The 288358-nt window shown below is 43.8% G+C and overlaps 5 protein-coding genes across 10 annotated transcripts in view; 3 read left to right on the forward strand and 2 right to left on the reverse strand.

Moving 5' to 3' along the window:
• CSRNP1 (cysteine and serine rich nuclear protein 1) overlaps positions 1-11675 on the forward strand; it is a 13316-nt gene extending 1641 nt beyond the window's left edge. For both annotated transcript variants that reach the window (XM_031952389.1, XM_031952399.1), the window contains exons 2-5: positions 7120-7299; positions 7876-8135; positions 8790-9071; positions 9247-11675. In XM_031952389.1, coding sequence (XP_031808249.1) covers positions 7128-7299; positions 7876-8135; positions 8790-9071; positions 9247-10200 — 1668 coding nt within the window. In that variant the 5' untranslated portion in view covers positions 7120-7127 and the 3' untranslated portion in view covers positions 10201-11675. The remainder of the gene's footprint in view (positions 1-7119; positions 7300-7875; positions 8136-8789; positions 9072-9246) is intronic.
• Positions 11676-20319: 8644 nt separating this feature from the next.
• TTC21A (tetratricopeptide repeat domain 21A) lies at positions 20320-59573 on the reverse strand. Of its 3 annotated transcripts, none has more exons than XM_031952415.1 (29): positions 59087-59573; positions 56311-56440; positions 52904-53014; positions 48815-48981; positions 48332-48454; positions 47551-47708; positions 44830-44914; positions 43093-43191; positions 41931-42123; positions 40760-40857; positions 40362-40562; positions 39604-39733; positions 38493-38650; positions 37956-38171; positions 35619-35857; positions 34523-34595; positions 34298-34408; positions 33653-33791; positions 33431-33534; positions 32868-33056; positions 28433-28540; positions 27181-27262; positions 25922-26072; positions 24078-24239; positions 23765-23960; positions 23431-23655; positions 22742-22862; positions 21965-22032; positions 20320-21874 (listed from the first exon to the last, which is right to left on the reverse strand). In XM_031952415.1, exons 1-29 carry the CDS (start codon positions 59111-59113, stop codon positions 21797-21799), a joined length of 3942 nt encoding a protein of 1313 aa, XP_031808275.1. In that variant the 5' UTR covers positions 59114-59573; the 3' UTR covers positions 20320-21796. The 3 variants fall into 3 exon arrangements, with proteins under 3 accessions (XP_031808275.1, XP_031808268.1, XP_031808282.1); XM_031952408.1 differs by having other exon boundaries at positions 28430-28540; XM_031952422.1 differs by having other exon boundaries at positions 23765-23957; positions 28430-28540; positions 59087-59113.
• Positions 59574-59701: 128 nt separating this feature from the next.
• Positions 59702-81313, forward strand: GORASP1 (golgi reassembly stacking protein 1). Its single transcript, XM_031952444.1, has 10 exons — positions 59702-59870; positions 71005-71085; positions 71244-71447; positions 72534-72548; positions 72662-72757; positions 73105-73235; positions 73785-73923; positions 74388-74532; positions 75347-75499; positions 80147-81313. Exons 1-10 carry the CDS (start codon positions 59808-59810, stop codon positions 80362-80364), a joined length of 1245 nt encoding a protein of 414 aa, XP_031808304.1. The 5' UTR covers positions 59702-59807; the 3' UTR covers positions 80365-81313.
• Positions 81314-82753: 1440 nt separating this feature from the next.
• Positions 82754-130513, reverse strand: WDR48 (WD repeat domain 48). Of its 2 annotated transcripts, XM_031952436.1 has the most exons (21): positions 130152-130513; positions 118455-118513; positions 112651-112791; positions 109483-109561; positions 108415-108497; positions 108162-108291; positions 106372-106460; positions 106021-106122; positions 105150-105374; positions 104252-104326; positions 103037-103139; positions 101240-101337; positions 99487-99594; positions 98936-99032; positions 97878-97973; positions 93960-94040; positions 89052-89157; positions 87678-87765; positions 86428-86504; positions 85797-85989; positions 82754-84654 (listed from the first exon to the last, which is right to left on the reverse strand). In XM_031952436.1, the coding sequence occupies exons 4-21, from the start codon at positions 109538-109540 to the stop codon at positions 84559-84561; spliced, it is 1905 nt and encodes a 634-aa protein (XP_031808296.1). In that variant the 5' UTR covers positions 109541-109561; positions 112651-112791; positions 118455-118513; positions 130152-130513; the 3' UTR covers positions 82754-84558. The 2 variants fall into 2 exon arrangements, with proteins under 2 accessions (XP_031808296.1, XP_031808289.1); XM_031952429.1 differs by lacking the exon at positions 118455-118513.
• Positions 130514-195808: 65295 nt separating this feature from the next.
• The window catches only part of SCN11A (sodium voltage-gated channel alpha subunit 11), a 106959-nt gene continuing 14409 nt past the window's right edge, over positions 195809-288358 (forward strand). The window contains exons 1-23 of one of the 2 annotated variants that reach the window (XM_031952451.1): positions 195809-196004; positions 210331-210607; positions 212610-212728; positions 217828-217917; positions 230447-230575; positions 231502-231596; positions 237610-237777; positions 239283-239336; positions 240062-240128; positions 242477-242618; positions 245079-245276; positions 247170-247343; positions 250253-250382; positions 250604-250842; positions 252998-253177; positions 255674-256033; positions 259605-260081; positions 264984-265064; positions 269072-269186; positions 280096-280250; positions 282422-282595; positions 283171-283293; positions 284724-284999. In XM_031952451.1, the coding sequence (XP_031808311.1) occupies positions 210332-210607; positions 212610-212728; positions 217828-217917; positions 230447-230575; positions 231502-231596; positions 237610-237777; positions 239283-239336; positions 240062-240128; positions 242477-242618; positions 245079-245276; positions 247170-247343; positions 250253-250382; positions 250604-250842; positions 252998-253177; positions 255674-256033; positions 259605-260081; positions 264984-265064; positions 269072-269186; positions 280096-280250; positions 282422-282595; positions 283171-283293; positions 284724-284999 (3822 nt within the window). In that variant the 5' untranslated portion in view covers positions 195809-196004; position 210331. The remainder of the gene's footprint in view (positions 196005-210330; positions 210608-212609; positions 212729-217827; positions 217918-230446; positions 230576-231501; positions 231597-237609; positions 237778-239282; positions 239337-240061; positions 240129-242476; positions 242619-245078; positions 245277-247169; positions 247344-250252; positions 250383-250603; positions 250843-252997; positions 253178-255673; positions 256034-259604; positions 260082-264983; positions 265065-269071; positions 269187-280095; positions 280251-282421; positions 282596-283170; positions 283294-284723; positions 285000-288358) is intronic. The other variant, XM_031952458.1, reaches the window with a different exon arrangement.

A 288358-nucleotide genomic window follows, 5' to 3' on the forward strand; every position in this document is an offset into this window, starting at 1 on the left:
ACTTTTATTCCGGACGGATCGGGTTCCCTTTTGACTTTGCATCCCCCCTCCCCCTCCCCCTCCCATCCAGTAGGTACTTAATATATGCCCGTCGATTGCTCGCCTCCTCCGGGGCTTCTGAACTCTTGTGTCCTGGGCCCCTCCCCCGGGTCTCTATCCCCTCACCTCCGCGCCTTATTTTGCTAAAGCAGTTTTAGAAGCGGCTCCCGCACCCCGAGGCAGACCCTGTAGCCCCCAAACCCCGCGCCGTGGGCCACCTCACAGGCACGTATGAAGCCCTGGCGGTGTCCTGGCCTTCAAAGACGCGGTCGCTTCCCAGGGAACCCCGGGGGGAGCTTCGTTTGGAGAAGAGCCCCGGGGAGGGCCGGGCCCCATTCCCACGGGGATGTGAATTGTCAGCCGCGGGCTTTGAACTTAGGGCCTGCAGGCCGGGGCCCCTCGGAGCGCACCCCCGGGGGAGGCGGCGCGCGCCCGGCCCGGAGCGCGCTGGGGGCACCGCCGAGGTCCGGAAGCAATTCGAAGGAGAATTGCTTCACTTTCCCCTGAGTAACCGCGGGAAGTCTTCCCGGGGAGGGGGCGCCCGAGGTGACCTCGGAGGGATGTGAGTGTGTGTGTAAAAGTAATTTAAAGGTCATAGAATCCACTTCCTTTACCCCTCCTCTTTTTTTTTTTTTTATGTGAAGGCAGTCTGGGGTTGAGGTCACGTGGTTAGTGGGTAGCCGAAGCTGCATTCGAACTCGGGGTCTCCCAGCTTGGCCGCTGGCCCCTGCACCACCGCGCGCGCGGCCGGGGAGGAAAGAGACCCAGAAAGGTTAAATGAGGGCCCTTTGCTATGTCGCCGAGGAAAGGAGTTCTGAAGTCCGACAGGGGGCGGGCCCATGCTAATATATGCAAATGGAAGGGCCGGCCAAGCTTGGGACCTGTCGGGATGGCAACAGCCCGCATTTCTCCGGGTCCCCGGAGCCACTGAGCGACCAGGGCTGGAGTGACAGGGGCCAGTCCGGGCCGTGTCCCGGGGGAGGGGACTTGAAAGCTTCCCTCCTGGAGAATCTCTTAAACAGGGCCACAAACTCCCCCCTCCCCCCCAGGGGTGGTCCCGGGAGGAGGGGTCGGGCTTGCAGCCCCCGAGGGCAGAACCCGTGGGGACAGGAGCAGGGCCCGCCCTCCGCGCAGCCTTTAAAGTTCCCAGCGCCCTGAGCGCGGGATGCCCTCCGGCCCTCCCGCGTAGGCCTGGACGTTGTAGCTGTTTGCGTCTATTTTACAGACGAGGAGGAGACTGACGGGGGAGCTGGAGATTCCCTCCCTCACCCGGGCTGCCTTCCCAGGCCGGGTTTTAATCCGCAGCAGGCCTCGCCTCAATGAGCCAGCCGGGACTGCCCGAAAGGTAGTGAGCTCCCCGTCCGCGGGAGTGCTCTGGGCGCCAGAGGTCTCGGGAGGAGGGTTCCTGAACCGGGTTCGGCGGGGGAACTTCTGCGGCTCATCTGGGGGTGGAGGAAACTGACCTCGGCAAGGTCGTAAATTACCTGCAACTTACAAGGCCTGCTGGCCCATCGGCGCGGAGACGGGGGCTTGGTTAGAGCGGGATCGTGGGACTGCCCCAGGGAAAAGAAATAGTCCCTGGAGAGAGACAGAGACAGAGAGGGAGAGAGAGACACAGAGACCGAGAGATGGAGAGAGAGAGACACACAGAGACCGAGAGATACACAGAGACAGAGACAGAGACACAGAGACCGAGAGATGGAGAGAGAGACACAGAGACCGAGAGATGGAGAGAGAGAGACACACAGAGACTGAGAGATAGAGAGACACAGAGACAGAGAGAGAGACAGAGACCGAGAGATGGAGAGAGAGACACAGAGACCGAGAGATGGAGAGAGAGACACAGAGACCGAGAGATGGAGAGAGAGACACAGAGACCGAGAGATGGAGAGAGAGACACAGAGACCGAGAGATGGAGAGAGAGAGACACACAGAGACCGAGAGATAGAGAGACACAGAGACAGAGAGATGGAGAGAGGGAGACAGAGAGACAGAGAGACAGAGACAGACACAGAGACAGAGGGACAGAGACCAAGAGATAGAGAGACACACAGAGACAGAGGGACAGAGACCGAGAGATAGAGAGAGACACACAGAGACAGAGGGACAGAGACAGTGTGTGTGATCCCTGAGCCAGGCTCTAAGGTCTCTGTCACCCCTGTTTTCACTCTCCAGTCATTTCACCTTCTTAGCTTGAAGGGGGGAGGGTCAGGGCAGTGTTAGGGAAGGAAAAAGCCCCTCAGTTTGGGGGGAAGCTCCATGGAGCCGGGTGGTCTCAGAAGCCCAGAATTTTGGAACGGAAAAGGAATTGTCAGAGTATTTCGTCTCAGACTCTTCCTTTGACAGGCAGGGAAACTGAGGTAGAGTGGGGCAAGCTTAGACCGGATTGTTCCACCAGCCTCCTGACCCCTGGTCCAGTGAATGTTGTGCCCAGGCTCTCCGGCTGCCTCGGGTGTCTCTGGGATTTTGTGTATCAGGGGCTCCTCTGTCTCTTCTTGACTTTTGTGCCTCATCCCTTCCCCCCACTTCCCCTCCCGGCACAGGGATCGCCCTCTTCCCCTGCTCTCTTGTGGAACTCCCCCTCCAAGGAAAGGCTGCCCCCTCCCAATAATGTGGCTGCCATGCCGGAGCGGGGCAGGGCGCGGGGCCGGGCGCGGGGCCGGCTCCCAGGGCTCCCAGGGCTCCCAGGGCTTCCTGACTCCCGGCTGTGGACAGAAGGAGCTTTGGAAGTTTAAAAGGACAAATTCCTGAAATTCCTGCCCGGGCGGGAGGAGGGGGATGGGCTGCCGACTACGGGGTCGGGGGAGGGGAGCGCAAGGCCCAGAGCATCGGCTCCTGCCGGTGTCTGGGAAGTGCAGAAGCCAGAGCTGCGGGAGCCGAGTGCGGATTCTGGCTCTGCCTCTGAGCCTTTGGGTGAGTCGGCCCCCCCCTCCGCGGCTTCCCTTCTCTTCCGGATGTCAGGCTTGGCCGGGGGTCTCCCCATTGCTGGCGGCCCCTCTCCTGCAGGATGCTCGGTGGGATGGGCCCGAAGGGAGCCGCCCCCTAGGAGGGATGGAGGGGAGCGTCCTCTGAGGCCCCCCAGAACCCCCCACGATGCACCAAAGCCCCTCTGGTGGCCAAGGAGGGCCACGGCCCTTTCCCACATGGTGGTCTGAACCGCCTCTAGGAAACCGCAAGGGTCACAAAGGGAGCAACCGGACACGGCTTCGGGAGCATTTGGTTAAACCGAGTCCCCCGGGCCCGGGGCGGACCTTCGGCGTCGGCCAAGGTGGAGATGGCATCGTGGGCCGAGAGCGGGCGAAGCTGGTGCCCCCCCCCCTCCCTGCTGGGGCTCCCCAGGAGGCCGCTTCTCCCTCCCCCTCCGTGCCCATGCAGCACCCCCTCCCCCCTGTGCCCCCTCAGCGCCCCCTCCCTGTCCGTGCCTATGCAGTGCCCCCTCCCCCTCCATGCCCACCCAGCGCCCGGGGCCCATCCCAGAGGTCTGCCTTTCGTACGGCTGTGGCCCCTCACCCCGGGGACTCCCACCTCTGCTCTTGGGGGCCCATTTCCTCCCTCCTCCTCTCCCCTTTGCTGGGCTATCTCTGTCCCAGAGCAGCTTCCCTGCCCCGGTTTGTGTCCTGGGGGGCGGGGGAGAAGCTGGCTGGCCAGACTCCAAGCTGGGCGGGCTGGAGAAGCCTTTCCCAGGCCCTTCCCCCGAGATTATTCCCAAGTTAGCCTGGCGCTGGTGCAGAGTTGTTTGGGCACCCCCAGTGCACTGAGGAAAGGGGCTTTGGTATCCCCAGCACTTAGCACAGTGCCTGGCACATAGTAGGCCCTAGTAACTTTGTCTCAGGACTGGTACATAGTAGGCACTTAACCCTAGTACAGGGCCTGATATAGTAGTTGTTTTATAACTCTAACACAGTGCCTGGCACATAGTAGGCCCTTAGTAAGTTTAGCACAGGGCTTAGCACATAGTAGGTGCTTAATAAGTTAGCATAATATTTGATCCCTAGTACACATTTAATAACCTTTAGCATGGGGGCCAGTACATAGTAAGCAGTTAATAACCTTAGCACTGTGCCTGACACATAGTAGGCTCTTAACCCGGGAGGGGGGGGGGGGGGCGGGGGGGGGGGGGGGGGGGGCGGGGGGGGGGGGGGGCGGGCGGGGGGGGGGTGGGGGGGGGTCTTGGACGGGGGTTCTGAGGGGCTGCCTCCCTCTTCCTTCGGCCCAGCTTGGGCGCCGGGGACTCCTTTCAGGGGGAGTGTAAAGTGTCAGGCCCGGAGCCTGAGGAGGGGCTGGGGGCTTGTTGTTGTTTGTGGTTTGGTCGTTGAGGGGAACAAGCGCGAGCCCCGGAAGCAGCTGGCCCGGCGCTGACACACGTGTTCCTTTGGCTCTCGGAGCCCCCTCCGTGGGGGGAATAGGATTAGCATTCTAATGAGGCCCTGGGCGTCTGGGGGGGGGGGGGGGGGGGCCTTAGCAAAGGGGCTGAGCGGCAGCGGGCAGTCCTGGCACGGGCGGCCTCCTGTGAGGTGGCTTGGGGGAGGGGGTAGGAGGAGGTGCAGGCAGCTGGGAGGTGGGTCAGGCTGAGATTGGGTGCCTGGGTGAGCCTTGCCCCAGACCAGAAATCCAACTCCCACCCTTTCCATCTGTTCTGGCCGGGGGCCAAGGAAGTGGCAGCTCAGACGAGCACCTGCAGCCGGGCCCGGGCCCCTGGGAGCCACAGGGTGAGGGGGCGAGAGCACGGTGAGAGGGGGCAGGAAGGAGGAGGTGGGAGAGGGGCCATGGCCCCGGATAGGAGGGAAGGACCGCGGCTGGGCAGGGAGGCCGTCCGGAAGAGGGAGACCCGCCCAACTCTGTGACCCCATCTCAGAGAGATCCTGGAGTGTTTGTCCGTTTTCTGGAAACCGAGGCAAACGGTGAAGTGTTGTGCCTGGTACGTGTCTGCGGCCGGATTCGAAGGGGATGGAGTCCTGGCTCCCAGCTCCGAGTCGGGCTAGGAGGCCGGGAAATGGGAGGAATGATGTGGAGTCTCAGAGCGGGGCTGGGGAAGGCAGAGAAGGCAGGGAGTGGAATGAAGGCAAGGGGGCCGGCAGGAGCACGCTGCTGGGTGCCGTGACGGTCCCTCTGGGGCCCCCTCCTCCGGCTCGATTTTGGATGGGCCGTAGAGAGGTTCCCAGGGTTCCTCCCCCTCCCCGCCCCCCCCAGGTGCTTCCTGTGTTCTAAACTGTGTTTCAGCAGTAAATGGCCCGTTCCGAGACGCTTCTTGTGCAGCAGCTGCCGGCTTCCAACCCCAGCGCTCCCTTCTGCAGCTCCTGCCTTTTAATCGGCGGCAGCAGGGAAAACGCCACCTGTGCCCAGAGTCCTCGGCCCTCTCCCTTTTTGGCCCAGCGATTGTAAAGCCGGCCCTGCCTTCTGGAGCGCTCCTGTTGGGCCCACGTGGTCCCCCCAGGAGCTGGCAGAAGTGGATGGCGGGCCTTGGGTTGGCAGGAGTCGGGAATTTCCCATCATTCCCCGGGAAGATGCTCCAGCCCAGAGAAGGAGATGGGCCAGCGGGGGTGTCTCAGCAGTATGTGTGGCCCGGGGCAGCGGGGGCTGCTTTCCAGGGGCTTGGGCCGCCTCTCCCCGCCCAGGGCTGCTCCTCTCGGCCCTTCCAGAGGAGTTTGGTGTCCCCGATCACCGACCTTTTGGTCTTGGGGCAGGCTCTTGGAGAAGCCGGAGCTGGGGCCCGGCTTGTTTGTCATTTGATGCTGGCAGGAGCGAGCGCCGACATAATAGTCACTCCTGGGTCACTGCAAAATCCTCGCTCTCCCTCTCCAACTTCTCAGGTGTCTCACCTCTCTCTGGTTCTCGTTGCCAATTCCTCACTAACACCCGGAGACCGCCTTCCACCACCTTCTGGAGGGGGGCGGGGGCTCAGAGCAGAAAGGCCCGGTCTGGGGGGCTGCCCCGGCCTCTGTGCCCTCCGAGGGAAAGCCACCCTCGCCCGGGCCGCTGACCTCTGCTGCCCTTCCTCCTTTGGCCAACTTGGGCCCCCTGAAGTGTCCGCCCAGGCCCGTGGGCTTGAACTAAGCTGAGGGGGCCCGACCTCCGCCTGGAGAGGGTGCCCGGGCCGGGTAGGGAGACGCTGAGCTCTGGGGATGGGGATGCGGGCATTGGGGCCAAGTCACAGACGGAGCTGCCAGCCTGTCTCTGGCTCTGGCTCTGGCTCTGCCTCTATCTCTTTCTTCTCCCCTCTCCACCTCCTTTCCTCTTTCTATCTCTCTGTATTTTTTTTTTCTTTCTGCCTTTGTGTTTCTGTCTTTATCTCTGTCTCGATCTCTTCCCCCCTTTCCTCTCTGTTTCTCTCCCCCTTCTATCTCTCTCTGTCTCTCTCCCCCCTCTATCTGTCTGTCTCTCCCCCCCCTCTCCGTTCTGATGCATCCAAGTCTCCTGCCAGAGCCTTCTGCTGAGCCGAACAGTTACTAAGAATAAAATGGGGGGCGGGGGCGGGGGGGGGGGGGGGGGGGGGGGGGGGGGGGGGGGGGGGGGGGTTGCTCTTCAGTGGCAGGTCCCACCCACGCCCACACTTGCACACGCACAGATGCCCACGTACTCCCCCCACCCCCACCCCCACCCCGGGCTGACTCATACACAGGCTCATCTTCCAGGAATCCTCTCTGAACAGGGTTGCCGTAACCCCGGGAGGAGGGAGGGAGGGAGGGAGGGTGGGAGGGAGGGCCCGGCCTGGTCCAGTTCAGGAAAAGCTCCCTTTGCTGATGGAGCCTCGGAGGGAGCGCTGGCGCCTGCTTCCCTGGGGGGGGGTGGGTTTCCTGCTCAGCCCCATGGTACGAGGGGGAGCCTGAGGCAAAACTAGGCTGAGTGATTCCTGGGGGGGGAAGGACAGGGCTGGTGCCGGAGCCGGACAGGCTGGTCTGTGACCTTCGGGGAGGAGGATGCTGAAAATTGGGGTGGGCGGCTCCGCTGGGGGCCTTGGGTGGTTCCCTGAGACCTGGAGCTGGGGCGAGGGCGTGGGGTCGGGTCTCCGCTTGCGCTCTCGAGAGACCGGGATGGCGCCCCTCCTGGGGACTGACATCCGGGCCCTGTGTGTCCTTGCAGGCGCAGCCATGATGAGCGGCCTTCTGAAGAGGAAGTTTGACCAGCTAGAAGATGATACCTCGGCCTCCTCCGTGTCATCCCCCTACTCGCGCTCCTGCTCGCCGACGACCTCCGAATCCTCGAGCTGGGACTCTGATGAGGAGGTGCCACCGGCTGCCTTCGTGCCCAGAGACCTTGTCGGTGAGTGCCCCTCAAGCCGTGGCCATGGCTGTGGCCATGACTGGCAGCAGAGCCCCCCCCCCCCCTGCCCCCGGGCCTTCAGCTTGGCCGAATGCCTTCTGGACACAGCCCCGGGGGAGAGTCGGCCCTCCCTTTGACAGATCAGGAAACTGAGGCCTCCAGTCCCTCATCAGATCATAGATTGTTTCCGGCGGGGAGCGGGCCCTTGGGCACCGGCAACGAACCGCTCAGAAAAATGCTCCCCAAGGCCTGTGGCCTATGGGAGTCATAGAGGGTCCTGGGTAGTGCGGTATTAAAAGGGAACGTGCAGAGCCCAGGTTAAGGGCCCTGATTTAGAGCCAGAAGGGACCCAGGCAGTCACTGGAGTCCAAGCCTTTGGTTCTACAAGCGGGAAAGCTGAGGCTGGGAGAAGATGCCCCGGGAGGGCATGGAGGCAACCAGTGGGGGAAGATCTGAGCGGCCTTTTCTCCCAGAAGGGCAGAGGGCAGCTGGGGGTGGGCAGGCCTCCCAAAGAGGGGCGGGCGGCCCAGACCTCTGGGCCACGGCCATTGAGTCTCTCCTTGTGTCCGTCTCCAGCTCCGTCCATCCTCAAGAAGAGCCGGCGCTCTCCAGCGCGCAGCGTGACCTTTGCCGGAGTGACCGTCTTCTACTTCCCAAGATGCCAGGGCTTCACCAGCGTGCCCAGCCGAGGGGGCTGCACCCTGGGCATGGTGAGGAGGCACAACGCCTGCTGCCACTTCAGCCTGGAGGGCTTTGCCCAAGAGCAGGCCCGCTCCCGGAAGGAGAAGCTGCGCATGAGGCTGAGGGAGGAGAAGCTGGAGGCCCTGAAGTGGAAGGTAGGAGCACTCCCTGCACACACACAGTGCAACCCACACACATGCATGCCCACCCACGTGCAAACAGCTCACACGTGCATACACACCCACATGCAAACAGCTCACACACACATGCATGTACACCCACATGCAAACGGCTCACACACACATGCATGTACACCCACATGCAAACAGCTCACACACACATGCACACCCATGTGCAAATAGCTCACATGCATGCCCACCCACGTGCAGAGAGCTCACACGCATGCACACCCACGTGCAAACAGCTCACACGCATGCATGCACACCCAGATGCAAACAGTGCCCATGTGCATGCTAACTCAGTATGGTACAGCACATGTGTGCAAACCCACGTGCAAACAATGCACACGTGCATGCTAACTCACAGTATGGTGCACACGTGCATGTACAGTGCAGCAATGCATGCAAGCAGTGAATTCCCACATGCAAACCGTGCAGCATGTGTGCAAACACTTGTGCACACTAACCCACATGCCTGCAGCCACATGCATGCACAGTGCCGCAGACACGCACACCCATGTGTACAATGCCCCGTGGAAGTTGTGGAAGTGGGTTTTGGCCCCGGTTCTGCCCCGGCCCTCGCCCGCACTGTGCCTTTTTACCCATCTCGCCCTTCTCCTGCCCCTCCAGGTGAAGGACAGCGGGGAGTCCGAGGAGCCGCATCCGCTGCCCCCGGAGGAGCTTGACGTGGAGGTGACCGAGGAGGAGCTGGACAGCGGAGCCTTCCTGCAGCCGTACTCGGCCCGCCAGCGGCGCAGGCTGCTCCGGGCCACAGGCGTGCGGCGGATCGACAGGGAGGAGAAGCAGGAGCTGCAGGCCATCCGGCTCTCCCGGGAGGACTGCGGCTGCAAGTGCCAGGACGTGTGCGACCCCGAGACTTGCAGCTGCACCGCGGCTGGGATCAAATGCCAGGTAGGTCCCGGGAGGTGGCCGGAGGGGGGATCCACACGGGGTCTGTGCCTGGGGAGGGGGGTGGGGGTGGAGGTGGCCCATGCTGGGTGGGGAGGGGGGGGGGCTACACTGCCAAGCTGGTGGTGAAACCCTCCTGAGCCTCCATCTCACTGTCTTTCTTTGCCTTCGGTTGCAGATGGACCACACGTCCTTCCCCTGCGGGTGCACCAAGGAGGGCTGCGGCAATCCGGAGGGCCGGGTGGAGTTTAACCAGGCCCGCGTGCAGACCCATGCCCTCCACACCCTCACCCGCCTGGAGCTGGAGAGCCGGCAGGAGAGCGTGGGCTGTGAGCTGCTGCAGGACGCCTTTGAGGGCCTGGAGGACGAGGCCGGGCCCCTGGGGCCTCCTCCCCCGACCCCGACTTTCCCCTTCCCCCTGGACCTGGGTGAGAGCAGCTGCAGCAGCGACATGAGCGACTCCGCGGCCTCCTCGGTGCCCAGCGAGGACCCGGCCGAGGGGGCGCCCTACGGGGGAGCCCCGTCCCCGGGCCAGCCGATGTCCGAGGGGGGCGAGGACGGCCTGGCGCGGATCCTGCATTTCGGCGACCCTGACGCCCCGGAAGCGGACGAGGAGGAAGGGGCCGCGGCTCCCGGCACGCCCCAGTGCCCGGATCACTTCGGCTTCCCCTCCCTGGACCTGTTCGGCGCGGCCGACGGCTACCCCAGCCACATCGCCAGCCTGGTCTCCGACTGCCTGGATGAGAACGCCAACCAGGATGCCCTCTGCTGCCTGAACGGCCTCCCCGCCCGGCCAGCCGTGGGCCCCGGGCCCTGCTGCCCCCTCCCTCCCTCCACAGACAGCTGTAAGAGCTACACAGACCTGTCGTCCTCCGACTCCCTGGATCTCTTCCAGTCCTTCTCCGACTACAGCCTGGGCCCGCTCTACCCCTCGCCCAAGGACTTGGAGAGCGGGGAGGCCCTGCCCGGGCCGCAGCCCGCCTTCTCCCCCGCCAGCGACCCCGCCGCCTGCTTCCTGGAGTCCCTCATCGGCCTCTCGGAGTCGGTCCCCGAGGTGCCCGCCCCCTTCTCGGACAACCAGCTGCTGGAGGACGCCATCAAGTCGTCCCTCATGGAGATGGTGAAGGTCTGAGAGGCCGGCGGCGGGGGTGGGGGCGTCACTCAGGGACTGAGGGAGTTCTGTCGCAGCCGAGCCGCCCAAGCACCCGGACGTGGGCTGGCGGTCGCACCCAGCTCCTGGGACTGACGAGGCAGACCTCTTTCCTATTTATTGCAAACCGAAGGGACTGGCGCGCTCACTGGAGCCGAAAATAATATAAATCTTATTTAAACCGATCGTCCGTACCTCAGATGTATTGGGGGCAGCGCATGCCCGTTATTTTTTTATTAGAATACATCTGTATTTATTATTATTATTTTTTCTTACACTCTGTACCGAGGAGAGCACTGAAGTTTTGGGCACAAACTGAAAGGTACGGTGGGAGCCCCCACCCCCGTCTGAGCCCCTTGTCTGAGACTCCGCCCTCCTCGTTCCCTTCCATCCAGAGGTTTTGGACAAAAAAAGACCTTCGATTTCCTGAAAAGCTTTGTCAGCTTTGCCGCCGTTCTTAGAGACTAAGGATGCTCGGGCCGAAGCAGCCGCTGCTCAGGCCCCCGGCGGCGTTGAGGTCGCGGTGCGCAGGGCGGCTGAAGGGCGCGTGCCTCCTCTGGAACCCGAGTAAAGCCGCACAGAGCCTTTGTAAGTTATTTCTGTAATTTATTTAGAAATTGATGAGGATTTGGCCCGAGGCCGAAGCGATGGGCTCCCCCCGGGGCCGGCTGGCGCCCCACCCGGCTGCCGTCTGTCCAGCTGAGTTGAGCCAGAGAATCAGAACCTGGGGAGCCATTTCTGCCCGCAAAGGGGACCCTCCCGGTTCCCTGTGGCCGGACGGTCTGGGTGCACACGTGCTTCACGTGGGCGCTTGTGTGTTCTGATCCGAAGTACCAGCCTGGAAAGGAAACAATCTGGACTCGGTGGGGAGAGGGCCGAGAAGGGTGGGTGGGGCCCCTGGCCTTTGCACCCGGGGCAGCCCCCGCACATCCCACCCCAACCAGGACAGCGAAGCCCCTGCCGGGTCAGCTCTGGAGCCCCCAGAGATCATCCCCTCTTGATTGGGAACATTCCAGGCCCACGATCCCCTCCCCACTGAGCCCTCTGGGGCTTGAACTGGAGCTGTTTTCCAAGCTCCCTTTTCCCTGTCCTTCCCCTCCCTGCTCCGGGACACCAGAGGGTAGAGAGGAGAGTATGGCCCGAGCATGGGGCCGCTAGCGGGATGGGGGAGGGGGGGGTGACTGGCCAGCTTGCCTCCTGGGGCATCGGGAACCCCTCTTCCCCCCCCCCCCCCGTAGATTTTACAGTTGTCAAAATGTAGACATTTTCCAGGCTCATTCTCTTTGCCAAAAATCAACGTTTCCTTCCTCGGTTGGGTGCTCAGCATGGACAGAATGGGCAGTCTGCCCCGGCCCCAGGGCTTCTGGGGTGGCCTCCCTTGGGTCACTTGTCCTCCTGTATATATGTCATGATTATTTTGCTTAAAGGTACAAGTAAAGAAAATGCTTTATTTTTAACATCCTGTTTCTCTCAATTTGTTTCGCCGACATAAAAACCCGACGTTGGGGCTGGCAGCGGCTCCCGAGCCCGGGCTGGGGGGCGGGGCAGTGCCCGGGGTGCCGGCTCATTCAGAGAAACATGGCAAGAAACGCACAGAGCCAGCTGGGCCAGCTGCTTCCAGACCCCGAGGGGCTTGGTCTGTTCCACCACCACTTGGGGGGTCCCCCACCCAACTCCCCCCCTCCACCACCCCCGGGCTAGGGGCCACAGATGCCTCCCCTGGAAGCTCCAGTTGCCTCACCCGGGCTCCATCAGTGGGGGGGTAGGAGGGGGAGGGAGGGGCTACACTGCCAAGCTGGTGGTGAAACCCTCACTTAGTCAATCAGCAAACCTCGATGACACCCTTAGTCTGAGCTGGGGCCTGCGAATGCTGCTCCCATTTACTCGAAGTCTGATGTTTTCCAGTCCCTTCTGACCCCCATTTGGTGACTTCCTAGCGGAAGTCCTGGAATGCTGGGCCGTTTCCTTCTCCAACTCATTTTACAGATGAGGAAACTGAGGCAGAGGGGGGTGAAAGGCTGGGCCAGGGCCTCGGAGCTGGTTTGTGTGCACAGTAGCACCTCCTGGTTGCCCTGATGGGGAAGTGAAGAGTAGAAAGTCACTTCTCTGGGGGGAGGTGGAGGGGGGGTGTGGGGCCAGGACCTCCCCTGTGACCCAGCAGTTAGAGCCATTAGTAACGCCCTCTCCCCCACCCCCACCTCTGGTTCTCCAGAGCGTTTTAACATGATTTCCACAACCCTGGCTGGACAAGCTTCTTGGAGGGAAGAGCTGGGCGAGGCTCCGGGGCCGCTCGTTTCCAGCCCAGGCCGAGGCTCTCCCTGGAGTGTCTGAGACCCCCTGCGGTGGGTGGTTATCAGACCCCCCCCTTTCCTGGGATTACCCGCTGCCTGTGGAGATCTGACCCCCAAGTCCTGGGCCTTGTCCCTCTGGACAGGCTGGGAAGGGCTTTATTCCCTCCTTCTGGGGATGGCCTGGTTCCCATCAGCCCCTGCTGCCGGTGGTCCCAGGGGGCTTGGAGCCAGGGGGGCCTCAGGCTGGGTTGAAATCTTCCTGCGCAGGCCCAAGCTGGCCCTGGCGGCCTCTGGGGCCATTCCCTGTCTCCCTGAGTGCTCCTCCAGCCAGAGGGCCGGGATGGGCCCCAGGGCGCAGCTCCTCCTCTGCTCAGGCGGCTCGCTGCCGGGCCAGCGAGGGCAGCACCTGTGAAGGAAAGGCCTCTGGCCTCAGTTTCCCTCGCTTCAAAATGGAAATTATAACCGCACTTGCCTGCTAGGGCTGACGCAGGGCAGGATAATAGTGGGAACAAGCCTCCTCTATGCCAGGCCACGGATCCAGCGCTTTCCCAGGCCCCCTCCCCAGGCCGCTGAGAGAACGGAGGGAGAGGTTAAGGGACTGGCCCCGCCGGAAGGCCCGGAGGCTGCTTTGGGATGCAAGCTCCTGCCCCCAGACCCAGCACTAGGTGCATAAAGTGCCTGGCGAAGCATAAGTACAACGGAGGCTCGCTGCGGCCTCTCCCTGGCAAATCCCCCGGGCCGGGAGCCAGCCGGGCACTCTCCCTCCGTCCCAGATCACAGACCGTCCGAGCTGTTGGCGGAAGGGGCAGCTGCCAGGAGCCCCGCTGGCAGGGGGGGGGGCTTGGGCCTGGTGCCCGCCTCCGTAGCTCTGGATGGGCTTCAGCCTCGGGCCTCGGGGAAGGGCCGACCCCACACAGATGTTCTGCTCATAGAGGGCTCGGGTAATTCCCCCTGGATTTCTGCCCACCTCGATTTTCTGGGTCTTAATCCTTGTTCTGAAAATCTGAGCATCTCTGCCTTGCCCATTAAACAAACACCACAGAGAGTGCCCAGGAGAGGCCCTCAAATGGCTGGGAGGGCCAGCCCGGCCCCTCTGCCTCCGTTCTAGGCTTCCCCCAGCCCTGGCACTCAGCGCCCCTCAGCTCCCCTGCCTTCCCCCCGGGAACTCCTGCCCAGCTGGGTTTGACCTGGCCCCTCGGCCGGAGACCCCGACACTCCCTTTTCCAAACAGGAAGTGCCCCCTCACGTGCAGGCTCCCCCTTTCCTGTGTCCATCCCCAGGCCTCTTCTCAGCCCCTTCTTCCCACCCGACTCCCCGGGCTCCCTCAGAGGGCCCAAGTCCTTCCCGGCACTCCAGAGCCCTGCTCCGTCCGGCTGTCCCAATAGCTCCCCTCCCCCCTTTCATCGCTTTTTATCTTCACAAGATACACCAACTTACTTTTCAATAAGACCCTCGTGTCCCCCGTTTCTCTCCGTCCCTTTCCCTGGCCCCTGCCCTAGACGGCAGGTAATCCAAGACGGGCCAAGCACGTTTCCACGTAGCGGGAGCAGCCGCCCTTGCAGAGGCACTTGGAGGCCCTGGGCCCACCCGTTCACAGAGAAGGAAACAGGCAAAGGTCAAGGTACTTTTCTGGGGTCACACAGCTAGAGAGCCTGACCCCTCTCCCCGCTGCCCACATCCCCCTGCTGCTGCCTTCACGTCCCGCAGCTCTCAGCCACCACCAGCCCTGAGCTCGCTTCTGGCTCCTGATAACTCGGCCCAGGGAGAGGCGCGAGTTCAAATCCAGCCTCAAATCCCTGTGGCTCTGGAGCATCCTGGACACACAAACCTGGGAAGCAGCCCCGAGCAGGGCTGTCTGTGTGGGGTGCTGCCGCACTCTAGTGGCCAACGCGGTTAATGACAAGCAGATTCTGCCTTTGGGGTTCATGGGACAGAGTCCTGGGCTCTTCGGTGACCCACAGCCGGAAGGGGTTGGATCCAGCCTCATTATTTTGAAGCGGGGGAAACTGAGGCCAGAGAAGTTGTCAAGACACATCAACAAGCATTTATTGAGCACTTACTTCACGTGAGGCTCTGTATTAAGGACCAGGAATACAAAGCCAAGGCAAAGATGGGAAATACAAGGACAGGTCCTGCCCTCAAGGTTACATCCTATCAGAGGAAGAGCAGAAAATGGGCTGGTGGAAGCGGAGGCATCGGATTCCCTGTGGACAAACCTGTACAAAAGTGGAAATGGCGGATGGCCAGGAAGCTCAGGGAGGAGCTGGCCAATGGACGAGAGAACCTCTGGGAAGGCCTCGGGGGAACAGAGCTCAAGCTTAGGGTCAAAGACAGGGCAGGACATAACATCGAAGATCATTGCTTCTTAAACTGGCATGCACAAGCCCCTTGAACTTGCATGGGAAAAATATATCTTTATTTTTATTGCTCTGGTTTCCTTTGCAAATGCTTTGCAATTTTTTCTTTCTTTCTTTCTCTCTTTCTTTCTTTTTATCTTTCTTTCTTTCTTTCTTTTTTTCTTCCCTTCCTCCCTCCTTCCCTTCCTTTCTTCCTTCCTTCCTTCCTTCTTTCCTTCCTTCCTTCCCTCCTTCCTTCCTTCCCTCCCTTCCTTCCTTCCTTCCTTCCCTCCCTCCCTCCCTCCCTCCCTCCTTTCTTCCTTCCTTCCTTCCTTCCTTCCTTCCTTCCTTCCTTCCTTTCTTCCTTTCCTCCCTTCCTTCCTTCCTTCCCTCCCTCCCTCCTTCCTTCCTTCCTTCCTTCATTCTTTTTCTTTTCTTTGCATCAGAAACATCACTCTGAGAAGGAATCCTTTGGTTTCACCAGATGACTATCTAAGGGGTCTCTGACACCAAAAACATTCAGAATTCTTGTATTAGATAATAAAATATCACTCAATGCAACATATTCAATTTTTAAAATTAAATTTTAGTTTTTTCAATTAACAAGAATTTCATCTCTCATTTATTCTCCTTTTCCCTCTTGAAGGAAAAAGAAAGTTGCGTATTGAAGTAAAGTAAATTCATTGGCCCTTATTGGCCATGTCCAAAAATGTATTCCGCATTCTGTGTCCCAAGTCCACCACTTCCCTTTGAAAAGGTGGGTAACAGACTTTCTCCTCAGTCTTCTGGCCTAGTGATAAGTCATCACATTGATTAGAATTCTGAAGTGTTCCAAAGTTGTTCTAGGAAGCATAGAATGGAGTGGCTGCTGGAGTCTTCCAGTTCTGGGAGCTGTGATTCTAATCCACACCTGAACCCTAATTTGAGTATTCATTACGATTGACTTTCCTCCTTCTCTGGGTTGCAATTTCCTCATGTATAAAATGGAACTATTGGAACACTGGAAAAATAAAGAAGTTTGGAAGATTTAAGAATTGCTATCAAGGTAAGACCAACTAGTCAATGCCATGACAGGAAGGCGGTTGATTCAGGGCACAGAATGAGGCAAATAGTATGCATGCAATACCTAATATATGCAAAGATAGTTTTCAACATTCACCTTTGCAAAGCCTCCTGTTCCAAATTTTTCTCCCTCTCCTCTCCCGTCCCATTCCCAAGACAGAAAAAGCAAGCTGATATAGGTTAAATGTGTACAATTCTTCGAAACATATTTCCATATTTGTCATGCTGAGCAAAAAAAACCAATTCAGATCAAAATGAAAAAAAATGGGAAAGAAAAAAAAAAGCAAGCAAATGAACAACAACAACAACAAATGAGAATCCTGTTTTGATCCACATTCAAACGTCACAGTTCTCTCCCTGGATGAGGATGGCACTTTCTAGGACAACTCTATTGGAATCAGGACTGAGTGTGGATCACAACATAGTTTTTTCACTTTTTTTGTTGTCGTTTGCTTGCTTTTTGTTTTCTTTCTCATTTTTTCCCTTTTGACCTGATTTTTCTTGTGCGGCATGGTCATTGTGGAAATATGTATAGAAGAACTGCACATGTTTAACTTATATTGGATTACTTGGTGTCCAGGGGAGGAGTGGGGAGAACGAAGGGGAAAAAAATTTGGAATACAAGGTTTTGCGAGGGTGAATGTTGAAAACTATGCATATATTTTGAAAATTAAAAGCTAAAAAATATTTTTAAAGTCGTCATTATGCATTCATATTCTGCTCAGGAAGTTCTGAAGTTCAGACAGATATGTTCCACATCATCCCTGCCATACCCATGCTTGCAGCATCAAGGTAGTGCACATCCTGTTTTGTGTGTCTATAGGGTTGGGCAGACATATTGGTAAGATGCTTTGCAAAACCTTTGCATATACTCTGAGTAGCTCTTGCTGGCTATTAAAAGCTGGACTCTGGTGTGAACAATCAAGCAGACCATGACCTAAGAAGCCACTGTGTGTTATCTGTGGTCACTGGCTCCCTAGGGGCCCAGCAAGAGTGAGGGAGGACTGCAAGCTACACTGGATATAAGTGAGTATTAGGATCCATCTCTGGTGTGCAAGCAAATACGTGTGTGTGTCTAGCTTTGATTCATTTTTTAAATTAAGTAACTGAGCTTCCTGATTCCTTCTCCCTTGTAATCAGTCAGATGGGGGGATCCATTTGAGAGACTGGATTTGGGGGTTCCGGCTAGGAAGGATTTGAGATGTCTTATTTTAGGACACAAGTAGCTAATGTTATCTTGATTATTCTAGCAAGCTTTGACTACTATAATTAAACTGGCTAGGACTTTGAGGTTTGAAAAGAAACTAGTTGAACCTGCGATAGGTGTGAGTGTCAGCTGTGATTGCCAGGTACTCTGGCTGAAAACTCAGGCACTGTGAGGGGGGCAGTTGTGCCAGACTACCCTCTGACCTTAGATTTACTTAGAGCAGGCTTCTTAATTTTTTTCTCTTTTGGCTTTTCTCCCAAGAAATGTTTATGACCCCTGATAATACAAATCAAACATTTACTGATAATAAATCATAATTTCACAACTCCCCCCATTCAGTTATGAACCATGGTTTGAGAAGCTAGGGCTTAATATAGGGGGAGGAGAAGAGGGAGAAAAATCTGCAACACAAAGTTTTGAAGATGAATATTGAAAACTATCTTTGGGTATATTTGCAAAAATATCATTTTTTTTTTTTTTTTTTTACAAAAAGCTAGGACCTAGAGGACCACATATTAATGTTATCTATGTTCTATTATATTTCATTTATTTTGTCCATTTTAATCTGATTTTCCTTGTGGGCAGGGAGGGAAAGCAAGTCCCTTGCAGGGGTGGGGGGGGGGAGCTATGAATTTATATTCATTTTAAAGAGCAATGAAAGGCAACCCAAAAAGCATATGGATTTCTTTCCAGAACATTACAGGGAGAAAGGCTGGTTCTGCCCACCCCCACAGTGGGTCCACCCCAACTGTCACCTTTAAATGGAGACTTCTGGTTCTTGGAAGCTCATTGAAAAAGCTCTTCATAGGGGTGCTGGCTGGGACTGGATCCCATTCTTTGGAGTCCCCAATGGAGGTTTTCCTTGGGATTCTTGATGGTGGCTCCTCAGCCCATGGTCTTGTTCTCGCTGGATCTAGAAGGTCTTTGGGTCTCCCTCATTCGTCCGTTGTTCTCTGTAGGTGGCTGCCATCCCAGTGTAATTGGGCAATGTCTGTCCCGTGCACCAGTTGGTTTCCTGTTTGGGCCACTCATCCCCCGCACACCCTCACCCCGTGTGAGCCTGGCTCATGTCTGCAACCCAAGCAATGAGCTTCTCCTGATGGAATTTCAGACACTGGGTCCCTGGGGGCTCCTAATGGCATGTCCTTTAGGGGACGGTCTGCTCCACCTGTGGAAGGCCAGCATAAAGGGCTTCCATATAAGGAAGCTTTGAGGGAAGCGGCAGGCCCCGGGCCTGTGCGGGCCACAGGAAGCAGGCCACAGGAAGCGGCCCCGAGGCCCTCTTTCAGAGGGAAGGAGCAAGCGATTAGCACCTCAGCTATGGCATTCCAAGCTGGCGTCACAGCCCAGGGCCTTCTCTGGTGCAGTCCCTGACAGATTTCTGAAAGAGCTCAAAGCCCTCCTACTTTCCCAAGATGGCCAGGCCGACCTCTGGGCACAGAGGCTCTCTAGAGCCCCGGCAAGATGGCTTTATCCAGCTCCCTGGCTAGACACCATAGTCCCAGCAGCCACCATGATCCAGGGACCTGGTGCTCAGAAGGGCTGCTGGTCTCCCGCCTGGGGGCAGTTTGAAGGATGAAAGTGATTGGAGTGAGACTACAGGTAGCTGCCTTCAATGCCATCGGAGGCTTGTCTAGCTCTAAGACCTCACTGAGAACTTCAAATGATCCACAAATTAGGACTCTTAGGGGAAGAACTAAAGTTCTCTGTAATTTGGGATCCACTTTTGTTTAAAAAAAAAGGATGATCTCCCTCTCTGGCAAGAATAGGTAAACTCATCATGGGCGGGTCATTATCACGTGAGCAACAGTGGGGAAACCAGGAGAACACGGGGCTTGAATCTCCCCTCCGGCATTTCCTGCTCCCAGAACAGGAGGGTTCTTTCCTTTCTCTCCCTCCCACAAGCAGAAGCCGCTCTGGACATCCAAAGGGGCTACATAAACCAAACATCCAAAGGAGTATACATAAAAGTGATTGTTATCAGGACAACATGGCAGGAATCAGGGAACTCCAGATAATAAACACGTGAGTTCAGAGGTTAGGCCTTTAGTCATAAAATGCTCAAAACAGAGTGGAGAAACAGGTTGTTGGGAAGCACAAGGATGGAGTTGCTTTTTCTTGGGAAGGGGGCTGTGGGGCTTGGGGGGGAGGGGAGGGGAAGCAGGTATAGACTAGGCCTGTGATAAACTGTAGCCAGGACCAACAGTGTGGCCCAAAGATAAGCAGCCATGTCCGGAAAGCTCTGAGCTTGTTGCATAGGGTCCCTGATCAAAGGCAGGGAGGATACCTTAAGGACCATCGATTTCAAGTGCCCATTTTACAGATGTGGAAACTGAGTCCCAGGGAGGTGTCCCAAGTCACTCAGATAAAAAGCATCTGGGGCAGGATGTGGGTTCCTTCAATCACGTTGGGCTCTGTGCTCTCTACCGTGCTCCTAATTAAGCTCTACTGTGTCACAGGTGGACCTTGGAGCCCATTCCTTATCTGGAATACATGGATAAGCTTAGATAAGATAATAATAGGCTTAGATAGGGGAGCAGGGGCCAGCCTGGGCATAAGCAGCGGAGCCCCTGCATTTCCTGGCTTTCTGGCCAATGGATCTCTCCAGGAGCCATGAAATTTCTCTTCTCAGAGCCCTAAAAATAGTCATATCAAGTCACAACTTCGTGTCTCCATCCCTTCTACAGAAGATTCTGTGTGATCCCAAATCAAGGTTCCAAATGCACTAATAAACATTACACACATTAATTCATAATCATTTATTTGTCTTCTCAGACTTTAGAAGCCTTTTCAAGGAGCAGACGGTCTAACGGGCCAACTTTCTGTTAAGGAAATTGGTTTCGGGGGGAGCGCCCTCCACATCCAGAGAACTACAAAGACTGAATGGGGATCAAAGCATAGTATTTTCCCTTTTTTATCATTGCTCACTTGCTTTTTTTTTTTCTTGTGTTTTTCTCCCCTTTTGATCTGATTTTTCTTGCATAGCATGATAAATATGGAAATAGGTTTAGAGGGATTGCACGGTTAATCTATCTCACATTGCTTGCTGTCTTGGGGAGGGGAGGAGGAGAGGGAGAAAAACTTGTAACACGAGGTTTTGCAAAGGTGAATGTTAAAAAATACCTTTGCAGGTATTTGGAAAAAAATTAAATTTAAATTTTAAAAAATTTGAAAAATTTAAATTTAAAAATTAAAAAAAAAAAGAGAGGAAAAAAAAGGAAATTGGGAGATTTTAGGTTAGTCTGACCTAAGGACCTGACTTTGCAAAAATCACCTGTCTCATTGGCAGCATCCCTGGTGTCCCGTCCACTATCCCACACAAACTTAACTTAGCAGCGTCCTATATACTGGGAAGAGAAGGTGAGGTGGGACAGTGGGCACACTGTAAAACTTCTCATGGGAAGGGCAGCCTCCCTTTCTTTCCCCAATAGCCCCAAAAGGGGCCACACTCATGTCGAGGATCAATGTATTTTTTTTACTCACTGCAGCATCAAAGGGCCCAGACTCCAACAGTGAAGTTTGGAGGACAGAAGTCTTGAAGCGGCTCCTTTGTTTAATGGAGCTTCCCTGTAGCCAAGCCCGGCTTTCCTGCCACAACCTCCACCTTCAGTCTCGGCCTGTACAAAGCTCGGCAGCAGGGAGCCTTGGGGACAGCCCCTGTGCTCCTGGACACTCTGATTGGAAGCTTTCCTGTCCCACTACCAGAGCACTTCCTGACAACTTCCCCCTATCCTCCTGGTCCTGCCCTCTGGGGCCCAGCCAAGAAGCCTCGGCCCTGCTCCAACCCACAGCCCTTTGCCCACTTGGAGATGGCGCTGGCATTTCCCCTGCACCTCACCCTGCTCCAAGGCTCTAACCCCCAGCCCTCCGAGGCTGCTGCCGGGTTGGTTTTGATCCGAGTTGAGCTCTGCTTTTTAACACTGGGCCACCACCGGCTTTCTAGAATCACTGTTCCTCCATCTTCCAGGGTTGGGAAGGAGTGGCCGAGGAGCGTCAGTGCAGCCGCTGACTGAGCGGGTGCCGCCGAGGACAGACTTGCTCTGGGCCGGTTCCCGGGGAGCACATTCTGGACATCATGAAGTGAGCAGGTCCTGGGTGCGAGGCCCAGTTCTCCTGTCTGCTCCCTGCCTTAAGTCCCTCTGGCTGCTAGTGTTCTCCAATGACAGAGGGTGGTGTTGGACAGGATGGAGATCCCTCCTCAACATCTCCGACCCTGTGATCACATTATAGATTAAACGCTGGGAATGACCTGAAACTTCGGATTTGGGGGGAGAATTTAGGGGATTATCTTGCTCAATATCTTCCCCCCCCTTTTTTTTTTTACAGAGGCCCATAAAAAGAAAGGGACCTAAAGCTCCAGGGCAGAGTCAGGTCTCCCTGCTCTAATTTCAAACAAAGCTCTAGCTCTTCTATCAACCTATTCTTTTCTTTTCCCACCTACTGGAAATACACCCATATTTTGCTACAAAACCCAACAAAAACAAGTGGGCAGAGCACAGAAGGAGAAAGATGTCTTCAAAATTTAAAATTCTCATGGTACAGATGCTCCCCTTGATGCCCTTTTCTTCTCCTTCCAACAAGGTCTCTGTTCACTCCAGCCCCCACTTCCTCTGGGCTGTGTTCTATCCAGCAGGGAGAGGCGGCGGTCCCCCTCTCAGCGCCCAGCCCCGTCTCCAGCTCAGCTAGGGCCGCAGGGAGCCCTGGGCCTTTTCCAGAATGTCTTCTCGGATCTTCGGGTAGTTGGGGTGCTCCTTCAGTACCTAGGGACCGAGGGAGAGGGAGCCGCCATCAGTGGGGCCACCCATCGGCCCAAAGGCAGACACCGATCTTAGGTCAAAGAGGGAACTTACGCTGTGGCAAACCTCGATGGCTTCTACAAATCTTTTGTCTTTCAGGTAGTTGAAAGCAAGTTTGAAACCTGGACAAGAAAGCACAAGTGATTGCCTAGGACTAGTGGTCCCCAGGAACTGCCTACAGCCCCCTTCATCCCGCCATCCAGGCTTTGTGTGGCTCCCAGAGGGCTCAGCCCAGTCTAGCCAGTCCTGGCCCGGTACAGCCTGATCTGACCTTGCCAGGCCCACCCAGTCCAGCCTGACCCAGCCCAGCCAGTCCAGCCAGGCTCAGCCCAGTATGACCTAGCCAGGCCTACCCAGTCCAGCCAGCCCAGCTCTGCCCGCTCTGCCCAGTCAGGCCCAGCCCGGTGTGACCTAGCCAGGCCTACCCAGTCCAGCCAGCCCAGCTCTGCCCGCTCTGCCCAGTCAGGCCCAGCCCGGTGTGACCTAGCCAGGCCCACCTAGTCCAGCCTGGCCCAGCCCAGCCAGTCCAGCCAGGCTCAGCCCAGTATGACCTAGCCAGGCCTACCCAGTCCAGCCAGCCCAGCTCTGCCCAGCTCTGCCCAGTCAGGCCCAGCCCGGTGTGACCTAGCCAGGCCCACCTAGTCCAGCCTGGCCCAGCCCAGCCAGTCCAGCCAGGGCCAGCCCAGCTTGGCCCAGCCTTTGATGGTGGAGAAAGCCAATGGCAGCTCAGGCTTCTTGGTGCCCTCAGTGGGGAGAGCAGCCCTTTCAGCCCAAGCCTGCCATCCCGGGCTGGGCTCCTTGGGGGAAGGCCCGCGGGGGCCCCGGGCTCACCGATGGAAGGGTTGGCCCCGTTGCTGTACTTCCAGGCCAGCTCGTAGTTGCTCGCTGCGTCCTTGTAGGACTGCTCCTTCTCCATGATGAGGCCCATGTACTCGTAGGCTTTACAACAAGACTGCAAAGACGGCGGCTGTTAGAGTGGGGCCGGTCCACTCCAGGACAGTCGCGGGAAGAAAGGACTTTGGCCCCGGAGCCCTGGGTGGGACCGGCCGTGGAACCTCCGCGAGGGTCTAGCCTGAGCCCTTCATCTGACAGAGGCAGAAACTGAGGGCAAGGGAGCCCATGGCAAGGCTGGGCCCAAAACCGGGGCTCTCCCCAGAGGCTCCTTGTTCTGACCCCAAGAAGCCATAGGGCCTCTCCTGAGTCACTCCTTTTGGACCTCAGTTTCTTCATCTGTAAAGTGATGGCTGACCCTCTTTGCAGGTGGGTGATTGGGATCAAATAGGAGAGGAGATGGCCACAGATGGCACTTAAGCGAACTCCTTGGCAAGAAAGAGCCCCCTGGGGCTCCCCCTGCACCACCATTTATAAGCAGGCAGCGGGGGCTGTGGAGGGAGAGCCACCCAGCTTCCGGTCCCTCCTCTGACCCGGCTGGTGGCCAGGAGCCTGGCGCAGTGACCCTGGGGCACCGAGATCCCGGGGGCACCGAGGGCCAGCCCCTTCCTCCTGGGCCGCCCGCCTACCTTGTTGTACTGGACGCAGCGGCGGAGCAGCTCAGAGGCGATGTCGAACTTGCCGCTCTGGCAGTAGATGTCAGCCAGGAGGATCCAGCTCTTCTCCAGGTCCTCGGCGTCGGCCAGCGCCCAGGGGGCCTTGGCCAGCCTTTTGAGCTGAGTGCGGGCCTTGGGGATCTGCTTCAGGATCATGTAGGCCTGGGCCATGGCCAGGAGGGCCGGAACGCTTTCTTTCTGGGAAAAGACAGCCCCAAGAGCCCCATGCCAGCCCTCGCAGAGGCCCCGGGCCCCGGCCCCGCGGCAACCCCCCGGCCCCGGCTCCCCCGGCTGGGCCCGCACTCACTTCCATCTGGGCGATCTCGATGAAGGCCCCGAGGGCGGTCTCCACGTTGGCCTTCTCCTTGGTGGCCAGGAGGCAGTAGCTCTGCAGCATCTTCAGCTGGTCCTGGCCCTCCTTGTTGTGGGGGTAGAACTCACGGAGGAGCTTCTCCGCCGTCCGCACCCCGTGCTGCTCCGACTCCTTCTTCTCCGTGGTGCTGCTGGGGAGGGAACGGATGCCGGCCACGGCCACGTTTGGCCCCGCGCCGGGGCTTCCGGCCCACCCCCCAGCCCCCAGCAGGCCGAGGGACTCCCCTCCGCCGCCACTAGGGAGTCACCTGTTCTCCATGGCCAGCGTCTCCAGCGCTTCGCCCCCCATGATCTCGTTGTCCGGGTTGAGGCAGATCTGCACCATGTTGTAGGTGGCGCTCTGGCCCCAGTCACTGTCCTTGCGGGCCTTGTTGAGGTACTTCAGGGCTTCGTTGGGCTGCCCCACGTGCCTGGGGGAGAGGGAAGGGCAGGGGCAGGCTCTGGCTGCTTATGGGCGGTGCCGCGTCTTGCAGTGTTTATGACCGGGGCCTCCTGGTGCCCGCTCGCCCTCCCCAAAGACGCCAGCACGACCCAGGCGACAGCACCTGCGGCACTACGGTCATCACCACCATTTACTTCCGGGCCGCTCGGACACGTCTGAACCTTTCCCGGACAAGTCCATTTCCCTTGTATGCCGGATCCCTCCTCCCGGGCTGCAAGTCCCAGCCTCAGTTTCCCCATCTGAAAACTTGGGCTCAAGTCCCACCTTTTGACACTTCCTGGCTAAGCGACCATGAAGTCACTTCTGGGGCTCCCAGGGATGGTGGCGACAGCCGGCATTGGCGGAGGGAGCATCCTCACCTAGGAGTTCCTTCTTTTGCTAAAACCCCAGCCTTTGACCCTGCTCCCCCATCTCTCCTAAGGCACCAATCCCACAAGGAGACTCTAAGAGCTTGATGGGCTTCCAGACAGAGAGCTGGGCGGGACCTCGGTGACCATTCTGTCAATCCCCTTCCTTCTGCACTGAGGAGCTTTGGCCAAGGTCCCCGAGGCAGTGTGGGTGGCCAGAGCCGAGCGGGGATCAGAACCGGGGCCGGGAGCTGTGAGTGAGCACTCCTCAAGCTGAGGCCTCCAAGATCAGCTCTGGGAGTCAAGGCTTCCGCTGTGGGCAGCTCAGCACCTCGCACCCAGGAGGGCACCGGTGGGCCCTGCTGGACCATGAAGATGAGGGGGAGGCAGGGCTGGGCTCTGGCAGAATATAAACCGCTGAGCTTGGAAACGGCAGCAAGGGGTTAAGGTTCGGAGAGATGTCCAAAAGGGGATGGGGAGGATGCAGAGGGAGGCCTCGGATCGGAAGCCATCCGGTGGCTGGGCCCATTCTGGCTGGAGCAAGGAGAAGGCACAGAGGCTAAAAGTCACCCGGCCCTCGGCTGGCTCAGCTGGGCATGGAGGGAGCTGGGGAAGCCACAAGAAAGTAGCAGCTCTGAGGCTGCTGAAAACCTTGACCCTGAGCCTGGTGTGGGGGGTGGGGGTCCAGCCAGCTTGGGTTAGAGAAAGGTCAGAGGCAGCCTGGAGACCATGCAGGGTTCCTGGTCCTGGCCCTGGTTCTGATTCTGCCCCTGGCCTTGCCGCTGCCCCCGCCTCTATTTCTGGTCCTAGTCCTGGCCTTGGCCCTGCCTCTACCTCTGGCCCTGGCCCTGCCCCTAGCACTGGCCTTGCCCTGGCCCTGGCCCTGCCTTTGTCCCTGGCTTCCCCCCTGCTCCTGCCCCTAGCCCTGTCCCTGCTTCTGGCCATGCCCCTGCCCCTGGCCCTGGCCCTGCTTCTGAACCTGGCCCTGGCCCTGCCTCTGCTCTTGGTCCTTCCCCTAGCACTGGCCTTGCCCTGGCCTTGCCCTGGCCCTGTTTCTGGCCCTGCCCCTGCCCCTGCCTCTACTTCTGGTCCTGGCCCTGCCTTTGTCCCTGGCCCTGCCTCTGCTCTTGGTCCTTCCCCTAGCACTGGCCTTGCCCTGGCCTTGCCCTGGCCCTGCTTGTGGCCCTGGCCCTGCCCCTGCCTCTACTTCTGGCCCTGGCCCTGCCCCTGGCCCTGGCCTTGTCCCTGCTTCTGGCCCTGCCTCTGCCCACGTTCCTGCCCCTGCACCCCAGTTGGATCCTACCAGCAATAAATTCCTTTGCAGTAGTTGAATCCGGGCTCCAGTGGGATGCGGCTGGACACCTTCTTGGACAGCTCGAAGAAGGCCGGGGCGTCGTCCAGCTTCCCGCTCCGCCTCAGCAGGTCAATCAGCTTGTTCAACACTGAAAAATTGTCTTAAAAGAAACAAAAGGGGCCCATCGAGGCCCTCGCCTCGGCATCTTGGGCCCTGGGGAGGGGAGACCTACCTGGGGCAGAGCTCCAGCGCTCACCCTGGTGAGGGCCGTGTGGTACAGTGGGCAGAGCACCAGATCTGGAATCGGAAGCCCCGGATTCAGATTCTGGCTCTCACTGCCTGAGAGAATTGGGGCAACCGCAGGCTGAAGCTTCTCATCCGAAAAACGGGGGGGACCTGGCCATCCTCACAGGCGCACGGGGCTCTGAGTCTGGGCTAAGCTTCCTGTCTCGGGGTGGGGAGGGGAGAGGAGGACCCGCCTCCCTCCAACCCCAGAAGGTGCTCCTGGAGGCCCCGTGGGTAGCAGCAGTGGCAGGAGGGCAGCTGGCCCAGCCCCGGGGACAGGCCCCACCTCCCAAAGCTCGCTCCAGTTCCAGAGAGCTCTGCCTGTGAGCCTGCTCCCCAGGACATCCCCCATCACCGCCAGGGGCACGCACGAAGCAGGGGTCCCCTTTCCCCAGGGCGGCCCTTCACACACAAGGAGAGTCATCCCTTCCCCCTTTGTCTTTTCTTCTCCGACTTAAACACTGATGATTTCTTCATCTGGCCCTCACACGTCACAGGCTGGCGTCCCCACGCCCACCTCAGTGCCCCCCTAGGGGGGCTCGGGCCTTCTACGTCCCTCTAAACCATGTGGGGCAGAATGGCAAGGATGAGGGCCCAGTGCAGGGGGCACAGCACACCATGGAGTAACAGCTCCACGTGCTCAAGAGCCAGTGAGTCTGCTCCTAACCACCGAGGACTTTTACAGGTGAGGAAACTGGGGCACAGAGAAGTAAAGCAACTTGACAAAAGGGGTACAATTAGAAGGTTTCAGAGGCTAGACTTGAATCAGATTCCTGCTCACACAGCCCTGGAGCTCACTGGGGTGGGGGAGGGCTTCCTTCAGTTTCTTGGGTGGCTTATCCTGAGCAGGGGAGGCACTCTGATATCTCTTTCACCAATGGAAACTGAGGCTCCCAGGGCTCCCGGTCCAGGTGGTACCTCCAGGAGCAGGGCCCGGGCCAGGAGGCAGAAGGGCTGAGAGGACCAAGAGGCTGGGGACTCACCTGGGGCCTTTTGCAGAACTTGCCGGTACAGATCGATGGCGCTTTCGTATTTCTGCTTTCTGAACATCAGATCTGCCATCATCTGTGAGAGAACCGGGAAGACTTTTGAACAGCCAGGACAGCCCCAAAGGTGGCAGGCCGAGAATGCCAAAATGGGAGCCTGAAAACCCGGGGGCTGAGGGACCACCAGACCAAGAACGCCAGAATGGGAGCCCCAAGCACTTGGGAGCTGAGGGGCCATGGACCGAGAACGCCAGAATGGGAGCTCTGAGTGCCCACGAGACTGAGAACCCTAGAATGGGAGCCCCAAGTGCCTGGGAGCTGAGGGACCACCAGACTGAGAATGCCAGAATGGGAGCCCCAAGCGCCCGGGAGCTGAGGGACCACCAGACTGAGAATGCCAGAATGGGAGCCCTGAGCGCCCGGGGGCTGAGGGACCACCAGACTGAGAACGCCAGAATGGGAGCCCCGAGTGCCCCCAGATTTAGGCTTGGGAGGAGCCTGGCCGCTCCCTGTGTGGATGGGGCTCCAGCCTGCTGCCTCCTTCCCTCCCTGCAGCTCCCAAGGGCCTCTGGTGAAGGCCCTCACCTCACTCCCTCTCCATCACTCTGGTCCTGAAGGACCTGGCCCTTGGGAGCTGCAGGGGTTGGGGGTGGGTCTCCCCAGGGGGAACCATCCGGGAGACAGTGGAGCCCGGAGCCTCTGGAGCACTCTCTGCTCCCTGACCTCCTTTCTATGACATCCATGAGATTTTTGCAGTCAGTACCTGCCCTTTCCTTCTCCCTGAGAAGGCTGGGCAGGGGCTGGGCAGGGGCCGGGCAGGGCCAGGACTGAGGACTGGGCCAAAATCACAGCACTTAGTAGGTCTGGTGAAAGGAGAGGCCGCGGATTGTCTGTGGATCTAATTTGTTCAGAGGCTCAGCCCTCGGGCACTGCACTCCAGCTGTGTAGCTTGACTTTGTGCCTCAGTCATCCTGGGGAGGGGGCTCCCACTGTCGGGCACAGCTGCCCACTGCCCGGGGAGGCTGTGGCTACAGGCTTCCTGTGGATGGCCTCCTCGGCAGTGCCAGCAGGAGAGCCTCCCACTGGGGCAGCGGGGCCCTGACAAAGTGTGGACACTAGGGCCTCTCTCCCTGCTGCATGGTTTGGGATTTTGGTTTTTCCCTCTGGGATATTCCACGGAGAAAGGCTGGCCGGGAGCTCGCTGCGAGGGGAAGCAAGCCGGCCTCTGTGGGCCTCAGGTCCTTACCACACAGGCCGTCTCATGGCTCTGGTCACTCTGGAGGAGGATGGTGCAGTGATGCTCGCAGGCATCCAGGTCCCCCTGAAGCAGGTACAGCTGAGCCAGCTCCAGCGTCACCTGTTGAGACAAGCAAGAGCCTGGGGGACCACCGTGGTGCGGCGAGCCCCCCGCTGGCCAGGGTGCCTTCCCCTGCGGCGAGATCAGGCAAGGCAAAGGCTCATGGGGTGGAAATTCTCATCTGTTACGGCACAATGGGCAAGGAGACACTAGGAGATGGTGCGGCCCCCGTTTCCATGGCCCTCAGAGGTCCAAATCTGTGACCCTAAATTTATCAGGTGGATGACTCCATGTTGGTCATTTAAACCCTCCAAGCCTCCATTTGCTCATCTGTAAGATGGGGACAAGAACATTTATACTTTTGGGGGGTCCACTTATGTATGAATGGAAAAAGTGAATTTACTCATCATTATAGAAGTAAGGAACAAATTACAACACAGAAGACCAGCCAGTTTTGTTTCCCGCGGATACCTTAGAAGCGCAACAATTGAATCGATTTGTGTGTGAGTACTCTAGAGAAAGATTCTGACAAATTAGAAGCATCTTGTATTTTTTCCTCCTGAGGCAATTGGGGGTAAGTGACTTGCCCAGGGTCACACAGTCGGGAAGTGTTAAGTGTCTGAGGCTGGATTTGAAGTCCAGTCCTCCTGACTTCGGAGCTGGTGCTCTCTACTGCGCCACCTAGCTGCCCCTCTTGCTCATTTTTGAATATATTATTTGTTTAAAGCATGAAGACAAACTTAGGTATTGAAATATACTTTTAAAAAAATTGGGGCAGCTAGTTGGGTCTTTTTAGGATGGTTATTTGAAGCAGGTTCATTTTTTGCCTTTGTATCCCCAGGGTCTGGCACACAGTAGGTACTTAATAAATGCTGGTTGATCAGATTACAGAGATTTCTTTGTGGAGAATATAACCTTCCCAGCTGATAGCATATCTGAGTCTCTAATGGGCCTTTCTAGGATGATTATTTGAGTCAGGATCATCTTTGCCTTTGTGTCCCCAGGGCCTGGCACACAGTAGGTGCTTAATAAATGCTGATTGAAGGATGATGGCAGAGATTTCTTTGTGGAGAGTATAACTGTCCCCGCTGATAGCACATTTGAGTCTCTAATGGGCCTTTCTAGGATGGTTATTTGAGTCACTGCTGAATGCAGTGAGTCACATTCTTCAAAATGGCCTTTGAGAGCAGAGATTGGGAGAAATATGAGACGCAGACAGCGGCTCTTGGGAGGGAAGTCTGGGTAACCTGACGTTCCCTCCAGGAACCACGGACTTGGTCTCCAGACAGGAGGAACATCTGGCGTTCTATCAAAAGGATGAGTGTCCTTCAGATCCGTCTCACTCATTTCATCGGGCCCATGTTTTCAGGGCTGCCGTTTTATCAGGAAGATCGAACGTCCGTCCAGGAGCGCAACTCATGGGGAAAAGTCTGTGTGTTGCTGAAGAGCACTTGGTACAAATCAGCGTGACAGGTTCTTTACTTAAGACACTCTTAATTTGGGGGCAGCCAGAATATTCTGGGGAATTTAATGAATTCCGATTCCAACTGGGCCATGACACTTTGGAGTGCGGCATGATAGTCCGCAACGTAGTGTGCTATCAGTGGGGACGGCTACACTCTCCACAAAGAACTCTCTGCAATCGATCCTTCAATCAGCATTTATTAAGCACCTACTGTGTGCCAGGCCCTGGGGATAACAAAGGCAAAAATGAACCAGTCTGTGCTCTCAAGGAGCTTCCCGAATCCAACTGGGCCATGACACTTTGGAGTGCGGCATGATAGTCCGCAACGTAGTGTGCTATCAGTGGGGACGGCTACACTCTCCACAAAGAACTCTCTGCAATCGATCCTTCAATCAGCATTTATTAAGCAGCTACTGTGTGCCAGGCCCTGGGTATACAAGGCAAAAATGAACCAGTCTGTGCTCTTAAGGAGCTTCCCTTCCATCAGGGGAGAGATCCAGGAAGGACTCAGAAGGGGTGTATTTGGGCGTCGCCAAGGAGAGCAGTGGGGCAGGCCCTCACTGATGAGGGGAAGCCAAAGGCTCTCCCAGCAGAGAGCTGCACCCAATACACACATCTTTGGTTTGTTTGGGGAGCCTGGGATGTCATGGGGAATACAGGTGGCGAGAGGGGTGGCTGGGCCCTGAGCCAGGCTGCGCTGCATCCTGGGCCACCTTTCCTACAAAAACATCTCTTTCTCTTGTGCTCTGCTGGCTCCCATCTAGAAAACAGTGGGAGTCCTGCAAACCTGGGGAAGGGGAGTGGGGAGCAGCAGCTCCTCTGTCCAGGCTCCCTGGCACTAAGTTGCCCCCAATCCTGATTCTTCCTAGGCCTGCTTGCTTTTCCTTGCAGCAAGGAGGGGCTCGTCATCTGGATGGCGCTCCCCAGGTGCAAGGGTTCCCCCCAGCTCTTCCCTAGATCTCCCAGCAGGCAGGAGCTCACCCCACTAGCAGGTGCCCACTAGTGCCCTGTCATTCCTGGCTCTGGCTCAGAGAACCTCCTCGAGCCAGGACTCACGACCCTGCTGGGGGACACACTGCTTGGAGTCAGTCATCGGGCTGTAAGCGCCGTGTCACGCCCTTCTGGAAGGGGGCAGCTCACCAGCTTCCCTTCCCTCATCCTTCCTCCCTGCTTCTGTGGGGGGTGTCCCAGCTCTGGCCCACTCGCCCAAGCAGCACCATGTCACTCTGAGCCATCCCCTCCTACTGGCTCCCACACTTGACCCTCCTGTGGTCATGGCCCTTCTTTGTCCTCCTGGGCTGCCCCAGGCTGGGCCCCTTTGCTTCTTGTCTCCTTGCTCCCAGGCCCTCCCTCCTCCAATCCATTTTTTTCCAGAGCTGTCAATAAGACATCTTAAGCTGAGGGTTTGACCATGTCACTGCCCTGCTGAAAATCCATAGCTCACTATCGCCTCTTGGACAAATGGTTGGTGTTTTTAATGCCCTCCACCATCTAGTTCTCATGGACTTTTCCAAGGTGACTTCAGGTTCCTCACTGTTACGATTCCCCACACTTCAACTCTATCTCTGTGCTTTTGGATGGAGGTCCCTCCCAGGCCTAAAAGGCCTTTCCACTCCACCTTCAAGGGCTCTCCTGAGAGGTGGCCTCCTACAGGAAGCCTTCCTTGAACTCCCAGCTGAGGATGAACTTACCTTGTGTTTGCTTAGCTGTGTACACACACCCCTAAAGCCCCATAACTGCCCCTCCCAGGCTCCTCTTTCCCCCAGCACAAGGTCTTCCAGGCTGGGATTGTTTTCCTTTAGTCTTTGCTCTCCAGCACTTACCACGGTGCCCAATAGATGCTTGTCGATATGGCTTTCTAAAACTAGTCATCCAGGAAAAAAAAAATCAGACCCACCCATATGTATAAAACCCTCAGCTCTTTTCTGGGGACAAAGAAGCGGACGTTGCTAGGATGCCCGTCGGCTTGCTGGGATACCAACAAGCTCTGGTAAACGCATGCCAAGTACCACTGTGCTGTGAGAAATGAGGCGCAGGATGCGCTCAGAAAAACCTGGCAAGATTTCCGCACCATGACGGGAAATGGTTCTGCCCAAAGATCCTGCAGGTGCTCAGAGGATGGGCCAGGAATAACGTGGCTCTCCCGGGATCCCAGACGACCGGAGGAGGGGGGAGAAATGCCCTCCACATTCAGAGGAGCAGCTGATGGGGTCTGAGCTTTTTCAACTCAACTTTTCTTAATGTTTTTTTCTTTTTCTTTCTTTTGGTCTGTTTTCTTTTTCACCGTAACTATCGTGGAAAAGTTTGGGCCGGCTATATGTGTATAAACCAGGTCAAAGTCCTTGGGAGGGACGGAGAGAATTTGGAACTTCAACGTTTAAAAACAAACGTCCCAAGCGTTTTTACATGTAACTGGGGGAAAATAAGATACTAAACAAAAAGGGGGGGGGGAAATAAAAGCAGTTGTTGGGTCTGTCACTAAGCATTTGCTAAGAGTTTGCCAGACCAGGCACTGGTGGGGGGGAGGGAAATGTGGAGAGGAAGCACTTAATAAATTTGGTCTGACTTTCTAATGTGGATGCTAGGAAAGCAGAGGAAGGTAATCTGAGAGGGGAAGGCCTGAGCGGCAGGAAAGGCCTCCCAGAATTCCCAGCACGGCTCTGATTGGCTTGTTCACATTCAGAGGGCATTTTTCCTAGACCAGAATGTGGTCTAGGATTACAAGGAGAATCATTTCATTATGGAAAAGAAAAGCATCAGGAACCCTCCCTTCCCGGTCATGGCCCTTCTGGCAGGGTTCCAAGGACCCAAGCAGGGAGACTGGAGGAGGAGGCCCTTCCCCGCCCGGGCCCAGGCCCCGCCGCTCAGAATTCTGGGCAGTGGCTGAGGCGGGCGCGGGGTCTCCCCACCCGCAGCCCTCACCTTGTTGTCTATGGGGGAGTAGGACAGGGCGTCCTTGTAGGCCTTGACCGCCTTCACGTAGTCCCGCTCCGAGAGGTGCTGCTCCCCAAACTGGGCGCAGATGGAGGCGGCCAGCTGCTTCTGGGAGGGCAGCATCTCGGGCTGCTCCAGGGGCACCCGCTTCAGGATCCTCGACTGGATGTCCAGGGCCTGCGGCGAACCAGGTCGGGCACTGAGCCCTGTGCTCGGGCTCCGGGGCTCAGCCCCGCTGGGTGCCCGCCAGCCGGGAGGGGCCCGTGCCAGGAGGGCCATTTCTAGGGCTCAGTCCCAGAGCAAGCTGCTCCGGCCAGATCTTTCCCTCTGAGGGAGGGTCGCCCTGGGCCTGTGACTGTCCAGTAAGTGTTCACGGCGTCAGGGTCACCCACAAACTAGCGAGTCCTCACAGTCACCCATAACCACGACGGAAAGTCTTCCCTTCTAGTTTGGGGGTGTCCCCGGACCCCGCTCAAGCTGCCGGCCTCCCTCACTGTCCCCTGGCCTTGGGGAGAGGCGGACCCGAGCCCCCGTCTACACCGGCTCACTACCTTGTTCAGAGTCTTCATCACTTCCTCCTTTTTGTGATTCTTGTATACTTTAGCCAGTAAGAGCAAGCACTTGACGTCGTTCATCATGGAAGGGATGTCATTAACTAGAAAACAGGGAACCAGAGCCCCCTCTCAGGGCATATCCCTGCCCATGCGCACGAGCCGCTCTCCCCGGGACCCCCCCCCCCCCAGCGGAGGGGCGGGAGGGGGCGGGGCACGCACCGAAGTCGTGGTCCAGGGCCTGCTTCAGCACCTTCTCGGCCTTGTTGAACTTCTTGAGCTTCAGGAGCAGCTCGGCCAGGTCGCAGCACAGGAAGTCCTGCCCGCTTATCTTCTGAGCCGCCTCATAGTAATTGATGGCCTTAAGGAAAAGACACGAGGTCTCAGTGGCCCTCGGGGCAAGCTTGGCCGTCCCAAGGATGCCTGTTACAGGGGGGCGGGCCCTGGGCTGGACAGGAGGGGCTTATGCAGGAGCCCAAGCAGGACGTTCTCTGTTTGCACCCTCAGTTGTTGGGGTATCTGCCCCCTGGGACAGAAGGTGCCTCCCCTCCAGACCCTTCTCTTGGGTCCCATTCTCTCTGAGCTAGGGCTCCGGGGGGCTGGGGTCCATCGCAGGGTCCCACACTGAGCCTGACTGGGGCTGGCCCTGAAGTCTGGGGTGTCTCTGTGTGTGTCTGGGTCACTCTTGGGCTCCCTCCCATAGTGCTCGGCTACGGTCTCCTCCCGGTGGCCGCACAGGCCTGGCCCAGCCCCTCGGGAGCTTGTGCCCCCGGCCCCCCCTTCCCTCCTCCCCTCTCCCTCCTCCCCCTCCCTCCCACCCTACCCCCCTCCTGGGCCCTGCCCCTGCCCCCAGCCCTGCCCCCTGACCTTGTTATACTGGTGCGTTTTCACGTAAGCTTGCCCGATCCTGCTGACCAGGGAGGCGTCATGAGGGTTCTTCCGGTAAGCTTCATCGTACACCTCCAGAGCCTTCTCTGGCTGGCGGGGGAGGGGGCAAAAAGGCCTGTTTCAGCACCCGGGCCGACCTGCCCCCACCGAAGGCGGGCTCAGGAGCCCCCGGGCCGGGGTCGGGGTTCCAGGACAATCCCTCACCTCCTGAATGTTCATGAAGGCGTCTCCCAGGAGGAGGCTGGTGTGAGGGCCCGGCAAGTGTTCGCAGAGCTCTCTGCAAAAGAGATCCCGGGGGTGAGGGGGGCTCCTGTGCCCCCGTCCGAGGGCTCGGCCGGGCAGGGCTGCAAGGGGGTGACTTGGGGAGCCTGAGAAGCCGGAGGGTGGATTCTCCGGGTGCCATTTTTCTCAACTACCTGTGCTCCAGGAGTGCCCCCGGGGCCCGAGCCTCTGGCCCACTGCACAACTGAAGCCCCGAGGGGCAGCAGCCTCATGGGACCCTGGGGCTGTCCCGAGGATGTGGCCTCTACCCCTGAAAGGCTGGAGCCAAGTTTTTCTTTGTGGCTCCTCAGAGGCCGTGTGGGGTAGTGGGTAGTGGGTAGGGAGCTGACCCTCTGCCTCGGTCTCTCCATCTGTAAAATGGGGATGATACCCTCCTTTTCACTGGCTCATGAGGACCAGAGGAGTGATCGGGTAACTCTGGCACCCTGAAGGCCTGGCTAGGTCATCATCATCCACCGGGGTGTTAGCCCCACCAGGCGAAGCCCGAAGCTGGCAGAGCCAACAGCCCCCACCTCTGCAGGGGAGACCAAGCATGTATGTGATGCCTACTGTGTGCTGGCACTGGGCTATGAATACCCTGAGGTGGGGGCTCTATGATCCCCATTTTACAGATGAGGAAGTTGAGTCAAACAGAGGTGAAATGAAGTGGCTGAGGCTGGATTTAGATCTAGGAGTCAGGAACCCCCCGGCCCAGGGCTGCTGGGAAAGGCTCCTTCCCTGGGTCTCCCCGGGGTCTGGCGGCCTCATCCTCTGCAGTAAAGGCGGCCTGAGCTCTTCCACGGGGCCTGGCGAGGTCTCTGCCCAATCCAGGCTGGGCAGCCCAGTGCCCGGGGACCAGCAGGTGCCCAGTCCTGCCTCCCGCTGGGAGCGTTACCCGCAGGTGCTGGGGACGCTTGAGGGGACCCCCCACCAGTTCCTCCCTCCTTGTGCGCCCCAGATGCCGCTAAGAACAGGTGTTGGGGCACACACCGCCCCTCCCCCTGCTCCCCTCCCCCTGCCCTCCCCCTGCCTCCCCCACCTGTAGCAGCTGATGTAGAGGCGGATGTCCTTGCGCGTGTGCAGGTAGATGTGCGCCATCTTCTCCTTGGCCTCGGTGTAGTAGGGCTGCTTGGGCGTGATGTTCCTCAGCATCCCCAGCGCCATCTCCACGTTGCCCTTGCTCAGCGCCAGGTCCACGTTGGCGATGGTGATGCGGATCTCCTCGGGCGTGCCGCTGAACTCGTTGATGGCGTCCTGCATGATCTTGGTGGCTTCGTGCTGCGGGGGAGGGAGGCGGCTCGGCGGGCGCACACGTGTGAGTGAGTGTGTGCGCACGTGCGGGCCGACGTGTGATGCCCGTGGCACAGGTGCATTGTGGGCGCAGGCGCAGTGTGCGCGCACGTGCTGTTTGTGTGCCGTGCACGTGGCGCATGTATCCAATGCGCTGCACATGTGTGTGCACAGAGGACTCGCAGGGAGGGGCCCCTGCCCCGGCACGTGCTCAGAGGCACCTCAGGGCCCGGGGTCGCGGCAAGGTAAGGGGCCGCCCAGTTACGCAGCCGGGCCTTGAACCCAGGGCCCCCTGACTGTCCACCTGCCGCTGCTGGTGCTGACAGAGGCAGGATGCTCGTGCCCCGCCCTGCAGGAGCTCCCCTGGACAGCGGCCAAGAGAGCTGGGAGGGCGTGGGGTGGGTGGGGCCCGGCCGTCAGGGGGGCTGGAACTGGCCGACAGCCAGGAGGGGAGAGGGAGGAGCCTCCCCAGGCAGATGGAGCCCCCAGGCCCCGGCCCCGCCCCACCCACCGCACCAGGACTGGTCTCTGCTTCCTCTCCCACCTGTCTGCCTGCTTCCCTGGCTCCTGTGCTAAGAGAATCCCTCCCCTCCCCCCACCCCCCCACACCCTCCCCAAGGTACCCCCCTCCCTTCTGTCAGCTCCCCCTGCATGGAGCCAGTGACTGCTTGTGTGCAGAGTCCAGGCCTCTTCTCCCTCCAGCGCCAGCAGTCCCGGATGGGCTCGGGCCAGATCCCTCTCCCTGTCCCAGCTCCCTGTGCCCCACAAATGCACCCCCCACATACACCCCCCCACAGACACAGACACTCCCCCCCAGCCCCCCCCCCCCCCCCCAGGCACCCAGGCTCCCCCTGCTTGGTTACACGGAGGCCGAGTCTTGTTTCCACCTCGGGCTCCCTCCCCTTGTTCAGACCCTGCGCTGCTGCTGCCACAGCCGCTGACTGACAGCCGCCCCCTATGTCCCTCTGCTGTGACCCACCCTCCACCAGGCTGAGGAAACCCCCTTTCTGAGCCACAGGGACTCCCCTGCTCAAGAGGCATCAATGGTTCCTACTGCAGGGGGCGGGTCTTCCTTTGCCTACTATACCCCCACTCATGCACCCCCCATGCAGCCGGGCCGGCCTGCCAGCCCCAGCCACCCTCCCCCCACCCAGCTTTGGAGCCGCCCATCGGGGAAGTCCTTCCGACCCCCCTCTCCCCGAGCTGAAATAGTGCGGTCTGTGTCCCCGGGAAGGTGAACCTCAATGGGCAGGGCTGTCAGGGGGGCCATTTTTGGCCTTCTGTGCCCAGCTGGGGGCTTGGGTCCATCTCTCCCGGCCCCCTCGTTCCCTAGCCCAGCCCCCTTGTGGCAGCCCTAGCATTGCACTGGGAGGGGGGGGGGGGCGGTCTCCTCCTAGGGTCACTGTGACTTCTGGGAATTCCAACTCTACAACTGGTTTTCTAGGGAAAACTCAAACAGGAAATCTGAGTTTGGATCCATTCTTTCATTCCCAAAAGAAACTCCAGTCTTTACAGAAAGGGTCTGTCAGTGGCCAGAGCCCCGGATGTGGAGCCAAGGCCTGGCTTCAAAGCCAATGTCAGACACTAGGGTGTCTGACTTAACTTCCATCTGCCTAAGTTTTCTCAACTGTAAAATGGGGATAATCATAGCATCTACCTCCCAGTGTTGGGAGGATCAATTTGGTTAACAGACACAGAGCGCTCTGCAAATGGGAAAGCGCTGTATGAATTCTGGCTAATAGTCAGGATTTGCCCAAGGTTTTTATTTGACTGATTTTCTTTTCCATCAGAAATTTAGTAGCGATTTTGGACGATTCAACGTGTCATTTCTAGAGTATCTTATAGTGCGGCTTCTCTGTCTCCTCTCTCCCTCCTGGGAAGGGCTCCCTCCCATCCCTCCTATCCTTGGCCCGGCTGCCGTGGTCTTAGCCGGGGCTCACCCAAGTCTGCCGCTTGGCAGTCCCTCTGTCTTAGGCCCAGGGAGCTTCCGGAGCCGCCAGCGGACAGAGCCCCCCGCTGCGCTCGGGCTCCTGCCCCCTCCCCGCCGTGCCCACTTAGGGGGAGGAAGGCCGGCCGCGTCCCTTACCAGCTCCCCGTTTAAGCGCAGCGCGTCGGCGAGCTCCAGCAAGATGGACACCCGCTCGCTGGGCTGGATGCCGGAGCTCCTGCTCTTCTTGTTCTCGCCTTTCTTCATGGTGGGGAGCTTCATGATCATCTTGAGGGTTTTGATGGCCTCTGGGTAGTCCCCCGACTTGTTGAGGGCTCTGGCTTTGATGAAGTGGTACAGAGGGTGATCGCGCACCTGGGAAGCGACACGTGCCGGGGCTCAGCAGGGACGGCTGCCGCCCAAGCCTGGTATGGGGGTCTGGGGGGTGGTCCTCCCTCAGCCAACTACAATGCGGAGGCCCCCGAGGAAGAAGGGGCACAGACCCTCCTCCTTCCCACCAGGGCCGTGGTTCAGAGGCCCAGAGAGGCAACAGATCCACACTTAGTCCTCCCAGATACAACAGGCACTGCCGGGGGCGTGAAAGTGATTCACAAGAGCGTGGTCCCTGGTCTGGGGCAGCTCACAGAGGGCAGAGCCTCAGTCTCTCGCCTGGCTGCCCTTCCCAGACGCGCTCACCTGGAAGTTGTGGCTGACCCCCAGCTCTAAGGAGTGGGAGCACATGGTGAAGTTGCCCTGGGACAAGTAGATCTGGGCCATCAGCAGGTGAACATCGGCCGAGGTGGGGTCGAGCTCCAGGCATCTCTGCAGGGTGCTCTGGGCGTTCTCCAGTTCCCCTGGGGAAGAGCAGCACCAGGTTTCCCAGCCAGCAGCTTGGCCCCGGGGCCATCTTGGAACCGCCCATCAGCCCAGCCCAAAGAGAGCCTCGTCTTGCCCAGACTCTGCCCTCCCAGATTTCCCTGTTCCCTTTGAGCGTCCCACCCCCAGTCACTGGCTGCGTGCCCTGAATCCTGCCCTCTTCCCTCCCCGAAGCCCCCTGGCCCCTGGGCTGCCATGTCCTGAGGATTCTGCCTTTGCTCCGTTTCTTGCTCCGGCCTCCTTTCTCTCCTCGTGTTGCCGCCAAGCCCGGCTTGGGACCTCGCACTTTTGTCTGGACTATTGCAATCCCTTCCAATTAGTCCTTCTACCTCTTGCTAATCTCCAAAGGCAGGGTCTGACCCTATCACTTCCCTGCTCAAGGACCTCTCATGGCTCCCTTTGCCTCGAGGATAGAGCAGACTCCTTCAGAGGGCATGGGAGCCCCCTTGAGCTCTATGATCTTTTCCAGCTTTCCAAAGAATTAGAAAAGAAAGTCCAGGGGTACCCACACTCCACCTGTGCTGCTGGGTCTTTGCTGTGCCCAATCCCAGGAGCTGAGGAGGGATCTGGGGGAGGGCACGTGCTGGGACGGTGGGGAAGCTGGTCTCAGCAGGAAGGTGGCCACTAAGGGGGGATTCCATTCACCCCCCCTTATCTGATAGACATGTTAGGGGCCAGGAGGAAACGGAAGGCTGGGCACTGCCCGGGAGGGGCTCGATGGCCTCACTGGGAAGCCAGGAGAGCGGCGGGGGAGGGCTCAGGGAAAGGTGCGACCTGGGAGTTGTGGGGATTTGGGGGGACTCTGGAAGAGCTGAGAGCTGAGGGGGAGGACACTCAGCCTGGGGACCGGGACGATCTGGGAAGCGCCTCACACGTGCTTGCCCAAGATGAGTCTCTCCCGGCGGGTGAGGGGCTGGCCGCTGCAGCTCACCTGACAGGTACTTGACCTGGGCCATGAGATACAGCGGGTTGATCAGGGCCGGGGCCACTTTGACCACGGGGTTCAGGATCACTGCCGCTTGCTTGAGGAGAGGAGAGATGATCTGGCCCGGGGATCTGGGCTGGGAGGGAAATGCGGTTGGGCTGTCAGCAGCCCGGAGAGTGGGACAGCCTTCAGGGCCTTCTCTGGGGGCCTCCTCAGAGACTGAAGCCAAGGCTCTTCTGGGAGAAGCTGCAGGTGGGGCTGGGGGTTGGCCCCCAAATGCCCGCTCTGGCCCCTGAATGCCCACTCTGGCCCAGTCCTCCATCCATGGAGAGGGACACTAGCGGGGGAGCATGACTGGAAGCCATTCAGTCCTCGCTCAGGGCCTGGGTCCATGACCTCAGGGCCGGGCTCCTCTCGCATCTGGCAGTCTGCCCTGCCCTGCCAGGGGAGGCCAGCTCAGAGAGGCCCACTGGGGCAGCAGGCGTGTGGTGCCCGGGCCAAGCCCTTCCTCAGCAGCCCCTTCTCCGCTCTCCGGGAGCTGCCATCTGTGTGGCGGAGGCCACTTGGAATCTTGAAGTACACCGCCTCACTGCCCGCCCAGGCTCACTGCGGGCCCTGCCCCACCTTAGTGCCCTCCAAGCCGTCTCAGTCCCCTCCAAGCTGCCTCAGTGCCCGTGCAGGGGGGCTCCCTGCCTCCGTGCCCCTCTGCCTGCCTCCATGCCCTCCGCCCGCCTCCCGGAGCAGGCTCCTCGAGCCCGGCCCACCTGCTTGGGGCAGAAGAACAGGTACTCCTTGACGATGTTCACCAGGAAGGTGGGGTTGAGCTTCTCGAAGTACTCGATGCTGAGGGGGAGGCCCTGCATGTTGGAGAAGTGCAGCTCGGCAGCCTCCTTGAGCAGGGCTGTGGCCACCTGCTCGCTCTTGTGCTTCTTGGAGGCCAGGAGGGCCTGCAGGAACGTCAGGACCTGTGCGGGAGAAGGCGCTTGGGCTCCGCTCGGGCTCACCTGGCAGGGCCTCAGGCCTGACCCCTGCCCTCCCGGGCCTGCCCAGGAGCCCTCCCAACAATGTCCTGGAAGGATCCAGGTCTGGCTCCTTATGCTAAAGCTTGAGGTAGAGAGGGGAAGGGCTGGAGGAGGATGGGAGAAATAAGGTGACCTCTGACCTCAGACTTCCCCAGGGATTGCTGAACTTCCTTTAGGAATTCCAGCTGTTGCTCTGCCTCCTCCAGGTTGCCCTCCAGGATCTGACACCAAATGATACCTGCAGTCCAGACACACAAAGGGAACCATGTCCCGGTCAGCCTCCTGACAAGACTGAGCTAGGTCCCTGAGCACAAGTGAGCACTGGGGCCTCGGACACTGGGGCTTCTAGTGGGGAACTTCCACGCTTTGTTGGGGTCATTTAAAGATTATAGAAGGTATTAGAGGAAGGGCATGGAGTCAGAGTGGCCCCCTCACTGTACTCCATCTGAGCTCCCCATGGCCTTTTTTTTTAAGATCAGGAGGTGAAGAGTCAGTCGCTGCCTGCTTTGTCCTTTCAGCACCAGCTCCCGGGGGCTGCCCAATGCACAGGAAGGGCCGTAAAGCCCGGGGGGTGTGTGGGGGGGGGGAAGTCCAGGTCTCCCATGCCTCAGGGACCACAGCGGCTACAGATGATCCAGCTGGGAGTTCTCCAGCCCAAACCCTGCCTGGCCCCCAAGGGAACTCACTCGGCCTTCCCGGCGCCCCCAGCAGGGGACAGAAGAAAGAGCCTCTGGTTTCCCACATCTAGGGAACCAAGGGGAAGGAGCCCCTCCCACTGCCCCCCACCCCTCCCTCTTACACCCCCCCGCCCCCCCCCAGCAGAGGTCCAGGGGTCGGGAGGTCAGGGATTTCAGGCCCCGGGCTGATTTTGCCAGAATTGTTTTCCTCCTTCCTCTTTAAAAGACAACAAAGAAGAGGGAGGGAGCAGTGATACAGGGAAGTTAAGTCACAAAAACAAAGGCTGGCCATAGGAGCTGTTCTTTTAGAAGGGGGTCCTGCTCTGTCACGCACATGGGCCTTTGTTCATACTTGAAAGTCTCCCTGGACTCAGGACTGACCTCGGACCATGTGAGGCTCAAGGCTGCCCCACCCCCCCAGGCCTCCCAGGCCCTCACTGGTCTCCTAGGCCAACCCCAGGCTTCCCAGGCCCTCCTAGGGCTCCCCGGCCTCCTGGGTCCCCCTATGGCTCCCCAGTTCCTTAGGCCTCCCAGGCTCCCTAGGCCTTCTAGGTCTCCCTAGGTCTCCCTGGCTCCCCAGGCCTCCTAGGTCCCCTAGGGTTCCCAGGCTCCCCAGGCCTCCCAGGCCAGAGACCTATCAGGGCTGACATGCTGCTCTCGTCCAGCTTCATGGCCTCCGTGTACCACAGAGTGGCTTCCTTCACCTTCTCCTGAAGGATGAGCTGGTAGCCCAGCTCATTGGCAAACTGGGCATCTGAGGGCGCCGAGATGAAGGTGCGCTCGATGAAGCTGTAGATCTGCTGCAGGATGAGCTGGTGCTTCCCACACTGCAAGGAAAAGTCCGGCCAGTGGCCTTAGCAAGGGAAGCCCCTGGGTCTCTGCCCGGCTCCGGGCCAGCCAAAGAAAGAGCCGGCAGTGCCGGGCCTGAGAGTCGGAGCCGCCAGGAAGGCCCTCCAAAGTCTGGCTTACAAGGCGCGACCCAGAGAGCCGGGGAGCCCCCTTAAACTGGGGACTACGGCTCCACTACAACAGACCCAGCAGCTCATCATCCAGCCCGGAGCTGAAGAGGGCCCCAAAGTGGGCGGCACAGTCCACCTCAGGGCACTAGCTGTTGGAGCTTTTTCCCGGTCACTGAGCTCAGAGCTGCCTCTCTGCCTCCCCCAAGCTGGTGTCTGAGACCGACCCAGAATGCCCCAGGGGTGGAGGAGGCCCTCAGCCAGCTCCCTCAGCCACCCTGGCTGGCCCTTTCGGGGTACTCTGCGGCCTTCCCATCCTGCCCCACTTACCCTCGAGTGCCCAGAACACAACACAGCCCTCCAGAGATCAGACCGGGGCAGGATAGTCTCGTGCCATCACCCCCTTCTTCCTGAAAACTGCCCCCCTGATGCAGCCCCACGTGCCCATTACGTGAGGCTGTATACAATCCACTAGGAACCCCAAGATCTTTTTGCAGATGTGTTCATGAGACTCCATCAGCTGGAGACAAAATGAGGGATTGAGCCCTCCGTCCCTTGAACCCCAGTGGAGGAGACAGGACTGGAGCATGGGGCCCTCACGGCTAGAGCATGGGACCTTGGGGCTGGATCACAGACCCTTGGGGCTGGAGCACGGGCCCTCGGGCTCCCTCGCTGCCCTGGAAGGCATGTTCAGCAGCGGATTTGGCCCCAGCACTGGAGGTCACAGGGAGCTCAGGCTCTAGAAGCGTTTCCAGAGCACTGAGAACCAGGCACTTCTTGGGAAGAGGCTTTGGGAGGTGGGAGGCTCCCCCCAGAGCCAGGGGGAGGCTCCCCACGTACCAGCCTGCTGATGACGATGATTTTCTTCAGATGGAGGCTCGGGTTCTGGGGCTCCTTAGTCTCCAAAGCCTTAATCAGGTTTCTCACATGGTTGATGGCCTGCAGGAAAGGGCAAAGTGAGCCCCAGAGGACCGGCTTTCCCTGGCCCAGCAGCCTTTGCTGCTCCAAACATGACACCTCGATCTCAATTTTGTTTTCTGGCCACAGGGACAGAAAGCTCTCAGTCACCTCCCGGTGGGAGTTGATCAGTTGTATTTGGTAGATTGCACTCCTTCTGTCAGTAGTCAGTGCACATTTATTAAGCACCTGCTATGTACCGAGCAATACCGAAGGAGATAAAAGGCGGCCCCTCCAGCAGCTCTTCCTCTCACTCATTCTTGGTGAGGCTGCAGAAGTCCGGGCTTCCAATCTTTCCTCAGACTTTGAACCCTGGCCTAGGCTCCCAAGCACTTAGTCTGCAGCCTCTGCACCAGCTGGGAGGTCGGGCCTCCAGGCATTTGCCACTAAGTGACCTTTCAGCGTCACCCAGCCCGGCCTTCGGCTCCTTCCAAGGGGCCACAGCCTCCGCTGCTCTGTGAGCTCAACCGAGGCCTTGGCTCAGTGATCTGTAACCTGGGGCTCACGGGCCCAAGGTTCTGGGAGAAGCTTCCAAAGGTACATGACTTTGGAGGGGGGGTGTCCATCAGCCCCCAAGATTGGAAGGGGGGATCCCTAAGCTGCAGGGGAATGACCGCCACGCTCCTGCTGAGGATGGGCACCTGCTGGGGGGCTGCACAACCGAGGCCCTGCCAGAGAGGGGATGAGTGAGAAAACACTTGGTTCTTGTGGTGGTTCGGTCCTGTATGATTCTCTGTGACCCCATTGGGGGCTTTCCTGGCAAAGACACTGGAGTAGTTTGTCATTTCCTTCTCCAGCTCTTTTACAGATGAGGAAACTGAGGCAGACAGTGAAGGAACAGCTAAAAAGTGTCGGAGACGATCTGCCCTCGGGCCTTCCTGATACCAGCCCCAGCGCTCTTTCCACTGGGCCACCTCTGCTCCCCAAACCTCTTTGTGGGTATTTATTTATGCATTAATTAATTACTAAACTAACAAATAAAAAAATAAAATGCAGCCTGTTGCTGAGGAGCGCTCTATCTGGAGATGATGGGCAGAGGGGGGTGCAGCAGCAGGTCTGGTGGAAAGCTCCTGCATCCCAAGAGGGCGGAACAAAGCCACTGATGGCCAAGCTCTAGTGTTAGCTGTTTTTATCACTACTGGACTACAGGGTTGAGATGGGGTCGATATGGGGTCAATCTGGGGTTGATACAGGGTCGATGTGGGGTTGACACGGGGTCTTTTTGTGCGTCGGCAGTCGAGACTGACTGGAACTGCCCTTGGAGAGCTCCTGGCCGGGGAGCCACACCGGGAAATCCTGTGGGCACCCCCAGCCTTGGCCAGCCATCCCTGACCACTCATTAACCAGAGGGCACGGAATGCCAGCCTCTGAGGAGGCTTGGAGGTCAGCTCAGCCATGCTCCTCATTTAAAAATGTCACCGAGACCTTGAGGGGCAACAGAGTCACCCGGGGCTCGTCTTTCTGCAGCACTGCTGCAATCAGCCCTATTTAAACAGCACTGAGTGGAGGGAACAGCAGGAGGCTGGGGATACAGGAGGCTGAGAGCGGGAGGCCCAGCCCGAGAGCCTGGAGAAAGGAGTCCTCATGAGCTGGCTTCCCTTAATCCTCCAGAGCACTTACTTCGCTGATATCTCCTTCCCTGGCAAACTCGTGCACGGCCAGGACCTGGCGGGCGTCGATGTTGTTCTCGTCTTTCTCCAAGATTCTGAAACAGGAAGAGGAATTCCTCCACGTTAGGTGAGGCTGAACAAGCCAGGCCCCCGGGCGAGCCCTGGGTGAGCCGCCTATATTGGGCGAGCCTGCTCTGGGAGAGCCTGCCCTGCACGAGCCTGCTCTAGGAGCACCCATGCTGGGCCACGTGTGGAAGGACAACTTTCTGGGGTCTCTGGGACGCTTTGGGTTGGCTAGGACGGCTGGAGAAGAAGGTGCAGTTAAGTTTCTGTGTCGTGGACACCGGGTCGGGCCAAGGACTTCTCAGAGCGGCGTTCGCTTCCCTTCCCAAATAAGTGGCCGCTAAGCCCCAGGGAGGGGCTGATGGACACCCCCCCCCCCAAAGTCATGTACCTTTGGAAGCTTCTCCCAGAACCTTGGGCCCGTGAGCCCCAGGTTACAGATCACTGAGCCAAGGCCTCGGTTGAGCTCACAGAGCAGCGGAGGCTGTGGCCCCTTGGAAGGAGCCGAAGGCCGGGCTGGGTGACGCTGAAAGGTCACTTAGTGGCAAATGCCTGGAGGCCCGACCTCCCAGCTGGTGCAGAAGCTGCAGGCAGAGGAACAGCAGGAGTGCACTCCTCGGGCCTCCAGGTGCAAAGCAAGCCGTTCTCATGCTGAGAGAGGCCAGTGTTTAGCTAGTGATTACCTCCTGGGGTAGAAGCGTGCTAGTAAGAACAACATTTTACATTTTACAGCTGAGGAAACAGGTAGACAATGACTTGTCCAAGGTCACACTGCTGGTAAGTATCTGAGGCTGGGTTTGAACTGGAGCCTTTTTGACTCCAGGTCAAGGGCTCTAACCACTGTACCACTTAGCTGAAAAATGTTCTGAGAAACATAAGAAAAAAAATCGAACTCTTCTTAAGTCCTACTGGCAATGAAAGAAACAGCTTGTTCTGGTAAATAAAGATCCAGCCTTAGGGCCCAGAAGGTCTGGATTCAAGTCATGAATCCATCCTGGTTGTGCCACCTCTCAGTGTTCTGGTCCGCTTTTGGGGAGCCTCCATGGCGGAGCTCAGTGCTGCAAGTCCTGTGGCTGGCCCCCAAAGGTTTTTCCCAATAAGCTTTCTGCTTCAATGGGAGAATGCAGAATTCTGGGTATTAGAGGTTTCCTGCACCTCCCTGGGGGTGGGTGGGTGGGTGGGAGGGCAGAATCTCAGGACCAGAGTGCTAATCCAGCCTGGAGCATCCTCGGGGAGAGGCAGTGGAAGGCCTGGGCTTCCTCAGGCTCCCCCAAAGCACCACAGGCCTGCCCAAGTCTGTCAGGCCCTTCAGTGCCAAGGAGCTGACTCCTTTTTAGTTGCTATGGTCCACACTGGACACATCCCTGGCTCAAGCCTGGGTGCCGTCCTCTGCCGGAGGCACAGCCCGTGGCTATGGAGGATCTGGGAGGCACTAAAAGTCAAAGGAAGAAAGGAAAACACATAAATATATATATATATATATATATATATATATATATATATATATATATATATATATATATGTATTTTAGCTTTGGCAGAATTGAGTGAATGGTAAGGAAGGGAGAGAGGTTCTCTATGAAACTTAAATTTTTGTTTGTTTGTTTTTTGCTGAGGCAATTGGGGTTAAGTGACTTGCCTAGGGTCACACAGCCAGGAAGTGGTAAGTGTCTGAGGCTGGATTTCACTCAGGTCCTCCTGACTCTCCACTCCACTGTTCTCTCCACTGCACCACTGAGCTGCCCTTGAAACTTAAGTCTGAGGTGAGGATTGAAGGGCTGTTTTTTGTTTGTTTGTTTGTTTGTTTTTTAAAAAAGCACTTTCAAAGTGTATTTCCAACCCTCAAGTCCTGGTGCCCTTCTCTTGGATGGGTCAGCTCTGGAGAGGACCCAAAGGGCCATGGAAAGATGTCAGAAGGGACATTGCCAGATCCTGATTTTGCCAATCCCACAAGAGAGCTGCCCATGTTTAAGGCTGGCAAAGGAGGCAATTGGGCCACCTTGTGACTGACAGGCTTTATCCATGCCTCTATAATGGGCATGCTCTAAAATGGGCTCCCCCACTAGGCTTTAGATGAAGTGCCTGGCAGGTATTACTACATGCTTCATGTTGGCTGTAGGAGTGGGAGATGACAGGCAGAGCTCCTGAAGGCTGCCCTGGTTCCCCAGGGCATGGGGCGGCTCCCGCAGAGACCAATGGGAGGAGAGGTCCATGGGATGAGGCTGTGAGATAAAGCTTTCTCTCTCTGTTAGTTTGGGAAATCCCTAAGGCTACTGGAGGAAAAATCAAAATGGCATATATCTATGTCTATGTTTATCTATGTCTATATCCATATCCATGTCTATGTCTATGTCTGTATCTATATCTGTATCTATGTCTATATCTATGTCTATATCCATATCCATATCCACATCCACATCCATGTCTATGTCTATGTCTACATCCATATCCATGTCCACATTCATGTCCACATCCACGTCTATGTTTATATCCATGTCCATGTCCACATCTACGTCTATATCTATGTCTATGTCTATGTCTATATCGATATCTATCTATCTATCTATCTATATGGGGAGAAAGAGAGAGAGAGAGAGAGAGAGAGAGAGAGAGAGAGAGAGAGAGAGAGAGCATCCTTAAACTAGTCACTTGGGATTTCTTCCCTTACCGGTTTCCTGTTTCAACAGTTTGCTCCCAGTCCTGCTGGGCCAAAAAGAGTCTCATCTTCAGAATGAATGCTGGGATGAAGTTAAAATATGTAACTGTAATTTGATTCACAACTTCCAGTGCGCCCGAGTAATTCTGTTGCATCATGAAATAGTTTGCCTGTGGAGGGAAGGTGCAGAAAGAACCCTTAGTTCAGGTGCCCGCGGATTCGGGCCAGATGAAGTCTGCTGCGGGGGGCAGTTGTGGGATCTGTCTGCTCCCTCAGTGAGGATCCAGACACTGCCTAGAACACCCCAGTCGAGAGCCAGCCCCCGAGGACCGCTTCTGGCCTCTGTGCCTTGGTGACCATCCCCTCTGGGAGCTCTGTCACCAGGTGAGAGCCTGGGGAGGCTCTGGGGTTCGGCTAAGGGAAGCTGCAAGCTTGAGACCTTCCACCCAGGGAGGATCTTCCAGCCTTGAGGCTTGGTCTTCACCCAAAGGGAGGAGGCCCAGGAGAGCCTGAGGGGCCCTGTGGCTCATTAAGGGAAGATGGCCAATGCAGGAGACTTGATGTAACAGAGCAGTGGGGCCCCCCTCCTGGGAGGGAACAGAGGCCTATGGAGAGCAAGACCCTGCTGGGAGGAAGGGGGCAAAGGCCCAGGCTTCCTCAGGCTCCCCTAAAGCACTACAGGCCTGCCCAAGTCTGTCAGGCCCCTTCAGTGCCAAGGAGCTGACTCCTTTTTAGTTGCTGTGGTCCACACTGGACACATCCCTGGCCCTGGACATGCTGGCCCTGCTCCTACCTTCCCCATCAGGCCCAACACGTCCTTAGTGTCGCGAATCCCCTGGTCGAAGTACTTGATCGACTTCTTGACATTGTGCTGTTTGTCAGACGTAAAGTCCACCCATCCTCGGAGCACGTAGCCCTGGAAGAGGAAAACGGGGGGGCTTTCAGAGAGCTCACCCTACGTTGCTGGCTCTCTGAGTAACTTCCAGGTGGCTGCCTCGGTGCTGGGATGCTGGCACTAGAAGGTCCTGCTAGCCAGAGCAACATCCCCCCCACCTAGAGCTTCCCAGAGGCTGCCCTGCCCCTCGTGCACTACCCTGGTTGCCTTTTAAATCTGGAGCGCCTCTCCCAAGCTCTATGAACCCAGATTCCATCCCTGTCCCCCCCCTTCCCCCATGCGTTTGGCCATGGAGGATGCTGTCCGTGGTGCTCCTGTTGGCTTGTGGGGGTTCTCCCCACAAGCTGCCCCCTGGAGCCCGGCGGGGGGCCCCGGCCTCACCTCTCTGGACCCGCTGGACACCTTGAGCATTCGGTCCACGTACTCTTTGGCTTTTTCATTTTTACCCATCAGCCAAAGAAATATTCCCGCATAATACAAGGCATTCACGCCAGCAGATTTCCGGGTTTCCTTGAGACAATTTTCAAGTTCTGAAATGGCCTCTCGATCTGTGCCCCGCGAGAAAGCCAGATTGAGGAAGAGTTAGGACACGAGTAGGATCTTATTTTAGCAGAGTCTAAGGAAAGCTTTATTTAAAAAAAAAAAACAAGATGGCGGAGCAGTTGGGTGGTGCAGTGGTTAGAGCACTGGCTCCCGGGTCTGAAAGACCTGAATTTAAATCTAGCCTCAGACACTAACTGGCTGGGTGATTCTGGGCAACATCCTGACTGCCTCCAAAAATAAATTAAAATAAAACGAACCAGATGGTGATTTCAGGAAGCTAGGGAGCTCCAGGTGAGGAACTTCCTCTCTCCCAGTGCAGGTGAACCCCTTCCTACAGTTCAGCGTCTGTGAGAATTGTGGAGGCCCTAAGAGCAGAAGGCCTGCGGAGGCCAGAGCAGCCCCGAAACCTGCTTCTGTTCAGAGGGAAATGCTGTTTCCAGGCTGTAACCCTAGCTGTTTTCAGAGGACAATCTGGAAGGGAAATGCCGGCAGCACATGGGACAACTGTCCAAGCTCTGGCAGACTTTAGCCTCAGTCTAAGGACACACATGCTCCATCTGCTTGGCTTTGGGGGGCCTTTGTATTTCCCTGCTCATCCTGCAGGCAGCTAGCTGCTTACCAGGGAGGAAACCTTCCCCTCATGCACGGGGGCCCTTCTCTGTACCTTCTGGGCTTAGAAAGCTGCACAAGGCTCGAGGGAGGCCAGTGATCTCCCCAGGGTCACACAATCAGAGACTCAGACCTGTTGTCAGCATTCTATCCCTGCATCCCTTGGCTTTTTTGATTTCACCCATCAGCCCAGAAAACACGCCAGGGATGAGGTCCTGGGTCACGGGGTGGGCTTGGCAGAGAGAGCCTGAAGTTTTGCCAGGATCACTCCCTGGGGCAGGTAGGAAAAGCTCTTGTGAGGGTCGTGGGCAGCCCCACCCTGCTGTGTCCAGCCAGAAATCTGGGTTTTGTCAACCCGCTGTGGTTGAATTTCCCCTAGAAATGTTCATGACCCACGTCCTCTTTGCTGACCCCCTTTTGGGGTTCTACCACTCTGCCAGGGGTATCCCTGCCCTCCCCCATGCCTCAGAGTGTCTTTCTTCTTGTTATCTATTAGTGAGAACTTGTCTTTTCCATTGTAATTGTTAGAAGCCCTTCCCTGTCTCACTCTCTGCTCTCCCGGATCTATTTCGTGTGTACCATTCCCAGGGTCCATGGAATCCCTTCCTTTTATCTGTGACCTCCTCTCCTCAATAAACTCGTCTTTTGCCAAAAGGAAAGGCCATTGTGAATTCCCACAGGCTGAACCCCAATATTCAGTGTCCATCTCCATCTTGTCATTTGGTGCTGAACCCCAAACAATAGGAACTGCGTCCCCCGGCCACAACCGTGGCGCTTGCCTCAGTGCTGTCACCCGCATGATACCCGGCAGCCACCCCCCCCAAGCACGCTGCCCCCCAAGGGGGTTAGGTAGGAAGCTCTTGGAAAGTGGACTGCCTTCCCATACCCCAACAGACACAGGCGATGGCCACCAAGCACTCCTGGAGGCGGCTTCTCTGTGCCCCTGCAGATTGGCCCTGACAACAGATAGGGAGCCCCAGTGGGCACCTCCCGGGGGTGGGGGACCAGGATCCTCTGCTTTCCGCCTGCCTCCCTGCCTCCCTGCTGCTTTACCCAACTATTGGAGGCCTTTAGGAGCTGCAGGGTCCTGGGACCAGGGCTTGGTGCTGGAAGGGGCCCTGGAGCCTGTGTGTTCCTTCCCTGGGTCAGGCAGCTGGTCAGCAAGGAGACAGAGCTCTGGGCCTGGAGGCAGGGAGACCCGAGTTCAGATCTGGCCTCAGTGATTAGCGGCGTGACCCTGGGCTAGTCACTCTGTCTTGTGCTATTTCCTCATCTGTAAAAGGAGGGTACTAACAGGACCTCCCTCACAGAGTTGTCCACATTTGTGGAGCACAGAGCTTAGCTCGAAGTAGGTGCTTAATAAGTGCTTCCTTCCTCCTCTTTCCCCTTCAGGTGAAGGCCATTTAGGTTTGGGGAAAATGATGGCTCGGCCCAGTGAAGGTGGAGAATTCTGGGAATATTTACAACTCACTCTGTGACAGACTGATTGATGGCCGGTGGTTGTTCCCCTGGAGACTCAGCACTTGTTTCCCCAGCCAGGGTGGGTCACAGAGCCTTTGGGGAGCACATGGGGGGGTGGGAGGAGTGGGGGGGCACTGAGGCAGAAGGCGAAGGGTGAGCTCACAGGAGCCTGAGCCAAATGGCTAGCTTGGGGAAGAACACAGAGTCAGTCATTAGAAGGACGGTCAGTGGTAGGGAAAGCTATCTGGAAATGGAAAAGGCAGCGAGCTCCTTGCACTGGGAGGCTCTGAGAAGGGAGCCAGGCTTCAGGGAGGGCATCATGGCTCTCTGGTAGGCTGTCCACAGAAGAGATGTCTGGCCTCTTCTAAATATACATCCCCCACTCCCACAGCTTTAATTAGACTAGTCAATCAATCAATGAGCATTTATTAAGCACCTACTGTGTGCTAGGGAGGGGCTGCTAGGTGGCAGAGTGGACAGGACACTGGACTTGGAGTCAGGAAAACAGCTCAAAATCAGCTTCAGACACTACTAGCTGTGTGACTCTGGGCAAGTCACTTAATTCTGATTGCCTCAGTTTCCTCATCTGTAAAATGAATTGGAGAAGGGTTCGGCAAACCAGTGCAGCCTCTCTACACTGCCGCAATGGTGACATGAAGAGTTGGACACGACTTTCAGACACTTTAGGGAGGGAGGGCATAAATGGCTGGGGGATGGGCAACAGTTAATTGCAGGAAATGACTCTTGGGCGGCACAGGATGGAGGAAGGGAGAAACAGCAATAAGAATAAGCAACTGGCGGAGTGGACACAAAGCTCTCACTTTCTGAAGATGATATTGTGGTGTACTACAGGAACCCAGAGACACAAATAAAAAACTCACTGAAACAGTGAACAATTTTGGCAAAGTTGTAGCACGTCCCCATACCGATCATCCGGGTTTTTGAGTATTACCAACAAACCCCAGCATGAAGAGAATCTCTCTCTCTCTCTCTCTCTCTCTCTCTCTCTCTCTTTTTTTGCTGAGGCAATTGGGGTTAAGTGACTTGCCCAGGGTCACACAGCTAGGAAGTGTTAAGCATCTGAGACAAAATTCGATCTCAGATCCTCCTGACTTCAGGGCTGGTGCTCTCTCCACTGTGCCACCTAATCTCTACCGACAGTAAAAAATACTTGGGACTTTATCTATAACACATACAGAAACTACAAGACCACAATTACAAAATGCTTTTCATGCAAATAAAGGCAGATCTAAGTGGAGAAATATGCATTGTACGTGGTTAGTCTGAGTCAATATATTACAAAGGACCATACTACCTAAATTAATTTATCTCTTCAGCAGTACGCTCATCAAACTACCAATGGACAACTTTACAGAGCCAGAAAAAATAATAACAAAATTCTCCTGGAAGAATAGAAGGTCAAAAATATCAAGAGAATCAATGAAAAAAAGGAGAAGGAAGAAGCCCCAGCAGTACCTGCTTTCGAATTATACCACGGAGCTATAATTGCCAAAACAAATGGCCCTGCGTAAGAAAAAGATTAATCTGTGGGATAGATTAGGTGTTCAACATACAGAGGCAAATGAACACAGTAATCCTGCTGCTGGATAAACATGAAGATTGCAGGCATTGGGGGGGAAGTTCACTTTTCCAGGAAAAAAAAAAACAGAAAAATGGTCCAGCAGAAATTAGATATAGACACAATCTCACACTACATCCCAAGATGCGCTCCATTGGTCCATGACTGAGACATAGATCGACAGCATAAACAAGCAGGAAGCCAAGAACCTTGACTGGGCCCCTAGAGCCTCGGCCTTTAACCCTGGGCCAGGGGAGAGGGTGGCAGGTCTCACTTACCGATGGTCTCACAGCGCTTGTGAGCATAAATGAGGGCCATTATGGAGCACAGGGACACATCCGGGTGACTCTTGAGAGTCTCGAGCTCGCCGATGGCGTCCTGGATGTGTTCTGCAGAGACATTTCAGATCATTTACTCTCACCGATTTTTAAACCCAAATGCCGAAAACTATTGCAGTGAAGAGAGGAAGAAATGGGCCCCCAGAAGTATGGTGAATATGCCAGATATATCAGATACCCGGCAAAAAGGAGACAATAAATCAATAAATGCTCACTGATTGCTGCAAAACCTTCAATATTTTAATAAAATTAGTCTTACTGCCCCCAATCTCTATTCCATACCAGCGCCCAATAATCTACCTATATTATTATTCAAATAAGTTTTATCAATTCCTTTTGTTTTTACACCAATTATTTCTAAGTCCACCCTTATCGAGCTTCCTTTATGGCCATTAAAGACCATTAAGCAAAGCATTTACGCTATAGTAGCTAGTGTGGGTATCATTCTCCCTCCCTCTACTTGAGAGAAGGGTTATCTATTTTATTACTGGTTCTCAGCAACTTTCACTGGTTTTTCAATGGCTCAGACAACCAGCTTCTTCTTGGTCACCTTTTCATTATGATCAGGGGCAGTGTGAATACTTTAATCAACCCTATCAGGTCATACAAATCCTCCCACTTTCTCTGAATCACTACATCTTTGTTTTCCATGGTGTCTCATTTTGTTTCTGTGCTAAAGCTTTTCTTGGTGATTTCCCAATAGAGGAGACTACACTTTATTTCCCGGTATTTGTGACCATGAAAGTGTGGTCCTTATTGGACTTATTTTCAACCTCTTTAGGGTATTATGCTGAGCCGTGGAATTTCTGCGTCAGAGGTTATGAATCACTTGTTCAACTTTGTTCACTGAAATCCAAGTGGATCAGATTGCAGATCCACCAACAGGATATGAGTATACTTTTTTTTTTTTCTCCTACAGTCCTTATACTCTGATTTGGGGCTCCATTTTTGATAGTTTTCAGGTCTGAGATGATCTCACTGGGACATGTTTTCCAACAGCTGCTGGCAGAAAAACGGCAGAGAAATCCAGGACTGGTCTGGTTTGCAAATCACCAATTTGTATGGAACTTGCTTGACATTCTTTATTATTATTATGATTATTTTATTTTTAATGTAATTTTTTATTATGGCTTTTTATTTACAAGACAGATGCATGGGTAATTTTTCAGCATTGACCCTTGCAAAACCCTTCCGTTCCAATTTTTCCCCTTCTTCCCCCACCCCCTCCCCCAGATGGCAGGTTGACCAATACATATTAAATATGTTAAAGTATATGTCAAATACAATATATATGTACATATTTATACAGTTATCTTGCTGAATAAGAAAGACCAGATCTAGAAAGAAGGTAAAAATAACCTGGGAAGGAAAACAAAAATCTTGCTTGACATTCTTAACCAAAGTTAGGAAAAGATGCAAAACTTCTCCAGCAGAAGTGAGTGAAAAATGGGCTCAATGTCCATGAGTGGCTCTGAGCCTTCTACAGAGAGGTCATCAGAACCAGCTGTGGGCCAGGCCCTTTATTAAGGATATGGGCTGGAACAGATCATAAAACAAACACCGCTCTGTCACAGGGCATTACATCTTAAAGAGCAATATGACAAAGGGTTTCTGGCTTGGCTCCCTGCTCTCTGGCAGCTGCCGCACTCCGCTCACCCCCTGCCAGATCTTTTGCTCTTCCCTCCACAAGAAAGTGTCATGGTCTCTTTGCAGAGCACTGGTGGGCCGGGGCAGTGCGCAGGAAGATCATGGATGGGGTTGCTGCGTCCTAGCAGCTAAGTGACATCCCCCAGGCCGCTCATCACTCCTTCAGGACCGGGAGGGCTGTTCCTCATGCTGCAAGGCCTCTCGAGGCCTCACAGTAACCAGCAGCCCCTTGCTGCCCGCTTTCATCCCCTTCCTGAAGGACTGAGGGCACAAACCTATCCAGATGGTAGCTCCCGGATGGGGCCGGGCCCAGGTCTTGGGGATGGGTGACAGGTGGCTTTCCAGGCAAAACAATTACCCACCACCATTGGCTGGGGGTGCCGGGTCCACAGGCCACGTCTTCATAATTTGCACATTCTCTGGCTGTAGTGTCTAGAGATCAAGAACGCCAACCCCCATCCCAGGACTGCCACGATTCCATGCTAAGTATGCTCCTGTCCCTTTTCAAAGCAAGTGTGTATGTGAAAGTAAACATCTTTGTGTTTGTATTCATGCACACAAATGCACAACCATATATACGCATATATATATGAACACTATATACCCAGGGACGCTGCATTTTGTCTTGATATATGATACCTAGATATGCACACACAAATGTTTACATATATTTACATATATCCTCTTGCTTGTACAGGGCTATATGCAAGTTGCCTTTTCTGTTAAGACTGAAGACAGTCCCTTGGGGACAGGGAGAGTTTTGGCCTTTCTTGCTATTCCCAGCACATAATACAAAGGAGGTGCTTAATAAATGCTTACTGACTTGACTTTTTTCCTTTTTTCCCCCCTGACATAATGGGGTTAAGTGATTTACCCAGGGTCACACAGCTAGGAAGTATTAAATGTCTGAGGCAAGATCTGCACTCAGGTCCTCCTGAGTTCACTGCACCACCTAGCTGCCCTTTGATTTGATGTTTCTAAAACAATTTCTTCTTCTCTGTGACTTATGTAGTTCATGTTCTCCTTGGTGAGAAAAAAGACGACACCATTCTTAATTCTCTTCTCCATTTATAAAGGTTCTTTTCTCCCTCTGTGTTCTCTCTCCCTTTTGTTCTCTCTCTCTCTTTCTCTCTCTCTCTCTCCCCCTTCTCTCTCTCTTTCTCTGTTTCTCCATATATATACCCCACACACACACACACACACACACACACACACACACACACGTTCTTATTTTACATTTTTTATGATTTTATCCATTCTTTTTGTAATGCAAATGGTTTGGTTGTTGTGTTTTGCCCAGATTACCTTCTAGATTATAAGGCCTTGACAATACAACAGTAGTGACTCCATTATCTAGCTTTATTATCACATGCTTTATCTACACAGTTAGTAGGTTCTTGATAAATGTTTCTGAAAGACTGATAGAATCTTGGAATTGGAATAGACCTTAAAGATGACATAAACATGCTATTTGGCAAATGATCATCTAGCTTCCTTGAAAAAAAAAAAAAAAAACACCTTCCATGAAAGCACAGTACCCCTCAAGTACCAACTCATTTATTTGTTGATGGGTTTAAAAATTAGAAATTTCTTTATATAACTCCTTTTTTTTTTTTTTCCCCTGTTGTGTGCATTGCCCTGGCTGACACTACATACCCAGTCCCCAGATAGCCAGGCCCAGGCCTTCGCTCATTCATTACCTTCTCGCAGCAGTCCATACGCCTTGAAGAACTGCAGAATGGAATCATTGCTGAATTTCTCCAGGCCTTCCGTAGCCGCATTCTGCACATGTCGGAAGTATTTTTCTTGACAATAATAGATTATTCCGGCCTAATGGAGAGAAAAACCTTTTGAGTTACCACAGTAGCTGGTGGAAATACTCTAAAATAGCAATGGCACGGAAATAATTTTGCACATTTAACTAGTGGTTATGATTTGACAAATTACTTTGTGGGAATCATATATCATTGCTGGGTGAACCACACTATTTGTTAGTGCCTCAACACTTCAATGGAATATGCCCCAAAGAGATCCAAGAAAGTGGAAGAAAATGCATTTGTAAAAACACATTTAAGGTAGCTCTTTTGAAAGGAGCAAAGACTTGGCAATGTATGGGGTGCCTTTCAATGGAGGAATGGCTAGACGAGTTATGGTAGATGAATATAATGGAAAAGCACTGTGTGGTAAGAAATGGAGAAATGGTTTCAGAGAAGCTCGTGCAGACATGGATAAACTGAGCAGAGTACAATGAGCAGAACAATGATCATCATAATGCAAACAGCTTTAAAGAACTTAAGAAGAGGGCAGCTAGGTGGTGCAGCGGATAGAACACCAGCCCTCAAGTCAGGAGAACCTGAGTTCAAATCTGACCTCAGACACTTAATACTTACTTCCTGGCTGTGTGACCTTGGGTAAGTCACTTAACCTCAACTGCCTCAAACAGAAAACAATTTAAGAAGCAATGACCAAAGAACAACCATGGTTTCCAAAGGACCCATGATGAAAGCCGTTACCCACCTTATGAGAAGTGATGGGTATGGCTTGAGACATTTTTTGGACATGTTCCAGTTGGAAATTTTTCTTGACTATGAAGAATTTTTTACAAGGGTTTCCCCCTCCATCCCCCATTTTTCCAGAGGAAAAAAATGGAGTTTTATTCATTGAAGAGAAAATGAAAACTTTAAAAGTCCTTCAGTGGATTCATGACCTTGATGGACACGTTCCTTCTATCAGTACAGATCACAAACCAACCCAGAGAGATTCTTTTTAAAAAACAAGCTTTGGTACTCAACGCCCTCCTCAGCAACCTTCTGCTGAGCCTCCCCTCTGATGGGAGGACAAGCACAAAACTCCTCCTGAAGGGCCCTTTTAGAGAAGCCAATTCTTTGTTTTCCACCCGTTGCTCTGCTTGGCCACAAACACAATTTCTTCCCCCTCTCCTCCCACTTTTTGTTTTCCTTTCAGTATTGTCTGTCTCCATTAAACTGTAAGCTCTTTGAGGGCAGGGACTAATTCTCTGTTTTTCTCTTCTTTGTATGCCTGGCGCTCAGCACCTTGTCTGGCACATTTGTCGTTCAGCCATTCCAATCACGTCCAATGTTTGGGAGTCAGCAACATTTAGGTTTTCTTGGCAAAAATACCAGAGTTCTTTTCCATTTCCTTCTCTGGTGAATTACCCAGGATCACACAACTAGTAAGTGTCTGAGGCAGTTTGGAACTCAGGTCTTCCTGATTCCAGACCCTGTACACTATCATGGCTTAGTTGCCCATATGCTTGGCATATAGTAGGTGCTTAATAAATGTTTATTGGCTAATCTTATTAAGAATTGAGAATCTATTCTGCACTTGATATTTTTATATAAAAATATAAGAGTCAGTCAGTCCTTGACCCCCAAGGAGCTGACATTCTATTTGGGGAATATAATGCATAATAGAGGATTCCCAAGTAGGGAAGGAGTCGGGGATGTCGCTGCCATGCCAGTGTTGCACCTTTTCCCAAAGCAATAGCAGTATTGCATGAGTTTAATAACACTCTTCGATTCTGAGACCTGGGACAGGGAGGAAATGAAAGTCTCTTTAAAAAGCACTTAATTTCTAATAGGTGCAAAGCACTGGATATACAAACACATCCCCTGAAATAGTCCCTGTCCCCAGGGAGCTTTTCCAACTACTGACCAGCCCTCCCTCTCCCTCTCAGTTCAGCTACGGAAAGACCAGCTGGGTAAGGTTGGGAGGCTTGGGGGGAGTAAGGGAATAGAGGAGCACGGGGGATGCTTTCATCATCTTTGGGAAGTCAGCAAAGCACCTGGCCTCTCTCGAATGGCTGCTGCCTGGATTACTGGGTAAGAGGACGACCAGGGTCTGGATCCCTGGACCCCGACTTAAGCCAAAGGGATAACAGAGCCCTGCCAGGGATGGTGTCAACCTAGCACAGGATGCAGGCTTGCAAAGTGAACCAAAAGGCTGTAAAATGACAAGGAAGGAGGAACGCTGCTCTGCTCAGGCATGGCGGAGGAAGGAAGAAGAGTGGGGGAGATAAGGAAAAGTTAGAGGCAAAATCCAGAGCAGGAACCAGTGCCGAAGCTCAGTCTCAGATACCCGGACAGGAATGCCCCAAGTCCTGGCAATGGGGGGGGATGGTGCTGGAGAGGTTTCAGTACCCAGGAGCCCGTGGGGCTTGACCAGTGCCCCCCAGCCTTGGTGGGATCTACTCCAAACTCCAGGGGGATTTGTCTCTGGATAGGTCACCTCCTGCAGAAGCAGCACGCCAGGGTGCAGGAGGTCATTGCTTACTAAGAAACTGGGCCTCAGTTTCCCCTTTTGTCACAACAAAGGAAATCATCCCAGAGGCAGCTTCTTCCCTCCGCCGTCTGGGCCCTCAGGGACTGTGGCTAGCAGACGTAGCCAGGGACCCCCGCCCTCTGACCCAGACCCCCTCTCCACCCCTCTTTCCATACTTCTCTCTCCCCCACCCACCAAGAGGGACGAGTCATTGCTGCTCATCTTGGGGCCGGGGGCCCGGAGGCCTGGGAGGATCAGGCTCTGAAGGAAGCAGCAGGGGAGCCAGACTCGGGTCAGGGGCCCCGCGACGGATCCAGGCTGGGAGGCCCAGGATCGGGGTGAAAAGACTCACGGGGAGACTTTGGCTTCGGCCAGGCCGAGGAAGCCTGGGGTCAGGGGCCAGAGGGTCAGACTCGAGTTGGGGAGGGAGCGGGTCGGGGCAAGGACAAAGCAGGAGCTGGAAGCAAGGGCTCAAGGGCAAGGTGGGAGAGGAGCCGGGGCCGGGGCCGGAGGCAAGGGCGGCACAAGACCAGGGTCGGGGGCGGGAGTTGGGCAAGGACGAGGCAAGGGGCAGGGCCGGGGTCGGTCGGATCGGGCAGGGTCGCGTCGGGCTCCGAGTTGGGACCGGGATCCAGGCTCCCGCTCGGGGAAGCTCGCGACTGTCGGAGGATTCCGAGGCGTCCTTAGCAACTTTAGCGTCGCCCTGGCAACGGAACACGTTCCCCGGGCGGGGCTTCGGGCGCCTGGCGGGGTAATCCATCCCAGAGAGGTCGATGGGCAGTGGGCGCACGCTCCGCCCCGGCTCGGCTCTCTATTGAGGACGCCTGCCGCGCCGACAGCTGCGCCTGCGTATCGATCTGGACCGGGTCGGACCGGAGCCGGAGCCTGACAGTGGCCGCCGGGCACACGTGCGGCCATGGGCCTCACCGCGAGCGCGGAGCAGCCCGAGGGCGGCGCGGAGGGATTCCATTTGCACGGGGTGAGCGAAGAGAGCCCCGCGAGGGCGGGGTCGGCGGGGTCCGCGCCGGCTGCCGGGAGGGGGGGGGGCGGGAAGCGCTCCGGGCTCAGGCTCTCCAGCTGTCACTGGGCTCGCCCAGCCCCATTTGGGGTCCCGTGACCCCGGGTGATCCCGGGCAAGCCCTTGGATCCGGGCCTCAGTTTCCCCGCCTGTTCCGTAAGGGGAATGGACAAGATGGCCTCCAGGCTGCCCCCGGCTCGCTAAGTCCCCAAGCCGCGGGCCTCAGTTTCCCCTTTTGTCACAGCGAAGGGGATCATCCCAGAGGCAGCCTCTTCCCTCCGCCGTCTGGGCCCTCGGGGACTGTGGGGCCCCCCCCCCCTCCCGTTAGAGGCTGAAATCCCTCTCGGTGCGTCCCCAAGGCCACCCTGCTGGCAGCCCCTCCCCCCCTTATTCTTAGGACATTTTACCGAAGTCTGACATCCTTACGTCATCATGGTCCTCTCCGGGGTTCCTTCCACCCCCTCTTCGCCCTCTCCCCCCTTTCCCCCCCCCCCCCCCCGCCACTCCCTGTAACGCGTAGGATTTTTTTTTTAAGGAAAAAATTAATGCAAATGATGGAAATGTTGGGAGTGGGGTCTCTCCGGAGGCTCGGGGCGTCCCCGGAGGCTCGGGGCAGGCTCTTCATTGGAGTCCCACTGCCCAGTAAGTTTGTTGCACCCGGCTTGTTCTCATTCCGCGCGGTTATATTGTTTCCCTGGCTGGTTATATTGTTTCCTTGGCTCTGTATCAGTTCAGGGAGCTCTTCCCAGGTGTCTGCATCACAGACTTGCTTTCCTACGCCCCGTGATCCTCCATTGCTCTCATGTATCCGCCGGCTGATGAGTGTCTACTTTGTTTCCAGTTCTTTGCCATCACAAGAAGTGGTGCTGGAAACAGTTGCGTATCTATGGGGACTTTTTTCTTCTCATATTTTCCTTGGGGTATAAGCCCAGTAACGGAGTTTCTGGCTATGGACATTTTAGTCCCTTTATTTGCATAATTTCAAATTGCTTTCCAAAATGGGTTTTTTTTTTTTTTGGTTTGCTTTTTGCCTGTTTGTTTGTTTTTACCAATTCACAGCTCCACCAACAATGTATTAGCCCACCCATCTTCCCATCACCCTTCCAACATTGACCGTTGTCATTTTTAGTCTTTGACAATTTGCAGGGTGAGTGAGGTAAAACCTTGGGGTTCTCTTATTACTAGTGATTAGGAGCAAAGATACCTGTGTGGTTGTCCATGCTGAAGCCTCTTAAGAAGTTCCATGTTCAGATCTTAGGCCTTGTCTCAGGCTGAGGTTATTTCCTTGCCTGCTCATCCCCGGGGGCAGCTCTTGAGTCTTGATAAAAGTCAGTGTTGTCCCCAGCTGCGTTGAGAATTGTACTCGCCACTGCCGGTTGGTTCCACGGACAGACCAGCTGAGCCGTCTCTCCAAGGGGTGCAGGAATGGTGCCGGGGAAGGTGCTTTCTCATCTGGGATCCTTAAAGTTCCCTTTCGCTGGAGGCCGCTCGATGGGGAGAGTGAAGACTAAAATCCAGGCCTGTGGTCGTGTGGTTTGGGCCTCCCCCTCCCTGGACACTCCCTTCTTCACCAGCCAGATGAGGAATTGGGCCCGAGATGACTCCCACCAGCTTTCTGGCTCCCAGGGCCTGTGGAGGTGTCTCTTCAGAGGGGCCTCAAAGAACTGGAAGTGGTTTTCCATGAACAGCCATCCCCCCTGCTAGCAAATAGTACTCATAATCATAATAGTGGGATCATCTTTGCTTCAGAAAGGAGCTCTGGGGGCTACCTGCCCAACCTCTCATTTTGGAGAGATAGGCCTTGGGAACATTAAGGGACTGGCCTGAGTCCTTGCAGGGAGCAGGCGGCAGAGCCAGGATTGGGGCCTTCTTCCTCAGAACGCTGTTTGATGAGCACAGCTGGCCCCAAGAGCAGGGGTTTGTGCAGAAAAACCAATGACGGGGATGTTTCCCAAGCCTACCTTTGTTTGGTTTTTAACCCCCCTAGAAGAAGCATCTGGCTTTGCTGGGAGAGAACCTGTGCCGACCCCTGGCAAGAAGAGAGGTAGCTTGGTGATATTTGGCTTTTATCATAGCTGACCAGCTGGACGTCTGAAGCTGGGCCTCGGCTGGCTTTCAGGTAGTAAGCCTTTATTTAGCACCTGTTGTATGCCTGGCACTTTGCATGGATTTTGGTTCGGCCAAGGGAAAGTAATTTAGCAGGTGAATTTCATGGAATATCAAACCATATTCAGTCAACAAGCATTTATTTAAAAAAATTATCCTTTCCTCAATTATATGTAAAACCATGTATATGCTATGCTACATATTTACATGTATTTTAAAGTTTTTCCTCCCTTCCCCCCTTGCGAGCCAGTCAGCAATCTTGTGGAGGTGATCCGTGTGCTGTCACGGAAAACATTGTCTTTTTAAAGAGTGTTTATTAAGTGCTGCTCTGGGCCATGTCCTGGGCTGGGCGCCGGATACAAAGATAAGAACATCCCTGCCCTCAAGGATCTTACATTTAGATCCTTCAGACTCGCTTCACTAGGGTTCAGCCAGGAGAGTTATGGGATTCCCACATCTATTTCTGACATCTTTTCTATTACATTTTATTAGTGCTTGAAGTCTTTTGTTTTTGTACCCCAAATTCCAGATCGGGGTTCTCTTCTATTTCTAAGACACACGGTTCCCATCCATCCACTGACCCCCCTGACAGCGTGGCTCCCATTCTGACTTCAGAGCCACGGGCTGACAGGTGGATCCCAGGGAATCTGCTAGAGAATGGCCCCATTTTACTTATGAGGAGCTGAGGCCCAGGGAGCCTTGTCCAGGCTACCAAGATAGGGGCTAGGTTGGCTTCCCTCCTTCTTCCACGCTTTCCAGTGACCAGCTCCCTTCCTTTTGCCCTTCTCCATATGGTGCCTCTGCATGTGGCCCATTTTACTGGGCTGACTGAACGCCATTTCCACGCTGCCACCACTTGCCCTTCACCAGGCAGGTGCCCGTGTACGTGTCGTTCCTGTGGGTTTGCTGCTCGCCCTCTCCCCTGCCTGTCGTGTCCTTCCTTCCTTAGGACTTCCAAACCATCTTCTCAGATGTGACTCAGTTCTCTCAGAAGCCGCCATGTCCTGTTTGGCACAGGTCGCACAGTTCCCTTTCCTGTTTCCAGGCCTTTTCCCGCTCCACTGATCAGAGTCCACATTGCTTTCTTCAGAATCAACCCACTGTTTGCTTTGCAAATATGTACGGTCACTCAGTGGACTGGAACAGCTGAAGGATAAGACCACGTACAGCAGAGCTCCACGGAGGCCTGTTGGCACCTCTCAGGGACGGCTCGGGCCGCCCATTTCCAGGAGGCTCCTCTCCAAGCTATATTTGGTTAAATGGGGTTAGGCTACAGTCGGCCTCAGCGGAAAGGGGAAGCTCAGCTGGGCTGTCAGGGGCCTCTAAATTAGATCACCCTCTGGCCGACACGTTGCTCTCCTCGGCCGTGTTAGGTGGGCCGTAAGGCGGAAGGGAGAGCTAGCTTACGCACAGTTGCCGAGGCAGACCTCAGCACCGAGAATGGTGCTTGGCCGCAGGCAGATTTGATTTCAGTGCAGCAACCAACTTTGTAGCCTTTGGAGCGGTTCTGTCCCGGGAGTGGACGTCTGGCTTTTTGCGCCTTTGGGAGTCATCCAGGAATGGAATGCTGTGAGGAGCACTTCCTTGTTCTGAGTGATCTCTGGCCCGTTTCTACTGGTCCAGCACGCCTTTCCTGTTCAAGGCCTGTTGCTTAAAACCCAGAAACCTTTAAAACTGACATTTTGAACAAAGGGAATTATACTGGGATGTGGCCCGACCTTTCAGGGCTTTCATTTTATTTTTTGAATAGTTAAAAGGTAAACAGATTACTTATTACACACTTTATGTTTCCTGGGCTAGGCTGGGAGCTGGAGATACAAAAACAAAAGCCAAGGCAGCCTCTTCCCTTAGGGAGCTGACATTCTCAAGAACCCAGAGGGAATGGGGGCAGGTGGGGACGGCTGTTTTGGTGAGTGGAGTCACAGCAGAGTAGGTTGCTATACCCTTTCCAGGATCCACAACAATGGATTAGATTGAGGCCAGACCTGGCAAGTGGAAGGGGAGGTGGTGAGAGCACAGGGCTGGAGGGCTGACAGGGAGGGGAACGAAACATGCTGGAGCCAGGCCCGTGTGTGGGGAACAGTGTCCCAGCAGGACGAGGCCTCGGATGGGTGCCGGACCCAAAAGGAGCCTCTGCCATTTCTCTTTTTGCTTAGGAATCTGAAGGGCATTTTCAGATCATACATCAAACATTATTCTCATCATCATCATCATCATCATCACCACCATTATTGTGATTATTATTTTGGGCTTAGGAGCCAGAGACAAGGCCTCTGTGACTATGGGCCAATTGTCTGCTTTCTGCCTTCTTCTCTTGGCTGAGGAGAGGGCTCCAGGTGACACAAGAAAGATTTCCTTGGCCCTCGCCATGACTGACATCCCAATATAGAATAACCCATTTTTCTCCAGGGAGACAGAGGCTCCCTTTGGGGCTTTTTCCAGGGCATTGACGGGTGTGGGTGCCCCCCTGCAGATAGACATACCAGTCAGAAACCCTGGATTTCCACCCTCTGGTTGTGTTTATGAGGTGTGGAGCCTGTGTCTGCCACGGAACCTGGCACCTCTAGTCTGTATCTGGGAGCGGATCACCAGGAGTGACACGTGACGGAACCTCAGAGCTACATCTGCCACTGAAAACGTTCTCTTGAAGAATCTTGTCCTCCCTCGGATTTCTGGAAACCGGCGGGGGTACGGGAGACTGTTTGTCTTTGTGGGAGACCCTGACTCTGAAGCAGGATCCCCCAGCTATGTGAAGGATCACCTGCATATGCTAGCCATTCCTGTGGATGATGAAGGACCTCAGGAAGCTTTGCCCCTCCCGGGCACAGATTGGCCGTTGTCCCGTCATCGGCCGTCCCCCGTGTGGGGAAATCACTAGTGTACCACCAGCCATTTAGGGAGCTGCCACACCACCTGCTCTGCTTGTCAGCTGATCGGAATCCGGAGGCTTTGCCTGGCTCTTGACGCCTGAGGGAGCCACCTGCTTGGAGGGTGCACCTGGTGCATCTCCACGCTCTGTAAAGACTCTTGCCTGATGATGTCAACCAGCAGACGGGGGAAAAACTCACTATTTCATGATATTTTAAAAATTATTTCCTTATTAGAATTTTTTATTCAAAGTTTCAAATGTATTTAAAGTAAAAAAGTTATGCAATGAGTTTAAATAAAACTAAACTCTATTTACATTTTTAAATGAATTTTTGCATAAAATGTATTCATAATAGCTCATTAGTCATTTGTTCTGTCCCCTTTTCAGTATGTGTTTTTCACAAGTGGGATACATCCTGTTCTTGTGGTTATGATTTTTTTGGCTTTGCATTATTTCATATCTCTTTCCAAATTGTTTTGTTTTCCTTATTCTTAATTTTCAAAGACAGAGGCACATTTCATCATATTTAAGATACTGTCATTTATTCAACTGTTGACTATTTCGATTCCAGGTTTTGGACATTAGCAATTTATGCCCCCCCCCCCCCAAACAAAACAAAACAAAACAAAACAAAAAACCAAAACAAAGCAAACCAAAACCTGATTTTTTTTCTTTTTTCCTTTTTAAGGAGCAAGTAATTTCTTAAGCATTCATAGGAAGCTACAGATTTATTTGGTTTAAATACCATAGAGTAGGCTGTCAAATAACACCGATTTAGAATTATTTCACAGCTTCTTCTTTGAGCAAAGTTTAAATCATTTGTGACTAGTGTACGAACCCATAACACGAATACTGAAAACTCATCAGTTTTCATTGACAAAATAGAGCATTTCTCATGACTCTGCTCATTAAGGACTCAGCCACAATCAATGATGTAATGATGTCAGGGAGATCTAAGTTTTGGGAAGTGTGTTCTTAGATGCCATCAAAGTAACTTGAAGTTTTGCTTGTGTGAATGAAGTCTAAATTTTTTAATATATTGATTAAATAAATTACCTAAATAATTTTATGGTGATCTAAAATATTGTGTTCCTTTCACACTCCAAGACCTTGACTGACTTTTTGATGGAAGATGGGGCAAGTTTTTGTGGGTGGCACATATCTCTGTACCTGAAATTTTTTTTTTTTTTTTTTTTTGCTAAGGAAATTGGGGTTAAGTTACTTGCTCAGGGTCACACAGCTAGGAAGTGTTATGTGTCTGAGGTTATATTTGAACTCAGGTATGGGATTCTACCGAGAGGGAGTACTGAGGCCACCTCAGCCTTTGGTGCAAAATACATTTTCTCCCATGTTTCAGAAACGCCCTTGTTGAGTAAGGAGCAATGATTTGTGATCATGGGGAACAGGTGTTGAGCCGGAGGGTCACAGCTAGTTGCTCATGATGCCTTGACAGGGCCTCTTGCCTGTGAGTGAGTTGCTAAATTGCTGCATCCGCTCTCCTCTCATAGGCATACCCAATACCCACGAGCTGCTTCTCTGAATGGTGATTGGGGATTGTCTGCTGTTCACCGCTGATCACACTTGCAAAAATGTGTATTAATAAGGCTGTTCGGCATAATAAACTGGAGCTCTTTTCACACTCTATGAGTCTCCGTCCTCATTCATCTCGCCTCTGAGATCAAAGGGCTCATATGCTTTGAGCTCTTAAAAGACAGCTGCAACCGAGGTCCTCCTGACTTCAGGGCTGGTGCTCTTATCCACTGCACCAACTAGTTGGCCCTTTATTTGAAATTTTTAAGGACTGATTCTTTGCTTTGAATATTTATGACATTGTCCATATAGTGAGACCTTCACTGAAGCAGATTTCAATGCCTCCCTGCTTCAGTTAAAAGTTTACTGATATGTGATAGGCAGAAAAAAAACTACCATCATCTCATCAGGCTTCTGGGAATGAACAGTGAGCCAGCTTATTACTCAGCTGATAGGCAGCCAGTGTATTTCTGGGATTGGACTTGAGGCCTGGCTGGCTTGGTCTGACTTTCCAGAGCTCACATAGATTTTTTTTGTGTTGTGTAGTTTTGTTTTGCAACTCTTTAATGCATTTATGTAATAATTATAATAGGGATTGTAAAAAAAAGTTTTCAGTGTTATAGTTGTTTTTTAAGAAATTCCATATATTTAAAAAACATGAATTGAGTATAGAAGTTATAATCATCAATAAAAATAAGTTCAATGCATTCTCTGTGAAATTTGCTACGTACTTTGTTTTAACTTTTTTTTAATTTGTGGAATAAAATAAACATTTCCATAGCATCATAAATAAAAAGATGACAGCACATGAAACTACAAATCTATTATGTATAACTTGCTATTCCTTTTAAATATTAATACAATTATCATGCAAATTTCTTTTTTTCTTACTTTTTTTTTCTTTTCTTCCCTTCCCTCTGCCCTTAAGATGGCTACCATTAGACACAAATAGACATATATTTATAAAATCATTCTATACATCCTTCCATTTATTAGTTCCTTCTGTGACTACAGATTCCTTCATATGTCCGTCATTAATTTGGGTGTTTACGCTAGTCAAAATGACTTACTTGCTCAGGGTTCTTAAAACAGCATTGCTGTTATTATTGACAGTATTGTCTTATCTCTGGTCATTCTGCTCTTCATTATTTTGTGCATTACTTCTTTTTTTCTTCATAATGATACTCTTTGTGTTGTCTCATTAGCAATATTATTAGATCTAAAGGCACGACTCTGTATGGTTAAGCTGTCCACCAAGCAGATTCTGTACTTTAGGAACTTTGCTTTGCCTTTGAAGAGGAGATGGTCTGCAGTGGGGACAGGCTCTCCAGAACGATTAGTGGGCCAATAGTAGTCCAGATGGGAGGTGTGAAGACAGTTCATGTCTGATATGTGGGCCGAGTTCAGAACTCGGGACAGCTACGTGTCTGCAGTGGATGGCTAGTGAGTGGAGGTGCCTTTGACAGTGGAAATGGTTCTGTGTTCAGGGATGGGCGTGTTGAACTTCAGATGTCACTAGGACATGCAGTTTGTGATGCTCAGAAGGCAGCAGATGTGGGACTGGAGCTTAGAAGAGGTCAGGGCTGGATAGAGGGAGCTCTGTTTTGTTTATGAGCCTGAATGGGGTTTTCCAAGTGAGGTTTTTCTTTATTATAATAAACTTGACAAACAGAATCAATATGATCCTTTTTTTGTATAAAGCAATGCAAAGAAACAGTATTGCAGATGGATTCTAGCCTTTATTTTTATTTTTTTCTTGATTTTTTTAGTAATAGATTTTTATTTTCAAAATATATGCAAAGACAATTTTCAACAGTTACCGTTGCAAAACCTAATGTTTCAGATTTTTCTCCCTCCCTTTCCCCCGTCCCTCTCCTAGACAGCAAATAATCCAATAAATGTTAAACATGTGCAATTCTTCTAAACATATTTCCATAATTATCATGCACAAGAAAAATCAGATCAAAAAGAAAAAAAATGAGAAAGAAAACAAAACGCAAGCAAACAACAAAAAAGGTGAAAACGCTACATTGTGATCCACACAGTCCCCACAGGCCTCTCTGGATGTAGCTGGCTCTCTTCATCACTGAACAACTGGAACTGAGTTGGTTCATCTCATTGTCGAAGAGGGCCATGTCCATCAGAGTTGATCATCGTATAGTTTTGTTGTTGCTGTTTATAATGATCTCCTGGTTCTGCTTATTTCCCTCAGCATCAGTTCCTGTCAGTCTCTCCAGGCCTTTCTGAAATCTTCCTGCTGGTCATCTCTTACAGAACAATAATATTCCATAACTCATTCAGCCATTCCCAATTGATGGGCATCCCCTCAGTTTCCAGTTCCTTGCCACTACAAAAACTACAAACATTTTCGCACTTTTGAGTCCCTTTCCTCCTTAATGATCTCTTTGGGATACAGGCTCAGTAGAAACACTGCTGGGTCAAAGGCCATGCCCAGTTTGACAGCCCTTTGGGCAGAGTTGGGCCTCTCTTTAAAGAGAGGCTTGACATTAGTTCCCCAGCTAGCCAGATTGCTCCTCGCTACCCCTCTTGGACCCTGTTCCACGGGTTTCCTCCTGGCTTAGCTTTGAGCCCTAGCTCCTCCTCCTATCCTTTTCTGCGCTCCCAGGACCCCCTAGTGGTTTGTGCTTTTTCTGCTGGGATGGGGCACTTTGTATATAATTTAAATGTAATTGTAGTGGAGGATGTGCTTAAGCTCTTCCTGTACAAGGATTTTTTTTTTTTTTTTTTTGCTTTTTTGAGTTTGAATCCCCAGAACCTGACCCAGTGCTAGCACATAGTAAGTGGATAATGAGCTAAGAAGTTGTGCTGCTTTGTGGAAGAGGGGAGACCTGCAGGCCTTGCTTGGGGCTGCATACGACTGTGCCGACTCTAGCCTGAACTGTGGGCACAGTTGTTTTCTCACTAGATCCCAGAGAGGATGTAGCCGTACCCCTAAGACTCCCTGGCCTTAACCCTAAGGTTCCCTGGCCTTGGGAAGGCTGTAGTTGCACAAACATGGCCGGCTCTCCCATAACAATCAGTTGGGCAGCGATAACAAGGTTTCTGAGACAAGCCCACTTCTGAGCCATAGAAGTAGCACATCAGTGACACGAAGCACCTGGTCTGTAAATTTATCTTCTCGCTCCTGGTCCTTATAACTTCTTTTGGAACTAAGCCCGCTTTAATTGGCGTCAAAATTATAATAAACCTTGCCCCTTGACTTGGGTCCAAGTCTGCAGATTCTTTTGAGAAACCTCGTCATACTGGTCTGAACCCCAACCTTTTGGAGTCCCCGTGAAGCCCAACAACGCTAAGTCCTGCTGGCCACCCTTGCCTTTATTCCCTTTGGCACAGGATTACACTTGGGGTTAGAACTTGGCCACCACCTGCCCAGGCCTCCCTCAGCTTCCCCTTAGAAGGGCTTCGCCAGGCGGCTCCTGCTCTAAACCCTGCCTGCCCATTACCCAGCTGGCTTCTTGCTAGAACCCTCTCGGTGTCTTCCTGGTTCTGTCCGTGGAATACCCCATGGCCAGGCTGTGCTTGCCACCAACCACCTGCCTTCTCTTCCTCATCCAGATCCTGCCCTTTCCTCAGGGGGGCCTCACGCCCTCTCAGAATGAATCTGGCCGGGGCTCGTGCAGCCGCTTGGTGCTTGTAATCCTTCACCTCCCCAAATGCACAGGTCACGGGAACGTTCTTCTCCCATTTCTCCCAATCTGGCAGCCGTTGGCAATGTAGGGGGAAGGGCTTGCTGGTTGTTTTTAGAAATGTTTTCCCAAAGAGAAAGTCGTCTACTTTAGGTAGTCAGTTAAAGGGGAAAACAGTGGGTGAATCAAAAGAAAGGTTAGATCCGAGATCTGAACCCCCTCCCCCCTCCATCCTATGGGCAGCCCTGGACTCCCATCCCATGGGCAGTCCCAGACCCCTGATCTGCAGGACTCCAGGGACGTGGTCTCTGCCTATAATTGGATTGAGTGACCCGAGTCACTGAATGCCTCCTTCAGCTTCCCGGGTTTAATGGGTGGGTGGTCCCAGGGCAATCTGTAAGTCAGAGCCTCCAAAAAGGCTGCTCGTTCCATATCGGGTCACAGAGCGGGCAGAGCCGGGACCCCGCGCCGGACAGGCCCGAGTTTAAATTCAGCTTGGACACTTTCTGGCATGTGCTCTGGGCAAGTCCCTTCCCCTCATTTTTTTCGTCTGTAAAATGGGGGTGTTAAGGAAGCCTACCCCGTGGAGTTGTGAGCAATGAGAAAATGCCTCTTAAGTGCCCTTAAAGTGCTACATGAGTCCTAGTTATTATTATTGTTGCTACAGCTACTAGTGCTGCTGCTGCTGCAGCTCCTTCGGCTCCTGCCGCCGCCCTCCCCTCCTCGCTACTTCTGTGTCAGTGAGCATTTATGAAGTGCTGATTGTGGGCCAGGGATTCTGGGTATGGAAATAAAACTGCTTTTGATGGGACTTCTTAAGAGGGAGGCCCGGAGAGGCCCCCGGGAGGCCTTGGGGGGCTGGGGGGAGGAGGCGGTGAGACTCGCAGAGGACGCTCCGAGTGCTGGGAGGTTTTCTCGGTCTGATGTTGGGCCCGATTTGCAGGTCCAGGAGAACTCCCCCGCTCAGCAGGCCGGCTTGGAGCCCTTCTTCGACTTCATCATCACCATTGGCCACGCCAGGCTGGTGAGTCCAGGGGCTGCCCTTGTTTTGCCTTACCCTGGGCGCTGGCAGGTTTTCCTCCTTTTGTGTGGGTGGGGCTGGGGTGGTTTTTCTGTGGGTCTCAGGATGTGTTAACAGGAAGAAGCTTTGGGGGACCCTCCCCTTTCTCTCCCCAATGGCAGAACAAGGAGAGCAGCACCCTGAAGGACCTGCTGAAGGCCAACATGGAGAAGCCGGTGAAGCTGGAGGTGTACAGCATCAAGACGCTGAGGGTGCGCGAGGTGGAGGTGGTCCCCAGCAATATGTGGGGGGGCCAGGGCCTGCTGGGGGCCAGCGTGCGCTTCTGCAGCTTCCAGAGGGCCAACGAGCACGTCTGGCACGTGTTGGTAAGCAGACGGCCGCGCTGTGCCGCAGGGAGGGCCCCGGTTTGGGGATGTTTGGGGCTGGGGGTGGGCCAGCCCCTGGCTCGGGCAGCTCCTGCTCTCCCCCTGAGTCCTGCCTGACTGCCGAAGGATCCCCATCTCTCCCCATGCTGCAGACCCCCCGAGTGGCTGGGCTCCTCGGCCCCCTGCTCTCCTTCTCTGTGGGGGCCTTCCTCAGTCAGTCCTGTCCCAGGCCGGCACCGAGTGTGGGCATCAGGCCCGACGCCCTCCAGACGGGGGCTTTCCTCCCTCCCCAGCCTCAGGGAAGCCCATTCCCCACGGCCTTGGCTGCTGCCTCTCCCTCCAGACTCTGGGGACTGAATCCCTCAAACTGGGTCCTCAGGGGAGGCCGGTTTTGGTGCCCGGGTATAGAGCGGTTAGGGTTTGCAAAGCACTCTTGGCCGTCCCAGCGGCCACACAGATTCTGCCCCAAAGGGGGGCCTTTGGTCCGCATCCGGCTCGTCCACAGCCACCAAGTTCCCCCAGCCTGGGGGCTGCTCCTTTACATTCATTCTCCACCATTTGTTCAGTGGCCCCCCATTCCCTGGGCATAGGGTCTCCCCCCAGGGCTTTACAAATTGTGAGCACTGTGGGGGGTGGAGGGACTGGGCCTCCCGGTGGCTTTTGGCCATTCCTCGGCCCAGTCCCCCTCCGGGGCTTTGTTTTCTCTTTTGCCCCCTTGGCCTCCCTGCCCTCTGGGGGACAGTGCGGGCTTGCTCTTTGCTGGCCCCCCTTCTGACCCGACAGTTTGCCTTCCCCTTGGACCCCCTCTGCCTGGAACTGGGCGCCCCATCCCAGGGCTGTTCCCAGCGGGGGGAGCCTCCCGGGGTCGGCCCCCTCTTCCACTCCCAGAATCCAGAACAGCCGCTTTGTGACGAAAGCCTCGGAGAGCGGGTCTTTCTGCAGCATCACGGTGTTCAGCCTTGCCCTCAAGGACTGTGGGTCGGGCTTCATTTCTGGCCCTTGTCCCCAGGAGACGTGGCCGTCCTTTGTCCTCCCACCTCAGGGACTTGCTTTTCGAAAAGGGATCATTTCCGCCTTATTCTCCAGTCCGTTAAGCCCACTGTGTTCCGCTCCCTTTCCAACCTTTCGTTGCTTCCTTTGGGACCATTTGGACCCTCTGTCCAAAGGTCTTACCGGGGTTTTTTTGGTCTTCCTGTTTGTCGGGAGACACTGAGGGGCCCCCGGTTCTTCTCCCAGGCGTGGGCCTTCTCCCCGCCCTGGCAATGCCCCACACGGACTATGTGGTCGGCTCTGACCAAATTCTCCAGGAGGTGAGGAAGCCCCCACCCCCTTGGGGCTGTGTCCACCTCTCTTCCCCCCTCAGAGGATTTGTATCCACCTGTCCCCCCCCCAAGGGCCTGTACCACCTGCGCCCTCCTCCCTCTAGGACTGTGCCCACCTCCCCTCCCCTCCCCCCGAGGGCCTGTACCACCTGCGCCCTCCTGCCTCGGCGTCTCCAGCAAAGCCGAGCAGATGGTCATGATGGAGCTTTGCCTCCAGATCCTGGGATCCATTTTGTGCCGGAGGCTGTGCCGAGGGGTCCGTTGTGCCCCATGGAGGGGAGGGGAGGGGCTTGGTCGCAGGGCTAAAGTGGCGAGGTGTCCTGTTTTTCCCTTAGTCAGAGGACTTCTTCACGCTCATCGAGTCCCATGAGGGGAAGCCCTTGAAGCTGATGGTTTATAACTCCGAGACCGACTTATGCCGTGAGGTGGTTGTGACTCCCAATAGTGCCTGGGGTGGAGAAGGAAGGTACCGTCCTGCTGGGTGGCCCTACCCATGGGTCCTTCGGCTCCCTGCCAGGGGTGGGCGCTCATTGTCTCGGGGATGAGTCTTATCGATAAAGCTAGCTTGGCCCGCCGACGAGAAGCCGCAGAAAGCCCCGCCCTCACTCACGGGTGCGACCAGGTCGCCTTGGGCATCGGGTGACTGCCCGGGCCGGGCCCGAGCCAGACATCCGGGGGGCGGCAGCGTTGTCCGTCCGTTTGTCCGAATGGGGGCCGGACCGAGCTGGGCTTTAGAAAGCCCTCCGCGTCCCGGAGAACTCAGCGGAGGACCGGCGTCTTGGCGGGTGGTCTTACTTTGCCAACGACACCTCCTGGCTTTAAAAATCTGCTCAGGCTAAAGTGGTTAATTCTAGAGAGACCCCCTGGTCCGAATTGGGGTCCCGGGGCTGCCCATCAGCCCTGCGGGCCGGCTGTTGTTATAATAAAGAGTCTGATGAACCAGGGGAGGAGACAGAGGAGGTGGAGCCCGGGGCAAAAAGACCTGGATCCCATTGTTCTTTATGGTGTCCCACAGTCTAGGGTGTGGAATCGGATATGGGTACCTGCACCGAATCCCGACGGTCAGCCCCAAGAAGCCCCAGGAGACCGGTCTGCCCGCGGCCCTCCCCCCCGAGACCCTGTCGTCCAGCCCGGTCCAGGGAGGCTATACCGAGGTAGGAGCAGGTCGGCCCGCTCACGTGGGCAACCCCACGGGCTTCCCACAGGTCTTTTCTGTGGTGCATCCTATCTCCTGGTGGGGGGGGGCGGTGACGGGGGCACGGAGGAGCTGCTGCCCAGGGTGCTGCTAGAATGGGCTAGAAAACAAGGGAAGTCGGGGATTCCTGGATGTTAGATTCAGAAGCTGAGGGGTTGGAATGGACCAAGTGCTGCCAGAAACAGGACTGGCTTTGAGAACCCTTGAAGTTCCTTTCATTTAGGGGACTCCTCATGTTTCCTGGCAAGGCCCGCTCTGACCTCCTTCCAGGAGGGGGCAGAGGGCGGGGGTGGAGCGCGGGCTGGGGGTTCTGGTGCTCACCACCGTCCCAGCACCCCACAAGGAGCGGTGGGCCGGGGAGGGCCCCCCTCCCCCTCATGCCCAGTAACACCTGGGCCCCCTTGGCTTCTTGGTCCATGGCAGGCTTCGCTGCAGGCCCCCGACTCCCCGTTCGACGGGGCCCCAGACGTCCTCGACGTGGACCGGTCCGCAGCTTCCGGGAGCGACGCCTGTCCTGTGGGGACATCGCTTCAGCCTCCGCCCCCCGTCCAGCGCGTCATGGACCCAGGTAAGGGCCCGGTCTCGTTGCTGTGGAGACGGAGAAAGACTCGGTGTCCTCTCTGGCCCCGAAGATGCTGCGCCTCGCAGCGGCTTTTGCTCAGAAGGAGGCGTTCAGAGGAGACCCCCGTGCGGCTCTGCACCCAAAGAGCCTTCTGAGAAGATGGTGTGATTGCAGCAGACCCCAGATGCGTCACCACAGGCCTCCCGCACTCCGGGGCGGTGTCCTTTGGTGTTTGCTTTACAGAGGGTGGCCCCCTGGGGGGGATGGGACCAGGCAGGGGGTCTTTCCGAAGTCCGTCCCCATGGTTTTTGGTCACTCCCTTTTAGACCAGCCTGGGCCCCCCAGGGCCTGCCATGTTTCTTTTCTCCCTTATTACATTTTTTTTTTCCTGAGGCAGTTGGGCCTAAGTGACTTGCCTGGGGTCACACACTAGGAAGTGTTAAGTGTCTGAGGCAGGTTTGAACTCAGGTCCTCCTGACTGCGGGGCTGGGGCTCCACCCACTGCACACCAGCTCTCCCGCTTCCTTCCTTCTTGGGTTTAGAGATGACCCTGCTGGGCCCTGGGCTTCCATCAGCTGTGGGGTCTGTCCTGTGGTGCCAGGAGTCTGGGTAGTTTGGCAGCCCCCCCCCACCCCCACCCCGCTCGGTCCCTGGGAATTTCCGAGTTTGGGGAAAGCAGTGGCAGAACTAGTCGCTCCGAAACACCCTAAGGGCAGGAAAGAAGCAGCAGGGGGGGGGGGGGGAAGGGGGGTCCGGTGGGGCCCCAAGGCCTGGGCGGCGGGCAGCGGCCTCTGAAGGACACATCCCTCTTTCTCCCCAGGGTTTCTTGATGTTTCGGGCATTGCCCTTTTGGACACTACTGACATCGCGCCCCTGCCCAGCACGGCTTCCTCCGTCTCCCTCCCCTCTTTGGGGGAGTCTGTGATGGGAACTGAGAGCGTCCTCCCCAGCAGAGAGCCACTTGCAAATAACGGTGAGTGAGTGAGTGCTCCCCAGAGCCCGGCACAGTCGCCTGGCCTTCCTCCTTCCGGCTGCCAGGGTGGGAGGACCCTTAACCGGCTCACGCCTGACGCGGGGCTCCCGGCCCTGGGGGCGCTCCTTGGTCAGGGGAACATGGGCCGAGCACTCGGCACCCCCGGAGTTTTGAGGGCGTTTCTTCAGTCACCTAGGTGACAAGGAGCCCTTGCTCAGAAGCCTCTGGGGAGTGATGCCCACAGGCGGCCCAGGGCCCCCAGATGGCCTCTGTGGCTTAGACCTTCCCCTGGGGCTCCCTCTGGGGCCCAGCAGACAAATCTCATTCCTCTTCCGTCCGTGCTGGGACCCTGTAGGGCCCAAAAGGAGCCTTTTGGGACTCTTCCCCTTGCATGTGCTCCCTGGCCCATTCGCCGCCATCCCAGCATCGGTCCCAAAGTGGGGGTCCAGAACCGGTAGAATGAGGGAGGCCCCCCCCCCCCAGTCCCTCTGCGATCCCAGAGGCTCTGCCTGCAGTTACGCTGCCTGCGGGGCTGCTGTGTCACCCTGCGGACGTGTATAAGCTTGGGGATCACACCCCCCTCCTCTCCCCCCTACTCAGACACGGACTGCTCTCCAGCCAGGCCGTGGGCTAATAAGCATCCTCTGACTGGGCTTGGCCACATCTCGAACCCCGGGGGTTGGCTGTGGTTCCCGCTCTCCGCCTTCATCGAGGTGATTGGCTGAAGTGGTAGACGACGTGGGGCTGACCGGGGTCTCCAGGCCTTCTGTCAGCGCCGGGGCCCTGCCCTGGGTCTGGCTGAGCCTTCTGGACCCCTGTGGCCGGGGGAGTTCAGCCAAGGCTTCATCCAAGCTCTTCCCGATCGGCCACCTCGGTCCTCCTGTCCAGAAGGGGGCAGGATCGGTCTGGCAGGACACTGTTGTCCCTTTTCCTCCTGCACCTTCTCCAGCCTTCCTCGGCTCGGAGGTTCCAGCCCCTCGGCGGGAGAGGCAGGGCCTCGGGCCGGGAGCTTGTGGGGCCGTCCACCCTTGTCTGCCCTTTGGGGCCACGTCTGTTCTCCAAGATCGTTCCGTGGGCTCTGACAGGGCCTGAACGCCACCTCCCCTTTGTTCTGGTGCCCGGGCCACGGGGCGTGAGGGGGTCGGGGCCAGCCCCCCAGTGGCCGGCCTCCCTGGCAGGGGATCAAGGAGACCAGAGCCGGGCTGTTCCACCCACGTGCCCAGAGCAGAGCTCACCTTTCCTGGGAAACATCCCCCTGGGCCTTCCCTGAGGGTCCCAGGCCTGACCCTCAGGCCCCATGCTCACTCTCTCTCTCCTCCTCTTTCCCTCTCCGTCTCTGTCTCTGTCTCTCTCTCTCTCACACAAGACGGGTATCGGACATGAATCCTTGCTGGGCCCACCCAGTGATCCCGCTTTGGCTTCTATCTCCAGCTCTTTCGACAATTCCTCTTTCATACTGATTGTTTTTGCTGAGCTACTGGGGGTTCAGTGACTTGCCCAGGGTCACACAGCAGGAAGCGTTAAGGGTCTGAGGCTGGATTTGAACTCGGGTCCTCCTGACTCCAGGGCCGGTGCTCTGGCCACTGCGCCCCCCTGGCTGCCCCTCCAAATCATTTTGAATGTTTTCTTCAGAAGGCGTTGCTGAGGGAGCCCCATCCCCCGTGGGCTGTTTCAGGCTGGCTGAGATTCAGCGCCGACCACTGCCCTCACCCCCCTCATCTTTCTGTCGAGCTTCCTGCTGGCTCGGGCCATGGGCCCCAGGCATCTCAAACTTGTACAGAGCAGCCCCATCCCCGTCTCCCCCGCCTGCCCCCTTCCTTGCTGCTCTAACTGCCAGCACCGTCCTCCCTGAGCCCCCCAGTCTGGGAGCCAGCCAGGCCTCCCACGGTGCTCCGGCCGCCCCGTCCCGGGAACTCTGGTGGCCGGCCGTGAGTGCCGCCCCTCCCCCCTTGGTGCTGTCCCTTCTCCCCCCCCCCCCCCCCCCCCAGGCTCTCACCCGGCCTTCTGCTCTCCCCCCTTCAGTCCACCCTGATTTTCCTCAAAAAAGCAGCCCTGGGCAGCCCGTGTCACCCCGGCCGCAGGAAGCTTCAGCGCTCCCCGGTAACAACCCGGCGTTCTCCTCTGCACTGGGAGCCCTGCCTGACCCACCCCTCCTACCTTCCCAGGCCTTCCTCCTCACCTTCCCCCAGGCTTCCCCCACTCGGGCCCAGGCCTTGTGGCCCCTCTGGAACAAGGCCCTGTTGCTGGGCTCTGGGCTCGCTCTCTGGTCTCCCCCCGTCCCGAATCGCTCTCCCTCCGCTTCCTTCTTGGCTTCCTTGGACCCCTCTCCCCTCCGGGGAAGGCTTCCTCAGCCCCTCCCGACTCTTGGGCTTCCCTCTACCGATCTCTCCTGGTCACCCCGGAAGCCCCTCGAGGGCGAGGACCGAACTTTGGCCGCTTTGTTCTGGTGCTCGGCTCAGTGCCTCAGGTAGGGCAGCCCTTCAATCTTGGGCCTTCCCGTCTTTCTCTCTGGCGTTTTTGTCTTGAGCCCCTGGAGATCCGCTGTCCCCGATCCCCGGCGCTCCTTAGATGACGAAATCCCGGGCCTGGTTGTCTCGTGGAGCGGGGCCTTGTGGGGCCGGTCCCGGGGCCTCCTCCCTGGTTGGAGAGAATTGTGCTCCCTTGTTTCCGTCCCTTTGGGAGGAGGAAGTGTTCGTGGGGGGCGGGGCACTCTCGGTGCCCTGCTTGCAGCCCCTCGCCCCCCAGCAGCCGCTCTGGCTTTCCCCGCAGTTGGAACCTTTCCCACCCTGTGCCAGGTCCCTCATGGCCGGGTCAGCACAGGCTGTGCTGCCCGAAGGGGCCCGGTCAGGCTCTGCCCCTGTGCACCTTCCCCCGGGGGACCCCCACGCTCACCTTCTCTCTCTCTTCTGGAACACTGTGCTCTCCGTCCTCTCCAAAATCGTTTTAAATGTGACTCTCGCTATTTCTTTGAAATAAGGTCCCTCCTTCCACGGGGCTGAATTGAGGCCTCAAGTTCACGGCCTCCCGACCCTAAATGCGCGCTGCCCACGCCGGCAGAGACGTTGGACTCTCTGGGCTTGGCCCCGGTGCCATTTTGGGATCTTGTCACCTTCTGGGCCCCTCGGCCCTTCTCCTGGTTCAGCCGCTCTCTGTGGGGTTCCCCGGCCTTTGACATTTTTTTTTTTAATTAAATAACTTTTTATTGACAGAGCCCATGCCTGTGTAATTTTTTACAACATTATCCCTTGCACTCACTTCTGTTCTGATTTTTCCCCTCCCTCCCTCCCTCCTCCCTCTCCCCAAAGATGGCAAGCAGTCCTATACATGTTAAATAGGTTACAGTAGATCTTGGATACAATCTATGTGTGCAGAACCAGACAGTTTTCTTGTTGCTCAGGGAGAATTGGATTTAGAAGGTAGAAATAACCTGGGAAGAAGGACAAAAATGCAAGCAGTTTACATTCATTTCCTAGTGTTCTTTCTTTGGGTGTAGCTGCTTCTGTCCATCCTTGATCAATTGAAACTCAGTTAGATCTTGTCTTTGTTGAAGAAATCCACTTCCTTCAGAATACATCCTCATACAGTATCGCTGTTGAGGTATAGAATGATTTCCTGGTTCTGCTCATTTCGCTCAGCATCAGTTCATGTAAGTCTCGCCAATCCGCTCTGTATTCGCCCTGCTGGTCATTTCTTACAGAACAATAATATTCCATAACATTCATATACCACAATTTACTCAACCATTCTCCAATTGATGGGCATCCATTCATTTTCCAGCTTCTGGCCACTACAAACAGGGCTGCCACAAGCATTTTGGCACATACAGGTCCCTTTCCCTTTTTTAGTATCTCTTTGGGGTATAAGCCCAGTAGAGACACTGCTGGATCAAAGGGTATGCACAGTTTGATAACTTTTTGGGCATAGTTCCAAATTGCTCTCCAGAATGGCTGGATGTATTCACATTCCACCAACAATGTATCAGTGTCCCTGTTTTCCCACATCCCCTCCAACATTCTGCATTATCTTTCCCTGTCATTCTCGGCCTTTGGCATTTCAAGCTTTTTCCTTAGTGTTAGAGCTAGGAGCAGCTTTGGGATTTTCACACACCTCCCCTGGACCCCACCTCTCCCACCGCCTTCTTTTTGGGGGGTAAGGGGAGAGCTCGTGATTGGGGGATCCCTCCAGCAGTTCGAGGGACTGCTTTGGGCGTAGAGTTGTGCAGGGGTCGGGAAGGGCTTGTGGGCACTTCTCCATGGGAGGCCATTGGTCCATAGGCCCTTGGCCTTAGGAGGGTCAGAGAAACCACCGAGCTGCACGGATTTCTGAAGTGATGGGGGTGGGGGGGCCGACCCTGTGGCTCCCTGCCCGTGGGGGTCTGAGCGTTTGCCTGGAGAAGAACACCCCCTGCTGTGGGAGAGTTCCGGGTCTGATTTTAGGCCGGAGTTGTTGCCGGTGCCCCATTCACCAACCAGAGCCCGTGCAAGGAGCCCGGAATCCCTGTGGCTTTCAGGGGTCAGAGGTTGTGCTCCTGACCCTCCCGGGCACTTGGGCCAGGCCCGACCTCTCAGGACGTCTTTCATAGCCATTGCTGCCGTGTCCGTTGTGTCTTGTGTTTTCCCACTGAATTACCAATTCTCTGGCTTTCAGATGAAGCTCCCGAAGGCTCGGTCCCAGATGGCTCCAGGCCACACTCGCAGCAGCCGGAACCCAGCTCACCGGCGAGCCTCTCCAACGACGTCTGTTCCAAGGCAGCGCTGGAGACGGCCGAAGCCCCCGACCTCCTCCCAGTCCAGGCAGAGGGGCCGGTTGCTGGGGACGGCCGGGTGCTGGCCGAGTCCGAGGAGGCGGGCCCTGCCCTCAAGTAACGCTTCCGCACATTCGGCCGCCCCCCAGAGACTGCCCGGCTTTGTGCCCTCCCCAGTGTCCCAGCGCCGACGACCTCTGGTGATCCCCGCTGTCTAGACCGGGAGCCTGATGGCGGGCGGTCAGGAGCGCGCTGCTGCCCGGGCCGCCCACAGCCCCGGCGGGATGCCAGATCGAGCACTTTGCCCTGACTCAGCTGCTCTGGGGGCCTTCGGAGCCTTGGGCCCGGCCAGCTCGCGAAGGGGAAGCGGACTTTGTGCAGTTAGAGCCCCGTGACTGAACTCCTGGATCTCTGGGGTAGGAAAAAAGCGAGGGGACCTTCCTGGCCTTTCTGGGAAGCCCCCCGAGCCACCGATGGCACGGGTGGGAACTGGCTGTCTGGAGCTGCTCAGTTCCGTCACTGGTGCAGGGGGCGGTTCCAGTGGGCGGCCAAAGGGCCCGGCCAAGGAAGCAGCGGGGCGCCCCTGCAGGGAAGGCTCAGAGGGGTCCCGAGGGCCAGGGGGCTGCCCATGGGCTGTCTTTGTCTCAACGGGAGGCTTGCTGTCTCCCTTTCTGAATCCGGACCGATTATTTATAGTGAGAGGGGCCGGGGCCCCCTGGAGGGGATGGGCTGCACAGTGCAATCATTAGGGGCCAGGGCTCTGCTGCAGGACCGGGCCATCTCCCAGCCTGATCGCCCTGGGCCAGCCCACGCTGCTGGGTGCATGTGGTGGGAATTGAGGGGGTGGGATTTGGGGGAGGCTGGGGCCGGTGGAAGGACCAGGCCTTCCTGAGCCCCGTTCTCCCCTGGGCCGCAAAGCCCCCGAAATATGCCCGTCTGTGGGAGGGGCGGGCCCAGGCAGTGGCAGGCTTGTGATTCCCAGTTCTGGGGGGGCGATGGTGACGGGGAACCCTTTAATACTCTGGGAGATTCCTTGGCCTTTCGATAAAGATGTTCTAGTTTGCAGGCTCGTCCTTGTTTTCTGTGTTCTCTTGCACAAAGTCCAGTAGGACCCACAGGGGTGGGGGGCGGGTTTGGTCGGGGCCAGGACAGCAATGCCGGAGAGCCTTGGCTGCTGAGTGGGCCCGGGGGGGGGGGGGGGGGGACGGAGCTGGGCCTGACTAAGGGGGCGAGCCTTAACCTCCTTTGTTCCTTATCCAGGGGAGGCCATTGGGCCCATTCCCGCCAGGAAGCACAGGCCCGGGCTGCACTAGTCCGCCGGGCGAGGTCAAGGACGTGGGCTCCGGGGGGGCTCCCACGATGGCCCGAGCAGCCGCCACCACCGGCACCTCGCTCTCACTGCGGTTGTCGTGAAGCTCGGGAGGTCCTGTTTGTCAGAGGCGCCTAGCACATAGTAGGCACTTCACAGATGTTTGTTCTCTCTCCCATCTTCCAGATCCTTTTAAATACCATTTTATTTTTCCAAATACATGCAGATACCTTCTTGACATTCCCCTTTCAAATTTTTCTCCTCATCCCCAAGGAGTAACCAATCCAATATAGGTTTAAAAAGGTGCAAATCTTCCTATTTCCCATTTGTCACTCTGCGCAACAAAAATTACCTCTGAGATCCGAGGATCTTGGGGCAGTGGATTAAGGAGGGAACCTGGCCCTCGCTGCTAATTAGCACACAACAACCCCAGAGCCAGGTAGACCCTCGGCTACACACTCGGGTAGTTGGTGGCAAAACCTGGCCCGGGACCGATTCCTTTCCTGGGTTCAGATCTCACCTCTGACTCCCCCTGGCTGTGGCAGCGGAGGCGAGAACTCTACAGCCAGTCAACGCCCTCACAAGCCCCACCATCGTTCTCTGTTCCCTCGGCTGCCCCGAGTCTCCCCCCGCCTCAGGTCCAACCACCCTTGGCTCTGACCATTCCACCTTCCCATTCTCCGTTACCTGAGGATCCCATGGAAAATCTCGTTTGGCTTTGAAAGCCCCTCAATCCTGGCCCTTCTTCCCTCTCCGTAGCCTGGGGTTCAGGGTCACCATGGGGCTGTGGCCCCTCAGCTACGCTTCGGGTTGGTACAAAAAACTGGGGCTGGCGCTCTCTTATTCCCTCTAGTCTGTCTGTCTGCCACTTGTTGGCAGAGCACGTGTGCACGGGCCCTCCCCCACCAGAGCATAAGCTCCTTGAGGCCAGGGCTGGTTTTGCTTTCTGTTCACTGCGGTTGTTGGCGCGATCCCTGGTGTATCGGGAACCACTTAAAAAACAAACTGTCTCACGTCAGTTCCTCACAACCCCAACCCCACCCCACCCCCCATTACCCTAAATAACCATTTTTAAATCGAACCGCCCTACCAACAGATGCCAAATCAATCTAGCGCCAGCCTGAAATCGGGGTCTAAGAAAACCGTTTAAAGGGGAAGGTGACAACAAGGAGTTAAAAATAAGTGCAACCCAGATCTGCAATATTTTAACTAAAGCCTTTTATTCTATACAACTGTGAAATACAGATTATTTACCCTTTTGGCATTGCAGACTGTCAAACTTTCCTGAAATTGCATTATCGAGTTGGTTAGAAGAGAAGGGGAGGGAGGGAATTAAAGAGGGCCCTGGTGGAGAGAAGGCCCCTCAAAGTAGAAGCAGCAGCGTCTGTAAAAGGTGGGCACCCACAGGGACCCGGAGGAACTCCTGCCAACCGGGTGTAGGATCGGGGGCCGCCTGACGAGTTCCGACGGCGCCCGATTTCTTCCATTTGATTCACACGCGTTGTTGCCAGCACAGCCCACGGTGCATCACGCGGAACGCGCCCAGGGACTGAGTGTGGTGTCGGGCAGGAGGCAGGAACCGGCTGCTTTCCAAATGAAGCCTGATGGGAGTGAGAGCCCAGAGCTCACAGAGTCAACTGGGACCTGGAACCTCATGGCCCCAGAGCTGCCCCCTCCCCCCAGTTGTAGACAAGACCTCTCCCTCTCCCCAACACCCTCCCACCCGCCTCCGCCATGGGAGGGGCCGGAGCAAGACCAGGAAGAAAATCTGCACGGAACAATCCACCCTCCAAAGGCACTTGTGCTTCTGGCTTGGGACACGAGTCTCCTCTCACACAAGTTCTCGGGGTGGACCTCTGACCTGTTCTGTGGACAATCGGCCTTTGGGGAGAATCCAAAGGTGCTTTGTTTTTTGTTTTTTTCCCTGCCAAAAGTTGAAATGTTTTATCCCCCAATAAGTTAAACTCTATACAAGACCCAGATGACTGTATGAAAGCTTTAGATCATTAGAAAGAACAGTGAAAAGAAGCTCTAGATACAACCAAAAAATGCATATAAAACTTTGGAAAAACAAAGAACTACTTTTAGATTATGAACATCAAATTAACCTGCTATGATACTCCTTTACTCTGACATAAACTTTAGGTAACATTTAAATGAAGTTAAAATTTCAGAATGCTCTTAAGAGTTTTACGAGAGTTCAGGTTTCCACCCGGAGCCGTAACCTGCACTTCAGTGGATGAAGCGCAGGGAGGAAGAGCTGAGACGGCTACGGTTTAACCGGCTCCTGCTGAAAAGTGGGTCGCTTCTGGTATCGCAGCCGGCGTCCCCGGCCTGACCCTGCCGTGTTCTGGAGCGTTCCGATTCAGGATGTCTGAACTGCGACCCATCTCTCTTCGAGAACACATCTGGTACAGTAGTGAGAACCAAGTCTATCACCGACCCCGAGTTTGTAATTCAAGGGACTGCTGTCAAGGGTTCAAAGATGCACCCCCCCCCCTTTAAAAAAAAAAAAAAAAAAAAAAAAGACCCGGCCTCTGAACGGTGACGACGATGGGGTTTTTGGGCGACTGTCCGGGAAGGTCATCGGGGAGCGCTCTGAATGGAATGTGCTTAAAAAAAAAGGCGAGACATCGTGCAGGTTGGAATTACATTTGGAACACAGCGACAGACACGGCCCTGGGGTGTCTCCTGACGCAGAGGCGGCTTTGGGGAGAGAGAAGCGGCAGTCTACCCCGGCTGGCGGGCGCTGCTCACACCCCTCCCTCCCCCCCACACGCTGCCTCCCCTGGGGACAGACAGGAGCCTGGGCCGTGCAGACCAGGTTCTATATTACATCTCTATTAGTCACTTCAGGTAAAAGGGATAATCTCGGTCCGTACTGAATCAGTCGTTAGAAGTCTCGCTACTGCGGGGGCTCAGTGGGCTTCACTAGGTAGTATTACTCTCGGGACCACGACAGGAAGGTCAGGACATGAATACCCAGGAGTGTCCGCCCTCACAGCCTCACGTGGACTTCTGGCGGTAATGCAGGGTCAGGTCGCCGCCACTCTTCCATATGAAGTGTTTGACTGTTCGAAGGTCCATGTTCGGATCCAAAACCTGGAAAGGATGAAACGGCCTTGAGCTCGGCTCTGGCTCGCCGGCCCGCGGGGGTGGGGGGCTGGCGGCCTCTGTAACGAGGAGCCTCTGCAGCCCACTGCACCCGGCCCGGGGCCCGTAGTGAGGGCACGGGCGGCGCTCTGTCTTCATGCCACAATGGAAGCATCGACACGGACAGCCCGCCTCGGCCCTCACGCTGGGCCGCCTGCCAAACGTGCCTCCCAGGGCCGTCTCTGATCCTCGTCTTCCACCAGGAGCTCCCCGCAAGCTCACAAGCACATTCAAAGGCCCCGGGCTACCGAGGCATAGGACACTCCGGAGGAAAAGCGGGCAGAGCCGACACAAGCAGCCAGCCGGGAAGCCCGTGGGGGGCGGGGGGCAGTGCTGGCCCCCACCTGGCCCTCCTCCTCCCTTCTGCATCCCTGTCAATGGCATTGCCATCCATCTAATCAACTCGGGCCTGAAAAGCTTGTTTCCCTTTAGCCTGCCTCCCCCGCTTCCCCCCCACCAAGGGATAGAACAGAAGGAAAGGAACAAGCATTTATTAAGCATCCAAGGTGAGCCAGATGGGGCTAAGCCTTTCACAAATGGTGTCAGTCCTGGGGGGGAGGAGGCTATCACTGTCGCTGTTTTACAGCAGAAGAAACTGAGGCAAGCAGACATGAAGGGACTTGCTCAGAGATGCAGCACTGTGTCTGAGGCTGGCGTGGACCTCTCGGACCCTCCACCTGCCTCAGAGACCCTCCTGTCATGACCCTCCACTTGCCTGCAATACTCTAGCCTTCTGCCCATCCCCAACATCCTTCAAGCCCATCAGAGCAATCTCTTTATTAACTAACTTGACAATGTCTCCTATCCCCCAACTCCCAAGTAAGTCAAAACAGCCTTGGAGGGAGACCAGCCCCCCACTCCCAGCACCCCTGACACGAAGCTCTGACAGTTTAGACACCTGGGTTCCCCCTCCTTCCCTTGGCTCTAGGCCCGGCACGCCCTCAGCCCAGCCTCCAGGCTGGAGAGTGACCCGGGGCTCCCACTGGCCACTCCGTCCTGGGGCAGGCCCTCTTGGGGTTGGAACATCTCAACCCCGGGATCTGCCATCTCTTTGTCCCCCTCCCATGGGGAAGGTCCTCATGTCAACTCACTTGGTCCTGGCACAAAAGTTCAATTTTCTCCTCCGCCAGCACGGCAATGTCCTCCTCCTTCTCCTGCTCTCCCGTTTTTTCGTTATTGGACGAGCTGGTGGTCTGAGACTCACTGTCCAAGTTTATGATTTTCTCGTAGACATGCTCCATCACCTTCCTGACCTGGAGCATGTCACTGGCAGACAGTCTATCTCTGGGAAGGGGAAGGGAAAGGGCATGTGGTCAGAAGGTGAAAGGCAAAGACAAAATTCATTTTCTACCAATTAACCGTTAGGGGACTGGCTCCGAGAACGGACCGACACTGGCAGGGAGGGAGGTCTTCCGAGGACTTTCCCAGGGGTCCCTGCTAAGACAATGAGTGCCGTCTGTGACCTCACACGGCTGACCCTCCAATGGACAATGTGGGGGGACGGGTTGCTGGATCTCAAGGCCCTGGGAAGTGACCCTCGAGCCTTGATTACAAATCAATCGTGAGGAACGGTTAAGGAACCCCAGCCCAGATTGTTCTAGCAGAAACCCTTTAGTTTGCAACTTTCTAAGGGCACCTTCTCTTCTCTGACCACAGAACATAAAGGAGCCTGTCCCAACTACTAGGACTTAGTAAGACAAAAGGCCCAACGACTCCACTTACTTCTTTAAGGTTTTTGCCCCTGAAGATGAGTGAGGTTGGAGGTAGAAGGGAATTTTGTTGAATTTGGGCATATTTTTCTGAAAGAAAATATGATATCATTACAATTGAATACTAATTAATAGAAAAGAGAAAGCTACCTTGAACCACGATTAAACTCACGCTTTTTAATTAAAATTTATTTTACAATTTGATAGGATTTTCTCATAACAAAGTACCAGACCCCATAAATAGCCTTGAAAAAAATTCATCAGAAAAGTGCGGAAGTTCATATTGGAATAGGAACAAAAACAGCAAATGCTCTGATGGAAAACACACGACAACATCCAAGTTAGAAACACTTTTCTCCTCTGATACATACGATGGTCTCTCAAGTCCTTTAAAAAATCCCCACAACGTATGTTTACATCCTCTCAGAAAGCAAGCATCTTTCTCGATGGAGGCTTTTCAACAAGTTAGCCCTCCATCCTGGAGAGTTCTCCAATGGGACAAGAAGCCCCCTCATTTCCTCTCTAAGCAGCAGCAAGGTGTTGGGGAAAGGAGCCTGGCCCAGAGCCAAAAGGTCCGGACCCCCGTGGCGGCTGCTCCCCCCTCCCCTTCCAAGCTGCCGGCCCCCCTGGAAGCTGGAGACTTGTCCTTGTGCTGATGACCCGCCTCACAAAGTGCCGCTAGGAGCCAATTGCTTCTAAGCGAGAACACTGTCTCTGAGCAAGACGGTCGGGTGGGCCTGGCTTGCGCTAGGCACCCCGAAAGGGCCCCCAGCTGGCGTGAGGTGTGAAGCGGAGAACTGCCTTCAACTCTGCAGACCCAGGCGCTGGGAACCTCAACTGCGCCCCCTTCGTCTTCAGCTTCTGAACAGGGCGGTCAAAGCCCAGATGGGACCGGGCTCGGCCCCGTGCCTCCTCCCAAGGACTCGGCCACAGGCCTAGAGGCCGCCGCCCTCGCTGCTGGACTTCCCCAGCAAGGAAAGTTGTCCCTTTGGGGGCGGCTCCCAGACACACAGAGGAGACAATAGTTGTGGAGGGCCCAGATGGCTTTTTAAGGCGTGGGGGGCTCCTCGGGGGCTGGGAATGCACTTTTTAAAAGTTGTTAGAGAGTAAATTCCATTTTGGTCCTGTCAGGAGGGAGGGCCAGCCCCCCGCGGGCCCGGCAGTCACCATTACAACGCTCTTGGTCATTCAGGCCCCGAGCGGGCTTTCATTTCTCTCGTCAGTTCTTTAAGAGGACAAAGCAGAGAAGAGGCAGACACTTACATCCACAGTGATGTCAATCACCCACTGGGGCACTGTCTCATTAAGCAGCATCGACTCCGTCTCCCCTCCAGAATCCCGACACAGCAACCTGTGCACACACAAAGCGGCGGAGAGTTTGGTGACTCCCGGCCCGGGCCAAGACACAAGGCCAGGAAACAGACCCACGAGAAGCAACAGGCAGGCCTTTCTCCCCCTCGATGCGCCTCTGAGCCATGCTCTGAGAGGCAGGTGCAGCCCTGGGAGGCCCGCTGACCAGTAATTTACAGAGAGGGTCCTTTCCCAGCTCTCATCACCTTCATGGCCGCCCCCCTTTCCCCCCTACCCCAAGTCATTCAAAAGCAGCTGTCTGTGGGGATAGTCAGGAGACTGAGGGAGAAATGAATATCCGCAAGTTACCATGAGCTGAGGGTGACCACCTCCATCCAATAGGGAGGTGGAGGTCAGATGGCCCGAGGCCCCTGGCCTCTATGCTGCTGCCACTACCTGATACCTGTGGGTTTGGGTCAGCAGGGAAGCCACAGAAAATGTGTGTGTGTGTGTGTGTGTGTGTGTGTGTGACTATATGTTTCTGTGTGTGTGCCAGAGAATGAGGGTGCTCTGGACCTTTTCTTGTCCTGTACTCTGACAAGAATGGGACAAGTACTTCAAGTCCCAGAGTGCCAAGGTGCCCTGGTCTGAATGTCCGTCTTTTTGTCCTGTGAACGGCTCACCCAGAGGCTGGGGGATGAAGGGGAGTGACTATGTCTCACTGAGACCCCTCCTCATTCCCCACTAGCCACACGATTAGTCAACTTCTGGTGCTTCTCTTGGACCCCAGACACTGGGCCCCAGACATCTCCCTGTTGGGAGAAGCGAGATCCCATCAACCTCGGGATGAAGGGCAGAGCCATCACATTTAATGAGGGGGTCGAGGCAGAATCCTCTTGTTCCTTATCTGACTTCCCATGCCAGTCGCTCCCCAACAACTTTTTAACTCTCTTGTGTTCCGCCTTTCCCTACTACACTAAGTTCCTGGAGGGCTGGGAGCCTTTCTTTTTTTGGCATTATTAGCATGAGCCTGGCACACAGCAGATGCTTCATTAATGTGATTACCACCCCATCTCTGTGCCATGAAAAAAACCTTGGGGGCCCCTAAGGTTTGGGTCCCTGTATTCCAAAATGCTAACTCTAGCACCAATCTTGGTGCTAGAAAGGGGCTTGGAAGCCATTGAGTCCAACTTACACCTGAATGAGCAGCATCTGCCTAAGGGCTTCCCTGGCCTCTGTGCTCATTCCTCATATAACCGATGCCTAGTGAGACGGCCATCTGGGAGGTCTGCCTCCCTCCAAACCCCAAAGAGCCAGGAGCCTGGCTCAGCCCCCAAAGTGCTCTACCTGAACAGGGTACGGCCTCCCGCCTCGCCAAAGATCACCGGGGTGTGTGGAGGAACCTGGAAGTAGCCATTCCCCTTCTGGACTCGATTCTCCTGCTCGCCATTCACTGTGGGAAGATGCACACGAGATCACATTAGGTTTGGAGTTGTCTTGCCTTGTCCCCAGGGGCTGGAACCACGGGGGCTTCTTAACAACCAAAGTCAAGAAGCTCTAATGGTCAGAAACACATCAAAGAGCCAACTCATGCAGAGGGCATGAACGTCAGGAATTCTGGGGAGACTTCCTGAGAATGGCCTCCCTCGGATCCCCACGCAGAGTAGCAGCAGCACAACTTCTGCCTCTAGGGCCTTGCCTGGTCCTTTCTACAGCTGGGACGGGGCCAAGGCGGGACTCTACCGTCCCCATTTGCCTCTCAGAGAAGGGCACTTTGAGGACTCCATGCTGCCCTGCAGCTTCTCCAGCCTCAGGTGCCCTGACCCTGCGATCCCTCCTAGCCCCATGCTCTGGCTGGACCCTAGACTTCTCCACAGTTCCATTCATTTCAGATTTCTTCCTGGGTCAGCTTCTGGCACCCACAAAAACCTCAAGTTTCCCCAAGGCTCCACATTTCTTGTTCTCAAGGGGAGGGGGGGAGGGGAAGTAGAAATGGGGGCAGCTTGCTCCTAGCACTGTCCTTTCCTATCTGATCTAGGTTCAAATCTAGGCTCAGCAGACTCTGATTGTGTGATTCTGGGCAAATCTGCCTCAATTTCCTCAACTGCAAAAATGTGGCTAAAATGTAGCAGCCCCTTCCCAAGGTTGTGAAGATCAAATGAATAATATCTGTAGATACTTAGCAAGAAGGCTAGGCACACAGCAAGTGTTTCTCACACACTTCTTCCCCCTACACCTGCCCTTGCTTTTTTCTGTTGCAGTCACTGGGATGTGATCCCTTGAACAACAAGATATTTTCTCTGATCCCCATGACCTTCCAAACTTCAAAACAGAAATTACATAGCAAAGGTAAAGCAACTTTAGCAGTCTTTGTGGTCTAGGGCAGGGGTCCTCAAACTACGGCCTCCATGACAGATGCGGCAGCTGAGGACGTTTATCCCCCTCACCCAGGGCTATGAAATTTCTTTATTTAAAGGCCCACAAAACAAAGTTTTTGTTTTTACTATAGTCTGGCCCTCCAGCAGTCTGAGGGACAGTGAACTAGCCTCCTATTTAAAAAGTTTGAGGACCCCTGGTCTAGGACATCAGGAATCCAAAAGAAAGTTTAAAAAAAAATCCCCTAAACCCAGAACTGACACTCACGGACTCTGAGCTCACTTGGCTCCCCCCAACTGTAGCAGCATCAGGTAGCACCAAATGCGCGAGCCATTTCAAGGCAATGACGCGGGCTTACCTCCAAACCTACCCTGTAGCTAGGCTCAGGAACCAGGAAATGCCCACCACAGGAGGCTGAGACATTTTGGGAGCTAATCTCCAAGAAAGTCCACCATACGTGAGTGAATGATAAGGAAAATAAATATCTGAGATTACAGGAAGAAGAAAATCCAAAGACCTTGATTGAAGAAAGATAAGGTAGATTCCTTTTTCAAAAGGAAAAAAGTAACAAAAGAAGAAAACTGGGCTTCCACATCTAGAAAGGGACCGTAGGCAATTCTGAATAAATATTGCAGAACAGAGAAACGATCCAACACCTGATTAAACAGAAGGCCCTGTGGAACATGGGGAGAACATGGAACTGCAATATGCTGTTCCTGACTGATTTAAAAGAGGAAAGAGAATTAGGAGAGCAGAGTTTATGGCCTGCCCACAAAACAGTGAACAGAAAAGAAAAATCTACAGCAACTTAACCAAAGAGGCCACTGGGATTGCAAAGACGTAGAAATGAAGGTTCACCAAGAAGAAGAAATGCAAAATAAAAACAAAACAAAAAATGACAAGAAAATCTGCTCATGATGTAGGATCTTGAAAATGCAATGTGCAGAGAGAACCTAATGGTCACAGGGCTCCTAGAACTTCTGACTGAAGGAAAGGAACTTCTAATGAAAGGACACTAGAATAACCCAAGACCATTCCACATCCACTGGCAAGGTAGGAGGGAATGGGACAATGTGTTTTGAAGAGTGTGGGGGCTCAGGATGCAGTCCAGGGTGACCTAGCCTACAAATCTAAACTTAGTCATAACAGAATAAAAGATGGACATCCAATAATAAAGAATCTGAAATGTTTTTAGAAAGAAAACAAATTTAAGAGAGTATTTGCCCCTCAAGCACACCAAACAACAGAACTCCAAACAGGGGGAGTGAATAAATGCAGCAGGCAAGACAGTACTAGTAACAGAACAACAGGGAGATCAGGAAGAGACTTCTTTCTAAATGTTCATGAGGAGACAGGGTTCTGAAGGCAGAAATCTGAGCCTGGGGCATATGGACTCAACCTGGAGACACATTCTGCCTGCCGGTGAATCCAAATTTCTTTTGTGGGACAACTTGACATGAAGCAGAAGGAAGATGACAGAGAACAGTAAGTGATGCAGTCGGACCAAATCAAGAGCTAGCCCAGAGGAAAAGGTGTCCTCTGGTCACAGGAAGAGAAGAACGTGCAAGGGAGTTGGTGAGAAGGAGGTTGAAGAGGGAGGAGGTCTTACTCTGGAGGTGAGAGGGGGTTCCACTGATAAATGCTTTTATGGGTAGAGATGAGGATCTTACAATGGAAGAGGGTCTAGTGGATTTAGGGTTTGGAAAGTCGGCTTGTCCTGAAGGAGAGTGGGAACCCCTGGAGGCAATCGGAGACCTGGGAGAGCATGGACACAGGAAGATTTCCAAGCAAATGTAGGAAAACACAAAAGAGGGCACAGATTACTGGTGAGTTACAAAATAACCTAAGGGAGTCCTACTGTGGAGCAGCGTCCTCTCTGTCATCTGCAGTCACTGCATTATTCTGCAAGTGAGAGACAAGGAAAAGGGGACAAGCCCTACAGGTACAGAAATTGCCTGGGGGGAAGGGAGCCTAGAATGGATCTCTTGGAAGCTTTGATTACAAGAAGAAAACAGAAATGAGAGAGACCAATGAGAGTCTAATGTTAGCAAAAAGAGAAGATGGATATAAAGAGGATGAGAGAAGTTCTTTTTGAAAAGGGAACAAAAAACCATAAAATTTAAAAACTAATGAGCAGGATTAGCTCAAGGGGAGGAAAGGAGGGGGGAAATCTACTTAAAAGAGGAAAAAAGAGAGGGGAAGAAATATATATATATATATATATATATATATAATCAAATAAAAGTAGGAGAGAAAAAGGAACAGATTAAAAAACCTTAGAAGTGAAACAAATCATATACCTTCCACACCTATGGATGAGAGATGTATTCGTAATCAAAAACCTTTGTAACAAATTTCTCTGATAATTTGTTGTCTAAGATATATAAAAACAATACATGTGCGTGTGTATACACATCTGTGTACACACATACATACATATACATACAAACATAAAATAGGTAAAACTAAGTCATTCCCCAAGAGATAAATGGTCAAAGAATAACAAATGATTTCCAAAAGAACAGCCAAGTATCAGAGCCATGTATGAAAATGCTCCAAATTACTAGTAAGAGAAATGCAAACACGTCTGTGTTTCATCTGAAGATCTCCACAATCAAACTCCAATTAACATCATATTTTGATCTTCTTCAACTTCCCTCTAAATTATCCCCACACTAGATCACTTAGTGCTAACACAGAGGAGGCTCAAGTAGACACCTGGAGCCGCACTAGTACACCGAGTACTGGCCCTGGGAGTCACAAGACCTGAATTCAAATCTGAACTCAGACACACTAGCTGTATGGGTCTGGACAAATCACTTTACTGCTGCCTGCCTCAGTTTTCTCATCTATAAAGTGGGAAGAGTGTAGTATCTATATCCCCAGGCAGCTGTTGGGATTCTTTAAGTGTTCTATAACACTTACAAAAAGCAGAGAAAATGAGTCCTAGGGCTGGTGTCACAGAGATCATGTGACCAAGCTGAAAGACAGGTGGTCTCCCTACAACATCCCCGCCAGTGTGGGCCATTTCCCCTGGTCAACGGCACTGCTAGGATGATGGCATTTCTGCTAAGCCCCAATCTGCTTCTGGGTCATTTCCACTCCTGTGTCCCTGCACCATCACCCTAAGCCCTCTGCCCTCTTTCACCCAGGAAGGCCCTTTTGACCTTTGTAGACAACTGAAATGCTTTCCCTCCTCCTCGCCTCCCCCCATCTATCCCCAGGATTTCTTGTGCCTGAACCATCCTTTTCTATTTTATTTCTATTTCTATTCCAGCTGATCAAGGCCCTCCCTAAGATAGGGCATCCAGGACTGAAGCAAGTGCTCCCAGTGAGTCTGGTCAGGACTCATTCCCTTTCATCACACAGGCTGTCGCTGCCCCCACTTTGCATTCTGGAGATTTCATCTCGGTCAATGCAGTATAAAACCAAATTAATTTCCTGAGTTGCCATGTCACCCTAGAGACTTAGAATGAGCTAGCAGCTTATGAAAAGCCTCAGATTCCCTTCCCATAAATGGCTGCCCAGACCCTTCCTTGTATCCTGGCAGAACCAGGAGACTCTGTCTGCACATTGGTTAAAGTCTCTTTTAGCTAAAAGCCGGACAGCAAGGAAGATCCTTGCTGAAAGTATCACTGATCAGAAGGTAGCCGAAAAATTGTTCTTCAGCAGCAGCAGAAATCTATGAAGGAAGAAGCTAAGCCCAGCAGAAATCACCGCCCTCCTTCTGGACATTATTTCTGTAAATGCAGCCCAGGGCCCTTTGGCTGCCACATTAGGCTATAGATTATCCGTGCCCTGGTGTAACCCACCAAGCATGGAGTGTGGCAACGCTTTCCCCACCCCAAGTCCTGCCTTCTGGTCTGATCGGTCTCGTACCAGTCTCGCCGGGCCAGTCCTTTTTTTCACCTGGATCCTGTCCTCCAAATGTGTTGGTCCTTCTTCCTGGCTTTGGGTAATCTGCAAATTGGAGAAACATGCCATCTATGCCTTCATTCAAGTAACTGATAAAAAGGTTGAGCAGAATGGGAACAAGGATACAAATTTTCCTAAAAAGATCAAATGTTTAAACTACCCACCACCAAATCACAGAATCTCAGGTAGCATTTAGTGTCGTGCGATGGAAAGAATGGGAAGTTTGGAGTAAATAGGTTCCCATTTCCTTTCTGTGTGATCCTCACCCTCCTTCCTCTCTTCGCCTGGCTTCACTTTACTATTCTGAGAAGAACGGACCAGCCAACCTCTATAGTCTTGCCCAGCGTTAGAACCACGGTCCAATTATTACTCAAATTGCCTGTGCCCTTCTCTGTAACATTCCTTGCCAATGGTTACCTGGTATTGCTTGAGGACCTCTAGTAACGAAAAATCCACTACTGATCAAGGTAGCAAGCCTGAGATGTTCTTATTTACTGGGAAATTTTGCTTATATTGAGTTTAAACCAGATGCTCTGGGTCTTCTCCCCACAAGTCCTCCCCACAAGTTTTGACCTTTACAATCTAAGAAAAGATGTTTAATCTTGGTTCTTTGTGAAAGTCCTTCCTTCCCATCTTGGAAGACCTCCATCATCAGTCTGTAGTCTTCATTTTTCAAGTCTTAATATTTTTTAGGTTTGTGTCTGAATCCCTTTATATCCACATGTTCATTTTCTGGACTTGTTTTCTAAAATGTGGCCTCCAAGGTAGAGGATAGAAGGGTTAAAAAATCTCTTTGGTTCTTGGGATTCTGCCAAGTCCCACAAGGATCTTGCCTTGTGTGTCCCTTGCTCACTCCTCCCAGCGGGCAATCTAAAGCCTTCAGAGCCACATGGGGCTGGCTCAGGCCATCTCAACCAGCCTCAAGATCTGGAGCTCTGAAAACTGCTGGAAGCTAGTAGGGTAATTTGGGACATGTTCTTCACCTTCTGGTCATCTTATTTCTAAAATGAAGTTTTACTATGAGTTGATTTTTTGACTCTTTAAATTTTCTTTCTTTAAAGTGGGAACATCCTATTTATTATTAAAGTGAAATTTTTGTTGGTAATGAGATAAATTGCCTTTTCCTTTGCCAATAAAAAGGTACGCTTATAAACAGGCTGGTAAAACATACTTTTCACAATTCTCTTTCTAACGTTATTCTGAATTTAAAAGGGAGGTAGATCCACAGACAAAATTCTATTTTTTTTTAAATGGAAACTGAACTTCACTGTTTTAGAGACTGAGAAGAGTCAGTTTAAACTGCTTACTTTCAAGCTAACTTTTGTTTTTGCTCCAAAAATGGTTTTTAAGAGACTAAGATAAAGAACAGAGATTCAAGAATAGTTTTGAAAGAGACAAGTGCCAACGAAAACTCCAATTTCCAAAAGTTTAGTTTTTTTTGTTTGTTTTTGTTTTGGGGGGGAGCGATGTGCCTCCATGGTTACTTGTATGAATGATTGGCTACGTTCTCTTCTCCACTACTCTGGCGGTCCCACCATCTTCTGTTGGTTACATATAAATCCAGAGTAAGAAAGGGCCTCAGAGGCTACATTTAGTCAAATCCTTTCATTCTATAGATGAGGGGACTGAAACCCAAGAGGCTATGTGAGTTGCCCAGGGTGTGGGGAAGTTCCTGATGCCTTCCTAGGCAGCTAACTTTGGCTTTTGCTTTAGAAGAAGTTCTTAGTTAGGACAACAGAGAATCAAAACCAAGGCAATCATGAAATCCTGAAGTTTGAAAGGAATTCTAGGAGCATCTAGTCCAACCTATTGATTTTTACACAGGAAAGAAATGAGTTGCTAAATACCCATAACACCCTGTTCCAAGGGGGTGCAGCCATTGGCCACATATCACAAACCAGGCAGACATTCTTATTCCTGCAGTACTTGCAGTATGTTGCTTTGCTCTCTGAATATCTTGCGTATCTTAATTATTCATCTCATTTCATGTGGCTTTCTTTCTCTACCCAGAATACTCCTCTGCTAGAAAGGTATGGCCACTGCCTGTCATGACACCATCCTTCCAGATGAGAAGTAAATATCACAGGTTCTTAACTTTCCTTTACTAACATCATTATGCATGAGAATTTATCTGGGCTTTGCAGAAGGAAGGAGAGCATACAATTGCCCATCCTTAACAGATACATGGAACGTGTCGTTTGTAAAGGAACGTGGCTAATTTTAATAACCATGGGTCCCTCAGTGTTGAGTCATTAAAGCAAAAGCACAAAAATATAATTCAATAATATGCCAATATTCCAGGATATTTTGAGAACTTTGTTCAAAAATAGCCTTCACTATGTGTGATCCTGGGCACAGTCACTTAACCCCAATTACCTCAGGAAAAAAAAGAAATAGCTTTCAGAAGGTAGAATCCATGTTCTTGAATATCTTCCATGAGGGCAAACTTTTCTTGAAAAATAGATTTGATTTTTTTGCAACAGCTCAGTTACACAGCTCTAAGTCTTGGACACATGGTAGATGGACAATATTTTGGTCAAAAATGAGGCGTGATTAAAGAGTCAAGAGTCCAAGTTTTTTTCTGGCTTATAAGCTGACCTGGAAGACAATATCCAAATGGGATCCCCCAAAATGTTACTTTCATATTTCATAAGGTATTTTATTTTATGGCTTTAGAAGTTCATTCTCAATTTTGCCAAAATATTCGCAACACAGGACAGTGTCCAGGCTTCCATTTTGGAAAAACAGGCACATGGAAACTGAAGAAGCAATAAAGCTTAGAAACCAAAGACTTCATTTGGCTGACATACAGGCAAACTTGTTAGATCCTGGCCATATATTTTTCAAAAAAGAAAAGTGAAAAATAAATACCCTTTTACTATCACAGCCCAAGTTGCAGGGAATATTTATCGAAAAAGGGTTTTTCTCAGGTAGTAGCTGTAAAGATGCATCTAGGCTTAATGGAAAAACCGGTGGACTCCGTGTGCTGGCCCCATCACAAGTGGCTATGTGATCTTCTAGCTGCACAGCTAGCCTCAGTTTTCTTACTGAGATGGGCTCGTATAACTGTTGGCACAAGCTTAGAGACTACCTCTGTGCTGCAACCAAGCATGAGACTAGGGAGATTTTCTTTATCACTGAGAATCTTCACAAAAATTATAACCACTCTTTGTACTATCATGGCCATGATGACAATAACTTATACTTACATTGTACTTCGGATACAGAACTACCCTGCCCATTATCATTATTTTCCCTTGGCTCTGCAATGCACAAGTGACCCAGAAGCCATCCTAAGATGCATACAAGAAACCTGCTCACTTAATATGGGCCTCTGGAGGGGGTGTGTGTGGGGGGGTGAGCTGCCTTGAGGCTCTCCAAGCTAAGAGAGGCTGTCCAAATGTTGTAGGGGGTTCCTGTTTAAATTCAGGCCGGGCCCAGATGGCTCCGAGACCCCTCTCCAACCTGGAGAATTCCATAACAACTACACTTCCTCTTTCATAAAGGTGGTAAGGTTTAAAGGAGAATGTGACAGAGCTATTGAATCCATAAAGGACAATTTAAATTTCCGGGGCACGACATAGAGATGAAAAGGGATCAAAGGAATTTGGGTAATTTTTTCTGGGGATATAGAAAACCTCCATGAAGTCCTGCTGTACTATCTGCTGGGGTGCTCTGTGTTTTTCAAAGGTTGGACCGGCTCCAGCCAAAGACCCATCATTCCTGAATTGTTCTAGTTCATTTCAGAGGCTCTTCTCCTTAAGCCAAGTGACAGGGATTTAGGGATATTAAGGCATAGAGAGCTGTGATCTGGTCTGTGGAGAGATTACCCACACTGAAGAAAATTCAGGCTCTTACAAATTAAGTGTAGAAAATACTAACCATGGTTCATCTCATTTTCCTCTTCATCCATTGGATTAACATGAGTTCTGGGCCAATACTCTAGGAGGGCTTGTAGTAAAAGCCCTCCTAAGTTCACTGTAAAGAAGAGTTCACATTAGTCAAAAAACAAGAGAAGAAAAAGATTATGAAACACAAATATGCTCCTACCTATTTCACTCTGCAAATGCCAAGAAAGTGTGAGGCTATAAAAATCAGTGACTTAATTGATACAAATTCTCTTCAGGAGCCTCTGAAAGATTGTATCAGGGGAGAAACCCCCATGTTGGCCAGGCTGCAAAGGCTTCAAAGTCTGAGCCTGGTCACACTGAACCTGCTGCTGTCCAAGGGGCCTTGGTAAATAAAGGAAATCCAGAGTTTTATCATAAGCAGGCTAGTTGCTAGGGGATTTCATTCTTAAAACTGTATCCATTTCAGGAAGAAACCTAAAATTTTATAGATTTGCAAGCAAAATGGACATTTCAAAAAATCCTGAAAAATATTTGATTATACAGGAAAAACTTATGTTACTAAAACTTATATACTTGAGTTGACTTTAGCCCACTATTTTTTTTTTTTTGAATGAATAATCTTTGTTTTTTTTTTTTGGGGGGGGAGGGAAATTATTTTTCATACAATAGCTTTTTATTTTTCAAAACATATTTCTTCTAAACTTATGTCCACATTTATTGTGACTTTAGCCCACTATTATGAAAGTAACATGACCGCTGTCTGATTTATCTTGGCTAAGAATGAGTTACCAGTAATGCTAATTAGTGCTATTTCCACATATAGTCGTTAAATTTTTTTCTTTGCAATTGCTTTTTTTGAAAGACACGTTGAATGCAATTGCCAAAACCTCTCAGAAAAGCATGATGGCAACTTAAAATCTATCTTCTTGTCTTTCCTTAATATCTCAGGCTTGGAAATCCCTGAACAAAGCAGGAACAGCCTTTTATTGGAGGAGGAGGATGGGTCCTCAGCCTTGCTTCATCCCTTGGAGACTAGTTCCTAAATTGTCAGGTCAACCCACAAAGTAGAGAAAGTTAACAGAAACTCACATTTTGGATCTGATCCATCTGGGCTGCTAAAGCCAGCATCTTTTGCTGACACCCAAGCAGCAAAACAGTCACTCTCATCCAGTGTAATTGTCAACATCTGTTAAAATAAGATCATTAGGAGGCTTCCCACTTGACCCTAACTTTGCTGTTTTTGCCTACGTGACCACTGCAGATTTGGTTAAAAACAAACTTTAAAGTTGGTTTCACATAATCTGATTCCTCTACAATATGTTACTTACATTAGAAAGTTCTAACTTTGATGTTATACATATCTTCACAGACTGCTAACCCCTTGCTTTTGAGGGCACGATGCTATGTGAGTGGTTTAGATCCTCAAGACCTAAGTAGTGCTCCCCATGAATATCTAGTGTATCGAATCATCTGTGTATTGGAGTTTTAAACTTAGTAAACTTCAGGGGTTTATAAGGATTAAAATGAACTCCCTCTTTCAACTCCTCAGGTCACAATCCTTTGCTAGTAACACAGCCCAGCATTTATTTCAACTGCCTCACAACAGGCTGCTCAGCTTCCCACAATGTTTAAAAACTTACCCCAGTTTTTAAATCAACTGAGAACCAATTTGGCACATACACCATTTTAAATCTTTTCTTTATTTCTTCTTCAAAATCCACTTTGCCAAGATCTTCAACTTTACATGCCTGAATTCCAAAAATTTTGAGAAAGTAGAGCAATTACTGATGTGGACCCAAGAATTATCTAATTCTGAATATCAGCTTGTACTTTTACAAGATATTTCTCTGGAGAAGAATGGAGTTTAAAATGCTTGCTAAAAACAGACAGACATGGTCAATCCTTTTAATTTATGGGTTCCTATACAGGAACCAAACACCGGCCAAATTGTATGTTTTAATGTTTTTAAAAATGACCCTTCTCTTTTGTAAGCCTGAATCCCGAACTTTTGGCACCAAGGTGATCTAGAGATTTATTTTAGTTATTCTCAATCAGAAGTATCAAAAACATGTCAAGAAGCTAAGGTTTCCATGTAGCAAGCTAATCAACTCTCACCCAAGGCAGGTGTAATTCTCTCTTCTTGGGACCTCTTCCATGGTTTAACCTTATTCTTCTTGTCCCTTTTTTTTTTGCTGGTTCCTCTTCTTCTCTAAGTATCCAAGGATTTCTCAAACTCATTTCTCTGTATCCTTTACTGTGCTCATCTCATCCACTCCTCCACACCCTATCTCTTAAAATGGGTGGCTCTTAAAATTGATGCATTGATGCCCCTTTTTTCAGGTCTGGTCCATGTTCTAGCTGCTTACTGGCCATTGCCACTTTGACACAACACTAATATATTCTTTCTTCCAAACTTGCTCTTCCTCCTTCACTATGCTCATTACTACTATCACTTACCATTCTCTCAAGTCACCCAAGCCTGGAAACAAGCTCTCAGCTTCTTCCTCTCTCTCTTCTTTGTTCCCACGTTTTACCAGTCCCCAAAGCCTAGCCATTCCCTTTCCTCCCCTACGTCCAGCTCCTGTCCTATCCCAGCTTCTTCATTGGTCATGCCATCAAACCTCCTGGCTATCACCAATTTAACCATTGTGAAGCATCAGGAAATCGTACCCTGATCAATAACCCCCCTCCAACTTCTTGATACCTACAGCATGAAATGCAAACTTCTCATCTTGACATTTGTAGACTCCACAACCTGACCCTAATTTATCTTTCCAATCAAATTGGCCCAAGACTCCTTCCCTAAACAGCCCTTCTTCTCTCACTTGCCTTTCATATATCATAGTAATTATACCACCACCTTCTCCTCCTTGCTTTTACTCTTTTTTCCCACCCCCCACTACCAAAAGCAACACCTTCTTCCTAACTTCTGACAATATCTTATGTCACACAGGAACATTCTCTGAATCTGTACACTTCCTGAGGGGGAGGATGAACAGAGTCTCTCTATGATGCTGTACTCCCCACCCCCTACAATGATTAATACAGAGTACTCATTCAAAACACAAGCTATGGTAAGAAGGGACAACAACCCAGGAAGGAACAGGAAAATGACAAAAACTGGAAAATTCTCCTTAGAGTCTAAATTTAGTGCAGGGGCAAACACCTCAATAGCCCCTGAGAGTAACAACACTGAAGAGCGTAATTTTCAGTTCCTCAAAAAATTCACTTAGGACCAATATTGTATACTCACTCCCTAACAATGCTGGAGAAAATAATTATGTGTCTGTAATTAAATCACAGAAGTCTCCTGGTACAGCTGACTTGATTTTTTTTTTTTTTTTTTAAACAATGAGGAAGACAAGGATTAATAGCTAATGTGCTCACACTCACCTTTAGCACATCCCAAAATGCCACATTATTGTTGGTGTCTTTGGTTAATAGATGCCTCTTATCATTAAGAATGTGACACTGAATAATACTGGCACCTCCTAAACAGGAAAAAGAACAGAATTCATTAGCAAAGTCACAGTGGCCTAAAGCCACTGGAACACAGCAATCAAAGAATCCAAAGTGAAGGGAAGGGGTGAGACAGCCCCTTCCATAAGCAGCTTAATTCCCCCACCCCACCTCCCAGTTCTAGTCTTATAGAAAAAGATCTTTTGTAAACTCAAATCTAGGATTTCCCATTGGGAAATCTTAAAACTGATGCTCCTTTCCTCAGGTCTGGTCCATGTTCCTGCTGCCTACTAGTAGGCCATTGCCACTTTGACAAAACCTTAATATATTCTTTCCATCTTTCACTGTGGCACAATGGTAACTTGGGGGGCCTTCCTGGGTGCTAACAAGGAGTTAAGTGAATTGTGGGTTTTTAACACTGAGGTATATGTGAATGGCAGGAGTCCAAGCCAGGTCTGATACACTCAAGGCTGACCCTCTACATGATGCACACAAAAATGGTTTCATTTTGGTATATGTTCAGGTATGCTCATGTGATCCATAGTTTTGTAATTCAAATTATAAATGCAATGGTTTTAAGAATAATTAGAAATCCTATTTTAAGTTTCCTGTGTTAAAAACTATTGTACAGGGGCGGCGAGTTAAGTGTAGTGGATAGAGCACCAGCCGTGAAGTCAGGAGGACCCGAGTTCAAATTTGGCTCATACACTCAACACTTCCTAGGTGTGTGATCCTGGGAAAGTCACTTAACCCCAACTGCCTCAGCAACAACAAAAAACTACTGTACAGTCATTCAAGTTGTGTTCAACTGTTGGTGGCCCCATTTGAGGTTTTCTTGGTAGACATACATACTGGAGGGGCTTGCCATCTCTCTCTTCAGTGTATTAATAAGGCAAACAGGTTAAGTTACTTGCTCAGGACCACTGGCTTCATTTTGCTGAAGCCAAATTTGAACTCAGGTGTTCCTGGTTCCAGGCCTAGTACTCTATCCATTGAGCTGCCTAAGTTTAAGATAGAAAACCTAAACCCTGTAACTGTTCTAGGCTGCTCAAGGAATATCCACAGCCCGCAGTCTCTTCTGAAGGCAGAGCCTCCGCCTCTGCCAGCACCTCGGACAGCTCTCTGGTGGCAGGAGGCACCTGTACTACTATACAAGAAACAACAAACTCTCTGATGGAAAACAGAACAGCTCAGAGAGTCTGACTCGGAAGATGACCCTGCTGACCATGTGTAGGACCTGGACCCATTGTATTCCTTGGAGGACAGTTTGAGGTTTTTCCCACTGCCTGGAAGCCAGTCCAGAGGAAGCAGCAGTGGCCTTCACTGGGTTGTTCCCCCATTCTTTCTCCCAGGGCTCTCTCTTTGTGTCTATATGGCTATTTGGGGACTTGAGAATCAGAGCACTGACGGAGGTAAAAGTACTCCTAGACACCATTCCCAAGTCTGGACCACATCAATTATAGCCAAGTAGACATGTTTAACTCTCAGTCTCCTCAAGAGTGACACAGACTATGACTATTTTAAGAGTACAAATACATGAAGTCAAAGACCTAGGGCCAAACTCCAGTTTATGACACCAGATGGCATTTTCTCAGATTTTCCCTTATAAAAAAGAAACAGTATCACATTTACTTTTTTTTACTGAATTGGAATTTCTACTAAGGAAAGTCTGGTTTATTCTTTTAAACAAAACCTTCACAATTACTTTAATGGTACAAACTTCTTATTTACCTTTAATAACTTGATCAGGCTGGGTACAAAGGGGTGTTATAGGATTGTTACAGTCATTGTCATAATCTCCAGAAGCTCTAAAATTATGAATTCCCTTCAAATTCTAAAAAAGCAAACAAAAATGAGATTACTTAATCATTTTGCAAAGACTTCTGGAAATGTGACCATAATTCCTAACCCATGATATCTCTGACAAGCTGCTGATTTCCTGTGGTGATAAAAAAAAAGAGGCAAAAAAGTCACGACAACAATTCTGAGCATAACCTTGTGAAAATACATAAGGGTACAAGAGATATAAACTAATAGAGAAATGCCCGCCCGATGGCCTTAGAACTGGACACCATGTGAGGTTATCTAGTCCAATCTTTTCCTGCTACACATGAGAAACGGAGGCTCACTGGACACCTAGTTATGGGCAGTCATGTTACAGGGCAATCCTCTCTCTTCAGGAGAAAAAGGGCAGAAATGAGGATGACTCTTACACAGGTAGAATCTTTTACTTCCTTACTGAACAATTTACCATGTGCTGTGACAGGCCTATCTTCTTAGCTGTGTTTTGTCTCTCTGGCCATTTTCTTTAAGAAACAGGGCAAAAGCCTTTTGTTATTCATATTGTGCTAGAGAAGCAAGACAAAGATCCTTCATGATGGCCAGTTTGTGTTAACATCTGAAAGGGCTCTGTAGGCCCTGTTTGAAGACTTGATACCTATCTGCCAAAGACCAGGTTAGTGAAGCTTTAAAAACTCTCAGCTGCTAGTCTGCTCTCAATGGCTCAAAAACTTTTACTGGCAGTGGGAGGATCTACAGTGGATGAAATCTCCACCCTGTGAAGTAATGTCTAAATGTTCATGTCAAAAACTTTGGTCACAAGAAGAAAATCCAAACTGTATTAAGAGTGCAAACATAGGAAGCAAAACAGTTTTGCAATTCTGTTCTGGGTTGACTCTTCAGGTTCACACAGAAAACCAAAGCAATTGTCCAAACTCGGACCATTCCACCTCGGGTTTAGAGAGACATGGTGTCTGAATCTCTGCTTAGGCTCAGCACACAGCTTCATTTCTACAAAGGGTAGATTTGTATCAAGGTACAATGCTGTGTCTCCCACAACTCCTGCCTGCCACCCAAACACAGGGCACCCTGTTCCATCATGTGCCCTAGGGCACACGGACAGATAGGAACAAATAACAGAGCTTAGCAATCAGAACAAGAACTCACCCATTTATTCACTGAAGACTTCGTTGTTGCAACCCAAATTGCAGGTGGAGGATCAGCTGACCTATCAAGCTCCATCTAAAAGAAACAAATCCCCCAAATGAGGACACAATGGCCAACCCCATGTTGGGAGGCAGTACTTTCAACATCTGGACACCTCAAGTGATTCCTTCTGGCCCCGCCCCATCCCTTTCATTCACAGGGCTATCCCGATGTGGCTTCTTCATATGCTGGAATGACAGTATCAAGTCAATGATGCTGGACTTTTTTTAAACAAACTGCCAAACTAGACTGCCTACTGTGAGTTTCCCAGACGTGGGGGGTTTACAGTGACTGTAATTTTTAGGAAAATGGCTAATTCAATGAAAAGGAAACCGCTGGTAAAGGGTGGAGGAGGGCCCCCTAACTCAAGCAATTCCTTCAAGAACAGTAAAGCTAGGGCAGCTTCTCTGACTTGTCCTCCTTGAAAGAGGTCTGGAGATTTCAGTTCACTGTGCACAGATCCCTGAGCAGTCTGAGGATTTCCATTTCTTCATCCAGAGCAGGGGTTCTTAGCTTTTTGTGGGTCATGGACCCCTTGGGCAATCTGGAGAAACCTATAGATCCTTTCTCCCAAACTAATGTATTTAAGTGCATAAAATATAATATATAATTTTACCCAAACACAAAGATCAAGATATGTTTGTAAAAGTAAGTTCATAGGCCTTCCTGGGACTGGGAGAATTCTTGCCTTCACAGACAGTTCCTTCTTCCCTTACAATGAGCTATGACAGGCCTATCTTCCTAGCTGTGTTTTGCCTCCCTGGCAAATTAGCACCCAATCCCACTAGGATCCAAAATTAATGAATTAGTGCTTGTGAATCCAACATCACTGTCATATTTTCACACAATGTCCTCTTACCTTGAGAACAGGGGCTTTCTCTTCACAAATCAAGACCCGTATATCTGGGTTTCTCAAATCTGTACAATAAATCTTCCGGTCTCTTCCTCCAGAATACACATGAGTAAAGGCTTCATTAACCTGTAAGGCCCATACTCCCTCATCATGTACTCGATAGGTTGCTATACATCTTTGCTGGCCGAGGGACCAGAGGCGGATAGTTCCATCGGAGCTGCCAGAAAGGCACTAGATAAAATGGTACAACAAAGAATGGATCAGAAGCCCACTCACACCCTACCTCCCCTTTCTCAATCCCCCCATGAACCTTGTGAAAGGAGGGGGATCTCTAAAGCCCTAAGTCTCTAGCTCTAAAGTCCAAGTGTTTATGCTCCTAAAGCTATTTAGAATGACAGTTCTGATGACATGCTGCAAATACACCAGTTCTCTGAAGAAATTCCTTGTTTTTGCTTTCATTTTTAAAATGTTGAATGAATTAAATTTAAAAAGGGGGGGATTTAGTATGTGATTTGAGCTTAAGTTTTTAAAATAATCTAGAATTTACTATATATGTTCATTTTGTAGCATATTGAGAGGGCAATTTGAGATGAAGTTCTCTGGGACACTTCTTGATGGATATCTATAAAAAATATTTTAATGGTCATGAAAAAGTTATTAATAAAAATCTTGTTCAGTCATGTTTGATTCTTCTCTACACTGGTTTGCCATTTCCTTCTCCAGGTCATTTTACGGATGAGGAAACTGAATGAAATAGAGTGAAGGGACCTGCAGGTCACCCAGCCAGGTTTGAAACTTCCAAAGAGGAGTCCTTCTGACTCCCAGTCCAGCACTCTAGGAACTACCATGTCCCCTAGCTCCAAGTTAAACTGAATACCTGAGTCCCATCTCTGTTCAACAACAAAGCTTTCACATTATCTGTGTGCCCTTTAAGTTTCATGAGCTTTGCACATGTTCTTGGATCCCAAACCCGCAAAACCTGTGAATTTAAACGGAAAATAATGACATATTTAATCTACACAAGGTATATTTATTATATTTTAAGGTATAAAAAGCACAATTACAACCATATTAATAAACCTTTGTAATGATCTATGTAACACACCCATCCAATGTGTAATTCGATTAAGCTATTTTCTCGATTCCCGTTTAATTTGACTAAGCTATTTTCTCGATTCCCAACTACTCAGTCCTTTGCCACAGACGATAAACTTTAGCGCCCACTTACCTTCTCAGTGGACCCCGATACAATGATTGTTCCCAGCTGATTCATTGCAAGGCTATAAATGGAATCTTTGTTCCCACTTAGAGAGGAAGCTATTGGGAGATAGGAAAAAGAAGAAAATAGAAATAAATGTTACCAGTTACTAGTAGTTAGCCAAAACTGTAACTGTAAAGGGCATTTTAATTTAGAAACCAATTACATCATCATCTTTATAACTTGCTTTTAGGGAGAAAGAAAAAGCCCTAAATAAAGGTTCATTTTAATAAGCAAGGCCAGGTCTTGCAAAGGCCAGGCGAAGGACCTGGTTCAAACCAGGAGTTGCAAACTCTAAAAGCTGAGCAGCAATGGGGCAGAGCTCTGAGGACAAAGAACGAATCTGGACCCTGCTCTTCACTGTTTTGTGAGTCATGTGGACTGTACAAGTATAGGGAAGAGGAAGGTAAGACCTAGCCATTATGAGGGTCCCCACTGTTTAGTGTATCCTCAGTCTGAAAGTCCTTCTTGGCTTCCCCAACTTCCCCCGACCTATTTTCTGCTGCAGAGACAGTAAAAGCCACTCCACCACTTGTTTCATGAGACATGCAGACTAAGAGCTGGCTCTCTATTGGACAGCGCTGGGGACGAGTCTTTCCTTAATCAGTCAGACTGGTTCTTTGACAAGACCATCTCTCCCCAGATCTGTACTCCAAGACCTTTCAGTTTCAAAGAACTCATCAGAGCTGCCAGTGTTCAAATATCCTTCAAGCACACAGGATCACCTCCATGCTAAGAGGAGCCATTCAAAATAGAATTTCTGCAGAAGTTTCTCATAACAATCTTCAAGTACTTGGAGAGTGATTATGTTAAACCCTTACGTTTATTCTTCTGGCTAAAGAGACCCAATTTTATTTTGTGCCCAGGGCTCTCAAACTTCCTCAGTTCAAGGCACTCCTGGTGTCTCAGTAATTTTTTCACAGACTCCCTATGCCAAATGAAATATCATGTATTAAGCAATTGGATAAAAAAAAAAAATAGCCTGGGGTGCTCCTGTACATTCACCAGAGTGCGTCAAACACACAGTTTGGGAACCATGGACTTACCCATCTTTTCAGTTGACTTACTCTGCACACAATTCAATTAATTAAATGAATCATATTAGTCATATGTTCTAAAAACTAAAAAGATGACTTAAGGATCAGAATTTTTTCAAGATAACAAAATGAATTAGAAATCCTACTTAGAATTTCTAGTCTATTTTTTATATAAATAAGATGGTTGATGTTAAAGATTTGTTACAGGTAATAAAAGTCCCAACAAGTAACTGTATTTTAATCTTTTAGCATGAAGGGCTTTCCTACAATTCTTTTTTTTTCCCCTACAGGATCTATAACATTAGGTACCAATTAAAACATCAGAAAGATAACCTACCATGAACTAGAAAGATTCTAACTTTAAAAGATTGCTTTGTAGCTATCATTGTATTTGTACCTCCAGAGAACCTTTCCCTCTATCCCACAAGTACTTTCTTTCTAGCCACTGCCTAATGGCTCTTAACGATATATGCAACAATATTTTCCAATACCCAGAATGGCCTACTTCATATTTTCCTAATATGCTATCATCAACATTAACAATTATTCATTTAGTGTTTCCTGTGCTCCCAGGTTCTACAGGCTACAAAGAGGCATTGAAAAGACACGATTCTCAACTGTAATACTTCCAGGCTAGCTGGAGAGTTAAGTAAGACTGGCACTCATGGAAAAAAGCATTTCAAGCGACTTTTGCAAGTAGAAAAACTTTGCCCAGTATATTACTTGTGACAGTGTTGTTTGAGGCAGTCAGTGCTGTGAGGGTGTTAACATCCCAGAGGAAGATCTGTCTGTCCAGCCCAGCGGAAGCCACCAGCTCCTTGTCCTTGGCATAGGCTAAGGCTTTCACATAATCCTGCAGCAGAACAGAGAAGCCAGTGAAAACTAATGGCAATCATGAAGAGAACGGGTTAATATGCTTGTGGCTGCTTCTTACACCCAAGATCAAAGACACAAGGGTCCCCGGGAGTAGATTTACCTTATGTGTCCTTAATGTTGACATGCAAAATCCCTTATGGGCATTCCACACTTTGACTGTTGTGTCAGAGGAAGCAGATATTACTAGAAGGGGCAAAAATAGAAACAAAGTATTTTAGGCAAGATTTACACATGTGAAACTTTAACTACTTTGATAATCTTTCAATAACATAGTAAAAATAATACAATGATAGTCTAAAATGTCTATTTTAACACACAAAAAGCTGTGAATCCTACAAGATATTTCATAGCATTAGTTACATCTACATGATAATAGGAGGAAGCATGTGAAAAAGATAAAAAGTAATTCAGTTGCCTGCAAGACCAGTGTCACTAAGAGTATAACCTTGTCAGCCAGAAAGTTCTGAGGTTTCATGAACAGAAACAGAATTTTCAGAATCAGGGAGCTGAGAGATAGTTTCATGGTACTCAATGTTCACTAGGATACAGAGAAAGTATTATGTCAAATTCTTTGTGTTCTATTTTAGGAGGCTGAGCAGAATAGGGAGGGGTCTCAAACCATGTCATATTAAGTTCATTTGTAAGAATTGGGGCTGGTGAACTACAGAAAGGAAGACAGCAGGTATCATGAATAATATACAACAGGCATCTTCAAGTATCTTAAGAGATGTTAGACAACAGAAGGATTAGCCCCATTCTGCATGGCTATCTTTGGGGGACACAGTTCAGTTTGATATGAGAGAATTTCCTAATCAAACTTGGAATGGGAGGCCTCATGATGACCATTAGTGATCTGTACTGCACTACAGTGAAAAGGGGCTAGATTTTCAATTCTGAGATTCTATGATTTGGGGGGAAAATTTTTGCATCAAAATTACTTCCGTGTCTCAGAAAATGCCCTATGAAAATTACTGCTTTGTTTGTAACAAATCTGCCATAACAAAACTCCAAATAAGCAACAAAATATCTTGATGAAATCAAAGCAAAAATGAATATGTCATACTGTCTCTTACTAATTTAAAATGCAATGCTTAATAATCTCTGTAAGAAGAGCTGTAACAATTAACTTAACATTTTGCAATTCCCTCTACTGTAAAGAAATACTTACATGTTTTCCCATTACAACAAAGTACAATATCGTTTACCCAATCGGTGTGGTGTTCCATAGATGCTATATAGGGATCTTGCTGAAATGCAAACAAAAAAGAAATACAATGTCTTCAAGCTACATGTTCCAAGGGAACATATAAACAAGACGGTACTTTAACATAAAAAAATTGAAGAAAAACCAGGCAGGTAATTGAGATTCACTAGATTGGAGATTTGAGAGGCAGCTCAACAGTTTCCAGTTAATGAAAAAGCACCATGCCTGCAACATATTCAGCCTCTCCTAGAAGTCCTCTAAGTGGGGGGGAAGCAAATGTACTTCACCAAAGTCCTCAGTCCCAACTAACTCTGCTCTGAGTGTGGCCATCCAACTAATTTCTTTTTTTTTTTTTAATTTTTTGTTAAAAAATTTATATATGGATTTTAACCTGAATAAAAAATTTTTTGAGTTCTGAATTCTCTCCCTCCCTCCAAACTCCCCCCATCCATGAAGAAGGCAAGCAAATGATACATATGATATGACGTCTTGCAAAACATATTTCCACATTAGTCAGGCTGTGAACAAAAAAAGCAAAAAAAATGAAGATCGATATGCCAATCTCCTCCTCAAAAGTTCATCCACTCTCTCTCTGGAGGTGGATAGCATTTTTTTTCAGAGGTTCTTTCGAACTTAGATCAGTCTTGCTCAGAGTAGTTGATCTGGAGTGTATAGGGGTGTTAAGAGCGGACCAGCACCTCTGGTGTAAAAACTGCCAGGCCCTTCTCAGGGCTGCTCATTCACCCAATTCTCACTTGTGGCTCCAAGAAGCACATCTCAGCAGATGGACTAAACCAGAGTCAGAGTAACCAACAAGCCTCAAACCTGCTGGTGAGTGAGTGGAATGTCTACCCCAAGCATGTGAAGCCATCCCTCGGGGAGTGGGTAAGATGAGAACAATGTGTTTCAAGGGTCACGAAGGTGGCTGAAGGAGGCACTAAGGAGAGGTTTAGGCTTAGAGCTTGGTCAAACATCAAAGATGCCAAGGCCATCCACTGCAGCCTGGACTGTGTCCTGCCACTAAGCTCTGAGGGGACTCAGGAAGACCCAGTCTGACAACTTCATGCAACTTTGCTCACTTGAGATGTTATTAGTCCTCTTTGAAAATGAGGGATAAACAACATAGCATTTGCACTCAAGATTTTTGTTGTCTGCTTGCATTTGTGGTTTTCTTCCCAGGTTATCTTTACCTTCTTTCTAAATCTGATTTTTCTTGTGCAACAAGATAACTGTATAAATATGTATACATATATTGTATTTAAGATATACTTTAACATGTTTAACATGTATAGGACTGCCTGCCATCTAGAGGAGGGGGTGGAGGGAAAAAGTTGGAACAGAAGGTTTTGCAAGGGTCAGTGTTGAAAAATTACCTATGCATGTGTTTTGTCAATAAAAAGCTATAATAATAATAATTAATTAAAAAAAAAAAAAAAGAAAATGAGGGATAAGCAACAACTATGAGCAATGTTTTCCTGGTGCTGCTCTCTTCACTTTGCATCAGCTCATGCAAGTCTTCCCAGGTTTTTTAGAAACCATCTTATTTGTCATTTCTTATCATACCACAGTATTCTGTCCCAATCACAATACCATTCCACATACAATCATAGAAAAGCATTTTATCCAATCCTTTGCAATACCGTAGCATTCCTTAAAGTCATACTAGTTTAGTCTCTCTATTAAAAAGGAGAAAATCTGGTAGGACTCATTCTGAATGCGACTATATTTGCTCTCTGTGACCATGGCTTCCTTGTGACAGTGTTTATGATCTCTTTAATATTCCATGCTAGAATTTTGCTAGGAATTAAAGTCAAGCTTTCTGGTCTGTAGTTTGAAGATTCTGTTTTCTTTCCTTTTTTAAAGATCAAAACATTTACCTTTCTCTAGTCTTATGGTAGCTCTTCTCGCTCTGAGATCTTCTGAATCTCAATGACAGTGGCTCAGCAATCATATATATCAGTTTTTTCAGCACCTCCTCCCCCGTACCTCAATCCCAGACAGTGCAAAATGTGTAGGTGCTTTAACAATTTCACACTCTACCCCAACTTTCTTGGCAATGCTTCTCTTTCCTGATTCTTTACCTTTGTCCCATGCAAAAGGGAACATTTATGTTCTGTACCCAATTGGAATGACATCTGGTCAGGTGGTTTTAATTTCTCAGAGCAACCAGGTGTTTTCTCACTATTTTTACTTCCATTGAGTATCAACTCCCTATTAATCATTTTTCTTGTCCCTTTCTATATTCAAGGTAATTTTTCTTTTAAATAAATGTTTTTGATACTTGTATGTGTATATATACTCTTACATTTAATACAGGTAGGTATACATATGCAGATATCCATGTGTCTGTCCTTCTTCCATTACCTGTTCAACAGTTATTTATTAAGAAATCTATTAAGTGGACCACACTGTGAGAGTGTCAAGGGTAAAGGAGTTGAAATCTTTGCCCCCTGGGAATATATAACTAATATATAGTAACTAAAACAGACAATATTTATGTACATGAAAGATCTGTGGAACAATAAGGGTTATATTACTTAGTAGAGGGACTCAATGAGAAAGAGCAATCAACATAGAAGTTTCAGTAGGAGATGGGATTGAAAACAGATCCTGAAGCCTGGGTACGCTTTGAAGTACAGGTGAAGCTGGGATTCACGAAGCTTCCAAATGAGAGGGAGCATGAGCCAGACACTCTCAGGTCAGGGAGGGTACACAGTGGCCTGGCTGGGAGTGGACAGGAGACTAGGCTGACTCTAGGGCACAGCAATGACCTGGATGGCCTACCTGTGGTCTATCTTTGCTTTTGCTTGTCTAACTTTTTTTTCCTTTTCTGTTGATTCATGTTAACCTAGAGTCTCCAGTAATACTGGAAAGGACAGAACCTTCTAATAACCTTGTGTAGAAGGCCTAGCCACCAAACTCATCTTAATACAAGAGAGAGAAGCTCTTATAATAAACACAGCCTTCTCCTGTTCCCAACCCCAGGGTTACAGCAGCCCAAATTCAGTCTCTTCATGTACTGTAAAATCCCTTAGTAGCCCCAAACCCTAAGGAGATGATGCTTAGGCATGTGTAGAAAGCCCAGATGTTGCCCTGAGGTGACATGCTGAGGCTTTGAGGGGCCGGGTTTACCTTGTGCTGGCTGACACTCCATATTCTAATGATAGAGTCTCTCCCAGCGGTGAAGAGTCGGTTTAACGCTGGATCCAACTGAAGAGCGTTGACTCCATTCCGATTACATTTTTCTACTTCATCTCTAATGACATAAGATACCTGAAAGAAGAGGCAATATCTGGTTTTTAGGCAGTTTGGAACCGCATGGGGAAACGCATGTGGTCTACCCGAATCCACCTGATACATCAAAACTGGTGCTTGCTAATGAAATAGTCTTGCTTTTAATGCACAAGATCAATTCGAGTTTGGTTTTGATCCAACAAATGCTGGTGTAACGAGGCAAAGCAGAGAGTCCCTTTTAAGGAGGTTCACACATGGCAAGATGTTGGCTACTTGTTTCACTCCTATCTAAGTGATTACCACTATGGAGTCTGCATGGTGTAACTAATATCAATTTCTAGGTTTTCTATTTATTTCTTCATCTGCAAGATGAGGATTAAAACCAGCACCGGGTGCACAGAGCTGCTGTGAAGCTACAAGAACACATGTGCCAAGAGCTCCACCAAGCCAGAAACATTCCAGGACTGGCTGCTGGGGTCTCGCCTTTGATGCTTCACAACAGCAGATAGTGGCACAATTTGTTATGTTTTCTCCTTGTGACCCACATATTGCTGGTCACCAGGGGAGAATATCAAGATCCCTCCAAATAAAAGGATTATTTGCATTTCCACTGCTTAGAAGTGAAAGAGAAGGCCATATCAGGAAACCTGACAAGGTGCTGCACAGAGCTCTTTGGCACTGCCAGCATTTTACCGCGGGACCTTGGACACGACATTGAACTTGAGCAATTCCTCCCCTAAGATTCGAAGAACCCCCAGCATAGCCAACAGGTCCTTAGAGGCTTGCCTGGTGAAGAGCAGACTTAGAGGGCATTCAAGGGTCAGAAGGCCTAATCAAGTTCACTAGAGATACTGTGTGGAGGCAGTAAAAAAGACCAACTTTCATTGAAAATAAGGAGAAACTTTACAATTTTTCAAAGTTATTTCTAAGGAGAAGGGGCTGCACCTCAGGGTAGAAGTAAGAGGCAGGGCTTCCAACAAAGACTGGAGAAAATTTTATAGAGGGAAGATTTGTTCAGGTAGGGGGTAAACCAGACAGCCCTTAAGACCTCTTTCCAATTGAGATTTCATGATTAATTCTGAGAATCTGTTCAAAGGCAGCTACAGCATATTAAGTCAAGTGTCATTTATTTGGAAAGTGTGGTACCTGGAAACCTGGGCTGAATGAGTTTTCCTGTAGATTTTCCCTTTAGGATTTACCATGTAGTATAGTGCATATAATGAAAAGCACTCTGGAATCTTATCTCTGATCCCATTATCTGGGATCATGGGACAGTTACTTCAGCTGTCTGAGGCTCAGTTTCCTCATTCCCATATACAATGGGGCTAACACCTATGAGACTTCATCATACCACTGATAGGAGACTCAGATGAGAAAGCTGGTAATAGTATACTTTGTGAACTTCAAAGAACTAGGTAATTGTCAGTTAACACTGTATAGAAATTAGCAGCAGAAGAAAATCAGAAGGAGCATGCTTAACAATTCAGCAATTCCATAAAAATATATTAAATACCTACTATACACAAGTCACTGTATTTACTCTATTGAAAAGAATCATTCTGAAATTTTAAACTCCAACTTGAATCTTTTCTTTGCTCTCTCTGTTCTCCAATCTGATTATGACCTCTGGGCCCTTGACCCTTTTCTATTCACCTGGTCTGCCTTCTCCACTTTTGCTTCTATTATTCCTAGACTTAATCTAGAGCCTGTGGTCTACAACTGCATTGATGCCTCCAGGATTTTCCACTGTCTGCATACTATAAGTGGCAAATCTTTGTCATGGAAATCTGCATCTCATTCCACTAGTCTTGCCCTCAGGTTCCTATGGCTAAGAAAAGCCACAGTGTAGTTCTTAAGTACAATAAAGGGAGATAACCCTGGGAGGTCCTTCACTGCTAGATTAGCAATCCTTAATCTATATTTGTTTATTTACTACTTCATGACCTACAGAAACTGACTCAAAAACAACTATCCTTCTCAGAATACCCTCTTCAGGGATTTAACTTCAAGAAAGGTTAATGCCCTGGCTCACATTGACATGCCATTAACTGTCTGGGGCAAGATTTGAACAGGAGGGAAGGTTTTCCTAACCTCAAGTCCAATGTTCCTCATGACCCCATGTTGCCTCTCTCAAGGCAAACACTATGTACTTACTCTGTGTAAGGTAAATAATAAAATTTCATTTCTTTAAAAAATACTCCATTAGTTCATATGAACTTTGCTTTCAATTAATCAAAACTGGTCAAGTTTTATGCTTCATCCTGAATGAGAGCAAGGCAATATCTAGAACCTCATTTTGGGAGCTTGGTCACTCACCTTTCAAGGGCAAATGTTTAGGTGAAAGATCTGAGTAAAAGTCAGTGACTTAATTGTCCTTCCATCTGACTGGTAGGAAAGGAGAGTGGTGGCTGAGAAATGATTAATTGTAGCAAATATATGTTATATACACAAATACTTGTGGATGCAAATATGCAGTGATGTGGGATGGCACATAAAATGCACACTTATCCATTGGGGCCCATGAAGGTTTGTAACTTAGTAAATTTTGAGTATATTTAGGGTTATATCACTAGGCAAAAATGGTTATATCACAACCAACACTTCTGGTAATATTTTGGCCAACACAATAGAAGCCTAATAGAGCTCTCAAGCTTGCTTTCTTCACAATGAAGAGCTAATATAATAAAACAAGAAGGAACTGACCTGGAACAGAAGTTTTTCTACTTATCTTAATAATACTGATATCAAGTAAGTCAGTACTTCTCAAGAATTTTAACCCAGAGGGTGAGGAAGATGTGGGGAAAGGAAGAAGAGGGAAAAAAAGAGGAAGAGAAGAAAAAAAAAAGGGGGGGGGGGTAAAAGCCAAAAGTGAAAGAAAAGAGAGTTCAGGGAATGAAGGAAGTAACTGCTTGAGATGCCACTGATAAAAAGATACTTGACAAATAAGAAAAATCACGTATGGGTCCATCAATGTTACTGGGACTAGTACACAAAGATCTCAGGAGACCGAGACTCTCAGAGCGGACGGGATGAAAGAATCCATCTAGTCTGAAAAACTACTTGTAGACAGCTCTCATGGCTTTGAGAGCTGTCTCTGCCACTTGTGGGTATGACTCCTGAGGCTACTCTGGGTGCAGAAAGAATAATCTAATGCTTCTTTCACATGGCAACCCTTCAAATATTGGTTCCTTTCACTACCCCATGTTTCAAGCTTTCTTTAACAGGTGAAAACTTATCTTTTTAGGGCATGATTTCTTGTCCCATTTGCAGCCTGTTTTTTTTTTTTTTTTTTTTTTTTTTTTTTTGAACTGCTCCAGCAGATCAGGGTCCTTCCTAAACTGGGGAATGTATTCTGGACAGCTGTAGAGAGCCAGAACTCTGGAGAAGTATACTAGAAACAAGGTGTTAACTCAATGGAATTGATAAGACAATGGTTATCTAGTTTAGCATGCTGATTAATAGTTCTCTATCTAGTTTAGGATGATTGATTTAATGTTACAACAAGGTGTTAACTCAATGGAATTGATAAGACAATGGTTATCTAGCATAGTGATTAATAATTCTCCAGTTCAGTATGATTGATTTAATGTTACAACAAAGTGTTAACTCAGTGGAATTAAGGTAATGATTCTCTAGTTTACATGTACATGTATAGTTCTACAAGTTGATACCTATTTTACAAGATTGACACCTATGATGATGTACTTACAACAGAGTATATAAGAGCCAACAAGAACTGGAAGAGAGACATTCCATCTTCATCAACCTTGTGGTGGCTTTCCTCCATTTCCTTCACTGAAACCAAGCCCCATTCCAGAAGGCCTCCAAGAAAGCTAGCAGAGCCCCAGATGAAGGAGACAGACTGTGAAGACTTTTGGACTTTATCCCTGATTATTCTGCTGAAAACAAGGCTGGTCCCAAGACCTCCAGAAAGCTAACCAGAACATTACAGCCAGCCACCTCTCTTATTCTGAACATTATGCCTCTAGTAAGATCACACTAAGATGAAATTAGCTAAATTGAATTGATATTCTGTAAACTCCTCTTGAATTTTCAATCTGTGAATATCTCTGGGTCCCTTTCGCATAACCTGTAGTCCAATCACATTCCCAGGTCTATTCCTGTCCCTGGCAGTGATACCAAGCCTAGTTGAGAGAGGGGATCAAACCATCAGGCTATTTCTTGAAGCTCTCTGCTACAGCAAAAGTGCTGAGAAGTGCATATATCACACTCTCCCACTCCCCAAACAGGGCTCCCTAATATGGAATCAGTGATTCTATTCTTTAACAGAGGATAACCACTTTGCTAGGCTGGGAGTTTCCCTTGTAGCTCTTGGCACTTGCTCTTATGTTCAACAACATGATTTGGAGCAAGACTTGACTCCTGCCCTTAGGAGACAGAAATACTCAACAATATACAAAAGAGAACTGAACCCTCTGCCTCAGAATGTCAACTGAGGGAGCTGGTAGAGTAGACCTGGGGGGAGGGGGGGAAGGTGCTGCTGAAGGGCCAAATGAGAATCAATCCCCCTTTCTGGGTGCTCAGCTTCAAATCCCACTAGCTTCATTTGGCTGTCATGTAACATGGTGGCACTGGGTTTGCAGGCCAGTATAGACAGCATCAAGGACTTTGTGAACAGGCCACATCCTTCTTTTCCTTGACTTATGCAGCTATTGTTTTTGTTTCCTCACCGAGCCACATCAGTGTCTCTAGATTCATCAGGACAATAACCAGCAAAGCACAAATTATGACAGGTTTTCTCTCAAGATGGAAATACGACAGCCTGTGTATGCATGTGGTGAGGGTGAGAGACAGAGGTGGGCAGCAGCAGCAGACTGTGACTAAGGTTAAGTGTGGAGAAACAGCTGGTTATTATCAGCCAGCTGAGGATGACACTAGAGAAGTGTTTATGTGTGTCTGGAGGAAGGGGAAAGGTGTTAGTCACTACCAGCAGGCTGTGCAGAGTCTGTCGTAGTAAGCACACTGTAGACATAGCCAGGATTACCGTCAGTCTTAACCAGTAGGCTCTTCATGAGGCTGCCTCCATGTAGACACATAACCAGATATCCCCACCAAGATGGATTATTTGGTGATGATAGATAACAGAACAAGTGAAAAGGAAAAATAACTCAGAATCGTCTGCAAACACTTTTCACTTGAACAATAATGGTAGCAAAGTAAATGGAATGGTAATTTTAAGAACCTCTATAAACATTAAGCTAAAATCATATGATAATAAAATAGGAAATATTTTTTATAATGACCAAAGAAGGAGCTGGATGAAACCTGATACTCTTGATAATTTCAATATCAAACCAGGCAGAAAGATGTTATAATTTGAGGGGATGACCTAACCCACAGGTTCTCTTTTGCTCGATGGTACTACAACAATACCATCTCAGGGACTCGTGCTCTTGATGCTTTGTGGTTTTCATCATGAACACAACCACAAAAATGACCAGACACACCTGAAGTTCAAGGACCAATTCCTTATCTAAATAAACTCTTTTGTTCAAGAGCTCAAAGAAGGGAAAACTTACTGATAGACTGAAAGACATGGAATCTAAGATCCTTTCATGTCTTGTTTGCTGATTGAAAAAAAGGATCTGGCAGAACAAAAGTCAGCCTTGAAGCTTCTCCTCCAGCAGGGCCTCTTCTAGGCATATGTTAGAATTATACACGATCTGGCCTCAGCCACTTACCAGCTATATATGACCCTGGCCAAGTCACAACCTCTGCCTTCTTCCTTCATTTTCCTCACCTGTAAAATGGGGATAATACCAGCATCAACCTCATAATATTTCTATGAAGATTAAATGAGGTATTCTGCAAATCTTAAAACCCTATAGAAATTCTATCATTATCATCTATTACTATTAGCATTATCACCATCATTATCATACAGGACTCTTCATCAGCTGAATACGGAGAGAAAAATTTGATTATCAAAATTAAGCCACATTCCCCAGTGTCAAGGTAGATGTCTTCGGCAGTATCTGAAAAGAAAGGGATTCTCTAGGATAAGGCAGTCCACATGCTCTGGTCTGTGGATAACATTATGCTGAGGATATGAAGCTCAGGAACCCCCTAAATAACATCCACGATGACTCAAAAGAGTTCAGCCTATAAGCCATACACAAAAAATCAAGTAGATGAACAACCCCTTTGCCCAGAATGGGACAAATAACTGGATAAAAAGCTTGCTTTTTAGTCCATTAGAACTGATCTCAAACAGACACTAAACTTGGACTATGAATTGGGCACAGAGTTGAAAATGAGCAAGAATACAGACCGAGTTGGATTTGAGAAAGCTTCTGGCAGTGCTTTCAATGGTTCTAACCTGTTCCTACACAGAATCCTCTTTTCAATGTGATTTTATAAATATTTATCTAGTGCTATTCTACAAAACACACTTCCCTAGGCATGGAGGTTACAAAGACAGAAATCCAGTTTTGGCTTCAAGTTTTTATTCTACTGGTTACTTAAAAAAAAAAAAAAGATAACTTTAGGAAGATGACAATAATTGGGGGAGGAAGAAGGGTGTGAACTATCAAAGATGGAGATAGCACCCATAGAAGCCGTGAAGGATGATAAAGATTCTGGGAGACATCATCCTATTTAGTGACAAAAATGAACAGAATAGGGCCAAGGGCAAATTCTCCTAATATTAGCAAATTGAATTGCTAAAAACAAAAGGGGGAGGAGAACAATAATAAAACTACTAAATTATTTGTTACTCAACAAATCAATATTTTATTTTGTTTCTTAAAAGGATTATTGACTCTCATACAAAGCTGTAAAGATCTCAGATAATGAATTCTGTTTTAAACTCTATATAGAACATTCATTCTATGTAAATCATCCCCTACTAATGGCCAGGCAGTTTGAAGACTTCCAGGAATGGGAAATTCTTCCACTCAGTGGTCATTAACTCTGGGGCCAACCAAAACAAGTCTATTCCCACACCTCCCCCCATGTAGCATCTCTCTATTGAAAATTCTAAATTTCTTTTCTTTAAGATAAACATCCCTAGTTCCTTCAACCAATCCTGGTAAGGCACTACTTTTACCATTCTTGCCAACCTAACCACCTCTAGCTCATTTAACTTATCAACATTGGATCCAGAAATGAGAGAATACACAGAGTTTGATTAGGACCAAGTAAAGTGGATTAAAACCCTCCTTGTTCTAGGCTCTCTGCATCTCCTAATACAGCCTGATGAAATTTCATTCGTTTTTTGAGGGTTGTCATGAAATAAGGCAGACTCATGGTGTACTAAAACCTCTAGGTCTGGTCTGCACAAACTGAGTAATATGGCCACTTGCCCTTTGCTGTGGAGCAATGTACATTTATCCCTAGTAAATTCAACTCATTAACTTTAGTTCATTATTCCAATTGAGTTTTCTTCTCTAAGATCTCTTTCTAGCTAGAAATGTGATCATCTGTTTATCCCACCCACCAAACCTTGACTAAATGCATACTACATACACACACACACACACACACACACACACACACCCCCTCTTAGCTAAATGCTGGATGTGCAAAGACTGTGCAATTGGATGAGCACAAAAGTTGGAAACAAAGAATCAACTATATAGAGATTAGTTATTGTATCCTGTCCTCTGTGCCAACTATGCAACTATTGGCTGGAGTAAAAATGAACAATTAACATAAAAGGGAACTGGAGATTTTAGGGGACTGAAAATTCAATCTGAGTCCCAAGTATAGCATGCTGGCCAAAAAAGCTCATTTGATCTTAGATTCCATTAACAGCAGTATCAAATTCAGAAGGAGGGAGGTGACAGTCTTAGTGCACTCTATCCTCAAGTTATATCTAGAGTATCATTCCATGCTCTGGCTACCACAATGACAAAACAAAGTTAGAGGGGCCCACAGAAAGGAAGTGAGGTTGGTGAAGGGATTCTGAAACTACACCATAACAGAAGATAGGAGAAAGAATCGCACAGATTTGATCTGGAGAGAAGTGAATACTCCAGGGGGTTTGAAAACTCAAGTACTGGAAGGACCGTCTCATGAAAAGATTCAGCTTTGTTTTGCTTGACAAATGGTTAAGGAGCTAGATGATGCACTGGATGGAGCACCAGGTCTGGAGTCAGGATGGACTAAGTTCAAACCTGCCTTCAAACACTAATTAGTTGCGTGACTCTGGCCAAGTCACTCACCCTGCCTGTCTCATTTTCCTCATTTGTAAAATGAGCTGGAGAAGAAAATGGCTAAGCACACTAGTATCTCTGCCAAGAACACTCCAAATGGGGTCATGAAGAATCAGACCTTAGTGAAAATGACTAAACAAGAGGATAAAGGCAGAATACTACATAGAGGAAACGGAGGGAAACTTCAGCTCAACGTTAGGCAGCATTGCCAAGAATGGACAGAATGAATGCTTTGTTAGTGGAGGTCCTCCCAGAGAAAGGTAAACATCCACTTCTCAGAGATTCCCTTAAACTCTGAAGATTCCACTGCTTTTGACCCAAGTACTTTTACATTCTCTAAATCCATTAAATTTAACTTTTAAAAAAAGTTCTCTAGGTCGGGGGGCATTTGGGGGGTTTCCATCTCAATCCTGTCACTTAATGACCTGGTTTCCTGATACGAAATCTTCTGTCTTTTATCAGTCATGATAAACGTCCTGTTCCAGGAGAGGCCGATCTCTCAGTGCTTATTAGAACAGTAACAGCTGCTCAGAGGCTGGCAATTTCAGGCCTGTATCTCACTATCTTGTTCACAAGGAAATTAGGGCAACATCAGATAACTTCCTGAAGCCCTGTGTATTGGGTCTAGAGAGAGGGTTATCAACCTAGTGTCTCCTAACATTAAAAAACATTATCTACTATTGCCATAGAACTGTTTCTCAGAGTGCAGGATGCATTCAACTCCAATCTAGTGTCAGAAAACTAATTTTTGCCTGTGTTTCCATGTCTGTAAAGGGCAGCTAGGGGATGCAGTAGCAGTGTGCCGGGCTTGGAGTCAGGTAGATTGCTCTTTATTATTTCAAATCTAAACTTCAGACACTTAGCCGTGACACCCTGGGCAAGTCAATCGTGCTTCCCTCAGTTTCCTCATCTGTGGCAAACTTCTCCAATATCCTTGCCAAGTAAGCCTCAAGTGGGGTCAATGAAGAGTTGGACATGACTGAAAAATGACTTAACAACAAAAATGGAGATAATTAGAACACTTATTCTCCCAAGGGTGTTGAAGGGATCAAATGAAACGTGTTTTACCAGCCTTTAAACAGACAGTTCAGTGGGGCAGTAGATAGAGCAATGCCTATGCAGTCAGCAGGATTTGAATTCAAATCTGGCCTCCCTTACTCACTAGGTTATGAGCCTGAACAAGTCATTTAACCTTATTTGCTTCAGTTTCTTCATCTGTAAAGTGATCTGGAGAAGGACATGACACACTACTCCAGTATCTTTGCCAAGAAACTCCAAATGTGGTTGCAAAGAGTAATACATAATTGAAATGACTGAATGACCAACCACCAACCAACTTTATTTAAAGCCCTATATAACTGCTATTATTTCTTTTTAATTCTATGTATTTTGTCATTTCAAAACATTATACTGCAAAGGATCCATGGGCTTTACTAGACTATCATTGAGGCCCTGAACCCAAAAAGGAAGAACACCTTTGGTCTAGAGCATTCACTTCCTTTTACTAAGTTTTTGGGCTCATTATAAAAGAAAATGGGATTTCTTGGGCATGACTTGTTCTTCTGAATCTCTGGTAGTTCAACCTCAAGACCCTTACAGTTTATGGGCATACAGATGTTTTGGGACAAGAGACTTGAATTCACTAAGGGCAAGGCAGGTTCTCTTATTTCCTTCTTTTATCTGAGGTTTCAATTTTCTACCAAGCATTTTTGTTCTACTTTTTTCAGTCTGAAGATCTTTCTCCATGATAAAAGAAGCAGCAAACCTGAGGCAGAGGAGCCCTGTCTTTCCTCTGTGCTCTATGTTATTGCCTTGGGAGAGCTAGAAACACCTTTGTGCCCCAGAATCTGCTCTCCCGAAGCCTTTGAGCTTCTCAGGCCACAGCCTTTTTCAACTATGTCATGCTTTTATTTGTCTTCTGTGATTTGAAGCTGCTTCTCTATTCACATTTTAAAACATCTGAAAATTGATAAGTTCTCTGCATGTCAGAGGGGGTCTCTTTAAACACAGCTTCACCCCTCCTCCCCATTTCCCTGCTCAATCTTCTTGGTAGATATAACATACATACGTATATAGATATATGCACATATACATACATATGTGTGTATATGTAGCAATAACTCATTTTTTTTAGTCACTTCTAAAAATAACCTCTCTCCAAAACTCAACCTTACCATGGAATCCTCCCCTTTCATAAAGAAAATTAAGCAAAAACACCTATTATAGTGACTATATCATTATGCCTTTCTCCATTTCTTCATCAGAATCATTTGTGATGGCTTAATCATAATTTAGTTCTGACTTCCTCCCAATCACTCTTTATGCTAAATTCCCTTTTTCTTTTCCAGACCAGGAGAGTCAAGTAAAGATGACCATTCTCTCCCTGCTATTATTTTATATCAAATAATAAATATCAAAACTATATCGTTCTAGACATTCTATCCTTGCAATAAGACAAAAAAAAAATAAAGGTAAAGGAAAGCAAGAAGTTAAAACTAGCTTTTATTTGCTGAATTCTAGGATAATCAGATAAAGATACTAATTAAAATAAGTTGCAGGCTACAAAATGAATTCATAAAATCAAAGCATTCTACATTATAATAACAAATTCCAGGATGCAGAATTCAAAAAAGGAATTATTTAAAAACACTATAAAATGCATAAAATATTTAGAGATCAATCTATCCAAGGACAAAACCAATTGTATATATTCAATTAGAAAGTACTGTTTAAAGAGTTAAAGAACAACTTAGAGGAATAATCAGTACTCAGTTGGATTGTGCTAATATAAAAAATGAAAATTATATTATTATATTATATATTAAACCTTCCCCTCTCCCTTGGAAAAAGTTTTAACGTAAGATTAAATAAATTATCAAAGGGATTAATTATAGAACATGATTTAAAAAAACTGTAAAATTCCTTTGGAGAAACAAAAGATTTAGAATATCAAGGGAATTTCTACAGAAAAAGTAGAAATTTAGAGGGACTACAAACACTTGTAGACATCAAACTATACTATAAAAGATCATCAAAAATATATGGTATTGGTTAAAAATAAAGTGGATCAATGATACAGACTAAAAAAGCGAACACAAATATCAAAGAACACAATAGCCCAGCATCTGCTAAAACCCAAAACATAGATCCTTTATGTAAGAACTTCCTAAGAATTACTGGGAAAACTTGAAAGTACTGGGAAGGAATTAGGTTTCTACCAACATCTTAATCCATACCCCACATTCTAAATGGTTATATGCCCCCAAAAGTAGAGCTCCTACCACTAGAGGGGGGAAAAAAGGCAGAAGAGATCAAATGCCTTTCACAGCTGTGGGTAGCAGGTGTATTTTTAAAAAAATTTTTTTAAATTTTATTTAAAAAATAGAAAAAACAGAAAAGGAAAATAAAATAAAACATTGTCATGTATCTAGCAGAACATCAGTGAGGAATCAAAATATATAATGATAAAAAACTAGTTCAAGAAATTATATATAACAGTATTAGAAATTATATTCATGTATGTCCATCAAGAAAAGATACATAATATTTATCATTTTACTAAGTAGTTGCTTCTTTTTTGGTCAGAAACAGATCCAAAATAACAATATTCCTGCTTATCTTCTCCTCTACCTTCTGAAGGATAAACTTATCAGCAAGACCTCTATACCTAAACTCTTTCTCTAGTAGAGAAAGCTGAATGAAGTTCACAGTCCCACCCCATTCCCCATCACAACCACGCCTTTGCTTCTCAGCCAAATGTAGCACAGCAAATTCCTTCCTCCTTTTGGCACATTTATAGCCTTTGAAGAACAGAAGACCATTAATTGCACTACTGCGGTCTCATTTCTAAGGCACTACTGGTCCAAGTTCAAAGTTTCCTGTATTGATTGCAGTGGTGATTCAAGTTGAATTCCATTATAAGAAACTCCAAGGGAATATCCTCCAAATGCTCTTGTTCTGGAATATATTTTACTGACTATCACTGGTCAGGAGGCATAACTATTTCATATTTATCTTCTCTTCTCACTGCCCACAATCTTTTTCTTAGTAGGAAGGACTTGGTATAACTGATTCAGCTCCTACTCTATTTTAGAAGCTAGACCACAAAACTTTGTGCTTTACACAAAACAAAACATGGGAAAAAGTTACTCAATACTAGCCCCAAATGATTTTAGAGTAAGATGTAACTTAGAATTCTGACACTTAAGCAAAGGTAAACATATAATCTAGTTCTCAACTTAGTCCCTGATATCTGGAGTCTTTCAAAAGTTTTTACTGCTACTTTAGCTTAGTAAGCTCAAATATTGATGACTTCTGAAAAAGTCTAAGTCTCATCACATACAGCTGGATCAATGTCTGAAAGTTAACGGGAAACAGATTTCAACTCAATAGAAGAGTTTCCTGACTATCAGAATTCATCCAATAACAGATTAGATTATTTCACAAAGTAGTGAACTCCCAGTCATTAGACGTGTTCAAGTAGACTAGCATGCTAAACTCTGTGATTCTCTCTCCTATCTAAGCTGCTCTGGTCCTAGGTGGAACCCTCATTCCAATTGCAAAGTAAAAACCCCTTCATTGGAGCTACAGCTGCTGCCCGGGTGGGAGGAAGCCTGGCTGTTGGCTCCAATTAAAGAATTCTTTTTTTTCAGTTTTATGCCTAACCATCTCGATTAGGTCAGGAGTGGTTGGCAGGAAGGATTTCAGGATTTCATTGTAAAAAGTTAAATTAAAAATGTAACAATTTTTTCCACACCAGGTGCAAATCTCCATGGCAATCCTAAGGCACAGGTTATATGGCCATCTATCTGTCAGAGGTATTAAGAAAGGGAAGTCTAGTTCAGGCCCAGATTGGACCAGAGAACTCCTGGAGTCCCTGCTAGCTCTGAGGTTTTGAGATTCTGGGATCTAATAGGAATCCCGAGGGGGGATGGCAGACGACACTGGGTGTGCAGGTCTAAGTTCAAATTCTGGCTGCATGACCTTGAACAAGTCCCATTATCTCACCTCTATTTCCTTCATCATGAAAATATATATGAGCTACACGCCAAGGGTTGTGGTGAAGAAACTTTAAAGTGCAGTACACATTTTTAGTGACATTGTAAATGGATTCTTGCCTTGGATAGGAAGTTAGTTTAGAAGGCTTCTCAAGAGCCAATGTTAAATTGTAAAGGTTTATTCTATGAAAAAATTGCAAACAAAAAAAGAGATGCCTGAATGACAAAATTCTTCGTAATTCAAAAAAAGCCTATTTTACAACTTAGTTATTATCATTACATTATCTTTGTTCTGTTGTTTCAGATACAAGCTACAAATGAAGGCTATTTGTAAACTTGTTACTTATCCAAACATTCTCAAGAGCAGTTACTCCTTTGAAGGAAGAGCAAGCAGATGACACAGGACAGGAGCAAGTGACAACAAATATTTAGGGAGGATTGTATGAGGTCAAAGACAGCGATAGGATTTTGAGATCACAGAATTTTGAAGAAAAGCAAAGTGGGACCCAGAGAAAAGGAAATCATTTGCTTATGATTACCCAAGAAATACTCTATTGCTACAACTATAGGCTACACTCTTCTCCCCCCTACCCCAAATCTAGCTTGTGAAACCCGGGTGAGGCGGCTAATCTGTTATTTTTCCCAAGATACATAATTCAATCTAGGTTTTCCCTTTAAAAGAAGGATCATTTTAGAGGTGTGGCCTATATGGGGACCAATACACTAAGTGGTCTCTTAAGGGTTTGCATTCTTATTGAGAAAACTACAGGTTTTAATGTGACCTGCTGCCTGCCAAATGTTAAGTGTTTTCCAAACTTCAAAACTTTCTCCTTTACTCTCTCCAATAGTTCTAGAAACACGAACAAATCAATTCTATCATTATTTTTGGGTGGGATATGTCACTTTATTGCTCTATGACCTTATACCTCTTTCCTGCAACTTTCTAGAGTCAAGTGTCCCTGGCTATTAACTCCCTTATGTGTAGACTTGTAGTTAGAATGTAAATTCTTGAAGTGAGGGACTGTTTTTGTTTTTTCTACATGTACTCCTAGAACTCAGCACCTAGTATATAATAAATTCTCATTCATTTGTTCAATTAATTCATTCAACTGTAGGTCTGGCTAATAAAGGACCAATACAATCAATGGGATTTACTACCTTCTCATGGACCCAGATGATTTCAATGGTAAAGGGAACTCTAAGATGGGAAATTTCTTCTACCAATCTAAGTCAGCACATTTTCTGAAACATGGTCATAGGTCATACCTCTTCCTGGCTCTAGTCCACCCTGAATGATTGACAATCCTCTCTCTTGGCTGGATGCCAAGACTTTTCTCTTTCCCAAGTTCCATGGCCATCTATATGTAGAACCTTCCTGTCTCGTTGCCATCTGCTCCCTGTCCTTGAAAGGCACTCCCTCCTCATGTGTCTGGCATCCCTAATTTCCTTCAAACCCTAGCTTCGGATCTACTTTCTACATCAGATGTCAAACAGTGGGCCCAAAGCTGCAGGATACCTGTGGTCTATTCACACACCTGCATGGGGATCAAATGTAATTGGGAAATGTTGAGCAAAACAAATTAAAATGCAATAAAACATTGACATTTTAAAATGAAGTCAATCTGCAACCTATATTCTTATGTATATTGGTCAGTGGGAGGGGTTTCTACTATTTAAGTCTGACACCACACTCTTCTCCCCCCAATAATTTGCATATATCTGCACAGACTTATTCCTAAGTCACTGAGGACAAGGAATGTTACTTTTTTGTCTTTGTATCTCCAAGACCTGCTACACAATTGGTGCCTAATACTTTGTTCAGTCATTTTTCAGTGAAGATCAATTCACTCCTGAGACAAAAATCACCTGGTAAGAGAAGGTGTTGTCTCAAGTGAACTTCAGAAACCAAAGCTTGTTACTGAGTGTGCCTGAAATATTCCTGCATGATTTCTATCAGTTAGAAATCAAAGTTTTTAAAGCAAGCAGCTGTGGCACTTCTAAGACCCGTAGAATCAACAAATGACCAAATTTGACAATAGAATATTAAAACAACAACAACAACAACAAAAACCCAAGCCTGCTACCAAATTAACCAGTGTCCAAATGGAACTTTCTTAGTACAAGCATCAAAAAAATTTGAAAAATTCTCAATGAAAAATAACAAATATTTTTCCATCCCTACATCCCATGTGACACACACTGCCTTCCTACCACAGCCACCAAAATGCCTGTTTATGTTAAAAACATTAAAGTTTTGTTAGTGGATACTTTTGAGGTAAAAAATAACGCAATAGTCAAGAATAATGATGATAATCTTCATATGTTAAAAGTTTGTTGAAATGATTTTTTTGTGAAGCACCAATAGTAGCTGCTATCAACATACTTTCAACCTAAAATAGCATCCGTATTAATCACACTAAACAAAGCTAGCACATATTTAGATTTTTAGCAAAATTCTATTGGGTTCCAAAAGCAGGCATATGTGCGGACATATTTAGAATTAAAGAGTTGTCAGAAAAGTTTAATATAATAACTAGGAGAAAAACTGTCCTCCATTATAAGTGTGCCTTTGCCTAAAGATAAACTTAGATAAATCCTATCTTTAAAGACTTTTCTTACTTCTAATTGTTAAATAAGCCCTGATCTGAGCTTCTCTCGGGGATTACTTGAAACTTTTTCCCCCCGATTTTCTGAGAACCCTGGATCTGCCGGGTGATATGTTAGGGTGAGGCACTATTTCTGCTGTGAGAAAGGGATCTATCCTACTTCAAACGTGCCAAGATGTAACACATTCAAAACCCAAGTTGCTGCTTAGAACTGATGCTCAGCAGGCGCGAGGAACATCTGTTCACTTGTTTTGCCATTTCAGAGAGTTTCTGTCTGAATCGGGGCTCTTTGTCCATTAGAACACTTCCGATGGCTACATACATACGTGGGGGGGGGAGGGGGATCACGCCTAACCTCCCCGAGGAGCCGACCCTCGAGCCCGAGAGGGAGGAACTCGGGTGTAACTAGCCTCAGGAAGGAAGAACTCCGCCAAGGAGCAAGGGGGCCGGCTGGGCTAAGGGTGCCTTCCGTTCCCTGCCCGTTCCCGAGGGATCGCGAAGGCAGTCGGCATTAATAAGGCAGAGCAGGGGTGGGAGGAGAACCGCGCCAGCAAAGCCTCCGGGGATGCGTCAGGTAACGTCAGAAAACCTTTCCACCTTTCACCGACTTAGCAAGACTCAAGTTGGAACGATTTCAGGGAGAAGAGAATCTCACAAAGAAAGGAACACCCCCTCCGCTTCCCACCTGTTGGCGGGAGCTGCCCCGAGGTCACAGGTGGGAAAACCGCCCTGCGGGCTGCGTACCAAAGGGTCCCGGCCCCGGGCTCCGGCCCCAGGAGGGGCTCCAAGTCCTCCCAAGCACAGGGTCCAGCCCCCCGGAGACTCCGCAGCCAGGGTCGGAGAGCACACCGGACCGGACCCGAGGCCGAGAGGCTCAAAACGGGCTCGGATGAGCTCAACGCTTCCCAGCCTCCTCAGCCGTCCGCAGGAGGCGCAAGGATGACCCGAGTTCCCAGAGGAGGGCGGAGGGACCGCACGCGCACGCACAGAAGCGAAGCGGAGCTCGGCGCCGAGGGACCCCCATCCCTGGGGGGAGGGGCGCACGGCTGGGCAGCGGATCCCGGCCAGGCCCCCCCCCCCTCCGGGTCCCAGAGGGCACTAACGGGTCAGGATTCGGCCACGTGGGGGGGTGGGGGAAGGAAGGGGTCCACGGCCGGGGGGAGGGGTCGGGGCTGAGGGGAGGGCTCCCCCGTTCCCTGGGCTTCTGAGGGGTGACAGTTACGCCCGGGGCGGGGTCATTCGCAGGGGGCAGACAAACGGGCGAACTGACGGCTCCGGGGGTGGGGTCAGACCTCCGCCCCCTCCCCCCGCCTCCGGCAGCCTGGAACCTCTCCGGGTTTGAGTTTATGGGCCCCGGCCCGGGCCTGCGGCCCAACGGGTTGATAGGAGAGAGACCCGAACTCGCGGCCCGAACCTCGGCCCCCCCGGGTCTTCCGGACCCCCGGCGGGCGCGCCAGGGCCGCTGGGCCCAGGCCGGCCTGATTCCGCTCCCGCCTCTCCCCACCCTCCCTCCCTCGCGGCGGCCTCGGCGTCGGGGCGCGGCCCGCGGGCCTCGGGAGGCACCCTGGCTGGGGGGCAGCCCCTGGAGGGCCCCGCGCTCCGCCCCCGGCACCCCTCACCTGCACTTTCCGCCGCCCCGCCGTGTTCTGCCTGTGATGCGCCGCCATCTTGCATGTTGACACTCCCGCGTCACTTCCGGAAAGGAGCACGGATGTCCCGCCTCCTCCTCAGGGCGACCCTGCGGGCCCCAGCCTTCCTTTTGAGGGCGGTCGCCGGCAGAGGGCGAGAGAGGGCGAGGGGATCAGCGAGGGCCGGGAGGGGCAGGGGGCGGGGCCAGAGCGGGGGGAGGAACCGCGGCGGCGGGTCCCTGCGGTGGCTGGCTGGCTGGGGGCGGGGCCAGGACGCGGCGGATCGTGAGGCGGAGCGGGATAGGCGGGGGTAGTGCCGGTCCAAAAGGGAGAGGGGCAGGGGGCGGGAGCAGGGAGGAGGGGGGCGGGGGACCCCAGCGGAGACCTGACGGGGCGGGGATGGGGGCTCTGGGGTCGGGGAGCGGGTAGGAGGGGGCGCGGGAGGGCGGGGGAGGGGAAGTACGCGCGACCGTTCTGGGGAGGCGCTGAGAGCCCAGAGGACCGTTGGAGGGGCTGGAGACCTCTAAAGGGGGGGGCGGGGCCGAAGGGGCGGGCTCGCTTAGGACGAGGGGGCGGGCTTAAAGCCGGGAAGGGGCGGGGATGGGCGGGGCAGAGGCGGGAGCCTAAGTAAGGAAAGGGAAGGGGGACCCTCGGAGGTTCAAACTGGGGGCCTGGGGCTGGAGGAGGAGGAGGAGGGGCGGGGCGAGGGCGGGGACCTTTGCCCCCGGAGCGAGAGGAAGGGGCGGGCGGGAGGGAGCGCGGGACTTAGGGGTGGGGCTAGGGGAGACTCTGGGGACCTTTAGTGGGGGGAGAAGGGAATGGGAGTGGGGGGTGTCTGGCTGGAGTCCTGGGTTGGGGGGGGAGGAAAGGGGGGAGGGCGAAGGAGGGATCAACCCCCAGGGGGCAGAAGTGGAGAGCTGCGGTCAGTCTTGGGGAAAGAAGTTGTAGCTGCGGGGCCCCTCGGTGTGTTGCCCCTCCCCTTTGTGAAGCCTCGCCCTGACGCGCGCTGTGCGCGTGCCTGGGTCACTATGGGAGGGAACGGGGGGCCTGTGTCTGGTGCCCCTGGCGGCCTCACTGTCAGCTCCTGCCCTTGATGGACAGCTGCCTTGATGGGCCTTAGCGGTCACTCTGGACCCCATGCTGAGAGATGTGTCGAGAAGGGTATCCAGGCGTGAAATCAAACATTTGCCGGTACATAATTCTGGGACCCTCCCCTTCAGTCAGGAGACCCCGCGTGGGATCGCAGCCGCAGTTTAACGCTTCTGCTTATGACTGCACTTCTTGTGTCTTTGAAAGTACTTAGCTCTGGGTACATACACAAGGAGCCGGGAAGATGTCCCTGAAGCTTCCTCCCGGCACAACTCGGGGAGGAAAACTGGCCTCCCGGAAGGCAAGTCCTGGAACTCATCCTCAAACCATAGTTTTTGACCAACTGACTCTGATCCTCTTTGAATCTGAAGTTAGATGTACTTATTAAACAATCACTATGTGGCGGGAAGGGTGAGGAGAAGATGGAAAGCCACCAGGAACAGCCTCCGGGGTTACTCTCCAATCACTGTGTCTTCTTTCCACTGTGAGCATATTGTGTCCCAGTCTTGAAGAAGGGCTAGCGAGGTGATGCAAGGCTGGGGTGCTAAGCCTGGATTCAGGAAGCTGAGTTCAAACCTGGTCTCAGACATTTACTAGCTGTGTGACCCTGACCAGTCCCTTAACACTGTTTGCCTCAGTTTCCTCATCTGTAAAATGAATTGAAGACAAATAATAAACTGCTCCATTATTTTTGCCAAAAAACACAAAATCGAAACCCAAATGGAGTTGGACATGACTGAATAACAATCTAGAGCATCAGCTGGGGAGGGGGTATGTGATACATAGTAGGCATTTAGTACATATTTGCAGATTAATTGATCCAAAATGTCTCCGAGTTTACTTCTAGCATTAGATCCATGAATCCCAGTGGTCATTAACTTGGGTTAACACCGTTTTCCCAGTGTGATGGATAGTTGCTAAGTAGATAGCCACATTGTACATTGTCATCCTTTTGTGAGTGACCATGTATTTGCCAGGAAACCTTTTTTATTCTCTGTAAAACTGAGTTGACTGGAAACTGTAATTAGAGCAAGTAATTGAATTTCTGATATCGAAGGAACCTCAGGTCATTGAATCCTCCTTGCACTTGCTACTAAGAGTGATCCCCTCATCCAGCCTCCATAGGAAACTTCCAGTGCAGAGAACTCTCTCATATGTGTGTGCTCCTTTCTGACTCCCAAGGGGTTAAATTTACCAGATAATAAGGATATAGGTGTCTAATCAATGGAACTGTCTGTCTTGGTTCTGAACATTATGTTTTTTTTTTTTTTTTTGTCCAGCCCAATATAATTCACTTTTTTTTGGTCTGCCATCTCATATAGATGTAACTCATGGTCACTTATGGAGGATACCATGTATTCTTCATGGTATGTTTTATCTTCAGCTCCTTTCTTGATAATAGGATGCTCCAGGGGAGATGAAATTGATTTCCTGAAGTTGCATCCATGTATTTGTACTGATGCCTCCTTGCAAAGGAGAGGCCTCCTGGCTACTAGAGCCCAGAAGGTGGCAGGAAAGAGCAGCAGGTGGTGACCAAGAACCATTTGGTAATGATTAGACTAGTCGATGTACCCCATGGGGACTAATTCCCACCTGAGGTGACCCCATGCCTAACTGAGATAACATGCGGTCCAGCAGAGAGTGGCAGAGGGCAACATGAAAGCAGCTCTGAAGCCTCATCCCTGGTGTCTCTTGAGGGCCTGTTATCTCTGCTTCCTATGGCGTCTCCTGAGGGCATCCTGTTATCGCTGCTGGATGGAACATCTCCATAGCTCATCTACCTGTATGGAAGATAGTAAGCCTCTGCCTACCAGGGATTAGAGGGGTAAAGCCTTTTTAATACATGACCGAATGCTCGTTCCCTTCATGTCTAGTGAAGATAGAAGCAAAGAATATATAACAAAAGACCTGGTGCTTCATTTTAACAAGTGATCTTAAGAACCTTTCTAAAATAATTCAAAGGGAAATCCTCTGGCCTCAGACACGATCTAGTGGTGTGACCTGGCCTGGCAAGTTGCTTTATCCTGTTTGCCTCATTTTGCTCATCTGTAAAATGAACTGGAAAAGGGTAAACTCCTCTAGTATCTTTGTCAAGAACATGACTGAAAAATGATTAAACAAAATACTTATATGCGCATATATGTACAAGTGTGTGTGTATATGTATATATTTGTATCTACCTAAAGTAAAATATAGTTTTTAAATTGTCCAGTCTGAAAGAAAAATCACTGAAACAGAGCTCTTAGACAATGGCACCTTATTAAACTGTCCACGATCCCCTTTAATGAAGTAAACCTCAGATCTTTATGATTTGAGACTCCCTTTCCTCAAAGGCCTTATTTTTATATGATTTGATACTTGAACACACTGTAGAGGAGCCACACAAAATACAAAATCCAATTGATTGATAGACTTCTTTGAAGGTTAAAAATGATGCATGTGCTAGAAATGGTATGTTAGCGGTGGGATCTCAGGTTGGGTGAAGCATGGGGCATCTCCTCTGGCTGAGTGGTCATAAGATTGTCACCTGCTTACGTTGGACAAGAGTGTTATTGACTAGTACTCTTTGTCTCTGGGGTGGATTTCCACTTTTGAATTTAAGCCTGAATCCCCCTAGCCAATGGGAGAAAAGGTCAGAAGGGGGTGGGGATTAGGGGCTATATAATCTTGTGTTTTGCAGTTTGTGCTTTGCACTCCTTTACTGATACACCTTGTCTGTTGGGAGTTGCCTTTTTTCGGGGGATCATAATCCGTTTTTGCTTTTTATCTTGAGAGTCTCTGATTTTATTTTGGGTAGTGGTCAGAGCTATCCCACACAGTTTTGGGGGCTCAGTCTAGGATCATGAGGCATCTCTTAAACGGAATTATTGTCCTGGCATTCTCCAGAAAATTCTCTGGTGGTCCTTGTGATATCAATTGAGATCTTTTGCAGGGGAAATGATGGGGGGTGAACCCTGAAACTTCCCCTTTTGGGGGGAAGTTCCTGGGTCTCAAACTCTCCTCTGGGAGAGGCCCACACTCAGGAAATCAAGTTAAGTGGTCTCATTCAGTTGGAGATATTGGCCAGGGATATCGTAGCACCTCTTAATGAGTTGAAGATTAGTCCAGAATCACTCCCAGTAGTTCAAACTCCTAGTTAAGTGATTTTATTCAGTTGGAGATCTTGGCCTGATAGCTCAAACTGCTCCCCAGCCCCCAGGCCAAGATTTACCCATATGATCAGGGGTTGGTCAAACTGTCCTTTGCAGACAGTTTGACCTAAGTCCTAAACAGGATTATGCTTGCCGAGGAAGCTGTTTTCTTAGTAAGCTGCCCTCCCTGCCAGGACTTTTGCCCACTGGTGAAGTCTGTCTTCCTAGCAAGCTGGCTTCTCAGTGCCAATAAATCCTTTTTTGCCACACAGATTTCGGGTTTGTGAATTCTTTAGCATAAGACCTACAGCTCCAACCAGAGGGAATTTCCCACCCCAATTCTCACACTCATCACAACTAACACTAAACCCCATCATTTGCACCTCATCATTTGGACTGGACTTAGGAACTCCCGCTCTAATTGGGTAAATTCCTGGAGATACTTGGAGACAGCAAAAACAGAAGTGGGCTAGTGAAGATAGAAGATTAATTTGGCTCAGGAGATAAGCCAGCAGAGAAAAGTTTGGAATCGGTCAGGTATGTCATGCACAACCCAGGTAGGTAAGAAACTGATGAGGGGGGAAGGAAGCTCTTAAGCGGTTTGAGTCTCTAAGAATACTTTGCCTTTGACAGTAACTGGTGAACCACCTGGGTGACTGGAGTTGGGGAACTTTAAGCAGGTAAGTCTGTAAGGGTGCTCCCATTTCCCTTTGGTAAGGTCAGGTGAGTCCTCCATCAAAGAGGACAAGATACTGTGAATCATGGGAAAGGAACAATCTAAGGTACCTGGCTTTAAAAATCTAGTGTCTGGGAAGATAGTTCTTTAGAAGAATTGGGATGAAGTACCAAAATTTACAGGGAAAGCAGGTGACCCTCAAAGGGTTGGGTCACTAAATTCAAAGGAACTTTTAATACTGATGGAGAATGACTATTCAATGACTTGAGGAAGAATGACTTATGGTTGCTGACTTTGGGACAGCTTGTATTGCCCTCCCCCTCCCCTCTCCCCCAGGCCAACCAGCTCCTATGGTTGCAGCTCCAGAACTACCATCCTCATCTGCATCCCGAAGAGGGGCAGAGACCTGGAGCTTGATTGATTTAGAATTACTGTCTATTTCCTATCTTCAGGGCCCTCTTTGGAGGGAACTTAAGCAAATATTAAAAGATCAAGAGAAGGCTTTAAAAGCAATTTGTGTGTATATGTGTGTGTGAGAGAAAGATAGCCTGAGTTTTTGTCTTCTTTGTTTCTCTCAGCTGAATTACAAAGGGAAAGATCTGGTCATTTGGGACTTGGTTCCTACATAATGGGACTTATGCAAATAGCTTTTTTGCTAGAGAGAAAGAGGACTAGTTCTGAGATAGGGAATGTTTTTAACTGCCACATTAAAATGGGGGAAAAAAACCCTGACATTTCTGTAGATGTAGAACTGGTCGATTTGGGTCTGCAGGAATAATTACGTTTATAGAACTGCTAAAACATTTTAGCAGATTCTGGGTTTTTGAGACCAATTAAGTTGCTTGGCACTGAATCACCTAACTTGAGTTTATTGTAATTTTAAGTAGACTAATTTACATGACTAACAGCCTTTTGAGCATCTGAACCTGAGGCTTACCAAAAAAAAAAAACAAAAAAAAAAAAAACCTTGCAAAACAAAACAAAATAAACCCCATACTCTCTGAAATTTTCCATGCTTCTCTTCCTTAGAGAGGCTTGTGGAATCTGTCCTGGCAAGGCTTTTGTCCCTGGCTCACTTGGAGTTTTCTGGGGCTGGTGCCCCATCATTTTTGATGAGATAATTACTATTAACCAGTACGTGGTAAAATTGTAAACTTGTTTATTCTAGTATAAGGTTTTAGAATTATTTGTGTATTAATACTGAAGTATTGATACTAGAAGTTTAAATCTATTTGATTTGATTTTAAGTTTAAAAAACTTATCTAAAGAGGTCATATGTTTGCATCTCCTAAGTAGATGAAATATATTTATATTGAGCAATTTGTAAAAATTGTATTGATGCTATTTGAGTGGTTTAGATTCCTGGTGGTCTAGATGCAGGGGTCCTTAAACTATGGCCCGAGGGCCAGATGCAGTAGCTGAGGACGATTATCCCCCTCACCTAGGGCTATGAAGTTTATTTAAAGGCCCACAAAACAGTTTTTGTTTTTATTATAGTCTGGCCCTCACTGTCTGAGGGACAGTGAACTGGCCCCCTATTTAAAAAGTTTGAGGACCCCTGGTCTAGAGGCTAATTATAATGGGCTGATGCTCGAGTTGATGCACTGAGGTCCCAAGCATGTGAGGCTAAATAGTAATTGGACCATACTCTATTAATATATATGCTTGGAGAAAGAATGGCCCCCGCCCACTCTTTGTGCAAGTCTTGATGTGTTGTATACCAAATGATGATTTTGGTGGGTAGAGGCAGAGGGGCAGGAAGAGAGATGGGAAAAGAGGGCTGGCTGGCTTCTTGATGCAGCTGCTGACATTGCTAATCCTCCTTTACCTCTGATCCCCCTTTACCTTGGATCCTTCTTCACCTCTACTGAGAATAAAGATTGAAGATTTTTGTGAAGATTGTGTATTTTTAAATCAGCAGGAGTCAGGAATTCAGGTTAGGGGAAAATCGTCAGTCTTTATTCTCAGTGAAGAAGGATCGGAGGTGGAAGAGAATCGGCGATAGCAATGTGTGCAGCTGAGTCAAGAAGCTAGCTCGACCAGCAGCCACACAACCAGCAGCTCAGAGTCTCGAACCCAGGCCCAATCTCTCCCAGCTTCTCTTCCTGTCTCTCTCTCTGCCTCCACCCACCAAAATCGTCATTTCCTCTGCAACACATCAGGACTTGCAGAGAGAGTGGGCAGGGACCATTCTTTATCCAATCATGTATATTAATAGAGTATAGCCCAATTACTATTTAGCCTCACGTACTTGGGCCCTGAGTGCATCAACTCAAACCTCAGCCCATTACAGATTTTCCCTTAACCTGAATTCCTGACTCTGGCTGATTTTAAAATACGCGGTCATCACAGTTAGTGGCTATAAGGGAGTTATTGAGAATCCCCCTTTAAATCGGCCGCAGGTTTTAGGAGTGAAAGAATTCACTCATTCCTGAAATATTAGTTGCAAAATGAAAGTTTATTGTTGGATAGAAATCAGTTTACCCAGAAACTGACTTCTATAGTGGCAGATCTATGGAAAATGGAGTTTTGCACTGAGAATGCAGTTCTCAGCGGAAAGAAGGTCCTAGCAGCAAGGGAGCTACCAAGGTCCATCTGCAAAAGACTTTCACTGATGGAAGCTGTTATATTGAGTATCTTGGTGTGGGTTGGGGGCAGCCCAAGCAAGTCAGACCTAGGGGGGGCTGGGACAGCCCAAGTTGGCTCAGACTCAGTGGGGGCTGGGACAGCACGGACCTATTAGAATTCAAAGAGATGCTTTTTGACCAAGATTTGTAATTGAATTAAAGGCCCATATCCTGGAAAGACAACTTGTCTGGGGAGGATATGCCTCAGCCAGGAGGGGCTGAGAATCTGAAAGGGATCACAGAGCAATAGGAAATAGAGTTTCTTAAAGGGGCCACAACCTGCTTCAGTATGATTTGTGTTTTAACATTGTCAGCTCTGCTGGATATATGGTATAAATTTTGTGAAATTTGGTCGAAAGTTATTTAGATATTACCTATCTTCTAAATCTTAAGGTTTATCTTGCTTTTTTCCTTTAACAAAGAAATAAAAGCAAGAAATTTGGCAAATAGAGGGGATATGTGTAATTGCAGAACAAGTTGTATCTGAATGTCTAAAGATAAATAAGAAGGTATTGAGGTGTTTCTCTGGAGGGAGGGAACCTGGCTCTAGAATATTCAAATTAGGTTTTATTGAAATGACACTAGTGGGAAAACAGATATTTACTGGTTATAGTAGATCATTTGATAGGATGGGTGGAAGTTTTCCCCTGAACTCTGCTGTCTTAAGAGGAATTAGTGGATTAACATTGGAACAAATTGTACCTCCATATGGATTGGTAGAGACTATTGATTTTGATAATGAAGCATACTTTACTTCTAAGGTTTTGAAAGAAATAATGGGGAGGTGTTAAGGGACAGGTTAGTTCTCCAAGAGCCTCCACAGCTGTGGATCACAGCATCTGAAGGAGTTGCAGGACAGACTTACTGACACAGGTGTTGCAGAGTGGGAATGAGATAAATTGGAGGCAGAGGGAAGAGGAGAGAGGTCAGACCACACAATGGCCTCTCAGGGAAGAGGTCAGACAATGAAACTGCTTCTCAGGCTCCTTGTATCATCCTCTCACGCGAGGAGATCCATTCTGGATTGGATCTCCAGCAGCAGCTGTCAGGTGGCTCCCGTGTATTCCAGCAGCTCTCCTGTATATTCCAACAGGAAGGGATTGCAAATTAAGCAATAATTCCATACACTGGAGCATCTGTCCTCATGGGGGAAACGGAAAGAATGAATCAGTTTTTTTTTTTTTGCCTTAATATATTTTTTTATTATAACTTTTTATTGACAGAACCCATGCCTGGGTAATTTTTTTTTTTACAACATTATCCCCTTGCACTCACTTCTGTTCCAACTTTTCCCCTCCCTCCCTTTACCACTCTCCCAGATGGCAAGCAGTCCTATACATGTTAAATATGTCACGGGATATCCTAAATACAATATATGTGTGCAGAACCAAACAGTTCTCTTGTTGCACAGGAAGAATTGGATTCAGAAGGTAAAAATAACCCGGGAAGAAAAACAAAATGCAAACAGTTTACATTCATTTCCCAGTGTTCTTTCTTTGGGTGTAGCTGCTTCTGTCCATCCTTGATCAATTGAAACTGTTAGATCTTCTCTTTGTCGAAGAAATCCACTTCCATCAGAATACATCCTCACACAGTATCATTGTTGAGGTATATAACGATCTCCTGGTTCTGCTCATTTCACTTAGCATCAGTTCATGTAAGTCTCTCCAAGCTTCTCTGTATTCATCCTGCTGGTCATTTCTTACAGAACAATAATTGAATCAGATTCTTAAGAAATGACTATTAAATAGATATTAGAGACTAAATTTCCTTGGATCAAATGTTTACCCTTTGCTTTGTTAAAAAAAAGTAGAACTGTCCAGAAGTGATCTTCCCTTATCAGATGCTGTTTGGTTTATTTGGGAAGAGAAAGGGAAATATGCCCTCTTTTGAAACAAAAGCTGAGTTTTTAAGGAGTTATATACTGCCAGTATCCTTGTCCCTTTCAGCCCTTAGGAAGCAGGGACTGCTAGCCCAGGTAACACCTTTGGAGTTTGCAGTTCCATAAGAAGGGGTGCTTATTAAGTCCTGGAAGCAGCAGAATGGGAAGGACTTTATCAAACATTACAGATGAACAAGACTGCATTCTGGAGACTCGAGAACATCAGGATTAAAAGACCTGTAGAGGAACCTAAAGAACAGACAAGTTCAATTTATAACCTTTAAAATTGTCTTTGTACTAGGACAATTAGGAGTGTTTTGGTGGGAGGGGAAATTAATTGTGCTTAGAAGAATTTTAACAATATTTGTGTTGTACCTGTTCTTTATATTTCCAGAAAAGATTATAGAGATTCCTCTTTGATTGGAGGAAATTGAATTAACATTTTTTTGGATGAAGAAATTAATTTTAATAGGGTTCTTTAATGAGAATTTAGGATAATAGTATATTCTATATCCTATATGAGTTTTAGTTGGTTGAATTGAGTCATCTTAAAACTGTTCCTATTATTATTATTATTGCTGAGGCAATTGGGGTTAAGTGGCTTGCCCAAGATCACACAATAGGAAGTGTTAAGTGTCTGAGACCAGATTTGAACTCAGGTCCTCCTGACTTCAGGGCTGGTGCTCTATCCACTGCATCACCTAGCTTCCCCTAAACTGTTCCCATTGTTTAGGGAGATTTTGAGAACAGTGGTCTATGTCTTTGTCCCTTTTAACCTGGTTAATACCTGTTTTGATATAAATTGGTTATTGAGCATCTTAAAGTAAAACGATTTGTGTAATGTTAGATTTAAACCCATCTACTAATATGTGAAGATAATCTATGAACTTTCTAGGATGAATCTCTTTTTGTTATCAATGTAAGTAGGAATAGTCAATACTTATTTAGGATATGTGATCCTTGAGAACTAAATTCACCTGAAGCTTTAATTAATGAGACTTTCTAGCTGAGATAAAATCTTTTGGGACTATAGCTAATATTTGGAATTCAGGTATGATTGTCTCATGGATCATCAAGCTAGTAATCTACCATCTGACAGGGATATGCCACAAGCTTCTCAGCGCAAAGTGATCTTGAATTGTTACATGTGGAAGTTAGTATCTAGACAAGAGTTGGGAGGACATCTTGGTTTCTGCTTGAAGTGGGATCCTTTGGACTTAGTTTCCCATATGTCTGCGTCTTTTAGCTGACTTTTGTAATAGTCATCTTTATTTGTCCAGGGTTACCTATTCTAATTACTGGGGATGCAAATAATTGGGTTAATAAATGGGCCCAGATGGGAGTTGGGGCACAGAACCTCAGTTTGTATGCTGAGTTGGCTCATTAGACTCCAGGCCATGGTTGAAACAATTACTAATCAGATGACAAAGACACTGGATTTGTTAACAGACCAGGCCATTCAGACTAGAAAAGCAGTACTCCAGCATAGGTTGGATTTGGACTATTCATTGGTTGAAGAAAATGTAATTTGTGGGAAATTAAATCTAACCACTTGCTGTCTGGAAACTGATGATAATGGACAGGTAGTGAAGAAATTTGCCAAGCACACCAGAAAATTGGTCCATGTCCCATTCTAGACCTGATGCTCCCCATTTAGTACTTCTTGGTGGTCTTGGTCTGGAGGCAGCTGGTGGAAACAGATTCTTTGGTTCCTGTGATAGCTTTAAGTGGAGTCACACTACTCCCTTCTGTCTCCCCTGTGTGAGATAGCTTACCACAATGGTAGTACCGACATGTACTAGGTCAGGATGGTAAAGATTGAACAACCTTTAGGTTGTTGGGGGAGGTCCAGTTATACTTAGAGTATTGAAAGGACTAGGATGGACTCAGGTAAAGAAAAAAGAGAAACTAGACCCTGAGGGATTGGAGGCTAAGAAGAAGATGGTTGAGGAAATGTATCAAGATTGGTGGGAGAGATCTTCAAAGGTTAATAAATAAGAGGAGGGATTGAATGGGAAGAACTGAGTGAAGACCTCTCATAAGAATATGGCCTGGATCTATGTCCTAACTATTACTTGATACTCTGCAATAACAAGTTAAGCTATAGCTAAAATTGTAGGTGTTTGATGATCTTAGATAAATTTACATTCCTCTCCTTTTCCTTTTTTCCTTTTCCTGCCCCCACCCTTTTTTTTTAAGCATTTAAGTACCTAATAAGGTAAAGAGTGTGTTATTGGCTAGTATTCTTTTTCTCAGGGGTAGATTTCCACTTTAGGATATAAGCTTGGACTCCCTTAGCCAATGGGAGAAAAGTCCAGAAGAGGGCTGGGGGGGCTTCTGAATTAGGATCTATAATCTTGTGTTTTGCAGTTTGTGCTTTGCACTCCTTTACTGATGACACCTTGTTGGGAGTTGCCCTTTTTCAGGAGATCGAAATAAATCTCTTTTTGCTTTTCTATCTTGAGAGTTTTTGATTTAAATTTGGGTAAGGGTCATAGTTGTCTCTCACACTCCTTAGCTTTTCCTTCTCCCATTAAAAGGCACTCCTTGGAGTAGGTATTATTTATTACAAGAATGTCTTGTTTTTTGTTTTCACATCACTGTCTCCCTCTGTATCCCTCTTCCTCCTCCCAAAGAGTATAATATTTTTAAGGCAAAAGCTAATTCCAAAAAGAACAGCACAAATGATCAATACATTGAAAATCTGTGTAATATATCTCATTCGTGGACCTCCCTCCTCTGTAGATGGGCAGGATGGGAGTATTTTTCGAGCCATAATTATTCTTGGTGATTTTGCAACATTCATTTTTTAATTTTCTGGTGCTTCTTTGCATTTACACTGTTGTAGGAATTGTGTACATTGGTCTTTTGGCCTCTGCTTCACTTTAAACTAGTTCATGTATGGAGATCTATGTTCCTCTGTATTCATCACATTTACTTCTCCTCCTCCTCCTTTTTTTTTTTTTAACCAGTTCAGGAATATTCCATTATATTTGTGTTTTAATTTTACATAGCCATTTCCAATCAATTGTTTCCAATTCTTTGCTATCACAAAAAGTGTTGCTAAATATATTGTGGCTTTATATCAATGAACTGCTTGAGGTAGAAGCCTAGTAGTGATATCTGAGTCAAAAGATAGGGACATTTTAACTAATTTTATTTACAAATTATTTAAATTTATTTCTAAATTTTTAAAAATTATTTTCTAAATTATTTTCAAAAAAAATTTTTGTACTGATTGCCTGCTCTATCAATGGTACACTAGTATTATCTATCTTACCACAATCCCTCTGATGTTGACTATTCCTGCTTTTTGTTATCTTTGCACGTTTGTTGGATGTAAGGTAAAACCTCAGTTTTCATTTGTATTCATTTTATTAGTGATTAAGAAGATTCATGTAATTATTAATAATTTATAATTCTATTAAGAACTACTTGTAGAGCAGTGAAGTGGTACAGTGAGTAAGGCACTGCTCCTGGAATCAGGAGGACTTGAGTTTAAATTTGACTTCAGGCACCTGACACTTACCTACTGGGTGACCCTGGGCAATTGATTGCCTCACTGTTTATTTTTGACCATTTATTGGGGAATGACTTGATTATGATGAGGGAAAGATTCCAATCTTTGATTCCCAACCCCCCTAGCTAATGTAAATTACCCTTTGACTCACAAATCCTGGTCCCTTTGAATTCCAATAGAAGGTCCGGACCTGTCCCAGCCTCACCCAGATCTGAGCCAACTTTGGGGCTACACCCCAAAGCCCCTTGAGCTAAGTCTCCAACTTAAAAGGACCACACTGGGAACCCCTCTTTGCAGAGATTCCAAACATGGTCGCCATGTGAGGACTCTGTCCATTGGACCCTCTGTCCAGTGCCCTCCTTATCTCTACCTTCACCTATCTCCTACTTCTAAACTCAGTAATAAACCTCTTTTATTAATCTAGCTCTCTGGGCCAATAAATGCTTTTATTGGGAATTCCGTGCCGCTACTAGACCTCATATACCGCCATATCCTTGCGCCGAATCCAAGGGGGTTGCAGGGGAACTCTGTTTGACTCCCTGTACCCCAAACCTGCCACTAGACCTTAACTAAACCCTAATTTCATTTAGGTACCCCAAATGTAGACCTCAACACGTGGTCTACACCTCAACAATTATATATTATTAAAAAAATATATACACAAACACATATACATGCACTCATACAAAGTTGCATTTTGGATATCAAGATCTCACTAGAAAAAATTTGATACAAAGAATTTTCCCACTTACTGCTTCCCTTCTTGTCCTGGTTGCATTAATTTTATAGGTAAGTATTTCAGTTTTATATAGTCAAGATTATCTATTTTCTTTTCTATAATTGCTTCTATCCCTTTTTGGTTAAGAATTCATCTCCTACCCATAGTTTAAAATGTATGTGACTTGTTTCTTTTCTCTAATTTTTAAAAAAATAGCATGAACTTTAATATTAATATGCAAGTTTATCCATCTATTTAGAGTATGTTGTAGAATATGACGTAAGTTATTGAATTAAGTCTTCTTCCAAATTGTTTTCCAGTTTTCTTAGCAATTTTTATTAAATTATTTTCTAGGCATTTGTTTTCCAGTTTATCAGATATTGTTTTTTGGTTCCATTGTTTCTGATTCTCTCTTGTCTAGCCTGTTCCAAGGTTCTCCTCTATTTTTAAAATAAATACCAGATGGTTTTGACAACTGCTGCTTTAAAATAAGATTTGAGGTCTGGTCATGCTATTTCTCCCTTATGTTAGTGAGCAGGGATTATTTTATTCTCTTTATTTGTATCCCAGCATATGCTTGGCTCATCGATGGCACTTAATACATGCTGGTTATTGATCGAGGTCCTGTAGTAATTTGCCTAGACTTGTGTGTGTACTTTTTTGAGCTTTCCTCATTCGAGTTAAAGCTCAGCCCAAGCCTATGAGAAGTGCACGGCCAAGGCCATATTGCTACCCCTTAGTCTAAAGATCTCCAGCTAAAGATGGGGGAAGGGGAGGACAGGCTAGCTGCCAGAGATCCCTCCTTGATTCTTTACTTAATCCATTTCTCTCCCCCAGATTTCTTGTCAGCATTTCATCCGCCTCCTTCTGTCATTCAAATGCATCTTCTGAAGGTCTCACCTTAATTATTGTTTATTTGCATATGTCCCCCCTCCCACTCCTATCTCCCCATGCTGTTCAAGACTAGTTTCTGTTGCCCAAGAATCAATCCAGCAGTGTTAGACATGTTAGACATTACTGCCTGTTCACTCTGAGTTCAAACAGTACTCTGCTTAATCTCTCTGTAGGTGACTGGGCACTCAGGCAGATGCATCTGAGCCTGCTTTATACCTTTAAAGATCTAGCTTCCTTGTTTGTAGATTTTGGAGTAGCTGTTTCTCTTTTATTTGTCCCTCCTCCACTTTGCTTCTCTAAGTGACTCAGTTCCTCTACTGAGAAAACTCCAATTTTCCCCTCTCCCATGCTAAAAGATAATTGAATCTCCACATGTTATGTTAGATTTGGCAGTTATTTTCATTCCCCAGGCTCAGCACTTTCTTGTTTGACTTAACATAGTGTCAGGTTAACACTTATTTCTTTGTAAGCCTTCATTTCCCAAGAAAGTGGATTTCTTTCCATTTTGGCTTAGTTCCAATTGTTAGGAAGTTTTCCCTTATATTGGATTTTTATTTTCCTTCTTGGCTTTTCAATCCACTGCTCCTAGTTATGTCCTCTAGGGACAGCAGAAGAAGGCTCGTCCTTCACAGCCCTTGAAGGCAACTCTCAAATGCCCACTAAGACTATTCTAGGCCAGTCAATCTCAGTTCCTTCCTTTGATCGTATTTAGCATGAATTCTCCATCCTATTTTCCCTACAGATTCTTTCTAGGTGATCACTAGCTTTCCTAAAATGTGGTGCCCAGAACTGAATCTCCTACTTCAGATGAGGTCTAAGGCAGAGGATAACAGGACCATCAGGGCCTCCTTATTCCTGAACATGATACCTCTTGAAATGTAACATAACCTAGAATCAGAGGGTAAAATAGAAATTGAGAGTCCACAGATCCCATCCTGAAAGATATCCCAAAATGAAAACTCCCAGGATCATAACCATGAATGTAATTTGGAATGAACCTACTCACAAAACAGAAGCAGATAGGGTAGATTAAAAAACCAGAATGCTACATTATGAGAAACACATTGAAGGGGAAGTGAAACTGCGTTCCCTTTAAAATTATCACTCTGAAATTGTGTTCCCTTTTGATCTTGGAGTCTCAAGCCCTCCTGGGAAAATATATTTCCCCAGACAAGTTAAGTATCATTATTCAATTAGAAATCTTAGTCAAAAAGCATCCCACTCATCTTTTGGGGATTCCAAATCCTTTTAAATTCCAATTGGAGATCTGGGCTGGATATTGATAAGCATCTAGGCCTGGGGACTTTGACTTTCTCTTCAACCTGAAATGTGAAGCCTCAAGATTCCTTTTTAAAGGGCAGTTTCTGAACTCATTCTTTGCAGAAGGTCCAAAGCAGTTTGCTCTGCCTCTTTGTTATAGCTGCTAGGACCCTGCCTACTGAGAAGGCCTTCTCTTCTCAGTGCCAGCCTCCATCTTTGCCACTAAAGAAGTCAGTCTCTTAGAAAAGCTGTCTTCCTATCCAACAATAAACTTCCATTTTTGCCACCTAAAACTCTTCGGGTTTGTTAATTCTTTCACATTGAACCTGTGTGCTGACCAAAAGGGGATTTCCACAACTCTCTAACTGCCACTAACCTCATCAACATGAAGCAGAGAGACACGGAATAAAGGAAAAGGGCTAGGACAGAATATACTAGACTGCTACTAAAATTTTAAAAAAGAAAAAATCAGGAGTAACAATCATGGTTCCAGACAAAGCAAAAGCAAAAATCTAAAAGAGAAGGAACATACATCTTATTAAAAGGTACCATAGACAGTAAAGTAATATCAACACTAAACATATATATACCAAGTAGTATAGCATCCAAATTCTTAAAAGTGAGTTACAGAAGAAAAACTATGCTAATAGGTGACTCAACTTTCCCCTGTCAGAACTAGATAAATGTAACCATAAAATAAGTTGAGGTGAAGTAAATAAAATTTTATTTTTTTAAAATAATAGCCTTTAATTTTTCAAAATACATGCAAAGACAGTTTTCAACATTCATCTCTGTAAAGCCTCCTTGTATTCCACATTTTTCTCCTTCACTCCCCATCTATCCTCTCCCCTAGACAGCAAGTAATCCAATATAGGTTGAACATATGCAGTTTTTCTAAACATATTTCTACACTTATCATATTGCACAAGAAAAATAAAATCAAAAAGGAAATGAGAAAGAAAACAACAAAAAAGGTGAAAATACTATGTTGTGACCCATATTCAGTCCCTACAGTCCTCTCTGGATGCAGAGAGCGCTCTTCATCATAAAAATCACATCTATTGGAATTGGCCTGAATAACCTCACTGTTGAAAAGAGCCAAGTCTATCACAGTGAATAGAATTTTAGAAAATTTAAATATGAAAGACTAATGGAGAAAGTCAATAGAGAACCTAAAAGAATATATCTTTCTTCCCCAGGGATACCTGGCACCTACACAAAAACCAGCCAGGTAAATCTTAAAATCTCATAAAATCTCAATCAAATGTATAAAGGCAGAAATATGTTTTATTTAAATTTTCCCCATTTTTTAGCATTCTAATTTAAAGTTTGAGTCCCAAATTCCTTTCCTCTTTTTCTCTCTGGTCTCTCCCCTCCCTGAGATTGGTAATCAGACATAGGTTATACATGTGCAGTTATTTGAAACATTTCCATATTAGTCATGTTGTACAAAAAGACTTGAATAAAAGAAAAAGAAAGAAAAAAATAAAATTTTATCTATATTCAATCAATTCAATCTTCAGCATAATTGGATATCAATAACAAAACTAATAGAACTCATATTATTACCCACAACAGTCATGTCTGTTCAGAATTCATATGATTACCCACAACAGTCATGTCTGTTCTAGATCCCAGTGGTCTAGGGTGCCGTGGTCTAGAACAGAAAAATATCTTTTGGGCAATCTAGAACATGGCAGTCTATAACACAGTGGTCTAAAGCAGGGTGATATAGACAGAAAGATATGTATTTTGGGGGTGATCTAGAATAGAAAGGCATGTCTTTTGGGGTGATTTAGAAGAGGATGGTCTAGAATGGTGATCTGGAACAGAAATACATGTCTTTTGAGGCTATCTAGAACATAACACTCTAGATTGCCCCAAAAGACATGTCACTGTCTTTTCTAGACTGGCGCCTTTTTGTTCAGGATCACATATTGTGTTCTAGATTACAAGAAAAGACGTGTCTTTCTGTTCCAGATCACATGCTGTTGTGTTCTTTCTGTTCTGGATCATGGTGTTGTGTTCTAGATCACAAGAAAAAAAAAACATATTTTTCTGTTCAGTATCACATGGTATTGAGTTCTAGATCACTAGAAAAGAGACATTTTTCTGTTCAGGTCTCCAGACAACATGCATCTTGGTATTCTAGATCAAAGAAAACACATCATGGTGTTCTAAATCTCCAGAAACCATTGCATTCTGTGTTCTAAGTCACATGCCCTGGTGTTCTATGTCTCAAAAGGCCACATGTCCTGGTGTTCTAGATCATCAAACACACATTTTGGTGTTCTAGGCATGCAGAAAACATCCTGGCATTCTAGGTCACATGCCTTTGTGGTCTAGGTCTCCAGAAATCATGCATCTTGGTGTTCTAGATAACCCAGATTACATGTCTTGGAGATCTAGATCACCCAGAATATCTATTTTTAGATCACCCAGATCATGCATCTTTGTGTTCTAGATCTCCCAGATTAGCCATCCCAGATTACACATATTTGTGTTCTAGATCACCCATATTAACTATCATGGATTCATATCTTTGTTTTCTAAATTGCCCAGGTCATGTGTTTTTGTGTTCCAGATTGCCTGGTTTAGCTATTTCTAGATCACCCAGATTATGCAGTTTTGTGTTCTAGATCACCTGGAACATCTATTTCTAGATCACCCAGATCATGCATTTTTGTGTTCTAGATCTCTCAGATTAACCATCCTGGATTACACGTCTTTGTGTGAAGACCTCCATCACTGTTAGGGTATTTCATCCCTCAACACATGAACTGATGCTAAGTGAAATGAGCAGAACCAGGAGATCATTGCATATGGCAACAATAACATTCTATGCTGATCAATTAAAACCAGTTCCAATGATCTTGTGATGAAGAGAGCCATCTACATGTAGAGAGAGGACTGTGAGAATTGAGTGTGGATCACAACATAACATTTTCACTCTTTTTGTTGTTTGCTTTTTATTTTCTCTCTCATTCTTTTCTTTTTGATTTGATTTTTCTTATGCACCATAATAATTATATATATTTATATATTGAATTTAATGTTTTTTTTTTACCATGTTTAATATGTATTGGATTACTCATTATCTAGGGGAGGGAGGGATGTGACGAAGAGGGGAGAAAATTGGAACACAAGGATTTGCAAGGGTAAATGTTGAAAAAATTATTCATGCATATCTTTTGAAAATTAAAAAATTTTTGAAAAAAGAAAAAGAAATTGAAGAAATTAAAATAGGCAATGAGGGGAAAAAGTTATTTTTGCAGCTGATGTGATAGTATACTTACAGAATACTAATCAATCAATTAAAAAACTACTTAAAATAACAAAATAAAAATAAGTTTAGCAAAGTTTAAGAATATAAAATAAATCTATTTCTATATATTTTATATATCTCTATAATATTTCTGTATACTATCAACAAAGCCCAGCAACAAGTGATTTTTCTTGTGTAGCATGGCAAATATGGTAACATGTTTAGAAGAATTGTACATGTCTAATTTGCATTAGATTACTTAGTCTATATGGAAGGGGACTGAGAGAGAGGGAGGGAGAAAAATTTGGAACACAAGGTTTTGCAAAGATGAATGTGGAAAACTATTTTTGCATGTATTTTGAAAAATAAAAAGGTACTATAAAAAATAACTGTACAGACAACAAAATATTTGGGAATCCTGCCAAAAGAAGGCCAAGAATTATATGAACATAATTGGAAAACACATTCCATACAAAGTCAGATGGAAACAATTAGAAAAATATCAATTGCTTACAGGTAGGCGAAATCAACATAATAAAAATGACATTTCTATCTAAGTTAATTTATTCAGGGCCGTGCCAAACTACCAAAATTATTTGGTTAAAGAAGAGAAAATAATAAAATTCATTTGGTAGAACAAAAGGTCAAGAATATTAAGGGGATTAATGAAAAAAAAATGCAAAGTGGCTTAGCTGTAACCAGATCCCAAATTATATTACAAAGCAGTAATCATCAAAACAATCTGGCACCAGCTAAGAAATAGAGCAGTGGATCTTTGGAATAGATTAGGTGCAGAAGTCACAAGAGTAAATGTAATCTAGTGAATGATAACCCCAAGACCTCAGCTTTTGGGCTAAGAATTCACTATTTGTCAAAAACTGCTGGAAGAAGAGGATAGCAGAAACTAGATATAGATCAATGTCTTAAGGTCAAAATGGGCACATGATTTGGACATAAAAGTTGATGCTGATGGGGCTTATGTAGACATCAGATAATGGTAGGCACTAAGAGCCGGGATTTGATGACATTGAAGAATTCACAATGGCCATTCTCTTTGGCAAAAGATAGATTTGTTTAGGGAAGAGGCTGTAGGGAAAATGAAGGCATACAGTAGACACCGGAAATGCTAAACATGAAAAAAGTGGGAGAGCTTATGAAAGACAAGGTCTTCAACTCACAATCACCCAGTACAAAGGAAACAGCCCATGAGGTTGGGGCATGTCCTTAGCTGGCAGACTAAATCCTGAAAAGGACTTAGCACCCTAAAATTTTAGTGAGCTATAAGGAAAAGTGGGATTGAGAAGCAGAGTTAGGGGGAGATAGCACAAAACATGGTGTGGTTAGAAGAGACCATGTGGCATGAGGAAGGGGTAAAAGGAAAGACATAACTCTTATACAAGCAGAGCTTGAGAGATGATACCAAGTGCTTTGCTAAAATCTGGATGAATTCTATGTCATTCCCTTGATATACTGATCTTTAAGTCCCAAATGGCTAGAGGGGCTCCCACTTGCCCTTGCCCTCTCCCCACTTTGGAGACACTTTTACCTCGAGGACCTCTTTGGATTGGTGGCTCCTTTCCAGGACCGCTATTTCTGGAGGGGCCCTGACCATCCATACTTGATTTCACCTTTGTAGTCCTTTTTGTCTTCCTCACCAGTCAGAGTAGAGGTATTTCTAAGCTCTCCAGGTCCCCTTTAGGAGTGTTTTCCTCCATTCAAATGTAAACTACTTTAGGGAAGTGCTGTTTTGCTTGCTTGGATTTGCATGTCAGGTTTCCAGCCAAGTATGTGTCTTTTTTTTTTTTTTTTTTTTTTTTATGAGTACTGACTCTTAATTGGTGAAGAGAATGCAAATGTGATGCTGTAGATCTGTGTGGTGGGGGGAGCTCAAGCAGAGCTTCTTTGGGGAGAAACTTTGTGGAAGCTGTAGACTCACAATGGAAGTTGGCTCCTCAACATAGCCTTCATTTCTAGCTAGTTTCCATAAAGACTTGGTAAACTTTCCCTTTGGGTTATATGGGAGTTTCTCTCTTAATTTAAGCTGAAATCTACTCTTAACTCTCATCAGAAAAGCTTATCACGAGTACATTTTCTACTATATTCTATTCTGTATAACTTCTCTGATTTCTTTTTGCTGTTTACTTGGTAAAGGGAGTTTACTTCTTATTTGCTATGTCTTTTAAAGTGCAACCAAAGGGTTAGGGTTATTCTTTCAAATCATGACATACTCACACTCCAGTATTTCATAAGTTGTATGTGTAGACTATCCCTCCATTAGCAAAAGTTGGTGCTAGCTATAGTTTTCCTTCGAAAATATCAGATACAAATTTGTATATCATCATGTGGTCATTTGGAGATATTTAAAATAAGCATTTTTTTTTTTATTAATGCTCTTTTGGTAGGAGTATTCACTACTAACAGTGGTTCTCTCCACTCTCCCCTCCCCTAGTCAGCATATTTTGAAAATTTCTCTAGTATTCTGTGGACTAACATTTAGGAAAGATGGCCTTAGAATTTTTGGAACTTTGGCCTGCAAATAGACCTCCATTTGCCTTTGAAATGTAGGATACAGGAAACTCAAACCTTCAGAAGCGAAAATCAGGCAAAACTGTGGAGGGTCTTTAAGGTTTTTTACTACTAGACTTTGTGAAATTTAAAGTGTCCAAGTTAATGGATTGCCTTAGCGAAAAGAGCCAGGAAAACCAATGTCTAAAAATATACTAAATGAGGGACAGATAAGTGGCGCAGTGGATAGAGCACTAGCCCTGAAGTCAGAAGGACCTGAGTTCAAATGTGATCTCAGACATTTAACACTTCCTAGCTGTGTGATCCTGGGCAAGTCACTTAACCTCAATTACCTCAGCACATGTATATATATAATAACCTCAATTACCTCAGCACATGTATATATATAATGATAAATTTTCCCAAAGAGCAAAAAGAAAGGAGGGCTTTGGGGAGGCAAAGTGGTAGAGTAGAAAGAATACACATTCCATAGTCAAAGAACCTGACACTGCCTCTGTGACATGGAACAAATCATTCAATCTATATGAATCTGTTTCCACTCCATAAATATAGGGATTTGACCACATGGCCTCAAGTCTTTTAAAGCTCCACATCTGTGATGGTTTCACAGGGGGCAGATGAAGGGATGCCAAAGATACCTAATAGGGGTAGGAGCAAAAAAAAAAAAAAAATTTCAGAAGACATAGTTTTCCATTTTTATTATCAAATTCTGAAAACTCAGAAAGTTGCTGCAATATTGTTGAAATCTTTGGGTTTCGACATCTGAGGTCATCGCAGAACTGTTATTTTTGGAGATATTTTAAGGACAATAATGATTGTCAAATTCTCAATCTCCTCCATCCTAAATATGTCAAGGAATCACTCACAGTCTGATAGACAGCTCTCAAACAAAAGGCTTCCTGGGTAGTTTCTACCAATGTTTAGGCAACTAATTATTGTGCCCATCTGGGACAGCAGAGGTGAGCCATGGAGGAAGATCTCTGGCTGTAATTATATGAACTGATCATAGGGAAGATATTTGCCTGTGAAAGCAGATCTTGGGGTCAGTTAGAGAGCACCTTGTCTCTCTGTGAGTTCAAGGAAGAAAGCTGAGAATGGCTTCAGTTTCCTGTGACTGAGCTTAAAATTAATGGAGAAAATGAGTAAGATGTATGGTGTGTCCACAAAGAGCAGCCAGACCTGACCTGCCATCATCAGAGGGCAGAGTCGCGGTTTCCCAGCTGGCGATGATGGAAAATACCCAGTGCCACTAGCAGTCACCCCAGAGCTTTGGGCCTGTGATCAGGCCTGGTTTGTAGTGTTTGTGTGAGAAAAATGGACCGGCTTGGTTTGGCCCCAGACAGCAGAACTTGCAGCCGTGAGGTGAAGTTGCAAAGAGCCATTTTGGATTCACTGTAAGGAAAAACTTCATATGTAATTTGAACAATCACAAAGTGGGATAGTGCATGTTTAAGATGCAGAGGGGATTCTTGAAGCAGCCGAGTACAGGCTGAACTTCCTTAGCCCCTCTCAGGTCCCTGCCAATCCTGAGATCCTGGGTTTGGGGTTCAGCATTGTAGGGTTTTAGGCAGTTTGTTTCTCTGAGCCTTAGTTTTTTCATCAGCAAAATGGGCATTAGGATACTTCAGCATTTGCCTTATGAGATTAGATTGTAGGTTTATAGATTGGGTCGGAAGGCAGCCAGAGGCCCAACTCTTCATTTTACAAATAAGGCATCTGAGGCTCCGACAAGGAGAGTGACCCACAGTCACGTGGGCAGGGAGTACTGGAGACAGATCCTTTGGCCCCTAAAGCCAGGGTTCCCCATTGTCTAGGACTGAAGCCACAGGCCCTAGTGACCTGCACCCACTCTCACCTTCATGTGAAGCTTCTGGTCTGGGAGATGCCTGCTTTCCAACCAAGGGACTTATGCCCCCCAGTTCTCACATTGATGGCTTTGTTCTTCCTGCCAGCACCACCCCCAAAGTGATTATCTTGCCTTTGGATCTGTCTAGGGTTTCCCCAAAGAAGGAAGGAAAAGGAAAGGAGACAATAAATAGAAATCCCATAGGAAACCAATCTTCCCACCCAAAAGAATTGTAGCGTCTCTACAGAGTGACTAAGGTGTCTCTGAGGGCTGGCTATGGCACAGTGGAGAGAGAGTTGATTCTGCACTTGGGAAATCCTTTCTCTGACTCCCACTGGCTCTGTTATCCTGACCAAGTGACTTATCCAAACACTCCTGCTGACTCCAAGAATTGAAGCACCAACTTGCTTTGGGGACAGATTTTCCTCATTTCCTCAGTTTCCCATATTAATGAAATTCCAGTTCCAGTTCCTAGTCTCACTTATCACTACTATTCTACTAATAGACTTAATGAGACAAATCACAAGATTGATAATTGGACATTTCCCATCCTTCTGAGCACAGTCTGATCAAACAACTTTCTGGTGCTCTGTTTAGCTCCAGTGCTCCCTCCGTTGGTACCAATTCCCTCTCCCTGATCCCATTCACTCAGATAGATGCTGTTGCTTCTTACTAGCATTTGCAGGCTTCCTGGGACCTTCCAGAGCTCACAAATTCCGCTCAAGGAAGGAAGTGGGCCAGAGAGGCAAAGGGCTGTCAAGAGGCAGGGAGCAAACTCTGCTTGTGGTGCCCTTGTCCCAGTTACGTGGTAGAGATGGGCCATACTTCCCTTTTTGCTATAGTTGCATCTTGTGCCCTGGTGATCTGTGGCCAAAGAGACCTTGAAACCCCAAAGCTGCCTCTTTTGAAAGATGCAATGACCCCTTCCCTTCCTTAAAACATTTATTGTTCAGTCATTTCAGTCTGTCTGGCTCTTGGTAATCCCATTTGAAGTTTTCTTAGCAAATACACAGGAATAGTTTGCCATTTCCTTCTCTATCTCATTTTACAGATGACACTGAGGCAAACTGGGTTAAGTTAAGTGACTTGCCTAGGATCACACAGACTTGCCTGAACTCAGTTCTTCTTGTCTCCAGGCTCTTGCACCAACTTTCCATTACCATAGGATTGCAAAAGGGGGATGATCAAAGGACTATTCAGGGTCTATAGTGGTATTATAAATAGTCCAAAACATGGGCTACGCCATGTCCAGAAATTCCCAAGAAGTTGGTCATTCCCCAGAGCCCCAAGCCATCGAGGCATCTGGGACAGTTTGGGGGCACTCTGGGAAAGGTGCTGTTCTTGGCTGGTTCCTTCAGCCTTGCTCCATCTGAAGGGCTTTGTTGACTCTAAAATGTTCTATGCAAAGGGAGACTGTCACACCCAACAATTGGGGAATGACCGTGACCTTGTCTAGCTTAAACTCTTGACTTAACTATATTGTCTCAATGTTTGCCTGAAACTCTCTTCTCCAAGGAAACCAAACATAAAGTTGTCTCTTGGTCTGTGATCCAGTTATCTCTGGACTTCCACTAGGAGGAGACATCCAGGACGGCCAAGGGCTCATGTGTCAATAAGAAACAGTCCCCACAGCCTATCTGGAAAGTCATTCAGCGCCTATCTTCCATTTGTCCACTCGAGGGCACCCGTGCTCCACTCTCAAGTTAACCTAGGCTACAATGGACAGCATTGAGCCTCTTTTCAGAAGCTTCCTGGTCCAACCCTCTATTTTACAGATGAGGAAACTGAGACTCAGAGAAGGTCACAAGGAAAGAAGGAAACAAGCATTTATCCTACACCTACTAATTGCTTCACAAATATTATCCCACTTGAACCTCTCGATTACCTTGGGAAGTAGGTGCTATTAATATCCTATTTTTCAGATGGAGAAACTGAGGTATGGAGAGGTTAAATGACTTGTCCAGGGTCTCCACAGAGGGAAGAGAACTTTGTGTCAATATAAACTTTGTTTCCCCTTGTGAAAAACTAGAGATGTGGCTCTTTGTCTACAGTGTAATGTGATTTGACCTTACAAAGGAAACAGTTGAAAGGGTTAGTTAAACATGGTTGCATGTTTTATGAGAAATCAAGACAAACAATTTCAATTATAGACAAGTTTCAAGTCTTTTTATAAGTGTTTTTCTAAAAAGTGGCTTTCTAAAAAGCCAACTACATTACATATATGATCAAGCTTGAAATTTTGATTACACAAAAGAAGCTCATTGCTTAATGGATGAATATACATAGAGACACAATATCACAATTTACTAAAGATTTGCTTCAGGACACAATTAACATTTTCTAAAAAAATTTGATCTCCAAATTCTCTCCCTCCCTCTGTCCTTTCCTCGCTCCCTGAGATGGCAAGTAATTTGATATAGGTTATCCACATACAGCCATACAAAACATCCATTATTAGTTACATTGTGAAAGAAAACATAGACCCAAAAAACTAGGAAAAAATAAAGTAAAAATAGTATGCTTTGATTTGCATTCAGACTCCATCAATTCTTTCTCTGAAGGTGAAAGTCATTTTTCATCATAAGTTCTTAGGAATTGTCTTGGATCATTGTATTGCTGGGAAGAACTGTTATTCACATTGACTATTGTAATAGTGCTGTTATTGTGTGTAATGTTTTCCTAGTTCTTACCGCTTTGCTTCCTAGTTCATGTAAATCTTTCCAGGTATTTCTGAAATCATCCTGTTCATTATTTCTTTTTTTATTATAGTTTTTTATTTACAAAACATATTCATGAGTAATTTTTCAACACTGACCCCTGCAAAAGCTTCTGTTCTAAATTTTCCCCTTCCTTCCCTCCATCTTCTCCCCTAGATGGCAGGTAGTCCAATACATGTTAAAATATATGTTAAATCCAATATGTGTATACATATCCATACAGTTATCTTGCTGCACGAGAAAAATCAAATCTAGGAAGAAAAAAACCTAAGAAGGAAAACAACAGAAAGAGTGAAAATGCTATGTTGTTGTCCACCTGTTCATTGTTTCTTATAGCACCATAATATTCCATCACAATCATATAACACAACTTGTTCAGCCATTCCCCAATTGATGGCCATCCCCTCCATTTCAATTTCTTTGCCACCACAAAAAGAGCTGCTATATTTTTTGCACATATTGATCCTTTTCCTTTAAAAATTTTTTTTTAATCTCTTTGGGATACAGAACTAATAGCAGTATAGCTAGGTCAAAGGGTATGCACAATTTTATGGCCCTTTGGATATAGATTCAAATTACTGTCCAGAATGATTGGATACATTCAGATCTCCATCAACAATGCATGAGTGTACCAATTTCCCCAAGGCCCTGCCAACATTTGTCATTTTCCTTTTCTGTCATATCAGTCAAATCAACAGGTTAACTCATACCAGTGAATTCACAACATATGCTCACTACTTCTCTTTGTCTTATCTTTCAAAATTTAGTTTATTTTATGTAGTGCTTTATAATTTGCAAAAACATTTTGTAAACATTGGGTATCCCATTTCAGCTGCACTAAGACTTTTGGGACACTCTATATTATCTCATTTTCTTCTTACAACAACAATCAGGGCTGTTGTTATCCTAATTTTACAGACGAAATCGGTACAGAGGGGCTCTTCCCCAGGATCACATAGCTAGTAAGTGTCTGAGGCTTGATTTGAGTTCTGATCATCCTGAAAGCAGCTCCAGTGCTCTCTGCTGCTCCAACCAGATCCCACAGAATTTATAAAAATCTGCTCAAAACAAATACAAAATAATTATGCAGGTTAGAGGAAAAAGAGAATCAGGAGAGGCTCCTCGAAGGAAGTGACCTCAGCTGATTCTTATAGGAAATTAAGAATTCCAGGAGGTAGAGGAAGGGGAGAAAGGCATGAAGTACAGTCTGTGCAAAGGACAGAAATGGCAAATCAACAGAAGCAGGGTAGTTGGTCTGGATTATAGAACATGAAGGGGAAATCCCTTGAGAAAGAGATCAGCACACATAACTGGGGGTTTTAAGGCTATGCAAAAGAACTTGTATTTTGTCCTAGAGATAATCGGGAAGTGACATTGATCAGGCTTGTGCTCATGACATTTCAATTTGGCATTTGTGGGATGGAAGGGTCAGCGAAGGAAGAATTGGAGTTATGGGAAAGCATCTGGGGCCAAGGGAACATGACATGGATGCTTCATTTCAGTACAGGAGACCAAGGCAAAAATTGTTATTGGACTTACATGATAGCTCATTAATTCACCTGAAAAATGATTATGTTCTCTGGGATGAGAATTTGGTCTTCATGGTGGAGAGAAACAAGGAGACAAATTTGAATTTTATCTTTTTATCCTTTATATATACCTTCAGATACATACACTCACAAACATACACATACACACACATATAATACATATATTGTATACTATTTATGTATGCATGTAAGTTATACACAATTTCTTACATGTATAGTATATACATTATACATTATGTATACAATATACATGACATTCATATATACATATAATACACATATACACACATATATACCACAGTAGTAGGTTTTTTTTTTTCAGTGAGGAAGAAAAGTAACAGATAAGCCTTGTACGTGAATTCTGATATTGTATTTTAAGTTATCTTCCTTGCTTCCTCTTTCTTTCTTGACCTCTAAGGTTTTCTTGATGTCTTTTGCTTTGAAATCACAGCCTGACACACTGTTGTTCTCCTTTGCAGATCTCTTTTAATTTTATGTTTATCTTTTTTGTTTTATTTTATTTATTTAACATTTCCCCCCAGTTACATTCAAAACAAAAAAAAATTACATTTGTTTTTTAAAAATTTTTGTGTTCCAGGTTCTCTTCCCTATCCTCACCCACAATTAAGAAACCACTTGTGAAGTTATACAAAACAAATTTTATGTTTATCTTGACTTTCTGTCAAAAAAGTGAATGGTCCAGTTACTTGATGGCTAAATGTAGAAATCACTTCCGCCAATGACTAGTTAGTTGTTTCCCATCTGGTAACAATCACCTCCATCATCATCCCTCTCAGAACTTCTTTTGGTATATGTGTGTAGGTTATGTTGGACTCTCCAAGGCATTTCCATCCAGTAGTGTCCCTTTGGGTGGGTCCGGCAGACCTGAAAGGGCAATGGGTAAAGACCTGAGCCTGAATTGCACACCTCTTGTCTGAGCATCTTAGCTAAGTTCAGAGTCTCATTAGAAGGTTGATGGCAGGTTGATGAATTTCCCTTCTAAGACAGCATTTGTAATTTGAGCCAGTGGAGGGAAAATGCACCAGATGTACAGAGCAATGAGACGGTGGAGACAGGATTATTTGAATTGGGGAATGTTGGAATATTCACCATTTCCTGCGTCCTTTGCTTTCCAACTGTCTCTTGGCTACAATGTTCAAGGTGTCCAGATGGGTCTGATGATGCAAGGATTTACACTCTTTTGCCTCTTTCAGCTTTTAATCCTGAAACTTTACAATCTGATTTTTTTGGTTGCTCTCTTTGTGCCAGCCCTGGTATTGGAATCATCAAAGATTGAGCTACATATTAACTTGCTTGGAAAATCTTGACAACTTCTTCATGGAAGCTCTCTGCTTCATCTCCAGCTGACCAACCAATCAATTTACAAGCATTTATTAAGCCCATCTATGTGGCAGGTATTGAGCTAGGCATTGGGAGCTCCTATCTCACAAAAATGAAGCAGTTCCTGATCTTAGGGAACTTATGTAGGACGTGAGGGCTTTAGGAGATTATATGGATATGTGTGTGTGTGTGTATGTGTGTGTGCCAAAATCAGTTGGCAAAGTAGACACCAGCCACTGGAGGAATCATAAGTTTTATGTAGAAGGTAACAAAGTAATCTCTAACTTAGTTCTTAGAGACTTGCTTTGGACCACTGAGAGGTCACATCCTGTGCCAGTCAGGGCTTGAGTCATGAGTTTAGGTCCCATATCTGAGCTTGCTTCTCTAAGCAATATGGAACCCTGCCCCTCTCCATTCTTATTACCTCATGTTGTTCTTTTTGCATATCCTTATTGTTGCTGCAAGGTGGGGTGGCCAAGTACCCATAACATAGGGTTTCTTATTCCCTTTGGGTGCAGGATGAGATCTCCTTTATTTGCATCTCCAAGGAATCTTTGGGACCATCCTCCCAACTGTTTTCATGTTCTAGCTTCTGATTTTCGTCTACATCTGTCAATATTGATACCTTTGTATGTAATATCAGCCACTGAATGAATGTTTATAGACCAAAGGCTGTGAAATCCTATCTACTGCCTGCCCTTACTGCCCCCCCCCCCCCATTCTGTCACTGCAGCAGAAGGGAGCCCTGTAGGACTAAGGGCCATTTCAAATTATTTCTTCATTTCATAGGTTGTCATGACCAAATAAGTTATTCACACCTATAACTAGTCCAGGGCAAATGGGACTTTTCATCAGGGTACTAACACAGTAGTAAAAGATGATGTTTTCTCACTGAAGTGCTCACCAACCCTGTGCCTGAACTCATCAGATCTCCGGAAGTGTCCCATCCAACTGTCCCCAGGTCACCACCCCTCAGTGTTCTGGGTAAAGGATACTAGTAGAGTGGTGGATCCTCTTTCCTGAGACCTTGCTGCCCCGCCTCTCAAGTGATCTTGCTCACAGAACTGAAGTCAGATGGGACTCCACGGGCCATTTAATCCAACTTGTACATGAAAGGAATCTCCATGATAACATAACAAGTGGTCATTGGAAAGAGGGAGATGGGATGAGGGAAGAGGTGTTACCAGACCCCAACCATCTGACTCTAGTTGTTGAGTCTAATCTGCTTCTTTATTGAATTAAAAAAAAACTCATTCTCTTCCCTTGGCACCTTTCCTCCCACCACAGGGACTTTGGCACTGGAAAGCAGAGGGCGAGGACATCCTGTCGCCTTACTGACCATAAGGTTTTATAGGCAACTCAATTATGCCCAGGCTGATGATTCAGTCTGGCTGTTGTCCTTTCCCATCCCCCACTTTCTCCTCATTCTGCTGACCAGATTGGTGCTTCAGGTCACTTCTACCCAGGGGGAATCAGTGGCAGTAGGAAGAGAGTCCATAAATTTGACTAGTTTGGATAGTTAGAGATCTGAGGAGGGAGACAAGTCAATGAGATTTGGGATGTATATTACCATGGTTAATCATCATTGTTTTTGTTATTTGCTAGAATTATTAATTTCTGCCCCTTGGTTCATCATGTATATTAAGAAGTGGGTGGAGCCATCTCTGGGTCTGTTCTAGAGAGATGAGAATAGTTAGTTAATGAGACATTTGGCCAAAGCATTTTCAGCATGGCCCCATGGAACAATGTGCTGGATTTGGAGGCTGACACTAGCTGGGTGACTGTCAGGGTCCAAAGCTAAGGCTAAGGGGCTTCACAGAAAAGTTAGATAAGGCAAACAGTGCTGAAAGCAATGGGCTCTCTTGTCTGGCATATTTGAGAGAAGCTCCTGTGTCCAGGCTAACAGGAAAGGGCCCTAGGACAATCTAATGAGCCCCCATACCCTCAGAATGAAGGCCAGACCAACAATCCAATGTAGGATAGTCGAGTGACATTCTGCACTTCACACTTTTGAAGCAGTACTGAGAAGGGTGAGGGAAGGGATACAAGCAGAGAAGTCACGAGGAACTGTCCAATAATGTGGTCTCCAGATCACAGCAGGAAAAAGGAGTTTATGAAGATCTAGGACTCCTGGACCCATGCTCCAGAACAGCTAAGGCAATTTCTGAGTCAGGGATGAGGTCTCCTGTGGCTTTTCATAGGGAGGGAGGGACCCTGCTCAGGCAGATCTGGTCAGTTAACTACCCCTTCTGTGGCCAAGGTCAGAGAGACATCAGGCAGTCAGCTAGGAAACTGGGAGATTCTAACCTGAAATGCTCCACATAGGGTATTTCTAGTTATGGGGGGGAGGTAGCAGGTAGCAGGGTGGTCTATCCATGGGTACAGAAGGGAAGGGCATCCAGGTTAGAGAAAACAGGCAATTTGTTGAATAAAGAAAAGAGCAGGAAAACCAGTTTCCAGATGGGCCTTAGGCAAATGATATTAGCTCATTGAGAATCTCTATCTCTATAAAGGAAGCCATCACGCTACCCTAGTGGGATGTTTGTGAAGTGCAAGTGAGACAATAAACCTTGAACTTTGTGCAAGTTTTTGGGGCCATGGAAATGTCACTTATCATCCATACCATCACTCTCACTGTCTTTTGCTTTCTTTGTGCCCTTAGCACAGTGTCTGGCCCACTAATAAAGAAGACATTTAACGAATGCCAATTGGCTGACTAATGTGTCTTTATGACCCTGATCATGTCACTGACTTTGGCCTCAAGTTTTCCATCAACCAAATGAGGAATTTGAATTTGATGACCCTTAAATCTATCCCTTTCAGCTCGAACTCACCACGTTGGGGTGTATGTTTAATATTTCTCTTTTCTAGGTTGTTGTTTCTCTGGACGCAAGAGATTCCCGTAGACCTTCCATCTCTGGCCACTCTATTTAATTTGTCCATTTCAGGGATGTGCATTTCACAAGAGGAACTAATGCATCCCAAGCTGTTTAGAAGGAATGCCATCCAGAGGAAATGCATCTGTCCCTGCTCTTTGCTGGGCTCTCCTGATGGCTTCGTCAGCTTCTGTGATGCTACAGCCCGTGGAGGGGGCAGGTGGGGAGGCAGGAGGCCCCTCCTTTTAGTCGTCTGTGAAAATACAGCAAGACCACAGAAGAAGCATCTGTAGAAAGCACCGAAAGCACAAAAGAAGCAATGTAAATGCTGGACTTGATTTAAGAATCCAAACATCTTTTAAAAGTCTCCACTTTAAGTGCTTTTAAAAAAAATGGTGTGACAATGGCCCTGATTTATTTGGCTTTATACCTATCGGAACAAAATATTAAACAAAAAATGGCATAAAAATAGAACCATCTGAACAGATAAATATGTCATCTTTGGTTAAACCGAATTTTACGTTGGGCTTGTCTAAAAATGCACGACTCGTTATGTGTCATACATAGAGCTGTCCATCAGCACTAAGGCAGGCAGCGGCTGGGCACTTCTCCCTCAGGCCTGCGGCATTTGTCAGAGGTCCAAAGTTCTCAAAGCTCTGTTTCCTTCCAACATTGTCCTCATCACATATATTGTTGTCATAATTCTCCTTTCTTCCCTCTTCGTCAAGTAATAATAATCATAATAAATATAATAGCTAACATTTATATAGTATCTACTATGTATGCTAGGCACTGTGCTAAGCACCTTACAATTATCTTAATTGATCTTCACAATCAGTCTTCTTATTACCCCCATTTTGTGGATGGAAAAAACTAAGGCAAATGAAGGTTATATGATTTTCCCTAGTTTACAGAGCTAGAAAGTACCAAATTTGAATCGAAGTTTCTGTAATTCCAAGCCTGTTACTCTACTGTACCTCCTAAATTATAGAGGTTTTCCCAGGTCCATCTGAAACTGTTTCATCATCTCTTATGAGGCAATATCCATTCACATGCCATAACTTGTTTAGCCATTCCCAAATAGGTGAGTCCTCCTTTAGTTTCCAGTTTGGGGCTACTATAAAAAATAGCAGTTAAAATATTTTTATACATATGAATCCTTTTCCTTTGATCTTTTTTGGGGGTATAGGAATAAGAGTAGTTTTATTGGGTCTGAGTTGTATCTTTTAGGTCATAGTTGCTCCAAATTGCTTTCCAGAATCATTGGATCAGTTCACAATTCCACTAACAATGCACTAGTGAGTCCGTTTTCCCATAGCATCTCTAATATTTGTCATTTTCCCCTTTTGTCAACTTTGCCAATATGAGTATGAAGAAGAACCTCAGGATTGTTTTATATACATTTCTCTGATTATTAATGACTTGGATCATTTTTCATCTGGTATTTTATATTTTGCATTTCTTCCTTTGAAAAGGGCCTTTTCATGTTCTTTGATCATGTATCTATTGGAGAATGACTCTTAGTCTTTTAAATTTTAATCAATTCCTTATGTATCTTGGATGTGAGATCTTTGCCAGAGGCCTTTGTTGCAAGGTTTTTTCCTCATTTATCTCTTTTCCTTGCAATTATAATCAAATAAATTTTGTTTATGCAAATTAAAACTAAATATTAAATTAAAATTGTATATAATCAAAATTGCCTACTTTGTCTTCTGTGATTCTCCCTTTATTTTGTTTTGTGATGAATTCTTACTCTATTCATAGATTTGAAAGATAATTTCTTCTTTGCCTTTTAAATTTGTTTATAATGCCAATTTTTATACCTAAATTGTGGCTCTATTTGGAGTTTATTTTGATATATATATGGTGTGATGTGTTGGGCTATACCTAATTTATGCCAGATAGCTTTCCAGTTTTCCTAGAAATTTTTGTCCCATTGTGAGTCCTTTCCCCAGTAACTGTCATCTTTGGGTTTGTAAAGCATTGTGTCATTGTTTTCACTTAATGTGTTCCCCTGATCGACCTGTCTATTTTTTAATCAATACCATTAAAAGTGCTTGCTGCTTTATGACCTAATTATGAAATCTGATAGTGGTAGGCACCCTCCTTTCTCACTTTTCCCATTACTTTCCTTGATTATCCTTGGCCTTTTTTTGAATATGTTTGTTATTTTTTTCTAACTCTATAAAATATTTCTTTGGTAGTTTGATTGCTATGACCCTGGATAAATAAATTTAGGTGGCATTGTCATTTTTATTAAGTTGACTCAATCTACTCATGAGCAGTTAGTATTTCTCCAGATATTTAGGTGTTATGTAGATGGATTCATATAATTTCTGGGCATGCCTTTGTATATAGACTCCCAGATACTCTGTGGTTATTTTGAGTAAAATTTCTTTTTAAATCTCCTTCTGTTGGGCTTTGTTGTTAATGTATAAGAATGTTAATGATGTATATGGATTTATATTATATTCTGCAACTTTCCTGAATTTATGAAAGATTTAAATAAAATTTTGGTTGACTTGGAAGTTTATAAATCATATCATCTGCAAAAAGTGATATTGATGGTCAGAGTGCTGACCCTGAAGTCAGGAAGATCTGTGTTCAAATGTGGTCTTAGATAATTATTGTTTGACCCTGGATAAGTCAGTGTACAGTGTCCTCATCTATAAAGTTGGGATAATTATAGCATCTATTCCCCAGGGTTGTTGTGATAATAAAATGACATAATAATAATATTTGTGAGGTACAATGTAAAATATTAAAACTCTATTAATAATATCTATAATTTTTCTTGGGGCAGAACAGGGGTCCTCCTGGCACAACCCACAAGGCTCCAAAGAAAGACCCGGGGGTGGGTACTGGTCCAACACCTCTGGGCTAGCTCCATAGCACAAACACCAAGTGGGGACCCCTGGGGAATAGCTGGGTTTGGCTGGAACCTCAGCAGGAACCACACAAACTTTCATCTTCTGGACACCATGAGGAGAAAGGGTGTAAGTGCAGGAAGACTGAATGAATTTTGGCAATTAGGAATTAGGATTAGGAGTTCCAAGTCCAGCTGTGCTGCAGGGACATGGCCCTAGGTGGAAAAGAATCATCATGCTGGGAGTGCAGAAGCAGTGGGGTCAGAATGCTATGGCTGCAGGTACTTACAGGAGGGGGAGCTCTTGGTTTGGGGTTTCCAGATCAGAGGAGAGAACTGAAGTGAAGCCAAAGGCACCATCTTCCCACACCATGATTAAAGGTGCTTACACTAATATTTCTCATAAAAAATGAATTGGCAAAGAAGAACACAACTACAGAAACTTACTATGGGAACAGGGAAGATCTGGGTTCATCTTCTGAAGAGGATACTGAAGTAAAAAAGCTTCTATCTCAAAGAGTAATGTGAAATGGCTCCCTGCCCAGAGAGAATTTATAAAAGAACTCAATAAAAAAATCTAAAAATTGAATGAGAGCCATTGAGGAGAAAGTAAAAAACTAAAAATTAAAACCATTCAAGAAAAATAAGCAAATGGTACAAGATGTAGTTATCAAGTATCCCTTCCCATAAACATGAGGTTTACTCTCTCATAGATATACACTATATCTGTGGGGATAGTATAGACAAATTATAATGGTAGTAAGGAAAATATGTTGATCATACATATGGTGAAGCTGACTCACAACTTAGAAACTACAGGAGCTCCCAGGGCCTTGATATCTTTATGAAGATTACTGAAAAAGTTCTCCACTGAGTATCTATGCTAAATTTATTGCACGGTTGGGTTTGCTGTTCTCAGAGCATAGCATCTCTTCTGGGAGATGAAACTATTGGACTCCCCGAATATTCCCTTTGATGGGCGGCTGTAGCGTCTTCCACTTCCAGCTTCAGGCTTAGTTACAATCTTCTGCTGGGATTCTGTTGTCCTCTTCTAGAAAAACAACCATTACTGAATTGTTATACGTTCAAGAATCCTGAGGGGAGCTATGGAGTTCACCCAAAGTATTCAGTAGTGAACTCATCTTTGTCTATGGAGTGTTAGCTTGGAGGATCTCCGAAGCTTATGTGGGTTCTGAGATCATTTTGCCCCATCATCCCTTCATCCCTTCAGAGCCTTTTAACTCGGATGTACCATGAGCAAAGGTGGACATCTAGAGTCATGTTTGCATCTGTGCAGCTGCTGACAATAAATAAAACTGATGCAGTAAAAGCTTCAAAATACAGAATAGACAGAGAGAAGAGAAGCATAACTTTGATGTCAATAACTCCATTCTCTTATTAGTCATTAAGCTAGCATTTATTAAGGGCTTTCTTCATGACAGGCGTTGTCCTAAGTTCTGGAGATACAGTCTCTGTTCTCAAGGAGCTCAGAAACAACCTGTAATCAAATATATAAAGCAAACTATATCCAGGATAAATAGGAAATAATGAACAGAGGGAAGGCACTGAATTAAAAAGGGTTTGGGAAGGTCTTCTGTAGAAGATGAAATTCTATTTAAGACTTGAAGGAAGTTAGTAAGCCAGAAGGTGGAGTTGAAGAGGAAGAACATTTTAGACATGGGGCTGGCTGGGAGCAGCCAGTGAAAATGCCCTGAGATGGACTATCTTCTTCATGGAGTCGCAATGAGACCAGCACTGCTTGATTGAAGAGTATGTGAAGAGGTGTAAACTGTGGGAAGATTGGAAAGGTGGGAGAGGAGTTAGGTTATGAAGGGCCTTGAACAGGAAACAGGATTTTTGTATTTGTATTTGATCCTGGAGGCAATCCATGGAGTTTACTGAGTAGGGAGTGACATGATTGGCCCTGTGCTGTAAGAGAAGCACTTTAGTGGCTGAATGGAGAATGTCTAGAGCGAGGGATTCAGACAGGCAGACTCAGCAGTGGTGGGAGGTGACAGGGGCCTGTACCAGGCTGGAGGCAGTATCAGAAGAGAGGAAGGACTGTATTCAGGAGATGCTGTGGAGCTGAAATTGACAGGCCTTGGGTACCAGCTTAGGTATGGGCTGGAGGAGAGAGGAAGTGGGGGGTTCTGGGTGACTCCTAGGGTGTGAGCATGAGGAGCTGCGAGGAGGGTGGTGCTCTCTACAGCAATTGGGAAAAGAAGAAGGAAAGAGAATGAGTTCTACTTTGGACATGTTGAGTGGAAAGACGTCTACTGGATATCCAAAAGTGAGGGGGCAGACACTCCCCAATTTCTTTGTATTTTAAAAACCTTTCCACTCTTGTTCCTGTGTCTCAGCACCTAAAACTGTCATTTCTTCTCATCAGGTAGAGATCATTTTGCCCCATCATCCCTTCAGAGCCTTTTAATTCATGTGTACCATGAGCAAAGATGGACACCCAGAGTCATATTTGCATCTGTGCAGCTGCTAACAATAAATATGAATAGATAAAGATGAATAGATTCACAAAAATGTGAATAGATGCCAGTCATTGCTGTGAAAGACATGAAAAGTTTTCTTAAGCCCTGAGCATGGGGGCTTTTGTCTTCAGCAGATTTTCCCATGACATGTCTCTGGATCTCCTAGATCCTTTTAACCACCTTCTCCTGGTCTTCCCCAAGTTAGAAGCAGTCTGCCCATCATACCCCATATATCATCATATTGGATGATGTAGAAGAAAGAATGCTGGATTTGGATTTGGAGAACCTTCATTTAGATCCCGTCCACCCCACTTTCTACTTGTGATCTCTGCCAAGTAGCCCCTAAGCCTTGATTTGCTAATCTGTAAAATGGAAGTTAGACTTGCTGGCTTCCGATGTCCCCAAAGTAACAATTCTGTGATGAATGGCCCAGCTGTACATGCCACGATTTTCCCACTCTCACAGTTGGCTGGCTCTTTCTTCTCCAGGGAGAGAGAGTGGAAAGTGTTAGATAAGGAGTTGAATCCTCTCCCCATCAGTTACACTTCTCTCAAATGTGCAGGGTCTTGGTTTCCTCATCATAAAAGGTGACAGCTGGACTAGATGGGCTCTGAGGTCCCTTCTTGCTCCGTGCTCAATGCCCTCAGATAGAAAAGGACCAGCTCGCCTCTATCCTCTCTGAACCAGGGAAGTAGTACTTCTGTTTCATAGAAGAAATAAGCGACTGGGGAGGAGATCTGAACGAGACAGACAGGGTGAAGGTTGAGAGGCTGGAGGAAGGCAGTGGGAGCCAAACTGAGGAGCATCAGCTGGAGGTGAAGAGTGTTTTCTTCACTTGCCTACTCATGTCATGCAATATGGATAAGCAAAAGAGAAAGCAAATGGGACTTTAGCTTTCCAAGAGGAAGATGGATGAGGAAAGGAAAGCCCCATCACCCGTGAGCACTTCTCACCATAATGAGCAAAAGCACTACACTCATCGGGATGTTTATGGGCCTGCAGGAGACCAGCGGAGTTTCGCTGCCCAAGAGTTTTCAGGAATCACCACAGATGCTTCAGCAAAATCACTCTTGTCATTTGGGCAAGGCCCTCTTCTCAAAGCTGAAGAAAGGTTCTCAAGTCTCCGCCAGACTTAGCAGGTGGAGGAGTGTATTTTGTAATGAGGATGATGATGATAATTGGTAGTTCTAAAGTGCTTTAAAGCTTAAGTAGCATTTTCTCTTTTGACAACCCTATGAGACAGCAATGGGCTTCAGCTATATATCTATCTCTGCTCAAGAACGAGCAGTCACTCCCTATTGCCTAGAAGATAAAATGAAAACTCAGTTGGCATTTAAAGCCCTTCACAATTTGACGCCAGCTGACCTTTCCAGATTTATTGTACATCACTCCCTTTCACGTGCTGTTGTTTCAGCCAAACAGCTTCCCTACTCTGGCTCAAACTCTGGCATGCCCCTCCTACCTCCATCTTTGCAAGGCCATCCTTCCTGCTGGAAAAGCACTTCAGGAAAAGCTTAGCTCCCATCCCATCTCAGCTCAGGAGTCATTAGGAAATGACTTTCCTTTGCCCAAAAGGGGGCCTTTTATGATACCCCCATTTCTTGCCAAGAGGGAAAACTCCAGGGCTTTTCTGTCAGAAGCTGGGTAGTCCTCAAAAATCCTAAGAGGTAAAATTGGTTGATGGAGTATCTCACAGAGCATGGGATGTTCAATTAAAGTAGAAATGGGGTCTAAAACGTACCTAAAGATCCTTGGAGCCTGCATATTGACTTAAAAAACCACACACTGTATTAACCTTTTTTGTTTGCTAATTATATTTTAATTTATTTTATGAATTATTTCCTCATTGCATTTTAATTTGGTTTCATGTACTTAGCAGTGGTGGACCTTCAAGTCACCTGGTTGCTATTTCTGCCACAGAGCTTGCTCGGAGTTGCCCACCTGACCATGTGGGACCAGACTCTGGCCACATTTGACTCCTTGCTGAGGGCTCAAGTCCCTGACTGGCTGCTGAGTTGGAGGAGCTGGAGCCTCAGTAAGTGGAAGTCTCTTTCTTCTGTGACTGTGACTGGCTAGAGAAGCTATGAGAACGGGCTTGAAGTTGTAGAATCCTGACTGAAAGCTGTGTGGACCTCAGAAGCCATCTTCAACTCCATTTTCTTATTTTACAGAGATGGGTGGCAGATAGGTGGGACCAGAGTCGCTGCCTTCAGCATCCAGAGACCAGAGCTAGAGGAAGGCCCTGGCTGCCAGAACCCTGTAGAATAGTGAGCTGAGGGTAAGGGACACTGCCTTTCATCTTTGAATTGCTCTTGCCTTTTCCATTTAAGTGCCAAGGACCAGAGGTGGGGCTCAGGGCATCTCCCCATCCCACCCCACTTAGCATCAGTCCTTGATCAATGGACGTGGGGGCTTTGGGACCTCTCTTCAGTTACTCCATAAAGGAAAAGAGGGATTAACTGTGTGACCATGGCCAAGTCACATAATCTTGTTTGCCTCAGTTTCATCTGGATAGATTATGAATTTAGACTAGGGAATAACACTACTTAAAATTTTATTAAAAATAGATGAATCTTGGAGGGGAAGGGACTACTTTTCCTTTTCTTTCTTTGCTTGGTATGTAGCAGATACTTAAGAAATCTTTGCTAAATTGAAATGTATTCTCTTTTCTCCCTCCCTTTTCCCCTCTCTCCTCCCTCCCCCTCTCTTTTTCTTTCTTTCTTTTCTCTTTTTTTCTCACTTTCTCTCCTCTTTCTGTCTCTTTCTCTGTCCTCTATGTCTCTCTCTGTTTCTATCTCTGTGTCTCTGTCTCTGTCTGTCTGTGCCCTCCTCTCTCTCTCTCTCTCTCTCTCTTCTCTCTCTCTCTCCCTCTCTCCCCCCTCTGTCTGTCTTCCTGTCCCTCTGTCCCTCTGTCTCTCTGTTTCTGTCTGTCTCTGTCTCTCTTTCTCTTTTTTTTCTCTCTCTCATTGTTAGTCCTTCCTTCTAGAAAACATCATGAGGGGGATATCTTGATTTGTGCATATGTGAGTGAGTCAGATCTGTCCTTCAAGATCTAGTTTCACTCTCAAACTCTCTGATTCATTCACCTAACTTCTGTTCTCACATTTCTTGTCTACACCATTGACTCTTGAATGTGTATGTACACTCTCACTTCCTTTAAAGAGATTATCTTGGAGGATTTTTTATCCTTCATGGTTCCTTGCCCAGTCAGTCTGGGCTAAATGCAAGCACTCAGTAAAAAGGTTTTTATTTCATTTTATAGGTTAAAGGGCCTTTGAGATAATTTAGTCCTATTGTCTTATTTTACAAATGAGGAAACTGAGGTATATAATACAGGCCAAGGGACTAATCACTTGTGTAGGAGAAGATCATGGCAAAGCCAGGATTAGAATCTGGGGCTCCCATTTGGTACATTTTTCATAAGCCATAATAGGCCCAAGCAAGGAGACCAGTAGTAGCTAAACTTTCTTGATTATATGGCCCCATCTGTAAAACTTATTGAGCATGCAATCCTAATTGGAGTATAAATCTTATTAATAAATCAGAAGCACATGCAACCATGCTAATAATATCCATAATGTGTACATTATAAAATGTGCACAAAAATAGAAATGAAAAAGAAAGAATGCAATAAGGATGAAATAATATTAGAACTTGGAATCGATAGGAAGTCACTGGGGTTTATTGAGTAGGATAGTGCTGTGGTCAGACCTGAATTTTGGGAAAATCACATCCAGCTGAGAATGGATTTGAGTGGGAAGAGATTTGACACACAGAGAGCAATTAGGAGGCTACTGAAATAATCCTAGGAAGAGGTGACGAAGGTCTGAACTAGAGTGGTGACCTTCTGGGTGGAAAGAAGGTGACAAGAGATAGAGATTATAGAAGTAGAAATGATGCAACTGATTGTATACATAGAGGGAGTGAGATGATGGCCAGACCAGGCAAGGGAGGGGGATGGCACTGGAGGGAAGGTGGGTGTGGTGGAGGAAGTAGAAGCTCCAACAATTAACTAAAAGGATCTGGATCCCACCTTGCCATCTCCCCACACCATTCACCCCAGAACTCTTCTGCCTGGCTTGGACCCAAGTCCCAGAGTGACAAGCTCCTAAGTTCTTCCTGCCTTGAATTGCCCTGCCTACAAACCAGAGGAAACTGTTTTAGAAACTCTCTGCCAGCTTCCCAGCCCCAGGGGCAGCAATGCCCAGTACTTTCCCAGCTCCCCAAGGATCCTCTGAGAGCATCGATGTAAAACTTTAATGCCTGAAAGTCAATTAGAGTGAAGAATTCTCCAGTAATCAAAACAAATAACTCTTTATTGGAAAGGTACAAATTGGTGGGAGTGAGTTAGGGTGTGCACAGTTCTATGTAGCTAATGGTGTTGGCTGAGCTGTCGGTCAAACAGAAGATAGAGACAAAGTCTACATGCACAAGGGCACGCCTCCTTCCTGGTCCATGCAGGCCTTCCCCACCCCTCATCCCCGCTTCTCATTGGTCTCCCTGCTTCTGTTCTCTCCTATCTCCAATCCATCACAGCTGCCAAGTAACCTCCATAAAGCACAGATCTGATCTTGTCATTCTCTATTCAAGGACCATCAGGGGCTCCCCATCACCTCTGGGATAAAATACAATTTAAAATTTAAAGCCCTATACCAGCTTCCCCCCAGGATTACTGCACGGTGCTCTCTGTTCCATGCCATCTTCCAGTCAAACTGGCTTATATGGTTAGTCCAGCTATAAGATAGTCCATTTCCTGCTTTCATGTCACAGCACAAACCACTTTTTTTTTTTTTTTTTTGCCACACTTAGAATGTACCAAATCCTCACTTCCCCATATTTTTGAGAGCTTCCTTTAAGATTCAGTTCAACTATCTCTTGGAGGAGGCTTTGAATTTTCCAATTTGCTAATATCTTTTCTCCTAGAAATTTGTGTGTATTTACTTAGTATATTTTGTACTTATTGATCTGGGCAAATTCCCTCCCGCCACTGCAAAGAGATTAAGCTCCATGGAGATAGAGGCTGTTGCATTTTGCATTTTGAATCACCAGATCTCAGCACATAGAAGCATTTAAATGCTTATTGAGTGAAAAATGAATGGGTGGGCAGGAAGCAGAGGAATTGAAAGATATGTAAAGGACCAGTTAATAAACAAATGTTTGGTGAATGCTGACTACGTGAAATCAATCGATCTCCAAGAATTGATTAGGAACCTACTATGCGCCAGGCTCTATGCTTAGCAGTGGAAGGTGTGGTGTACAAAAGGAAAATAGACCTGGCACTTGCCTCCTGGGAACAAGAACCTGTAATGGAGCTAAGACAAGTGCACAAATAATTGTGGGACAAAGCAGACCAAGGACATCCTGAGACATATAGATTCAGGAGAGGAAGAGATCAAAGTCAGAGGCAGGAATCAGGAGAAGCTTCATTGGAGTTAAATGACTTGCCCAGGGTCACACAGCTAGTATGTATTTGAGACTCAGGTCCTCTTGACTCTGCTGCTCTACTCATTGTGCCATCCAGCTGACTCAAAGTCCTGTTAATTTTAACTTCTTTAAAATCTTTCCTTTCTGAACACCCATAAGTTCAGACTTATTACCACCCCTGGTCTGTTCAGTAGAACTGCCTTCTAACTTCTCCTGATCCATTTATTTGGATATACTTGTCAAAAACTGCATTCTTAATTCTCAGATATGATTGTCATTCCTGTGCTCAAAAATATCAGTGATTCCCTATTATCTCTGGGATAACATACACTCCCCTTAGCTCAGCTGGCATTGGAAACCCTCCATAATGGAGTTCCAAACCATCTTTCTAGACTAACTGCCCACTTTGTCCTTTATATATTCCATTCCTTTATATATTTTGTCCTGACATTAGATCAGATGACTGTTCTCAGATCTGACCTTATAGTCTTCTGCTGCGGTGTCCCCACAATAGCCATCTACCCCCATGCTTCATCTCTGCATGTTGAGTGCCATCTCTTCCTGCAAGAGCTGGCTCAAGTGCCACCTTTCAGATGTCCCCAGCTGGACCCCAGCTGTTTTTACCAGCTTCAAACTTTCCTAGGGCATTTGATGTGGATCTCTCCTTTGTTCATATCACAGAAGCACCGGATTTCAGTTTAGATGGACTCGCAGAGGTCACTTAGTCCGACCCATTGTAACTTGGCTCCTATTTAACTTTCCAGTTAGCATCCTCTTCCCCAGTAGATGGAGGTTCTTGGGAAGAAGGGACCAGCCCACTTTTCACCTTGATGTTTTCAGTGTCTAAAATAATTATAGAAATACATCCAATGAACTTACAAAAGGTTTGCTGATCATTCTGGTGAAGACAGGGCTGGCACTCAGGACAGTACTGGAGCTTTAGAACTGGGGTCATCTGCAGAGGAGTGAGTGCAGAATAAAGCTCTGGAAGCTGATAATGGCAATCAAAGGAGTGGGATGAGAGAAGAAAGCCAAGGATTCTGGATGGCTAATTGGAGATGATGAGAGGAGGAAAAGAAAACAGTGGGAAGAATCAGAGATGATGAGAGAGTCAAGTTCACTGAGAACCTTCATGGGAGAGTTCATTATGCCCTGTGATGTGGAGACATCAAAGAGGCTGAGGTCCCTGGATTGGTTATTAGCTCATTGGAAGGGCCTTAGAGGTCATCTGCTCCAAGCTCCATTTTACATCTACTAAGTGCTCCTTGATTACTCTTCCTGGGCAGGCTGCTCCTTCTGCCTCTCTGAATTTTAGAGTACTGAGAGAGGTGGGGGGAAGGAGGTAGAGAGGGAGATAGAGAGAGACAGAGAGAGAGAGACAGACAGAGAAAAAGAGAGAGAGACAGACAGAGACAGACAGAGAGAGAAAGAGAGAGACAGACAGACAGAGAGAGAAAGAGAGACAGACAGACAAAGAAAAAGAGAGAGGTGGGGGGATTGGGAAGGGTCTCTTCCTTATTGCCATTGGCTCAGTCCTTTTCAAGCTGTTGATTAGATGCCAGTCCCTAGGAACTATAACTGAGTTTTTACAAAGTGTCATTTACTTCCAAGATGTAGCAAGAATTAAAAGGTAAATGTTTCCTCTCCACTCCTTCAGAGATACATTCTTAGTCTAATTCCTACACAAAACGGTTTCTAATCCATCCCGATGTATCCTTGTCTCAGCTCCCACTTGATTAAGTCCTGAATGCTGCTCTCAGAAAGGTCACCCCTCGTTCCTTGAGCTGTTGCTGTTGTGTTGGTTGCAGCCTTGGACAATGGGATTTGGGGATACTGAAGTGCCCTCTGACCTTTGAAATCCATCAATTACCAGGCTCCAATCTTCTTCACCTAAAATGGAGGAGAACAAACAAGGACTCAAGTCTCCATCTTGGGACAATCTTCCTTCTCCTGCAGTCATTTTGGTGACCTTCCCATCTTAAACATCATCCCTCATCTGGGTTCTCATCCACCTTGTCTGCCTCTGAGACCTTCTTGCCTGGTACCATCCCTCTGCTGTGCTGGCCGCCTTCTCCTATTGGTGAGTTACTCTTGGGACTTCTATTTTCTAGAATTAATTAATTAATTAATTAATTCCCCTCCTCTTTGTTCCTGACTTTCTGGACTTCAAAAGCATGTCCCTGCTCTGGGTTGTAAGGGTATGTCCCTGCTCTGGATTGTAAGATCCACGAAGTCAGCGTCTACCCTTTTGCTTGTATTTGTACCTCTACCACTTAATACAGAGCCCAGTAGTCAGTTAATAAGCATTTATTAAATGCCTACTATGTTCCAGGAACTATGCTAAGTGCTGGAGAGACAAAAAGAGGCAAACAGTATTTGTCCTCAAGAGTTTAGTCTGATGGGGAGACAGAACACATAAACGACTATATACAAACAAGATGGCTGTTTACAGGATACATAGGAAATAATTAATGAGGGAAGGCACCAGGAATGAGAAGGATTGGGAAGGATTTTCCAGAGATGTTGGGATTTTAGGTGAGACTTAAAGGAAGTCATAAAAGGCAATAAATGGAGATAAGGAAAGTGAGTATTAGAAGAAGCATTGAGGACAGTCAGAAAAAATATCCAAAGCTGAAGAAGGGTTTATGGAACAGTAGGTAGGCCAGTGTCACTGGATCTCTCTCTCTCTCTCTCTCTCTCTCTCTCTCTGTCTGTCTCTCTCTCTCTCTCTCCTGTCAGCAGGGATGTGTGTGTAAGATTCAAGAAGATTAGAAAGGGGGAGAGAGAGATTATGAAAGACTTTGGGTACCAAACTGAAGATTATACATCTGATCTTGGATTTATTGATGAATGGATGGATGGCATAATCAGAGCTGAACCGTGGGGAGATCTCTTTGAAGGTGAGTGGAGGAGCTCAAGGAAGGCAGATGCACCAGCAGTTACTGCAATAGCCTAGGAATGAGATGATAGAGGCTTAAAGCAGGGTGGGGGTAGGGTCAGCACCAGATTGTGAGCCGGAGCGGGGGGGGGGGGGGGGGGGGGGGGGGGGGGGGGGGGGGGGGGGGGGGGAATGGGACTAGGAGGATGGTATTGCCTTAAAAAATAAGAGAATGGGGAGGGATTAGGGAGAAAGATAATGAGTCGTGTTTTGTACGTATTGAGTTTAAACTGTGTGTTGGACATCTGTTTGGAAATGTGGCAGAGGGAGCTGGAGATACAAGTTTGCAGGTCAGCAGGGAGACTGGGGCAAGATGGTCAAATTTGAGAATAACTAAATTCATGGTGGCTGGCGAGATTACCAAATGAAGTACTATAGTGGGAGAAGGGAAGGCTCAGGACAGAGCCCTATGGAACAGCCACCATTAGAGGAAGAGATCCAGCAAAGGAGACAGAGAAGGAGAGAGTGGAGAGGTCGGAGGAGAACCAGGAGAGAGAGCCGTGTCCTGAAAACCCAGAGGGAAGAAGCCATCGTGGAGAAGTGATCCACCATGTCCAAGGTCACAAAGATGTCGAGGAGAATGAGGCAGGCCACTGGACTTGGCAGCTAAGAGATGATGGGTCACTTTGGAGAGCGTAGTTCGGGTGGAGTGATGGGGCCAGAAGATTAGACTGTAAGGGGTCTAGAAGGGAGTGAGAGAAGTGAAGGAGGAAAGATCTATTGCAGAAGGCAGACAGTAAGCATGTAGTCACTGTTTTTTTGCCCTGCCTTGCCCAGGGCTGAGAAGGTCCCAGATGTTTCCCCTCTCCCTCAGAAGTGACTCACTGAGTCATCCCCCAAGTGTGTGACAACACAGAGTGATGGCCCAAAGGGCAGAGGCTGAGGCCAGCCCAGTCATCCACAGGTTCCTCTTCTCCACATGGAGAAGCAGCTGGAAGCAGTTTCCCAATGGCCCCTCCTGCCCCACTATCTTCAGATTACTCCCATCCCACGTCATCCAGACACTCAGGGATACAGGCTTGACATCTTTACATGGAGAAATACCCCTGGAAGCACTCTGAAAAGGCAGCTGTTCACATCCCATGTTGACGAGGAAACCAAGGCCCAGCCAGGGTGAATAACTTGGCCAGAATCACCCAGGGAGGAAGTGAGAGAGTCAGGATTTGAATCCAAGTCCTAAACTCCAAGTGCACTACATTGTCACTGAAGCATACTATCTGTCTCCAGTCATTGTGGAGAGGGCAGTTCTGATAGTGTGGCAAGGAAGGGCTGGAGCCAAAATCTAAGGGATAAGGAGAAAGTCTTTGATAAGTCAATAGTGACTCATTTTTTATATTTTTAAGAAGCTTCATTTAATAAAACAAACCCATAGTGTGTAAGAAATGCTTCCTGTATGCACAGACTCTCAATGAAATACCTTTTCTTGGAAAAGCTTGGAAAACCCAAGCATTGCCTCCATGAACTGAATCATGGAGCTTGGCAGTTGTGGCAATGAAGGGTGGGCTCAGAGAGGGTCCTCTTGAAGGGGTGTAGAGTAGGTCTGAGTAGGGGATAGGGGAGATTGGAGCAGGAGGTAGTGGAGAAGAAGTGGATGAAAATGCAATGGTGATGGGATAATTGGAAGATCAAGGTCCAGATGGGCTGAGTAGGAGGGGACAAAATGCCTAGGAAGTGTGGGGGACAAAGGACTCATCACAATAATGGGGAGCACTTATGTAGGACTTAATATTGGCAAAGTATTTCATTTGACCCTGATTTTATCCATTATCCCCCTCAGTTTTATAGATGTCACAAGCTGCTAAGTGTCTGAGGTCAGATGTGACCTCAGACCTTCCTAACTCTGAGTCCAACAATCCATCCACCATCTGACTGCCCCAACCATGACCTTGAGAAGCTTATGAATGGATGGGAATCTAATGAAGGGAAAAGATGAAAAGAAGGATCTTTCTTCCAAGGTTTCTTTTCCATTAATTAAATTAAATTCAAAAAGCATTTTTCCATCTATCTTGGAGCAGAACCTGGGAACACAAATATAAAAATGGATGTCCTTACTCCTAGGGGGCTCCCATAATTCTGGGGAGTATGACAATGTTTGTACATATCAGATGCATACAAAATAAATACAGTCATTTTTATGGGTAGCATTTTTTGTGGGGAATTAGAAAAGGTCTAATGAAGGAACCATCACTGGAGTTTGATGAGCTGGAGGAGAGGAGGGAGGACATTCAAGGAGAGGGGAAAATCTGGGCAAAATTCTATGGGAAAACTGAGTAGGGCAGTTGTCTGGCATGTAGCCTGTGTGAGATGGGTAATGGGGTTGGACAGACAGTCTGGGACTAGTCTATGAAGGGCTTTAGATAGTAAAAAACGGATTCTGCATTTTATTTTTTTTTCCTGATGCAGTGGGGGTTAAGTGACTTGTCTAGAATCACACAGCTAGGAAGTGTTAAGTGTGTGAGGTCAAATTTGAACTCGGGTCCTTCTGACTTCACGTCTGGTGCTCTATCCATTATCCCACCTAGCTACCCCCATGTTTTATCTTAAAGGTCATGGTGAGACATTAAAGCTTCTTGAGCACAGGAATGATATGGTCAGAGTAGTGCTTCAGCAATGCTCATTTTGCAGATGAATGTAGAAGGGAAAACCTGGATGCAGAGGGACCAGTTAGAAGTAATAGTCTGGGTAAGAAAGATTGGATAAAGAAGGGATTAAATACCTATTATGTACAAAAAGGGATGATGGGAAATGAGCCCAGTGTGGGTGTGGTGTGAGTAGAGAGAAAAGGATGAGATTCTGAGGAGGTATAACCGTCAACAATTGATAACTGATTGGAGGTAGCATAGGATGGGAGTATGTGAATAAGGGGGGATAAATCCTAGGTTGCAGATTAAAGGTGTTATCTTTGACAGAAATAAGAAAATTATGAGAAGAAGGGAATTTAGGAGAAAGAGAACAAGTTCTGTTTTGAACATCTAAAGCTTGAGATACCTATTGGCCGCCCAAGTGGATTTCTAGCAATCAATTGGATAAGATAGGATTGGAATATCAATATATTAATATTAATTAATAATAATTAATATTATTAATCAGTAATGTTAATATTATTGATATGAGTAGGGTGAGCAGGGTAAATCCAGGGGTGACTTATGTACAGATGCTTCACTTTGGGATGAAGGCAACCACATCACCCCAAGATCCCTTGGTCTGAACTTGGGGATTTGGATGTGAGCCCAAAGATTGAATGTAGCTATGTGACATTCCAGTGGGGGGTTGTGGTCAGTTATTTTCAGTGATATTTAGATCTTCACGATCCAATTTGGGGTTTTCTTGGCAAAGATACTGGAGTGTTTTGCCTTTTCCTTTTCTAGCTTACTTTGCATATGAGGAAACTGAGGCAACAAGATTAAATGACCTGACAAGGTCACAGTTAGTAAGTGTCTGAGGCCAGATTTAAAATAAGGATGATCTGTCTTCCTGATTTTAGATCATGCACTCCATCCATCTCACCACCTAGTTACCCCTCTAACCTGACTAAAAACTTTATAAATTAATGACTTTGGGAAAAGTGACACAATGGAAGTTACACAATGTCAGTTGCTAGTGGGTAGGGTCATTCCTCTTCAGTCCACCTTCAGACCAGAGACTGAGTGAGACCTGTGAACACTTACGTAGGGCCAGAGTTAAAGGGTGCTCAGCCACCCATGACCCTAAGATTCTCCCAGAGGAAAAACAGGTTGGCCAATAATCTCTCTGCTTCCCTAGTGTTGAGGTAAAACACATTACCTTAGGTTATCAGTCCATTGTATTCCAATAAATAAGATATTTAAAAAAAAAAAACCCTGAAAAATAGCTATAATAGGATCATATATTCCCTGTACATCTCAATTGGCTTTGTCACTTTAAAGTAATAGCTAGCATAATATATTGTTTTAAAGATGATAGAAAATGCTTTATGAGTATTATCTCATTTCATCCTCACGACAAGCTTGGGAAGTAGGTTCTATTATTACCTCCCTTTTTCCCATGAGGTAATAGAGGCTACTTCACTCAAGTGGTTCTTACACATCTTATCGCTATCCAGATCACCGCCTTTTGAAAGTTATTCAGTCGATCAATGCCTTTCCTAAAAGACTCTTCACTAGAGAAGAACAAGATGCTCTTGATCTGGTGTTTCTTACCAACAAGGAGAAGCTGATGGCTGGATTGAAATGACTGGAACTTGTGAAGAAAGTGACCATAAACCATCTCAGCCTTTATAATCCAGTTGGTTATAATTTGATTTACTTTCAGGAAAGCAGATTTCAAAAAGTGGAGAGAAAGGAGCCTTTGTAATCCAGTTGGTTATATCAGAGAACAGATTTCAAAGGGTTGAGAGAAAGGATAGATAGGGACCCATGAACTAAAATTCTGGGGGAAAAAAACAGCTTAGGAGGAAAAGGAGGTTCTCAAGAATGAAATTGTGAAGAACCAAAAAGATACAATTTTGATGAAGAAAAGGGGAAACTGTTTAACGAACTTGATAGAGATGCACAGGGTACTCATATTTAAAAAAAAGTTTAAAAGATGAAAGCAAGGCCAGATGATAGAGAATGAATCCCAAAGCTGGAATATTCCTATAAGAAGAGCCTCAGATTTCTCTGTAGTTGCTCTCTCCTTTTCAACCCCTGTCCTGATTCCATTTCTCTTGCTATTCCTTCACACACCCTGCCCTCATAGTTTGAGGATTCTATACAAGATGGTGACTGTCCATTTCATATTACTTGCTTCTTTAAAATTCACAGAATTAATTCTACACTTATTTTTAAAAATTGCTTTTTATTTTCAAAATATACTCAAAATAATTTTCAACATTCATCCTTGCAAAATTTTGTTCCCATTTTTCTCTCTCCCTTCCCTCTATTCCCTCCCCAGATAACAAGTAATCTAATATGTGTTAAAGATGTGCAGTTCTTCTATACATATTTCCACATTTATCTATACATACAAGAAAAATCAGATCAAAAAGGAAAAAAAATGAGAAAAGAAAAAAACAAGCAAACAACAAAAAAGGTAAAAATATTATGTTGTGATTCACATTCAGTTCCCACAGTTCTCTTTCTGGATTACATGTTATTTTAAAAACTTTTCTCTTTCTCCGTGCTTCCTTCTGTTCTTTTCTGTGTATTTAAAAAAATCCACATTCCTCCCCCCCATCATATGGCTCTCCCCCCTGCCTCCCTCTATTCACCAAGAGAATAAAAAGAAAAAAAACTTACTTTGGAATAAATGAGCATAGTGAAGGAAAGCTAACTATGTAAAATGGCTATATTGAACTATGTATAATGTCTCTTCACCCTGTATTTACTCACAGCTCTGGCAAGAGGGGGTAACCTGATTTCTCGTAGGTCTTTTAGAAACATGGCCAATAATTGATCAATTATTAAACAAGGCCAATCATTACATTGATCAATCGTTAAATATTTCAAAGTTATTTTTCTTTACTATATTATTGTCCTTGGATAAATTGTTTTTCTGGTTCAAGTTACTTTTCAAGTTACTGGTTCAAGTTTTCTTTCTGTCAATTCATACTGTCTAGGATGTTCTGAAATAGTTTCTTTTAGCATTTATTAATACAATTATTAGTATATTTCTTTACATTCATATCCCATATCTTGTTAAACAGTTTGATAATCTAAAGCCCCCTTCTTTTATTTTTGTAATTTTTAAACTTTTCCCTCTCCCTTTAATCCCCATTTCAGGATGAGGAAGTAATTATGTTTGTGTTTTGGGTTTTTTTTTTTTTTTTTTTTTGCTCATGACCATTCTTTTTTCAGTATTACCTTTATTATCTTCCTTTCTTACGCTCATCTTCCTATCCCCTAATTTGGCATATGTTGTATTTCTACACCATCTATTTATGTGTTTTTGTGGGTTCAACTTTCTTTTGTTCATTTAATATAAGTGAGGGTCAGCTGATTCCCATGTTGTGCATCCTAATATGAGAAAAAGCAAGTCTTCTATTTTATTCAACATTTCTCATTTTTGTTAGCAATTGCCGTATTTTATTTTCTCGGGACAGAAGTAACCAATACTTTAATAGTTTCTGGCTGCTTATATTACCTTTTTTTTTTTTAATGCATAGGACCTCTGGATTGTGAATATGTCATTTTTGAGACTTCTCCATTTATGATTCCTTTCAGGGACTGATGGTTCTTTCTCTTTGGGCTTTGCCCTTTAGTTCTAATAGTTCCAGTTTCAATAGGCTCCCTATTAAAATCCTGGTGGGCATTTAAAAACTCTTACAATACAGCCCCTTTTATTTGATTATTTAATCCATTCACATCAAATCAGGAGAATTATGTTTTTATTTTTCTCCACTTTTGCCTGTTTTTTCCTAACTTTTTTTCCTTCTTTGTCTGAAAACAAAACAAAACAAAACATTACTTTGTTTCTTCAGTTAGGCTTAATGTACTTTCAGGCGATCCTATTCCCACCATCTCTCTTCAGCTTACACTCAACATTGCTCTCCCTACATTGGATAGCCCTTTTGCAGTTTTAGAGTTTTGGAGTTTTGCTTGACTCACTAATTCTTTTTTCTTTCTTTGATTTTCCTTCATTTCCCTTCTCAGGTGAAAGAGTTGAATAAAATCACTTTACCTGTGATTCCCCTTCAATTTTTTTGTTAGTTGTTTTTTTTTTTTTTCCCACTTTCTTTGGAAATTAGCTCATATCCTCGCTTCTACCAATTTTAGGTGTCTGAGCACCCCAATTCCATATGATCATTTAATAGATCAGTTTTTTGTAAAGGAACATTTACTTCAAGGTGATCTGAGCAGGTGTTTTACACTTTTAAAGAGTCACAGATATTTTGAGTGCAGACCTTTTTTTTTTGGTAAATTCTGGTATTCCCGTGCTCTTCCCGTGCTCTTTCCATGGCCCAAAGTCAGGAAGCATTAAAGCCTGAAAGATTCTGATTTTACTGGTGATAAAAACAGAATTTTCTTTCAATTCCTTTGTATTTGATATAGAAAAGGGGAATTTAAGATAACAAGTAACTGAACAGAAATGCCTGTGAACTCCACCCAACACATTGGAGAAGATTACTGTTTGGATAAAAGCCAGAGGGTGTAGAAGAGCATTTGATCCAGCAAACAGGAGACTTCTAAATTTGGCTAGGAGAAGTTCTGGTAAAGTAGGGCCATTCTCTCCCAGGACTTGCAGGGTAAACCAGACACTGGGACATGAAGACTCCAGAGAAGACAAAATCCTATATTGATTTGTGAATCATACACTAATGAATTTCCATCCTGACCAGCAGAACTTTTATTTCCATCTGTGGTTGTTCTTAGATATTAAGGGATAAAATGATATCCATTTTTATTCTTTAGGTTCAGTCATTCTAACAATACTAAATATACCTAATTTTCTGATTGATTACCCATCTTTTTGCCTTTTCTTCTACAGCTTTCTTGTTCTATATGGTAATGTGACTTTTCCTTTTCCTCCATGATGTTTTTTGTATGAACTCACACTTTAATCTGATGGTCTTCTTGGCTGTCTATCATTTCTCCTCACCTTGCAAAAGAGAGCAAGTGTTTTCTGACCAAGTTGTCCATTTGTTCCCTTTGTTATGGTAAACTGCTTTATATTGCTTTATTAATGTGGATGCTTCTAAGGGTGTGATGCAGGCAATTCACTGAACCTCTCTGACTCTCAGTTGTTGCAGTCTTATTGCAGGACAGACTTTCCTTCTGAAACAACTTTCATGGTAATAAAGAAAATTATGTTCATAAACAATTTATAATGTAGTGAGTATAAAACTGAAGACAATGGAAAGAAGCCTCAAATTTCTATATGTAGAAAAGAAGTGACCTTTAAGGCTCTTCCCAGTGATCTAAGACATTAGCAAAAGTGTGGAGTAACCAATGGATCTCTTAAAATATAAGTCAAATTGTACTTGTTATTATTTAAAATTAAACTCAGAGAAATCATTTCAATATTTCTCTGGGTCTATTATTCTCTGTACTTCCCCCGAAACAGAATTCAATGCTTTTCACAGTATCTTATTCTATACAATTTTTTCCTGTGTTTTCCCACAATTACTCCATAGAGAATATGACAGAAGTAGCTTTCTGATTTTTTAATATTTCATGGATATTAGTACTTTCTTATGAATCTATTACTTCAACTATTATTTATCCCTTTTTTTTGCTGTGTAACTAGTCTATTTTCTTTTCCAATAATCTGAATGCTTAGTTTTTTTGAATGCCTTTTTAAATGCTCCTTCTTGTGTAGAAAGTCATTGTCACTAATATGCTTATGTGTACTTATATATGCAGCAAGCCTTTCCATTGTCATTTGGGTGATTTTCAACTTGGATTATTTTGACTTTGTGGTGTTTCATGATTCACAGTGATAGACTAAGCTCAGAAAGGAATTGGAGTTCAGACTGGATCACAGCTGGGAAATGGTGCAATTATTTCTGTAATTCTAAGATGATTGCTGCTACAAAGATCTATCTTTTTTCTTTTAATGCTAATGTTCTCACAATGGAAATATTTCTTTAACAAGCCAAAAATGTTTCATGGCTTTGATTTGTGAAAGACTAGAAAAGTAAAAATTTTAAAAATTGTTATACAAAGGGCTAGGAAAAGAGAATGGGGGTGCTGGTTAGTAATGATCATTTGCAGCCACATAATTATTATAGGCTATTGTATACTTGGGCAACGATCCTAAACTAATTTCCTGTCTCATAATTTTATAATAGCCTGCAATTTAAACATGGATTCATAGACTACACCAGACCTTCCTTATCTCCCACAATGAAAATTTCACTTTTTCCTAATCTAAGATTCTATAACTCTGCTTTAATTATTGGCTGGACTTCCATTGTCTCTGCATCTTCTATATGCTCCAGCTTTCATTGCAAGAAGTGTGGATAGGAAGAATCCTTTTCTGACTCTCATTTCAAGGGTTACAAAGCTGTTTCCCTGCAATAATCTTGTGAGGTAGACAGCAGCAGAAAGGCCAATAGATTTCAAAGAAAGAGGATGTATTGTCAGGGCGCCTGATTTGAACTTGTAGCCCTGTTGTTTGTACAAATCCCTGCACCTCTCTGGGCTTCAAATTCCTGTAAAATGAAGTGTTTGGGCTAGAAGATCACTCAAGTCCCCGTTAGTGCTGAGTATCTAGGTACATTTACTCATTGTTCTGCTCGGCCCCCTTTTCCTCCTCCGCTTTGGCTACAGCTTCTTTATGCTAAACAACATAAAAGTCCATCTGATCAATGTTGACTCAAGCTATATTTTGCCCAAGCCCACTTGTTATGACTCTTCTCTATGGCCTCACTGGGATGGGTTCATTCCCAGAGAATGAACCCAAGAATGCTATTCATGGCTCTCCAAGCCTCTGCACTTCCTACAACCCCATTCTTCCCATCAAACTGAGCCACTTGGATCCAATTCTGCCATTCTTTCTCCTCTTCATAAATCTCCTGGACTCCATGGAGGGGGAGGATTTATCTTATTTATTTGTTCCTTCTGTGTTGAATATAATTTTTGTCCATTGCTTGCTTAGATCTGTGCTGCCTTTCAGGTCCTTTTTTTACCCCACTAGAACAACAGGTCTGGGGACAGAAGACCTGAATTCAAATCTGGCCTCAAAACACTTGCTAGCTATGTGATTCTTGGCGAGTCATTTAACCCTATTTGCCTCAGTTTCCTCATCTGTAAAATGAGCTGGAGAAGAAAATGGCATACAATTTCAATATCTTTGCCAAGAAAACTTCAAATGGGATCACAAAGAGTTGGATGTGACTGAAACAACAGAGGAACACACATAAATGTGAACTGTTATTATTATTAACAAGATGTTGATCCCTGTCCTCCCTTGACTTGAGATTAAGCATCATATATGTAATGCGCTGAAGCTCGAGTTGATGCACTGAGGTCTCAAGCAAGTGAGGCTAAATAGCAATTGGACGATACTCTATTAATATATGCTTAGAGAAAGAATGGCCCCCGCCCACTCCCTGTGCAAGTTTTGATGTGTCGTATAGGAAATGACATAGAGATGATTTTGGTGAGTGGAGAGAGAGAGGCAGAGAGACTGCTGGTCGTGTTCGTGTGGCCATTACTCTCACTTCCTATCGCCATCCCCCTTCACCTCCTCAAAGAATAAAGATCAAGGATTTTCTCTTAACCTGAATTCCTGACTCTGGCCGATTTTAAAATACGTGGTCATCACAATATAGATATAACTTAATTTACTTGTGACTCTTTGGTCCTTCTTTTCTGGTTTTAGTTTAAATTCCCCAGACAATACCCCACACAGACAAACTGCCTGAATCAAATTGGTTTTCAAATATTGTTTTCTATAAGATATTGTTTTATTTAAGAGGAGCAGGGGCTTAAATATAGATTTGTGTAAATCCCTTATAGATCACTAGGAAGGGGTGTTTCTGATACATTTTCTGATTATTTTGTTTCAGAGGATTAAAAGCTGATTGACTGGTTTATTTTCCTTTCCTGTAGAGAGGGTATTTAGTGTACAGTGTCCATGATATATATTATGCTACTTTTTACATGCATTGCCAATATAGGAACAAGTTTCCATATGATCCAAGTCATTCATTTTTAGAAGGAGGCCATAGGGCAGCTAGAGCATCTATCTTTGATTATCCAGGAGCTGGAAAAAATGTTAATTCTGTAGGACAGGTAGCTGCTGACAGATCTAAGGGAAATGTTACTTAGAGTTGTCCAAGCACAATCTAACCTTCCCTTCTCTGTCTGTTTGCATTTTCCCCTCCGTGGTAGAATGGGTGATAATCTACTGCCTGGGGAACCCTTAAGATCTTTTTCTTTCTGGGCATGGGACTTTAGTGGTCTTTAGCTGTGGACTTGACTTCTCCTTGGTGATGTCTACAATTCTCTCTGTTGAATTATGATGGGACCTATGGATGTGCTATTTTGAAAGGTGACAACATCCAAGAATTATATTCTTATACTCAAGACTGAAGTTACTTCCGGAAAATCCTGGCCCAGTGGAACAGCTTGGACCTGATTCTTCTCTCTGTTCAATCCCTTTAATTGGAGCAATGGTGTCTAGTTGGCCAGTGACAGATTCTGACTTTATGGGTAAAGGGAAGAGGCTGTTATGGGAGGAAAGGATGATTTTGTTTATTTGGGCACTGCCCACTCCTTATGTTACCCTGAGGCCATTTATGCTTCTCTGCCTTTCCATGATTCAGAATCTTTCTCTTCTGGTATACCCCAGCTTTTTCCCCAACATGATTTCACCAAGTAATGAGACCAAGTAATTTGAGTAACCATTTATTGTAGATTCAATTTTCCATTAACATCCGCCTAATATTTCCTTTGTCCATTTAAATTAATCCTTTCTCTGACTTGTGTCTTTCTTATGTATATTGCGTATCTTTTAGAGGATTTACTTCTTTCCCCTTTGGGGTGGGAAGTGTGCATTGTTTCCTAGAAATGGCTTTACCACTGTTATTCTTAAGTTCATTTAGTCTTTCAACATTATTCTTTTTTTTTGAAGTTTTCTTTTTTTATTTCATTTTTTCATTTTCAAAACATGCAAGGACAATTTTTCAACACTGACCCTGAAAAACCTTGTGTTCTGATCCCCCCTTCCCTCACCCCATCTCCTAGATGGCATGTAATCCAATATATGTTAAACATGGTAAAATATATTCAAGATTACTCTTGAAAGTAATATTAAACCACCATGTATTTGACTATTCACCTACTTTACTGCTAGACATTATAGGGGACACAGAAGAGATCCCTGTATTTGGGGAACTTAAAGTTCAGTTGGGGAGACAAACCTTAGCTGTTTGGGAAAATATACAATTACGTGATTGCGTGTGAAATTGTCAGTACTGAAAGTCAGGGAAGAATGCAAGGAGATGATGGTGAGTACAACTCTGCAGGACAGACACCCCTGGGATAAGAAAGAAGGGGATGAGATCACCATATTGTGCAATGTCCCTCAGAATATTTCTCTAGGGACAGCTCTTTGGAAGGAAATTTATCTGGCATAGCTTTTTCCCTAGACTGTCTCCTTTTCCAATTTTTTCTTTCTGCTGAAGGCACTTCCACTACTGTTTCTTTTTTCCTTGCAAATCCTTCTTGACTTCCACAGTCTCCTCTCAGCATGGTGGTATCTCCAAATGGATCTGGATCCCAAATCCTGGCCAGTTGTTCTCTGCAACAGCTAAATCACTCACACATCATTAGACTTCCCACTCTTTGAATCAAATGAGATAATATCTGTAAAGTGTTTTGCTCATTGGCTGACACATAGTAAGTGCTTAATAAATACTTGTTCCCACTGTCCTTTGTCTACTCTGCACATCAGCTAAGGAGCTGTGTTTCTTCCCACACTGCCTTAACTTCATTTCTGCCTCCTTGCCCCCCATAATGTGCCAATTCTTTGACAAAAACTTGAGTGAGATAAAAGCCTTAGAGATGTGAATGAGTAGAGTGAATGAGTAGAATCAAATCAGCATGGCTAAAGCAAGTGGTACATTCTGCGTATCCAATAAAATTCAATATAGCAGATTGAACCATACTGGAGAAGGCCTTTGAGTTTCCTGCTTTTCTCTTTTGCATCAGCATGCTTCCCCCATTTGTTGCCTCCATTGTACCCATTTCTACAAAGTTCAGAGAATTTAAATTACTTGTATTTGGCTTAATAACTAGTATGGTCACATAGCCAAGTCTGGATCCAGAGTTTGTGCCTCTTGGTCCAGCAATATTTTCTTTTAAGAGTGAACCCAATCTTTGCCATTCCCAGGCTTAAGCCTAGATTACCCCAGCTTTTTGTCTCTCCCTTTTTGCATAATGTAAATTGAAAAAAAAATGTTCACATTTGATTTGCCCGCTTTTTTAAATGTTGTGCTGATCTGACTTGCCCAATTTTGTTCAACCTTATCCTTCACTGTTTTAAAACTTGATTTATTCAAATTCTTCCCATCCTTCATTTTTCAAGACCCTTCTTATGTCTCACCTTAAAAGTCTCTTTCTGCCTCCACAAAAAACTAAGAAATGGACTATTTGTGAAATGGCCACATGAAAATGCCATAGAATAACTCATATTTCTATTATATTCAGTGGTTTACAAAGTATTTTCCCAGAACTCAGGTTGTGAGGTAAATATTATTTTCAGAGGAAAAAAACTGGAAGGCAGTTTAGGTGACTTTTCCAATTTTGTGTCAAGGTAGGCCTGAATCAGCTTGTCTTCTGGCTCTAAGAGAAATCTTCATTTCCCTAGGAACTTGGTAACGCTTTTGTCCTCATTACCTGTCTTGTTAGCATGGGATGTTGCTACCAGAGCAGCCCCTATGCTTCTTGAACCAGTCAGAAAAATGTTATATTGGTTGGTCGTTATCATCTCCATGATCTAAGATTATTCTGATTTCAGGGATGCTGCACCTTTAAAATTCCCTCTGTTCTCCTTGGTACCCTACCCTTCCCCATGGGAAAATTGAGATAAATAAGACTCATGGTAAACAGAGAAAATACTGAAACCTATTTAAAAGCAGTGACAAGTTCATTGTGATTTTTAAGTTAATTATATTCTCTTTGACTTTCAGCCAGGTCCTTCTCTGGGGCTCCTTATAGACTTGGCCACCTTTCCCATCCATAGATTGGCAGTTTGCCCTCCTTCTTCCTTTCCTTAGTATGTCCCTTACTCCCCAAACAATCAAACAACGGATCGTCCTGAGTGTTTTCGGTATGGTCAGCTGGGTAGCAGGTTCTGGGAGGTAGGGGAGAGAGGGAGATCCATGAGAAAATCCAGTAGCTTTTCTTCTATCTGAAAGGAAAAAAGGATAAGTGAATCTACTGGAAAAAAGTTGGTCAAGTGGAAAGAGTATGGAATTAGAGTCAGAAGATCCGGGTTTGGATCTTGCTGCTGTTACTTCTTCTCTCTAACTCCATTTAGGGTCTCTGGGATTCATTCTCTCCGGCTGTCAAACAAGGTTCTTTCACCAGAGGATCTCTGTGATCCTATGGACAATGGAATGATTACAATATGGAGAGTAAGAGGTTAGAAAGTGTCACCCTCTCACCTTTGTTTACACACAAAATCAGTTGCCAAGTCTTTTTCATTCTTCCTCTACAATTTCTCTCATATCCATTATTGGGTGTTACTCTAATTCAGGTCCTTTTAAAATCTCATTCCTGGACTTTTATGGGAATAGCTAAATGGACATCACAGTGCTTTGCATATAGAAGGAACAAAATCACTTCTTTAAAATTAAATCAACAAGCTGGAGAACATCTAGACAAGGAAGACCAGGATGATGATAGAACTGGGGACTATGTTATTTGGGAATAGATGAGCAGAACTGAGAATATTTAGTCTGGAGAAGAGAAGTCTTGGAAGGTGTAATTAGTACAGAAGGGGAATGAACAAATGTAGCATTAATAAGATACTGTCATAAAATAGTGGAGTAATTGGATCATTAAATTAGTATTTTTTTGAGTTGTATAATAAGGAATAAGAAATGAGGAGAAAGGATCCAAGAAGCTTAATTTAAACTGTGCCATAGATTGGTGTGTGTGTGTGTATGTGTGTGTGTGTGTGTGTGTAATTCTTAGTCTCTGGATTTGTTAGTATATGTGCATCTTGGAAGGTTAGGGCCATACCAGTTAAATCTGTTTTCATCAACTCACAATACAAGACAGTAATTTCAAAGTATTTGATAGAATGTCATGTGAAAGAGTGCTGAGATTTGTTTTGTTTGGCAGCAGAGGGCTGACCTGGAAGCATTGAAGAGAAACTACCGAGAAAAAGATTTTGATTTGATAAGGATTTAACCTTGTGGCCCCAGAACCCCCAAACTCTGGGTTTACATGGACTGGGTTCAATAGAAGGGTTTCCCACTCTTCACTCTCTGACATGTGTTCTCCCCCAGGGTTTCCCTTTGGAAATCAGAATATAGTTTATGTCTAGGTGGTTATAGATGTGGCTTAAAAGAATTTTTGCTCCTTTGTAAATACTCAATAGATTGATTAATAGGCATTTATTGAGTGTCTACTAGATGCCGGATACTGTGTGAGGGTTACAAACACAATTTTTTGGGAGGATATATATATATATGTATATATATATATATATATATATATATATATATACACACATAAAATAACATAAGGAAATAAGGGAGGACATGGGAAGTTTACTGGATTATGAAAAATATGTAGTCTAACATATATATCATTAATCTACCTATCTACTTATCTATTTGTTCTATCTATCTAAATTAAGGATAACCTTTTCTTGCTACATCTATCTATCTATCTAAATTAAGGATAACCTTTTCTTGCTACATAGAAATAATGCAGAATCCAAATGGACTCACAGGAACCTACAAACAGTCTGGGATATCTATCTTTCCCTCCCTCCAGAAGGTCTATGTAGTTCTCTAGCTTATTGTGCCAACCTGTGGTTCAATAGGTAACTCCCTCCCTCTCCCTCTCAAGGAAGTGCATTTGAGGCTGATAGAGAAATGAGCCCATCATCTCTCGTTCAGGACCTCTTTCCCCTGAGGATTTATAAAATCCACAAACTCATGCTACTATTATGGGACTTAGCCTGAAAAGGATCTTGAAGTTGGGATTTCTGCAGAGTCAACTTCCTCTCCCATTGGAGCTCCTCAGGACACATAATTCGTGATATTAATGGAAGGCAACACTCAGGATTACTCTTTCACTTTGTTTCTTTGCTGTTCCTGCATCTCTGATTGCAGATCTGCAATCTTTTCCTCCCAAAACTGGGTCCTGAACCTCAGTATTGACTAACAACTCAGACCAGATAATCTTCCAATAATAGTCCATGTCTGCCTCTTCCTCTGCTTTTCCACTGTTTCCATCTTAATGAGAAAAGAGTTCCCTGAGTAGGGGATAGGAAGAGCTGGAGAGAGAGAGAAGAGAGACATTGCTTTTCTCTCTTTTTTAATTTTTAATTTTATTTTTTCTCAATTACATGTAACAATTTTTAACATTTTTGCGTTCCAAATTCCCTCCCTCCTCCTTCCCCCTCACCATTCTTTAGAAGGCAAGCAATTTGATATCGATTTTACATCTGTGGTCATGCAATCTTCCCTCCTTTTTAAGGAGTCCAGTATTTGACTCATTGTCTTACTATTGTCCCCAATTCCTGCTCTTAGAATAAGGGACTTCCACATCCAGGTTGATGCTTCCTCAAATTTCTTTAACTTCTGACTTCCTCAGTCTCTCTAAATTTCATAATTTACCCCTTTATTCTACTTTTACCCCTTTATTCTGCTGACTCTTACCATTGCACACAAGTTTTTACTTCCTTGATTAAAACTCTAACAGCCCCCTATTTTATTGTACTGTCCTAGATCATTCCATTTCTCCTATATTCATCAAGATCTTCAAATCCTCTACTGTTCGCTGCTTTCTTAGGCCATTAACCCTGCACTGAATACTATTTCCTCTCTCCAGTCTTGATTTTGTGGTTGGTTAAGCAATTTAATTACACACTGTCTTTTGCTCTAGAATCCCCCAAGTTATTTCTTATCAAATTTTTGCCCTGAGCTACTCAGACAATCCTCCTCTTCCATTCCTACTCATGAGCTGCTGAATCGAACTGGAAGAAATCTCATGGCCATGCTAACCTGGATGAACATTATACATTCAGGTTTTCCAGCAGTTCTCATTACAACTTTTATTCCTTTTTATTTCTTCCTAATTGAGTCCCTGTCTTACCTCCCACAAAATCTTTCTCAAATCTAGTGATTCTCACAGAAAATCATACCTTTTACTTTCCTGAGAAATTTGTGTCCATTTGAAATGATCCTTTTTCTCCCTTTCTGTTTATCTGAATACCCCTTGACACCATTCTTTCTCCTCTTTCTCCCAATTTCTGACAATGAGATGGTTTTTCTCCTTGCTTTCAAAGCCAATCTCTCTATGTATGCATTGGATCCATCTTATCCGCCATCTTCTCCAGAACACTATTACTCCCCTTTTCGACCATTGTATTTCTCTGTAACCTCTCTATATCAACTGGCTCCTTCCATATTGCTTTCAAATGATCTCAAATCTCCACCAAACTTCAAAAATGAGTTTCTATATCCTACCATTCTATCAAGCTTTTGCCTTAGAGTGTTGTCTCTTTGGTTTCCAAATTCCTAGAGAAAGTTATCTATACTAGTGGTGTCCACCATTTCTCAACCCTTTCGTTTCAGCTTCTGATCTCATCACTCAACTCAATTATGTTTTTATATATTCAGTGCCTGGCAATTCACTCATGAAACCTTTTGATGTTGTAATCTCTGTGGATTTAGCACAGGAAATGAATGTTCTCTCTGTGCCTCTGCATCCCAATTTGTATAATGGGTGATAGATATTAGCATTTGCCTCTGCTGAAACTCCCAGTAGGGAGTTTGTGAGGATTCGTGAGTGTGAGCTTTATAGGAACCATCCCATGTAATTATGATACAAAGTAATTTCATCTTTTTGATCATTCCTTGTAGCTTGCTTCCATTATTGTTTCAATTATTTGCCTTTACCTTAAAAACATAAGTAAAAAGATTCTCTACTTAAAGATTGGGTAATATGACTTCGTCACCCAAGAGAACACAGAGAGTTTGTAGTTTAAAAGCTTGTGGCCTTTTAAGGTAATGGGTTTTTAAAGATCAGGTTAGAGGAGTACATGTCTTCTTACCTTTGCAAGCCTCCATGTATTTTAGCTCATGTCAAAAGATTTAATAAATGTCAGTGCATTACTAAGCAGGAAAGGGTTGTGGCTGGCTGATGTGGGTCCTATATGGAGCCCTGTGACGTCTCAGGAAGCTGGATTGATTCAGACAGCTCTCATGTGTCACCTGGTTCAGAACTCCCAGATCTTTTCACACTTTTTTCCTTTCCCTGTTCCCATTCCTAATGTCTGGATCTTGAGCTAGCAATCAACAAACCAGTGAGTATTTATTAAGCACTTATTATGTGCAAGTGATAAAAAATAAGGCTGGAAAAGTAGATTGAAGCCAGGTTGTGAGATATTTTAAATGCCAAAAGAGAAAGCAAGCAAAAGGGAAACATTTGAGTTTATTGAATAGGAACCCACCACAGTTACACTAATACATTAGGGAAGTCACATTGGCAACTATGTAGATAGAGGCTGAACTAGGGAAGGGAGATTTGCGGGAAGGTGACCAATTGGAAGTAAATGGAAACCATTTGTATTAGTTGATGAAATTCATGTGAATATAGAGATAAGGATCAGTGCAATAGGTTGTGGAGGTACAATTGACAAGACTTGGCAACTGATCATGGCTATGTGAGTGAGACATAGTATGAGTTGATGACACTGAAGCTGGGAACCTGAATGACTGGAAGGATGATGGTACCCTATACAAATGATTCCTCAAACTTTCTGTCCTCTCTTTTTATCTATTTTTTTTAATCCTTTCCTCTTCTTTAATCACCAACTACCTATTGGATATTTCCAACTGGATTTTCTATAGGTATCTCAAATTCAGCATGGCCAAAAGACGACTCATTATCTTCTCCCATAATCCATATCTTGAATCTCTCTTTGGTTCTTTCTTTTCTGTTACCTTCAATAACTAATTGATTGCTGAGTCTTGTTACTTATAACCTCATATCCTTTTTCTTTTTGTGGGGGGGGGGAGAAATTATTTTATTTTCAGTTTGTTTCCAATTCATATATGTTATATCCCTTTTCTACTCACATGGCTATCATTCTACCCAGCATGGGCTTCTGACACCAACTGTCTGGATTAGTTCAGTCATCTTTTCATTGGTCTTTCTGCCTGCCTTCTCTCTCCTTTCCTAGGTTTTCTCCATGGGATTGTCAAAGTAATATCCCTAAGCTCGGATTGTTTTTTATGGACCATAGATAAAAATACATCCCCCTCTGACATACAAAGCTTTTCTTAATCTGCTTCTTCCTATCTTTGCAAACTTATTACACATTTCTCCCTTTCATTCGCTTTCTGTTGTAGCCAAATTGTCTCCTTCTGGTCTTTCCCCTGGCCATCCCCCTATGCCTAGAATGTCCTTCCTCCTCACTGCTGCCTTTTAGAATTCCTAGCTTTCTACAAAGATTAACTCGTGTCATTTTTTTTCCCATGGGACCTGATGTCCAGCTTTTGGTGACCCGGCTTTCAAACTACTTGCTTGTATTTTGTATTTATGTGGATGCAATTTCCCCCAAATGGAATGTAAGCTCCTCTAGTGCTGGAGCCATTTTGTTTTATTTCCATCTTTGTTTCTCTAATGTCTGATGCATAATAGGCACTTAATTAAGTCTTGTTGATTCATCATACCTTTCTCTTTTATAATGAAAGCAGAGTCAGCCTTTGACAAAATGGTTAATTAGGAAGAATTGGTTCTTAGCATCTTTTCAGCTTTCCTTTCAGCACCTATTTTATCCCACTCCTCTATGTGAAAACATGTTCATTCTCTTTATTGTCAACTAAACTCGTGTAAAGGGTCAATGGCTGAAGCTCAAGCTGTGGGTCTTTCCAGAGGATTTGCATTTTTTTTATTATTCTTTGAAAATTAACTCCAAATTGAAGAATTTTAAATATCATGCCAGTGGGGGTGATATTTTTGCTTAAGGATACCTTCCCAGGCATCTTTAAAAATGTGCAGGTATTTTGTTACTGCCTGGGGTTAGCCCCATATAATAGATGAAAAGAAACAATAAAAAGCCCCAGAATGATTCTTGACTTTGCCAAATTCTCCAGAGTATGGTGTGAAATGCAGAACCCTGATCCCATATTGTACGAAGAGCTTTGCACACTCCCCTGGAGGATTCTGGGAGTGAGGGACAGATTGCCAGAGAGACTCTTTTGTCTCTTACTCACTTGGATCAGAGTGAATACAAACAACCTGTTTCTTTATTAATGATATTCTCTTTTTTGCAGAGCTAGATTAAGCACTGATTAAAGGTGAATGATTCCACAGTATAAATGTAAGTGCCTTCTCACATTACAGAGTTTACTCTGAGATTCTTTAAAATCACTTTGGCTCCTATCCCATTTGCCTCACACAGCTCTCTCCACCCCACCCAAGAGAGGACTCCAGACTCCCTCAGAGAGCAAGCTAGCTCAGCTCTGAGGAGCATCTCAGTGCAGCTGCTGGGAAGAGTCTTTGGGGCACTCTTGGGCTCTTAAGAACACAGGGAAGGACCCTGGAGACTGTCTTCTCCCAAGGTAGGAAGAAGCCAAATCCTGTTGTATAGCTTTCCTTTCTTTCTCTTTCTTTGATAGAAGTCCAGGGCTGGGAATATGGACTTCTCCTTGGGTGAATAATATGGGCAGGAGAAAGAGGAAAATTCACTTTTACTACTTCCCTTCCCCAAATCCAGAAGCGACTTTAGCTTTGTCTCAGTTTCTGGTGGCAATGATGGCTGGCCGATTTTTACGAGTGAGGGACAGATTTCTGTCACCATTGATCCAGGCTCTCCTGTCCCCACTTAAGGGGAAAATCTCCAAACCTTGGATTGATTCATTATGTCTAAATGACTCAGAAAAACAAAATATTCTCTTTTTTACTGTTTGGGGATCTAATAAAACAATGTTCACCGTTTCAGAGTTCCTGTTTTAAATGCTTTCTCTTAAGATTTCTTTATGTCTGTAATGATTTTGTTGTTGTTATTTCTAGACCCAAAAACTAATTGAATGTGACCAGTTTGTGTATAAAAACATGTCAGATGGAAGAAGCTGTGGTCTGTCATTTTTGGTCTAATTTTTTTAGTTGGAGGGGTCAGTGAATATGAAATATGTTTGACTGATGTATGAAGGGGAAAATCTTCTATCCTGGGGAGTTCCTACCTATCTGATCAGGAAGAAGAGGTAGATGGCATCTACATCCCAATATTTTTTGCTCATGCCTTCTTATTTTCCTCTATCCTGTTGGGGAAGTTGAAACATTGAACCTAGAGTAGAATTTTGGGATTTGGGAAATTAAGATTCCTATGAGTTCCCCACAGTGTTAAAAATCTATTGTTTATTTTTGTTTATTTTGGATGATTGGGGAATCAGGATAAAAGTTAGAGAGTGTTAAAAAAATCTATCATTTATTGTGGCTAATTTTGGATGACTGGGCAGTCAGGATAAAAGCTAGAGAGTGTTAAAAATCTATTGTTTATTGTCTAATTTTGAATGGTTAGGAGGTCAGGATAAAAGTTAGCATTTGGATTCCTTTGGCTCTAGCTATTTGACCACACTGGCAGAACTTCCAGGGGGAGAGAATCTCCAAATATATGTTTGAGCAAAGATGCCTTAGCTTCCCATTCAGATGCAAAATTACCTAGCTAGGGAGCGTTGATATATTTTTCACTGTATTAGCAGCCTTTTTGGTTCTCACTTCTCCTGAGGACGTGGGAAGTAGGTGTTTGGACTGAAAAGGCTTCTCCTAAAGATTGAAGCAACCATTTTCTACATGTAATTGAGATAATGATGCATGACTAATTTTTAAAAAGCCAAAATCACTCTTTAATTGCTGATTATTTTCCTAAAACTTCTAATGAATTTGATTTCTGGCTCTGGACTATAGAGAGAAAATTGATTGAGGTGGTCTGTAGCTTTGGGGCGCATATACAGAGTAATATTTATGTGAAGTATTATAAACACTTAGCAGAGAAAAGTTGAATGCAAAAGAATTATATCATTCAGAATAAAGGTTATGTTTTGTGTGGCAGAGTAGAAAAATGGAATTCTGATGAAGGGAGGAGTCCAACCTATCCTCCTACCTTGAGTTGAAGCTAATGTTCTGCTAAATGTTCACCAACCAGCTCTCTGAAAAAACCCACGTCCGTGATGATGAAATGATGCCGGAAATGTTCATGATGCGCAAAATGTGCATCATGAACATTTTCTTTATTAATTTTTGAAGTCAAGATAATCAACAAAGGAATAAATCAAGGGCTGGTTTGTAGTGTATTGATTTCCCAAGGTATATTTAATGGTTGTTAAGGATGAAAGCTGGCTCCAGCACACTTAAGAGTTGTAATAATTTACATTTATATAGAATCCAAAAATCTGATATGAATATTGTCTCCTCTGATATATATTGTCATTCCTTTATGCATTATGAGGCCACACAATTAAAAATTTTACCCAATCAAGATTATAGTAGATGTAGTATGCTAATTTATCACTCATTCTTTCTTCCTTTTCCAGGACTTCAGTACCTGACTCTCCATCTTCCTTTCCCCAACTTCCATTAGGATAGCTAAATATTCACATATTTTGAAACCTCCCAATTTCCCAGTTCTTCAGCCTTTTTAAATTCCATGACCTGTTTCTTCATTTTACCTCAGCCATACATAGAAGTGGTCACATATTGGGTGAATTACCCATTACTTTGAGATTTGACCATGACTTGACATTCCACCTCTTCCTATGTCTTATTCCTCCTAAACTTGTCCTTCCTTCCTATAAGATAGCCATTTCTCTCCCCCAGTATTTTCTAAGATCACCTTTGCTATGACCTTATTTCCTATTCTCCAATCTGAACCCAATATTTAGCTGGTCCAACTCTACTTGAATCCTGTGTCCTTTTGCTCTGTTGCTACTCTCCTGTTTGCTACCATCTTCCTCTTCTTAAGCCTCTGAATGCAGCTTAGATAGTTTCATAATGGTGCTGATTGGATCCATTATAAATTCATGTTATCCAGACTCTATAGGGCCTTCACTATAACAAAGCAGTCCTTCTGTTGCTCTGTGTCCAATCCCTTCTCTCCTCTCAGAAGCTGTTCCAAAGCTCTCCTCTCCAATACCTCCCCCTTTCTTAATCCCTTCAGTTTAGAAAACCTAGTCTCCTACTTATTAGAGAAAATGGAGAACATTTGCTATGAGTTCCATTTTTCTTCCTTGACCTCATGTCCCATTTTCTTACCCTTTCTGTTACTTTCTGACAAAAAGGTGGCCCTTTTCCTTGACAAAGTAAGCCTTCTACATGTGATTCTGTGCCCTCTCATGCTCTCTAGCAGACTACTCTATCTACCTGGCATCTTTAATCTCTCCCTACTACAACAAACATTCTCAGGTCTTTCTCATCCTCAAAACAAAGAGGCCTTAAATAAACCTAAAAAGAAAAACATCTTCATTAGATCCCAATAGTTCTGAAACTATTGGCTTCCACTCCTCTATTTAGTTTTTAAAGCCTTTCATAGCCTGTCCCTGACCCCTCTTCTTCCAGCCTTATTGACATCCTTTCCCCTCCATGATCCAGCCAGATTGGCCTTCTCTCTACTTCTCCATACATGTCACCTCATCTCCTGGATTATCCTTTGCTTTGGCCATCCTGTATATTTGGAATGAATTCCTTCCTCTCTCCGTCTCATCCAATCTCTTTCATTCTTTCAGACTGAACTTAAGGACCATTTTCTTGACAGAAACCTTTTCTGATTCCCTCTTTTGTTCTTTCTCCTAGATTAATTTGGATTCAACATGTGTATATTTGTATGTATATATGTGTGTATTTGTATGTGTGTATGTACGTTTTTGTATTTGTATTCCTTCTTGAGTGTAGTTGTATGCGTGTATGTGTGTATTTGAACTTGTATTTCTTCTTTTGTGTACTTGTAGGTATGTATGAGTATATTTATATTCCTTCTTGTATGTATTGTATGTGTATTATGTGTGTATTTATACTTGTATTCCTTCTTGTGTGTATTTGATTGCATGTATATGTGTAATTGTATTCCTTCTTATGCATATTTGTATGCATGTATATGGTGTATTTGTATTCCTTCTTATGTGCATTTGTATGCATGTATGTGTGTATTTGTACTTGTATTCCTTCGTGTAGGTATTTGTACTTGTATTCCTTCTTGTGTGTATTTGTATGTGTGTATGTGTATTTGTATGCATGTATATGTGTATTTGTATTCCTTCTTGTGTATATTTGTATATGTGTATTTGTAATTGTATTCCTTCTTGTGTGTATTTGTATGCATGTATTTGTATATTTGTACTTGTATTCCTTCTTGTGTGTAGTTGTATGCATGTATATGTGTCTTTGTATTCCTTCTTGTGCGTATTTGTATGCGTGTATATGTGTATTTGTATTCCTTCTTGTGTGTATTTGTATGCATGTATGTGTATATTTGTACTTGTATTCCTTCTTGTGTGTACTTGTATGCAGGTATTATATGTGTATTTGTATTCCTTGTTTGTCTTTGTATGCATGTATGTGTATATTTGTTCTTGTATTCCTTCTCGTGTGTACTTGTATGCAGGTATATGTGTATTTGTATTCCTTCTCGTGTGTATTTGTATGTGCATATGTATATATTTGTACTTGTAATCCTTCTTGTGTCTACTTATGTGCATGTATATGTGTATTTGTATTCCTTCTTGTGTGTATTTGTATGAGTGTATGTGTGTATTTGTACTTGAATTCTTTCATGTGTGTATTTGTACTTGTATTCCTTGTTTTGTGTATTTGTATGTGTGTATATGTGTATTTGTATTCCTTCTTGTGTGTATTTGTATGTGCATATGTGTATATTTCTTTGTGTACTTCTCTTCCTATTTACTTCTTCCTCACCAAATGAGAACCCCTTGTGATTGGGAATTATTTTATTTTTTTTATTTGTACCCCCAGTGCCTAGAACAGGGCTTGGCACATGAATAAATACTGATTGATCAATTGATTGGTAATCTGCTGAAATTTCTCAAAAACAACAACCAGATTGGTGTTTCTTAAAAAAAAAACAATCCAATCATTAACTGGTGTCCAGCCTTCTGCAGATGCTTCTCTACATACTTAGCTTGGTTGTTAAAGCTATTCATGCTTCTTGTAGGAACTGCCAAGCTTTGCATTCTGCTCTCTTAGGGACAATTTTGTGGTATAAGAAAGTGCCAGAGCAAGAGTTTTCCTACAAAACAGAAATCCCATTATGTTGGCTTTGACAGGTGGCCAATTTGGATGAGGTAAGCCATTTCTCCAAGTATTATTGCCCTTTTCTTGGTTGGAAACTCTCACTGTTAAAAAGTTCTTGGGGTGAGACATTATTTACCTTCTTGTCACTTTTGACCAGATATTCTAGACTTAACTTTTTAAAGTTTTTGTTTTTGTTTTCCCCTGGGGCAAACCAGGGTCACACAGCCAGGAAGTGTTAAGTGTCTGAGACCAAATTTGAACTCAGGTCCTCCTGACTTTAGGCTGTTTCTCTATCCACTGCACCACCTAGCTGCCCCTTAATTTTTTAAAGTTACATGGAACAAATTGCTCTCTCTTACTTGTTCTGGCACATATTCATTCTTTCCACATTTTTATTTTTATTTGGGATTACAATTTGGGAGGAAAGTATTTTCCCTATAATCTCTGACTGCTAGCTTTCTGATTTTCTTACACTAAGGAGTCATTAGCCCTTTGGGCTATGATTATGTCCATGAATTTGCAAATCCAGGGCCTTCCAAGCAAAGAGTAGCTCCCACAGTCATATATCTTCCTAACTGAAGAAATGGAGCTAAATCACAGAATCAAGGGATCTTGGACTTTGAAACAAACATAGAAGTCATTTAATCTAACCTGAGGAGCAAATGCATAGGTTTGCTAAAATTTGGACTGTGTGAAAGGGCTAGAGTTCAGTGATGAAGAGCTTTAAATGCCAGACTGGGGACTTTGAATTTTATAGTGAAAGTAATAAAGAGCCACTGAAGGTTTTATAGCAAGAGAATGATAAGTTTACCAATAACTAGATGCATTGATTAAGCACTAACCATGACTCAGGCACTGTGTTAAATGCTAGGGATAAAAAGAAAGGCAAAAGACAGATCTTGTTCTCAGGGAATTCAGTCTTGTGCAAACAATTACATGCAAACAAGATATATCCAGTTTCAATAAGAGATAATCGACAGGGAAGGTGCTAATATTAAGGGGGACTGGGAAAGTCTTGGATAGAAGACAGAATTTCAGGTAGGACTTGAAGGAAGCCAATTAACAGATAAGGAAGGCAAACATTCCAGGTGTGGGGGACAGCCAGTAAAAATGCCTAGAGGGGGGAAATGTTCTAGAGAAAGCTGGGTGGTCACTGTCTTTGGATTGCAGATCGCATTAATCGCAGTCAAGTATACTTGAAAAGATAGGAAGATATATACTTGAAAGATAGGAAGATATACTTGAAATATGACATATACTTGATATATACTGGAAATATGATATATACTTGAAGATAGAAAGATATACTTGAAAGATAGGAAGGGTCCATGTTAAAATGACTTTAAAAGCCAACCAGAGGATTTTATATTTGATTTTGAAAAGAAATAGGAAATCATTGAACTTAAATAACTCACAATGTGGATATGTGTGTGTAAGACAGACATTCACTTTAGGAAGATCACACTAACAGTCAAGCGAAAGATGGACTGGAGTGGGGACAGACTTTAGGTATGGCTGTTGCAATAGTAGTCCTGGTGGGTACTGGAAATGAGATCATGGCAACATATCACAAGGACCATACAGTATGACCAGGTAGAATTTATACCAGAATGCAAGTTTGATATTAGAAAATCCACCAGCGTAATTTACTATATCAGTAACAAAACCAAAAGAAGTTATATAATTATTTCCAGAAACCAGAAAAAGAGTTTGACTATACAACATGCATTCCTATTAAAAGTACTAGTGAACATAGGACTAAAAATGATAAGCAGCATAAGATCAGGAATAAAGCAAGGATGCCCATTATCATCACTATTAATTCAATATTGTATTAGAAATGTTAGCTATAGCAATGAGAGAAGAAAAAGAAATTGAAGAAATTAGAACAGGCAATGAAGAAAAAAAATATATGAAAAGATCATATATTAGAGAATCTATAGCAGAGAATCTTAAAGAATCAACTATAAAACTAGTTGAAATAATGAGCAACTTTAACAAAGTTGCAGGATATCATAAATAAACCTATATAAATCATCAGCCTGTCTATACATTACCAACAAACTCCAGTAGCAAAAAATAAAAAGGAAAAATTCAGTTTAAAATAACTGTTGGCAGTATAAAATACTAGGAAGTCTACCTGTCAAAATACACCCAGGAAGTATATGAACACAATTACAAAATACTTTTCACACAAATAAATTCAGATCAAGCAATTGGAAAAATTCTAATTGACCATAGGTAGGATGAGCCTAATAAAAATGGCAATTCTGCCTAATTCATTTACTTATTCAGTGCTATATCAAACTACCAAAAATTAGTTTATAGTTATTATATAGTATATATATGTATGTATATATATATATATATAATATAGTAAAAAGTAATAAAATTCATTTGAAAGAACAAAAGGTCAAGAATGTCAAGGGAATTACTGAAAAAAATGCAAAGGAAGTGATTTAACTTTACCAGATTTGAAGCTATATTAAAAAACAACCTAATAACTGGCTAAAAAATAAGAGTGATAGATTTCTGAAATAGATTAAGTATTCAATATATAGTAGTAAATGACTTTAGTAAAATAGTGTTTGGTAAACCCAAAGTTCCAACCTTTGGGACAAAAACTCACCTTTTGGCAAAAATTGCTGGAAAAACTGATATGCTGTTTAGCAGAAATTAGGTATAGATCAACATCTGCTACTGTTTACCAAGATAAGATTAAAAAGGTGAAATTTATAAGAATATAAGCCATCCTCAAGTAATAAATGATCAAAGAATATGAAGTTTCCCGATGAAGAAATCAAAACTATAGTCAAATAAAAAAATGCTCTAAGTCACCATTGATTAGGAAAATGCAAATTAAAACCACTCTGAGGTGCTACTTCCTACCTATCAGATTGGCTGATATGACTGAAAAGGAAAATGACAAATGTTGAAGGGGACACGGGAAAACTGGAACAGTAATGCCGTTGTTGGTGGAGTTGTAATGCAAACATTCTGGACTATAATTTGAAACTCTGCCCAAAGGGCTATAAAACTATGCATATCCTGGATCAACTAGGTGGTACAGTGGTTAGAGCACAGCACTGAAGTCAGGAGGACCCGAGTTCAATCAGACACTTTACACTGGGCAAATAACTTAACCCCAATTGCCTCAGCAAAACAAACAAAAAAACCTACGCATAGACTTTGACCCAGCAATACCACTATATCCCAGAGATTTTTTTTTTTTTTAAAAGGAAAAGGACCTATTTGTACAGAAATATTTTTAGCAGTTTTTTTTTTTTTGTGGTGAGAAGGAATTGGAAATTGAGGAGTTGTCCATCAATTGGGGAATGGGTGAACAAGTTGTGTTAGGTGCTTGTGATGGAATAGCATTATGCTAAAAGAAATAAAGAGGAGTATGCTTTTAGAAAAACCTGGAAAGACTTACATGAACTGATACGAAGTGAAGTGAACATAACGAGGAGAGATTGTGCATAGTAACAGCAATATTGTACAATGAACAACTGTGAGTGACTTAGATATTCTCAGTAATACAATGCTGAGTTCTGAAAAACTCAAGATAAAAAATCCTACTCAACCTCAGAGAAAGAACCAATGGAGTTGAATGGAGATTGAAGGATACTTTTTCAAGCTTTATTTTTCTTGGTGTTTTTATTGGGAAGGGGGGGAGAGTGGTCTGTATTTCCTTTCAATATGTGGCCAATATGGAAATATGTTTTGCATGACTGCACATGGATAGGCTGTATGAAATTCATTGCCTTCTCAATGAAGGAGAAGAGGAGAGAAGAGGAGGGAAGAGGAGAGAGAATTTGAAACTCAAAAATGAAAAAAAGTTAAAAATTTTATTAAAAAATTATAAAAAATATAAAAAAAAGAGTTATATGACAGATGTTATGAAGGTAGAATTGACAGCACTTAGTATATGATTGGATGGGGAAGGGACATAAGAGAAAAAAGTGATATTCGATCATGAGCCTTGATGACATGAGCCTTGTAGTATCATCAATAGTAACAGGGAAGTGAAGACTAGGGGAGGGTTTTTTGGTGAAAGATAATGAGTTCAATTCTAATTAGACCTGTGTGGCCTTGGGCTACTGGGCCTATCAATTAACCACTGTCTGCCTCAGTTTTCTCATCTGCAAAATAGAGATGATAATAGCACTTTCCTTTGAGGATCAAATGAAATAATATTTTATTTTTTATATAGCTTTTTATTTTTAAATCCTATGCAAAGATAGTTTTCAACATTCACCTTTCAGAATTTGTCCCCAATTTTTTTCTCTCTCCTTTCTCTCCACTCCTAAATGGCAAGTAATCTAATATATGTTAAACACGTGCAATTCTTCTATACATATTTCCATAATTATCATGCTGCACAAGAAAAATCAGATCAAAAAGGAAAAAATGAGAAAACAAAATGCAAGCAAATAACAACAAAAAAGTGAGAATACTATGTTGTGATCCACTTTCAGTCCCCAAACTTTTCTCTCTGAGTGCAGATGGCTCTCCATCACAAGATCATTGGAACTGGCCTGAATCATCTCCCTGTTGGAAAGAGCCACATTCATCAGAATTGATCATTACTATAATCTTGTTGCTGTATATAATGTTCTCTTGATTCTGCTTACTTTACTCAGCATCAGTTCGTGTAAGTCTCTCCAGGCCCCTCTGGAATCATCCTGCTCGTCATTTCTTACAGAACAATAATATTCCATGGTATTCATACACCATCACTTACTCAGCCATTTTCCAATTGATGGGCATCCACTCAGTTTCCAGTTTATGGCCACTACAAAGAGGGCTACCACAAACATTTTTGCACATATGGGTCCCTTTCCCTCCTTTAAGATCTCTTTGGGATACAAGCCCAGTAGAAACTCTGTTGGGTCAAAGGGTATGCACAGTTTGATAACTTTTTGGGCACAGTTCCAAATTACTTTTCAGAATGCTTGGATCTGTTCACAACTCCACCAATAATGTATCAGTGTCCCAGTTTTCCCATATCCCTTCCAAAATTCCTCATTATCTTTTCCTGCCATCTTGGTCAATCTGAGAGGTGTGTAGTGGTACCTCAGAATTGTCTTAATTTGTACTTCACAAACTTTAGAGTATGATTTAAATGCTTATTCAGCCTTCTCTTCTTTCTATAATGTTTTAACCTGTGCAAAGTGAATGTCTAACAAAATTGTTTAAACTCAAATCATAGGTGTCATAGGACAGTCCATGTTACAGGGCTATATTTAGATATTTAGGAGCTGGGATTTGGTCCACACTCTCTCTAAGGGAGACTTTGATTTTTCACTTTTGTGGAGAGTAATGGGAGGGCTGTTAGCCCAGATGGGAGGGGCAGGCAGGATCCATGTCTGCTTTGCTCTCTTGTTTTGAGGAGTATTGGGCTAGAATTATATTTACCTCACAAATATTTTTGATCTAGGGGTAGGTTGCTTTTTAGGGGATTAGAAGAAAGGCTACTTTCTGGGTTATCCTCAAGGGGAGGATAATTGTTTACTCTTTTTTTTCTGAGGCAATTGGAGTTAAGTGATTTGCCCAAGGTCACATAGCTAGGAAGTGTTGTGTCTGAGATCAGATTTGAACTCGGATCCTTCTGACTTTAGAGCTGGTACTCTATCTACTGCACCACCTAGCTGCCCTAACTGTTTACTCTTGGAAAGCTTAGCTCACTGTAATCAAATACTAATTACCCAAAATATAATGCCCCAAATAAAGCAAACACAGGGGAAATTATTTGATTATAGATTCAAAGATTCATAGAGACCTGCTTCAAAATTGGCATTAGGTCATTAATGACTGCCCTTTGACTTCAATCAAACAATTCTGAACGTGTTCACACTGTATAATTCTATCTTTTCCACAATCATAGTATGAGTATGAGAGATGCTTTGCGAAAGACTGTATTTACAACACTTTTCCAGAAGAAGAAAAGACTCCAAAAGAGTCTTTTAATAAATAACATTCAATAGCATATGTGGATACTTGATTGTATACTACTTATTGTTCCAATGGCACAGACTAAAATGAAGGAGTCATTCCCCCACCTGGAATATGGTCAAAGGACATGAACAATTTTCCAATGCAAAAAAAAATCCAAACAATTTATAGTCAATGAAAAAATGCTCCAAATCATTATTTATCAGAGAAATGTGAATTAAAACAATCTTGAAATATCATTTTTTATACCAACAAGATTGGCCAAAATTATCTCTAACTTATCCTGTCCATAAGCGTCTGTAGATACTTGTATATCTATTGTCAACCCCTTAGACTATATGTTCTTAAGCAGCAAGGATTGGTTTTCTCTCTCTCTCTCTTCTTTTGAATCCCCAGCACTTATCACTGTGCCTAGCACATAGTTGGTGCTTAATAAATGCTTCTTGTCTTGCTTTACTTTGTCTTAACCAATAGGTGTCTTAACCCTACCTTATTTTTTTTTCCTGGTAATATATTTCATCACTTGAACTTTCCTTGGTTGCTGTGAAAAGGTTTAAAATAGTAGTTTTATTTTTCTCTTGTCTGGGTTGTTTACAAAGTAAATAATCTGTAGCTTTCTGTTTTTTAAAAAACTATTTTATTATTGGAAAATGTCTGTTTTTAAAAATTTAACCTTCATCTTTTTTCACTTATGATTAATCTCAGATTTCAGGATATGTCACTTTGGATTGTTGCTTGAGTTCCTTTGCTCTTTGTACCTCAAATTATTAATAAATAAAGTTAGCAATTACTAATAGATTAATTATTGATGAACAATAATTAAAATACTAATTGACCCATTTCTCTTTCTGAAGTTTCTGATGGATGCAAAGGTTTTCTGTTATTCAAATATATTTTACTTTATATTTACATGTCTTTCTCCTGGATGATTGCAGAATTTTGCAGTGTTTTTCATTGAAATTATTGAATTTGACTGTTGTGTGCCTTAGAGTTTGCAACATAATTTTTTGGAGATGAATTGTGGATTCTTCTGTTGGCAATTTAAATTTTTATGTCTTCAGAAGATGTGGGCCTTTTTGTTGCATTCTTTCTTAATGACCGTCACCAGATTTTTTGACTTAATATGTTTTTCTGGGAGCCCTTTGATCTTTAAGTTCTCTCTCTCTGTATCCTGTCTTTGGGATCAGTGTTTTCCTACTCTTTTCCATCCTTCATTCAGTTACCATATACTGTTTCTATTCCAATAGCATCTTACATCTAGCCTCTTCTCTTTATTCAAATAGCCATCATCCAGGCCCTTATCACCTTTGCCAGCACCATTGGAATGACCTCCTAATTGGTGTTCTTGCATCATCTCCCCCTGTTCCAGCTCATTCCCACACGGTTATGAAAGCTTTCTAGAGAACAGGTTTGCCCATGTTAATCTCCCCACTTGAGATATTCCAGTGGCCTCTGAAATCAGGAGATCAGGATCAAATACAATCCTTCAGTTTAGCATTTAAAGTTCTGCTTAGAAATTAGCCTCAGTCTCTCCTCCCAGGCTTATTGTATGTCACTTCCTTCATGTACACTATGGAACCATAGTTCCATCAGCCAAGATGTCCTTTTGAGTTTTTTCCCTTCCATTTTCCTTCTCCGTTACTTTGCCCCGAATTGCCTTCCCGTTGGCCTGGAATTCACCAACTCCTCACCTCTGCATCTTAGAATCTCCGTTTTTCTTCAAGGCTCAGACCAGGGATCACCTTCTCTCTGTCAAGACATTTCTGCTCATTTCCAGAAGCTAATATCTTTCTCCCCAGATCCTTCTATAATTCTATTCTAGAACAGTCTATTTTATGCACTCACATGTGCATTATGTGGTTTCCTCCATTACAATGCAACTCCATGTTGCCTTTGGGACTTTGCATTCCCACAAATTGACATTTGTTGATAGATGACCATTTTATAGATTCATCACCAATGTGCTTATTCTCCAGAGACACCCTCAGCATCGCTTAATTAAAAACTGATGTCTAAGAATTGTTTTAATTTGCATTTTCTGACTATTAGACAGCTTGAAAAATTTTCAGGTGGTTATTGAGAATTTTTGGGGAAGAACTATTTATCATTTGATCAATATGACATTTTTAAAGTCTCTGATACGTGACAGGTGGCTACGTGATGCAGGGGATAGAAAGCTAGACTTGGAATTAGGAAGACATCTTCATGAGTTCAAATCTGGCCTCAGACATATATTAGTTGTGTAACCTTGGGCAAGTCACTTAAATATGTTTGCCTCGATTTCCTCATCTGTAAAATGAGCTGGAAATGGAAAACCCCAAACTCCGAATGGGGTCATAAAGTGCTGGACATGACTGAAAAACAATAATATGTGATAGACATTATGCTAGGTGCTGGTGACAAAAAGAATTGAGGAAGCAGATTCTGGCTTAAACATATTCAGTAGAGGAAAGCAAAATATGTGACTATAAGCATATATGAAACATAAAATAAATACGAGATTGTGGGAGGGGGGCTCAGGCAGCTGGGGGATTAGAAGAGGTTTTATATAAGAGGTGACACGAGCTCAGCTTTGAATGGCTCTAGGAATTTGAAGAGACGGAATTTTGCACGCTGGCCAACAGGCCTGGAATGCACTGATCCCTTACCAGGCTCCTTTGACCCACCTGGGGAAAGCACGAAGGAGAGCAAGGAAGAATAAGGCTAGAAAGGTAGATTAGAATCAGCTTGTGAGAAGCAGAAGACTTTTTTTTTCAATAGGGAAGTGATGAGGTCAGATGTACACTTTAGGCAAATCACTTTGGCACCTGAGTGGAGACTGGATTGGAGAAGGGAGGGACTTGAAGCAAGAAGGTGGATTAGGAGGCTATTTAATAACTCCATAATAACCATTTATTAAATGCTGGGAGGCACTGGGCATGTGAAAAAAAAGACTAAAATTTTTCCTGACTACATAGAACTAAGTATTGAGGGTGAAGAATCCTCCAGTGCACATGGAGGTGTGTTCAAAATAAATATGAAGTGCTTTGTGACAAGGAGGCTCTAACAGCTGGGGTAGGGGGTGGGAGGGTGGATTGAGAAATGATTTCATTCATGTGGATGGAGGCAATTTAGTTGAGTCTCGAAGAAGACTTGGGATTCTTAGAGATGGAAATGTAGAAGAAAGGGTGCTTTTGAAGACCATGTGAATGGGGAGAAATGGGGCTGGAGAGAAAAAATACTGTGAAGAGAGAATCAACCAAACTTGGTCACTGATTAGGGATAAGCAGTGAGGAGTTGAGGATGATTCTAGGATGATTCTAGCTTAGGCTTGGTCAATGGAAAGGTTATGGCAACTTTGACAGATGTAGGGGAGTTTTTAACAGGGGTAGATGGAGGGCGGAAGACAATAAATTGGACATATCAGTGCTTTGCATATACTCACCTGAAAATGTTCATTAACCATGAGGTGAACTCAGTCAAGAACTTTTGAATATTTTGAATATTTAACAAATGATCCCAATGGGTCTTACTTTCACAAGTATTGCCTTATTGATTTTGGATATAAGAATTTCATCAGAAAACATATGTACAAAATTCTTTCTCCTAGCTGTTTCTTGTCTTTTTATCCTGGGGGCATTCCATATTGTGGGTAGATCATGTTTTATTTTACCTTTGAGTCCTCAGTGCATCATTTCTCTTTGTCTCGAGGATGAAAATAGAAGAAAAGATGGCCTGCCCTGTGATCTTCCCAGATGCTCGCAACTTCCATCATTTCACTCCGGATTCCCTGCTTATGATCGAGAAACTTATTGCCGCAGAGAAACTGAAGAAGAAAGCCCAAGAGCCATCAGCTTTAGAAACCCCTCCTCAGCCTCAGCTTGACCTAAAAGTATCCAGGAAGTTGCCCAAGATTTATGGGGACATTCCTCCAGAGGTTGTGGGGAAGCCTCTGGAAGACCTTGACCCTTTCTATGTGAACCACAAGGTGTGCCAAGGGAGAGCCCTAGGGGTAAAGGGGTTAGGGCAAAGACTCCCTATCCCTGCTATATTTTTAAGGTTATGGAATTAGTGGTTTTGGGGTTCTCCTCATCATCTTTTTAGTTTTGGAGTGTGCCCCCTCTTCTTGGGATGTTTCTTGGGGTGGAAATCTAGGCTAATAATAGAGGAATAAAGGAGGATAGAGAAGCAAAAATGTCACTAGTTTTGGTGAAAAGAGAACTAAATTGCGAATCATAAGACTGAGACTCTTAGTTTTGGCTTCATAGCTTTCTTTTTGGAGGTAAAAAATTTACAAGTGAGAAAACTGTAAGAAAAACAGCAGAGCCTTTAGTTAAATAAAAATGGGAAGAAAAAAAATTGTGATGGCTCAGAATCCTGCTGTGTATAAAATGGAGATAATAATACCTGTCCTGACTCTTTCATAGTTTTATTCAATCAGTTAATCAGAAAGTATTTGTTAAGTTTTTACTATGTGCCCAATACTGAGAACACAAAGATGGAAAACATTTTAATGGGGAAGTCAACATGTACATAAGCATACATATACAAGATAAAAAGCAGGTTATATAGAAATTAACCTTAATGGTGGTGGTACTAGCAACTGTGGGAATAGAAGAGATCTCCTGAAGAAAGTATCTCTTGAGTTGAGACTTGGAGCAAGCTAGGAATTTTCAGAGGCAGATATAGGGAGGGAGAGCATTTCATGTATAGGATATGACCAATGTAAAATTCCGGAGACACCCAAAAGATGGAGTGTCATGTAAAAGAAAGAGAAATGTGTATTATAAATGGTAAAATGCTAAAGAAATATAACTATTTTCAGCCACAGTGATTTTTAAAAATTCAATTTTCTTTTTTCTTTTTAATTCCAAATTCTTTTTTCAATTTATTCCCCTCTCCACTCATTGAGAAGGCAAGAAATGGAATAACCACTATACATATGAAGTCATGCAAATAATATTTCTATATCAGCCAAAAATTTTTAAAAAAGAAAAAAGACCAAAAAATGCTTCAGTTTATATTATGATTCCATCAGTTCTCTATCTAGAGGTGGACAGCAGCATTTTTTTTTTTTTTACCATGAATTCTTTGGAATTGTGGAGGATCATTGTATTGGTCAGTTACTAAGTCTCATTATTGATTAGTTTTCCAATTATGTTATCATGGTGAAAATGGTTCTCCTGTTCTATCATTTCATTTTGCATCACTTCATATAAATGTTTCTAGATTTTGATCATTTATCATTTGGTGAATGTTTCTTAATCTTGGAAATTCTGCTCAGTTCCTATATATTTGAGATAATATATAATGATATGTATCATATCACATAATATTATATATGTGATATAATTATCATTAGCAGTGAAATTACAGAGTCCCTCTCCCTGCCGCCAATTTCCTCCTTTTCTTCTAATTTTGACTGGCAAAATTTTTAAATTTTATGTAATCAGAGGGAATTATTTTGGAAAGAAGATCATGAGTTTCTTTTTTGGACAGTGAGTTATCGAAGGAAATATTACTAAAAATACATAAATTAACATCCTTACCCCTTTTCAGTGTAGAAATAGATGGTTACCAAAAGTATTTAGATTAGACTGAAAGGGACATGTGCTCTTAGCAGTAGTTAGCATTTGGTGCAGGTTGTTGAGGGACATCTTGAAACTACTTTCCTTAAAAACTTCAAGAACAGAATAGATAGGGTAGTTCTGTTTAGAATTTGGAGCTGGAACATGTGACTCTCAAGCTGACTTCCTGCTCTGTGATTCAAAAGACTGATCAAAGAGTGATTATTCTTCACATGAAAGCTGATGCTTTCTTGGGATCACATCTATAGGTTGGATGGTCAAGAAATGAAATTGTGCCCAATCTCGGTTTCCATATTAATCATGTATTCTTACTATCTAGTGCTAAGAAGGTTTTTGGTGCTTTCTTTAATTTTCTTTATCACTCCATCCTTACCGATAATCCCTGTTGTTTGTGTCTTTCAGACATTCATGGTGTTGAACAAAAAGAGGACAATCTACCGCTTCAGTGCCAAACCCGCCTTATTCATTCTTGGGCCTTTTAATGCCGTCAGGAGACTGGCCATTTACGTCTCAGTTCATTCATATCCTTTCATTAACATTTCTTTCTCTCCTTGCCTCCATTACTAGTCAGATATCACCTCTGGTGTTCTAACTGGGTGGCCATGTGCCATCATCAGGAACTCCATAGGACTGGGTAACTGAGAATCCAGGTGCAAAGTATGAATTTTCAGTCAAGTAAGTCATGTGATTGCATATAACATAGAGCCAGAGGTCGGGAAATTTCATCATGGTAGCCTTGTACTCATATCCAAGTGGGCTTTAAAAAACATCTCAAAACAGTTTTCTACGATATTGGTATTAGCTGCATCAGGCTTGATCAGAACTCTCATATCTGCTTTCTTAGTGTAAGAACAACAAAATGTCCTGTTTGTTTGTTTTTGTTTCTTTTTCTTGGAGCTATATTGGGGAAAGTAGGAGTAATCAATGAGATATTGGGATCACTGCTGGGAGTGAGACACTGCTAACACTTAACATAGAGAAGGCATATTTATTCAGGTTTTATTTTGTTTCTGCTTTCCTTGTCAAAGAGAATGATTTTTGCATTGGAAAAAATGTCATTGTTACTGTGATCATAGATAGCATTTATATGGCACTTTAGATGTATTATCTCTATTTTGATTCTTCCAACATTCAGTAAGGGAGGTGATATTGTTATTCCTATATTACAGAATACAAATGAGGAATGAGTTGAACCCCCAAGAAAGACTAAGAAAGCATTTAGTGAAGCCTGATGAATTCCAAGTCACCAGAGTTTGATGACCAAAATGATCCTTGGTCACTGAAAGAGCTAGATTTTCTAAGCTCCCACCAGTGATCTTTGAAAACCTGAACCAAATGGTAGATTTAGCATGGGTAGGCAAAAGGGCAAATGTTGCTGATTTCCACAAAATGAAACAGGTCAAATTTTACAGTGTTTTAAAGATGATGGTGATGGAAAATCTAGAAAAGAAGGTATCACCAAAATTCCATATAACTTGATCAAAAACAAATCACATCTGATTAATGTTATTTCCTTTTCTTTTTTTGGTCAATATTAGTAGATTGCTTTAAGTGAGGGAGATGCTATAGATATAGTTTACATAAATTGCAGTGAAGTGTTTGACAAAGACTCTTAAGCTTTTTTTTTTTTTTTTTTGAGGAAGAGATGTGAACAAGATGATATTTTATTCTGGTAGAATCAAAATTGATTGATTGGCTAGCTCCCAATAATGATTTGATATCAGCTTGCAAAGAGGTCTTTGCTGAACTATCCCAAGGATCTGTCCTTAGCACTGTGCTAGTTAACATCTGATCAGCAGCTTGGATAAAAGCATTGATGATATACTTAGAAAATTTGCAGTTGAGGCAAAATTATAGGCCATCACTAATGCATGCATTAATTATCAGAGTCCAAAAAGGTCATGACAATTAAGAATGTTGAGCTAAACATCATAAGATAAATATAAATACAAAATCTTACACTCTACAAATACAAAATCTTATATTTGGGTTAAAAATTGAACTTCACAACTATAAGATTACTTTTATCTAGGTGGTTGTGTTTTTTTTTTTTTACAGAGAAGGAGAGAGAGAGGGAAGAAGAGAGGGGGGAGTGAGAGAAAGAGAGAGAGAGGAAAGGAGTAGAAAGATGAGGAAGAAGAGGAAAAAAGAATTTGTTTAAGTTATCAAGCTCTTACCATGTGCCAGACAGTGAGCTAAGCAATATAAACAAACAAGACAATCTCTCCCTCAAAGAGATGACTTTCTCCTAGAGGAAGACAGCAGAGAGCAGAGGGAATCCTTGGCAGTTGGTGAGGAGGAGACAGCTTTGAAGAAGTCTAGAAAGTAGTTGTAAATGAAGTCAAGTAAGCTTGGGGCCACTCCCCAAACTGTGGGACAGAGCAGTGGTGTCAAACTCAAATAGAAACAGATCCCTGCAGCTGCTTATTGATTTTGAAAACCACAAATTACCATTGCATTTTGATTTATCTTGTTAACCATTCCCAGTGACATTCTAATCTGATTTTGGGAGCACCTGGGAATTTTGAGTGGCCTCTGCTCTAGGCTATCAGTTGCCTAGCTATTTTTTCCCAGTCTTTTCCCTTCCAATAATCATTCTCTTTGGCTTAGAAAAGAAAAATTAATAATATAGAGAAGCTCTACTTTTTCTCTGATAGTTGTCCTTGTCCTGTCCATCTCAGCAGAGGGTCCCATCCTTTCCTTGATTTTTTCTTCACTGATATAGGTAAAGAAAAATGACCTTTTCTTGGTTCTTTCTTTGCTTTGTAGTCTTAGATCATTCTGGGCATTAGCAATTCTAACACTATTCTTACAGATTCTGTCATGCCGACATGACATATATTTGTCCCACGTTCTCTATCTTTGTTTCCACCTCCCATGCCCATCTTTTAAAAGATGAAGTTAATTAATCAGTTCCCCATAAATCTGCATTAGGCTTTATTAATTTTTCTTTATCAGATTTACTTGTTTTATATATTAAAAATTTCATTCTAGGTTGACTTTTTCTATAGAATTTTAGCCCATGGGATCCTCCTTATTTTTCCAGAGGATTGTTGGAGATCACTGAATCTTTTTTGGATGTAGGAAGAGTATTATTTTTTGCTTTTTAGAAATTCAATTCTTTTATTCCAAGGAAAGACAGAGTTTGATGAAGAGAAGGGGGATCAAGCTAGTGGAAAGCATGAGAGAAGAGAGCATGGGTAGATGAGGCTTTCATTATTCCAGGGGAGGAAGTTCAATTCTCAGATTGATGGGCAGGAGAGTGATTGTGGGAATAAGGAGGGTAAGGGAGTGGGAATACTACAATGGGAAAAATTTAGTGGAATTGACTTTGCCTTTAGACAGTGCCCCAAACAGTGACACCATGTGTGACATGATGAATGGCTAATCACATGGTAAATGTTACAGGCTGATATTTATAAGATGCCAGCAAGATGAATATGATACTCAGAACAAGGGACTAGCCAAAGAATTCTGTAGGATTAGATTGTCTGGGAAGCCATTAATGAACCAATAGATTTGCAGAGTGTCTTTCTGTGTTTTCAGTCCTGTGCAAAGAACCATAGCAACAGCCAAGAGAACAGGACATGATTCCTGCCTGTGCAGGCTATAAAATTTATAAAGTAGCACACATAGGATTTTTTTTATTCTAGCTTTTTCTTAACAAAACATATTCATGGGTAATTTTTAACACTGACTCTTGCAAACACTTCTGTTCCAGCTTTTCCCCTCCTTTCCTCCATCCCCTTCCCTAGATGGCATGTAGTCCAATACATGTTAAATATGTTAAAGTATATGTTAAATACAATATATATATATATATATATATATATATGCGTAGTCATATAGTTATCTTGTTGTCCAAGAAAATATGGATTTAGAAAGGTAAAAATAACCTGGGAAGAAAAACAAAAATGCAAGCAAACAATAACAGAAAGAGTGCAAATGCTATGTTGTGGTTCACACTCATTTCCCAGTGTCCTTTCACTGGTTCTGTTCATCACTGATCAATTGAAACTGAACTGGATTCTCTCATATTCACGTCCATCAGAATTCATCATCCTATAGTATTGTTATTGAAGTGTACAATGATCTCCCGGTTCTGCTCATTTCACTCGCATCAGTTCCTGTAAGTCTCCCCAGGCCTCTCTGAAACCATCCTGCTGGGCGTTTCTTACAGAACAATAATATTCCATAACATTCATATACCACAATTTACGCAACCCATTCTCCAATTGATGGGCATCCATTCATTTTCCAGCTTCTGGCCACTACAAACAGGGCTGACACAAACATTTGTGCACATGTGGCTCCCTTTCCCTCCCTTAAGATCTCTTTGGGATATAAGCCCAGTACAAACACTGCTGGATCAAAGGGTATGCAGTTTGATAACTTTTTGCGCATAATTTCAAACTGTTCTCCAGAATGGCTGGATCTGTTCACAACTCCATCAACAATGTGTCAGTGTCCCAGTTTTCCCGCATCCCCTCCAACATTCATCTTTATCTTTTCCTGTCATCTTAGCCAATCTGACAGGTCTCACATAGGATCTTACAGAATGATATATGACCAGGGGTGCCTTGTGTGGTCCATATGATATTTACTATAGGAGGTTGGGGAAGGGAGAGAGAAATATAAGACAAGGTTGGAGTAGTCAACTTCATGGGATAGGTAAGAATTGAATTTTATTGTAAACACTGGAAAGTGTCATTGTTGGGCCAAGTGAACAATGACAAGTACCATGGTGTAGTGCATAGAAAGCTGAATTTGGAGTTCAGTCACTTTGGGTCCTATATTTGCCTTTGGTAGATACTGGCTGTGATTCTAGGCAAGTCCCATTACCTTTTAGTGTCACAAGCAGCTTTTTAAGACTAAAAATTACAGAATATTTGACAACCTGTATTAATGGAGGGAATTTCTTCTTCAAGAGTTCAGGGTTTGATATAAAAATCCAATAGCAATGAATCCTTAAGGACAGTGCTATAGGAAAGCAAGAACAAGATAACAAAGAGGAAGATCTTTTTTCAAGAGTGATAAGAATTAGTCACTTGCAATTGTTGCCTTAGTTGAATAGTTCTTAAGCTAAAACTAGGGTAGACTAATCAAGGCTTTGCCCTGGTATAGGAGCCACCACACTCCTATGGTATTGGCTTAATTTTGGACCCTTTTCTCCCTCCCTCCCTCCTTCTTTTCCTTCCTTCCTTCCTTTTCCCCTCCTTCCCTCCCTTCCTTCCCTCTCTCCTTTCTTTCCTTCTTCCTTTCTTCCCTCCCCCTCCCTTCCTTTCTTTTCCTTGTACCACACATTTGTGCATGTGTATGAGTCTTGGTTCCCACCTTCCTCTTTTTAAGCCAATTGCAGTTGAGATCCTTAGACAGAGAGTTTGGATCCTGTGTCCAAACCCCAAATGTATTGGGAACAGGTGTTTACCAAAGCAGTGCCAGCCCAGACAGGGTGACTTGACACCCTCCTTATCCTAAGCTGTGCCTTACAGCACATGAGCCTCCAGGAAGAACTTGCATGGGAACAGAGGAGCAAGAACTGAAGGGAGCTGTGCTGACTATGTTCCTGTTCATTGTTCTTTACATGTTATCTCACGTCTTCCTTAACCGTATTGTTCACATTATTCAGCATGTTCATCATATGCACGGTTATTGTCAATTGTGCCTTCATGGCATTCCTAAAAGATGAGACAACGAATAAACACGCTGAGTAAGTATCTCCCCTTGATTCCTTGCGCCTAGTCTTGCTTCTGTTTTTGTTTCCATAATTTAATGAGAGAAAGCTAAGGGATGAGAAACAGAGAATTATTTTGCTCTAGGACAAATTTCGACATGTTTCCTGGAAGATTTTGTATCTAATAGGGATCTGGTAGTGAATATGATCACAAATGCATTTAAATCTTCTAAAACAACATAGATGAAAATAGTCAAGACTTTGATGAATTGTCTTTACAAAAATTTGAACTTTGAGGAAAATTTCAGTTTTAAGCATTTATTATACACTTATTGTATGGAGTTCATTGTACATATTGAATGAAAAGATAAAGTTGAGGTAAAATGCTGAGTAGTGTTCTGTAGTTTAGGATTATATAGACACCTCTTTTACTCCCTCTCTTTTTCCTTGTTGACCCAGAGCAGTCTGAAACTTCACAGAATTAAGCACCCAGTCAAAATCTATTTGGCTTTGGCTGTCTCAATCTCTGAAATATACTTCCTTTTTGTCTACACCTCTTAAAATCTCTTGTTTCCTTGGTGACTTAACTCAAATGCATTTTCTATATGAAGCCTTTCCTGATCTATCTATGTGCTAATTCAGTCTCTTCTTAGCTCCCCTTGTGTCCATGTTGTATTTGTTATGGATATACTTATAGATGTATATTATATCTCACTCATTGAACAAAAGGACTTTCCCTTTTGTCTTTGAAGTCCCGACACTTAACATGTTGTTGGGTGTATAAGTATTTAATAAATACCTTTGGAAGACTTGATTGATATGAAAACTGTGTTATGTGACTTGCTCAAGGTCATACAAATGATAACTGAGTTAGAACTTGGATCTAAGTCATTTAACACCAAATACGGTTATGAATACGTTGAAGTTCTTCTTTGGAAAATTCTTGGTTCATATTCTTTGACTACTTGGCTATTGAGTTTGCCTATTGGAGAATGGCTATTAGTTTTCTATATATATATTTTAATATGTAACTATATGTAAAACTCTCTATATAACTATATATATGTACTTCTATCTAACTATGTATCTATCTACATATTTTAGTACATTGTTTAAAGGTTTTAGAGATGGAATCTTTATAGAGAAATTTAATCCAAAAAATTTTCCCATTCAATTATTTCCCTGTTATCTTAGATGCATTAATTAAAAATTATTTATTTTTGTAATTTCTCTTGTTTGGTTAAGCATACATCTACTTTCCATAACTATGAGAGGTATATCATTTGTTTCTTTTCTAATATTATATAGTGTGATCTTTAATATTAAAGTCACATCCATTTGCAATGTGTTGTAGAATATGGTGGAAGATGTTGGTCTGTGCTTAATTTCTGCTAGATTACTTTTCAGTTTTCCCAACTTTTTTGTCAGATAGTTTTTTCCTATGTAATATATGTTTGCTACTTTATTAAGTACTGCCTTATTAAGTTCTATTGTTTCTGATTCTCTTTTGTCTAGTCTGTTCTATTAATCTTTTATTGTAAACCAATTCTATTCTAGAGGGTTTTACGAACAATGTTTTATAATAATAAAGTTTGAGCTCTAGAAATACTATTCCTCATTTGTCCTTCTTTTTAAAAATTTCCTTGATATTTGAAATATTTTTGTTTTTCTAAATGAAATTCACTATCATTTTTATCAATTTATTGATTATAACATTAAAAGTGTAATTTAATTTTGATAGTATTGCCATTTTATATTGGCAAGACCTAGCCATGAATATGAAATATTCCTTCAGATTTTTAGGCTGTTCTTTATTTCTTTAAGGAACACTTTGGAATTGAGTCTACATATCTTGTATGCTTTGATTATTGCCAGATTGGCTTATATTGCCAGATTATTGCTGTTTAGTCATTCATTTTTGTCAGATACATTGTGACTCTATGGACCATACTAATGCTGTCCATGGAATTTTCTTGGCAAAGTTACGAGAGTGGTTTACCATTTCCATCTTCAGTGGGATCTGAGCCCCAAATACTTTGTGCATTTCCTAGCTATTTGGATTATTGCATCTTGTGTTTTGTTGTTATATAAGCTATTGGTTTTTAAGGATTTATTTTGTAGTCTACAATTTTGCTAAAACTATTAATTGTCTCAATTAGTAAGTATCTTTGCTAATTCTCTAAAATTTTCTAAGAATGGTCAGTTTATTGTCAGCAAACAGGGAAAATTTTTTATCTCCTCCTTATCTATTGTTATTTATTTATTTTTCCTCTCATCTTCTTGTTGTCTTAGGTAGTCAGGCAGATTCCTCTTTCTTCTTCCCTTCAATTAGTACTATTTATTAATTTTTAAAATTTCATTTTCCATTCTTTTCTGAAAAAAGATTTCTATTACTCTCTTCATTATCCATCTTCTTTTTCATTTTCTGTCTATTGCTAGCATTTCCAGAATAATATCAAATAATAGTGGAGAAATTAGGTGCCCATACTTCATTCTCATATTTACTACACAAGTGTATCCCCACTGAATACAATGCTTGCTTTTTGAGAGAAACTTTTTTATGATATTAATGGAGGTTCTTTGATGACTATTCTTTGTAAGTTTATTTGCTAGTGTGAAAAAGAGCACTGTATATTGTCAAAGATTTTTTTTTCTTACTGAGATGATTTTGGATGTTTTTGTTTTCAATATAATTATGTTTTTGTTTTCCTAATGTTGAACCATCTTTTCATCTCTGTCATAAAGCCCATTTGATCCTAAGGAATAATTTCTTGGATAAATCACTATAGTCTGATAAGATTTTGTTTAAAATTTTCCAGTCAATACTTATTAATGATGTTGACAGGGGTGAACCCTGAAACTGTCCTCCATGACTTCTGGGAGGAAGCTATTGGACTTCTGTGTCTCTGACCAGAGGGGATGTCCACAACTCTCTGCACTGCCACTAATCACATCAATATGAGCTTATGATTTTCCTTCTATGGTTTATCTTTTCTTGGTTTAGGTATTGGAATCTCATAAAAGGGTTTCAGTAGGGTATTTTCTTTCTCAGTTTTTGAGAATAATTTGGAACATTTGGGTGCTAAGAGTTCTTTAGGAGTTTGATAGAATTCTTCTGGGAACCCATAGGAACAGGGTGTGCTTTTGTTTCTCCTTCTTGCTGTGGAAGGTTTTTTTTTTTAAACACTAGATCAGTTTCTTTTTCTGAGGCTAACCTCTATCTGCTCTTCTGATGATTTGAACATTTTATATTTTTGAAAGTATTTCTTCTTTTTATTTTCTGTTTTGTTAGCTTATAATTGCATAACTTTTGCTTTTTTAAAAAATCACTTAATGCATTTTAAAACATTTTCATCCCTTGCATATTTTATGTATATTAATTTTTAAAATATGTTTCCTGTAACCAATAGATTATAGTGTTTTGCTTTCTTATCTGATCTGTCATTCTTTTAAATTTTTATTAGAATTCTTAATCTTTAAAGTTATGAAGGTTAGGTTTATATTTTCCTTATTCTGTCTTTAATATTGGAGTTTTTCAAGTTATATTTTTTTTCTGTGACAATAGTATGTTCCTTCAGTTATTTTACTTTAATCTTTTTTAAGATGGCCTTCTTCCCACTTTCTTTTCTTCCCTCACCACTGGTCCCCTCTTCTTGTTTGTTACCTTTGGAGTTTTGCTTATTAGTTCCATTTTCTCTTTTGATTTTATCTGGTTATACATCTCTTCCGTCTTTTTTTACTCTCAAATATTTAAGTACATTCCTCTTTCTTTTTTCCCCCTTTAATCAATACCATTCATTAATTTTATAAATTTGATTTTTTTCTCTACCTCTTTCCAAAAAAGATTTCTCTCATTCTCTTCATTATTCATCTTTTCTTTCTGTCTTTTCTAGAGAACTCCATTCCTTAATTCATCATACCTATATTCATCCAGTCTTTTTCTCTTCTCTGTATTTCTCATACGCTCCAACCTTCTAAGGTATTCATTTTAGGCTCTCTTTTCTAGGCAATTTCTACTACTGCCTTGTGCAGCTTGCTCCGTAGCTTTCCCTTTTTTTTTATTGTGCCTCATTCTCAGAACAATGTCAATTATTGCAAGGGTTGGAGAGGATGCTGCCCTAAGTTAAGACTCCTCTCCAACCATGCAGTTCATAACTGATCTTTATCTTTCCTCATTACCTTTTCCCCCATTTGTTTTAAAATCTTCCTCCTGAGCTCATAACCTTCCACTCCCCGAGGTTCCAATTACTCCTAGGGATTCTAACTCCCTCTCCACTTTGCCCAGATAGGAACTCCAGATCACTTAGACCACATTTAATGTTAGGTTCTCATCTTCTTTCAGAGACCATCTCTCTTCACCATAGGAACACTGAACAGTGGGAACTCCCATTACCAAAGCAAGACCTCCTTCCTTTCTTCCTCTTTTAAATTCTCCCCTTCTTTTCACTTATTTCCTCTATAGGTTCTTCTCTAACTGAGACTACAAGGGTCACTTTCCCCTTATAGCTAGCCTTGAAGCATATCCAGAAACATCAGTCATACCTCTCTATTCTTCTATTCTCCTTATCTCTTTTATGTTCACTCCCACATAATAAAGGAGACCCACAAAAAACCAAAACATTGATTCACCTCCAGCCAGGGTGTTGCCAGATTCTTTTTATATGGTTCCAGTCCCACCTTTTTACTGTTATTTCCACCTGATTTTCTTCCTTGTCTCCTTATAAACATTTTTTTTTAGTTTTCTATTTTCTTTTTTTATTATACTTTTTGTTTACAAGATATATACATGGGTAATTTTTCAGCATTGACAACTGCAAAACCTTTTGTTTCAATTTTTTCCCTCCTTCCTCCCCCAGATGGCAGGTAGACCAACACATGCTAAATATGTTAAAGTATATGTTAAATACAATATATGTATACATGTCCATATGATTATTTTGCTGCACATTAACTTTTTATTTTCAAAATATATGCATAGTTTTCAACACTCACCTTTGCAAAACCTTGTGTTTATATTTTTCCCTCTTTCTCCCACCCCTCCCCTAGACAAGTAATCCAATATATGTTAAACCTGTGCAATTCTTCTCTACATATTTCTACATTCATCATGCTGCACAAGAAAAATCAGATCAAAAACGAAAGAAAACGAGAAAGAAAACAAAAGCAAGCAAACAACAACAAAAAAGGTGAAAATACTATGTTGTGATCCACATTTAGTCCCCCTAGTCCTCTCTCTAGATGTAGGTGGCTTTCTCTATCCAGGCATTGGAACCGGCCTGAATCACTTCATCGTTGAAAAAGCCATGTCCATCAGAATTGATCATTATATAATCTTGTTGTTGCCATGTACAATTTTCTGGTACTGCTCATATAACTCAGTATCAGTTCATGTAAGTCTCTCCAGGCTTCTCTAAAATCATCCTTCTGATCATTTCTTATAGAACAATAATATTCCATAACATTCATATACCATAACTTATTCCACAAGTGATGGGCATCCACTTAGGTTCCAGTTTCTTGCCACAAACATTTTTGCACATATGGGCCCCTTTCCTTCCTTTGTGATCTCTTTGGATTCAGGCCCAGTAGAGACACTGCTGGGTCAAAGAGTATGCAGAGTTTGATAGTCCTTTGGGCATAGTTCTATATTGATCTCCAGAATGGCTGGATCAGTTTTCCTTATGAACATTTAGAAAGAGATCTCTTTCTGGTCTCTCTGGTTATTCTATTGCTGTTGTTATTCTTGACTGATGCCTTTATGTGTTCCCCCTATATTTCTGTTATTTGAGGTACTTGAGGGACAAATAATTTCTTAATGCCTGGTTTTCTTTCTAAAGCTGTTTCAAATGACTATTATTGAATGCCTATCTTTTTTTTTTATTTATTGTTAAGCTTAGTAGTGCAGGATAGATCACCTTGGACTCTATTTTGAACTGTATTGCTCTTTGAAATACATTATTCCATTCCCTCCTATATTTTCTTATAGATGCAGAATAGTCTTCTGTTATTTGAATTTCTTTTTCTTTGTATTTGAAGGGATTTCTTCTTGATGACTTGAAAAACTTGTCTCTGAATTGAATTGTTAAATTTAAAAATTGTTAAGTGTCTTGGAGTTTGTAGTCTTGATATTTGTTCCTCTGGAAATGATTTATTAATTCTTTCAACTAGTATGATAGTTTCTGTGTTCAGAAACTTGGGGCTGTTATTCTCTTTTTATAATTTCCTTCACTGTGGCTTTAAGACTTTTGTCCTGTTGTGTGCTTTTATGATCTGTACTTTGCACTTATGTATTCTCTCTTCTGATTACTGTGTTTTGCTTCCATAATTAGCATGTTTTCTTTTAATTTTTCTTTTTCTAGATGGTCCCTTGCTTATGAATATTTACATTCCCAATCCATTGTTTTCTTTTTTTGTTTTTTGGTGAGACTTGCTCTCACAGAATTCTAATTTTTCTATTCAGCTCAATATTTTTGTTGTTTAGACCATAACTTCTGCTCTCCTGATTTTCTTTTCTCCTTTGAACTCCTCAGAAGCAGCAGATGATTTCAAGTTCTCCTCATATTTCATAGGATCTTCTGTCTCTTCAAGTGTTGAATCATGTTCCTTTATTTTATGGTATTTATTCAGAGACTCCTGAACTCATTTACTAAATCTGAAAGCCAAATTTCTTCTGCTATTGGTGAATTGTTGCTGGAATTATCTGCTTTCGATATCTTTGAGTTTTCTTGTTCTTGAAATCTTTAGTAACTTTGGTCTTTCCTCCTCTTTTGTTGTGAGGGTTGTCTCTCACATGTTCCTTAAAGGGAGTGTCATTGTGTGACTTGAAGAAAGTTGGAGTCTACAGCTCTAGCCTCTTCCATCATTTTTCTTCAAGGATGACTTTAATTCCTTCCTGAGGCTACCATTTTACTTTCCTTAGAGGGAGCAAATACTGGGCTAGAATTATATTTACATATTTCTTTAAATATTATTCACCTAGGCAATGTAATGTTAAGATTCTATATAATTTCTAGTCACTGTTTCATTAATAGGGGAAGCAGGATCACAAGCTTTATATCCAAGACTTGAACCCCTTTCTCATCCTCCTTAACCCCAATTGGTGGCAAAATGGACTGCAGAGTAAGTATATAAAGGAGAATATGCACCAAATGATACAGAGCGAAGGAGTGCTCCAATAGGGAGGGAGATAACTCGGCCAAGAGAGAGCCCTAGATTTCACCCAAGGGGAAATTCCCTGAGGTCTCTAGAGTATCAAGCTAATAGAGAGGGCCAACTGCTCTCATATTTCCTTCTTCCTAGAATATTTTCCTTTAACAAAGGAAACAAAGCCAAAGCAGGGCTAGTTGGCATTCTCATTTCTCTTAAAGTTGGAAATCAGAAGGGCCTAAAGTCCCATGAGACTCAAAGCAGATCCTAAAGACTGAAAACAAACTTGAGGCTTGAGGTGAATTAAAAGAAGATCAGAGACTGTGGCTTTTTTCCATTCTTGACAACTTTGTTTTTTTCAGATGCCAATATTGATCTCCACCAATGAGAGATCTCCATATCAATGGACTTTGAGGTCCCATTTTTCCTTATTACTCACTTTCTGAAACTCAGACTGATTCATTCCTTTCTTATGATGGGTTCCTTAGGAGCCACATCTCAAAGTAACTCGGCCTCCTTTTACTCTGGGCAATTCAGAAACATCAGCCTGGGTCTCTGTCCTAAGTGATTTGGGAGTAGAATTTAGAATTTGACCCCAGCTGTGTACTGAGTGGAGTCCTGCCCCTTTTACTGCTTCCAGCCTTGTTGTCCTGTCCTGTTTCCTCTATTCCTCAGTTCTCTGGCTTAGTACCGGGAGGTCGGAGTGTTTTTCCAACACTGAACCCTGCTGATGGTACTGGTTTTGCTCGTTTCATTTTGCAAAAGTTTATGTAAGTCTTTGAAAGTTTTTCTGAAATCCACCTGCTTATCATTCCTTATTGTTTACTAGTATTCTATCACAATCATACACCACAACATGTCCAACCATTCCCATTTTTGGACATCCTCTCAATTTCCAGTTGCTACCATAAAGAGAGGTGTCATGTAGCGGGCCGCAGATAGCCATCAATGTTACAGATACTTTAGAATATACAGGTTCTTTTCCTTTTTCTCTAATCATCTTTTCAAATAGACTTAGTAGTGGTATTGGTTAGGTCAAAAGATAAAGGCAGTTTGGGTATAGTTCCAGATTGCTCTCCAAAATGGTTGGATCAGTTCACAATTCCACCAACAGTGCATTATTGTCCTAATTTTTCTATATTCCCTCTAACATTTGATGTTTTCCCTTTCAATCATTTAAACTAATCTGATAGGTATAAAATGGTATTTCAAGGTTGTTTTAATTTGCATTTCTCTAATTATTTAGAGCATTTTTATATTAATATAAATTACTCTGATTTCTCTACTTTATATCTGCCTGTTCATATCCTTTGATCATTTGCTAATAAGGGAATGATTTGTATTCTTATAGATTTCATCAAGATCTTATGTATTTGAGATATGAGATCTTTATCTGAGAAGCCATCTATAAAATTTTTTTCCTCAATTTTTTGCTTTCCTTCTGATCTTGGCTACATTTGTTTTTTATGTAGTTTAGTATAATATAAATTATTCATTTTATACTTTACTCTGTTCTCTCTCTTGTTTATTCATAAATTGTTAATCTATCTACAAGCCTGATAAATAATATGTTCCATGCTCTTCCAATTTTTTTTTGTAATATCTTTCTTTGTATCTAAGTCATATAGCCATTTTTACCTTATCTTGGTAGATCATCTGAGGTATTCATCTATGCCCAGTTTCTGCCATACTGCTTTCCAGTTTTTCCAATAATTTTTCCAAAACAATGAATGCTTATCCCCAAATTTTGTTTTTACATTGATCATATCCAAGGTTGTTATATTTATTTGCTGCTGTAAATTGTATATCTATTCTGTTCCATTGATCTACCTTTCTATTTCTTAACCAGGATTTGCTTTTTTTAGGGACTAATTTTTTTTAAACATGGTATTTTAGGATTATTTTCTCTGTATTTGAGATTTATTTTAGTCTTAGAATCAAGGGAGTTTTGGGAAATTTTTAAATGAGATATATATATATATATATATATATTTTTTTTTTTTTTTACTTTTTTTGTTCTTTCAAATGAATTTTGTCATTTTTTTCTACTTTAGTAAAATATTTTTGGATAATTTAATTGGGATAGCATTGAATATATAAATTGATTAAGGTAAAATTGCCAGTTTCAAAAATTAAATTGGCCCAGCCTACCCACGCACAATGAATATTTCTTCAATTATTTAAACCTTAATTTATTTTTATTAATTTTTTTATAATTTTGTTTATATAGTTCCTAGTTTTGTTTTGGCAGGTATATTCCTGGTTATTTTATACTGTTTAGAATTATTTTAAATGAAGTATTTCTTACTATTTCTACTTGCAGCGTTTTGTTTATGATATATAATAATGCTGATGATTTATATGGATTTACCTTATATTCTAATCCTTTCCTAAAATTATTAATTGTTTTAACTAACTTTTTAGTTGAATTTTTGGGATTTTCCAAGTGTATCATTAAATCATCTACAAAAAGAGATAGTGTTATTGCTTTGTTCCATATTCTGATTTCTCCTATTTCTTTTTCTTCTCATTTCTATTGCTAGTATTTCCAATACACTATTGAATAATGTTGGTGACAGTGGGCATCCTTATTTCACACTTGAGCTTACTGAGAAATCTTTTAGCTAAACTCCATTAGAAATGATGATTGCTGATTTTAGATTAATGTTTTTTAAAAAATGTATTTGAGGAAGAACCATCAAATAATATTTTTCCTACCTATACTTTTAATTTTTAAAATAGAAATTAGTGTTATTCTTTATAAAAAAACTTCTTTTCTATAAATATTGATATAATCATATGATTTTAAAATGTTTTTATTATTGATATAATCAATTATGTTAATAGTTTTCCTTGTTAAACCATCCCAACATTCCACATATAAATCCCATTTAGTCACAATGTATAATCTTTGTAATATATTGTTGTAATTTTTTAGTTCATATTTTATTTAGGATTTTGCATTATATTAATGAAATTAGTTTATAATTTTCTTTCTGTTTTTATTTTTCCTAGTTTAGTTGTCAGTATAATATTTATTTTACAAAAAGAGTTTGATAAAATCCCTCTTTTGCCTACTATTTCAAATAATTTCTTTAGTATTGGAATTAGTTGATCTTTAAAAGTCTGATAGAATTCACTTGTAAATCCATCTGGTCTTGGTGCTTTTTTCTTAGGAAGTTCATTCATGGCCTGTTCAATTTAAAAAAAAAAAAGGTCTATTTAGATATTTTGTTTCCTTTTTTGCTATTCTAAGCAATTTATATATTTGTAAATATTCTTCCATTTCTCTTAAATTGTTAAATTTATTGCCATTTAATTGGGAAAAGTAATATTCTCTTTAATTTCATCTTTGTTAAAGATATTCTTGCCCTTTTCATTTTTAATACTAGTGACTTGATTTTCTCCTCTCTCTTTAAAAATAAAATTAATCAATGGTTTAGCTAGTTTATTTTTTTTTAAATTAAAATTCCTAATTCAATGGATTTTTAAAAATTCACTTTTAATTTTATCTTTAATTTTTAGTATTTCCAATTTAATGTTTAAGTAGGGATTTTAGTTTGTTCCTTTTTAGTTTTTTTTTAATTGCACACTCTATTCATTGGTCTTCTCTTTTTCTATTTTATTGATGTAAGTATTTAGAGACTTTTTTTTCTGTATCCCATAGGTTTTGATATGTTGTATCTTTACCAGTATTCTCTTTAATGAAATAATTAATTGTTTTGATCATTTATTCTTTAACTCATTCATTCTTTAAGATTAGGTTACTTAATCTCCAGTTAGTTTTAATCTCTGTTTCCTTCATCTACTATTGAATATAATCAATATTGCATTATGATTGAGTTCTGGTCTCTTTGTCACAAATATCTTAAAGTCTTGGAATTTGTCAAATGCTCATTTTTCCCCCATTTGGGATTATATTCAACATTGCTGGATAAATTACTCGTGATGGCAACCCTAATTCTTTTTCTTTTTGAAAGCCTTACCATCTTTTAATGTAGAAACTGGTAGATCTTGTGAAATCCTGATTATATCTCCAAGTATTTAATTATTTTGTTCTTTTTCCTTGCAATATTTTCTCTTTAATCTAGGAGTTTTTTTTAGCTATACATTGTTGTAAAATTTCCTCCTGGGACCTCTTTCAAGTGAAGAATGGTAGATTTTTTCTATTTCTACTATATCCTCTTATTCTAGAATTTGAGGGCAATTTTCCTTAATAATTTCTTGTAATCAAAATTCTTTTTTTTTAAATCATAACTTTTAGGTAGTTCAACAACTTTTATGCTATTACTCCTTGATCTGTTTTCTAGTTCAGTTATTTTTCTAATGTTTAAGATTCTTTTGTATTTTTCTAGTTTTTTTTTTTTTTTTTGGTCATTACAATTTTTGATTCCTCTTGCTCAATTCTAATTTTCAAGGAGTTATTTTCTTCCTTAAGATTTTGGACTTTTTTTTTCCAATTGGCTAACTTTCTTTTCATAATTTTCTTGCATTGCTTTCCCTCTTAATTTTTCCTCAGTCTTTCTCATTTGAGTTTTGAATTCCTTTTTAAGATCTTCTAAGACCTCTTTGGGGAATTATGACCATTTGACATAACTCTTTGGGGCAAGAGGGACTTTTTTTTTACTTCATTATTTTCCTTTGAATAGGAACCCAGATTTTCTTTTCTACCACAGTAGTTCCTACGGTAGGTTCTTTCTTCTTTGTTCGCTCATTTCAATTTTATTTTTGTTTAATTTTATTTTTTTATCAGCTTATTATTATCATCAGGTTTTAATCCTGAATTGTGGGTAATGGTGCCTCTGCTTTAGATTCTCTTTATTGTTATTTTCTGAATTTTGTCCAGAAGCCCAGTTTTACCAGGAACTTTTCAAAAATGAAATGGTTTGACCCTGAGGTAATGAGTTCTACCTCATCGATGGTCTAGAAAACTACTTGGGTGTATGGAAGAGATTTTTCTTTTGAGTAGGGCTTAAACTAGTGGACTGCTGAAGACCTCTGGAATAATGAAATTCTTCAGTCCTGTGAAGAAGGGGTCAAGTGTTTTGTATATCTGTGTGCATAAGAGAAATGTAGAAGGCTGGCCTGACTTACTCAGATTATTTTTTGTGAGTAACATTGATAAAATTTGGTTTTCTTTTTGACATAAAATATGGAGATAACTTTGTCATTTAGTCAGTCACTTGAGGCCATTTGATATCTTCATATATGTTTCCATTCTTCAGAAATTTCAAATTACCAGCTTAGTCTAGTCTATTAGTATTTGCCATCTAGTTTGCCAGCAAATAGAATACTACGATGCATTTAATGTGTAATTTAGTTATTAGGGTTTGACAAAAGCAGGATTAAGAGATGACTTTTTTTATATTTTCATTTCATTGAAAATGCTCATTTCTATTCTCCATTTTTAATTCCTTAGATATGTTTTTACTGCCATCTACAGTTTTGAAGCATTGATTAAAATATTGGCAAGAGGACTTCTTCTGGATGAGTTCAGTTATCTTCGAGATCCATGGAACTGGTTGGATTTCTTTGTCATCACAGTGGCGTAAGTAAGCAAGTTTTTCATATCATAAAGCTCAGAATAAGAAGGATACCTCCACAGAGTATAGTCCAAACTGGAGGGAGTTAGGTTAGTCACAGTGGACCTAGAATTGGATGTGTATCTGAAAAAGTTTGTTGGTTCTGCCCAGAGGTTATGCAGCTCTGTGGTGCTGGTGCTGGAGCCGCAATCCAGGAGTATATCCATTTGTGTATCTACAATGGCCAGAAAATGCAGTTTATGAAAATCCAGATGGTAATATAATTCGTGCCACCAGTTATCTTTAGATGACTTTTTAGAGTTCGTAAAAAATATTACAACAGATCTGAATGTTTTCCAAAGACCTGAAAGTATTTGAATTGAAATGGAGAATTCCTAACATTATGGGTAACATGAAAGTTATGGGTTCAAGGTAGGCCTTGAACACTGAGACCAAAGGGAAAAAAACCTCAAGCTTTAAATAAGATTATAGACCAGAATTTCATGATCTGGATGATATTTTACTGATCATTTCACCTAATCCTTTTACTTTGAATGAGGAAAAGGGGGCTAGTGATTTGTGATTTGTTTGTACATGTTATTTTGGTCATAAAGAGCAGAGTAGGCATTCAAACCTAGGTTTCCTGACTCCAAAAACAGGACTTGCCCCTAGTTACTATGTAAATCACAGAAACAGATCAAAAGGAGTAGAGGGGACTAGAGATCAATCCTTAATCCTTTCATTTTATCGAGAAGGAAGCTAGGATCTAGAGTATGTAAATGGTTTACCCCAGCAAGTTAATGGAAGATCAGAGCTGCTATGGAATTATTTAAGGATTATAATGGGTCCTCAGGAAATTCTGTCTCTTGTGTTTGGTTTTGGGATGCTATGGGATGTGACCTTCAGGAAGGCTTCTGCTAAAGTATATTATCCCTGTTCTTGTTGTTGGCAGATTTCTATCACTAGGGATAAAACAACTAGAAAGCGTGTCAGCTCTGAGAACATTTCGAGTGCTCAGAGCTTTGAAAGCCATCTCAGTCATTTCAGGTCAGTAACCTCAGCTTTCTATGATTACCTCTTAGATATATAGAATTGGCTGCATTTCTATTTAATGCATGAATGCTATATGATAGATGTAGTTATCACTAGCAGTCTACCAAAATATGCCTTATGCTTCTTTCTTACTGAGATCCACTTGCATTAAACTGACATTCTGTAGGTATCTGGTTGTTGGCCAAAGAGATCACGGTTAGCATTTCTTTCAATAAGAGAATTTCTTTCAATAACTTCTTATCCAATCCACAGGGGTGTATGGGTATAGAAGGAGGACCAGTACATCTGACGCTGAGTCCTTTTCAGGGCTGCTTATCCATCTTTGGTGTCCACCTGGCGCTCAGCTCCCATCTGTGGCTCGAAGAAGCCGAAGCGCACCCAGTGGTCACACTCTGGTAAAGCTTCTTAGAAGAGGGTAACAGGCCTTAAACCCATCTTGAGTCAGGATTCTATCTACCCCAAGCTTGTGAGGACTTTCTCTAGCAGAATGGGCTGATGAGAACAAGTTGTTCCAGTGGCCATGAAGATGGCTAAAACTGACCCTGGTGGAGCACTTCGAGCTGGTCAGACATAGAAAATATCAAGGTCATCCATTATATTCCAGGCCATCACCAGTTGTCTTGACTTTTGTCCAGTTACTAGATTTTTAATAATTCTGGAAGTGAGAGTGAGGCTTGTGACTTTGCGCAACTCTGTTTTACCTAAATCTAATTCAAACAAGAGTCAAGACCACTCTGTGATGTCATTGGTCATCTTTGAAAACAAAGAACAACAAGGAACAACATCCAATCCACAATAAATTGTGAAGATAATCCACTTAACTGTGGCTGTCTCCATGGGAACAGCAAACATTTTCATGCCTGGGAAGAACCTTAGGAATTTTCTGAGATTAACTGAGTTATCATATCATTTTATTATATAATATTGCATCATATTGCTCATATAGCTTCTTAAAATTAATATAAATGCTAGTGTCTGTTTTTCTGTTTCTTATTATTATTCTAATAGTCCAAATTTAAAGTTGGGCAAATTATAATCTCGGGAACATAGCAGGGACTCAAATCCAGGTTTACTTACTTTTATTGGAAACTATGATGCAGCTAAGTGGGCCAATGGATAAAGCATTTAGATCTGTCAGGTCTAGTTATGAAGTTGGGAGTTAGAAAGATTTGTATTTTACTCTCACATCACATACTAGCTGTATGACTCTGGATAAGTCACTTAATCTCTGTCTGCCTCAGTTTCTTCACCTATAAAATGGGAGTAGCAATAACAACTACCTTCCAGAGTTGTGAAGTTATAGTGAGATACTATCTGTAAAATATATTGCAGGGGCTAGTTGGTATAGTGGATAGATCATCAGCCCTGAAGTCAGGAGGATCTGAGTTCAAATGTGGCCTCAGACACTTAATAATTCCTACGGTGTGACCCTGGGCAAGTCACTTAACCCCAATTTCCTCAGCAAAAAAAACAAACAAACAAACATGTTGCAAACCTCAAAGTACTATATAAATGCTAATTATTAGTATTATATATAATGTATATATTATACATTATAACAATAATGTATTATATTATACATTATGTATATTATACATAAAATAATTATGTCATATAAATACATTATATTATAATATTATTACTATCAGTCAATCAATAAATACTTATTAAGTACCTACAATATTTCAAGCACTGTGCTAAGACCTGGTCACAGAAAAAGAGGCAAAAAAAAAAAAAAAAAAAGGTCCCTGCCCTTAAAAAGTTACAATCTGATGATGGGGATGGTGGAGAACACTATACAAAAAATAGAAGACTTCTACAGAGGCAAGGAGAACCTGAGCTAGAGAAAGGGAACTGCGTGAATGGAGAAAAGAGGATAGATATGAGAAATAAATGATAATGAATATGACTATGATATGAAATAAATGAAAAAGCACTTAACAACTTGCCATGTGGAAATGCAAGTGATTAAAACTTAAAGCAAGCCAGTCCCTACTCTGAAAGGGCTAATAAAAATAGAAGAGATAAAGGGCAGGAGTGGTCTGGGAGGGATATTCTGATCTGAGGAGTCACTGGAAGGGTGAGTGGAACATTAAGGATTGACACTATTTGCAGTAGCAGGAGTAGAATTCATATGATGATGGTAACAAAGCTGAAAAAGTGGGGCCTGGGTAGGAGAAGGGAGGATACACGTCTGGGGCAGTCAAGAAGATGACTGGGGTATAAAGTGAAGTCTAGCTTAAGCTCAATGAGGCACTTACCATTCAGGAGAGCATGAGTCCAACGAGGTAGTTCCAGAAGTAAAATATTCCAGAGGTAAAATTGAAATGATTTGGAAATGAGGAATATGGAGGAGTAAAAGAATGGTCATGGATGGCTCTGAAGTTGAAAAATTGACTATTGAATATCGATAGTGTCTTTGAAAGAAACAGGGAAGTGAGGAATTGAAGCGCATTTAGGAGGAAGGATGATGGGTCTTGTTTTGGACATATTGAATTTGTTTCTGAGTCATCTACGTGGAGATGTACAGTAGGCAAGTCAGTGAGAAGGAGGCTGGAGCTCAGGAGATGAGGGGTGGGCATGGAGGCAAATTTGGGAGTCATCTATGTAGATAATAACTGAACCCATAGGACCTGATGAGAGTGTTAAGAGGAAGAGTAGAAAGGGAAGAGGAGAGTATCAAGGATGGAGCCCTTATGTATGGACATCTGCAAATGGCAGAATAATATGGATAATGATCTGACTGAGAAGACTAAGAAGGTTTATCATACAAATAGAAGTGCCACGAGAGCCTGGGGAGGATAGTCTGGTCAGTAGCATTAAGTGCTATCAAATGCTCAAGGAGAATGAGAAAAGGTCATTGGATTTAGCAATTCAGAGGTCAATGGTCAAATCCAAGAGACGAGTTTCAGGTGAATTATGGGATTGTAAACTCTATCTCTTCTCTGACACTGGCACTACTTGAATGCTGAATCTCATCACCTCACACCTGGACTATGACAATAGCTGCTGGGGATCTGCCTGCCTTGCATCTCTCCCTGCTCCAGTTATTCTTCCATTCAAACACCAATGTAACTTTCCTTACAAAACAGATCTGTTCACATCTTCTACTCCCTCAACAAAATCCTCTTGTTCCCTGTAACCTCCTGGTGAAGATAAATGCTTTGTTTGGCATTTGAAGTGCTCACAATCTGCTCTTCTCCTAGGTCTCCAGTCTTCTTACAACTTCTTCCCCAACACAAACTCTTCGAGTCAGTGACGTTGGCCTCCCATCTGTTAATGAACAAGACTCCCATCTTTTGGATCCAGGAAGTCCCCCATGCCTGAAATGTTCTCCCTTTTCAACTGTGCTACTGACATCTGTGGCTTCTTTTAAGTCCCAACTAAAATTACATATTTATTAATCATTTTTATAGAAAGTCTGCCTTCTTTCTATTAATTATTACTTATTTTCCTCTATATAGCTTGATCCTCACAACAACCCTGGGAGATTGGTGCTATTATGATCCTCTTTGTGCAGATGGGGAAACACACATATTGATATTCATTCACTTGCCCAGGATCACACAGCTAGCAAGTATGGGAGGGGGTATTTGAACTCAGATCTCCCCAACTCCAGGCTCACTGCTCTATCCACCTAACTACCTATGATGCATCAATATCTGTACAGAAGCTGAGGAGATCAACCAATATTAGAGAGAAATGGATAAAATCCTCCTCCAAATTACATCAACGTCTAATTTGCTGCTCAGTGACTTCAATGTAAAGATGGACGAAGCAGAAGACGTAAGACAAAAATGAAGTTAAACTTGGTGATTGAAATGAAAGCAGCCAGAAGCTTGGCACTTATACAGGGCCCTGATATCTGTAAATTATGAAGACTCACTTGAGATAAAAGATCTCAGAAGCCCTAAGCATGGTGAACAGCGAAGATCAGCCTGGCCTGGGAAACTGCCTATTGTTTAAGACAGAAATTGACTTCTTCTGTTGTAATTCCTCACATTCAATCAATCGCCAAATCTTGTTGACCAGACTTCCATCATATTTTTTTGACATTCGTCTCCTTTTGTCTATTCCCAGAGTTACTATCCACCCCAATTCAGAGCAGCATCACCTCTTTTTTTACTTTCAATAGTATTTTATTTTTCCAAATGCGTGTAAAGATCACTTTTCAACATTCATTTTTGTAAGATTTCTGGTCTTGTTCTAACCCCTCATCTCCTGAGCTCCAGCCTCCTTCTCACTGACTTGCCTACTGTACATCTCCACGTGGATGACTCAGAAACAAATTCAATATGTCCAAAACAAGACCCAATTATTTCTCCCTCCCTTACCTCCCCTGTCTCTAAGATAGCAAGCAACCTGATAGAGATTAAATAGGTACAATTCTTTTAAAGATACTTCCATATTTGTCATGTTGTCCAAGAAAAACCAGACCAAAAAGGGAAAAAGGACCATAAGAAAGAAAAACAAACAAGGTAAAAATCTTATGCTTTGATCCACATTCAGTCTTCATCGTTCTCTCTCTGAATGCAGATGGCATTTTACCTCATAAGTCTATTGGAATAAGCATTGTCTCTTGCAGTAGGAAGTCAGACTTTGAAATAGTCACAATTAGCCCATGAAGGAAATCAAAAATTCAGGTGGACAAAAATAGAGGGATTGGGAATTCTATGTAGTGGTTCATAATGATTTCCCAGAGTTCTTTCACTGGGCGTAGCTGGTTCAATTTATTACTGTTCCATTGGAACTGATTTGGTTCATCTCATAGTTATTCTCACTTCTTACAGTCTTTTCTCTACACAACTGACAAAGTGACTTTCCTACAATTCTTACAACATTACCCCCTGCTCAGGGAATTCCAATGCTTCCCTCGGAATTTCTTGGATCAAAAACAAGAATAATCTACAGATACGTCAAGAGAGACGTTTTTGCCACTCCACCATTTCTTCTATAGGCTCGAGAATCCCAAGGTTTTCTCTTAAGTCTTCCAGTCTCCCAGTCATCTTGGCTGTTCTCCTCAGCACATGATTTAGTTTGCCAGCATCCTTCTTAAAAAGTATCTGAGAATTTTTTTTCGGATGTGTCCTGACAAGGACAGAGTGCGCTGAGCAACTACTCCCTTGCAGGTCATAAGTTGGCTGTGATTGTCGTTCTTGTACAGATGCTAAGATTCAAAACTAGCTCTATTTCTACTATACCCCACTGCCTCAAAGAAGAAAGAATGAGGATCTGAGGTGATATCAGAAACACGAAAGTACTGAGATTGTCTCAGATGATAAGTATGGGTTAGCTAAAGAGCAGAGAACTAGTAACTCCATCTACTCAATGGATTTATATATATATATATATTTATATATACATATGTACATATACATATTATATATAATATTTATATTTACACATACACACACATGCCATTGCAGGTGTGAATGCTGCCTGCCCACACCTGGAAACAGGATACTGGATCCCATGTTCTATGAGGACAAGATGAGGAGCTGGGAATGTTTATCCTGTGGCTGATGTCTGCTTAGGTCTTTCTTCCAAATGCAAATCAACTACATCTGCAGTTTCTCCTTCATCAGCTTCAAGTGGTGCAATGCACCCTACTGTTTCATTGGTTCTGCACCTTTGTGGCCCTGTGTTCTTTGACTGTGAATTCTGCCCACGGCTCCATCTCTATGCTGAATGGGCCTGTACCATGTTACAAATTGTCCCACTGGGGCAGCTAGGTGGTGCAGTGGGTAGAGCATCAGCCCTGCAGTCAGGAGGACCTGAGTTCAAATTTGACCTCAGATACTTAACCTGGTTGTGTGACCTGAGCAAATCACTTAATCCCAATTGTCTCAGCAAAATAAACAAATAAACTGTCCCACAGAAATGCCTCTTTTTGTGGAAATTTGTTCAAGATTGATAAAATTGTGTGCCAGGCATTGTACCAAGGACTTGGGGAGTGGGTTAGAGAGATCATGAAGTGCCATCTATGCTTTGTTTCCTTTTTGTCCAGGTTTGAAGGTCATTGTTGGGGCCCTACTGCGCTCAGTGAAGAAATTGGTGGATGTGATGATTCTGATGGTCTTTTCTTTGAGCATTTTTGCCCTGGTGGCTCAGCAGCTATTCATGGGGAGTCTCAGGAATAGATGCATCCACAGGTCCTGTTTGAATGATGGTTATGGTAAAAGTATTCCTTTTTTCATATTATAAATGATTTTACGTTCTTTTTTTCCTGTTCATTTTTTTTATTATAGCTTTTTATTTACAAGATATATGCATGGGTAATTTTTCAGCATTGACAATTGCAAAATCTTTGTTCCAACTTTTCCCCTTCTTCCCCCTACTCCCTCCCCCAGCTGGCAGGTTGGCCAATACATGTTAAATATGTTAGAGTATAAGTTAATACAATATATGTATACATGTCCTAACAGTTATTTTGCTGTACAAAAAGAATCGGACTTTGAAATAGTCACAATTATCCCGTGAAGGAAATCAAAAATGCAGGCGGACAAAAATAGAGGGATTGGGAATTCTATGTAGTGGTTCATAGTCATTTCCCAGAGTTCTTTCCCTGGGCATAGCTGGTTCAGTTCATTACTGCTCCATTGGAACTGATTTGGTTCATCTCATTGTTGAAGAGGGCCACGTCCATCAGAATTGATCATCATATAGTATTGTTGAAGTATAGAATGATCTCCTGGTCCTGCTCATTCCACTCAGCATCAGTTCATGTAAGTCTCTTCGGACCTCTCTGGAATCATCCTGCTGGTCATGTCTTACTGAACAGTTCATATACTACAATTTATTCAGCCATTCTCCAATTGATGGGCATCCACTCAGTTTCCAGTTTCTGGCCACTACAAAGAGGGCTGCCACAAACATTCTTGCACATACAGGTCCCTTTCCCTTAAAAGTATTCCTTTTAAATACTTAATTTCCCCCCCTGTTGGTCAATAAACATTTATCAAGCTCCTGCTCAAGGCCAGGTACTGTCCAATGTGCTGAAGTGACCAACAGAGTTAAAAGAGTGTTTTTGTTCTATAGGAGCTTGAGAGAGTCTAAGCAAGCAACTATGCACAAGTATGCTATAGATCATATAACCTGGAAATAATTAAAGGATGAAAAGTGCTAGAATTAAGGATTGGGAAGAACTTCTTATAAAAAATGGGATTTTAGCTGGAACTTTTAATTATCTGTTTGTATATGTTGCACATTCTGATTGTGTGTGTTTGTGTGTTGGTACAGGGTTCTCATGCAACTAAATTTTATAAGTGAATATCCAGAAAAAAGTACTTTGTGCTTCTGTGTTGTATGTGTGTGTGTGTGTGTATGCAGAAAAATAAGTATAAGACTTTCACAAATATAGAATTCTAAGGCCTTGTTCATGGAGCATCATAATTTGTTTTTTTCACTTATTTAATGACTTTTTCTCCTCACTGCCACTTCTTGTTCACCTCTCTGATGAGTCTTCCCTGGAGTTTCTTCGGGGAATCCTGAGTGGGTCAAGGGAATCAGTCTGGACTGGCTTTTTTCATTGGCCTTTCAACAAAACCTTTCTCTGTATCATGTCTCCCCTTTCCTACTGCAGATGCAACTCCCATCCAACATTAATCCCCTTAGAATATTGCACTGTTAAATGTGAGTTCAAGTTTTGCTTGTTTTTATACGTATTTCTTTCTTTTCCAGACACTAAAAAACCTGAAAGTTGTTCATTTCTCAGAGAGGATATTCCATTTCTAGGTACAGAGAGAGAGACTCATGTTTAGTTGATCTTTCTTGCAGGATTTGTTGAAAATTTTTCTAGTTGGTTAAATGGACAAAGGACAGTTTGGCTCGATGTGCCCATATGTGCCCTATGATGGTCTCATAGAGAGACCATCTCTATTTGGTCTCAGTAAAACAGCCACCATAGCCATACAGCTTGGAGCTTTAGAGGTCACTTCTGTTTCTGGAGGGTTTGGATCTTTGGGGTTTTCTTCTAAGAATAATGAAAAGAGTTGGAATCTTTTCCATACACACCAGTCTAAAATAATGGAGCCCAGCCATTGCATAAAGCAGTTATGAGGAGGCTAGAGGAGGGGGGCAGGCAGGGGAGAGAGAATTCCATTGGAATTAGAGATGGCACGCACGCAGTGGTCACTTCATCTGCTCCAGCTGTTTCTGTTGTCATGGCCTCCTTTCTTTTCTGAGGGAAGAGCTCCAGGCTAACTGGACATCCTCAGTACCCTCAGGCCAGGGCTGGGACTGGGTCTAGATACAGGGCCTGACCTTATACACAGATGGGTTTGGCAATCATTCTCTCTGTAGCTCTCTACCAACATCCTTCTAACTCATCCACTTTTTTGGATGATTTAAAAAAATTTTTCAACTTGTATTTGATGTCTTGCTACCAGAGCTACCTGGGGGGCACATGTTCAGACAATTTTCCTGATTTCTGTATTTCTCCATGTCCTTCCTCTTTTCAGAAAACTGCAGTGAAAATAAAAGTGGAAGCTCTTCTGAAAAAAAATTATGTGGCACCTGGAGGAATACGTAAGTCAGCATTCTGCAGCCAGTGGGAGTTCTGTTTGGTTTGTCTTTTTCAAAGAACACCCTTTTGTTCCCATGGGAATGGGAACCTGATGCTTGGTTCCTAATGTTATGAACAGGAAAGAAGAGACGTGACATTATGAGGCATTAGGCATGTCTAGTCCTTTGGTTCGATTGTCCATTATGAAGTCTTCTTTGTTCCACTTGTTAGCTTGATCTCTTCCTCTCTCCCTCTTCCCTCTTTCTCTCTCCCTTCTCTCAATCCTTCCCTCCCTCTCCTTTTCTCTCTTCCTTCCTCTCCTCTCCCTCTTCTCTCCCCCCTTTTGCTCTCTGTGTTTCTCTTTTTTCTGTTTCTCTCTTTCTGTCTCTCTCTCTTTCCATCTCTGTCTCTGTCACTTTCCCTCTCTCCTTCTCTCCCTTAAATCTCCATGTGTTTACTTATCTCTAAACATATTGCATTTCACATCAGAATGTCAGGTACCTTTGAGTGGGTCTCTCCTGTTTTTGTCCTTGTAGTCTCATCACCTCACATTTAGTTGGAGCTTAATAAGTGTTTCTGAAATGGAATTAATAATCTTTCTGTAGGAACAACGTCCTACGAATATTAACTTAGTCTGATAATCTGTTGTTATTCAGTCATTTCAGGAATGTCTGGGAACTTATTGGGGATTTTCCTGACAAAGATATTGGAGTTGTTTGCCATTTCCTTTTCCAGTTCATTTTACAGATGAGGACACTGAGACAAACAGAATTAAGTGACTTGCCCAGGGTCACACAGCTAGTAAGTGTTTGAGGGCAGATTTGAGCTCAGGAAGGTGAGTCTTCTTGGTTCTAAATTTGGTGCTATCTTCACTGTGCCACTTGGCTGCCCAGTCTATTAATTTAAATGTGGTTTATTTGATGAGTTCAAAATTATCTTGAGGCTGCAAGCTGTACCACTCTTTGTTAACCTTGGACTTCCATGCTCAAAAGAAACACTTGAAACTTGATGACATTTTGAATTAATAGAGAGAATATTCAAGTCTTCTAGAGATACAAAAATACATTAGATATGTCGTGCCCATTTCTCTGACATCTTTGGGTGCATAATAACATTGTGAGAACTAAAAATCCCCATATTTCCTGGGTCTTGGTTTCTTCAGCTGTAAATTAGGGATGATAACAACATCTGCTTCTCAGGGTTGTTATGATAATTAAATGAAATAATATATGCAAAGTGCTTTAAAAAGTTAAAGCCATATAAATGCAGATTATAATTATTATTAATTATCCTCTCATGGAGCATAAGAAGTCAACTGCTTCTTCCTTAGAAGATCCTTCTAAAAAGATCTATTAGATACTAGAGCTGCTCAGAAACCTTTCTTCCAAGCTTCTTTCTCTCATTTAATTTGTCCAACTTTTAGCCCTCCCACCTCAGGATTTTGAACCTTGGAGTAATTTTTTCTTGTTTCCAAAGGGTTTTTATCATCCATACTGTGAAGAATTCCACCTCAAGAATCAGAAGAGGTGGACTGCACTGCTGCTGCCCATCCATCCCACCTTCTCTTCTAGTAGGGAGAACCATTTGCAAATTGATATATACCTAAATATTATTCATCTGTGTTGGAAATAAAACATGTCAGATCACCTTTAAGTCAGTAAAACAGTTCCCTCATTCTTTACCTCTGTTGAAATAGAAACCTGCAGTTACTTGTGGCTCTTACTAGACTTTGACTCCTAATTATCTTAGTCAACTGCTTTTCCATTCAATAAATTACAAAAGGACAGTAGGGGTCAGTGGAAAGAGCCCTAGCAAGGATGGCCTGTGGTTAGAATTTGAGGCACTGCTTTCCCCCAAAGATTGTGCACTTCTGTCAAGATGCTGTTGTCCTATGTAATCTGTCATGAAAGTCCTAAAATTTAGAGTCACTCCTCTGATTTTGAAGATCAAGGTGGGGAGCATTGGATCAAGAGAGCCCCAGTGTTGAGTCCAAGAAAAAGGAAGGAAGTTCCTTAGCCCATTAGAGCCCATGCATTAGAGGTTCTTTTGTAAAAGGGCTGACAAAACCAAGAGTGCTTTAGGAAAATTCATCTGCTAATGGTGTGCAGGTCAGTCTGAATGTCAGAGATCCTGGAGGTGAGGAACACGTGGAGAAGGCCCGCCGTAAAGGAGGACTTGCAATAGCAGGAACCGCTCTCAGAGAATTGGAGACACTGGAACAAATGGGTTAAAAGGAGATATCATGCTGGTTTTTTCACAACCAGATTTATTCACTGCCCAGATAGCCAGTGTGATGTGAAAAGTGCTATCCAGGAAAACCGTGCTGTGAGCTCTGTAACATTTTTTCTCTTTCCTTTTGTTTCCTCCATAGCTCATGTTGCTCTGATTTTGTATGCTGTAAAACGAAGCTCAATCCTGATTATAGTTTTACAAACTTTGACCATTTTGGTTGGGCCTTTCTCAGCATGTTCCGTGTGATGACTCAGGATTCCTGGGAACGCCTGTATCAGCAGGTATCAGTTGTCGTCTTGAACGTGGGTTGGAAATCTTTGGGCTTAACGCAGCTTCTTCAGACCATTTCAAAAGCCATTTCTATCTACCTTAAATGACCTTAAATTTGTTATTTAGGCAGATTTAGGAGAGAGTAAATAACAAATTATTCTCAAATATCTGTCTATACTTCCCCCCTTTAACACCCCAAAGCAAAAAAGCCATATTACCTGGATGGTAGGCCATACCCAATTTATTCAATCTTTCTGGTCAAAGATTGGGAAATAACCGTTATTCTTTTAAAATCCAGATTCCCTCTGGGAAGGGGTAGTAAAGTGTTACTAATCAGATTTACTAACTTTTTTGATGTTCAAGTTTAAAATTAAAAACAAAATTTAAAAATGAATGTTAATTTTTTTTACTAGAAGAGAAAAATTCTTATATTCTGGCTTAATGATGCCTAGTAAAAGGTCACAATATTACAAATTACATTATTTGAGGGACATTATCATCTTTTAACCCTAGTACCCTACATATTTTAGGTGCTTAGTAAATATTTGTTTAATTAAAGAAAGTTCCTTTAGAAGACTTGGGTTCAGATCCTTCTTCTGAGGCTTACTTTTGAATCATGGGAAATCATTTAGCTTCCACAGCCCTTAGTTTTCTGTGAAACTACCTCTAAAGTTCCCTCTCTTTCTAAATTTGAATGACTTCCTTTAATGTCTTCTTCAAATGTCCTCCCTTACCTCCAACGTCCTTTAGGTAGAGATAGGAAGATTCTTTTGTAGAGCTTCCAAATGAGCAATAGCTACTTATGGGGAACATTGGATCAAGAGAGCCTCAATGGTAGGTACTTAGAACCAACACACAGTTTGGTATCCTGGTCCTCCTTTTCTAGTATTTCTTTTTCAATTCCTTGCATTTTGCCTTCTTTTTCTTATCTGTTCTTCTCCTTTTCATTATCTTTCACCTTATTATCTAGTTTTTTCTATTCCTTTCCATTTTCTTCCTCATCTTTCTTCTTCTTACCTAATTGTTGCTACTTCCATTTGCCCTCCTCCTTTCTTTCCCCTTCTGTGCAACATCTTCAGATCTTTCTGCTTGAGTACTCTTTACATGTAGCCCTCACCACTAGTCCTGTCCTTTTTTCAGGAGCCCATTTCCTCTCTTAGCTCCCCTTTCTCAGGGGCTGCTCTAAAAACCCCAAGCTTTCCTAACTAGGCCGTTATGATTCCTCCATCTCCTTCTCCTTGTCTTCTCCTCTGTCTGCCCTTTTGGAAATAGGAATTACAGTGACCCCCATATCCCCGTGTTAGATCATTGACCCAGCATTTTCCAAAATGAACTTATTCTAATGGTCTGCTTTTCTTCCTTCTCTCTTCACTGTTCCCATCATGAGTACACCATGACGAGTACATAATTTTCCATTTAGCCATTTTCCTGTGTTTTAAATTTTGGTGTCAACTTTGACTCAGCTTTCCTTCATTTCCCTCACTCTATTGACGTAATAAATCCCTTGACTCAACCTTCAGAATAGCTTTTATTCATCAACTGCTCTCTATCTCCAATATTCTAGTTGTATCCAATATATGCCCCATCACTGCCTGCCCAAACTAGTTAAGTAGCTTTGTGCAAGTCTTTAAGTCTTTATCCCATTGATGTTAGATAAATTTTCCTTATTCATATGTTTGGGCAAGTCACTTTTTTTTTGTCTAGAACCTTAACATGGCTCCCTATTGCCAAGTCTATAAAGTCTATATAGCATTGCTTGGCAATCAAACTCACTTTTCCTCATTCCAAGGCATTATTTTGCCTTTTCAACCTTATTTCCTTCTATTTCCTGGCATGTATTATGTGCTTTTAGTCTCACTGGCTAAACTATTTATGATGTCATGTGATCCAAGCCCTCAAGTGTTATTGTCTCTGCATATCCTTCTAATTATAATTGGAATGCTTCCCTTTTTTCTACATCATTTATTGAAATGGATTATTCTTTCAACCCTTCTTCCAAGACTTTCCTCATATGTCTAATTAGTCATGATCTTTTTCTATATCTTTTTTTTTTTTTTGGTGAGGGGTTAAGTGACTTGCCCAGGGTCAACAGTTAGAAAGTGTTAAGTGTCTGAGGCCAGATTTGAACTCAGGTCCTCCTGACTTCAGGGCTGGTGCTCTATCCACTGCGCCACCTAACTGTCCCATCTTTTAATATCTATAAGCACATAGTAGGAACTATATAAATATTGGGAATCATCAAATCTTTTTTGTTATCACTATGATCTCTCTGATGCATTTAGATGCTATTTAGCTTGTACTGTAATTATTTCAAGCAGTGTAAGTAATAAACAATAGAGCATACAATAGTGTACTTAATGAAGACAGAAACCACTCTTATCTGAGCAGCAGAGCAGGCACTTTTTGAGTTGTTGTACTGACTTGAAATCCTTTAAGGAGCATTTCAAAGACTTTGCTTTCATTATGTGCAGACCCTTCGAGTTTCTGGACAGTTTGCTGTATTCTTTTTTATGATCGTCATCTTCCTTGGCTCTTTTTACCTGATTAACCTGACCTTGGCTGTCGTCACAATGTCATATGAAGAGCAAAATAAAAATGTGGCAGCTGAGACGGAAGCAAAAGAAAAAATGTTCAGAGAAGCTCTGCAGCTGCTAAAGCAGGAGCAGGAGGTAGGTACTCTGAGGTATGAGAACGAGGAATAGGTGCACCCCAGACATATCTTGGAGGAGCATTGTGCTGGGACTCAGGGCCACAATAAGAGAGTTGCTTTACACTCTTGCTTTTACTACCGCCTACGTAGTTCTCAACATTCTGTAGATTATTTCAGTGTATGTTATCAATCAACAAGTAAGGATTTACTGCTGAAAATAGGTCAGGCACTGTGCTAGACATTAAGGACTCAAGGACAAAAAAGAAAGAACTCATCCTGAAGGAGTTTGCATCCTTTTGAGGGTAACAAACAATATAAAGAAATAGAAAATATATAGAAAATCCACAGTAATGGAGATGGGGGAGACACTAGTTGTAAGAGTCAAAATCTTTCTGTGGAAGGTAGTGCTAGAGCCAAGCTTTGAAGGAAGATCTAGGAATTTTAATGGTAGGTATAAGGAAAAAGTGGTCTGGGGGTTCCATTCCTGAAAAGTGAGGACAACCAAAGATTTGCTATTTATCTCAGGCGAAAATGAGATTTGATCATTACATTTTTAAAACCCCATGTGGAAATAGTCCCTGCAAGTCATTGCAAAGTGAAATTTAACATAATTTCATGCCACTAATGGAGAAAGATGGCTGGGGACAGGGGAGGCCCCATGTGCAAATGGGGTTCCACCAGGGCTGTGATTTCACTGAGCATATTTCTGACTTTTCTAAGGAAGAAATTTTTCTTTTTTCTTTTTCTTTTTTGCTGAGGCAATTGGGGTTAAGTAAGTTGCCCAGGGTCACACAGCCAGGAAGTGTTAAGTGTCTGAGACCAGATTTGAACTCAGATCCTTATGAATTCAGGGCTAGTGCTCTATCCACTGAGTCACCTAGCTGCCCTTTCAGTAGTACATCCTGGGGCTTGGTCTTATCTTCTTTCCTGAAGAGTGAAGAATGAGACTCAGTAGTTTCTCTGTGATCAGTGGATATAAAACCCAGATTCAGATCAGGAGCCATAGGTTTCATGTAATGAAGTTTGGTAGAGAAATCCAATGTTGCCATTCTCTCTGTCCCTTCTTGGACTGCTGTCGTATTGTTAGAGGAAGCACATACCCCTTTTGCCCATGTAGGTGGTATATAAGGTGTTCCAGCAAGGGTAGGGAACATACTTTGTCCTTTGGTGTGTTCCTCATTTGGATTCTCTGTAATCTTCAGGACCTATTGTGTAAAATTACTGCACTAAATAAGGTGGCACTAACTCTGCTTCAAAGGGGCTCACATCCCATCTGGAAACGGGATTTGGGAAAGCTGCAGCACCTCTTTCTTTGATATTTGAAGGGTCTCTTGTTTCACTTGTATAACTACCTAAGGCAAGTCAAAATGCATCCACAATTAGTGGAAGTTTTCTTGAGTCATTGTAACTTAAAAAAATTACTCACATGTTGGTTAGCCCTCTGGGAATGAATCCCTCCTCTCCGATCAAGGATGGATCTTGGTTAGCATATCAGCTTTTATAGGATCAGTCTTTGAAACTTTTTAAGGTTTTGGAGGACTTTCAAGAGCTTTATTTTCACTCAGCATAGCCTATGAACATGCAGAGTCACCTTTACATACTTCAAGGAAATACATTTTACATAAAAACATATAGAAAATTAAACCCCTTAATGAATATGGTTAAATTGTGATCTGCATTATTAAAGAGAACTTATTATTCATTGATATCATGGATTCATTTGATCATGAGAAAAGAAGATAAATCATAATAGGACAGGTATGACAGGTGCCTAATGAGTGGAAGGAATGGCGCAGGTAGGTCTGTGCTTCTTATTGAATTCAGAGGGAGGTGAAATAACTGGGCGTCAGCTAGATTGATGGTGAAAGTAGTGGGTCTTGACTGATCAATGGATTTTTTGTTTTGTTTTTAGACTTTAGTTGCTATGGGAATTGATAGGAGTTCACTTAATTCCCTTGAAACATCATCTGTTTCTTGCCAAAAGAGAAGCTTCTTCGGTAACAAGAGAAGGAAATCCTTCCTTGTAGGAAATTCTGGAGAAGATCAAGCTCCATTCTCTGATCCTGATGAAAGTGTCCAAAGAAAGGTAAGGCTATGGTATACAAAACTGGAGACAGTGGAGCAGCAGTGATCTCTAGGAGAGAACCCCAGGTAATCAGAGGATTTTTCATTGAGGGGAAGGGAAGGTGGTTATAAAGCATTTTGTCAGAGTTGTAAAAAATTGTAAAAGCAATTATTAAGCCCTATGTGCCAGGCACTGTATTAAGCACTGGGGATACAGAGAAAGCAAAAACAGGGTACCTGTCCTCAAGGAACTCCCATTGTAATGGGAGGACAACATATAAATGATGATTTGTATAACAGAGCTATACATTTTAAGTGGAATCTAACAATAGAGGCAAGGCACTAACAGGGCAGAGCTGGATAGAGAGGAAGATGGACAGAGGATAGTCTTATGTAGAAGGTGAAATTCAAGTGGCATCTTGAAGGACTTCAAGGAACCCAGGAGGCAGAAGAAGGAGAAAGAACCTGAGGGGCAGGCAGTATAAAGACATGGAACTGCTACTTAGAAAGCTGCATGTGAAGGCTAGTTCAGTCATAGAATATGTACAGGGAGTGAAGTAAAAGAAGACTGAAAAGGTAGGAAGAGATGAGATTGTGAAGAGTTTTTAAACCAAAGGATTTTAGATTTGATCCTGGAGATATTAGGGAACACTGGGAGTTTATTGAGTTGGTGGGAGTAGGATCAGTTATGCAGTGGATAAAGTCCTGGATCTGAAGTCAGAAAAATTCCTTTTCTTGAATTTAAAATTTGGCCCCAGATCTAACTATGTGATCCTGGGCAAGTCACTTCACCCTGTTGCTCATCTGTACATGATCTGGAGAAAGGAATGGCAAACCACTATAGTATTTTTACCAAGAAAACTCCAAAAAAGGGCACAAAGAGTAAGACACAACTGAAAAACATCTGAACAACAGCTAGATGGAGAGAGGAGACATAGTTGTTCAGTCATTGTTCAGTCATTGCAGGGCAGACATGCACTTCAGAAAAATCCCTTTGGCAGCTGAGTGAAGAATGAATCCAAGAGCACAGGGAGGCTATTTTGGTGGACCAGGTGCGAGACAATAAAGGGTGCTGAATTTGTTAGTAGAAAGGAAATAAATAAGGAAGATTGGGTATGTTGGGCGAATGTAAATAGAAATCAACAATGACATCGGGAGACTAGGAGAATGGTGATATTTTTGACATTAGTGGGAAATTTGGGAAGAGGGTAGGATTTGGGGTGAAAGTGTTTTGTTTTGGCTCTGTGGAGCTTGAGATGTCTTTGGGAATCTAGTTTGTAATACTAGGCAGTTGGTAGTATGGAGCTGGAGCTCTGGAGACAGACCAAGGATATGTCTTTAAACACACACACAATTCATATAGACATATATAGACGTGCACATATATAATACATACACGTGTGTATATATGCATTACATACATATCTGTACATATACATATACATAAGTTGGGGTTATCTTTGGGACATTCTGTATCCAAATGGCATTCTCAAACTCAACTTGTCTATAACTGAACTAGTTATCTTATACCTCCCGCCCCCCATGACTATCTACACACATGTAGAGATAAATATGTGCACATACACCTCAGTTATTTGCCTCTCAATGATAATCTGAGAGAACTGAGAGAGGCTCAGTCTTCATTCCGGACTGTACCTTCATCTTTTTGGAAGGAGTAGTTTTTTCTTGCTATTAAATCATTGTTTCAATTCTCTCTAAATTTCTCAAATTCTCAAGGTATCACTTGAAAACCATTGCAAAATAATCTTTCCTTAGTGTCCGGTCAAGTGGGCAGGTTATGATCTTTTTCACCTTCAGTTCTCTCAGCCGTAAAATGGGAATCACCATAACTTTACTTACCAGGTTATAATTAGAATCAAATGAGAGAAAGAATATCAAGTGTGTTGCCAGCATTTAAAATGTTACATAAATATTAATATTTATATTATATATTGTATTATATTATATGTATAATATTATATATTATATCCTTGTATAAGTGAATCACAAAAGGATAACTTCCTCCTGGACAGATTATAAGGATAGTAAAACTGGAATCATTTGGATCTTCAAGGGGATCAGTCATCAGTAAAGCTGAATGCTCTGGAGAACATAGAAAATGTCCCAAACACTTTAAGCTATTAGAGAGAGATGAATGCATATATACATATACTTATATATACGCATGCATATATATATATACATATATATGTATATATATTTATATATATAGTCATTTAGTCATTCTATCATGCCCAACTCTTTGTGATTCCATGTACCAGACTGTCCATGGGGTTTCCTGGCAAAGATACTGGCATGGTTTACTATTTCCTTCTCCAGTAAATTAAGGAAATTAAGGAAATGCCCAATGTCACACAGTTAGTAATTATCTGAGGCTGGATTTGAACTTAGATCTTCCTAGTCTCTAGTACTCTAACCACTGAGCTATCTAGATACCATATCTATATCTACATATCTTCACATACAAATATACAGACACATATATACACATATATAGATACATATACACATCATATAGATGTCCATGTATATGTACAAATATGTACAAATATATATTATTTTAAAATATATGTGTGTGTCTATTTTTTATATGTATATATATATGCATGTAAATAGATAAATAGATTGTTAGATAGATAGAATATTGGGCTTAGACATCTGGAGGTCTTATATCTCTCCTCTCCTTTCTTCACCATTCCCTCTTCTTCTCCCTCTAATTGTGCACCAATGTGTCTAACGCATTAAATGTTCGAAGGCAAAGCTGTCACAGAGGCCCATTTGCCTGACAGCGTGGTTGAGTATGGGACTTGTCGAGTCTCTTAGGAGCCCCTCGTAGCTCAGCTGTGCGATTTTGATTGGATGTGAGCTCTGTTCTCAGCAAACTCATAGCTTTGTGACATTTCCCTGCAGCAGCAGTTATTGAACCAAACCAAGCGCCTGTCACAGAACCTGTCTATGGATTATTGGGACGGCCACAACGACACCTTTCAGAGACAACGAGCCCTGAGTGCCGTCAGCATCGTCACCATCACTATGCAGGGTGAGGGGTCTTTCCATGTGCTTCCGTTCCCCTCCATAGCAAGCCATGGTGGGGACCCTACATGGTCTTGACTTGTCCCAGCTCCCTCTCCTCCTCCCCTTTCTTAGATAGCCTCAAAGTATGGAGCCATGTTCCAAAAGTGCCCCAGCTTGCTCTTCTGTGTGGTTCTGTTGTCAGTTATTTAAATTATATATATATATATTTCCTTCCTCCTTTTTTAGAGTATGAAAAGTCACAGCAGAAATGCCTTCCCTGCCAGAATAACTTTTTCTCCAAGTATTGCATTTGGGAGTGTTGTCCCCTGTGGCTTCGCATTAAAAAGATCGTGGAACTTGTCATCATGGATCCCTTCGCTGACCTGGCCATCACAATCTGCATCATTGTCAACACTGTATTCATGGCAATGGAGCACTATGAAGAGAATAACGACTTTGAGAGAATGCTCAATGCAGGAAACTATGTGAGTGTGGATGGCGTCTTTTGGTGGCTTCTATTTATCTGGCACTCTGAAGTTTACAGAGTACTTTGGTGACACAAACAATGCAAGGTTTGTGAGCTTCACTTTATCAGTGAGGAAACTGAGGATCAGAAATGTATTCAAGGCTATATGGCAAGTAGAACCAAACTGAGGGAAACTGAGGCATGTTTTCTTTCCAGACAAGTTAACAATAATGTTATTTTAACAATTATTATCATCAATTTATTATTTTTATTAAATTATTATTATTTATTATTATATACTATATATTATTATACTATATATACTATAATATGCTATTATTAACAATGATGCACCAAACTTTTAATAAAATGCACCAACAAAGCCAGGGAGACTACAAATTGAGAAAAGGGATTTGACAAAATGAGGAGTAGGATCAACTAAATTAAACAATACAGTGTAATTTTGATTTTCTTCACCTACATGGCAGAGGTGAAATCAAATGTGGGGTCCTCTGGTCATCCCATTAGTCTTCATTGCATTAAAATCCTGGGAGGTATCATCTGGAACCTAGGATGGTGTCCCTTTTATAGGTAAACCACAAAAAAGAGACAACTACAGCCAGGTTTTGCCATCACTGGGAAGAGTCAAATGTTAGGGCCCCAGAAAAAATAGTGAAAGATACTGTGAATGTTGCAGCAAAAGGAGATTTAATATTGGAAGGCTAAGAAGTCATAAAGGGTGCCCCAAGATGAGCTCTGTTCATTTACACTGAGCTAAAACTGATAAGAAGAATAGGCTGAGTTTTATTTGCCTAATATACTTTAATAGTCTCATGTCCCATAATTTAATTAAAAAATTTTTTTTAATTTCTTTTTTCCTTTTTTTTTTTTTGCTAAGGCAAATGGGGTTAAGTGACTTGCCCAGGGTCACACAGCTAGGAGGTGTTAAGTGATGTCCCATGATTTTATCATTCTTTCCATTGATAGTAATAAAGATAATAATGTTAATACCAATAGTAATTAAAACATTAAACTCATAGGATACGAACAGTTTTCTCTAAATCATTATTGATCAGAGAAATACAAATTAAAACAACTTTGAGGCATCGCCTCACACCTCTCAGATTGGCTAAGATGACGGGAAAAGATAATGATAAATGTTGGAGGGGATGTGGGAAAACTGACACTGATACATTGTTGGTGGAACTGTGAATGGATCCAACCATTCTGGAGAGCAAATTGCTGTGTCCAAAAGACTATCAAACTGTGCACCCCCTTTGATCCAGCAGTGTCTCTACTGGGCCTGTATCCCAAAGAGATCATTAAGGAGGGAAAGGGACCCACATGTGCCAAAATATAACAGCTCTTTTTGTGGTAACAAAGAATTGGAAAAGGATTGGATGCCCAGCAGTTGGGGAATGGCTGAACAAATTGTGGTAGAAAATGATGAAGAGGCTGATTTTAGAAAGGTCTGGAAAGATTTACATGAACTGGTGCAGAGGGAAACAAGTAGAACCAGGAATATATTAGCAAGATCATGTGATGATCAACTATGAAAGACTTGGTTTTTCTTAGTGCTTCAGTGATTCAAAGCAATCCCAATAAACTTTGGATGGAAAACACCATCTGCATCCAGAAAGAGAATTATGGAGACAGAATGCAAATCAGCACATGCTATAGTTACTTTTTTCTTTTCTTTCTCTCTTGTGGTTTTTCCTTTTTGTTCTGATTTTTCTCTCCCAACATGATTCATAAAGAAATGTGTATTTCAAAAGTTAGTACACATGTATAACCAGAAAAATAAAACAAGAACAAATGCAAATAGCAACCATTTCTATCTCATTTGATCTTCATAATAACTCTGTGATGTGGATGCTATTATTCTCATGGAGACACTGAGTCACAGAGATGTTAAATGACTGGTTTAAGTCACACAGCTAGTAAGTATCTAGAGTAGGATTTGATTCTAGTGACAGCACAGAATTTGTCAGATTTATAGATGACATGGAGCTAGGAGAGAGGGGGAACTTCTCTTGACGTCCAAAGACAGAGAATCACATCGACTTTAGCATCAGTTTTGTTGAGTTGTTGATGATTCCAATTTCTCCAGCTCATTCTATCACCCTCAAAATAGAAGCTACCCTCACTCACACCTTCTCTTCTTCTCTCTGTAGGTATTTACTGGAATTTTTGTAGCAGAAATGTTCTTCAAAATCATTGCCCTGGATCCATATTATTATTTTCTTCGACCCTGGAACATTTTTGACACTATCATCGCAGTTCTGAGTCTTGTGGAAATAATCATTTCACTTGTTGTTAAATCAAATATGTCAATATTACGTTCTTTAAGACTGGTAAGGGGCCATTTGCTTTCGTTGTATTAATATCAATCTGTTGTCTCAAATGAAAACGATTTCTAAATCAGTGTGACCCACGTATCAATGGAGTCATTAGACCCCCCTCCTTGGATAGAAGGAGAGGTTCAATCTTGAGGGATTCTCTCCAAATAGTAATCTCTCTGGTTTTTTGTTCCTACTCAGAATTATCTCTGGGAAATATTGGAATCAGTCTCCCATCTCCTCAAATGGCCTCTCCCACCCATTACAAAGCATTACACTTTGGAAGGATTTGATCCCAGATATTCCTGATCCCCACATTCAGCACCCCGCCTACTATGCTTTAGATCCAGTTCCTCATCACCAAAGACCTACTGGACATTTCATTTAAAAAAATTTTTTAAATTTTTCTAATTTTTTTGGCTGAGGCAATTGGGGTTAAGTGACTTGCCCAGGGTCACACAGCCAGGAAGTGTTAAGTGTCTGAGGTCCGATTTGAACTCAGGTCCTCCTGATTTCAGGGCTGGTGCTCTATCCACTGCATCACCTAGCTGCCCCCCATTGGACATTTCAAACTGGATGTCTAGTAGATACTCCTGACTCAATGCATCCAAAATAGAACTCATTACCTCTCCCCCTCAAATCATCCCCTTTTCTAAACTTCCTTATTATTGCCCAGGAAACCATTATTTTCTCAATCACATAGGCTCAAAATTGTAGAGTTTATTCAAGTTTTCCTCTCTTGCTCTCCCCACAGTCTAGTCTATGGCAAAATCTTATTTCTCCACTGAGAGGGATGGGCCCTACAGTCCCTCTGGGATTTGGTATAACAATCAGCCCAGTTTCATCAGGAAATAGGGGAAGGGCTCTTCCACTTACCTTTCAGGGTCGATGATTTGTATGATTATAAAGATGTGGTCTGCTCTGCACCATCACCTTTCTGTTCTTCCATGCCCTGGTTATGGTCCAGTGGAACAACCACCGGCTCTGGAGTCAGAGGACCCAGGTTTGAATCCTGCCTTTGCCACTTCATGCCATGGTACGCCATTGGCAAGCCACTTACTTTGTCAAGCTGAAGCTAGGTTGCAGAGTGGGAAAAGTGGCGCATTTGGAGCAACATTTCAACTCAAATATTTACCAACCGTGGGTGCAGTATTTAACCTGTTTGCGTCAGTTTCCTCATCTATAATAATAGCACTTATTTCATAGTGTTGTTGTGAGGATCAAAGAGAAAACATTTGTAAGGAGCTCTGTAAATCTTCAAGCACTTGGAGCACAAACATTAACGATTATTATTCATCTCTCTGGGCCTCCATTTCTTCATCTGTAAAATGATGCAGCTACACTAGATGGTCCTGAATACCTTTTCATTCTAGGTCTATGATTCTGTGTCCTTTATGCATGAGTTGATTTATTTCCATAAATATTCTTTATAAATGGTAAAGTGGGGCACTTAGGCTACTAATATTTTCTTATTCACTTTAAAAAAAAATAAACAAGGAGCATCTAGGTGGTGCAATGGATAGAGCACCAGCCCTGAAGTCAGGAGGACCTGAGTTTAAATCTAGTCTCAGACACTTAACACTTCCTGGCTAGGTGGCCCTGGGCAGGTCACTTAACCCCAATTACCTTAGCAACAAAATAAAAAAAAGGAACCTATTTCCCCATATTATAGATCCCTTCTACTTACTCCATAATTCAGCAACAATGGCCTACTTGCCTAGCCTTGAAAGAGTGTTTCATTTCTCACTTCCATGTCTTTGCCCCAACTGTCCCCATAATTTGACATTCTCTGCTCCTTTATTTCTCCCTCTGAGTTTCCTTGATTTATTTTCAAGACCTAACTCTGTGATCTCGCTTCCTGAGGATACCCCTGATTTGCTCTTTGGGAATGCCTCATCTATTCTGTATATATTTCATATATTTCCAGTTTTTAGGTATTATTTAAGTATTTTATGTATTATATTTAGGTATTTTAGGTATATTTCGGTATTATTTCCTCCTCTAGGAAGTGAGCTCAAAGTTTTGAACCATCTTTGTATCCTTACTTAGCTCTTAATACTGTGTTTAATACTTAGGAAACACCTGCTTATTGACTCACTTCTTATCTCTGCATCCATTATGTCCTTTAACCCTTTATCAGCCCTGGGAGGCAGGGTTATTATTACCCTTATTTTTACATAGTTTCCATATATTACATATTTTAAACACGAGGAATCTGGGACTCAGAGAAATTAAATAATTTGCCCAGGGCGCACAGCTAGTTAGTGATGGAGGGGGGGGATTCAAACTCAGGTCTTCCTGACACAAAGTCCCCCCCAGAGCTCCCACCACACCATGCTGCCTGTCATCTACTTACCAAATGTGGCCAGCAAAATTGGTTAGCAATTTGGAGGGATATGGATCTAGACACATTTTATGCCATGTATCTCAATGAATTACAGCTATGATGATACAAAACATAATTTATTGTTCTTTATTTGTCTTTTTTTTGCTTTCCTATTCCATTTTCAGCTGAGAGTTTTCAAGTTAGCCAAATCCTGGCCAACACTGAATACTCTTATTAAGATTATTGGCCACTCAGTCGGCGCCCTGGGTAACCTCACTCTGGTCTTGACCATCATCGTCTTCATCTTCTCAGTTGTTGGCATGCAGCTTTTTGGGAATCCTGAAAATAAAACTCTTTCATGTCTTAACTTCACGCGGCCCGAGCCACAGCGCTGGCACATGAGAGACTTCTTCCACTCTTTTCTGGTTGTGTTCCGCATTCTGTGTGGCGAATGGATCGAAAACATGTGGGAGTGTATGTGTGACTTCCCTCAGGTGCTGTGCATTCTCGTCTACTTGCTGATTTTGGTGATAGGAAACTTGGTGGTAAGTTTGCTCCGGTTTTTCTGCTTGCTATCAAGGGAGCCCTGGGTAACTCATACTCATGGTCTTTGGGAGTATCAAGTTTATAGAAGTTGGGATTAATTTCAACCAATGTTGACTTCCCAATGGAATCCAAACACTACAAATTGGATTAATTTTACTAATGAATTTGTTTTTCAGTCATGTTTTACTATTGGAAAAGTGATAAATGAAATGTATTGGGACATTATAGTTTGCAAAACATCTTTTATCTTTATGGATACCCACAGGGCAAGTAGTACAGATGAGGAAACTGAGGCTTTGGGAAGCTAAAGGAATTGACTGTGTCTGCACAACTAATAGATGTGGGAATGGTTATCCAGAACTAGGTATCACTGATATTGTATCATGTTGCTGCTTATCAAAGTTGTTTCCCTCAGTAGAGTGAATTGTATAAAAATTGTTGGTTTAGAATTTGTTTGTTTTCAAAAATCATTATCTTTTAAAAATAAAGCATTTTTTAAAGACATGATAGACCTTTGGAGAAAACTGAATGGGAACAGAAAGCTATATACCTTTTTCTCAGCAGCAAATGGGACCCACACAAAAATAGACCACGAAAGAGGCCATAAAACCTCAAAATCAAATATAAAAAGGCAGAAATATTAAATGCGGTCTTTTAAATATCATAATACAATAAAAATTACATTAAAAAGGACAGTAGAAAAATAGATTAAAGTTAATTGGAAACTAAATAATCTGATTCTAAAGAATAAGTGAATCAAAGACCAAATCATTGAAACATGAACCATATCATTAAAAAGAATGACAATAATGAGACAGCATATCAAAATTTTTCTCTAAATTCTTACATCTTGTAATCTAAGATAAGATTAATATAGGTAAGATTCATAAGATGAAAATGTTAAAAAAAACACAACAAACAAAAACAAAACAAAATTAAAAAACCCCAAACCACTGGTTAATTTGATTTTAAAAACTTTGCTTTGTATAAGATTTTGAATTTCATGTAATTGAAATGACCTTCTATATCTTTTGAGATCATCTCTATCACTTGTTAAGATTAAGAACTGACCATCAAAAAAATTAAACCAAAACAAAAAAAGAAGTAACTAGAGATAGCTGCATAAAGTACCCAAATGCCTTCTTTTGTTTTTGATTTATTATATATCCTTTATATTCAGGTCATTGATCCAGTTTAAGGTTATCATGATATATCGTTATCTAATTTCTGGCAAACTGTAGGATAGTTTCCTCAGCAATTCTAAAGAGATAGAGTTCTTACTTAAGACATGTGTTCTTATGTTTGTTTTATGAGTTTGATGTTTTCTAATTCATCTTTATTCACGCTGTCTCATTGATTGATCTAGCTGTGTTTTAACCAATAGCAGTTAAGTTTAGGTGGTTATTGCTTTATAGTATAATTTGAGCTCTGAGACAAATTTTCTCTCTTTGAAAATTATTTCCCTTGAGCTTTTCTAGATCTTTTGTAACTCCAAATGAATTGTATTATTATTTTGTCTAGTAATATAAAATATACAGGCAAGTATATAGCTCAGTGGAGTCAGGAAACCTGGAGTCAGGAAAACTCATCCTTCTGAGTTGAAATTTAACTCGGGTGACCTTGGACAAGTCACTTCACCGTATTTATTTGCTTCAGTTTTCTCATTTGTAGAATGAGCTGGAGAAGGAAATAGTAAACTGCTCTAGTATCCTTGCAAAGAAAACCCCAAATGGGGTCAGAAAGAGTTGGAAATAACTGAAAATGACTGAACAAGGATAAAATCTTCCCTTGTTAGTTAGATAAATTGGTATAACATTGAATCTATAAATTAATTTAGGCAATATTATTTTTATTTATTAGCACAGTCTAGCCATAAGCATTAAATATCTCTCTAGGTAATTTAAATTCTTTATTTAAGCAGCATTTTTAATGGGTCTGTATTGATGATGAATTCAGTTTGACAGATTGATTTCATAAGATTTTAAAGCATTTTGTGATTATTTTGAATAAAAAAATTCCTTTTTTTATTATTTCCACCTGCATTTCATGACTGCTATGTAGAAAGGTAGGGTTTTATGGGCTTATTTTGTATGCTGCTACTTTGTTGAAACTATTGTCCCAGTTTCTTTGTTGATTCTATAAGTTTCCTGGGAAACAGTCATATAATCAGTAAATGGAATCGTTTTGTCTCCTCTCTGTCTACATTTTCATACATTAATTTTCATTACTTTTTTTTAATTTATGAGCATTTTCTATTCTCATCTCCTTTTTCCTCTACTGAAAAAAGAAAACTCTGAACAGATATTCATAGTCAAGTGAAATGATTCTTACATTGGTTATGTTCAAAAATCTATTTCTTATTTTGTACCTTGAATTTATCACTTCTCTATAAGTAGGTGAGTAGTGTGATTCATCTTTGGTCCCCTGGGATTATGATCTCCCATTGCAGTGGTCTAATTTCTCAATATTTCAAAGTTTTTTTCTTTTTCTAATTTTTTTTGATCCAGTGACTACTTCATTCTGTGTCATTTCATAGACACTATACTGGTTGAGCTGTCAATTTCATCATTTATATTATATTAAATTATATTTATTATTATTATATTATATTATTTATTATATTAAATCACATGATCATGCCATAATTTGAACAGGTATTCCCTTATAAACAACATCTTAGAGCCCAATTCTTTGCCATCACAAAAAGATCAGCTATGAATATTTTTGTTCACAGGGACCTTCCTTTTTGATCTCTTTGGAGAATAGTTTGCTAATCTTTATGCCTTTAACTTATTTCTCAACTTTTACTGTTCTCGCTAGCATTTCTATAATTAGAATTACTGTTCAATAATGATGCTGTTCTATAATTCTCCTTTTATAAATTTTAGTTTTATAATTTTCTTTCTCTTCTCTTTGTTTTATTTTTTATGCATTGAGTATTAGAATGATGTTTTCCCCAAAAGAGCTCAAAAAAAGGAGTTGAGAAAAATTTGCATAATAGTATTGGTAATATTTAAAATTTGATAGAATTTTCCAGTCAATTTGTCCAGACCAAGGCACTAGAGAATGGGTGATGAAAGGGTTATTATATTACTGTTTAATAAACAGTAGAGGACAGTAAATACAGTGACTACAGAATGGCAGACCAATATCTTGGCCAGGAATGAAATTGATGACAATTTTCTTTGGATGTGACACCAGAAATATTATTTCATGGAACAGAAGCAAGTACTTTGTATCAAGAGCTACAGGACTGGCTTCAAGATTCCCCTCTATCATTTACTGTGTAAATGATCTCTCTAGGCCTCTGTTTTCTCACATCTTTGATATGGCTTTAGACCAATTGACATAATTTGCCAATTTTTGTTTTGATCCTGCTTATTTTCCTCATATAGTATAAATGGGGATTTTTTTTAGAGAAAAGAAAAAAGGGCACAGAAAGGGATAAAAGGCCATCTGTTTGCTACTTTTGTGACCCTTGGGGAAGATAGCCCTGGAAAGCCCTTTGCTGTTGTTCCTCAACTCATATGGAGCCCCAACCAGTAGACTTTTTCTGTCCTTATTCCTCAGGTACTCAATCTTTTCATTGCCCTGCTGCTCAACTCCTTCAGCAGTGAGGAAAGAGAAGGGAATGGATGTGGAGAGGTGAGGAAGACCAAGCTGCAGCTTGCTTTTGATCGGTTCCATCGGGCTTTTCATTTTGTGAAACACGCCATTTGGCATTTTTGTAGCAGTCCTTTCAGGAAGCAAATGTTTAGAAAGCCAAAGGATGTGTCCAAAAAACAGAAGGTTCAGAATGAAGATGCTATTCCACTGGAGTCAGGAATAAAACGAGAGCAAGCAAACCATGAACAACTTTGCCCTAAGGACAAGAAGAGTTCTCTTGAATACACAGGCCTGGACTTTATATACCAGAATTCAAATACCAGGCACCTGTCATTTAATAAAGCCCCACTTGCTGAAGAAGAAGAAGATGATGATGATGATATTCACTCTCTAGTTGAAGATGAGTTCCAGGATATCGGGGAAACAGAGTTTTTCAAACAGGTAGGAAAGCTTGAATTTGGTGTAGTGACCCTAAAAAAATTGTCTTTTTTTGTTGCTTTGAACAATTTACTCTAATTTTCATCTTCAGTTAATAAGCATTTTTCTTTCCCTCTCACTCTGCCAATTTAAAAGGAAAAAAAAGAACAAAATTCACATAACAAAATTTGCATTATTCATGCCCACGAATATAATTCGACATCTTGAATCCATCATCTCCCTGTCATGAATTAGACAGCATAGTTTATCACCAGCACTTTGGAATTGTAGTTGGTCATCCCAGTGATCTGATATCTTTTTTTTTTTTTTTTGGATTTATTTATTTATTTATTTATTTTTATTTAATAGCCTTTTATTTACAGGTTATATGCATGGGTAACTTTACAGCATTAACAAATGCCAAACCTCTTGTTCCAATTTTTCACCTCTTACTCCCCCACCCCCTCCCCAGATGGCAGGATGACCAGTAGATGTTAAATATATTAAAATATAAATTAGATACACAATAAGTATACATGACAAAACTGTTATTTTGCTGTACAAAAAGAATCAGACTCTGAAATATTGTACAATTAGTTTGTGAAGGAAATCAAAAATGCAGGTGGGCATAAATATAGGGATTGGGAATTCAATGTAATGGTTTTTAGTCATCTCCCAGAGTTCTTTCTCTGGGCATAGCTGGTTCAGTTCATTACTGCTCCATTGGAAATGATTTGGTTGATCTCGTTGCTGAGGATGGCCTGGTCCATCAGAACTGGTCATCATATAGTATTGTTGTTGAAGTATATAATGATCTCTTGGTCCTGCTCATTTCACTCAGCATCAGTTCGTGTAAGTCTCTCCAGGCCTTTCTGAAATCATCCTGTTGGTCATTTCTTAAGTGATCTGATATCTTAAGTAAAAGAGTCAGTTCTTAATCATGTGTCCAGCTCTGTGCTAGATCTTATGGGAAGGAAAAGAATATGTTACATGATCCTTTTCTTTCAAGGAACTCATGACCCAGTTATCAATATTTAAGATACCTGTAAAATCTGAAATTTTGGTAATGCTAACAAATATACAAGATTAGGGAATCTGAAAAGGGATTTGGGGACATGTGACAAATGATAAGGTCTCTCCCTATTTCCCTCCTTTTCTTCTCTCCCTCCCTCATTCCCTCCCTTTTCCCCTCCATTTCTACTTCCTTCTCCCCTCCCCTTTCCTGGATGGTTGTGACCATAGTCATTGACAAATAGTCCAAAAGAAAATACTACAAAATATTTGGCCCTAGAAGTTTCTTGTTCAAAATATTAAAAGTATTTTCATTAAATAAATATCCATTGTGTGAAAGAAACTATGCTAGAGCTTCAACAAATGTGGAGATCAGATTTCTAAAAACTTATTAGAGATTTCCCTACTTAGATAAAACATCCAGAGGTGATGGTAGACAAATCTCACTCTTTATATGGCAGGGCATTAAATCCTATAGTAGGTCCTGATTTGTCCTGAAACAACTCATAGATCCAGGTTCCAATTACATTCTCAGAGGTTTTAGTTAAAATTTCTTGTTGACCTAACATTCATGTGTGCACAGCACACACGTGTATCATTTCTGTGATAGGGCATCGAGATGAGCTAATCTGGGAGTGATGGTCTGATTTAACTTCCAAAGAATCCCTTTTGCATTGGATTCTTTTCTATAAAAAAATGCACACTTCTGGTTAGGATTAGGGTTACTGTTAGTGGTGGGTTGTTTTTTTTTTTTGGTATTATGCTGCTACTAATTCCTCCTAGTAGGACATCATCTTTATTTCTGAAGAATTTTTTTTAATTGATCCCTTTTATCTTCACATTATAATCATTTTAGCCTTTTCCCAATCCTCCAAATTGAATCTTCCTTTGTGGAAGATGGGAATAATTAAACAAAAACATCTCCCATTATAATTGCATCTGAAAATGTTCACAATAATCTATTTTAGCACTCATTTTCCACTCCTCGTCACACCCTTCCCTTCCTCCACACGAGAGGGCAGTTGTATCTCATTTCCTGTTCTCTAAAATCTTCATTGGTTTGCAGTTATTCAGGGCTTGATTTCCTCTTAGTGATATTTGCATTCACATTGCCTTAGTCTTTGTGTATATATATATATATATATATTTAAATTTTGATTATTTTGCTGTTAGTTAATATAAATCATTCCAGATTTCTCATATTAATAGTTTCTCAGTAAATAATAATATTCTATTATATTCTTAAATCATATCCCTTTCAGCCTTTCCCCCCTGTTAATGAATACCTATCTTATTTTCAGTTTTTTGCTACCGGTTGCTGTAGGGGCAGCTAGGTGGTGTAATGGATAGTGCACCAGTCCTGAAGTTAGAAGGATCTGAATTCGAATCTGGTCTCAAACACTTAACACTTCCTAGCTACGTGACCTTGGGCAAGTCACTTAACCCCAATTGCCTCAACAACCAAAAAAAAGATGGTTGCTATAAACATTCTGGTAACTATTGGACCTTTGTTCCTTGTTTTGGAATATGAAATGGTGGGATCATTGGGTAACAAGTATATGACTAGCTTAGTCACTTTTCTTGCATAATTCCAAACTGATGTCCAGAATGATCTAGCACCATTAAAAGGACATTAAGGTATCTGCCTTCCCACCGCCTCTTTAACACTGAGTGCTACCATTTTGTTGTCATCTTTGCCAACTTCCAGGATATGGTGGGAGAGGTATGGTGAGGAGTGGAGAATGGATAGATTATTATGCACATTTTTAGATGCAATAATAATAATGAATATTTTTGCTTAATTATTCCCATCTTCCCCAAAGGAGGATTGAATCTGGAGAGGTGGGAAAAGGCTAAAATGATTATGATATCAAAATAGAAAGTATCAATAAATCTCAGTGTTTTAAATTTAAGCTTCTATTATTAGTGATTTAGAGGAAAGTGTTTCTACTATAGAGTTTTGAGACCAGGGAAAGAAAGTAGAGGGAATTCAAGTTATTAAAAAGTGAGAACTGATTATAAAGGATTTAACAAAGGAGTTCAGGGATGAGTTATAAATACTCATAAGTAATCAAACAAAAACAAGACTGAAAATTTCAACCAGGATAGTCAACAAGAAAAATTCTGCTCTGGCTTATATTGAGTACAATGTAACACACAATGCTTGTTTTTCTGACAATCAAATGTCTACTATAACATAGTAAACCAATTCAGAACTGTATGGATTTCTATAGGCAAAGAGTGGACACTAATGGTTCAATATCAGCTTGGCAGGAAGCCAAGATTATTTGCACTTGTCTCTAGTCTTTTTAATAGTATTTTTTAGAAATCAGTGATTTGAATAAAAGCACAGAAAACATGCTAGTCAAATTTGCACATGACATAAAGCTAGAAGGAATACCAACACACAAGATGACAAAGTCAAGAACATGAGAGGTCTTAGCAGAACTGAACCTGAATCAGAAAGGCTGAATCTAATGAGATAAAATTTAGCATGGATAAATGTAAATTTCTACATGTAGGTTCAAAAACTCAACTTCACAAATATAAGATATGAAAAAAGATCAAAAAGCTAAATATGAATTAGCAGGGTGGTGTATTAACCACAAAAGCCAATGTGAGTTTGACCCAAATTTAGAAAAGCTTGATTCCCAAAGCTAGAAAGAGAATGGTCTCAGTGTACTCTGTCCCATCAGATGTTGGTTTTAAATATGTATGCAATTCTGGGTGTAAGGACTCTAATAAGCTAGAGAGCGTCCAGAAGAAGGCATCCAGGTGAGAGAAAGACCTTGAAGGAACTAGGGATGGGCAGTCTAGAAAAGACAGGGTTTCAAGAGTTTATATTCATTCACCAATAAAGGCAGCTCAGACCTCTGATCAGAGTTTTAAAGCTTGGTAAATTACTTTCCTGAGGGAGGGGACTATGGTCTTTGGAGATGTGGTCTGGAGGCAACTATAGAGGGGAAAGGGAGGCAGAGACAGGAAAAATGGTGAGCAGGGCATTGATATCCAAGGTAATTAAAGGCAGCTTAGATATCTGAGGCCAGGATCTCCATGGAACTAGAAAGAGGGAAGGGTGAACAGGTTTGCTTTTATTACAAGCTCATGTGTCAGATCCTTTACACAGTCTTGTTGCCCATGGTGCAATGGGCCATGGGGAGGAATGCTGAATGAGTTCAGGATAGACAGAAGTTCACTTGTTTCTTAACCACTGGTTTTTTGGATTCTGGGTGTCCTTGCCCATGGAGACAGCTAGAGTTGCTTTATCTTAGGTACATAATTTCTACTATGGAGTGGTTCAAAATGTTATGAGGAACAGAGACAATGCCCAGTCTTCCCTCTTGTTGACCATATAACCCAGAAGTCCAGTTTTTTAGTTAATTTTTTTCTGTTATTGATTTAGATTACAGGCAGAAAACTATTGAAGTTAGACAATCCAATTCTGAACAGAACGAACCTATTTAACAGGATCACACTGATCATAGATTTAGATCTGAAAGGGAGATTTTAGAGATAGTCCAGTCTAAGCCTCCCATTTTATAAATGAGGAAACTGACACTAATGAAGGGAAAATCACTTCATCAAATTCACATACCCCCATACACACATGCAACACACATGTACATGGTATATATAGAGACACATGAATATGTACACAGACACATGTGCACACATGCACAAACACTTACAATACATATGTGTGCACATACACAGAGACATTAACAGATCACAGTAATACAATAATCACAATGACAGATCCTGGATTTAACCCTAAGTTTTCTGATTTTAACATGAGTTCTCATTCTCCTTCATCTGTTCTTCTCTCTTCTGTTCCACATCGTGTTCTTAATTTGTTTCATGACAAATAAGATGTCCAGAAAATAAAAACAACTTGTTTGGGGATTTTTATGGCAGGTGGAAAAGCAGTGTATGAGCCCGGGAGCCATGAGCAGAGAAGTCGATGTGTTTTCTGAAGATGGCACTGAAAAGAAAGAGGTAACTCTATCAGATGAGCAAACCAAAGATAAAGTCTGTGGACAGCTCCCGCATACTAACTTTCCCCAGATATCTGCTAAGAAGCCACAATGGGAACATTTTGGGGATAATACAGGTCAACAGGGCCAACAGGAAGAGGAAGGCCTTTCCAAAAATCCAAATGTGACTTTCTTTTATGACTAAAGTAGGTAGACTTTGGTGGCTGGGCTTTCTTTGCTTAGGCCACCAGTGTAGCTGCTTTCTGTGTTCTTGAGAGGCTGGAGCAGTACTTCCTTACAGGTAGCTCCGCTATTTAAGGATAGCATGACATAATGAAAAGAGTATTGGGTTTGGATTTTGAACATCTGTGTTCAAATCCTGCTGTTTACTAGTTTAGTTGTGTGACTTTTGGTAAGTCAGTCACTTTCTCAAGGCTTCAGTTTCTTTATCTGTCAAATGAGGGGATAGATTTACTCATCTGTAAGGTCCCTTGAAGTCCTAATAGTTTATGAGTTTATGGGAATGGAACTTCTCCCTCTAAAGTCTTACTTAAGATGAGGAGAATGGGGGGAAAGGGAGCATAGCATCAAAGCTTGTATAGTTTATAGTGTTCTGGGCCCTTTATTTGAGACAAAAAGGTGAAGTTTCCCCTTGCACAGTATATGACAATAATAAAGGATATTTAGTTCATATTGTAAGATTTGCCAAAATGCTTTTTCCTTCATTATCTCATTTGGGTCTTTAAAAAAACCCTTGATGATCCCATTAGCACCTATGGATTCAGTTCCAGTTCTGCTTATCTAATCTCACCTCTCTCAACTTCCAGATTCACGTCTCCAGCTGCCTATTGGACTTCTCAAACTGGATGTCCCATAAATACTTAATGGAATTGATTATCTTTCCCTGCAAAATATACCCCACTCCCAATTTTCTTCTTTTAAAAATACTTTTTAATATATTGATAAAACAAGCATTGTCATCCTTCTAGACTTCCAGGCTCACAACCTAAGTGCCATCTTTGTTTCCATTCTCTCTCATTCCTCATAACCACTCTTGCCAAGTCCTGTCATTTTACCTTCGTAAAATGGCTTGTATACTCTGCCATGTCTTCTCTGATATTAGCATCTCATTGACAGACTTCTTTAGCTAAAGTCCGGATTATGGCTATAGCCTGACACTTGGTTTGCCTCCCTCAAAAATCTCCCCACAGCAGTCCAGCCTCCATTCGGTTGCCAAATGAATCTTTCTAAATAGAAGATCTGATCATGTAACCCATTAGTCACTTAGTCAATCCCATTTAATATATTCCTCTCACCTCTGGAATCAAATGTAAAATTCTCTGACATTCAAATTTCTTGACCCCCTCCTACCTTTCCAGTCCTTTTAAACCTTACAATCTACTATATATTCTATGATCTAGTGACATTGACCTTGTATTCATTGAACAAGACACTTGACATACAATGACATTGACCTTGTAGTCATTGAACAAGACAATTAACATCCAGTGACATTAACCTTGTATTTATTGAACAAGACACTTGACATACGATGACATTGACCTCGTATTTATTGAAAAAACACTTGACCTCCAGTTTCTGGGCATTTTCACTGGTTGTCCTCTATGTCTGGAATGCTATCTCTTTCTATCTCCATATCTTGGCTATCCTGGCTTCCTTTCTCCCAGCTAAAATCCTACTTCCATAGGAACCCTTTCCCAATGCTTCTTAATTCTAATGCCTTTCTTCTTTGGCTTTTTCTATCCTGTATATAGCTTGTTTGTTCAGTTATTTGGAGGAAGCTGGTGGCTCAGTGAATAAAGCACTGGACCTGGAATAAGAAAGACCCGAGTTCAAATCCAACCTCAGACATTCTCTGGTTGTGGTAAATCATTTGACTTTTGGTTGTCTTATAGAAAGATCCAGTGAAGGAAGGATGGGGATGGTCCATGGAGTCCTTAAGAATCAGTTATACTAAACAACATAACTGTTTGCTGTAGTCTCCCCTATTTAATTGGGAGTTCCTCAAGGTCAGGGACTCTCTTTTGCCTCTCTTTGTATACCCAGTATTTAGCAGGTACTTAATAAATGTTTACTGACTGACTTCCTGATCTCGTGAGGCAGACATTACAGATATTCTTAGTGAAAAGGCTCCAAGCTAAGACTGAAGTAGAGGAAGAATTGGTATGTGATTTTTCTGTTGGTACTCAATGCAATCTCTGAGGCTGAGATGCAATGTATTAATTTTAGCCTGACAACACCAAGAAAATAGAAATTCTCCCCCAGCCACCATAGCACCCTAGCAAATGGAGACAGTTTGAATGCTGTGGATAAATTCCTTTACCTTGGCAGTCCACTTTCCAGGGATATACACATCGATGTCGAGGTTGACTTACACATTGCCAAAACAAGCTTTGTGTTTGGGAGCTTCTGAAGGAAAGGGTGGGAGAGAAGTATTAAACTGCTCACTGAACTGAGAGCCATCATGCTGACCTTCTTGTTGTATATCTGTAAAACCTGGACACTACATTGGTACTGTGACAGGAAAGTGAATCACTTCCATTTGTCAGAAAGATTCTGAAGACTACCCGGCAAGATAAGGTACTGGACACTGAAGTTCTTTCCCAAGCTGAACTGCCAAGTTCAAACTATTGCAGAAAGCACAGCTTCAATGGACTGGCCAGGTTGTTAGAATCCAACTTATGTTTGTCTAAAAGCCCTTTTTGGGGAGAACTCACACAAGGCAAGTTGCATACATGGAAATCAAAAGAAATGATACAAGGAAACTCTCAAGATCTCTCTGAAGAACTTTAGAATCTATTTAAGACCCTGACAAAGAACCATCCAGCATGGCGTGCCTTCATCAAAGAAAGTGCCGTGCTCTATGAGCAAAGTAGAATTACAGCAGCTCAAAAGAAACATAGATGTATAACTTTAGAGACATCTTCACTGTCCACATGGACTATTTGAGTCTAACCTGTGGCAGAGGATTCTGAACTTGTGTTGGTCTGATCAGCCACCTTCAGACTTGACTCCAACATAGTGATATCATTTTGATCCTCTCTTTTTGATAGGTCTAAAAATCCTACAAAGTCATATAAACCTCTCTTGAGCATGAAAAACAACTGCCAACCAACAAAATTATTATTATTATTTATTAAAGTTTTTTATTTTCAAAACATATGGATGGATAATTTTTCAACATTGACCCTTGCAAAATCTTGGGTTCCAAATTTTCCCCTCCTTCCTCCCACCTCCTCCCCTAGATGGCAAGTAATCCTATATATATATTTGTGTGTGTATATATATATATATATGTATATATATATATATATGTATATACACACACACAAAATTATTTTGCTGCACAAGAAAAATCAAATCAAATCGGGAAAACATGAGAAAGAAAATAAAATGCAAGCTAACAATAAAAAGAGTGAGAATGCTATGTTGTGACCCACACTCAGTTCCCACAGTCCTCTCTCTGGGTGTAGATGACTCTCTTCATCACAAGATCATTGGAACTGGTCTCAATTATCTCAACAGAAATTATTTAATGCTGTTTACAAATGAGGAAGCTGAGCTCAGAGAGGCTCATCCATGGTATCTTAGCTAGTAAGAGTTAGAGATAGAAATTGCACTCTGGTTATCCTGGTTTCCAGTCTACCATTCCATTCTCTTCATCACACTCTCTCTTACCATGTTCTTTTAGAATATGTAGTGCCTGGTGGTGGGAGGGCAAAAAGATGGCAGACTTATATTTTTAAAAAACATATCTTTTATTCCCAGAGGAGAGAAACTGATGATTTTTTCCTGGAAATGAGGCCTGTTTTCAGCCCTGGGTAAAAACTAGACTATTTGATTCTTACCTGATACCTCCAGGCCCTCAGAAAGCTTTCCAGGAACCTGAATACTTGTATTGCCTCATATCTGACCCCTGGGACCAACTGGTTTTCTAATTAGTTGCAGTTGGGGTGAGAACATTAATTAATGGTTGCCCCTTCTCTTTTTTGTGCTTCTTCTTTCTAGAATTTTGAAGTCACCAGCTTTCTATCTGATTGCAGCACCATTGATCTGAAGGATCTCATTTTGTTCATTCCTGAAATGATTTCTCAAAAAGGACCTGAGAGATGTTGGCCCAAAGGTAAGGGCAAACTTTATTAAGCTTTATTAAGTTTGGGTTTAAATGAACCTTCTGGAAGTTTGTTTGTGAGTCTCCTAAGGATTGGTGTTCTTTAAGGTTTTTTTCCTCTTCCCTTTTTTCTATTTTGCTTCTTTCTGTTTCTGTTGCTGTCCCTGTCTCTCCCTGTTTTTGTCTCTGCCTCTCTCCCAATTCCATTCTCTATTTTTTTCTATTCTGTCTCTATTTTCCTATCTCTGTCTATTTTTCTCTCTCTGTGTAATTTCATCAGCTCCCATGGGTTTAATTATCATCTCTATGCAGAGGACTCCCAGTTTTTTATATATTCCTGTAGTCTCCCCTCTGAGCTATAATCTCTTACCTACTAGACTTTTCGAATTAGATGTCTAAGAGACATCTAAAACTCAACATGTTCAAAACCAAACAGTATTTTTCCCCCAAATCTTCCTCTCTTCCAAATTTCCATGTTTCTGTTGAAGGTTCCAACTTTCTTCCAGTTCCCAAGGTTTTCCACTTTGATATTATCCTCAACTCATCACCTTCTCTTACCTAGTACATCTAATCAGTTGTCAATATTAATGTTTCTATCTTCACAACCTCAGTATCTTCCATATCTGATCTGTTTTGTCCACTCACATAGCTATCATCTTAGTTCAGATCTTCATCACTTTTTCACATAGATTTTTTCTTTTTAAACTTTATTTAATTTTTTTCCCCAATGAACAAAAAACCATTTTCTTTCTCTTCTACTTCCTGCTTCCCTCATTGAAAAACTGTGAAACATACACATAGAACCTTAAAAAAAACCAAATTCCCACATTGCTTGAATTCATAAACTTCATGTTTTATTCTTAACATTGAGTCCACAACTTTTCTCAGACAGCATGCTTCATTGGTCCTCTGGAATCATGGTTCATCATTATATCGATCAAAGTTCTTATGTCTTTCAAAATTGTTTGTCTTTATCGAGTTGTTATTTTACAAATTGTTCTCTTAGTTCTGTTCATTTCTTTCTGTAGCTGTTTATAGATTTCTTTCTTGGTCTTTCTGAAACTATCCATTTCATAATTTAATATATTCTAAATTCATATTTCATAATTTCTTTAGTTATTTTTCACCATTGATGAGTATCCCCTCAATTATCAGCTGTTTGCAACCACAAAATGAGCTGCCATGAATATTTTTGCCCATGTGGTTTTTTTTTTCTTTTTGGCGTGGCCTTTTTGCCCTTTTTGGCTGAATCAAAGTAACTTTTTGAGGCATAGTTCCAATTATTTTCCAGATTGGCTGGATCAGTTCACAGCCCCACTGACAACATATTAATATTTTTTCCATAGAATCTCCCATTCAACATTTGTCATTTTCCTTTTTTGTCAACTTTGTCAGTCTGATGGATGTGACTAAATACTTAGAGTTGTTTTATTTTTCCTTTCTATCATTTTAATGATTTAAAACATTTTTTCCATCTGACTATCATCTTATGTTTCTTCCACTGAAAATTACCTTTTATTATCCTTAAATAACATCAATTGGGTAATGGCTCTTATCTTTATAAATTTGAATTAATTCCTTATGTATCTTAGAAATTAGATCCTTACCAGAGAAATGGTTTCGGAGGTTTCCTTCCCAGTTATCTGCTTCTCTTCTTATTGTATTTGCATTGGTTTTATTAATGCAAAAGCATTTTCATTTTCATAATCAAAGTTGCCCATTTTATCACATATTATATATATTATAATCCTCTCTATCTCTTTTTTGGTTAGGAACCATTCCTCTATCTATAGATCTGAAAGGTCTTTGTTTATGTTGTCATCCATTATGTCTCAGTCCTATGTCCTTTTTGAATTTACTTTTTTCTTAGAAAAAAATTATTTATTTAAAACTAAATACAAAATAAGAAAAAAACAAAATAGAAAAAGAAAGTCAGAAAAGGAAAACAAAAAACAAAATATTGTCATGTGCCCAGCAGAACATCAGAAAGTATTCAAAATATTTAACATTAAATTTCCCTTTCAAGAAAGCATATATATTAATAAAAGAGATTATATTCATGACTATCATCTTTCCTTTGCTCCTTGCTGGTTATTCTTTTGTTCTCTGCTATGCACTTTTTACTTTATTCTTTTTTCTCCCTTTCATCCCCCTCACCTTCCTGAAGCAGTCTACCACTAAGCATGAATACACACACATACACCCATACGTATATATATATATATATATAATGCACTCATATATATATAACTACATACATGCACACACCCATATATAATACATATATAGCTGTATTTACACATATGTAAACACACATCTGAAACACTATTAATGTGGCTGATATGTGATGTAGATTTCCCTCTGGATTGAATCTTGAAGTTTGACTTTGTCTGAGGTCAATGATTACTAACCGTTTCTTTTCTAATAAATTCTATTCCTGATCCTAATTGTAGCATTTGTGTATATCTCTTATTTCCTATCCCTGCTGACTCTTCTAGTTTAATTTACTCTTTAACTTACCTTGCTTTACTTAACCTCTCCCCACCCATGGATCCCACCCTTATCTTCTTTCCTACCCTTTCCTTCCCTCTTTATTTCATTTCTATTAATCAATACAACTTGTTCCACTTCCATAAATCTATTGGCCTTTCTATACCCTACCTTATCCTATTCTTCCCCCCTCCCCTTATTTCTTTATAGATTTTGGAGGGTGCTATATCCTTCATGGCATATATATAAAATGTGTGTGTGTGTGTGTGTGTGTGTGTGTGTGTGTGTGTGTGTAGTGTTCCCCATTTAACCCATTCTCAATATGGGTAGGTTTTCAGAGCTACCAGCCCTCCTCCTCCTTCTAATGCCTTTCTGTCTATTCTTTCTCTGTATCTCATTCATATATCATAATTACTATTTTTACCTTTTCCTAAACAGTTTTGGTTTTTTAGAATCAGATCATACTCAGTTCTGCTCCAATCTCTCTTTTGAGCCACTCAATTACTGATGTTAATCTTAAATATATGGTATACATTGTCATATAAAACAAAAACCATAAACAATTTGTCCTTATCGAGCCTCTTGAAATTAATTTTTGATATTGACTCATATATTAAGTTTTCTATTAGATTTGGGTTTGATCGAAACAATGTCCTGAAACTCTGCAAGTACTTTTATTTTCATTCAATATTATGGATAATTTTGCTGGATATGATATTTTTGGTTGAAGGCCTAGTATTTTTGATTGTCAATATTTATTATTCCAGGACCTGAGGTCTTTTAATGTGTATACTGATAAATCCTATGTAATTGTAATTGTAGCTCCAGCTTATTTGAATTGTTTGTTTCTTGTAAAATTTTCTCTTTGACCAGGGGGTTTCAAAACTTAGCAATAATATTCCTATGTGTTTTCCTTGTAAGATCTTTTTGAGGTAGTAATTGCTGGATGTTTTCTGTTTCTACTTCCCCTCATGGTTCTATCATTCCAGAACAAAGAATTATTTCTGTGTCATTTCTTTTATTAGCCAAAGTTTTCAGTTAGTCTAATTATTCTTATATTTTTCTCTTGAGCTGTTCTCCAGATCTTTAGTTTTTCTTATAAGATGTTTCATGTTCTGTTATATTTTTTCATTCTATATATTTTGTTTTGTTATTTCTTGATCTCTTAGAGCTTCACTGGCTTCCCTTTGCCCAATTCTAATTTTCAAGGATTTCTTCTTTAAGACTCTGTATTTCTTTTTCTAGTTGTTAACTTTTTTTTTCATAATCTTGTTCTTGGATGATTCTTCTTATTTTTTTTTAGTTTTTCCTCAATCTCTCTCATTTGATTTTTGAAGTCTTTGTTGAGTTCTTCCATAAATCGTTTCTGGGTAGGTATCAATTTAAGTTTACTCTTTGGAGTAGAAGGGCTTTTTTATTTTTTTTTACTTCAATGTCCTCCTCTGAAGATGAACCCCAGTCTTCACTATTCCCATAGTAAATTTCTAGAGTTGGATTCTTTCTTATTTGCTGTCCATATTTTAAAATGAGAAGTATTGGTGTAAGTATCTCTAATCTCTTCTCTGACCTGGAACCCTAAACCAAAAGCTTCACTCTCCTGCAAGTGCCCACAGTCAGCAGCATCCCTGCCCCACTGCAGAGCACTGCTGGTATGCTGGTTCCTTTTCACCAGGGCTATGTCTCAGCCGCATAGCTGGGCCTGGGGTTCCTATTCCACAGATGTTTTCCCAGTCTTCCTAGACTCAGGCCCCCAATTTTCCAAGTTGTCTGGAAGGTAAAAAGTTCCTGTGGTTTGGGCTAAGACTACCTCTGAATCCAGATAGCCCCAAGTCTCCCCACTTGCTGTTTCTGTATTCAGGTTGTCTCAGGAGGACCCCTGTTCTGCCCAAGTCTTATTTGTTTCTTACTGGGTCTGTGTTCTCTCTGTGGTGCATTTTTTTCTATTTGGAGAAATCTAGAGAATTTATAATTTTCTGACCTCTGCCATCTTTCTAGAATTCTCCTCCTGAATTTATCTTGATATGCTATGTATGTTGCCTTCATCTAATTTTTGTCAGTTTGAATCCTAGTTTTTCCAGAAGATTTTATCGAGTTCTTATTCTAGTCATCTTAAAAAATATTTAATATTTTATTTCTCCCCAATTACATGTAAAAACAATTTTTAACATTTGTTTTTTTAATCTTGAATTCAAAAATTCAAAATTGAATTCAAAATTCTATTCCTCTTCTTTCTCCCATCCTGTTTTTGAGAAGGCAAGCAGTTTCATATAGGTTATATATGTACAGTCACGCAAAACATGTTTTTATATTAGCCATGTTGTGGGGGAAAAAACCCACAGGCCAAAAAAACTCAATACAGAGTATGCTTTGATTTGTAGCATTTTTCATCTTATGATGAAAAGTCCTTCAGAAATGTTTTAGATCAGAGAGGATTCTGGGAAGATGGTGAAGTAGATTAGAAAAACTTCAACTGTCTAAATCTTCTCAACAAAAAGCACAGAATGTTGCCTTAGAGCAGCAGAAATAAACATGGTGTAAAACAGTTGTTTTCTTAAAACAATTTGAATATACTCCAGGAAAAACCTGATCTCCAGGGGCAGGAGATTTGTCCTGAGTGAAGTGCCAACTCTGCAGAATCAACAAACAAAAACCCCTAGGGCCAACTAGGTTGAGAGAAAGCCTCAGCCTTATAAACTTTCATTGGACCAGGGGTCCTCAAACTTTTTAAATAGGGGGCCAGCTCACTATCCCTCAGACTGTTGGTGGCCGGACCATAGTAAAAACAAAACCTTTGTTTTGTGGGCCTTTAAATAAAAAAACTTCCTAGCCCTGGGTAAGGGGGATAAACGTCCTCAGCTGCTGCATCTGGCCCGCGTAGTTTGAGGAACCCCCCCCCAATAAAAATCTGGTACACCTGGTAAATGCAATAGCAGAGAGGTGGTCACCCAGCTGCTGTGGGTACTTGCAGGAGAGCAGAGTCCCTGGTTTCAGTTCAAAGGTAGAGAAGGCAGCTGTTATTTGCAATCATCAAAGGGACTACAGGGAGTAAGATCATATGCAGGACAGTGGGGCTATAGGCCTTTGCTGTATCTTAGGACTGAAGAAGAGAGCTCAAGGTTGGGCCCTGAAAAAGACCTCAGAAAATAACAGTAAGAAGGGCCTGAGGCTTGGGACATCATTGTCCATACCTTGGGACTATAATTTGATGACTACAATTTGATTACATTAATAACTGCTAAAAACAAAACAAAATAAAAATAAATAAAAATGAGTAAGCAGAGGAGAAAGAACCCAACCAAGATTATTACTAAGGAAATAGAGAAGATCTGAATTCATATTCAAAGGAAGACAGTAATGCTAAAAAAAATCACTTCTTTTAAGCCCCCAAAGAGTTTTTAGAACAACTTTAAAAGTATTTTAAAAGGCAAATAAGAAAGGCTGAACAGAATTTAGGAGGGAAAAGAGCAATTCAAGAAAATTATGAAAACAAAGTCAACCAATTTTTGAAACCAAGAATCAAAAACTTAAGGAAGCAACTAATTCTTTGAAAAGTAGAATTGGGCAGGGGGAACCTAATGACATTCTAAGACACCAAGAAATCATAAAACAAAATCAAAAGAATAAAAAAAGAAGAGAAAATGAAACATCACATCAGAAAAACAATCAATCTGAACAACAGAGCAAGAAGAAATAACATAAGAACAATTGGACTACCTGAAAATTGTGATAAAAAATTATCTTGATACAATATCACAAGAAATTGCAAAGGAAAATTTCCCTGAAGATTTAGAATAAGAAGGTAAAGTAGAAATAGAAAAAATCTACTAATCACCACCTGAAATAGATCCTAGAAGGAAAACTTACAGGAATATCATAGCCACTTTCAAAACTCCCAGGTTAAAGAAAAAATATTGAAAGTAACAAGAAAAAAAAACAATTTAAGCATTATGGAGTTATAATAATGTTACATAAGACCTAGCAACTACTATGGTGAAGGACCATGGGTTTTGGAATACTATATTCCATAGAGGAAAAGAGCTGGGGTTAGGACTAATGTTAACTTACTCAGCAAAGTTAAGTATACTCCTGAATGGAAAAAGGATATTTAATGAACTCAAAGACTTTCCTGTTTTGTGACAAAACACCCAGAATTTAAGGCAAAATTTGGCATATAATGTCGAGGTGAGATATAAGGTGAACATTAAAGACCAATTATAAGGGACTCAATAATGTCAAATTGTTTGTTTTCTATATATGAAAATATAAGCATACTCATGATTGTCATCATTATTTGAGTAATTTGAAAAAAAAAAGGCATGGGCTGAACTAGGTATGATAGGGTGACTTAAAAAACTTGTGTAGGGAGAGATAAAAAGGAATAATTATCTCATACAAATGAAGCATAAAAGTAAAAATTGATACAGAAGAAAACGGTTGGAGGAAGGCAAGTAATACTGGAACCTTACTCCCAAGGGGAATGAGTTAAAGAGGAAATAACACACACATATCTAGAAGGATATAAAAATCTTTTAAATTCAGAAAGAAAGAACAGTAAAGGGATGGGGGAGGGGGAAGAAGATAAAGGAGGGACTCATAGAGGAGAAGGTAGATTAAGAAATAGAAGACCAAGATAGTGGGTAAAAATAAAGCAGAGGAATGAGGAGGGATAGGGTAACTAGGGTGAAAATAGTGAGAAAAAGTAGAAAGGAAAAAAATTCTCAAGTAATTATAGCTTAGAATGCAAATAGGATAAAATTATCCATAAAATGGAAACAGAAGATTAAAATTTGAATTCAACCACATGTTGCTTTCAGAAAAGATAATAGAAATGAAAGATGCACACATAAATAAGATTAAGGGCAAGAATAGGATTTAGTATGTAAAAAAGGTAGGGGTTATAATCATGATCTCAGACAAAGTTAAAGTTAAAATGGATTAATCATTAATCAAAAATGAAAAATAGAGAAACTACATTTTGTCAGCAATGTTATTCAATATTGTTTTAGAGCATTTAAAATACCTAGACAGAATAAAATACTTGAGGCTATACCCACCAAAACAGACACAGGAACTATATGAATACAAACAGAAATCACTTTTTACATAAATAAACTTAGATTTAAATAATTAAAGTAATATTTTTTGTTCATGATAGGTAAAACCAAGATAATTTTTAAAATGACAGTTTCCCTGATTATTTATTCAATGTCATCCAATTAAGTTACTAAAGTTATTACTAAGTTTATTTGGAGGAATAAAAGATCAGAACTTCAGCAAAATTTTCAACTGTAATTTTCCCCTAGCTTTCTGACTCCCTTCTAATCATGGCTGCATTGGGTTTTTTTGTACGACAACTTTTTAATTTAATGTAATCAAAATTATCCATTTTGTATTTCAAAATGTTCTCTAGTTCTTCTTTGGCCATAAATTCCTTCCTTCTCCTCTATCCTTTGTTTTCTTAATTTGCTTATACTATTATTGTTTATGTCTAAATCATGAAAACATTTTGACCTTACCTTGGTATAGGATATGAGATGTTGATCTGTGACTAGTTTCTGCCATACTATTTCCAGTTTTCCCAATGACTTCTATCAAATAATGAGTTCTTATCCCAGAAGCTGGATCTTTGCATTTATCAAACACTATATTATTATAGCCGTTGACTGTTGTGTTTTGTGAAACCAGCCTATATCAATGAGCCATTATCTATTTCTTACCTAGTACCAAATGGTTTTGTTGACCTCTACTTTCAATATAGTTTTAGGTTGGGTACAGCTAGGCCACTTTCCTTTGCATTTTTTCATTAATTCCCTTGAAATTCTTGACTTCTGTTCTTCCAGTTGAATTTGTTATTATTTTTCCTAGCTCTTTCTTTGCAGTTTGATTGGGAAGGTACTGAATAAGTAGATTAACTTAGGTAGAATTGTCATTTTTATTATATTCATGCTCAGTATCTAATAATATAATACATTATATTATAAATATAATGCTCATATTTATGCACTTGATATTTTTCTCATTGTTTAGATCTAACTTTATTTGTGTGAAAAGTATTTTGCAATTATGTTCATATAGTTCCTAGCTTTGTTTTGGCAGGAAGACTTCCAAATGTTTTGTATTATCTACAATTATTATAAATGAGATTTGTCTTTCAATCTTTTGCTTCTGGACTTTGTTGGTAGCATATAGAAATGCTGGTGATTTATGTGGATTTATTTTATATCCTGTAATTTTACTAAAATTGTTAATTGTTTCTAGTACTTTTTTAGCATTTTTTTTTGGCTGAGGCAATTGGAGTTGTGACTTGCCTAGGGTCACACAGCTAGAAAGTGTTAAGTGTCTGAGGTCAGATTTGAACTCAGATCTTCCTGACGTCAGAGCTGGTGCTTTATCCACTGTACCACCTAAGTGCCTCTCTAGTACTTTTTTAGTTGAATCTCTAGGATTCTCTAATTATACCATCATATCATCTGCAAAGAGTGATGATTTTCACTTCTTCATTACCTACTCTAATTCTTTCAATTTCTTTTTCTTCTCTTATTGCTAAAGCTAACATTTCTAATACAATATTAAATAATAGTGGTAATAATGGGCATTCTTGTTTCACCCCTAATCTTATTGGGAATGTGTCTACCTTCTCCCCATTACAAATAATGCTTGCTGGTCATTTTAGATAAAGGCTGCTTATCATTTTAAGAAAAACTCCATTGATTCCTATGCTCTCTATTGTTTTTAATAGGAATGGGTATTATATTTTATCAAGTGCTTTTTCTGCATCTATTGACACAATTACATGACTTCTGTTAGTTTGGTTTTTGGTATGGTCAATAATGTTGATAGATTTCCTGAGCTGCAGAACTAGCCCTGCATGCCTGGTATAAATCTTACTTGGTCGTAGTGTATTATTGTAAGTTACTATAACCTCTTTGCTAATATTTTCTTTAAGACTTTTACATCAATATTTATTAGTGAAATTAATCTATGATTTCCTTTTTAAGTTTTGGTCCTTCCTATTTTGGTATCAGTACATCTGTGTCATAAAAGGAATTTGGCAGGACTCCTTCCCTTATTTTCTAAATAGTTTATATAGTTTTGGGATTAGTTTTCTTTAAATGTTTGGGAGAATTCATTTGTGAATCCATTTGGCCCTGAAGTTTTTTTTATTTTTCCTTAGGGAGTTTATTGATGACTTCTTCAATTTCTTTTTCTAAAATGTGACTACTTAATTTATTTCCTCATCATTAGTCTGGGCAATCTATATTTTTGAAAATATTTATCCATATCACTTAGATTGTCAGATTTATTGGCATACAATTGAGCCAAATGGCTCCAAATTATTGCTTTAATTTCTTCTTCATTGGTGATAAATTTACCCTTTTTATTTTTGATACTGGTCATTTGGTTTTCTTCTTTCCTTTTTCTAATTAAATTAACCCAAAGTTTATCTATTTTTTTCATAAAACCAACTCTTAGTATTGTTTATTGTTAAATATTTTTCTTCCTTTTACTTTTGTTAATCTCTCCTTTGATTTTCCAAATTTCCAATTTGGTATTTAATTAATGTTTTAATTTTTTTTCTTTTTCTAGCTTTTTTTTTGCATGCCTAATTCATTGAATCTTGTCTTTTCTTGACCATCTTGCCTCTGTCTCTTCCAATCTCTTAGGTTTTAACTTTGGGATCTTTGAGTTTATCAAATACTAAATTACTGTGTTCATTTCTGTAGTTTATCTAATATGTTTCACTGATAAACTTCTGTTTTCTAACCAGTAGTAAATCATTCTTATAATTACTGCTTTGCACTATAGTTTAAAAGCTGGTATTGTCAGACCCCTTTCATTTTCATTCTTCCCTCTTTGAGATTTTTGAGATACTGAGAAATTTCAGAAAGTCAGGAATGAGGCCAGGAAAGAAATGAAGACAGGTTGAACCACTTTATAAAATGGAAGCTCCAAGATGAGCTCATCAATGGAAGAAAGAGAAATATTAAAGGCTGAGTAGGGATGGTAAGATGTCCTGGAGTGAGGAGAGCCACTTCCCTCACCTCCTTCACAAAGTGGTACAGAGAAAGGGCATTGGATTCGGACTCAGCAATCTCATTTCAATTTTTGCCCTTGCCACATCATGCCTGTGTGATCTGGTGCCCTTCTATCTGTAATTGTTTGATTATGTTATTCTACTTCTGTGTCCTTTCTTCAGAGCTGGCAAAATTGAGAGGATCATCTGCATAGATATAATAATTGAACCCTAGTTAGGTGGTAATAGGAAGTGATGCTAAACATTAATATATGTGGAAATGTGGTGGTGATTGGATGTTTTTCTTTAGCCTGGATCATTGGCACAATTGAACACCATGATTTCTTCCCCTTAGGCTCACTAAGGTCATGGGCACCCCAACCTGGTACTGAGAGTCCTGCTTCCTTTTCCTTCTAGGTTGCTACAAATTATTTCCCTGCTTTGCATTGAATGTAAAAAAGTCTCCTGGAATCATTTGGCTGAAGCTGAGGGTAACCTGCTACAGAATCATCAAGCACAACTGGTTTGAGAGTTTCATTATCTTCATGATTCTTCTGAGTAGTGGAGCTCTGGTAATTGACTATTTGAATTGATCTAGCAGTTCAGCTCAATGGTGCAGTGATTAGAACACTGGGTTTGGAGACATAAACAATGCGATTAGGGAATTTATATTCTAATATGAGAAAATAGCACATATAAGGAGCTTGAGTTGGAAAGCGAGAGGCAAGTAGGGGTGGGCAGCATGGTGTTGGGTAAGATAGACGGTGGGCTCGCCAATCTGAGCACAAGCCCCAGGAGTGGGAACTATTGAAATTTCAGCTATTCTTAAAGTGCTAAGATATTCAAATAAATCTGTGATCTAATCAATTTGGATAGTCTTCTCATCAATGCAGGTCACAACATCCATGCCCCCTAGGTTTTTGATATTATTATTTTTATATGGGTCATCAAATCTCTGTTGTGTTGTAAGTTTCATGAGGCAAGAGCTGTGATGTGTTTCCACCCACTTTGAAAGTGCCCTGTGGGTAATTGTTGGAGCAAGTGAAAAAAATGACACCTTATAACATTAATTCTATGGAAGAATGTCATTTCAAGTTCTCAAATTAGAGCCAGGAGCATAGATTCTCTTAACCCTCTCAATGTCTTTTAGTGGATGAAGAAGGAATAAATGAGGTTCTTCTAGAGATCAGTAATATGCTAACACTATACTTACATATGGAAAGCAAGCATTCAAGCTTAATTATTTTCCTAATATTCTAAATTGGCCATCAAAGAGCAGTTGCTTCAGCTATAGAATTAGAAGAGAACTAATGTAGTATGGCTATCATATCATGAGCCTCTAAACTGTAATATATGACCTGATCAAAGATCATCATGTTAAATGTTGAAGTCATTTGGTTATGAAGTGGTGGGGGTAGCACTTACTTGATCCTGGTCATTGAGTGAAGATTCCATTACATAACACTGCTTATCTGGTAGATATAAAATAGGGAATGGGGGAGAGCACAAAAGGAGTTTTGTCTATATTCTGTATTATAGTAATTTTTCACGCATGCCTCATGTGGTTCATTTATGAACCATACTTGAACATTATATATCTTTTATGTAAATCTAGTCCTTATCACTTATTCTTATTCTTAACATACTTGTTCAGTTCAATTCTAGGATCTGTGTAATAGTCCTACTCTGCTACTCCATTATGGCTGGGGTTAAGCTTGGGTTTTGAAGTTTGTATCAAGCTAATCCTAGGCCATATTTAGTTGCCTGTCTGAGTGCTTAACAAGTTAGCTACAGAGAAGTTGATCATCAGTTGGTTGGCTATTAGAGAATGAATTCTTTGGTATGAGTATGGTCTCAAGTAGTCATGTATATAAAATTCTTTTTTTAAAATTAAAGTGTGAAATGTTAGTCATTATTAACAATATTATATTGCAAACAATTGATATTTAAAGTAAGTAATGAGTAGAAGAAATAGTAGAAATGGCAGCAACACTAATTATAATTACATCATAAAATTATAATGATTAATTATAATAATTTCATTGAAAAATACAACCGACTTAAATCAACTGCCAAAACAAAAGCCCAAAATTGCCTTAGAAAACAACTGATTATTTCCCAAGAAGAGATAGTCACCAAACACTGGCTTTAAAATATTAACTTATTTGTAAAATATTACAGAGAGGTGAAGGATAATTATGAACAATATCACCTCATAAGCAAAGAAAAGCATAAGAGAGTTAAGATAAAGCTTATCAAGAAACACAAGTCAACAAAATAATCTCGAAGATGTTTATAGATGAGTAAAAAAAGAGAAAAACAAATAGAAGAAAAATGAAAAAGGCAAAAGCTGTAAGGATTTTCACCATTATTTTCACCATCAAGGATGGTGGAATTACCAACCTTGGATTCTAATATCATAGTCCCATATATGCTTCTGGAAACATCATGAAAAAGAACAAAGACAAGACTGGATCAAGTATACATAGAGGCGATCCACTCAAGCAACATGGTTGTATAGGCAATAAGGGATCAATTCACAAAGTATCCAAAAAGGAGGAAGATAGCAAAAGTACTGAAAAAAACTCAAGATTTTATTATTCCAGAATCTCTATTGGAACCCAAGTCCTTGAACTCCAAATCCCCTGCTTTTCCCATGAAGGCATTATTTATTGACTTCCATATGTAATTAGAAGGAATAAAAATCCATGGACAGACTAAATATTATACTTTGTCATTTCAGATATTTGAAGATTGTTCCCTTCCATCAAAGAAAAACATTAAGGAATTGCTGAGCTTTGCTGATAAGGTTTTTACCTACATTTTCATCCTGGAGATGTTTTTAAAATGGGTGGCCTATGGATTTAAGAAGTATTTCATGAATGCATGGTGTTTTCTTGACTTCGTTATTGTAAATGTGAGTTTAACAATTATAGTCTTTTATTTGGGATAGGTGGTTAATTTGTAAAGCTGTCTCTTAACATAGAAAGTAAATGTAGGAAACCAGCTTTTTTTAAAAATCTAAACAACAGTTCTGATTCCTAAGTTTTAATTTTCATTCATACAGTTTTAAAACAACCTTTTGAGAAATTGATTAGCATATCTCTAGCCAGGTACATTCCATCCAGCTGCTGACCCTTCCCTTTGACTCCTGACCTCTCTCTCAGAATTCCCACCTTTGTTTCTCTGGTCTCCCTAAGAAGCTCCCGAGGATAAGTTTTCTCTATAAAAGATCTGCTTATGATGAAGATCTGTGCTAAGTTCTTTTCGGGACTAAGCCCATTCTGAGAGATTCTCTAGATCAAACAAGGAAATTAGATCCAATTGTTAAGCATGAAAACAGGGAACTGATTATAGATAAAGTTTGTATGTGTCACAATACAGTGAATATAGTAAGCACTAAGTCTTCATTTGTCAAATACGGGACCATGGATGCTATTTCCTTAAAACAGCAAATGCACTCTGTTAATTGGTCTTTGTTTTTCCTCTTAGGTCTCTCTGATAAGCCTTATTGCTGAGAGTGCAAAATCACACTTGTCTATTAATGTTAAATCCCTTCGGACACTGAGAGCCTTGAGGCCATTGCGGGCACTGTCCCAGTTTGAAGGGATGAGGGTAAGCCATGGGAAACTCAAGGCAGCTCAGCAACAGGGAGATGATTTAAGGACTGGCTTGTGTTTTTTAGCAGAGGCAGAAAGAGACTCTGTTTTATTTGTTTGATTCATGCTTATGTCTCCATCCCTTCATAAATATGATTATGCACCTCCTGTGCCTTTATGCTGTGTGAGAATGTAGGAAAGTATGTTGTGGTGCTGAGGGCTTTGGAGCCAGAAGACCTGGGTTGAAATTTAGAATTACCATGAATTGAATAATCTGATCAAGTCCCTTGGATTCTGAGTCTTCATTTCCTCATTTGTAAAATTTTGTAAACACATCTAATGTTAAAATCAATAATTAGGATGGTAGCTATGTAGAGAGTTAAGATGTGAGTTAAAAATGGCAAGATTGAGCACAATAATACTTCCCCCTCTTGAAGCATTTATCTTTTGGGGGTCTCCCTTTAACATGCAAATACTCACACTAGATGACTCATTAAAGGTCACCTCATCCAATTCATACATTTTACAAATTAGGAAACTGAGTCTTATACATGAAGTGAATTGCCCAAAGTCATATGGCTAGTTAGTGACAGAGTAGGACAGAGTAGCATTTATCTTTTGGAGGTCTCCCTTTAACATGCAAACACTCACACTAGATGACTTGTTAAAGGTCACCTCATCCAATTCTTATATTTTACAAATTAGGAAACTGAGTTTTATACATGAAGTGAATTGCCCAAAGCCATACAGCTAGTTAATGACAGAGTAGAACTCAAACCTAGTCTTCTAATCTTAAATCCAACACTTTTCCCACCATCATGTGGCTTGAGGATTGGGAGACATAGGGGTAGATCATGATTTAAAGTGGAAGATATATCTAGAAGTCATCTAATCTAACCCCTTTCTTTGCAAATGAGGAAACAGATCCAGAAAACTTAAGTGACTGATCCAGTTTCACACTGGTAGTGAATGACAGCTGGGATTTGAAGGCAGCACGTATTTGCCTTCAAAGAGCAGATAAGTAGGGTAATGGATAGAGTGCCAGGTCTGGAGTTGGGAAGACTCCTCTTCCTGAGTTCAAATGTGGTTTCAGATGCTGACTAGCTGTTTGACCTTGAGCAATTCTCAGTTTACCTCAGTTTGTCTCAGTTTTATTTGGGAAAGGAACTGGGAAAGAAATGGCCAAAAAAACTCTAAATGGGGTCACAAAGAGTCAGAAGTGACTGAAATGATTGAACTTTGACTTCAAATCTCTACCTCTTTATATAATATCACACAATGGACAATATCAGGGAAGACCATCCCTGTTAGGGGTTGGCTTTACAAGGAGTAAATGAGCATCTGAGAAGTGGAGCCTAATTTGTGCAACAAGGAATAAGACAGTGGGACGAGGAGAGCATTGACTTAGACTAATGAGATGCCTTTCTCTGATCCTGTTCTCTGCAGGTTGTTGTCAATGCTCTTATGGGGGCCATTCCTGCCATCTTTAACGTCCTGCTGGTCTGTCTCATTTTCTGGCTCATCTTCTGTATGCTAGGGGTAAATCTTTTTGCTGGGAAATTTGGAAAATGCGTCAACATCAAGACAGAAGAAATTATCAACGCCTCTGAGATTCACAACATAACATTGTGCAAAAGTGGAAACTACAATGACGTATGCTGGATTAACAGTAAAGTCAACTTTGATAATGTCGGAATTGGTTACTTGGCTCTTCTCCAGGTGGTAAGTGATATAACCACTGCTTCTCCCCTTTTCCCCCATAGAGCACAGAGAGAAAAGAGTGAAAGCTCTCTGTCAATATTCCCTCTCATCCTCTGTCCTTCTCCAAACTTTTCTCTCACTCTCTTTCCCCATCAGACTTGTTTTCTGTCTCTCCTTCTACATTATACTTGGTTCCTTTTTGTAACCATTGCTTATGAGGCCTTTTTCTTCTCTTATAATTATCCAAACCATATCCATTTTTGAAGGGCCAGCTCAAGGACCTCGAGGACAACAGTTGCCCCTTTCTGTAGCTCCTTACTCTTATTACTCAAAACATTTGCTTCATGTATTTTGTATTTAATTATTTTTTTCTCTTATTTGTGAGGATAATATCGTTAGCTACTTACTTAGACAAGACCTGAATTTGTCCAAACTGTGGACAGTTCTTAGCAAAATCTACTATCCCTAATCTGATTGGTTCAAGCCAGCAGTAGAGTTCCTTCCCATCATTGGTGGACAATTACAGACTGAAGGTAGATCTACTGGTCTGGGAGTAAGCCTCAGGACATATTTTTCCAGGTTAATTTCAAATGAAAGGATCTTGAGGAGACAGAAATGTGCACATGAGATTAAAAAGGGTTGGGATCTCAAGGCATCACAGACAGAAACTTCCTGAAGTAAGAATGACCACTAGCATTTAGGAAGCAGTTAAAGGTTTGCAAAGCACATTACAAATACCATCTCATTAGATCTGCAATTAGTAATTTGCCCAGGGTCACACGGCTAGTAAGTGTTAAGTGTCTGAGGCTGGATTTGGACTCGGGTCCTCCTGACTTCAGGACTGGTGCTCTATTCACTGCATCATCTAGCTGCCCCTTATTTGGTCTCCACAATGTCCATGTGAGATAGGCACTATTATGATCTCTATTTTATGGTTGTGGAAACTGAGGCAGATGGAGGAGAAATGGCTTGCCCAGGATCATATATTTATTAAATGTTTTAGGCTGGATTTGAACTCAGGTTTTTGTGATTCCGGTCTCAATGTTCAGTGCTAGCTAATTGTCTGGCCGCACTATATAGCATGAAATTTCCACCTGGAAGGAAGACCATACGGTTCCATGCTTCAGTAAAGTGTCTCAGCCTAAGTTCAACAAGTGGCCAGGATCAGGTCACCAGCATGCAAGCTATACTGGCCTTGCATTTTGTAGGCTAAGCTTCAGTATGGGGGTATCAAGATGTTTTCTTCGTGAGAATGCCCACATTTTATTTTATTTTTGCTAAGGTAATTAGGGTTAAGTGACTTGCCCAGGTTCACACTGCTAGGAAGTGTTAAGTGTCTGAGGCCAGATTTGAACTCAGGTCCTCCTGGCTTCAGGACTGGTGCACTGTCCTGAATGTAGCTGCACGAAATGCCCACAGTTTTGAGCTAGCCCAGCCACAGTAGGTTTTAAGTTGTAGGTTACAGGAAGAACTGTGGAACTATTTTCTTTTTGTCAAATGTCCATGTATTCGTATAATGTTCTTGTTTTCATTCACAAAGTGCTTGTGTCTCATGTATGATTCTTTTCCTTAATAAGTCTGAGTTCCTTACAGCTAGGGATCCTCTCTTATATTTTTGTATTCTTGACAGTAGTTAGTATGAGCTCCACAAATATTTTCTGCCATATAGCAGTCAGTCCCTGGGGGGTATTTTATTTAAAATGAAGTAGATTTAATCTAACATCACTCACTTAACTGTGGCAAGTTAGCCTGTTTGTCTCAGTTTCCCAATCTGTAAAATGACCTGGAGAAAGAAATGGCAAACCACTCCAGTATTTATGAGGTCACAAAGAATGAAAGATTCAGGCTCAGGTGAATCGACGGAACAACTGCCATTTCAGAAAGTAGGTAGAGAAAAACATGAGTGTTAAAGACAAGATGAAATGACACGGGCTTAAGATTGACTTGAAAACAAAGCAAACACAAGCAAACCACCCAGTTCTGTCTCAAGTGGCCCCAAGGCATGTTGATAACATTGGCACCTGGCATCATGAAGATTTGGATTTGAGTCCTTCCTTACCATCTGTGTGGTCATGGGCAGAATGTCACCTCATCTATAGAATGGGGACAAAATTGAAAGTAGCTACTCCATAGGGTTGTTGTAAGACTCAGATTAGATGTTTGTCAAGTACTTTGCAAATCTTAAAAAATAATGGAAATATCAGCTGCTATTACTTCCAAAGACACTCTCAGAGAAGTTTAGCCAGTGTAAGTCAATTGTTATAGAGGGAAGGCCCAAAGAACCTAAAGTTGCCTTAGTCAACATATACTTGACTTACTGTCAACCAGAGAGATGTGTTAGCCACATACATTAATCATTAGGAATATAAACGTGTTAGCAAGATCTTACACATCAGGTTGGTGAGAGATAATAAATAGCTTTGCTCGATAAAACAGAGAAGTAATGGAAGAAAAAGCCAGTTTAGAGAAAGGTGTAAGAAATCCAACTAAGCAAAATTATAAGAAAATTCAAGTTTAAAACTGAAAGGAGAACCACAAACAAAAGAATTATGGGAAAGATCAAAAAGTTTTATAACTACATCGTTTTACTGTCAAGGATAGTAAAATCATCACACTTGGGTTAATATTACAACAATAATATCAGTCATAACTAGGTAGACTAAAGAGCTGGTAGAAATGGCACAAAAGAGAAATGACAGAAAAATAGTTGGATTAGGTGAAAATTTATGTTCAGTTAATTAACAAGCATTTATTAAGGAGATCAGCAAAGTCTTTTTTCAGAAGGTAATAGTTGAACTGAATCTTGGAGCCAGAGAAGAAATAAGGAGGATACAAAGAGAGAGAATTCTGAGCATGGGAAATCATCAGTGGAAAATGCTGGAGTCTAGAAGGAACAAGCAAGGAGACCAGTGTCCCTGAATCATAGAGTATGCAAAAGGGAGTGAAATGTAAGAAGACAAGAAAGGTTATAGAAGACTTTAAAAGCCAAATAGAGAGTTACATATTTGATTCTGGAGCTTGTTGAGTAGGAAGTGGGGGGCATAACATGATGTCAAACCTGGGCTTTAGAAAAATCTCTGTGGTAATTAAATGGAAGATGGACTGGAACAGAGAGGGATTTGAGGCAGGTATGCCCACCAGAAAATATTGCAAGAATTCAGGTTTGAGGTGATGAAAACCTGCAACATGATTTCATTTCTGAGAGTGGAGGGAAGGAGATGTATATGAGAAATGGTGTGAAGGTAGAAAGGACAAGACTTGGGAACAGATTGGATATGTGAGGTGAGTGTGAGTATGGAATCAAAACAAACCAAGGTTATATTGAACCTAGGTGACTAGGGAGATTGTGCTGTACTCTATAATAATAGGAAAGTTCAGAA

This window comes from Sarcophilus harrisii, chromosome 1 (assembly GCF_902635505.1).
Source record: "Sarcophilus harrisii chromosome 1, mSarHar1.11, whole genome shotgun sequence".
Lineage (NCBI taxonomy): Eukaryota > Metazoa > Chordata > Mammalia > Dasyuromorphia > Dasyuridae > Sarcophilus > Sarcophilus harrisii.

Bases quoted from the DNA above. Each gene is read 5' to 3' on its own strand.
- TTC21A (XM_031952408.1), bottom strand. From the start codon at position 59,113: ATGAGCAGCAATGACTCGTCCCTCTTG. The intron at 40,858-41,930 runs GTCTCTGGCCTG...TCTGGACTGCAG, and splicing joins CAGCATGTCAGCCCTGATAG to GTATCATTTGGTGTCAGATC. The intron at 21,875-21,964 runs GTAAGTTCCCTC...CTCGGTCCCTAG, and splicing joins CCATCGAGGTTTGCCACAGC to GTACTGAAGGAGCACCCCAA.
- GORASP1 (XM_031952444.1), top strand. From the start codon at position 59,808: ATGGGCCTCACCGCGAGCGCGGAGCAGCCCGAGGGCGGCGCGGAGGGA. The intron at 73,236-73,784 runs GTACCGTCCTGC...GGTGTCCCACAG, and splicing joins GCCTGGGGTGGAGAAGGAAG to TCTAGGGTGTGGAATCGGAT. The intron at 75,500-80,146 runs GTGAGTGAGTGA...TCTGGCTTTCAG, and splicing joins AGAGCCACTTGCAAATAACG to ATGAAGCTCCCGAAGGCTCG.
- WDR48 (XM_031952429.1), bottom strand. From the start codon at position 130,199: ATGGCGGCGCATCACAGGCAGAACACGGCGGGGCGGCGGAAAGTGCAG. The intron at 99,033-99,486 runs GTAAGTTTTTAA...TTATTTTAACAG, and splicing joins CAGTTGATTTAAAAACTGGG to ATGTTGACAATTACACTGGA. The intron at 86,505-87,677 runs GTAAGTGTCTGC...ATTTTCTTTCAG, and splicing joins TGATTGACATCACTGTGGAT to AAAAATATGCCCAAATTCAA.